Source organism: Diadema antillarum, unplaced genomic scaffold (assembly GCF_040938485.1).
Source record: "Diadema antillarum isolate AM-2024a unplaced genomic scaffold, OU_Dant_1.0 scf00000051, whole genome shotgun sequence".
In the NCBI taxonomy this organism is placed as follows: domain Eukaryota; kingdom Metazoa; phylum Echinodermata; class Echinoidea; order Diadematoida; family Diadematidae; genus Diadema; species Diadema antillarum.
The window spans coordinates 54,599-285,688 of NW_027270940.1; the positions used below are offsets into that span (position 1 = coordinate 54,599).

Below are 231,090 nucleotides of genomic sequence, written 5' to 3' on the forward strand. Positions count from 1 at the left end.
GCCTGAAGCCAGGATTTTTAAAGGAAGGGGGGATTGCGTTAATTAACAAAACGGTCCTTTGATACTGTCCCGGGAGGGGTAGCGACAATTAAAAGGTGGACACCATGCTCATACATGGACTTTCAAAATGGCCCCTAAACGAGTAATGATCATATGATTTTTTCGGGCCTTAAAAACAAGTATTCCTTAAATGTTTCCTGCACCCTAAAGAAGTACTTCATCATGATTGAACAATATACCATTTTCCCAAATTTCGGCCTTTTTGATACCCTTTGATTATATACGCTCGTACATCACACTTTCCATCTAATCCGTGAGAAAAAACGACCCCTATTACGCGTTTTCTTTAGCGAGTATGGTCACGGTGTCCACCTTGCAGTTGGAGTTTTCCATCCCATTGGATGCTGTTTGGAAGATGAAACATTCACTTTACTATACAGTATATCAGCCGTTGGTATGCGAGTTTGTCAAAAACGAAAATAAATAAGAACATTTTTAAAACAAAATGAATTGTAAATGTGAACCATTTATATTTTGCCTCCTTGTGGTAGGATATTTCCAGCATTTCCGAACTTTCAAATAATCATTTTAGATTTAATAATATTAAAGGTAGTAGATCCGATTCGCAAACATCTCCAATATCAGTCAATTTTAATGTCATATTAACCATCATGCTAAGAAGGTTTTCTTTGTGAAATTTGGAGGTCAGTGAAATTCAAAAATTAAACATCCGTTAGCCATTGGAAGAAGTTGAGTGCAAATTCAGACCTCAGGCTTAGTGCTCAGATGTTTTCCTATTTGATTTGATCTGTCTTACTGTGCACACTAAGATACATACTGGAATGGTTATTTCTTATTTATTAAATTATAGTAGCATATCATTCCTTTACAACATTATTTCAGTTGATTACCTGTGTATAATTATACAACACGTGTATATAAGCGCCCGATTGCAGACAGCAGGTGGCAAGGTGACCGTTGCAACTACTTACATTATTACCACCTCCGAAGGAAATGCACCAGTCCGACTACAGCCATCATCGAAAAATGAGATGGAATGTGGAATGTATTTGGTCGTTTTTGCTCCCAAACTTAACAGTTATGTTGTCAATAAGGCTGCTACGTATCTAGATAATGTCTCACATACAACTGTATCTGGATATTGCGTTGAAAATGATATTTGGCGAGAAACAAAAGCTTGAAATCTTAGGAATTCACACTGCTGACAACGGCAGACAGTGAAGGTCAACGGCTCAAATTTTCGTTGGTAGTCTCGTCACGTGATAGTTCTGTATGGATTGTACACGTTCCCTATGACAGCAATTGTGAATGGGTAGTCTAGCTTTACTGCAAATTTGCGTCAGGACTGCTCAACAAATGGACAAGATTATTATGTCACAAAAATGGGCAGAACCTCTACTTTCTGAAACCGTGCGCCCCAAGTTTGTGCGATCTTCCGTTCTCGAGATATCCCGTCTGGAAGAATTGCAAGACGGCAAAATATGCTCAAATTCGTCAAATTTGGACTGTTCGCCATAGACAATTCTACTCAGAAGGTACTTTTCTGATCTAATTTGCGTCACTGCTACAAATGTTATAATAAAGATATATACACTTAAATAATCCCTAAAGTGTCCACTTTCAGAATCCGGGCGCCCCAAGTTTGCTTCTTAAACAGTTTAAAAGTTATGGCAGATTTTGTGGAAAAATGCGTCGATTTTTGACCCGTTTTACGTGTTATGCGTTCGCACGGAAGCGCGGCTTCGCAGATGACCGAAAGTTTTCAATAATTTTATGTAATAGCTCGCACAAATTGATACATAACATTTGTGTTTGTGTGCATGGGGACGATCCGATGGTTCATACAACAAAAGGGTTTCGTACAATTATTTTTAACATTGTTAAACGTACTCTTCCACATTTACGTAGCATATAATGTGTCTTTATATTTATTTGGATTGTTATCTTGAGAATTGCTAAAAACCGTTATTATGAAAAAGTGGACCTTTCAGAATTTGGGGGGGGGGGGGGGGTGCGTACGCACCCGACGCACCCCCCCTGGCTACGGGCCTGAAACACTACTGCATCAAACTATTGAAATGAAATTTTCTGCACGTGATGGGCGAAAATGATGGCAGGTTATGAAAAGAGAATTGAGCCTGAATCCTACCTGTGTCCGCGAGACATACTACCAGCTGGATGCTGTCACTGATGAAACTGGATGCCGATATGGCGATTGCTGGTAAGGCAGCAACAAAAATCAGCAGCCCTCTGCGGCCAAAAGAAGTGAACCTTCTGTAGATGTAGATGACGAATGGATCTGGAGTGACGACTAGATACAAAATCGTGTAATTATGCAGTCATGATTGAAATATACACTTTTATCAATTACATGCAGAACTGGAAGGACCCTATCTGCGACAATCCTCAGAACTTTATAGGACACATGTTAAAAGATGAGAATACATGTATAAACTATGTAATGTCAAGGCAGAATAAAGCAGAGTCCCACAGGTGTAATCGAAAGAAACTGCTCGTCAGAGATAATTTACCTGTTTAGATAAGATATAAGCTGTAATATTTGAAAATCTAATACCTATATATGCAAAAACCAAACGGGTTTATGTGTGCGTGTGTGTGTGTGTGTGTGGGGGGGGGGGGTGGTTACAGTTCGTTGTTCCGAAGGTTCGTTACTCCGAAAATGGAATGAGGTTCATTATTCCGATAATTCGCTGATCCGAAAGTGAAATGAGGTTCGTTTTTTTGTGAAGGTTTGTTAATCCGAAATGGAAAAAAAAAATGTCCTAATTCCGAATATTACATTGTTAGATATACACAAACAATCGGAATAACGAATTTTATTCCAAATTACGAGCCTTCGGAATAACGCCACAAATGCTTGGATTAACGAACCACCTTTCATTCTCAGATTAACGAGTGTCTAGATATCTATGGAATGTATGTGTTTCGGAATAATAAACCTTCGGAATAACGAACCATATTCCATTCTCGGATTAACAAACCTAGTGGGAATAACAAACGTCTTCGGGAAGATATTCTCCCTTACACACTAACGAAGAAGATATTGTATTTTTATAATCATTATTACCAGATTTCCTTTTATTTCATGTGTAAATGATAGTATAAGAATGCATCCTCGATTTTTAGCTTTATTTTGTTTGCGGATTACACTACATATAACTTCTAATAATAATGAATTATAATCTTGTTCAGATAGTATTTGAAATTGCAGAAAATATCATCTTGGCTTAACTGTGACAATTATCGCTGAAAATTGGCAAAACAAACTTTAGGTATCTACAAAGTACGTAACCTAATGTTGATCAGTGAATTATCTATGATAATAGATGAAGACTGAGGGTTTGTCATTAAAGATAAGAGTGGATTAAATAAAAATGTTATGAATAACAACTGTAATGATCACATCGTTACTTAGCTGTTGCCTTTATAGTATACTCCAATGTCATATGGAAAGTTTTGGTATATCCAAATTGATTATGCAAACGAAGACTGTAAGAATTTATGCAAACTCCTGATTCATTTCAACGGTTTATGTTCTGAAATTGGATGATATCTATGTTTTGTCAAACATGTTTTGGAAGCATAGGAAAAAAATTGTTCCCACAGGTTTGTAATGATAATATTAACATCTATATTATTAATTGAATGGAATTATATTATTATATTGACTGGAATATATTTCGTAAAGATCTCATGGAACAAGACTGGAATGAAATTGAAACTTGTTATAATTTGGAGGATGCTGTTAAGAAATGGGAAGAAAAGGTATTACTGGTCACCAACAAGCACATGCCTATAAAGACAAAGCGTATGCGTAACAAATACTCTCCTTGGTTGAATGAATCGATTTTTGAATTGATGAGAGAAAGAGACAAGGTTAAGAAGAAAGCAATTACACAAAATAGTGAACAGTTGTGGAAGGAGTATCGACGGCTGAGAAATAAAGTTACTAATGTTATAAGGAAAATGAAAAAACAGTATTACATCAATAAATTGTCTGAATGTTCCGGAAGAAATGAATCCTGGAATGTTTTAAAATCTTTTCTGCCAAATAACGACACATCGTCTCATCATCTCTCTTGTGACGATGCATACAGTAAAGCCTCCGAATTTAATGAACACTTTGCCAGTGCTGCTATGAATTTGTTAAATGAACATCAGATGGAGAAAACGGACATCACCGAAGTAGATATCATTACAGGATCCGTATGTTATGATAATATGGACACATTTGCAGTTGTATCTGAAGCTCAGGTTATGAACGAAATCTACAAACTGAAAAATAAAAAATCGACTGGAATTGATGGTATATCGGTTGAGATTTTGAAAGTATGTGCTGATATATTGAATAAGTCTATAACGTATTTGATAAATAAATCAATTATTGAAGGAGTTGTCCCAGAGTCATGGAAAATAGCCAAGGTAATTCCGATATACAAAAAAGGAGATAAGTCGAACCCTGATAATTACAGGCCAATTTCCCTGCTGCCTTGTATCTCGAAATTACTGGAGCGCATAGTCTCGTTACAATTATCACACTATCTTAATGAGAACAATGTCTTAACACCGGTTCAGTCTGGATTCAGGGCAAATCATTCCACTGTAACTGCCCTTGTAAAGGTTACTGATGAATGGCTTTTGGCCATGGATGAAGGTGAATATACTGGGGCGATATTCGTCGACCTACGGAAAGCGTTCGACACTGTCGACCACAATGTAATGTTAGACAAGTTGTCGAGAATTGGTATAAATGGAGGTACACTTGAGTGGTTTAAGAGTTATCTGACGGGCAGGAGGATAGTAACTAAGGTCAACAACGCATTGTCTGATGAAATGTACTTAACTCATGGTGTGCCCCAGGGCTCTCTTCTTGGCACTCTACTGTTTTGTGTTTTCATTAATGACCTGCCTCGCATTTTTCAGTCATGTCGTGTTCATCTTTATGCGGATGATACAGTCATTTACTACTCAAACAAAGATATTAAAGTCTTGGAGTCCATTTTAAACAAAGAAATGCAAGTTTTTGATCAGTGGATGTCACAGAACAAACTCTTGGTGAATTATTCAAAGACCGTCAGTATGCTTTTTGGTACGAAATGTATGCTCTCAAGGTGTAATTCACTAGATGTAAAAATAAAAGACACCCAGATTCGAAATGTTGAAACGGTAAAATATCTTGGAATTCATATCGACGCTGAGTTGAAATGGAATATTCATTTAGATAAAATGTGCCAAAAAATCAGTAGATTGATTGGTTTTCTTGGAAGATTAAGACATGTTGTAAATGAATCAAATTTGAATTTGATATATAAATCTGTGATTCTTCCACATTTTGATTATGCAAACGTTATCTGGTATTCCGCTCCACAAGGTTCTCTGTCAGCCCTTCAAAAGCTACAGAATAGAGCGGGTCGTATGATTATGAGAGTAAATCCATATTCTTTTGTATCTACTCAACATATTCATGATGTTTTGGGCTGGAAATCTCTTGAATACCGATATAAAAAGAATATGAGTATCATGATTTATAAGATATTGCAGAACTTTCTCCCCAATTACATGTCTGATAATATTTCTAGAAGATTTCTTAATTATTCACTGCGTTCAAACCAGAATTTGAATCTTCCAAAGCCAAATTCGAATAACTGTAAAAGGACTTTCTTTTACAGGGGAGTATCAATGTACAATCAATTGCCCAATGAAATTCGTAACGCATCAACTTTAAGATCTTTTCAAATGTTATTATCTGATTATTTAGATAGAGTATTATGGTAAAAAAAAAGACTCAATGGAGTACCAAATGTAACAGCCATTTTTGTGTGTGGTGTTTTTTTAGGGGGGAGGGGGGTATATGAGTCTTGCCTTTTCTTTTGTAAGTTTGTTCTCCTCCTCTTTTTCTTTTCCTTGCTCTGCTCTTCTCTACCTATCTCTGATTATTGCTGACTCTCACTGTACCAGTTCGGTAAATGATTTTCATTATTTTTTTTCTTATGTTTTGTATATACAGTGTTTATCATCCTTGTATTGTACTGTAAATTAGGGACCCTGTGGAAGAACAGACATATTTTGATAATATGACTGAACAGGCAATCCCCCGTTTCTTCTGTAAGTATATGCAATGTATATGCAACTTGTAATGTGTGTATTTTTATATGAAGACGGAAATAAAAACAAACAAACAAACAACAATAATAATAATAATAATAATAGTAATAATAATAATAATAATAATAACAATGATAATAATAATAATAATAATAATAGTAATAATAGTGATAATAATTATAATAATGATAATAATAATAATAATAATAATAATAATAATGTCTTATTTACCCAGGGTATCCTCTTCAGGGTTGCCACTGTTCTACCAGAGGGCCCATCTAATATCATTACCCTAGTATTACCAGGTACCCATTCATACAGCTGGGTCGAGAGGGACATAGTAGGTAAAAACATCTTGTCCAAGGACGTAAGCACTGGGTGGGATTCGAACTCGGGTCCTCCGATCGAGAGTCGGGAGTCTTATCCACTATGCCACAGTCTTTCATACAACAAAATATTCTTTTATATCACACCCGTCCCCGATATGACATTCATATACATTAAAAAAGAACCATGTCGGCTCGCAGAGATACTATGGATTTGCTGTAATGCTCTCCCTAATATAATTTCAATTTCAATTCGTTATTTGTCCCCGCCGAACGAGTTCGAGCTAGGGACTATGAAACGGGCTCCGTACGTGTGTGTGTGTCCGTGTGTGTGTCCGTGTGTGCGTCCGTGTGTGATCAAAATGTTCAATTTGCTACTTCTCTGTCATTTATGGGCCAATTTTGATTCCGTTTGCTTTATATGATAGCACTACATGGGAGCTTTGAAACTTGTACACAGAATTTCAGTTGTGACCTTTGACCTTGACCTTTGATCTATATTGTACATTTTGCTACAAAATGCTACTCCTTCGCCATTTCTAACCCGATTTCGATTCCGTTTGCTTACAGCTTTATGTGAGGGCACTAGGTGAGGGCTTCAAAACTTTCACACCGAATTTTGACCTTTGACTTCTTTGACCTTTGACCTTGATTTTTGACCTGTATTGTACATTTTGCTACAAAATGCTACTCCTTCGCCATTTCTAACCCGATTTCGATTCCGTTTGCTTTATGTGATGGCACTAGGTGAGGGCTTCAAAACTTCTATACCGAGTTTTGACTTTTGACTTCTTTGACCTTTGACCTTGATTTTTTTACCTTTATTTTACATATTGCTACAAAATGCTACTCCTTCGCCATTTCTAACCCGATTTTGATTCCGTTTGCTTTATGTGATGGCACTAGGTGAGGGCTTCAAAACTTCCACACAGAATTTTGACCTCTAATATTTCACAGGGACCTGCCTGATCATGGGACCAAACACGGAGAATTGAGATTTACCTGGCATATACGTGAGCGCGTTCATCACTCCAAGAGCGACTCCTATGTCCGTCGGGGTCGCGCCGAAACTGTGTCTCATGCCGGGGAAATAAACCCCAATCAACTTGTACGTGCCAAGCAGATTGATACTGAGCACGAACAGAAGAATCGGTTGACATTCGCCATGATGGTAGCCAGCCACAGGAGTGCCAATTTATGCCTTTTTACAACGCAGTTCCAAAGTCTTTTGTGCCATCCTTGACGCTATAGGTTTTAGAGTTGCATTTGAGGACTTAACAAAAGCCTCAATTATCTTCGGTTGATCATCATTCCATACATATATTATTCAGGATTTCCCAGCTTCTTTCAATATTTTTTCTTATTACAATAGGTAACGCCAAACCTTCTATCTGCGCTTTGTTGTTTGGTGGCTGTCTGTTTTTCTCACTTTTATAAAGGTGAATTTTACTTTTGATTGTGTGTATTCACCCGTCACAGAAATCGCAGAACACATTTTGTTTATTTATTTGTTTATTTTTTAGTGATCCATTACCCATCACCCTCCTATCCACAGCCCGTGACATGGCAGCTTGTATTTCAAAGCCATTATCATGAACTAGCCCTGGAGCCATTATGGGGTCGAGAAAGGTGGTCAACCAGCATAACAAACGAAAACAGGTTCTGTGTACGTATGTGTGTGTGTGTGTGTGTGTGTGTGTGTGTGTGCAGGCCCGTAACTAGAGAGGAAGGGGGTTCAGGGGGTTCCACGGACCCCCCCCCCCTTTAGCCAGCAGGCCCCTAAAATAAAAGAAATAAAAATAAACTTTTTGCTCGTCAGCTGATTAAACCCGGAAGTGGTCCTCTTTTTCTGATTCTGACTTCAGAAGCATGTTTTCGGGTTCTTTGTCCGTCTGTATTTCCGTCCGTCAAGCATGTCCGCAATCAATTTCGTGGACAGCATAGCCGTTTGAGTAATTATATCCAAATTAAACTTGGAATATGATGCACATGCTAAGTGTCATTTGGATGTATAAATACACGGAATTGTGCTGTGGAGAAAATCACAGCAGTACTAGTAGTCCAGACATAATGTTTCGTGTTCAATCATACACCTATAGTATGCAATGCGAAAAAGAGCTGAAACAACATGAAAAGTCCAGTCATCACATGTTTCATCTTTCTTTACATTTTACTCCTCTTAAAATCATCTGAATTGAACGATTTCAACTAAACACAAGCGATTAGTACACAAATTATTACTTATACCTGCCGCAAGAAAGTACATTTACCGAACATATCCCGTTGTCATATCCCGTTGTCTTCTTTGCTGACGTTGTATTTTTCATTAATATTACCTTACTTAAATTATGGAATCTTAGCATGGGGTAGTGCCCATCAAACTTTATTTGATAGATTATTGTTATTACAAAAAAAGGCACTTCGTATTATTTGTGGCGTTTCTTCACGTTCCCATGCAGATCCAATTTTGTTTGATATAAGATTTTAAAAATCAAAGATTCGTTTTTCTTTCAGCTGGGTCAGTTTATGTTTAATTATAACACAAATGCACTTCCCAGCATTTTTGATTCAATGTTCCCACGAAATCAATCTTTTCATAATAATCCCACCAGGCGATCAAATGAGTTTCATCTACCCCTTCTGAGAACGTTATTGGCTCAAAATACATTTATATAATATATTATACACTGGCCCTATATCAGTGTATATTTTGGAATTCTTTAAGTTGTGATATAAAAAATTCTTTATCTTTGAATTCGTTTAAGCGTAAGTTAAAATATTTTTTGTTGAACTCATGTTAACATATATACGATTCATTACTTAGCTGGTCTTTACAGCCTAAGGGTTCATCGTCAACCATTGATTTCATCATTGTGTATTTTTTTACATTATCTTATTTGTATAAACTTTGCTCGGCTGATTGACGTGCAACACCTCAATTCCCTCTTACGATCCCGATGTTCAGCGTGTTGGCTTTTCCTTTCATTTCCTTTTTCTTTCTCTCCTTCCTTTCCATTATTCTTTTGTGTTTTATTACTGTCATGGTACACCCTACCGTAAAGTCATGTAATGTCGTTGTGTTTCTATACTGTCTTGTTCTCTCCTGTCTTTGTAAAAAAAAGTTTAATGTATTCACAAGAATCCTTTGAGTGGTTCACAATTTACAAGCATGCTTTTCAGTGAACCTCTCAGTTCTTTCTTTTTTTTTCCCTCCAAACATAACTTTGTATTCTGCCGGTATGCATGTATAATTTCCTATTTGTTAACCATTATCTACCATGTAAAGTCGAATACATGCTTATGTTATATCTTCTGATTCATTTCGTGTTATGTTTGACGAAAAAGAAAGAAGGAATGAAATAAATGAAATGAAATGAAATGAAACATGTATAAACATTCCATAATAAAGGTATTGCCAGGTTTACTCAGAACGCCTGGGGTTCCGAAGTCACAAAGTGAGATTAAAAATTAAACAAACTAACAAACACACACATACATCACACACAACAAACACAATTACTTATGAGCGTCATAGGATATCCAAAAATAGAAGTAAGAAGAAATAAAGTAATAGGGAGTAACAGAGAAGAATTATATAATGGAAGATATTAGAGAAAGAAAAGCTAGAAAGACTTAATAAAGAGAGCGGACTATACTCAACAATACTATTATAGGAGAGCAGCTAAATTAAAAGAATAATCCCGTCTTATTCTGTAAGCAGAACGAAGCAAGCGACAGAACAGTGCATGGTTTCTTATATTTAAAATGCAATTCTTTACGCCTTGATTCGATATCTCGCATACAGAAGGATGAGTGATATTTCTCAAAACTTGAAATACGAGTCTGGTTTGGTCAAATACTAGTATCATCGAACAACCCAGCTCATGGTGTAAACGTCCACGTGCTACTTTGTGCTATCTAAAGTAATACACAACACAATATCTTGTATCCACTGCTGCAAAATTGTGTAAATCGTCTTGTCGTTGGATATCGAGGCTTCGTACAAAAAAAAAAATGTTCTAAAAAACAACAACATCAAATAATTCAAAATTTGAAATAATATAACGTAATATCGCGATCATCCATTCACTTTGATATCTCATCCACATGCAGACCGGTAGTTGACGAATAATCCAGAAAATGGAGAAATTTCTTTATCCATCTTGTGATTTTGATGGTAGTCGCGAAGACATTCTGGCCGGAATACCTACACATCTCTGCATTTGGCCAGAATGAGAAGGGGGAACGTCAAAGTTTCCATCATCAGGAGAAACATGAAGGAGTAGTTGAAGCTGCCGAAGAGATTCGCAGCAAGACCTGGGAATGAGAGATCGCACATTATTCATATATTAACTTCCAGACAGGTCGTGAAACATAATAAATTAAAAGTCACGTGTCAATGTAAACAGACTCACATACATACACACAAGCACACACACACACACATGAATAATAATGTATATATATATATATATATATATATATATATGTGTGTATGTGTGTGTTTGTGTGTGTATGTAAAGCGTAATTTTGCCTTGGCTATATGTACGTGATGGATGATGCATTATTTTACAAAATAATGATGCACAGGATAGAGTGCGTTAGTGTAGGCGTATAGTGCACTCGAGGGTATTTACAATTGTGAAACATGCACGAGGCGAAGCCGAGTGCATGTTGCACTACATTGATACCCGAGAGTGAGCTACGCCTCCACTAACGCCACGAAATAATCCTGTTCATCATTTGTTTTATAAAATGGGTCGAAAATTCGAAAACTAACGGCATTTTCAGCGTGTTTCATGTACCTTTGTGGGTCAAGACGTCCGAAGATGTTCGTCCCAAACATTTACGCACGTCGCACTCGGAAATCCCGCACATACAGTATAAGTATAATGGGGGGTTGGGTTTCCGGACACTTAAGTTCCCGCATGAAAACTTACTTATTTTACATAGAATATGCACCTTTTACCTTAAAGACTTGATATAGACTCCTCATATAGGCCTACTAGACAACATACTCTGAAAACGGCGTGAGAATTAACTTGCTAAATCGTTGGATTTGCCCTTCAAAGTGACTCCATGTACGCGTCCGGTCCCACAACGCTTGGTCTACTACTGTACAAAGTGTAAGTATAGTAGAGTATACGTACGCCACACACGTTATGCACAAGGGAAGAAAGGCCGGCCGGCCGGCAGCCCAAACTAGAAGTTGTTTACAGGATTGACAGCGCGTATGCATACAATTCAAAGGAGCCGCCGCGCGCACAGACGATCGGCAATAGGATTTAACACGCAGTGCAATGGGACTAGATAAAGGAAGCACACGTGACTCATTTCAGCGCTTCCTATTCAGGGGCGGATCCAGGGAGGACCGCAACCGGCGCACGCCCCCCTTTTATTTTTTGTTGAAACAAAAGAAATAAAAAGAAAAAAATGGGGGAGGGTTGCGTGCGCCCCCCGCTTAATTTTGTAAACGCGCCCCCTCTTTACGAAATTCCTGGATCCGCCCCTGCTATTGGCTACATTCTTGTACCCATTTTATAATTCATTTTATCGTGACTGAAATTAGTGAGCGGACGTAGCGCTTATTCACTTACTGCCCGTACGGTCAATACAATGTACCAAACTTTCAATCTTTCAATTTGCCGAGTCAAGGCTTTGGAAATCAACATAACAAAAAGCAACCAAATTTGCAGCAAAGCTTGAAGAAGTTCCTTTTTTATACATCTTCCTTTATCTTGTTCATGTTTTGTTGCAAATTGGAATTTAGGTCTTAATACACTGAACGAGAATACAATTTTCAATTTCTTACATATATCCTAATTATAATCATCATTCACATCATAATGAGACTGCGCATGCGCGTTGCTTACCCGCCAAGATAGGTCCCAGCATACCAGATACGCCCATTGTAACGTCGTCCACGCATACTATGACGTCAAACCACTCATTTGTGACGCGTCTTTGAAATAAAACTATGGCGAGAAGCCCGCGACAACTCAGAGACATCGACGATATGGATGACGTCACCAGGATAACGAAAAAAGTGCGAGGTCCATAGGTTAAAATGTCGCACAACAGAGAAAGTATGTTCAGGAAAGTCAAAGCAATTACAACCTCCAACAATTTATTGGTCTTACTAATGAACAACCCCAAAGCGACTCTTGAAGCGAAGTTCGACACGGCCACGGAAATTGTGAGATATGCTACCATCTTGGGAGAGAAGTTGACCTCTACGGCCCGAGGAATGAGAAACGACGTCCAGCCCGCAAAAATCATGTAAAAAGGGATGTCGGCAACCAATAGGTAAGTGATGAACGGATCACGTGCAAACGGAGATTCCTTTACCATTCCCAGCAGTCTCTTAAATCTATTCTCCTGTATGGCACCTAGCCCCCTGGAGCTGTTATGAGCGGTTCTTGTGCTTTCATCAAGGGAGACAGGCTCTTCCGTTTCTTCGCTAGAGACGGCCGTTTGGGCAGGTTGAATGTTAATAGCCAAGGGAATCGCGTTCCCCATTAGAGCTCCTATCAGAAGCATACCACTCTTCCAGTCATACACCTGCTCGAGGAACTCGGCTACCACAGGAAAGATGACCATCCCCACGGCCGCTCCAGATCTTCCAAAGCAGTGCAGAAGTGGGAAACTGCTACCCGCCTGCCTGTTCAGTTCCACAGTCAGCACTAAGTTCAATATTCCGAAGCCGGTACCTGGGATCGAGAAGATGACGTGAATTTTATTACGACAAGCTATTACGACTGATAGAATTCACATATAGACGATGTCTCGAAAATTTATTCACAGATATTCACTTCCTTTTTTTCTACGAGGAGACGTGATATAGAAATGCTACATTTACACTATACTCCCGGCGGCTTCGGCAAGCACGCTTCGGGCAGCTGTGGACTAATACAAAGGGACGAGGGTCAGACAACCCGGGGGGGGGGGGGACCAAATTGAGAAACGTCACAGGTCATAATTGACGTGAATGCCGTGACAGATTTTATGCCACGTTTACACCATGTTCCGGGCGGCACCTGCTATCACGTTTAGGGACATCGTAGACAAAACGGGATGGACGCCCTGATACTTGGTGGGAGACGGGTTGTTCAAACGTGACAGGACTTTGATAATGCTGTGGACGCCAGGTCAGAGTTTTAATCAACTGTCACAGCAGACACTTTGCCGATGGATCACCTAAGAGGCCGAAAATGTGATGAACGCAACAGAACGTGACAGCACGTAAGAAAATCTAGTTGTTACGCGGCGGGAAACATGTAGTGTAGCCTAACCGGCGTTTGAAAGCTCCACCTCACTGTGGCGAGATTATCCTCGAGTGTTTATAATCATGTTCCGATGGATTGGATGTTGTGAAAAGCATTTATTCATATAATGGTGTAGGCCCAGGTGGATATGGGAGAGAGAGTCCTCTAATTTCTCTTACACGTAGATAATATTCGGTGACCATAATTATCCTCAAATATGTATCCATGATGTTGTCTCTTTCAAAGTCCCGAGTAATTGTAAAGTACAAAGGCATCAATTATTATGTATGCTATGTCCAGAAGGTTACAGCTCGTTATTTCGAAGGTTCGTTATTCCGAAGGTTTTTAATGCGAAGGTTCGTTATTCCGAAGGTTCGTTATTCCGAAGATTCGTTATTCCGAAGGTTCGTTAATCCGAAAATGAAATAAGATCCGTTATTCCGAAGGTTCTTTAATCCGAAAATGATATAAGGTTCGTTATTCCGAAGGTTCGTTGATCCGAAAATGAAGACCGCGCTTTCACCCACCTCCATGGATCAATGTGATCTAATCGCGTTGTGTCGTCATCACATACATCATCTACTGGTCCTTAGTTCTGATTACTCGGGCATAAGCCTATTTTCATCCACCATGGCTCACAGCTACTGTCCCGCGATAAAGTGTATACCATGCCAGTGAGTGTATAGCAGTGTATAGTTCATCGCCATTTAAGTAGACTTCAGTTACATGCTCAGTCAACCATACGCTTGGTACCCTGTGAGACTCCGTACAACCCAGCATAGGCTTCATGTAACGCGTCTCATTGGCTAAGCTGGATGAAGCTTTTCCCTCGCATCTCCTTACACTTACCACCTTAACTATAACAATTCAAACTGAACTGTTTGCTTGCATGGCTTCAGCTAAAGATCGACCTAATATTGTGCAATCAAGTTTTTCATATACGTCGTAACTTCATAAGTGGCGACTGAGACCTTGTTTTATCACAGACTTAAATCTGCTTTATTAAACGGTTATTTTTTTTTTGATTGTGTGATTTTTAAACTTTTACTTATATATTGTTATGTTAATAGATTTTGAGACATTGTGCTCTTGTATGTTTTATGTTAAATGTTTGATTTTTTTGTTGTAATGCCCAACATAAATGTTAAGTATCAATATCCGTGTGTTTGTTGTACTAAACCCGTTAAAAAAAATCAGAAAGGCCTCCGTTGCACAAGCTACAAACGCTGGCTTCATATCAATTGTGCTGGAATAACAGCTAGGGAATATGATGATATGTCCATATCTTTTGAGAATTAGAAATGTCCGAAATGTCTTCTTCATGAGCTTCCGTTTGCTGATTTACCTTCGTCACCTACAAACAGTGATATTCAGTTTTTTAATAAATCAAATGACATCAGTCAGTCTCATCTGAAATATGACCAATTAAAGTGTGAAGGGATTTAATTATGTCAGTTGAATATAAATAGTCTAATAAGACATTTAGATGAGTTGAGATCATTGATAATATGGAATGATATTCATATATTCGCACTAAATGAAACAAAACTTGATAACTCTATCACGAAATAGCAATTGAGAATTACAGTTTGTTCCGGAAAGACAGAAATCGTCACGGAGGGGGTGTGGCTATTTATATACATAATTCCATAAATGTTGAATCTATGCAACATCATTCGTTTGATGATTTAGAAAATGTGGTTGTCAAAATCCGCGTAAGAAATTGTAATCCGATTTTATTTTCGACATGGTATAGACCCCCACATGTTGTAATGGATGTATTGAAGATGTATGACAGATGTTTACAGTATTTTGATGGTTTGAAGATGGATGTAGTACTGATGGGTGATATCAACTGTGACATATTAACTGAAGTACCTTCTTCTCAAACTAAAGCATATACTGAAATAAATAATATTTATGCATTTGAACAGATATAAACATTGAACCAACGAGAATTACTAGTCAATCTGCTATACTCTTGTCGACCATATGCTGAGCAACTGTAAACACCGGGTCATTTCACATGGAGTTATCCACAGTGGACGCAGTGATCATTCGATTACTTATGTAGTTTTACGATCCAAACTAATTGCTCCTCCATGTGTGATTAAGTTTAGGAAATATAAGGGCTTTGACATTAATCAATTTAAAAGTGATCTTTTAAATCAACCATGGGAAAATATAGGAGATTATGAAAATATTGATGATGCAGTGGAAAAATGGTATAATCTTCATATGGAAATTATTAATAAACATATGCCCGTTAAAACAAGGAGAGTAAAATCCCGGCATAAACCGTGGTTGAAATCAGATATATATGCATTAATGAAAGAAAGGGATAGATTGAAGCGTAAAGCTTATATGAAAAAGGATGATGAACTTATGTTACAGTATAGGAAGCTCCGTAATAAGGTCACTTTTGAAATATGAAAAGCAAGGCGAAATTATCATGATAATTTTTCAAATGTATAAGTTGATCCTGCACAAACGTGGAAGATTTTGAAGTCTGTTATTTCTGATGGCAAAAATCATTCTGTTACAAATGAAATGAATAAGAATATGGAAACGGCTGATGAATTTAATTCATTTTATGCAAATGTGGAAACAGTTTTGGCTGATCAAATTCCACATGTCAACCATCCTTCCGATGGCATGGATGGAGAAACATCTCTCAATAGCATGTTTAACTTCTCATCAGTATCTATAGATGAAACAATTGAATTAATCAGAAATTTGAAAAATACCAAATCTACTGGTCTGGACAACATTTCAACCTTTGTTTTAAAATCAAGTGATATTGAAATTGCCCCTTCTCTTACATATCTGATACACAAATCATTGAATGATGGAAAATGTCCAAATCAGTGGAAATTAGCCAAAATTGTTCCTATCCATAAAAGTGGTGACAAATCTTCTCCAGGAAATTTTAGGCCAATCTCAATATTGTCTTGTGTATCGAAGATTTTAGAAAGAGTTGTTCAAAAACAATTGCTCTGCTATTTACGTGAGCATAGCATCTTCTGTCGAGAACAATCTGGCTTTCGGCCGAAGCACTCAACAACTTCTACCCTCATTAAAGTCACAGACGACTGGTTACAGGCCATGAATAATCACCAGTACGCTGGTGCGGTGTTTGTCGACCTTAAGAAGGCCTTTGATACTGTGAACCATTTGATACTTTTGAAAAAACTCCGAAGTGTCGGTATAAAAAACTCTTCCAATGACTGGTTTCGAAGTTACCTTACTGGCAGGAAATGCAAAACCCTTGTAAATTCAGTGTTGTCAAATGAGGCAGTAGTAAGCTGTGGTGTACCGCAAGGTTCACTGTTGGGACCACTTTTATTCATCATATCCCTGAAAAATAATATTGAATTATGTAATTTGAAGTTATATGCAGATGATACTGTTCTTTATTTTTCTGATTCATCTGTACACAATATTGAAAATGTTTTGAATAATGATTTACTGCATTTATCTCACTGGATGAATGCAAACAAACTCAGGGTAAATTGTGATAAAACTGTTTGTATGTTAATAGGAAGCCGACATAAGCTTTCTAAAGTAAGTGATTTGAATGTTATTTTATTTAACACTAGGATTCAGCAGGTAAATCATGTTAAATATCTGGGTGTTATTTGTGATGAACAGATAAAATGGGACATTCATATTGACAATATGGTGAAAAAAAATTGGGAAAATGATAAGCTATACTTGGGTAGATTGAGAAGAGTCCTAAATGAATCTATATTAAAGTTAATTTATAATGCTGTTATTTCACCGCGTTTTGACTATGGCGATGTTGTTTATGGCTCTGCTTGTAAACTGCATACTGATAGATTACAGAAAGTACAAAATATGGCTGGCCGGTTAATACTTCAGATAAAACGGGAATCTCATGTTTCGAACCTGGAGATTCACAATGCTATGAAATGGGACACTTTAGCAGAAAGAAGAAATAAACACCTAATGATATGTTTGTTAAGAACACTCCATGGTATGACCCCAGAATATCTGTCTGAATCTTTTGATTATCTCTCTCATCCTTATTCTTTGCGTTTCGGAAACAAACTTAAATTACCCAAACCTTATACTGAATTTCTTAAAAGATCATTTATATATCGACGACATTTATGTATAATAACCTACCACCAGCTGCTCGATCAGCCTTAAATTTAGATGTTTTTTACGGATATATACAAATTTATGAATCCCAGTTGCAATGTATTTGTTTGCTGTGATAGGAACACCGGGTTACTTTGTTTTGTTCTGTTATGTAATGTTTGACTATGTAATGTTATGTATGTTGTTATCTCAAGCCCTGTGTTGTTGTTTTTTTCTCTCAATCTCTTTCCGATTCTATCTCTATGTATCATTCTGCCTTTTTGCATATTGTAAAGCCTTAATTGTTTGATTACTACGTAACTGGACCCCATGGGAGACCAGTGGTGCCATGGCGGCACCGCTGAATATGAGCTTTCCAGCCATTTTAAACTGTATATATTTTGTATATGTTTTTAACGGAAATAAATACCTACCTATTCCGAAGGTTCGTTTATCCGAAAATGAAATAAGGTTCGTTATTCCGAAGGTTCGTTAATCCGAAAATGAAAGAAGGTTCGTTAGTCCGAAAATAAAGGTTCGTAAATCCGAAAATGAAATAAGGCTCTTAATATTCCCAAACTAGAGTAAAATTCTTGTTATGACAAAATAAAAAATGGTGTTGTAATTAATGTCTTTTGCGTTCGTTGATACGTGTGCGCATAATGTGTGAGTGTGTGTATTGAGGTCAAGTAAAATAGAACCTTTGACATTACTGTTTAACAGCCCATCGTATCCGCTCTCACCCCCATTATCGTTGCCTTATAGCCCCACGTTTATCGGTAGTGTAAAATTCATCATCATCTCCATAACAATTCAGGAGAGGCATGTTCACTTTGAAAGGGGGATGCCAGCATACTCATACTCTCTTTGGACACATAACACATACGAACACACACATATAAACAGGCACACACAAACACACGCAATTCCATATAAACTTCTATCGGCGACGTATGAGAAATGCCGTCGTAATTCATCATTTCATTATGTATACTAACGATGAAAGTCGATGTATTTTCTCCTCCGGAGGATGAGTTCGCCCCCTCCCACTCCTTCATTTCTTCGTCAGTGTCAGGGTAATAAATTCATTATTAGAAATAATTACCATATTCTGCGACTCTAACATGTCTCAAGCAGGAAAAAAAAAATCATACATGCTTGGACTTAAGAATAAAAGCTTTTAAATAATCAAATATATTCAACAAGCAGATTTTAAAATGTAACATCTCTTTTAATAAGCGTCATTGTGAAGAGTGGAATGTAATCGAACTTGTCCTACCGATCAGTCGCTAGGTTAGAAATTATTTTTGCATGAATGAGAAGTTGAATTCAGTTCTCCACTTTTTTGTGTGACATGGTAACACATGGAATTCGTGTCGTTATGCTAACTGACAAAATGTAAGCCAGTGCTTTGTATTATTTGTAGCTCTCGTGAAGTTAAGTAAATTGGGTTTTACACTCCATTATGATAGCCTTTGCCATGACACGAGTTTTATTACGTATTACCAAAAAAAAAAAAAAAAAAAAACCTGCAAAACCCTACGTATAACCAAAAGAAACTCCAAAACCCAATTTTGGACACATATTTAGGTGTACTGTTTGAATGTTCAAGTTACGGTATCCATTGTTTGAAGTGAAAAAAACCCCCTGAGTTGTCAGTTTGCATGCATTTCACTTTCTTTAAACATGCATTTTTTTTTTGAGGGGGGGGGGGGGGACCGCGGTCACCACCTTAAGATAAAGGAAAGGCATTCAAAATTAAAAGGATGGTATAGTATTGGCTGAGATGGGGCGTCAGGTTTCCAACTTTTTTGTGAAATAATGAGTGAAATAATAAAGAGCACGTACTGTTCTACGAGGAATTCAAAGTTTATTCGATGAAAAATAGTTTTGAAGTGGCTGAGATATTCAAAACAAAGGGATCCTAATAAATCGTTGGACCCACCTTTTGTTTGGCCCGATGTTTTACTATATGTTTTTGGATATCTCGGCCATTTAAACCATTTTTAATACAATACACTTTAAATTTATTTTAGAATTGTATCTTTTTAATTGCATGGGCGATTTATAATTATCTAGCAAAAAGTTAAAATTTGAATCTCCCATCTCAACCATTACTATACTATCCCATGAGAATACCTCGCCTGTATGAAATAAATCTCTTTATAAGACACTAATACCCCAGACGATCAATAGACATCCCCAAACACATACACACAGAGGCAAAATAAAAAAGGAGACTAACTGCAAGCACCTTACAAAAACAAAACACGCCCCGTCATTGAATATTGGTATAATTAATTATAAAAAAAAAACCAAACAAACATATACGTATAGATGTTGGCGGTTATATTGGTCGTTATCATACATAATAAATATGATACCGAGTGCTGAAAAATAACCATTATGAAGGTGAACGATGTGAGATCATAGATATTTACTCGGAGCGGCTGCGTGTTGAAGATCTTGACTACATTATGGGGAAGGTGGGACATAATAAAGCACTTAATTTCAAACTTGCAATATGACGTCGTTACTGTTATCATCATTAAAAACTGTGAGGGTGTCTGAAAATAGGCTATAGAAAAATCACACAATCCCCTACGCTCTAAATCCAATCGCTCAGGAAAATAATTGTTCAGACTGAATTAAAATCAAGATTCTTGATCTACGCCACTTCTTCACGCAATACGACGTGGTTTACCTGAAAATATACACGTGTATCATCCTCCCCAGAGACGATATCGAATTTTTGCGTAATATTCAAGCATTTTTTTTTTTTTTATTACGACGTATTTTGTCATTACAGTGAGTTTATCTCATTTTCGAAATTACGAACCTCATTTCATTTTCGGATTAACGAGCCTTATTTCGTTTTCGGATTAACGAACCTTCGGAATAACGGACCCTATTTTATCTTCGGATCAACGAACCTTCGGAATAACGAACCTTCGAAATAGCGAGCCTTATTTCATTTTCGGATTAACGAAACTTCGGAATAACGAACCCTAGGTCATTTTATTCGGAATAGCGAACCCTATTTTATTTTCGGATCAACGAACCTTCGGAATAACGAACCTTCGGAATAACGCCACAAATGTTCGGATTAACAAACCCTTTTTCATTTTCGGATTAACGAACCACTAGGTATAGGGAATTTTAGTGTTTCGGATCAACGAACCTTCGGAATAACAAACCTTCGGAATAACAAACCTTCGGAATAACGAACAGCACCCGTCCAGAAACGTGCATAAATGCTGCCCGATACCCTCTTTTTAGCAGAACGTGATCAGAACATCCCCATCTGGAAATGTCACCGCTGGGACTGAACGTACTGGCATCAGTGGTAGACCTCGGACGGAACCGTCACATGCCATTTGAGCCTCCTACACTTAACAACCGATTTCCTCTCGCTCTCCGACCCGTGATGGTCACCAGGTCTATAGACCGTGAGAAATATTACGCGCTTTTTAAACTTCTGCGGATTGCTTCACGGATCATCACGGATCGTAATCCGTGGTGAATTCTTGCGTGCGACATCACGATTTTCCTCTCAATTCCGGTGTGGGTACGATCCCATCTGGGTGTCTGCACGGACAAGTACAGCGTCTTCGCGACTTGACAAGACAGCAACGCAGACCACACCGGAACAAGAGGCAGGGAGGCTACTGAGCCCACTCGCAGTCCTTGCACAGATGTTTTACATCGTCAACATTGATATCCCGACATGTTGACAGTAGGCACTCATTTGATAACTTATCTTTCTCGGAGGGTATGCCTTCAGAGCTGATATTTGAACGGCAAGCACATCGGAAAATTTACAGCACATGCTTCTGCTTGTGGACACCATAAAGGTAAAATTCTTTGTCGCAATTCAAGCTCTATTGCTCATTTTGCAGCAACATCATCACACAGAAAACACGAAACAAATCAAAAATAAAACAACCGAAGAGTGGCGAAGAGAAGGAGAGTGTGGATCAACCCTTATTGGCTTCTCAGGTGACCATAATAGACAGTATGAGAAGTTGATAGTTGAACTGATAGGGGGGGGGGGGGGAAGATGTGAGAAATTTCAAGAACTATACATTGTATATGAATTAAGATGGACCCCGACACATCCCACGAAATTCTTGCTTCAAAATAGTACGTATATCTATGTTCGTCACACGGCAATTTACCCCAAAAATATTCGTTGATATTGGCAAAACGCACAGAATTTTAATTCCGGATGGAGCCATGAAACGTTACTACGGGCGTTACAATGTCTGCATGAAGTGTTTCGGAAAAAGTACATAGAGGCTGCTTGGAGGCTTGGAGTGGACGGTGCCGCGAAGGAATTAAGAGTATGGATCTTTAGCTCTGAACTCAGGGGTGAAAAATTAAGCAAGCTTGATATCTTTTTTTTTTTTTCTCGCGGACATGCCGGATGATCAGGGATAATGCCAGATGACTCCACGGAGTCAACACGGTCATGCCGGAAACAGTACGGATGATCCTGGAACGCCGATCCATGATGATCCGTGATGATGCCATCCATGCAAGTGTGAAAGGGGCTTAGCAAGAATCGAATCTTGAGGAAAAATAATGGAGAATATTCCACTGAACACTACGTCTGTTACATTTGATTAACACACAGAGAGAGCAAAGAATAACAGCGTGCTCATATTTATGATTGCTACAAGAATTAGTATTAGCCCTAATTACAGATATGCCTATAAGTCCTATACTTTGCGACCATAAAAAAAAAAAAAATGAGGTGCCTAATTATACTCAAAAGACTATGTTTGTGCTATGGATACCTCATAGGAAAGGAGGAAAGAGGGGTGAAAAATTGCAAGTACAAAGAGAGTGTGGGGAAAAATGGGAAAGAGGGAACAAAGATGGACAGAAAAAATGAAATAAGAAGGAAAGAGTTGAGACATTCCATGTCGTGAAGAAAAAAAAAATCGTATATCATTGCATACATCAATGGTCAAAGCCCAAAAAGACGATTAGCCATAGCACGACCATGTTGTGGTCGCCGGGAGCATGGTGTAAACGAAGCATAAGAATTGAAATCATTGAAGAGGAATCCCTCACTAGCCAATATTTATCTTTTTTCTCATTAAAAAAAAAAAAAAAAAAAAAATCTAATAAAATAAATGTCACGAAATTGTGCAGTTTCACTGATTTTCGCATAACACTTCTAAATAGTCAAAATATATGCGCAAATGCACGTGATGAACTAAGGCGACGCTGGAGAGACTCAGTGGCAGATACCCTGAATGCTCATGATATGTCCCTTCTCCAAGCTAACGTACTCACCTTGCAGCAAACAGACGCTTATGTCTCTCCGCGACGCCCCGGGTGCAAGCAGAAGGAAAAAGTAAAGTAAAGTAAAGTAAAGTAAGATGAACTAAAATGATGATAGATTATAAAAAGAAAATTGAGCCTGAATCCCACCTGTGACCGCGAGACACACTACCAGCTGGATGCTGCTATTGATGAAACTTGATGCGGATATGGCAATCGCTGGTAATGCGGCACCAAAAATCAGCAGCCCTCTACGGCCGGAAGAAGTGAACCTTCTGTAGAAGTAGATGATGAATGGATCTGGAGTGACGAGTAAAGATATAGGGTCATGATTAAAATATGACAATATTACATGACGTGCATCATATACAAAATATTGTCAATCACCTACAAAAGGACTAGTCCACATTCAAAAATAATAATAATAATAATAATAATAATGATAATGATAATAATAATGATAATAGTGGCTACTTGTATAGCGCACAGGTCCACTTTTCAGTGCTCATGGCGCTTCGAAAATGAAAAGATATCATATATTTACAGTCATGCATATACATATTCAAACATTTCAACAAAGAAGAAAATGGTAAACCAAAACAAGTATAAACCAAATAAAGAATACAACATATACAAATATACCAATTAAGAAATACAATATTGATCCAATATTAATGACATATACAGCAATTACAGTCCTCAGTATGAAAGGAACAGATAAGTTTTAAGTTTGGATTTGAATGACTCTGTAGATGACAGTTCCCTTAACTGAAGAGGTAACTGATTCCACAATTTTGGTCCCATAACGGAAAAAGCACGATCACCATACCCATGTTTTACTCTGGGTGTTTAGAGTAAGAATGTATCTGATGATGAATGTAGCCTTCGTGTCGGATTGTATTTTTGAACAGAATTACTTATGTATATGGGGGGGGGGGGATAAGAATGAACTGAATGATGTACATGTACTAATAACAGAATCTTAAAAAATAATGCTTTTTTTTTCTACAGGTAACCAATGTAAGGAACGGAGAACTGGTGACATGGTATCAAAGTTTTTAGTAAAAGTTAACAATCGGGCAGCAGAATTTTGCAACCATTGAAGTTTTGTGACATCTTTTTTTTTTTTTTGGAAGATTACACATTGAATTCGAAAAATCCAGCCGAGAAGAAATCAAAGCATGAATAAGTATCTCAGCTGCAGATTTAAACAAACTATTTCCTTATGAAACTTGAATTACGCAACTGATATCGAACACTCCGCAGAATATGAGTTACATGACTTCGAAATGACATTTCCTGATCAACTATGACACCTAAATTACGGGCTGTTTTCGACGGAGTAATGCAAGTGCTACCGCCCTTACGAAAAAGTCCTGTGGTACTCCTGTGGTAATTACCACAGGACGGTACCACAGGACAGTACCACAGGACGGTACCACAGGACAGTATAATAGGACGGTACCACAGGACAGTACCACAGGACAGTATCACAGGATTTGTCATGTGGTATTTTGGGACGTACCACAGGACAGTACCACAGGAATTCCTGTGGTATTTTGGGACGTACCACAGGGCAGTACCACAGGACAGTACCACAGGAATATTACCACAGAACAGTACCACAGGAATTGTCCTGTGGTATTTTGGGACGTACCACAGGGCAATACCACAGGGCAGTACCACAGGACAGTACCACAGGAACTGTCCTGTGGTATTTTTGGACAGTACCACAGGTCATTACCACACAGCATTACCACAGGGCAGTACCACACAAAATTACCATGGTACCACAGGAGAGTACCACACACGATAGATTGAAAAAAAAATCTGGGAGAATTTTAGCCACATATCAAGGAATATTCGTGATAGACCAGTGATGGATTTCAGGACAAACATGGCCCTACTTGATAAACTGTCCTACTCCTAACAAGTGCCATTTTAGTCCTATAATAGATCTTTTATAGTCATCCTATTCCTAGGTAGTCATCGGTTGTATCAGTACATAATGGCCGTCTATCCGTAATGCATTAAGGCATGGTTACTAATTAGATTATACTTTATTATCAAGATATGAAATTACACTTTCATAACAATATTTATGATGTTGGGAATAACATAACATAATTAGACAATCTTTAATAAGTTCAAAGTAAGTCCCATCATTAATACTTTGACTTTTTAAGTCTTTTATGTATTTTCTAAAATCTAGTCATGAGCTATGTAAAAATGTGTACCACAGGAGTACCTCAGGAGTACCACAGGAGTACCACAGAAGTACCACATGAAATGTCTCATGCTTTACTTCAGCACTTTCACTAAATACGTAATACTGTAGGAGAATAGGACAGGTTAAATAATGGAAAATCAATTGCTATAATTCACAGCATAACTCATCTATCAATTAATTGAGAAATGTGTGCTTTTTTGTTTATATTGTTGTTATTTCAGTTGGTTCTGCCCTACAATTTTTCTGTGTGGTACTCCTATGTGGTACTGCTGTGTGATATTCTCCTGATCGGATAGTCCTGTGGTATAAAATGTTAGAATATCCTGTGGCATTTTTCTGTGGTACTTTCTATTGTATATGTGTGATTTTGCCTCGTGGTATTGTTGTGTGGTTTTGCTATGTGATACAACTATGTGATACTATGCATTTAATTTGCTGTGTGGTATTGCTATGTGATACAGCTATGTAATACTATACTTCTGTGTGGAACAGTACAGAACAAGATTGACAAGGTTACTGCCCTTGGAAATTCAATATTGTATGGCAACGAAACAAAATTTCGGGATTTCTCGTCACTTGGGACAAGAAAAAATAAATCAACTAATGCTCTGCGTAAAGCAGAAGATGACTTCGACACAACGTTTGGTTTCGTTATCTAGTCACGCGATACAAAACATTCTTTGGTGGTGGCTGTCTCGCAAGACATGGTGGTGGCTGTCTCGCAAGACAAAGAATTATTTCCACTTTCATTAGCATGATAATTTCAAGCGATGCTAGCATCTCAGTATGGAGAGTAGTTAATTCTGAACAATGCAATTCCTTTGCTCAGAGAGTCTGGAGTGCCAAACAGAATTCCCCGCATAGCAATGTGTGTGAACCTCTTGCAATTCAGAACGGTCTTGAAGCCCTGTGTTGCTCGTGTACCAAAAAAAAAAAAAAAAAAAAAAAAAAAAAATGTGCTTATTCATAATTCGGTCAGACATTTCTACAGCTAGTAGCATACCTGACCCGAACGAATTCACAGCCAACATTGGAATTGGTGTCTAGCAATTGGATATCAGCTTCACATTCAACAGATGTAGATAATTCTGAAATTTTCTGCTTGTCTCGCAGAGACATGAACAACTAATTACTATTTTACATGTTTTTCACCACATAATCCACAAACTCCACATATAGATTAGCAGTGACCCTGACGTTGGCCTCAATTTGCATCTCGGTTCCCCTGACCACCAGTTCGCTCCTCATGTTTAATGGAAGCCAAGTTTTATTGCCCTGAATTTCCATGCCTTTTTCCTTACCCTAAAACGTTTTCAGTCCTCCACAAGCTTCAACTGAACAAGGTGACCTGAGCAATCCTCACTGCCCCAATGGTGGCGGCAGCCATGGGTCTCGTTATTGCTCGAAATGCGAATAGCCCCACCTCTATTACTCCACGAGAAAATTCTTACCCCACACCCTCACCCACCGACGAGCCTCCAGCTAGCCGCCTGCATGGGTGCTCTCTGCTAGCGATGATTAGTGACAGACACATCGCAGCACGCTGCAAAGCTCCTTTCATCATCACGGCGAGACAATACCAATAAACAAAACAAATGAGGGTGCTTGAAGACAGTAGCAATGTCTGTATTCTGAACAATCTTGTGATCCTTTTTAACCCATCTACAGAACACGTTGTCAACTTTCTAAGCCTATAGCATTATAGCTTTTCAACAAAGCCCACCCCACTATTAACTCATAGACCTGCTCGGTCTTCCATACTACCTGAAACCGAGAGCTACGACATAGGCCAACAGCCCCTATTTTATAGTCAGACTTATGAAGAGCGTATCTAACTTCGACCCTCGCAAGCCTAAATACAACAAGACTTGGGATGTTTCAATTGTTTTGAATCACTTTTTATCGTTTCAAGATACCTTTGAACTATAGATTCCTTCAGTGCCTTAATTGAGCCAAAAACAATTTTCCTTGCTTGCACTCGTTTCGGCAAAACGTACACAAATGCTGAGACATCTAGTTCTTATAACATTACCGGAAGATGAGGCCACGTTTGCACATTAGAGATATGAAAGGTACATCTCTAACCAGGTAATTAAAGTGCCTTCTTTTACCTCCAACCCTAAACTCTGTGTTCAGATCAACTCTTCACGAGTATATTAAAGGCACAGAACACCTCCAACGAGCAAGTTCAGAAAGCAAACTCATAATTTCTTTGAAACATCCCAACAAATCGGTGACGACAAGCATCTTGGAGCGGAGGCTGAAAGCCAGTCCCTCGCAGCTGCTTGTACAGCATATATCTATTATATACTGTCAATGGCTGTGCGTATACATCCCTGTACACTGTACTGACTGCTGCATACAATTAGGTATGAATGTATTGTTGCTATGGGAACATGTACCGAGTTTGTACTGTCTTCGAGATCAGTATGAAAGGGTACTACAGGACGTACCTCGTATTCACATACATAAGGATTTGGGAGCACAGTCATCCCGCTTTCATTCCAGACTCTGGTCTGGCAAGACATCCAAGGATGCCAATATAAAAGGGGTATCACATTCTCAGCTCATAGCTACAGAAGTGCATGGAGTATAAAGGTCTTTAATAACGAAATCTTGTCCACGACTGACTGGACGAACGCTGGTACAGTTTGAACCTTCGCCCTTCTAACAATTGATTCCACAAGATGTTCAACAATTCTCAGTTCTGCTGAGTTAGAAAGATACATGTAAATTGTGATAGTATGTGTATACCCTGATATCAGTATCTCAATTAAGAACAATGTCCTAATACGAGTCAGATAAGACACAAGACCATAAATCACGTTACGTTGTGCATTGGAAAATGGCGACACATTACTCGGCCACTCGTTTAGGAGATTCGGTCCACCAAACTGATGAATTTAAACTCTAATATCAACCCAAAATGGCAATGGAGTTGCCTCTAATTATTGCTGCAATATTACTATGCCGAGTATGAACTGGTTAATGTCTAATTCTTCCTTCAAATGTACTTGAATTAAGGAACATGATTATGATAATGTCTTGATTGGTAAATCGGTACAAGAGGTCCATTGTATTTGATTTGTCTGTGGGCTGTCAATGCTTAATCCTGCTCCAGTTAAAGCACGCAAGGTATCAAAATGATATCATACTCAAAACCTATGCCTTGCACCTTATACTAGTAGGTTCTCAAGCAAACTTTGCTCGAGTTCTCCTCCTGTTTGCGACAATGTGTGTCACCATCGATAGGCACTCTCTATGCATGAGGTGTCATGACTAAAGTTTCAACCTTGTGAAAGCTGTCCATCATCCTTCTTGTCCTCTTGCCCTCACTCACAAGAATGCCACTGGACTGACTTCTGTACGGAACTTTGAACATGCTAACCTCTGAAGACTTTATACGAGTATTACGTGATAGAATTCCTAAATTATACAAGTAATAAGAAGTATAATTAGAATTCTATTAGTAATAATGAAGTATAAGTCGAAGAGGTTCCCACCCAGCATCTCATTTAATCGATACTCTTCAGTTCTGAACCCTCCCTTTCCAACACTGTACAGAAGTCAAAACTGCTGGGCCCTACTGTATATACTGATGTTCTGCTTATCAATTGCTTGACATGAGATGTCCATACGTATAAGAATGCTCCGTACCTTTGGAACAGCAATGATTGTGCTTTATTTATTGCTTGTCTGTATGATGAGAAGGACCAGTGAGCTAATTGTCTGCATCGCACCCAATACTGCATGGTGTCGCTGGTCTGTCTACTTAAAGCCGTATTCTCTTTGAAAAGATGCTTACTGCTCACTGACACGGGTATTTATAGCCAACTGGGACTGCCTGGAATTTTTTAATTTCATTACGTAACTTCACTGCCTTAAACACCTGGGAAATGCTAACCTCTTCGACTTATACTTCATTATTACTAATAGAATTCTAATTATACTTCTTATTACTTGTATAATTTAGGAATTAACCTGGAGGAGATAGGGGCATGGGAGGACCACGGGTTATCGCTGATGAGCGGGAGGAGTCAGGGGGTGCTGAGGGATGGGGAATCCGGAGCACGCAGGGGAGTAGGACATCCATGATGCCTACATCAGCGAAGCCATGGGTAGGAGCTTGGGGATCATCAGATGAGTGTTCGGTGGGGATCATCTGGTAGAATGCACGCGAAACTCCATCATCGGGAGAGGGGGAGGGATCTCCTTAAGACCACAAACAGGACAGGCACGGGCCGTTGTGCCATGGTGAAGCCTTCCAGGTTGGGTGTGTGTCACGATCGGCGATGCCAACGTCATTCATAGGGGGCGGAGGCGAACAACATTGTTGTATAGGCAGGAAAAGCCCTCTGGGTGGAACTTGGGGACCACGCTGAAGACCATCATGAACTGGTGTTCACTGTCTGGCGGCGTGTAAGAGGGAGAGGCATCAGCAGGAGTGAGGTAGTTGCCAGGAGGAGAACCTGTAGAAGATGCTATTTCAGCCTGCACTGGCTGATGGGTGAATGTCGCTGTTGTCTCCTCCACACAGGCAGAACCATGGCTAGCCCGATGTTGATCGATGCCAAATACACGCATGTCCATGTGGGTTGACACCTTGGGTAGAGGGACATGGTCTGTGACAGGAAGAGCGTCCTCACCTGTCTGACTGGGAAGAAGTCTGCAGAAACCTTGAAGCAAGGTACCTACCACAAACTGGTACTGCTCATTGTGACTTTGAGGATCATTGTAGGTATTACACCAATTGTCAATGGGCGTGTATTGACCTTGGTTGTTAGACTGTGAGTGTATGTGTGAATTCACTCGTGGTTGGTGTGAAGTGTCTGTGAATGTAATGTCAATGTGAGGGTTTGTATTGCCCATGAAATTTTTTGTGCTGGACTCAGTGAAGAGAGTAACAGAGCTAGGCTCAGTGAAGGGAGGAACAGAGCTGGGCTCAGCGGAGGGAGGACCAGAGCTGGGCTCAGTGGAGGGAGGACTAGAGCTGGGCTCAGTGAAGGGAGGAACAGAGCTGGGCTCAGTGAAGGGAGGACCAGAGCTGGGCTCAATGAAGGGAGGAACAGAGCTGGGCTCAGTGAAGGGAGGAACGGAGCTGTGCTCAATGAAGGGAGGAATAGCAGGGCTCAGTGGAGGGAGTAGCAGAGCTTGGCTCAGTGGAAGGAATGGCCATATTGGGACTCTCAACATCACAGACTTCAATGCCAACCACGCCTGCAGGATCAAAAGTCCATGAATCACTGTCAGAATTTGTCCCATATTTCTGTTCACACTCAAACCAAACGCCTTTGTCCACCAGCAGTGATCTCATTCTGTCCATCATCATAATTCAGTAACACACACACTATTACTTCATCTTCAGTATTCCACATCTCACATTCAAACCCTGGATCTTGCACTTTTGCCTCTTTCACCATCAAGCCTACAACAACACCTTCAGGCTGCATGTTGTGTGAATCACACTCTGCTTCAGCATCCTCTGTACTTTCCATCTCACACTCAAACTCATTGTAATCATGTGCATGTACAGTATCTCCTTCGATCTCCATTACACTGACATGAACGGCTTGTGCGTGATGAGTGTTACGTGAATCATAGCCAGCGGAACGATCGCTGATGCTATAAGTGTACACAATCATCTCCAAACATAATCTGACCTTTCGAGGGACGAACAGCAATATCATTTTGCTCCATGAAATCTGCACCTGCGATCTACACCGTCAATCATCACATGATCATCCGCAACGAAACCGTTAAACATCAAGTCACACTCATAGTGGTACAATGTACACGAAACAATACCAACAATATCAACTTCTGGAAGGTCACCTGAGTGATGACCAAGAGGTGCATCAATGTAATCCTCATATCCAGACCCATCCACAAGGATTTCTAAACCAAGCATATCAGCTGCAGTTTCACTGATCAGACTACAGATAGAGCCACTTCGAACTTCAACCTGTATGACCTGATCATCCTTCCCTAGCCCCGGAGACCGCGCCGCTGCATGTTGGGGCTGGTCGCAGTTAATCCTCCCTTGCCCTGTAGCAGGGAAGTGTGGGGGTTCACGTTTTGTCGCGTCTGACAACGCGGATTGCTGGCCAAGGTCAACCTGCTGGCCCGCGGGACACCCTCGCTTGGGTGCCTCAGCGGCTGGGGCTGCGCGTCGCTGCATCGACGGGGAGCCGGTGGACCCGGCATCGCTTTCACTACATGGGACTACACACTATAAATCTCCCAAATACTATATACCCTGGTACGTCACCCGAATTATCACTGTACATTACAACAGAACGCCCACTCCTGCGTATATCAGGCGAGATTCTCCTTTCTCTTGGACTAGGGTAGAGGAAATTAATGGCGTTAAATTCGCATCCAGCTGCCACCACGCCAGTAAATAAAAGGAGAGAACCGTGGGCGATTCGGATGAGGTTTGGATCTGATAGTAGAGCAGATAAGCCGAAGAGTTGTGCAAAATTTGACTAAAGCATGAATCTTTCACCTTGTCGGGAGGTAAGTCTGAATTGACCTCTGATGACCTCTAGAGGTCAATGACCTAAAAAAATGTAGGAAAATTGATACTTTGAATTATTGGTTAATGATAAACACAGTAATAATGTACTAAAACTTAATTTTGTCACTGTGATATTGTCTTCATGTTCAACAGAGCCTTGACAGGTTTCTATCTTTGACCACTAATGGCCTCGAGAGGTCAATGACCTCAAAATGTTAGTAAATTGATATTTTGCGTCATTGGTTAATGATTAACACCGTAATGGTGTATTAAAACTAATTTATGTTACAATGGAATTGTCCTCATGTTCCACAGAGCCTTGACAGGTTTCTACCTTTGACCTTTGATGACCTCCAGAGGCCAATGACCTCAAAATGTCAGAAAATTGATATTTTAATGCATCACTCGTTACTGATACACGGTAATTATGCACTAAAAACTAATTTTTGTAAGTGGAATTGCCTCAATGTTCCACAGAGTCTTTGAAGCCAGGTTTCTACCTTTGACCTCTGATGACCTCAGATGACCTATGATGAGGTCAAAAACCTCAAAATATCAGAACATTGATATTTGGTGCAATTGGTTGATGATAAACACGATCAATATGTCATATTCATTTGTATTACAATTGAATTGTTTTCCTATTCCACAGAGCAAGAGAAATTACTCACGTATCTCTCCCTTTGACCTTTGAGGACTGTGACATTTTAAGGACATCAAAATATCAGAATATTGATATTTCATGTATTGTCAATGGTCAACGTATACCCGATGCAGGGGCGGATCCAGGAATTCTGTAAAGGGGGGGGGGGGGGCGCAACTAATATTTCTGGTGCCACTTCCGGGTTTCATTTCATTTTTTTCTTTTTTACTTCTTTTGTTTTTAACGATAAAGAAAGGGGGCGTGCGCCTCTTGCACCCCCTCTGGATCCGCCACTGCGATGTACAGTCGTGCATTATGCTATTAGCATTTATGCTATGATAGAAGAATCTTGTCATTTTATGGAACATTGGTCATTACGCTGTGTATTCTATCCAACTTTGACCTCTCGGGACAATGAGAGGTTACTGACCTTTTAGAATATCAGAATTTGTGTAGGCTTACCTACATTGATGTTTGGCTTCATTGGTTTGATCGTAAATGCAATATCATGTAAAAATCCTTGACGTTGGATCATCTTGAAAACTTCGACATACTGTGAGGCCCAAGACATGCATTCCACATGAAGCAATCCTGTGTTTTGCAACTAGCTATATGTAATGCCATCGGAGACCTACCCATCCAGGGAATAGAGTAGCATTTATGGCAAACCATGGAGAAAGCGGATTGTACAAAATATTTTGGAGTCTACTCCCATGGGGGGCTCAGCTGGAATCACATCGACACAGCAGTTTAAAAAGGCTATACTTCAACTAAGTACTCTTTCCAGACGAAGATATCATAAAAGTCAGGTGCTTTGCTACTCACACTGCTCAGGACTGTCCTGGAATATGCACGAATCATCTGGGATCCCTTCACCCAAGCAAACATCATGAAGTTTGGAATGATCCAGAGAAGATATGCACTCTTAAGAACAGCTGCAATGACCATCACATGCAAAACAAACAGTGTTACAGCCACACTTAAAAAAGAAGATCCCTGTAAGAAAGTACAGCACAGGCAAATTCAGCGATGATGTTCTGCATGAAGAACTCCACAATATCCACTCCGCAGGAAGTTGTGGCTCCATTGCTGCATTCCTCAAAAAGGGCCAATGACCAGAAATGACAGTCATCATTATTTTGCAAGAACACAAAGTAGGCCTTCTCCCAAAGACGAACAATCTGCTGTCAATGATGCAGAGCCAATTCCAGTCAGTTCCATGGTAGATCATAGTCGGCACTGCAAAGGTTCGGATGTCTCTGTTGGCAAAAGATATTCTAAAGCCACAAGTAAGTCCTTGGGGTGGTTTACATTGTCTGGGCGTAGAGGGTTGGGTTGGATCTATAAGGATATGATGCTTTGTTATAACAATTAGGTCTGAGATATCTGTTTTTATGTGTGTTTTGACCATTGGGCATGGATCTCCTACACATAAGAATGATAATGTGTTAGAGCCAGCCACCACAATGTTTTTCAATAGATTTTGATATTACAGTGTAGTTGAGACAAAAAAAACCTCTCATTGTCCTAGATGGAAATCAAAATTGAACAGTGTGCGGATTGCTCTGCGTACAATTTTGGACACATACACACATACACATACACACACACAAAATACATTTTTCCGGTATATTATTTCATAAACAGCTGGCCATTACAAACCAAAGAGACCAGACATCAATATTCTTACATTTCGATGCATATCTTTCAATATCCTCCTCCTCCAGTGGTCAGAGGATAATCGCTAATGTTCATTTGAAATGAGTACACGCCCTTTGAGTTGCTCACTTCTATTGCTATATAGAAATGCACACTATGTGCATCATGTCAGTCATTAAGTAATTTGTCAATTTCATTTTCAGTCTTGAATTATTTTTTCTACATGTACAAATAAAATCATGGCAAAGTGAACAACTTTCACATCAAAACATAAACGAGAATACTAAAAAAGAAATAGATGTAATAATGTGCAAAGCAAATACCATGTCTACATCATCTTAAGGTAAACAGGTGAAGGAAATCACATTTTTGATAAACAATATTTACTTGCCTGGGATAGCGACCACTGAACAATATTGTTTCTTACACTTCTCTCTCTTTTCAACAAGTGGAATAAAACACATGCACATACCGGGGCATCAGTTTGGAGGAGGGGTGGGGTGGTGACAGGGATTTTTTTTTTTTTTACGACGTGCGTAAATGTTTGGGACGAACATCTTCAGACATCTTGATCCACAAAGATACGTGAAAAATGCTGTTAGTTTTCGACCCATTTTATAAAACAAATGATGTACATGATTATATCCTGTGCATCATTTGTATACTAGCGCTTGAACCTTGATATTAACCAAGTCTCAGATCAAAGTTGTATATCTAACTGTTAGATCAAAACAGATTTTAAAGTCCCCTTATGCAGTGCAATAAAGAATTATGTATTTATTTACTAATTTACATAAATTCGAAGGAAATAGTCCCCTTTTCAGTCACCACGTTTCCAACTCAACGACAGAAACATGCAGCTATCGTGCGAGAGATTTTACCTGTAGACGTACATACGCACACGTATTAAGTATTCGCGCGCACACAAGCAGCGCGGGGCTACTGGAAAATGCTCGAAAATGCATTTTCTGAGTGCCTGCATGTTCAGAGTTTGGATTAAAAGTAAACATTTCTTCAAGAAAACTAGAAATAATATTGACGCATTCAATTAAAGAAGCATTTGTAGTTTTATAGAACATTAAATTACTTTTGGAAGATCATCTCATTAGCTTGGAAAAACAGACTTTGCAGAACGTTAATTAATCTGTGGATATTATTTCGAGAAAACAACACCCAAACATTTGAAAGCCCCATATATGGCTGTACAAAATGACTTTTTAAAATGCTTAGGAAACACATTTAAATTGCAATTTCATTAAAAGGGACAATTGAAACTCATGATCTTTCAAATATCAATTGATTGCAAGCAAAAAATAAAAATCGTGATTTTTGACATGCTTCTGAATTTTGTTCTAAAAATGACATTTTTCGGCAAAAAACGCGCTTGACATCCGGCCGTACGCTATTCCTTAGTATTTTTGCAAGATTTTCAGCATGAGAACGGAGCATTAACCAAAAATGCCGTCTAATCTTTATATCTAGAGCCTTTTTTGAGGTTTGGCTGGTCTACTATATTTGAAAAATTCAATATCCGAATTCAATGGAAAGAGGCATTTCAAATCGTCAGGGTGCACTCTATGAAAAATAGAGTCAACTTTGAACTTTTACCAGTGTTACATGGGAACATCTTTACTTGTATAACTTTGCACCTTTAAAGGTGAACTTTGCGTCTTTTGGTCTGATACTCTGAAACGGTGCCCAAGTTGAATGTTTTATTTCTTAGAGTGCGCGGAGGGATGGGTGTCAAACGCAAGATTTCACCAAAATGAGGGATATTTAATGAGGCTACGCTATTGAACCAATGATGAACACATTTAATTCTACCGTAGACAGTTCTGCAATCCTACACACAAACGTTTGAATGCTTTCTTATATTTCACAGGGGCCTGTCTGATCAGGGAAGCACGGAAAATTGAGATCTACCTGGCAAAAACAGAAGCGCGTTCATCACTCCAAGAGCTACTCCTATGTCCGTCGGGGTCGCCCCAAAACTGTGCCTCATGCCGGGGAAATAAACCCCAATCAACTTGTAAGTCCCAAGCAGATTGATACTGAACACAAACAGGAGAGTCGCACAGGCCACTCCGCCGATTCTCCAGCTGACATCCGCCATGTTGATAGTCACACGAGTGCTAATTTTCGCTTTTTACCACGCAATTCTAAAGGCGTTTGTGCTACCCATGCCGTTAGCTTTAAATGTTGCATTGGAGGACTGACCAAATGCCTCACTATTTGCGGTTGATCATCAGTCCACATGGATTCATTTTCCAGCTTCGTTATTTTGATTACAATGGGTAACGGCAGAGCTTCTATCCGCGCTTTGTTGTTTGGTGGCTGACTTTTTTCTCATTTTGATATAGGCTAGGTGAATTTCACTTTTGAGTGTGTGTATTTAACCGTCACAGAACACAATAACAGTTCGTGATCCATTATCCATCACGTTCCTATCCACAGCCCCGGGTATAAAGCAGCTTGTATTTCAAAGCCATTGCCACGAAATAGCCCTGAAGTTAATGAGGGTCGAAGAAGGCTGTGAAGCAACATAAGCAAAGGAAAACAAATTTTTGCACATACTGACATGAGTGTGTGCTTGTTTGTGTGTGTGTGTGTTTTGTTTATGCCCCTGTCACACTTTATTTGCCGGATAAGGCAAAGGTATGAGAATCGAATGTCGATTTTTGGCATCCGCTGTTCCTGAAAGGGTTGTACAGTTCTGGTTGAGGTGAGGATTTAGCTTTTAACGTTTTGCGAGATATTCAGAAACCACTCTGATGAGATGTCAAGGAGCATGCCATTCTAAGGGGTATCAAATGTTCATTTGATGAAAATCGGATTTGAAATGGCTGATATATCCAAAAACAAGGTGAAACAAAGAGATCCTAATAAAAGGTGTGGCCTGTCGCCTTTTATTATTATCACTTTGTGGATATCTCAGCCATTTGAAAAACAATTTTCTTCAAATAAACGTTGAATCCTTCTTAAAATTACATGCTCTTTCATATTTTATATGTTTCTCAATATCTCACTTAGGAATGTTCAAAACATGAATCCCCACCTCAACCAGTACTGTACAGTTCCTTTAAAATGTCTTTTTGTTCTTTCGATGGACGCTTATCTTCCGATGATTTCAGTCAGAGCGACCAAAAAACTTTGTGCATGCACAAAGTTGTTGTGTTTTTTTCCTCCCCAAAACGGTTAGCGCGCTCCGACCCTTGTCCGATAGTACCATGCATGTTTTCTCCTTTATCTGTACTATTCTTGTTGTTTTCCACACGTTTCCATCCGCTAGGCCTACTGTACAGTCCGTTGTTGCAATAGATGGAACGGCGGATGGAACGGCTATGTACAGCACATCAAACGCACACCCACGGAATAGCCACAGGACGACCTACCGGGCGAAACGCTTGTAGTTACGAATAACAAATGGACAGGACGGCCATAAACGATGAGTTACAGCATAAAGACAGGATATCTAGCGTACATCCGCAGTATTAACAGAACAGTAACCTGAGGTTTAACGAGTATGCAGCGGCCTTGCAACAACGGACTCCTGCAAGGACAAAGAAAAACGTCGTAGCACCTCGCACTTCTCATGTAATGCCCCTCTGTCGTGATGGACTGCCGCTGTCTGTAATAGCTCCAAGCTAATGCATCGATACAGGGCAGCCATACTGCAGGTAAATCTGATTCTGCGGAATGCCAACATGGCCCTCCCGAAGTATATTGCTGCCCGGAGGAGGCAGCTCAAGCCACGAAGGCAGGTTTAGTCCAAGAAGTACATTGCAGCTTACATTCTGTATTGGTCCTCAAATACGCGCATGTCTGTATGACCAATTATTGTCATAGACACAATTATATTTGATAAAGGCGAAACAAATTAGAACCCGTTTGCTAATTTCCCCCCAATTAATACAATGCAAAACAATGCAATCGGAGGTTTCACAGCACTTAACAACAAAATTCAGTCACAGACTAGCTTTAAAAAGGAAAGTCTTAAGATTCTTCTTGAAGACATCAAGGGATGGGGAAATATGGACGAACCGAGGAAGATCGTTCCACAATCGCGGCGCAGCCGTCACAAAAGCATTGCCATTAATCATATACAAATGTTGTGTTTCGAGTGAAAATCAAGGTGAGATGCACATCACAGAGAAAGAACAAGGCATCATGCTTCCAGGACCATCCTATAGGGAAGTAACCTTGTCTGGTGCACGTCACGAGACCGACACCCACGAGTCATACAGTCCACGAGTCACACAGCTCACAATTAAGTCATACAGCCCATGAGTTATACAGCTCACGAGTCATACAGCCAATAGTTTCACACAAAGCTAACAAGGCCCACGAGACCGACACATTAAGCCCCGTGTCGTATCTGTCGAACTCGTGGGCTGTTTTTACCTATTAGAGTGTCGAACTCATGGGCTTTATTTGCCTAGTATCGAACTCATGGGCTGTATGACTCGTGAGCTGTATGACTCATGGACCTGTTTTCAATGTCGAACTCGTGGGTGTCGGTCTAGTGAGATATGACCCCACCTTGTCACCCCACTGTGACAGAATAACAAGTCCTTTGGGAGACAAGATTAAATTTAAAAAAAAACAAACTCAGTTTACAATCGCGGCTGGTGTAAGAATGTAAGAGGAACTGCAGAGATCTGAACAAATTTAAGTAAGTATCATTATCACCTTTAATACACTATAAAGTTGTATCACAAGAAATGACAGCCCTGATCAGATTTGCTATCATAGGGAGATGACGCACATTGTTACAATCTGACTTGACATCGACTGAGATAAACTACTGGATATTCATACCCCATAGGTTAAAGGGAGAGAGCATCATTGCTCTGATGTCAGAAGTGGCGAACTTCGAGTTGAAATTGAAATATCAGAGGAACATTATGTCATCAAAATTAAAACCCATGATGACAAGGTTCGAAGAGCATTAGGAAATCTAAATGAGCCATCTTATACTGTGAAGCGATTGATTTGATTTAGGCCATATCACAGAAACTGAGAGAAAATAGAGACTGCTTCAAACGTTGAGTCCATGTCCAACTTGAAAAACTTGAAAAATGTATTGCTGGCATTGATATTCTGAAGGCAGTTAAAATGTTGTTTGACTTCAGGATATTCTAATACAATGGATGAGTTCAATGAATTAGAGTATATGCTTTTTCATGAGGATATCAATGTTAACCAAAAAAGTTGTTAATCATCATAAAATCATCTGAAAAAAAAATATCAGAATAAACTCAGATAAGTCTACATTTCTGATGTAAAAACCGGGCATGTGAGGAAGTGACTTTGTGTGATGTGATAAACTTTTAGATAAATCTTGTAAGTGATAATTTTGGTACCAAAATGAAGAAAGTGGTGTAAGGGTGTAGAAAAAGAACCCACCATATTGAGGGGAAAAACTCGGTCTTCAGTCCCTTTGGCATAATTGGTGGAGGCTGATATGTAGTCAGGTATTAGAGGCAAAGTAAGTGGCTGAGTGGTGGACGCTCCAAGATGATCCAAGTATTATTTTTAGCCCGATAGCCGTCACGTGTATGGTTCTTTGACGTTCAATGTAGTTTATACCTGTACGTGTCCTGCGTCACCCATTTGTTTTCGTGCTTTTTGTCCTGCGGGGTTGCGGTTCTTATTCGTTTTTCATGCCTTTGCGCACGTTCCACTCTCCTGTACACAATCACCCCGGGCACTTCGTTTGTTTCTTTTGACCGGCCCTAGACCGTGCATACCCCTCCAATAAAAGTGCTGAGGTATACATACTTCATGTGGTATTTCTGTGGTACTCCTGTGACACAAATTTTTACATAGCTCATGAATATTCATGAAAAGCAATCGAAATCTTACAAAATACATAAAAGACATCTAAATTCAGAGTATTTATGATGGGACTTACTTTGAACTTTATTAGAAATTGTCTAATAATGTTATGTTATACCCATTGTCATAAAATTTTTATGGAAAGTTAATTTCATATCTTAAAGGGACTGTACAGTACTGGTTGAGGAGAGGGTTCATGTTTTGAACATTCCTAAGTGAGATAATGAGAAACCTCTTATAAAATATGAAAGAGCATGTAATTTTAAGAAGGATTCAACGTTTATTTGATGAAAATTGGTTTTCAAATGGCTGAGATATCCAAAAAAGAGCAATTCTAATAAAGTGTTGTACCCACACTTTATTACGATTGCTTTGTTTTACTTTGTTTTTGGATGTTTCAGTCATTCCAAACCCGATTTTCATCAAATAAACTTTGAATTCCTCTTAAAATGGTATGCTCTGTACTATATCATAAGTGTTTTCTTGGTATCTCGCAAAAAGTTGAAAGCCCAATTCTCATCTCCACCAATACTGTACTATCCCTTTAATTATACAGTGTTATCTAGTCAGTAACCGTGCCTTAATGCATTACAAATATATGACCTATATATGCCTTGATCCACCCGATGACTACCTAGGAATATGATGTCCATAATGATAGACATGGAATGGTACTTTAGGTACATAGGACATGAGACTGTTGTTTGAGGTTTCGTATTGGGAGTAGGACAGGTTATATAGGTAGGGTCATGCATGTCCTGAAATCCATCATTCGCCTATCAGATAAATTTTGTGATATATGAATATTGATTGTACCAGATTTTTTACCGACTGGGGTTGATAACACAGTGTGAGAGACTGTGGTAGATAACACAGTATGGGATGCTTCTGTTTGACATGCTGTGTTTCCTACCACCATCACAGTGTGATATTAAGTGTGGGCAGTACTACCTAGAGGGGGATTATGTGAATGTGACACACTGTGACATTTTCAGATAATGTGATAATGACACCCGTAACCACAGTATCCACCGTGTGATTTTCCACAGTGTGATAATAACACAGCATTACCACACGTCCCGATTTCACAGATAACCATGTAAAGTGTGACATAACACACTGTAAATCACTGTGTGTTTTACTATGTGACAACACTATGGCTGTACAATAAGGGTGTACTCTCCTCTAAAAAGGAAACTTCACACTGTGTCCACAAGACTGACCTCGCCTCGCCCGTGTCTTGTATGGTGGGCCCATCGGCAAAGAGTGGCAGTGGATTATACATCCGCCACGAAGTGCATCCGGAGGCATTGGCCCGAATTAACGAAGGTGGTAAAAATGAAACCATGGTTTAAACCATGGACAAAAACCATGGAGCGCCGAGTGTCGCACGGAATATTTCATTACGAAATTCCATGGTCATTTCGACATTTCGACAAAATGACCGTTTCGTTAACGAAATAATCATTTCGTGGACAAAATGTTCATTTAGTTCCAAAATGTTGTCATTTTGTTACAAAATAATCAGTTCACTGACGAAATGATTGATTTCGTAACGAAATATTCCATGCTTCACTTGGTGCTCCATGGTTTTTGTCCATGGTTTAAACCATGGTTTCATTTACAGTACCACCTTCGTGAATTCGGGCCATTATGGCAGGACCCATTGGACCCAGTTTCCACGATGTTCAACCCACTTATCTCGAGGAGTGGTCCAATGGGTCCAACCAGGGAGGTCGAGGCGTCGTCGTGTATCTAAAACTCGCTGATAAAACGGCACTCTTTCGCGTGTAACCGTTGTTTGTTGTTGTTGTTGTTGTTGTTGTTGTTGTTGTCGTCGTCGTTGGTTTTTGTTGTTATTGTTCTTCTGGAAGTTTATGGCGATTTTATTTTTTAAGCAAGCATTTGAATATCATTAGCGACAGCTGTTTTTTTTTTAATTTGCAATATTGTAAAAACTTCCCTACTGTGATATCGATGTGTGTGTGTGAGTGTGTGTGTGTGTGTGCGTTTGTTTGCTTGTTTGTTTGTTTTTCATTTACACATGGAGGGTTGTTAAAGTGGGCAAATTATCATTATAATTATTTCGGTAAACCTGTAGTTCAGGACTTTCAAAATATTTTCCCGTTTTTCACTTTCTCCTGTCCCTTGGCCTCGTCTACCACACCACAGACCATCAATGTATTTGGGACTAAAAATATATCTTATCAATGGAGTATAGGCCCTTTGATTATGTCAAAGTAAATTTCCTGTCCAGCCATATACACCGGGAAATTGAGACTAGGGCACAATTGCGTTTGAACTACACACACACACACATACACACACACACACACACACACACAAACAAACAAACAAAACTGAAAATGTCATGTTATTTAATGGACAAGTTCACCTTCATTAACATGTGGATCGAGTGAATGCAGCAATGTTTTAGTAGAACACATTAGTGAGAGTTTGAGGAAAATCGGACAATCCAATGTCAAAGAAAAATTGGAAATTCTCTTTACAATTTCCTTGTATCGTTCTACGCATGTGACGTCACTCTGTAGTAGTCTTCTTATCCAGCAGTACAGTGACTGCATGCGCGGATACATGTAGGGCCCTACTTTGAAAATATTCCTAACTACGTATCAGATTGCCTGATTTTTGCCAAACTTTTACTCGATTGTTCTACTAATATTGCTACATTCGACAAATCCACTTGTTTATGAAGGTGAACTTACCCATTAATGTCCGAACTACATCACGTGACTACTGTGACATGAGGTGATGACATCATCATTGTTGTGATCTTCTTTAAAATCATCGTGTGTTTTTTTTTCAAGTGCATTCGTTGTTTATTTTGTTTTAACAGTCAAAGGTGTGTCTATGTGTGTGTTGGGGGGCTGTCCCCCCCCCCCCCCGCCCCTCCCTCAAAATTTAGGTTGCACTAATTCCATCGATATGTTTGCATGATTATGTATTACTAAATACGGTTATGGTCTGAAGTGAGACCATATAGGATTCCTTCAAAATCAATAAATGATTTTCATTTTATCAATCCGCTATTTTTATCATCAAATACCTCAACAATTTACTACCGTTAATGGTTCTTCCATTATACTTTCATCTCAAATAGCAAAGACCATTCTTATCCTACTCGTCATTGCAGTGACATTCATCTAAACAACCCGAAGCTACTTGTCGCTCATAGATCTATCCGACACCTCGGACCGGATACATGGAATTCTCTGCACGAACAAAAGGCATGCACTTCACTTTTTCTTTTAAAGCAAACGTGAAAAAGTACATTATATCAAATTATGGAAATTAGTTGATACCTGACCTTGTAACCAAAAAATAAATAAATTTATTTTTTGTTTTTTGATACCCCCCCCCCCTCTCCCGTCTCCTTACCTCAAACTAAACAATAACCATATTTAATTTTTCCTATCTCAAAAGGCACCTAGTATCGCGCGCCTGCTGGGCTCTTTCACTTGCACCAGCACTAACCTTACTCATCTCATTCTCTGTATGGTGTCTATACAAATACAATTTTTGTTGTCGCAATGTGATGCCAGAATGTTCTTTTTCTTTTCTTTTCGATTAGTATACATGATGTATGTTTTTGCCCATTTTCTTCTTTTTTCATCTCTTTCAAGGCTGTTGTATCCTCAAGCTATATGCTTATTTTAATTGACGACAGCCTTCTGCATCCACACTCCCAATACATGTGCCATAATTCAGTCAGATTACTTGATTTACTTTATCCCAAGTGGTTCCCAATTGACGTGTTCTCTTATTCTTTTCTTTCTGTACACGTATATCTCAGTTTTATATTCGGATGTACACACTGTATGTTCTATTGTCTTGAAAACAAAAAGAAATGACTGTATTTCATTTGTAACATTCGATGCAGAAAATTCCCAATAAATTCGTTTGAACTGAAAAGATTGAAAAAAAAAAGACAATGCTTTTTTGAACAGCTAAATTCTGTTATGTTAGCGGTAATCTCGGAAGTTCATGTAAAAAACTATGAGGTTTTACTTTTAGCCTACATCATTGGTAATGTGCAGACTTGGTATAAACTTTTATTGGGCCCCATTTCATACTAAGATGTCAGGATAGCAATTCTTTCTGGAATGTCGATGGCAAATTCCCATAGCAACAACCAATCAGGAAACTGGGTTCTTGACGTTACCTGTAATCATTGTCGTTCCAGCAAGTCAAGTTGCTGTCAAGCCAACTTTTTATGAAATGACCGCTGGTCGATGATATTGGAAAGCAACATAACTGTTATCAGGGTTCATACCTGTAAATATAATGGAATATCCCTGACCGCATGACAAAATCGTACCAAAATGACTAAAGTAAATGAAGAAAAATAAAATGATTGAAAATCAGAAACGCAGTTTGGCAAAAAAAGAAAAAGAAATGAAAAAGAGAATAGCTGCAGACATTGAGTATTAATTCCTGTACAAACTGCACTTTGATAGGAAGATGAAAGTTAGTTTTTTCTTCATGGGATTTGAGAGGACTATTATTTCATTGGGTGCATATTTTTTTAGTAAAAAGAACTGGGGTATGGCTTTGCGAACCCTTTTAGTTGAAGAACTCCCCTTAGAAATGTGATGGATGAAAGGGTATACCTCACTTTTTCAAAATACCGAAGATGAAACACCTCATTTTTCCAAGCTATTTTACACATTTTTTTTTTTTTTTTTTAATTTGAATGCTAACACACGTCTCTTTGGGGAACATTTACCCATGTGAGCCCTCCAGTAGTCAGTGCCGTTAAAATGGCACAAAAAAAGAAAAAGAAAAAGGAAAAAAAAAAAGATCCTAGTGTGGAGTGTACAAAGAGCTTTTCCCCCTAATGAGGAGAAAAATCTCTTCCAGGTTGTTGGGAGTATAGGATCTTTGATACTAGTTGTCAGTCGCGTGATCATAAAACCTATTAGAGCGCCACCATACGACTGTCTTGTGTCAGGCCGTCCCAACTCCAACTCTGTCATATCACTGAGCGTCGAACTCTATTTACAAGGATTTCGAGAAAATCAAGACAACGGATCAGAGAGTCTGGGGTATGTTCTTTCTGATCAGTACCGCTTTTGTGCTTCTTTGTAAAGGACAAATATCTGCAGAGTTCTCATAGCATACAGAGCAAACTCATTTTCATAGCATAAATGCCTCCCACACAGAGGGCCAGTCCCATTCATATGATTTCATGCTGTAACAGTACTAGTCAGTAGTCTGCTATAATTATACCAATTGGTAGTCTAACTGTTAGTTAGACATGAACGTCATGGACGGGACATGTACATGACATGATGAAGTTTTTGGACCACGCATAACACTGCACTACCCCTTGCTGCTACAAATTTCCCTCACGACCGTTTTATAACCTTTGCTATCATGAAATGTATACTATTGAGAGTGCTTTTAATGCTGCAATTATTTTTTGCAGCCCGGATTTTTTTTTTTTTTTTTTTTTTTTTTTGGGGGGGGGGGGGGGGGGGGGCACATTATTATGCAGTGTCGTTCTTCTTCCAGGTTTCAGCATCCTCAAAAGATTGCATGATTTATGGTAAGTTATAGTAGAACCTAAAAGTATAAATAGCTAATTGACACATTATTGGTGTTTACAGTGCAGTGTACAACTATTGTCGTGATTGTAGATGTCAAGATCTAGTTAAAGCAAGCCACCTGTAATTCGACCACAACGCCTTCCAAAATTTGACTGCCTGCCTCGCTATGTCATGTGTAGAAACCTAATTTAAATTTATATGCTTTTGGCTTGCGCACAGTCAAACCTTGGCACGGGAGGTCAAATCTTGGTGCGGGTGCTGGTACCAATACTATAGATGTTCTGTAGTTTTTGGATTTTCCTTTGAAAGAATTAGTATTTCACATGTTGGATATGATTCAACCTGAGATTTTCAACCAGAGAAATAATCCTTGATCTAGATCTCGGCCTAATTTTTGACTGTAGATCTACAATGAAAAATTCTGCAATGTTGTTTGGCCAGCCACAAGTACAGAATAGGATATTATTAGCCTATACACAGTGTGTGTTTTGATCAGTTGCTTTGTGTCTTGTGCCATGGGGCAAATTAATACCAAAATATTGACTACAAATCATGCAGATGTTTTGGTGAGTTGTGGATTTCTTGCATGCCAAAAATAGCTGGCAATCTGGAACACGGTGAATTGGAATAAAGAGAACATTTCCAATACATGAGAGTAAGATGCACTTAAGTGTTCATTACTTGATAAATAAGTATTTGGGTGTGCAATCGATAGAAGCTGTATAGATTTTCTAAAATTTCATCAGGGTTACATTCTTCTTTTCTTATGTCCCTTTCCCTTGTGTCGTCTTCATATTGTCCTTTTTCATTCTCTTCATGTTCTTCTTGATCTACTTACAGTGTACACTACTACTTCCTTCTTCACCTTTCCCTCCCCTATTCCATTTCCTTAAACTCCTCTCTAACTTCCTTCTTCTTATTCTTTCCTTCCTACTATTCCTCTGCTTTTTTACCCTCCACCTTCTACTCCCATTCTCGCCCTTCTCCTCTTCTTCTCCCCCTCCTCCTCCTCATCTTTCTTCTTGTGATCCTACATCCCTCTGACGAAGAGACGTTTTATTCTCCAGGGTTATTTTTTATTGAAAGTTGCATTGTGATCCTCAAACTGATACTTTCAAAACAGCAGACCGATCAGTGGCCTCTCAAGTGAATTAGAACAAATCGAATAAATTAACTTTTGAACACCTGTCTCTTTGATACAAAAGTGTTCAGATGGAAGGATCCTCATTCAAAGCGTAAGAAGGTCCCTCATTGTCCACCATGAGTATCAAGGCTTTTGAGCTGGTCCCTGCCGTGGAACGGCTGAAGCTACTTGGAGAACGTACAAGCAAAACATCTGTAAGTAATATCTAAGTATGCCTTGTGCCAGTCTAATGCTATTATTTCTTATGTCGTAGTTATATGTAGTCAGTATTCTGAGTTATTCATGAATCTGTTCCTTTCTTTCTTTTTTAATTGATGATTTATTTGGTGTCATTCAAAATGTTCTGGAAGTTAAAAGAGAATTTTCATTGACTATGTATGTGGGTCTGGTAAATGCGGCTATATTAGTGGAACACACAAATGAAGGTTGAGGTAAATCTGTGATCCGTTCAAAAATTGTTAATTTTTATACTACGAATGTTACAAGGCTACAACAGTTTGTGATAGAATAATAGTGGAACACATAACATTGTAGAATGAAGGATGATATTAAGAGAACTCCACATACCAGGTTGTTAAATTTTGTAGCATAACGGAAAGGATACTTGACTTACTCCCTTCAGAAGGTAGGAGGAATAATGTTGCCTTTAACATATGATAGTAATAATTCAAGGGAATGTGTGGTTTTCTCTGAAAAAAAAAAAAAGTTTGTCTTGTTCTCTTGATATTTTCCTTTGAATGCAAAGTTCCTCTTCTGTGATATCAAGGATTGTTGTCTTTTTATCCACTGGTAATGGCACAGAGATTAAATCAAAACCTTGAAATTTCTGAACTTTTGAATGAATTGTCCACTTTTCCTCAACATAACTGATTTGGTCTTCCCTGTCTACTGAATCGATATTAATATCTTCGGGGCAAAGTCCCTTTTAAGTACACATTTATATGATTAAGGTTCAAATGATGTTGTCACGATTTTGTGTTTTTCTTTTTTCTCTCTTTCATCCGTTGTCCCAGATCGAGTGCATTGAATGCTGTGGAAAGAACCTTTATATTGGTACAAGTGACTGGTGAGAAAGTCTAATCGTTCATTCACATTCATTAACCTGCACCGCACGTGAAGCCTCATTTACCCAATAGACAGTGTTATTGAGTGTAGTAATTATAGTGGGGAAAAGTGATGCTGATAGTGTAATGAAAGTATGGATAGTAATGATAACAGCAGTGTGTCATAATACCAAAAATCTGTAACGCTGGGGGTGGGGGACAGGTAGAGCAGTCTCTATTAAAGCAGATGACCTTTAGAGAAAGGTTCATTTACACCCCATCCATACTCGGCATTCAGAGCGCTCCGGGGGCGCTCCTGAACCCATCTGAGCTCTGTATGAACAGACAGTCCGGACCTGAAGCATTCTAAAGTTATGACCCTCTCAAGTTGAGGCTCAGGAGCACTCCTGAGGCGTCCTTAACTCTGTATAAACTGTCACCAATGTTTCAAGGGCTCTGAAAGTTGTATATAATGTGGGCTGTGCATACAGTTTACAGTTCAAGGTTCCAGTGCACCCAAAGATCACAGCAAGCAGTGATTCTCTATAAACAGAACAGAGGGGCTTCAGGAGCTCTCCTAGGCCCAGCTGTGTGTATAAATGTAGTACAACTTGTTCTAATGTTTGATAATGGTGGTCACTGAAACGGGTTTGACTGCAGTTTGTGACATCAATTTCAGGTTTGGTAATCTTGTAATCACGCTACAGGATTTATCATACTGCAAGATGTACTAATCATAATGAAAGTATTTATCGTGATAAGAAATGTGATAGTGTTCATATTGAAATCAAGTGTGATATGGGTGTTACATTGTTATTATCATTCTCAGCTTTGTGATTCACTACCTGATTGAGGAGCAAGCCCAGTCCAATGGCAAGATTACATTCTTCTCTGAGAAGCAGTCTCACAAATACCTTGCTCTTGTGAGTATTTATGTGAATACCTCTACCACGCTCCCCCCTCCCACATGCACACTTTTCTCTTCCTGACTATGAATTTTGTATATAAAAAGCGTATCATCGCTGGGGCGACAAGACCTCGTATCTACAAAATGTCAAATGTTCAGGAGAGCAAAAAAACTTGGCAGCCAAAGCACTATATCCAATGGGATAAACCTCTCCTTTGATGTGCCGTGGTGACCTCATTTTGGGGGTAAGACAGCTAGGATTTGGACAAGACATCACTTAATGATTATCTGACCATTAATCCAAAAAAGTCATTTTCACCAAAATTTCAGATACAAGGTCTTGTCACCCCAGCGATGGTATGTTCTATGTCAGTCTTGCACCCTGCAATTATCAATGAATGGGATATTTACTGGATGCATGGCCAGTCATCTCCTGAATCGAGAAAATCAATGTTAAGTATTTTTGAATATACAAAATATGAACAATAGTTATGATAGAAATGTTTCCATACCAAACCTTGTACAGAACATTACGGTTTATTGAGAAAAATACAGATATCTCCTTGTATCTTAGGCTTTATCGGGAAAATTTTATATGATGGGATGTTTTGTAGTACAACAGACCTACAGTGTGCACATATGCATTGAATGTCATATCTGAAAAAAAAAAATTTAAATCATCGTTACCAAAGGTATACAGGACCTTTAACCATAATCAATATTTCGTATTGAATGCGTGACCAGTAAATATCAACACACAGCTGTCGACCAGTGAGATTGTAGAGTTTTCTTGACCCGTTCTCTAATCGATTATGATTGGCTGTTCATTGTTGTTCTACTCTGTGACAGAAAAAGCCGATCCAGCAGCTGCAGGCAGCTTCAGCCCTAACGAGGATCCTAGTTCTCTGCGACAATGTCCTGACTCTCCTCCACATGTTCAACCTGGAGGTGAGTCCTGGGTGGAGCAGTCCATGCCCAGTTCGTCATTTGAACTCTTTCTTAAAGGTGCATAGTCCCGATGGGTAAGAGGGCGCTGTTGATGATACTGCCGATCACCGTTAGCATTATTACGAAGATTACCGAAGTTGAGCTGTCATCAAGAGTAAAGTGCGTAGGTGTTGCTAAGTAACATTGCCTTCATTGTCTTCTCTGCGCATCACGCAGTCTGTGGTGATGCTAGGAAGCGTGCTTATGTGCTTCTTTGTATGACGTCACAGAAGAAGTTTGCTAAAGCTGTCATCCCCCTCAGCCGAATCATGAGCCGACCTGTGATCGAACTACTGACTACAGTGGATCAGAATTCTTCGGACCAAGGGAAATGGGTCAAAGCGTAAGCGCTTAAGAGGAGTCGATAGCGTAGGTCTCTATAGGAAACTTGCGCCGTGCGCCCGCATACGCATTCGACTAAACCACCGGGACCATGTGCCTTTAAAAAACTCTCTTTGGATACTCTCTCATGAAAACCCAAGCAAAACATCCTTAGTAACATCTTGCAGAGTGATGTGCTCTTCAGCTCTTTGCATTAGGAGCAACATTGCAGGGATGACAGCTATTACTTTTTTTCTTTTGCAGTATTGTGTAACGTTTTACCCCCAAATTACTGCAGATTTTTTTTGGAAATTACTTTCTTCACCAAATTGTGTTGTTACACATGGCTATTGTAGGAAAGGCGAAAGTACCGTTTTTCCACAAAAAATACATATACAATATATTGCTCTATGATGTGTTATTATGGTGCATCAACCCGACAAAAGATTGCACAGATATTGTACTTTTGTGGAGTCAATAGGAATTTTTTAGATAAAAATAGTTGTGCTATGAACGGTGGTGTGTCTGTTATACACTGTAGCACACCCTAGTCCTCGCCCAACTGTACCCTTTGACATACATCATGTATTTTGCCTAATATGTGTTCTCCTCTTTCTTGTTTCACTTGCAGCCCATACTAAGTGGAGCAAAAATCAAAGGAGTGAGTACTTTTCTAGATCTCCCATCATGTACCCTAGTGTAACTTTCAGACTGATGTTGTTAGCATATCCAAAACATTGTTCACAGAACATACAATGACTGATTGAAAGCATTGATTTGTTATTTCTATTTTCTACAACCATCTGGAAATGACAAAAACATGCCTTGGTCTCATGACTAAAGCAAAAAAAAAGGGGGGGGGGGGTTATTGGACACATCCTGTTGGAAGATTTGTACACAAACAAATGGCTGCAATCATATCAGTCCAAATCCAACTCCAAATCTCAGCATATCCAAATTCAAATGCAGATGCAACTAAAAATACAATGCAAACCAAACTAAAGACAATTGTGATAGATAATTAGGGCCACATGGAGGTAATGCTACATGTTGCTTACTAACAGTACAATAGTAGAATTGGTAATATAATTTGAGTTCTTCAAATGCCATGACATGATGCAAAAGCTTTCTTATAAGAAGCAGGTATAGTTAGGGGTCGTTCACAATTATCAACATTTTCACAAGTGTACAAACCATACACTTTTCAAGACCCCTCCCCTTCCCCCATTAAAGTGTATGAAAAAAAATTGTGATTTTTTTTTTCCCGTATTATTTTCGCTGTGTTCAGTTCTTGCTTGGTCTGCCTTTTTTCAGTTTGTGTCCCTCCTCATCCTGGTGCTTCAGCAGTCAATATTAAGTGGGATATTTCTGGTCACACACTTGGCGGTCACTAGTTCTATTGTCCGCCATCTTTGACATTGTTTCCACACGCCTATTTTTGTTCTACTTCTTGCATTGTGGGTGCGCGGGCATACTAGCGCAAGCGAGCCAGACGAGAGGCCGTGATCAGACGGGATGGGCGCGAGAATATGGATCAACATTTTTCTAATTTGGAAAGTGTACGCCGGGTGTTGACCCCCTCCCCCCAGCGTACGGTTTGTACGCTTGCGAAAATGTTGATAATTGTGAACGGCCCCTTATGCTAATATCATTATTAACATTGTATTGTTATCTTTATCATCATCACATTGTCCGTATCTTGTAATGCATCATTTGCATGACTGTAAAACTTGCTAAATGTTCTTTTCAGTATTACCTTCGTCATTATACACTTTGTTTATCTATCAGGTGACATCTTTCTGCGTCAATGAGAACCCCAGAAGTGGCAGCCCTTTCAGTGTGGAGGTATGATCATGTGTCAAGTGTTTTCAGTCCCCTTGAAATAGTCCTCATAATTATGATTCACCACCTGTGTCTCATGCACATTGAATTCATCTCACATAGACACAAGTGTTGCCCCAGGGACAATTTTGCCAGTGGAACAATTCTCCCTTATCGCATATAGCCGATATCAAGCGATATCACCTCGTGATACCGATATCTGATCGATCGCTCTTGGGACGTACACTTCCGGATTTGCGGTTATACCCATGTCACGTCCTTCATCTATGGATATTTTCAATAATTTTGTTGTTTTGCATCATCGGCCCAACATTGGGCTGGTTCGCAGAAGAATTCCATTTATCAAATGTGAAGTTACAGATTAGAAAATAACTCTATTGTTCGACAGATTATAAGACAGAATTTGTTACATTCTCTGAATACTAGTACTTCGGCTTTCAATGTGCATAAAAGCGTACATTTACACATCGAACTTTCATAACTGGAAGTTTATATTTCAAGAATTAAATGTAAAAGAATTAAAGCGGCACACATGTTCAGATTCGGAGAGCTATGTGCGATAGGGAGAATTAATGATTTTAATAATATACTTTGTATGTTTTTTGAGAATCCTGTTCACAGTGTGACATTTTGGAAATAGAGCAATATTTCCGTGAGGACAATATCCCCTTAGACAACATATTACCCTCTCTAGGATGATATAGCTTGTAGGAATGTCAGTGCCCATGGTGCCCGGGCAATATGGCCTTCAGACAATTCCCCCTGGAAAATATTGCCCTTTGGAGCGTAACACCCATGAGAATATTGCCTTCAGGGCAATATCACAGTTCTTAGACCTTTTGATGAGTTTTCCACAGACACATTACTCCATGGACACTTATTCTCTCTTATATTGCAGTTTCTGCAGAGAGTGCGGTATTGACCAAGTGACCCCTAGACAACTTTCTCTGAGACAAGCTTACCTTCGGGACAGTATATGCTGAGATATATTGCTCCGTGGACTATTTTTGCCAGTGAAGAATGTCTTTCAGGCAGTGCCATCTAAACTGTAGGATTTGGGGTAGTTTTGTGTATACACATTGGCATTGTTATTTTTATTTTTTAAGCATTGGCATTCTTATGCAAAGAGAACAAGCTCCCAGCTTTGCGATAAAATCCTTAAGTCTACAGCAACCTCCAGGTGTGTAGTACACATTTACACATCATTTTGTCATGTCCAATACTGACCTCCCATTAATGTACAGTGTAGCACACTTTACAAATCTTTTTGTGGCATACAGATCCAGAGTGTCATCAGAGATTACTCTTAAGCTGTACTTTTTTTTTTCTCCTTCAGAAAAAAAAAAAATGAAGCAAAATTGTCTTGCATCATGAAAGTCTGCGGGCATCAATGTAATCACAAGCAGATGCTGATATATGCTTTAGTAGTGTATCTTCCTTAAAATCATAAGGCTTGGGTTCGAATCCCAGTTAAGTCTTACTGAGTGATCAATGTTGTGTGCTATCATGCCGTCGTCTCTTGAACAGGACATGAAATGGAGGTCCCATGTGTGAGAGAGTCACAACAGATGCATTTAATAAATAATCATGTTTTATTCAGTCATTGCAAAGGGCAGGGTGCATAAACTGGCAATGTGGTCTTCCTCAAAGACACACAGTGTCCATGACAAACCTGTGGCACTATAATAGTGCAGCTGAATACGGGCTATCTCACCATCTTGTCTTGTCCAGATCAAAATCTGAATCTTATCTATTCTGAAGCTGATGTACATTGTCATCACTCCACTCTTTACCTCTATCACTGATGCAGATCGCCGTGGCGACGAGGAGAAGGCTCGTCCAGGTGTACTCGGTGACAGAGGACAAGGTGGTCCTGGTGAAGGACGTGTCCCTCCCAGACACTCCCGTCAACCTGGTAAGTCTACCCACAATCGTCTCAAAGAAGCAAATTGATATTAAACCAATAGGCTCATTATGATATTTTATGAACACTAAAAATGCACAAGTCAGATTTGCACATTGTTTGTGACTGTGGAATTGTCCCCTGAAAATGCCAAACAAATAATACAGACTGTAGTAATGATTATGATATGCAGGAACAGAGAAGCACTGAAACATCAATGAGTAATACAAATAAAGCATTCATACTTTACTGTATGTGGGGTGGGGGGGGGGGCTTATTAACTCTTTATGCGCGTCGATGTTAACCCTTGCGTATGACATTATTCTGAGATTGCAAAGTGGGCATTCTTTGCGAAAACATTTAAGTTTGTTTGTTTGTTTTTTCAGCATCCATGTAACTTTTTGCAGATTTTTGTTAACCTGAAATTAAAGGGGGGCGCACCTGCCCCCCATTTTTTCTTTTAATTTCTTTTGTTTTAGCAAAAAAATTAAGAGGGGGCGTGTGCCCTCCTCTGGATCCGCCACTGCATTTTATCATTATTATTATCATTTGTATTTGTATTTTCTTCTTCCCAGGGTCTAGATTCGTATTGTATCTGCGTTGCCCTGCCCAACATGTACATCCTGGTGAACTACGATACGGGTCAGGTAACCGACTTGTTTCCCGTGGAGACGGAACACACCACGCCCATCATCAAGCGGGTTGGCAGGGTGAGGAAAAGAGTCAATTTTGGCCTTGAGTGGCTCGGTCCACCCAGTGCTACATGGGATAAGGCTCTGTTGGGAACCAAAGATGTTGTTAATATAGTGTGGATGTGGATTATTTAGCAATGTGATGTCTGTTATGATATTGTGTGTGTGCAACACATACTGTATGTGACCCGCTACAACAAAAGGATCCGAAAGTCAGACGAAGACAATCTTCTGAAAATGGCATGACATTATTCCCTTACTCTTCTGCTTTAATTTCATATATAGCACAACTCATAAAAGTACTTGGTTGCGGAGATATCAATTATTTTATTAGCGCATGTCAAGTGCTTGAGGAAATCAGAGTTTAGAGAAAAACGCCTTCAGAGTTTTCCTTCCGAAGCTGTCATGATCAAAGGGAGGTGAGACGGTTTTCAACGCTTGACAATAGAAAGTATGCTCCTAGCGACCTCCGCGATGTTCATTCAAGCTTAGCGCACGACCAATCAGTAATCAGGATGCCACGCACTGACCAATAAGATCGCTCCCTCATTGCTAGGGGCAGAGTCTAGCTGCAGCACTAAATCCAAATATTCGGACATGTTTCTGTTACGTTGAAAGTCGGAAAATTATGGCCCAGAAAAATGCTGATTTCTTGCCTTTCCTATGATTATTTAGCTTCGAAATTTCGGCAGATGATAGACAAAACATTACACTACAAAATTATGCCAAAAACAGAAATCCAATTGTTTTCACCAATTTTGATGATGTGACTTCAAACTCAGCTCAGCCGTCAGCAACTTTAGGATCCTTTTGTTTTAGCGGGTCACATATAGCTTCTACTAGCTAAGAAACTGCAGACGTTTTGTTCGCTTCATATTTGAGTGTACTGTGTATGTTTGTGTGTAGGAGATTTATGTGTGTTGGTGTGTGATATCCATTTTATATGTGTTTGAAGCAAATTTTCCTGTAAATATAATCAATATTTTTTTTTTTTTGATGGTTGATGTAAGTTTCTCTAAAAATGAAATCAATGATGTCTTCAGAAATTATCTTAAGAAATGTATCAAATCCTGATAGTCCTTCCCATTAGCCAAGCCATTGCCAGACAGTGTTAGGGTTAGTGTATAGCATTCCTGTAGAAAGTGAATGGTAAATTATAGATGATCCTTTACTGTAGTGATGCCCATGTAGGCCTTTACGGTAACTCAATTTAACAAAAGACGTACACGTAGATACCCATTGGAGTGGCCATATTCATGTCAAATGTTTGCCCTTTGAGGACGGACTGATTTTGCTAGAACATGTACATAATGTATTTCCCATAGACACCTGCCCATAGGGCAAGTAGTCTCAGAACTAGTCTTCAACAGGTTAAGTGTAGTACATTATGCAGAACTGCCAAATAGGATGCTTTGCTCTCCTCCCCCCCCCCCCCCAAAGAAAAGAATAATAATGAATAAGTAAATAGATATATAGAAATAAATCAAAATGAGGTGTGGTTTTTTTTTTTTTTTGTAAAATAAAACATAATTCGTTGCTTGGGTGACAAAATCAGATAATCAGTAATATGTGTAAGTAATGTCCTGTCCAAGTCCTAGCTGTCTTACCCCAAAAATGAAGCCACCACGGCATGTCATTTAAGGAAAGGCTATCCCATTGGATATAGTGCTTTGGCTGCCATGTTTTTTTGCTCTCCTGAACATTTGACATTTTGTAGATCTATACGAGATCTTGTTGCCCCAAGGACGATAGATCTTTCTGAGATTTTATACAACATGCTGAGTGTGTGCTCTATCCCCAGTTTCGAACCAAAATATGGGTTCACTTTCAAAATGTTTGACTGTGGGTCCAGTTTTCTTTGTTTGCGATCTTCACAGGTTTGCCACCGTACAAGGTACATGTACCAGTAATGCATACCATTTCAACTTATCTGTTACTTTCGTGATGTTGTGTCCATCTTTAGGAGGAATTCCTGCTGACTGGTCCTGGGGCTCTGGGCATGTTTGTTACCTCGGCCGGCATGTCACAGCGCCCCCCACTCAAATGGGCGGAGTCGGTGTCCGCCGTAAGTTACACCTTCCCGTATGTCGTGGCATTGGACGACGAGTTTCTCACCGTGCACAGGTAGGTCTCATGTAGCCATTCATTTGACTGTATGTTCTTCAATTCATTCATGTATTCATATATTCATTCATGTATGTGTCCATTTTCAATATTTACATACTATATGTGCTTGTGTTCATTTGTAATATTCATTTATTCGTATATTCAGGCATGAATTGATTTGTTTCCACTCTTCAGTGCTAAATTGTCCATGTATTTGTTCCATCAACTATGAAATGAAACACAAGATTAAAAAAAAAAAAATGAAGTGACTCTATTCTTACATACTAGTCAGATCTGATTAAATGAAAAATTCCATGGAATACGCACTGATTATAGTGCACTGTCCTGCAGCCCATAATGTGCTATGTACGTATGATGCACATTATATTATTAAACACGTACGTAAAGTGAATTGTAGATCTCCCTATCTCAGTGATGACAATGATGACGATGACGACGACGATGATGATAGCGATGAATAAGACAATGAGTACGATGACAATAAACATCAATATCATTATATTCAAATTCATGAAATTCTTCCGTCGAGATTTTTTTTCATTGTAAATGATAGGTTCAAGTCCTGCTCAAGTACATATGCCCATGATTTTTTTTTTGTCATGGCAACTACTAAATTTTTGTAGGTTATTTAAGTCGATGTTTCAGTCGATGTAGAGCAATTTGTCAATCAGTTGCAATCATTATATATGTAGTAGTTGTATCATCATTATGATTATTATTATCATCATTATTAGTAGCAGTACATTGCTGTACTACTAGTAGTAGAAGTAGTTGTGGAAGAAGTAGCTAGTAGTAGTAGTAGTTGGAGTAGTAGTAGTAATAGCAACGATATGTCACCCCTCCCACTGAGTAGAATAGTCTTATTACTTTTGCCTCACCCCATTGGACAGTGTGCTGGACCAGCAGCAGAAGCAGACCATTCCATTCCAGGGAGGGAAGCTCCTGGGCGACTTTGAGGGAAAGATGTTTGTGGCGTCCGCCAAAGAAGTTTACGCCCTGGTTCCACTTCCCGTTGAAAAACAAGTAAGAGTCTGTCCCCAGAGGCTATCAATTAACAGGAATTCTTGCTTTCACATATGAATGTAAAAACTAGTGGCGATGGCACAATTTCATTTTTCATAATTATATATTGACTTATACTTTGTGTGTACAGCATGCACGGTGGGCACTTTGTTTGGTCATAACTCTGAAAATGAAAAGCGTTTAGCACTATCTCAGTCTTGAAACTACCATTAGGCTATATCTGAAGATTTTCTGGAGATGTTAAAAGAAAAATATCAACTGTAAGCTCTGAAAATATATCTCTTTTATTGCCAAGTGACAATGTTTTCATATTGATAAAAAAGGGAAAAATTAGATGCCATTTCTTGATGCATTGTGCGGCTGAGTCAGGAAAGACGAAGAGTTAACTAAACCCTTTTACAATTAGGTTCAACTTGGTGAAATAATCTTGCTCATGTTCTCACTGTGACAGGTGCAAGCGTTGCTTGCTGACAAGCGAGTGGAGGAGGCTCTCAACCTTGCCAAGAATTACAGGAAAGCGGGACTCGGCAAAGAGAAATTCATGAAGGTAATATCTCTAGACTTGATAATATGTAATGTGCCATGTGGTCTCTTGAGTTAATCATTCTTTTTTTCTTTTTGTTTTTTTATTCTATATCTCTGTTAATTTGGATATGAATATTTTTCTATGTATTTATTTTTATTCAATTTTTTTTAATGTGTATGCATTTAGAGATATTCCATTCTTATCCAGTTCATTTACTGTATCCCATAGCAACTGAGTTGTCAGGGGGGACATTTTGGATTCAGTTGCGTTACACCACCAACACCTCACGTTTGACTGTGTGCTCTACTGGCCACGTTTCTGGTTAGACTCCATTCAAATCTGGTATGGAGGTGTATCATGGGAAATTTCTTGGCCGTCTATCGTTGTTGTTTTGTGTGATGGTGCCCTCTCTACTCAAAGTATTGATGGCTAGTGTGAGACTAGTGTGAGGCATAATTCGTGATGATTTATTTTTTGATTGCCTGTATATGTGTGATCTTGAGTGAAAAAAAAGAAGAAGAGAGATTTGACTTGCCAGTCATGTACCGATTGAAATCATGCTTTTTCAATGCGCAGTGGCAGATCCAGAGGGAGGGGGGGCGCACCGGGCGTGCGCACCCTCTTTATTTTTGTTGAAACAAAAGAAATAAAAACCAAAAAAATGGGGAGGGGCACGTGTGCCCTCCTTTGAATGTTGTAAAGGCGCCTCCCCTTTACAGAATTCCTGGATGCGCCCCTGAATGCGTGAATGAGCTTTCATGACATAATGTCTGTAACTCACTCTCCTCCTCGTCCCTCCCATACTAGATGTACAACAGGATCCAGCAGCAGGCGGGGTTCATCCAGCTCGCCCAGTTCAACTTCCGGGAGGCCGGTCAGCTCTTCCAGGAGGCCAAGCTGGACGTCAGGGAGGTGAGACGGACCTTTTGACCGCTGGGATGTGACCAGTGTCTCTGCTTCTTTGCCTCTTAATTTTTTGTTTTTCCAAATTTGATTGAATTCAATTCATTGATGTTGTAAAGAGTTTACTAGTAACCCATTCCTCCCGCAATTCTCTGAGCACCTTTAATATCCCCAAATATGATTCGTTTTGGAAGGCGACAGAGAACGCCATCTTCTGGCTGTATCAAGTTAAAAAAAATGCCTTCTTTCTCATAATCTTTTTCAAACTGTTTCACTCATAGATGTATTTGATTTGTCTGATATGTAAGAGACATGATGTACATGGAACAGATTTCTCCCCTAAACCCACCACATTATTGAGAAATGATATTAAGTCCTCTTATCAAAGCCGAGTGTAGATTTAAAGGCAAAATACACTGTTATTATAATAATAGCATCAAGGTACAAAGGAAAGGCAAGGCAACTTCATGATTTCAGTGATATGTACTGGTTGATGTCCTTTTGAAGATGACTTTGGTTTGACAAGTTTCTTCTCTCTGGTTTTTTTTTTCCTAGTCATAAAAGATCACCACTCAGGATACTAAAGAAACTGTGGGTAGGGCTGGTTTGTAAAGTAAACAGACCAAGCAAACAAATGCAAATTTTGTAACCCGCAGCAAGCATTTCACAGATGTCATGCATTTTACATGCTCTGTCATGCGCAGTGAATTGTTTGGGAAAAGAAATCTCCTTTTAATAGTTGTGTTTAACATTACCCACACCTTTCTCAAGCTGTTAGGCCTCCCCATCCTGTTTGTTTAAAGGGGAATGAAACCCAAAGATGTGTTATATGAATTGGGTGAATGCGGAAATGTTTAATAGTAGAATGTACGTCAATGAAGTTTGAGAAAAATTGTGCTAACCGTTATCCACTTTTAATGTGTGTGTGCTGCTACCACTGGAATGAATGAATGAATGAATGAATGAATGAATGAATGAATGAATGAATGAATGAATGAATGAATGAATGAATGAATGAATGAATGAATGAATGAACGAACGAACGAACGAACGAACGAACGAACGAACGAACGAACGAACGAACGAACGAACGAACGAACGAACGAACGAACGAACGAACGAACAGCCTAAGATATAAGAAGATATTCCTATTTTTCTCAATAAACTACAACTGTAGATGATTTAGTCGAGAAACATTTTTATTATACTTATTGTTCACATTTTGTACATTTAACAATACATAACATTGATTATACTGATTAAAATGTTTACATTGGTTGTTTCTATCCCTGACTCACATTGTAGAAGTATTTTGAAGCAGTAAAGCTGGGTTTTTGTTTCATCTGCAAATGGTGAATAATGCCTTAAAATGCTGTAATCCTCCTTGATCTGTGATCACCCTTGATTTCCTACCATCCTTGATCTCAGATTGCCCATGATCTTTTGAACGCAGTTCAGGCATTAAGGAACATTTTTTTAAAGAAAACTTTGTAGCTCATCAAAGCAAGAAACCATGAAACCATTGGACCGGCAAAGGCCATGCGACACTAAATAAAACATTGATGGGTTGACGATTAGTATTTGAGTACTGTTGAAAAGGCAATGATTTAGTCAATTCATTTACAAAGTAACATCCACGAAGTATCTGACAGTATTTGTGTGTTTGTATGTGGGTGTCTGTGTGAAAAGAAGAGGTCACATCACCTTTTGCCATCAATGTCGACAGTCTTTATATTCACCCACAATACAAGCTTTTTGTAGGGACGTGTACTTCCTACACTCAAACTTATGACAAAGATTGAATGGTACCCCCTCTCTCCACACAGACAGACAGACAGGCAGACAGACACAGACACAGACACACACATTCACATGTTTTGGTGCCACGTGTGGCATAAGTATAAAAAAATAATAGTCCCCTTTTGTGAAGTCTTCTTAGTTGTGGGCAATCTTGTTTGTGGGTACAAATTGATTTTAACCCCTTGAGGATGAGTGCCAAGTATACTCGCGCAAGTTCCTATGGGAAATGCGTGTTGTAGCAAAATCAAACCGTCCTCAACAGGTTAAAGATAAGTTATACACTATTCTCTCTGAGAACTATCTAATTGCCCTAAAATTATCTGACAAGGCATCAACAGCTTTAAGGAATACCAGACTTCCCACTATATCACCTTAAACCCAGAAGGTAACTGCAACATTTTTAGTTTTTGATCGTTTGCATTTTTTTTCCAAAGGCAGAATACGCGTAGGTTGAATAATTTGCACTAGATTCATTCTGTGGAGGATTGATGAAATGTTAAAGAAAACGTTTATCCCGCATCACCAACCCCAACTTTTGCTGCAGGATCACAAACAGTTCAACTCCGCAAGTAATGTCTAAGTTTTGCATAAGCACATTACAGTGTTTTAAGCCTTCAGTTATAACTGTTATTTGTGTTTTCTATGTCACTGTGGTGAGGATGTGACATTTAAAAGACCTTTGAACTTTGACCTAACCTCTGATGTTGTTTTTGTATTGACTCCCATCCACAGCTCATCTGTCTCTTCCCCAACCTCCTCCCCTCGTCCTCAAACTTCCACCGAGCCATCCCACCCCTCCACGACTTCGCCGACATCAGCCAGGTGGTGCGAGGGGATGCGGTGCGGCTGGGGGCGTGTAGGGCCTTCCTCAGGGATTTCCTGGCTGCCGTTAGGGGTACGGACCAGGCTGTCGGCATCAAAGGGGTGAGTGTTGAGGGCCACGCCCAGATTTGGGTGTGTCCACTTGATTGATGCCCCGTCGGAATCAAGAATAGATATTTCATACTTAAATCACTTTTACTAGCCGCAGTAAAGGCATTTTGCATCATAGTATTGTGTGACCCTGTGTGACTGCATTATGTACATACACTTCAGTGTGTTTGTACAGGTCTATGTGTCTGAATGTGTATATGTGTGTGTGTGTGTGTGTGTGTGTGTGTGTGCGTGTGTGCACGTATGGTACATGTGTGTATGTGTGTAGTTCTGTTTGTGTATCTATTTAATACAATCTGTTTTGTAAATGTGTTTGTGTGTGTATGTAACAACAGATACAACAGCATGATTGCTATCTCTGTCACGTAATGTGTGTGTGCTGCCACCTGTTGGTGAAACTGGGACAGTGGGTCTCAAGTGGCTTCTCTGTTTTATAGGTGATTGGATGACTGGATGCTGATGAAAAAGTGTGTCAAATTAATCCATTGAGGATGGGCTGATTTTTCTATAACACACGTTTCCCATAGACACCTGCCCTTGTATTCTCTGTACCAGTCTCCAATGGGTCAAGCTATATGCTTGGGCACATGAAAGACATCAGCGAAAGAAAATATTTGACATTTTTCCTGTCATTCGTTTACGACATTCACTCTAAGATATTCGCGATGGAATCCCATTTTCTTTGCTCAAATGTCCACTAACATATTTCCAAAAGGATTGATGTATGAACAAATCTGTGTGTTGCAACTGGTTGTCAAATTGCCCTACATCAAAGTAAATCAACACCCACATTCAGTGTTATGATAGAATCCATGATGAAAAAAATTGTGGGCGTACATATTTACAAATTAAAACATGGGTTGGACAACTCAATGCAAGAATCATTAAGTGTGTGTGCTTTGCCAATTTGAAACCTTATCAGGAAGTTGACACTGCTCTGCTGAAGCTGTATGCCGAGGCAGATCCGGACCAACTCATTGCGCTGATCTCCGGCGAGAATGCTTGTGACGCAGAGGACAGCTACGAGACGCTGTCGAAATTTGGCCGTCATCACGCCCTCGCCCTGCTGCATCGCTACCACGGCGATAATGAGCAGGCCATGGCAATATGGGCCAGGTGAGATGATACTTTTCTTTCTCTTTTTTTGTTGTTAATGATTTTCGTTGTGTTTTGTATTGTGTTGTCTGGGGATGTGGAGGTTCAGTGGTTGCCATGCCTGTCTTGTTACTATCATGTCCATGGGTCAAATCTAGGCTGCAATTCTAATGTCCCTGATCAGGTAGCAATCTTGTGTGCAATCTTGCCATCCCCTCTAGTAAGAGGCAAAAACACTCTGTCCTGTGGATAAGACAGAAAATTGCAGGTCCTATGTATGATGGAGCAAGAACTCTTGCATGTTAAAAAAAAAGGGCAATTGAACTTTTTTTTCTCATTACAAAGAGCAGGATGCTAACCAGGTGAAGTGATCCAGCCCCGTGCCCACACCAGAAAATGGGTAAATGATGCCAACCCCTCGTGGTTTGCCCCAGATGACCAGTAATAGTCAGCAAACTGTATCAACAGGGCACATTCTCTCATTCAAAGAAAAAGATAAGATAAAGATTGTTTTAGGTTTTAGATCCATTTACACTGCATGTGAAGCATGAATCAAAGAAAATTTGTTGTAGCAACCAAAAACTTTACCCTATATCACTGTTTTGGGGATAAAACCTTGTATCTCAAATATGTCCAATGTTCAGGAGAGTGAACAAGCAAGTCAAAGGGTCAAAGCGTAGTAACAAATGGGATAGGAAAAAGCTTGGTTACTAATTACGAAATGGGATAGCCTTTCCTTTGGCATGCTGTGGTGGCTTCATTTTGGGGGTAAGACAGGTAGGATTTAGACAGGACATCACTTACAACTGTAACTGATTGCTGTAAATGAGAAATGTTCGTGTGTATTTTAATTTTGACTTCTTGGCAAGAGCCAAGATTTGCAAAATTAAAATTCACACAAAAATTCTTGTCTACACTTAATGCAATGGAATGCTGGTGGCATTTCATGATGGTTTCGTGCCGCAAAACATGCTGTCGGCTCCAATTCGCAAAAAATTTAATGCCATGAAAATATCTTGCTTTACAGTATTTGACGATTAATCCAAAAAGGTGCTTTTCATCAACTTTAAGATACAAGTTTTTGCCAAGCCACTAATGATACGAATGGAACATAAGTTTTGGATAAGTGAACTCTGCAACATTAATGGTAAAAAGCAGTGATGGTTGTTTTACAGTGCATTATGTTGTTTGAGAAAATGACTTTGCCATTTCATAATGCTTGTTGCAACTATTATAAGTTGCAGTAGAATGCAGTTGCTATGGCAGCAGCCATGCAGCAACCAATCAGATGCGAGCATTTGAGTCATTACCAGGGTAACTGCAATTACAGCAGCATTCATGTGTAATCAATCATTGCAAAAATCCTTTATGAAATGGGCACCTGTAGTGCAGCGACCATCGGAGCTTACATCATTGAGTATGGGTAGAAGACTACTTTCCCGTGGTGAGAGTAAAAGCCTGTAATGGTAATAATAGAACATACTTCTCACTAAGAAATTACCGGAAATAACCGGTACGGTACGCAATTTAAACTATACCGATTTAAACTGTACTGATTGGAATATGAGTGTCTAATCATATCCATTTTGACTGTATTATGCAAATATTTGATTTTGCTTTTCAAATGATAACCACCATGACTTTTGTCAATCCTTACAGATTGGTGGATGGCGACATCGTAGACGACACCTTTTCTGGAAAGGACTTCGTCATTGACTTCCTATCAGGGTGAGCTAATTGACATTGTCTGCCTTTGACAAACACTGTATGCCAAGGTCAAAAAGTGTTAATTGTATCATATATTTAGTGCCCCATTATAACAAATTCCTTTTAGGGCTGGTAGTTTTCTTTTGTTATATCAAAATTCCATTACAGCCGAACAGTACAGTATGTACACATTACAGATGATAATTTTGGGACATGAATTTTACCTTTGTTGTATATCTGTGTATTGTGTTTTTTGGAAGTATTATGTCTCGGATTGAAATGGACATAATTCAAAAGTATTGCTTTTTTTTTCAGAACAAAAACAAAGGTTGAATAAAAAGAAGAAATGATTAGAAGGAAATGCCCTCACTGCTGCAGGAGTCATCTTTCTAAACATGATTAACTCTTAATGTGCCAGGCCCAAAACCCCTAACGTGCCAGAGGATTTTACCTAACGCCAGAATGTTTCGAAACTGGACTAACAAATGAAATTTAAAATCGCCATATCTCTGAAACTATTGACTTTCTTGAATTGAGTTCTACACAACATATATCAAGAAATGTTTGTTCTTTCGTGTCATGCAGTCAGTTTGCCACAATATCTATCTTCTATCTGAACCTGAAATATTGCAGAAATAATTGATACATCAAAAAAATTATTAGAAATTTTTGTGTAGTATGGAAAAAAAGAGTCAATCATGTTTTTTCTTCAATGGAATGCTCCCTTGACTCTGTGAGAAAGTTTTAGAGCAACTTCTCCTCTTTCAAGTGATAACAAAATTGTCTTCTAGAATTGTATGATTCCAGAGATACTAGCAGTTTATTTTGTCTTGGCAATTTCTCTTTCTGCCTCAGTAATTCATTCCCAAATCTGAGTCCTTTAGTCCCAGATCCTGTATTTGAAACTAAAGTAATTGTCCCGGGCCCTGGCATAATGTCTTTTGTCCACCTGAGAAGGAAGAACCTGCTAATCCTCCTTTTGACTAAGCAGACTGCGGGCGGGCGTACTCTATTGAAATCGGCAGGCCTTTGTCCACGCGCAGTTCCTATGCTAGCGTGGGGACGATTAGTTACATTCACCAAAACAAAAGGATGAAAGACTTGACCGATGAACGAAAGCTGACTCTCTTTGAGGGACAAAATCAAAGCAGCTTCCCGCAGGACAGTATCCAAGCAGAACAATGCGAGTGGAACCGCATAGACATTACACGCAGATTCAATAGCATACACACGCGTGGTTTACCTATGAGACTTTTTGATCCATACACATCTCGCAGAGGGTGCGCCCGCTGCGGATTTTCCCGACGCGAAAAAAATACATCCAGCTGAAAAATCGTGTATTTACTCAAAATTTTCCAATGTAAGCATGCTCATATTTTTAGTGGAAACGATGGCTGTGCTAATCAGCTACCAGTACATATCATTGGCAGTTGCTTGGTGTAACACATTACGGTACCACAAGAACTTAAATGATCAATGCTTTTCTTGCTCTTCTTAGTCGCCAATCGGCGACCATGGCACGTCAGGACTAAGGTCGCCGTTCGGCGACCATGGCATGTTAAGAGTTAACCCTTTGAGGACGGGCTGATTTTGTTACAATATGCATTTCCTATACACACCTGCCCGAGTATACTCGGAACTTGTCTTCAACGGGTTAAGGACTTGTCATTGTACAGAATACGGAAGATCAAAGAGGAACAAGAATGAGCAAAAAAAAATGTTTCAAATTGCATCTACCTCCCTTTGTCACATGAATCAGATGTGTAATTGAGTATATGAATATAAGAACGACCCAAGTCCAATTTTTGGCCAAATTCAGTTTGACATGGGAAATTGTAGCTTATGCATGGACTCATCTTGTGTATAAATGATAAATCCTAATTACCCCCGCAAGTGCCTGAAATAAATGAGTTAAATCTTATATGAATGTAAGAATGAAGGACTTGGGTCATTCTTACATTCATATTATAGCGCCCGCTCTCGTCCTTCTCTCATCTCTATAGCAGAATATCATGTATATGAATCAAAGAACGACCCAAGTCCATCACACAAAATGGCCTCTCCACAATTAATGTTAATGTTAATTGTCATAATAATATATGTTCTAATTTGTATATACAATGTTGCCATCCCATCACAGTTAAATAGAATATTATTGTACAAACAAAAAAGATATGAAGTTTTTTTTAGTTTACTCGATATGGTCTTCCATGGACTTGGGTCGTTCTTATATTCATGTACTCAGTTGTTCAGGGAATGAAACTTGTTAATACTGTCAATCATTATGTTGAAGTATTGTGATTTTTTTTTCTTTCTTTCCCCCTATGATTGACTTGCTACGTTGCCTAGGTTAATGGACCACGAACTGGTGTGGCGATACGTTGACTGGGCCATGAAGAAAGATCCTGAGCTGGCTGCCAAGGTATTGTGCATGTTAAAGTGTATCTGTACACAGAAATTTAGTTTCCTGACATTGTAGGTTATTGTTCTGGTAATATACAGCATGAAATATAAGAGTGCAACGTTACTCACATACAGAGATATAGCAATATATTAAGAGACACAGAGCAATCTCTAAAATGCCAAAAATTACATGCGCCTTGATCTAAGAATAGTCTTCTGGCCTTATCGACTGCATTCGATTGCGTAGTTCGATAATTTTCTGTATGATCAGTTTACTACGATACTCTCAAAACACGCAAACGCGCGCAAATGTCCACGTACGCAGCTAGGTTGGTGCTACCGCGCCGCGCCGGGCCACTGACCAGGCAGTCCCGGCAGCCTCTACTCATGCGGATGCATACAATAGCTTGATGAGGTGATACCGATAAGACAGTATTCAATATAGCCGTGTGCAGACGAAGGCGAACGAAGGAAACGTGCACACTACGATGGTCTACGCGTGGCTACTATTTTCAGATCAGGTTGCCATTGCAGCGCGCACTAGTGCGTGCTGATTTAATTTTAAAATTAATATTTCACAGTTTGGGACATTTTTTGTGATGGGATAGAATTTTCTCTAGAGTTCTTAGGACATGCTCTCACACCTCTCAAATCTAAATTTTTGGGGAGAGATTCCCTTTAAACTCATCCCTGCCTCATCTTGTTTGTGTATAGACAAGTTTCTGTGACGTCAAAATATGCATTACGTGAGGGGCAAAACAGAGTAAGCGCATAGCCTCTAGCTAGTTCTAGCGTGCAGTAGGCGTACAGCACACCAGCTTGCCTTGCTGGCCTGATAAGATTGTGCATGATGATAGGACATGGGATGTAATGCATTTGTCCAGTCCACTGATCTCTATAAAGGAGGTATCTTCTGTAATGATCAGTGGTCTAGCTAGCCTGGCTAGCGTGTACGGGTGTCGTCGACCCATATCCCAGAAAGCAATGTGCTGTGAAATGGACTGTCCCATTTGAAGTGAACGACAGCTCATGGATTGCGAAATGCGAGAATTCTAAAAATCCACACATTGTCACTGAATACAGTCCGACCCCTCATATCCAGACATGTCGGGACTGGCGCTCGTCGAGATTTCAGGGATTTGGCTGGATACGGGAGAATCAATGTATAAAAATCTCCCTTTTTCCCGTTAATTCTTAGATTGAAAATGAAAAATCACGGCAAGTAGATTGCACCCGGGTTATAAGAGATCCGGATAAAGGAAGGTCGGATACGAGAGGTAGAACTGTACTCGCATGTTGGAAAAGGCGATGATGTCATCACCTCACAGACCATCTTTGCTTTGCAGACAAAAATTTTCTTTCCTCTGATTGCCTCTCATCTCAAAATCATCTCTCTCCTCCGATACCTGCCAGATTTTCACCGACCGACCCGAAAACGAGCCGAGCACAGAGAGGATGAGGCCAGACATGATAATCGATTACCTCCATGCCTACCCCCAAGGCTGTCATCCGATACCTGGAGCATCTCGTCTTCATCAAGAAGATGGAGGTAAGGGGATGACTAATTATCTGTTGTCATGGAAACAGGTGTGCCGTAAACTAAGTCTATCAGGAAGTAAAGACGCGCTGCGTGGGGATACCATGAAGTGGAATGACTGTCCCAGCTCTGAGGTATTGAGAAACCCAATATCGAACTGTGGACAGCTTTGCTACTGATCTCTGTGTATAAAGTTTTTAATGAGCATATTGCTTGCCAGTGCTATTGGTAAAACTTTTCGGATGTACCCCGGTGGGCAGCAATTGAATTACATTGACCACCCATGAATCCCCTGTGCTAATGGGTCTTCAACATATCTGTGAGGGAAAGGGTTAAAAGTCTTATCTTTTCTCTCTTTTTTTCATCACCTTGCTTTCTACCTATCATAAACTTTCTGTGAATTTTTTTCTCTCTGTATGTCTGTTTATCTATGTTTGTCTGTCCATCTGTCTGTCTTTACCTATCTGCCTCTTGCTCTCTGTACATTTACCCTTTTGTCAGTCTATTTGTCTTTATTTCTTCCTTTCTTTTTTGTTTAGATGCATATATCGAAAAGACCATGTCATGCCTACAGAATACTGTCTTTTTTTTTTACAAATATGTATGATAAATAATTTATTTGTGGAAAAATGAGCAAAGAAGATGGGATTCCATCGGGATTCGAACCCGAGACCTCTAGATTGTTAGCCCGGTACTCTACCGACTGAGCGATAGAAAGCCATAGTTTAGAGTTCGTCCCCAGAAATCCTTGATTCTCAGTGCTCGGATGGTCAGAAGCTATAGCACTGTGTTCGTGTGTGACACACACGCACACACTTGAACCTGGCACTACATGTCAAATATGAAGGTGACTTCAAAGCATTTTCATAAACAGGTGTTGATCATATTCATTGATATTAAATGGGTTAGTCAAATACCGGTTAGTGATTGGCTAAACACAGTCACGTGATGGAGGTACATTCGTTATGTTCGCCCATGGGCGAACATTCTTGTTATGTTCTCCCATGGGAAAACATTTTCACGTAACAAATACCTGCGCGCACAGTGAATTTGGCTCTGCGCGAGCTAGCGCGATCGAATGCGTTGTGCGCGTGCTGGACCTTTACGCCAAGCATACCATGATATCAATGAGGTACGGTGCCGGTGTATGGTTTGATGCGCCACTGCACTTTCAGAGCGTGAAATCAATTGATAATGATGGTATTTGACTAACCCATATAATATAACAGATGATGACTTTTGTTGTCGGGAACATACCAAACGTTCGACCCTCAGGGTTTCAAATGCTATTTTTGGAGGCTATGAGTCCCTCGACTTCATCTCGGGACTTATAACCTCCCTCAGTAGTATTTCAAACCCTTCGCGTGAAACATTCGGTATGTTCCCTTCCCCGCCAGTCATCATCTATATAATGTTTACTACCTTCTTAAGTGTTTTGCTGTTAGCCTCGTACAGACTTACATCACTGAAAGAAGACTTGATTTGCATCTCTCTCAGTTTGTACCTCGATCTTTTCCCATCAATAGTGAGCTTTAGATCTGTGCAGTGATTGCTAAAATGATGCTATTAGGCTAAAATGGTGTCCTGCACATGTGTGAGGCAGCCGTGTCCATTGTTCAACCCTGGAGGCTGCGTCGTCTTAGTGTTAGCATTGCAGATCTAAAGCTCAGAATTGATTAAAGCTAAAACATAATTCTCAGAAAGGCTCATCGTTCAACTTCCATCATTTGGAATTTGCGTGAAATACATTTAAAGGGTCTGCCAAGATATTTGTCTAATCTGCCAGGGGAATGAGTTGTTTGGAAGTATTTTGAGATAAAAAATGCAATACAATTTTGATCACATTCATACGCCATTTTATTTCTGAAGCGCCTTCCCCGTTCAGTAGTGGGTTGGTAGAATTTTACCTGATGAGTGACCATGCCCCAACAAATGTATTTCCAAACAAGCATCCTGCGATTCACCGTAAGACAGAAGATCTGTGGATACTGTTTTGGCCCGATTTATGGATTATCGATAATAGATTATAATGAAAAAATGTATAGCAACCACGACTGCATATGCTCTGATATTTTAGTACTTCTGGCGAACCATTTTGGATGATATTTCACATTTTCATCATTACCCAACTGACATTGTGTTCTTGTCATAGCTGTATTTCACAGATTTCGTATGCTTAAGTGTACATTTCTGGGCAAAAATCAACAGTTTTGCAAGCGCACGAGAACTACATTTTCCCTTTAAATGATATCTCATCTTTACATTACATTACATTCCTTCTTACTCTCTATGAAATTAATGTTTGACTTGTGAAGTATGTAAAGGAAAGCAAAAATGTTTCTGGAGTTAACTGCGAGTCCTGCAAGCGTAACCTATAAACTTTGAAAGAAATTGATTTGCCATTAAGTCAACATTAACTTGTAACATCCCAGTCTCAAACTTTGTCATCTGAAAAAAACACCGAGTTATTTGCATCGTGAGCTTGATGATGATGAAAGGGGCATCCAGCCGTAACGCTCACATCCTGGTAGAACAGTAGGGGCACGTTTAACAGCCACACCTACGCCTCCCCGTCTTGTGCCGATCCACTGAAGCTCGGTAGAGCGGAAACCATGGAGCATTTTGTTGGGCCTCGTTAAAGATGTAGCCAAATGCTTTTCTGAGACGTATGAGTAGTAGAGCATGTGCGGGAGGTGTTGAGCCAAGATTTGCCCAAGTATGGGATCGGGGTGTAGGGGGGGGGGGGGAACTTTCCCCACCTGCGTCCTACTTGGCTATCTTTACGGGTAATTCCAACATGAGTTCCCTGCATGCACAGAAGTGTGCCCTTGTGACCTCTCCTGCCCTTAAGAATCTGTGACATAATTGTTTCTGGTTGTTGCTTTTATTTTCTTCAAACCATTTCTTAATACACAAACTGTAGGCATGTCTTACATTATCCTCCTGTGTGGATTAGATTCTGTCTACAATGTAACTTCTCTGTCCAATTTGATTTGGTGTACCAAGCAGAACTATGTGGCAATATGTGGCAATATCTAAATGTTCATGTTACCCCTGTTCAGACACAAGCCAGTTTTTACCAAAACTCGATAAAGAAACGGCGTATGGAGAATCATCGTATAGTCGACTGACCGTTCAGACACTAATCTCGACCGTTCCTGAAAACATCGTATGTAGATGTGCAGTTTCCCACTGCGCATGCTGCTATGGTCATGAATGACATCTATTGGGGTCACTTTTTGTGCAGGCTCCCACTAAGCCCCGCCCAGTTATACCGTTCTGTAGTCGCCGTACGTTCAGACGCACAATGACACGATGGAATGCTGATTCCTTATCAAGCTCTGGTTCGAAACGATGCTCTGACCGTCATTTCGTTAGTCAGCGTTCAGACGTATATAAATTCATTGTATAGCTATACCGTTCTGTTATAGCTATACCGTTTTAGTATAAATTTTTTGCGTCTGAACACCCAGTTACCTCTGCCAAGGAGGTTTTTGTTGATGTTTGTTTCTTAGTTACTTTGTCTGTCTGTTTGCGAAACAGCTCAAAACGGTATGAATGGATTTTGCTGAGATGTTTAGGGAACGTTGACAATGTCACGAGTAATAGATGGTTAAATTTTGGTTGCGATCTGGATTACTGCCTGGATGTAGGGCTGCAGGGTGGAAATCACAACGTGTTTGGGGAAATGAGATACATGGTGGAGGTCTGAGCTTCTCGGAGTGCCTGTCTAGTTCCACATGAATTCTTCTTGAGCATATCTTCTGGTACAAAGTATCAAGGGTCATATTTAAAAAAAAACGGATTTGTGCCCCCTTTGGGCCACCACAATTAGACAACGCAGATTGCAAATGGATTGTTGTGTTTCATTTCATTTCGGGTTAATACATTTCTCTTTTTGCCCCCCAGAATTTCATATCTAGAAGTGTTTAGTGGCCCAAGTGGACCGCCAGAGAAAAATATGGATGTCAAACCCTGATGTATGTTTGTTTGTTTGTATGTATATACGTATGTGTATGTACGTTTGTATGTATGTATGTGTGTATCAATACTGAATAGAAACAAGCACACTTGTAGCAAACTAATACTCCTCTCATATGAGCCTAATGTGGTAAAGAACAATGACAAAATACTGAATAGATATATTTCAATTCTGGAGATGAATTCCGTCACACCAAATGCAGTCAGGTACAACCAGCGTGGAATGTTTTGTTCGATTCACCCGACGGCGCAGACACCAAGAGGCTTTTGTTTTGCCGTAGAAGGAAGTGACACGATAAAATCTGTGCTTAAAAACAGGTGTGCAAAATTAGCAGCTGCGTTCAGCGGTTTATGCAAAATGCGACCTTCAACTTGAACATGTTGGATGTGTTTGTAGAGGTTGCACTATTATCATATCTACTCTTTTTCCTTTTCTTTTCTTTTTTCTTTTTTTGGCATGTAATGAGCCTGTGTGTTTGTTTTTCAAACAAGGTTAGTTCAGAGTGCGCTCCGTGTAGATTAATGAGTTGTTATTGTCAACTCTAAAATATTAGAAATCTTTTTAGTCGTTGTTTCTTTTTTTTGATAAAGCTAATTATGTAACATTTCTATTCAAAGAAAAGAGAAAATGCTCTATTGGCCTACAATTCTTTGGATGGGATCTGTTTCGTTCCCTGTAATCTTGTATACGACTGCCTTTTTCATTTCATTTCATATTTAGATTCACTTTTGAGGGCACTTATAGATTTCCTTACTGCAAAACCAGAAGCATTCGCATTCATTTTAATTTCACATATTTTGCAAGATCCAAGGTTTTACAAAATTAGAATGCACTCAAAAGTTCTTGTCTACATTGTATGCACTGAATGCTAGCTAGTAGCAATTCATGCCGCAAAAATGGTTGTCGGCTCCAATTCGCAAAAATTTCATGCCACAAAAAAGTCTTGCTCTACAGTATGTAGTGGTACTTCATGTGATGCATTTTAAAATAGCCTTCTTCTGCATTGATGGTGATAAAAAAAGAAGAAAAAAAAAACAGAGCCCAGAAACTGAAGGAAGTGTTTTTAGGGGAATTAATCATGGGGAGACTTTAAATTAAATTTTGTTCTTAAGTCAAAATCATGGGAAAAGGGAGGCATCATCTGTGCAATGTTCACAAAAATAATTATTTGTTTGATATTCAAATTAAATGAATATCTTTTTCTCCTTTTTTTTGGGGGGGGGGGGGTGGTGGGAGGAGGGGAGGGTGGATTCTTTTTTTTTTTTTTTCTAATTGTATAGAAACACCAATAACTGCAGTTTAAATCAAGCAAAATCAAGCAAAGTCTCATGCCCTTTGGATGTAATACCCCTTAATTCCAGTTCACCTCATGAACGTTGACGGTCAAACTGTGTTGTGCAAATACATAAATGCAGGCTTATTTTTGATATGGTATACAAGTTTGTGTGTGAGCGATCAACCATAGAACTATGCTGTACAACTCTGGGTACTTTGCTTTGTGGAGTTTGTAAGATCACCACAGGATGCAGTCATGTTTGGTTCATTTGGGAACAACACATCCAAGTGAGATAGAGAACTGATAGATAGATAGATAGATAGATAGATAGATAGATAGATAGATAGATAGATAGATTATAGATAGATAGATAGATAGATAGATACAATAAATAGATCAATAGATGGATAGATAGATTTATGGATAGATAGATAGATAGATATGTACATAAGAAAGGCAGACAGATAATAGATTGATGGATAGATACATTAATGAATAGGTAGATAAAAAGATATGTGACCCGCTACAACAAAAGGGTCCTAAAGTCGCGCACGGTCGAAGCCGTGAAAATTAAGTTTGAAGTCAGAGCATCAAAATTGGTCAAAACTTATGATTTTCTGATTTTGACATATTATTGTAGTCTGACGTATCTTCTATCATCTGTCGCAATTTTGAAGCAAAATGGTGAAAGGAAAGACCAAAAAATAGCGTTTTTCTGGGCCATGTTTTTTGGCGTGTCAACGAAGCAGAAACTGGTTCCAAAATTTGGATTGAGCGCCACAGATAGACTCCGCCCCTAACAACGACCAGAATGATCTCATTGGTCAGTTTGCTGCTTGTCGCTAACTGAAGCGTGAAGCTCACACACTGCCCAGTCGACTGGTGCGTGCAGGCGGGGTGCACTATGCCCAGCTGCTTCTCCTGGCATCCTGGTCACTGATTGGTCGGAGAGGAGACCGCCGACGCTGTGCTTGAATGAGCATTTCGGGAGTTGCTAGGGCTTGCCTTCTATTGTCCGGAGTTGAAAACTGACTTGCGTGTCCCTTGATCGCGATTGCGTCGCAAGGAAAACTTTTAGGGTGCTTTTCTCGAAACAGTGATTTCCCAGACGTCTCGACATGCTCTCTTTTAAACATCGATATCTCCGCAGCCGATTAGTTTTATAAGATGTGTTATATATCAATTCAAAGCAGAAAGATTAGGAAATTATGCCATGCAATTTTCAAATAATTGACCTCGCCCGACTTTAGGATCATTTTGTTGTAGCGGGTCACATATAGATTACTAGATAGGTAGATAGATAGACAGGTAGATGTAAAAGTAGCTGGCTAAATGTTAATAAACAGATTAATATATGGATAGAATGATATAGCTCCAGATATAGATAGAGAAAGATATAAAATTGTTGGGTGAATAGATTGATATAAGATTGATAGATACAAGACATAGAGGGCCAGAAAAAGATAAATAGATCGCTGTACAGATGATGGATAGATAGATAGATTGAAATAGAAGAATAGAGAGATTGATAGAGTTAAATGAAAGAATATAGCTCTTCTTAGACTTATGGATAGAGAGAAAAATACACAGATCCATAGATTTGAATGGACACTTCAGTCTTAACTACACGTAAATGTCACTGTATCTGACTTTACTTGCATGCAAAATTACTGTATCAGCTGTTATTTTTGCGAGGGTTTAATTTTCGCGAATTTCGCGAATCACAGTTGGATCGCGAATTTAACGACACGAGAAAATGTCTCAATGCACTTTAATAGTGCGTTAACGTTAGCGTCGGTGTTGATTCGCGAAAACAATATCTCACAGAAATATCTGTACGCGAAAATAACAGCGTATACAGTATTCAGTTCAACTTTAAATGCTGGCAAATGCAAAAACCCAGTGTTTTCATTTCGACTTTCACCAACCCACTGTGGATGACTCAAATGAAATGTTCCAATGCATGACTGTTCCTCAGTTGATGAGGGAATGTAAAATCAAATATTGTCACTTGCATGAATGATGAAACTGCTGTGAATGTCACAAGAAGCTGCGATGTGTGGAAGCAAAATGCGTGTGAAAGGTGTGGTGTTGTTGTTTTTTTCTACACAAGCTAATATAAAATGTTAATATGTTAATAACTTTTTCCATGGTCGGCAGTTCATTCCATATAAAAAGCTGTCTGCTCCTATTTGCGAAAGTTTCATACTGCAAATGTTTGTTTACTTTGTTTGTATTTGATTGTTTTTTGTTTTGGGGGTCTTTTTTTGGAGGGGGCGTGGAGGTTACAGTACATATAAAATGCATGTTAGTTTGAGGGATTCTGTTTAACGGAAAATAGCCATGTGAGCTTGCATTGCTAGTAGTGAAAGCGACGAACATGTGCTGTCCCATGGAGTCGTTACTACATATCTAGAGTTCAGGTTTCTCATGATAAAACAGATTGGCAAGTTTTGTCAATTTCTTTCTGGTTTTGCAGAGATCTGATGAATTTAAATGTAAACAATTTCACCAAATCTTTCTGCTGTGTGAGATGATGTAGTGAAATTCAAAGGCGGCAATTTAATGATTAGCAAGATGATGATTTACATATATGTGGCAAAAATCCACGCAGAATGTGATGCATTAAAATGTTCAATGGTGATTATCACATCATTGTTATCAGTTCTGATGTGTATGAAATAAGTTTTTATTGATTCTTTTTACTCCTGATTTCAAGATAACAAGGTGGGCTGTGCATCAAACCCCCCCCCCAAAAAAAAGAATTTTTATCATTTTTTTCTCATTTCATTCACCATTGATAGTCAAGAGTCTATTCAAGCATGACGATACCTAATCTGTCTGCACAGTGTTGAAAAGAGCTGATTTTGTGCCATTAACCCGTTGAAGACCAGTCTTGAATATACTCGGGCAGGTGCCTGGGAGAAATGTGTGTTATAGCAAAGCCAGGCTGTCCTCAATGGGTTAAAGAGTGTTGCCAACTTTGGCTGTCGGAGGAGGCATAATTGTGCCGTTGCAGCACCAAGTCTCGCCCGACTGATTTTTATCGTTTGTGCGTCGGCTCTCGGAGCAATCCGCAAGGTCACTGGCAACGCAAATCCTGCCCACAACATCATTGTCCCCCCTTTTCTGTTTTGTTTTGCTGTGCATTGTCTTTTCTTGTCTTTTTTTTTTCTTTTTTCATGGGGGAGGGGGGTGGGCTTGTTTATCTCTATCAATAGGAATTCTTTCCTCTTGCTGCTCATGGAATTTTCAATTTTCATACCTAGCTAAATGTGGGTAAAAAATGGAAAGAGAATAATAAAAAAAATACAATGAATGAATGACTTGTGACTCTTCTGTGCCAAAAGAGGCACAGGTCACAAACTGTGCTAATTTGAAGTTGGAGGGAACTACAATGTATTGTAATTACATATGCATCCATTGGTAGACGTAACAGCCAGGCGCAGTTTGTGCCCTTCTAAAAGTAAAAGGACAAAGCTAAAACAAAATCAAAGAACAAATTTTGTTACCTACCTGTCATGAGTTTAAGATTGGAAAATGCAATTGAAATTCTCCAAGAGGGCTTTTTGATTATTGCATAATTACATGCCTTTGATGGTTTGTGGTTTTGTTTTTGCCAATTTTATGACTCGACTGATATTTATGAACATCAAAACATGCAATGAAATCTTTGCACCACATGACGCAAATGCAACATATTATCTTGAAGGTACAGGTGCATGTAGGATATCATTACCTTTGTGCTTTTTGAAAGCTCAGGGGTTTAATACATAAACTTACCCAGTATTTCTCATACTGCAACTGCAGATCTCCCTAGCCGTTTTAACCATTAAAGCCAAAACATAGTTTTGGTGTGCCTGCAAAAGTTGTAAAATTTCACTCTCAAATGTGCACGTATGCCTAAGAAATGTGTGGAATAGCACTGTAACAACAAGATATTCGGTTGTTAATGACAAAAATGCGAAATAATAACCAAAAAGATTCGCCAGAGTCGCAGTCTCAGAACTTACCCGATCGGGGTCAGGCTAAACTTGGACTCAGGGACAACTCGGCCTCGCTTTGATGACAGGACAAGTTGTCCCTCTGGATTGTACTGCGTTGTACTATGGGAGCGGCCTGTAGCACTTCGCGTTCTGGCTAGTCACAGTTATGGTCCGAGTTGATACCAAAGACGCTTAACTGAAAAGATAGGAAAGTGCGCGCTAATCCTGTACAAAACAAATGGACAGCGCGCGGTCCTCAAGCATGAAATGGTGCCAGACGGGTTCTCAAACCCTTACCAAAACTATGTTTTCACTTTAACATAATTGTTATAGTACAAGTGTCCACTGGCAATCTTTCATTTTCAAATATACAATATGTATAATGCCAGGTGGGCACAGTGCTACATTAAAATATGGATGCCTAACTCTGTGGATACAATGATTCCATGACTGAGGACTTGTGGGTACATTTTGAATGTAGTCGCATATAACATAGTGACCATATAGTCCCTGTAGTGTAGAGGGCGCTGTTGATGATGCTGCCGATCACCGTTAGCATTGATACGAAGATTACCGAAGTTGAGCTGTCATCAAGAGTAAAGTGCGTAGGTGTTGCTATTAATGTTGCCTTCGTTGTCTTTTCTGCGCATCGCGCAGTCTGTAGTAATGCCAGGGTGCGTGCATATATGTGCTCGTTATTATGACATCACAAAAGAAGTTTGCTAAAGCTGTCATCCCCCTCAGCCGAATCATGAGCCGAACTGTGATCGGACCACTGACTACGGTGGATCGGACTTCTTCGGACTCGGGGGAAGTGGGCCAAAGCGGAAGTGCTAAAGAGGAGTCGATAGCGTAGGTCTCTATAGGAAGCTTGCGCCGTGCGCCCACGTACGCATTTGACTAAAACACCGGGACCATGCACCTTTAACAACAGTATCCATGATGCCCCAATTTAAGTATTACACCTGAGGACTGTCCTATGATGGATTCTGGTCGGTGAGTTAGATCAGTCGGTAGTGCGTCTGCCTCCAAATCCAACGGACCCAGGGTCGGTTCCTAAGTGTTACTGAGCAGTGTTGTGTGTAATCATACCGTCCCCTCCAGTAAGAGGCAAAACACTCTGTCCCTCGGATAGAACATAAAATGGAGGTCCTGTGTGTGAGAGTCACAACTCATGCATGTAAAAGATCCTGCTCTATTCATTCATCGCAAAGAGCAGGGTGCATAACCCGGTGGAGTGGTCCCGCCTCACACCCCAACTGAATGCCATGGAAGACCAGCTCGTATATGTACAACCGTAGCTGAATATGGGCTATCCAGCCATCTCCTCAGATGGAAAAACGAAACAAACAAACAGGACTATAAAGACACTTCTTGCGCTCCCAAATTCTCTGGCTAGATGACCAAAGTCCAGTGGTTAGTAGAGATGATGAAAGTCCATCATCCAGAGGATAGCAGAGATTTTGAAAGTCCATCATCCAGCTGGGAGTGGGGATGAGGTGTTGAGTGACTGGTAGTGACCAATAGGAGCCACTGCAGGGCTTTTCAATCATCACCTGCAATGCCCTCCCTATTGGACTATACCAGCAATCAACCAGGGAGAAAGCCAGGTGGTATCCGTTGCCGTCGGTAACAGTGGTGGAATCCTGAGATGCCCTCTATTAATCCATCTGTGTGTGTGTGTCTTTGTGTATGTGTCTGTTCTTGCTTATTGCCTGCAGTATCCCACCTAATGATGTGTACTTGCAATCAACAAGGGCAGAAGGCAGTTTCAGTTTGTTTTAGTTTCAGTTTGAGCTTGTTTCTGCATTTTTCCATGAAAATTGATTAATTCACATTAATTAACAGTGCATGTACAGTGTACATGTATTTGCACAAAAGAAAACTCTACATTCAAGTTCACAGTATAGTGATCAAGATGATATTTAGAATATCTGAACAAATTTACAATTTAATGAAAGAAGTCAAGGGTATTTTATTTCCAGTTTGAAGAAGAGAGAAAAAATACAGGAGTCTACCATCATAAGCCAGTCCAACAGTGCTTGACAGTAAGGGTAGTCTCTGCTGGTATCCGTTGCCGTCGGTAACAGTTGTGGCATCCTGAGATAAGCCCTCTTCCTCCATCAAAAGGGGTTACACTATAGTTGGTACAAATATTTCCAAAAAGTTTCAGGAAAATGCGGCCTTGCCAAGATACAAATTTCTATGATGTCAAATAAACAAAAACAAGCAAACGTCCACAGCCAAGCCACTGACCTGTCGTGGTACATTGTAAATAAATGCAGCTACCCTCTGAGGGTACATGTGGAGATGCAATCACTGAATCATACATCATTTATCTGCCATGACCTACTCCGTAGCCATGCTGCTTCAAAACAACTTGTTGTTTGCTGCTGAGTCGAGGGATATGAAGTTAACAGTGCATTCCAGTAGTATTTGTGTTCATATCTCACTTTTTAAATGGCATTTTATTTTTCCTGTGGCACCAACCACAGATATAGTCAATCTCTTTTACAAAACAATCATACAGTTATTTTTATAGACAGACTTGTGAAGAAGCTTAGTGGGATACAAAACCTCAACTATGTTAACTTCATTTAAAAAAAGATACATATGATATTGAAACTATATCTTTTGGGGTCATACATTTTGAACAGCCTTTCCATCATCAAATATTATGTAGTACAGAAGCCGATGGTGTAGAGTGGTATTTTTACCTGAAGTGTAATATTCAACTTAGCAGTATTTTGCTGCATAATATTCCAAACAGTCCTCGCTGAGATCTTAGAGTATCTCTACAGCAGCTGTTTCCATCAGTAATATCCTTCTATCTTCTGTCAATCTTATCTCTCTTCTATCCATCTCTCTCCATCCTCTAAAGCATTGTTTGAGTACAGTCAAACCTGTCTACAGTGGTCATCCAAGGGAGATGAGAAGAGTAGCCATTGTAGACAGGTGGCTGCTACAGACAGGGTCGTTAACCTGGCTTTTCTCTCGCGGGGAATTGTTTTTAATTGCCGTATACGACAGGTGGCCGCTACAGACAGGTGGTCACTAAGACAGGTTTGACTGTATATGAAAAAATGCTTTGAAACGTAGAGTGAGAGGAAGTTTATAAACACATCAGCTGGGTGAGTGTAAAGAGATTGGCTGTAGGGGTGTGTGAGTGCACCCGCTGGTGTAACGTGAGGTGTGGCCAAGAGAGCATCTGGCGTCGGCAGGTGTCTTTTTCATCATTAGTCAGCCATGACATCACAGCACCTGGAAGGTGTATGTGTGTGTGTGTCTGTGTCTGTGTGTGTGTGTGTGCGTGTCTGTCTGTCTGTCAGTTTGTCAGTCAGTGTGTGCAGGGCACACTTGTTTTCTGAGCTTGGGCACGTTGTCTGGAGGCAACCAAGCGAGGGCCTCCTACCCACATCCTCCCTGCATTTTTCTCCCTTATTCTTAATGCGCAAACATGCTGAAGTCAAATAGAAATAATACCCACCACATGCACACCTGCCCCCCCCCCCCCCCCCGCCCCCACCACCAATTTGCTCTTAGCAGTAGACTCGCTGACAAAACATCAAATAATTTTTTGCTGTTATTATTGTTTCAGCAATGGAACTTGTGTTCAGAGCACACCTGCAGAAGAAAAAAAGACTAGTTACTCCAGGCAGTTAGTCTTTACAGACATGTTTATCAATATGTTAAAGATTCTGATGGTAACAAATAGAGAGGAAGAAAGGGAGGTGGGGGATAATAGATGAGGGGGAAGAGGGGAAGGAGGATGATGAGGAGGAAGAAGAGGAGGAGAGCTCAGGAGAGTCTTGCATCATCCACCGGCCCAACCCGGACAGGGATTGCCATTTGGGCGTCGACGTCTCCTGGTCTGCCGGTCCAATTTTGGAAGAGTTTCCGCGCTGCGCCTCTCCCAGCTCCCTAACAGCCACCCCCTTTTACCCCACAGCCTTGGCATGAGCAAATATTGGTTTTCTCTGTCCTTCCACCCATGTGGATCAATGCCTGGTGGTAAGCGTTCTATCAGTCATGCTCCGTTGGTAAGGATTAAAAGAAGGCAAAAGATCAGAATTATCTTTCTCTCTCTTTTATTTTCCGTGAAGTAGGAGTTCCATGTGGTATACCGTAGTTTTCGCTTTGCAACATGAGAGATTTTGGAATGTTTTTCACATCCTTCTGTCACTCCGTCTCTTTCTTTTTTTCATCCTCTGCTATTTTTCATTCTTCTCTTTCCTATTACCACTTAGGAGGATGGTAGTTTTCACCCAAGCCTTGTGTGATACAATATATACATTTCTCTATTTTATCTACCCTCCCTTTTCTGTAAGATTTATTCTTTTACCCAGTCTATTTCTCTGTTTGTCTGCCTATCCGTCTGTATGTTTAGCTAAGATTTGCATGTGTCTTATATTCTCTGTTCTCTCCCTTCTCTTTGTATATCTATCTGTATATCTCTATCTTATCTATTTATCTATCTTATATCTATTTATCTAAGAGTATCTATCTATCTACCTACCTACCTATCTATCTATCTATCTATCTATCAATCTATATATCTATCTTTCTTTCTATCTATCTATCTATCTATTGATCATATCTGTCATATCAATCTATCTGTCATATCTATATGATTCAATCTAAATGTATCTATTATATCTATCTATCTATATCTGTATGTATGACTATACCATTCTGCTCTGTATCTCCTACAACATGTTTTTATCTATACAATGTAGGCTGTTTGTATGCCTCCCCTCCCATTTCTCTCTCCATCTGTATGTTGCAAATACCTCAGTCCCATCAATTCTCCCCCCTTCTACTGCTTTTCTTCCGCAAACCTTACACTCTGCCACCACACCTACACCATACCTCAACACTCTCAGTGTGAAGCAACCCCACCAACGACACCCGTATCGAGAACCAGTCGGGGCACAGCCTAAGAATAGGTCTCTGATAGGGTCTAGGCCGTTGAATTCACTAGCTATAAGCCATTCATCCTCTTGTTAGCTTCTCTATGCGTTTCTACCACAATGGGAGTAACACGGGGCGTGAATACTAAAGGTCAGATCCAAAAATGTTTTTCAGGAGAGATCAAAATACCTCCAACATATATATATTTTTTTTTCTCTCTCTCTCTCTGTATATATCTCTTCCTATCTCTCCCTCTATACCTCTATTGCATGCATTTCTTTCACAATGGGAATAACACGGACCATGCACGCGAAAGGTCAGGTCGAAAAATGTTTTTGAGAAGAGATCAAAGTACCTCACTCTACATTATATATTTCTCTTATATTTCTCTGCCGCTCTCCCCATATATCTCTGTATATCTCTCTCTCTTTCTTTCTTTCTTTCTCTCTCTCTCTTTTACTACCTATCTGAACCAGCAGTAAGGAGAATAGATCCCTGTAATAAACAGATTGAAAAAGTGCTGGGCGAGGGAATTAAAAAGGGAGGTGTTATATTTGGTTCCTGCCCATGGCCTATTTAGTTCAGAAACTAGGTGATTTTTGCCTGTTTTGTTTTTTTTATCTTCTTTTTTTTTGAGGGAGAGAGAGAGGGAAAAAAAGACTACTGTATCATATGAATGCATACCATTGAAACCATCATAAATTCCTAGGAATTATTTATTTCACCTTGTGCATTTCTTGTGGGCACAGTGGCAGATTTTTGACTCACTATACCTCTTATATTAACTGTGAGAAGTATCAAGGCAATTTTGTCTAACAGAAATCTTCTTCAAAAAACAAACAAACAAACAAACAAACAGACAGACACCCAAAACAAAATAGTAGCAATCTTCAAGGAATGGATGGTCAGGTTTGTTTGTTTGTTTGTTTGTTTGTTTTAACAAAATGAGAGAAGTGCACGAGGGAGACAAAACAGACAAGATGCGATATAATGCGTCAGAAATCAATAGGAAATGTGTAAGACTGTGATCTGGCTGTGACCACCATAGCTTACAAGTAGAGGAGGTGTTTGTCGTTACTCCTAAAATCCTATACTCATTTTGAGTTGCTAGTGCAGTCGTGAGGCATCAAGGGATATTGTCATCTGAATCTGATTAGTTTCATGAGGAACCATGTGTTTTAACCCTTTACATGCTTTGAGTGCTGATTGGTACATAAACCCCATAGCATTGTACACACTGTACAAAGTCCCTGGCACAGAGAGGGTTAAAAGTGTATGCACACCCTCTATTCATCAAGGGAGAAAGTCCTTGGAGATGAGATCCAATTTGAGGCACATACGATGGTGAGTATCTCTAGGCCTGAGACACCTATTGCTGGCAGAGAACAACTTGAAGTTTTAAAGGAAATCCAAACCCAAAGAGAAATGTGGATTTAGTGAGAGCAGAAACATGTGTAAAACACATCAGTGACAGTTTCCTAAAAATCGGACAATGGATGCAAAAGTTGTGAATTTTAAAAGTTTTGATGTTGGAACCACTGGATGAGGAGACTACTAATAATCTAATAGCAACCATGCCAAGCAACACACACATCACTCTAGTTTAGTGATTATGCATGGGAACCTAATTACCACAAGCTGCTTGGGAACCCTGAAATTTCATTATTATATTGGATATCTTGTTATATCAGGGATAAAAACCAAAGAATATCCAAGGAATGGGATCCCGCAAAATGGCCTCATTATATCAGGTATCTAACTTAATCTGACCTTGTTATAAATTAACAAGGGTCCATTTTACCAAATGTATAAAGACAGATCTTTACTGATGTGGAATTGCAAAGTGATTTGAATTAAGCGTGAGTTGTTCTTGAGATCTTTATCAGGAGCAAAATAAAACTGCATTATTGCAAACTTCACTCATTACCATTGAAAAGTGGAAAGGAGTAGTTTCTTAGTTTCCACTCAGACTCAAAATTGCCACAAGCAGAAGATTAGAACATGCAAAATAAAATGCCAAGAGAATGTTTAGGGGTGTGACATTGGCATGTCACCTTTACTGTCTTTTTCTCTGTCTTTTTTTTTTTTTTTTACTCTCCCCAGCAAATGTCATCAGACACAATTAATTCATTGAAAGCTAGTCCTGAGTATTCTTGGACAGGTCTATAGGAAAGATATGTTACAGCAAAAGCAGCTCGACCTAAATGGGTTAACATCTTTCTCAACTTACAGACGAGGGCTCGCCTTTCACATATTTGTGGTGCAGTGGGTTTAGTTGCCATCGGGCAACCGCACCGGACGAAACTATCCAAATACCACAGCGTGCCGTACCATTGTCCACACTATTTGACTTGCACACATTGTGTGTAATTGAGCCAGACGCGACGGCTCTGGCTACATTTAGGATATATATAGTATATTACTATATATCACAATTTCCTTTCCTCTGTTGTTGTTTTTTTCATTTCCCCTTACATGAATTAAATGGCGAGCATAGCATGCAGAAGCCAAGAGAAAAGAATAAAAATGCACAAAGCAGACTACTTTTCTTTCTCGGAAGATACAAAGGCTGACATTTCCGTTTTACAAGTAACATTCAATGGAGAAATTAGCAGTAGGATGAAAGTTGGAGCAATCAAACGACTGACATAGTTGTGATAACTTTGCATCAAAAAAACAAAACAAAAAAAACAATATCCGTACATGTCCCACACAGCCATATTTATGTTAGCGATCTTTGGTAAAGATGGTTCCTAGCTAGCAAGACAGAAAAATTCTTTGAGTATATATTTGATACGCGCGAACAGCAACATTTTGAGGAGAAACATAAATTTGTCAGATATAAAAGCAGAACTTAGTATGCGTGAACTGAGCAAAGGTATACTCTAAAATTCTAAGGAAGGCAAAATGAACAACTTTGAAATAATGACATAATGCAAGAAGACACTCACCAAAGTTCTGACAAACTTTTTAGCAGAGGCATCAAAACTTGTCACATTGCAAATTCTCCAAGTTTGCAACAACGAACAGAAGCCAAACAGGCGTCCACTCCCAGTGATTACCACCAATACTGAAACAAGCAGACAACCAAAAAACTTATCAAATCTTCTACCTTCTTTAGCTGCCTGGTATCACATTGGTATCGTGAAAAGCTGTGGAACAGGGAGGGTTCCTACCGCGGTGATCCGAGTCTCTCAGATACCCCGTGTTGTTGCCAAATGGTTGCTAATGGGGTACAGAGCTCATTTTATAAACCTCACAAGTCAAGATCAAACAGCGAGCAAGCATGGTGAAGAATAGAACCACTCATCCGTGAATTGGCCCAGGTTTCTTTCCACCCACACCCCACCCCACCACCCCCCCCCCCCCCCCTCCACTCCAGAATAAAAGTTATGATATAATTCTACGTGGAGAGATTATGTGGTATACACAGTACACTCAGTCCTGGCACGAGTGCATCCAATAATTGAAAAGAAGTGGAATTTGTCCCCATTTTCATACATGTTCCCTGTATATCAGTTCTACTCAGAACTGATTTATGGCAAAAGAAACATTTTTTTTTTTTACTGTATATGAGGTGTACCTCTCAACTCTTCACAGTTTTTTTTTTTGGTTTTTTTCAGAATTCTTTGCTGAGAATTATTTTGTTTTCTCTCTCCCTCACTCTTTTGATCTCTACCAACCACATTGTGTAAGTTCTGCTCAACATCGATTTTCGGAAATTTCGTCTCATCTTTGTTCTTTCTCCTATCCTTTTCAGAATTACCAGCATTTCTCTCTCTATCTCTCTCTCTCTCTGTTTCTCCCCACCTCCCTTACTATATCAGTTCCATTCTGAACTAACTGGCAGCAAAAGGGCACCTCCTTCTCCCCCCCCCCCCTTCTCTCTCTCAACTTGTCACCCTCGTATTCCAACAGTACCCTGAACCCTAAATTATGATACGCTGTATATTTCTGATTAACACATCCACTGAAGTGCTTTTCTTATATCTGGAAACTAACTTGTAGTGCGGTCAATCTTGGAAGGTTAAACTAGGTGGGGGTAGAATTATTGGTATGGATATTGCTTAGTCCGTACCAACGGTGGGGCTTAGGGGGGCCCTTAGCCCCACCGTTGGTACGGGACAATCCGTAGCCCACTTTCTGTTTACACTCATTTTTGCCAAAGTGGGCTAGCCCCACCGATAGTCCGGTACTATCTGGCCCTGCAAAATAGCAGGGTTAGTACCGCAATTGCAGTGCCAAGCAAGTGAGTGTAAACAGAACGAAAAAATAATCCTGGGCTAAGCGACGGAGATGAAGTCCGACCCTCACTGACCAATCAGAAACGAGGTAAGCAAGTGCTGCCGGTGCGTGCGTGTACGTGTACAGTACACAGCGTAATCATGAATATTCATGTGGTTTGGAAAGTACCGGACTAAGAAATATGAGTGTAAAAAGGTCAGTTTTCTCCTTAGCCCTGGACAAGAGGTAGTACGGGACTAATTGGCCAGTGTAAAAAGCTGAAAAAAAAATTGGTACGGGACTAATAGTCCTGGGTCAGAGAAAGTCCGGGGTTAAGAAACACAAGACAGTGTAAAAAGGGCTTTATAGGGTTTGTGTGTATTTTTTTTTTCTTTTCCACCTTTTATTGATTTTCATGATTTAAATACAACATCGAAAGTCAAAAACATGAATCACATATTAGTCAACAAACGATTGAAATACAAACAAAAACTCTACTATTCTTAAAACAAAGTACTTGTAATGGTGTGTAACAATAAAACATTCTTTACTTGGACTCTTTACCATTTAAAATGTTCATTAGGGGACCATTTTCGATAATGAATAACTTCTTTATGCTTCCCTTTTGCAATAATCAATTCTGTATGTTTGATGTTCCCAATAAAGGCAATAAGACCATCTAGGCTGACATTAGATATTTACGTATCTTTTATATAACAAATAGATGTTCAACAGCATTCTGTGTGGTCCTTTCCAGTCTTTTATGAAGCCCAGCATTACTCATCTCCGAGTGAAATCGGCAAACATTACATAAAATGCCTAGCACATTTTGTCAACAAACTCTTGTCTTAACTGGGCCACAAAACTACATTCATAAAAAACATGAATTGGGGTTACAATAGACGTCTGGCAGAAACTGCATAACTCTGTCTCAGCTATTTTCGTTTTATACAGTCTGTCATTACTGTACAGAATGTTGTGTAGCAGTTTGAACTGAAGAACTTGCATTTTAACTTCTATTGTACATTGAAATAGCAACAAGTGTACTGGGTTTGTGTGTATTACATAGTGCAAAATTGGGACTTTGGTATTGCTTTAATAGAGTTAGATTCTTCAATCACGTATTCATTAATATCGACAGGAATATGGAAGGTTGTAATCTGTGTCTCAGTCTCTGTTTGTTTGTTTTCCTGTTCTTTTGTAAAATATCAAATATAAAAGGTAAGCAGGTAATTTAGGCTGCTTGTATTATAACATCTACAACAATGGATTTGCACTTGGCCATATTTCATGCCTGGTTCATTATGACTACCTGTACCTCTTGATATTGGTGCCGCCAACGTTGATACCAGTGAATAATTGTGGTTTTGTGTACTTCCTAATCCGCGAATAATGAGAGACAGTCCCACACCTCATCCCTTTTCTGAATCTACCCCCTTCTAACCCTTCCCCCCCCCCCCATCCCAAACAGGAACGCCCAAGCTACCCCGCCCCTCAACAAACACCTTCACATGGCCCGCCATCCCTCCCGGAATACCAAAAGGACGCCACAACATAGCTGGTGTCTTTTGTATTCCATATGTCATGGTCGCTAGCTCCGCACAATGTGGTTCAGTTTTGCTAGGACAATTCTTCTCTTTCCTCCACACCCTAGCCCCCCCCCCCCCCCCCCCCCCAATCCACCTCTCCTTTTTAGAGAGCCAGTGGATGTGGTCCAAAAGCTTTGGGCCTTCCTACCTCTGTAAGGTGATCAGAGGGGTGCAGGTATAGGGTGTGGCATGAAAAAAAAAAAGAGGGGGGGACTGTGTTGCAGGGATCTTTGCAGTATGCTCTTTATGCCATTCAGTGTTGGTTCAAGTGTAAGTTCAGTGTTAGATCAGGGATCTTCATTAGTGCTCTCATTTCATTCAATGTATGTTCAAGTGTAAGTTCAGTGTTAGATCAGGGATCTTCGTTATGCTCTCATTCCATTCAGTGTATGTTCAAGTGTAAGTTCAGTGTTAGATCAGGGATCTTCATTAGTGCTCTCATTTCATTCAATGTATGTTCAAGTGTAAGTTCAGTGTTAGATCAGGGATCTTCGTTATGCTCTTATTCCATTCAGTGTATGTTCAAGTGTAAGTTCAGTGTTAGATCACAAATCTTCATTAGGTTCTCATTCCATTCAGTGTATGTTCAAGTGAAGAGTTTGTTTGCAAAAACCGATAAGTCCATATTAGCCAAATGGAGATATTTGCGATTAAAGGTCACAAAAAATAAAGAGAATAGTAAGAAAATGTTTGCTTCTTTTGACCATAACTTCAAAAATATAGCTTTCTACGTAATAACCAATATATCATTTAAAAGATATAATTTTGTACTTTATGACAGAGACCGTACTTCAAAATCTTCAAAAATGGACTTATCGGTTTTTGCAAACAAACTCTTCAAGTGTAAGTTCAGTGTTAGATCATGGATAGCATCTGCATTTTGCTCTCATTCCATTCAATGTATGTTCAAGTGTAAGTTCAGTGTTAATCATCGTTTCGTAAGTAGGGTTCAGAGTGCTCAGGAGATTGGTAGAAAGTGACAAGTGAGTCTGTCTTTCTATTAAAGCCCCTAAAAATTTAGAGACATCATTAGAAAATTTACTTTATTATATCCTTCCTCCAGAATCATACAAATGTACCATTAATACCATGCTGAACAAAGTAAACCAGAAAAAAAAAAAATGCGAGAACTAACTTATTTGATGAGCTCCAAGAGACACTGGTTGTTATTGTGAGTAGAACATTGTATGTTACAATGAGGGTGGTGAACACACCCCTTTTGAAAGTGTATTCCAGTTTGGTAAATAAAAAAAAATGTTACACATACACACCAAGAAAACAGAAAAACAAAGACGAAAACAAAAACACTGCAGTTAATCTTACCACTAAATTTATCAGTAATCTGTTGCTGTGGATATAAAATTGAAAACAAAAGCAGACCTGGTATTTGCTCCTGTACTCATACACCAGCAGAAAAAAAAAAAAAACATAAAAAAAGAAACACCACCACCATAAAAAAAACCAAAACAAAACAAAACAAAACAAACAAAATAGTGGGAGTTTGCACCACTAACGATCTTGAAATTTTAACCAAATAAGACCCTGGATGTGCCACACCTTGTGGTGGACATGGTTGAATTCCCCAAACTACAGAATCATACATGTATTAATAAAGGGAGAAAGGTTTGCGGTGACACCATGTGTATGCAGTCCTTATCCGGATCATTGCTTGGCAGAAGAAGAGCCTAGAAAGAGGAGAATTGAAGAGGGAAGTGACATATGGGGGTTGTAAGGAGGGCAAAAAGTGAAGAGTAGGGGACAGTAATGGGCTAGAAGTTGAAGTTGCACTAGTGGAGACCGTAGAAAAGGGAACAGAGAGTGGTAAGGAAGAATAGAGTGAGAATCAAAGACGCTTAACTAATAACACACCAAAGTGCGCACTAATCCTGTACAAAACAAATGGACAGCGCGCGGTCCTCAAGAGTATTATGCACATCACCTGAGATGCGCTGTCTTGACACTTGATAAACAACAGCAGCGGCTTCAGGGACAGCACGTCTCAGGTGATATGCGTCTTTGCCTGAGACGCGCTGTCTTTGAAGTTGCTGTTGTTTATCAAGCGTCTTTGATTGTGAGATCATGTTGTTGCCAAATTTTTACCTCCACGAAATAATCTTTATTACTTTAAAATCTCGTTCTTCAAAATAATCCCTTTAATCGATAAAAGCTACGATGATAATTTGTAAATCTTTTTAAAATAATAAAAAAACCACTACCTTTCGAAATGAATGATGTTTCTAGGTGTACTGAGTTTGTACTTAGCTCTCTTTTATATCGTCATGTAGGGTAGCCATTTTGTGTCCATTTTTATCGCGCGCCTTCGTATCTTGTTATCTACTATCTTTGATGAGAATCAAGTAAGATGTTTGGACATCGGTGGGAGGAGAAAGATGAAATGGAAGCAAGCAACACATACAGAAGCATAAATGCGCTTTGAGAAGCACAACCTCGTTGAAAACTCATGAAGGTGTCTTGCTTCCAGGGCAAGAAGGCAACTTCTCTCAAACTCACCTACGTGTCTTGTGTGAGAGGAGAAGGCACCTTGGTGAGTTTTAACAAAGGCGCCTCCATGCCCTCTAATCCTACAGAAGGCACCTTGGTGAGATGTAGAAAGTCTACCTTCTTGCCACATTTTGAAGCCTCTCTGCTTAACAGATGCAGAACACTACAGAAGTTACGTAACATCGCTGTGGAACAAATACTTCAGGAAAGTCATAAATTGCTCAATAGCATTCATTTTATCGAGCCTTTCAGGTGGAACATACTGTGTATTTCCCAGCTTCCCCAACTAGGGGGGCACTGTTTCATAAAAAGATGCATTTCAACATAGGTCACAAAATCAAGCATAAGTCAAGTGTCAGCCAGTCAGAACCACCTATTCAGAGTTTTCTCTTTGAGTATCTAACTAATATTTGATCGCACTTTATGCAACATGGCTCAGTTGTCGTATATCTCTATATAAATATCATTATATTTCACTGTAAAGGGCTTTTAATAGGAAATTTTGTAATGTGCAATCGAAATGTCTTTGATCACAAAGCTGATGTTTAGCCACCCTGTACAAGAGGACCTCTTCACTTGAATTCATGCACCGCTGCTAAACCGTTTTTGTGGGATTCACTCATGTGTGATCATATACAAAGAAAGCTCAGATTTATATGATATTTTTTCTCCCTCTCTCTCTCTCTCTCTCTCTCTCTCTCTCTCTGATCTTGAGGCTTGCATGGATTTTATTCTCTATCGGTTTGAATGGAATTCTGGAATCTGAACTCTGGCAGAAATCAAAGGACGTTTTAGAATAGAAACGGATAGATAGATAGGGAGAGGGAGAGGAAGAGAGAGAGAAGAAGAAGAAGAAACATGATAGATATTAATAGAATTTTAGCGTGAACATCATATGTGCCCGTGTGGATTATTCACTATTAACCCATTGAGGACGGACTGATTTTGCTGCAACATGCATTTCCCATAGACACCTGCCCGGGTATAGACCGATTCAAGCGACGGTTCATGGAAGTGCGCCCTCTTAAGGCGACGCCATAACTGGGGGCCAAACAGGCTGGGTCGGCAAGCGCCCTGCGTGCGTAGCAAGGGTGCCAGCGGCAGCCAGTGCTTTTACCACCCGGCGCCAGCCGGCCAGCTAGCTATCTTTGGCGCTGGCAGCGATCGACGCATCTGGCTTTGTGACAACAAGAGTCTACTTTTTTTGTTCGCTAGCTAATTTAAAAAAAAATAAATCAATTAAACAACTTATACCGACTATGAGCGAATTGGTAGATGACATACGGTTGTACCCAAAACTTGAATTTCAAGGTAAATATCGGTACGATCCGTGAATGTTTGTAGACTATTTCTTTGGCGATGACTTGGGTACTCGTGTGTAAGCCCCGTAGATTCACATTTGTGGAAGAGAATAAAAACCGCTGGGGAGAATTATTGCTAGGCGCAGGCAGACGTCTTGCTAATAAGCCTAGGCTGTTGACAAGTTAACTGATATAATTAAATACAAATAATGAATAAGAATCTTGAGCTAGATATGGCGCAATAAATTGCAAGCTATCAGTTAACTTAACCTAATTTTAGGGCAGGCTAGGCTTTACTCGGGCCAGCAGGGTACAATCTGTCTAACGTTAGATCTTGTCTAGAAATCTAGGCAAGAGTCCAGACTAGATCTAGACCTATTGACTTCTAGAACCCTACAAGACGGTTGTCGATAACTTCAGGCAAGCCTAACTAAGCAAACCAAACGGAATATAAATCTAGGCGTTTCTGATAGGCCGTATATGCCTAAACTTACGAAACGACTACGTCGCCTGATGTCTACAACCAAAACTTCTACTGTTTTAGGCCTAAAGTAACCTTGCATAACATCACGCTAACGCCTAATATCATAATCTACAAAAGTGATTTTTAAATAATGCTTTCTTAGTATGATTATGAAACGGATGTTTGCCACCATCCATGGTTTGATATTCATAAGTATCACTATCAAAAGTTAAATTCAGAGTTCCAGGCCAAAATTGAATAGGCCTATGGTTAATTCAGTGCTGAACATTGAAGAAGTGCAAACAATATAAGAATTTAACGCATCTTGAAACATTTATTTAGCTGTAGTGTAGGCTGTAAAATGTTTGTCATAATAATAAAGTCTAGCCAGGAAGTGTATTCTAACTTTGGCAAGTAGGACACCAAGGATTTGTAAAAAAAAATAAATCAGTGAATTATCAAATTCTTTGATCTTTGATCTAAAATTGTCTTCTAAGATGAACAACATATTTTATGAATATGCAGTGATAACCTAATTAAATAGAGAATCTAGTAGACATAGTTTAATTTCTAAATCTGTGCATTTTTATACCGTTGTATTTCACTTAATTGTCTTTAATTTTGCCTTAATTTATCATGCGTCAGCGGTGTCTGAATTTCACACACTGCCGTGCAGCTTCCATTTCCATTTTTTCTGTTATTTGTGCACCCAACAACTGCACAATGTGTTTTCCTGATCCTTCCTTTGAAGCTTTCAAAGTAGATCAATATGTCTGAATCACTCAATTTGTCCAAAAGAAGGGCATTAAAAGCCGCTGAATGACTTGGACAGTGAGTAAACAATCACAATATTAGCGCGGCGCCGGCGGTCGCCGGCCGCGGCGCAGCGGCCAGGCCCGGCTAACTATGCGCGATGGGTACGCTAGGCTGCTAGCTGCAAGTGCAACTCGCTGGGTAGCTAGCTCGCGGAAGCCCCCGTTGGCCCCCTGTTATGGCGACCGTTATAGCGCCGCTAGCGGCGGTAGGTGAATAGGTCATCGAAATTGAATCGGTCTATACTTGGGACTCATCTTCAACAGTTAAGGGGTCATTTTGATGAGTATTGTGTGCTTTGCATGTTATTGCATTTACTCTGTTGTTGGCAAAGAGTGTCAGAATGAATGATAAGTCAAATGACATTTCAAATGATTCAGGGACTACCACAACAAACCGATGGGCTCCAGAATTTTTCCTGTTTCTATGGTAGCTGTATCCACAAACTTTGTGATTTTTTTTTGTAGTGAATTATGATCATACACTGTACCATTTCGATCTTGGAGTTATTATATGCATTCATCATATCATATCATTTCTACCCATAATGGCTAGCTGTGTATGACTTAATCAGATTGAAAATCAAAGTATTGGATGCAAAAACCCAAGGTGTATGATTATGTTTTCCATGTGTGTTTGGCAGAATAACATCCTCAATCAGGGCATCGTCAGTGCATAGCAACAAGGCTGTTGCCGGGTTCTTGTTGCTAGGTGTGGCTATCGGTATATGGTAACAATAGCAGTTGACAATGTTTTGAAATACACTAGCGCAGAGTCCTCAGCAAGAGTGTTGTTTATTGGTGTGCAAAGTCTGTTGTAAGCTGAAGAATGCTTTAGTAGGTAGAAATTAGGTCTACATTGAGTGTGATTTCATCAAGATTTATTTTTTTTTCTTTAAATGTTTGTTGAGTGATGAACGTAGAAAATGAGTGTGGGAAATACTGATTTCCAGATCATTTTTGAGGATCTTCAGAGAGAGAGAGGGGGGGGGGGAGAGTAGATAGATAGATTTATAGATTTATAAAGAAATAGATAGATAGATAGATACATTGTAGATAGATAGATAGATAGATAGATAGATAGATAGATAGATAGATAGATAGATACATAGATAGATAGAGATAGATATATAGATGAATAGATAGATAGATAGATAGATAGATAGATAGATAGATAGATAGATTAATAAATTGTAGGTAGATTGATTGATTGATTGATAAAAGGAGAAAGAGAGATTTTGCATTCTGTAGTTGTTTTCATTGGCAAGTGTTTTGATTTGTTTGGGTTGAAGTTTTTTATGGGAGAGGGGCAGCTATTTGCAGGAAAAATTGGTTCATTTTAGCTACAATTGATAGCTTGTGTGGCCTGCATGCACAACCCATTCAATGAATTTGTAGTCACAATATGATACATTTGTCAGTACTTGAGTTAGATACACCACGTTATAATTGTCACCAAGAATCAGTATGTCCTCAGGGAATGTGACATAAAAGTTATAGGTGATTCATTTTAAAATACAAAGCATCAGGTGAAGGGGGCAGAAGTTTTGTATTATGTGTTAACAGGTTTACCAAAACACCAATTTCAGGTGAAATTTATGGATATTGTATAAAAAAAGAAGAAAAAATGCAAAGGTAGGACATTGACCCCAGAAAGTAATGAGTTGATTCTGTGAGCCAATACACTGTAAATTTGGTTGTTGTTGTTGTTGTTGTTGTTGTTGTTGTTGTTGTTGTTGTTGTTGTTGTTGTTGTTCATTTTCCATCTGTGAAGATGGCTGGATAGCCCATATTCAGCTGCACTAAATATGTTGTGCATATTTTCTATGTCCACATACAGTCATGTGGAGTGAGCCAGTGGTGACAAATAGGTATCGTTGAAGCGCATTTCCTTTCTCCACACAGTTTTGTCGTTTTGACTGGTGTGAACCAAGAGAGCATGTCCAGTCAATAAAAGTATGGACAAAGGAGGATGAACAAAGGAGGATGAATTTTTATGGTCTTTAACTTTATTATGACACTGCAGTACAGTGATTGCACTCCCAAGGGAATGTTTGCAGGTATTGTCAAAAATAGATTTGTGGAATACGTCTTCATGTCTTTCTTTAATATGCCATATTAGGTGGGTGACACGACATTTGCTCCTGCGACAATTGCTCCAGTCTTATTTTCTCCAATGACTCTAAGGCTAGGGTTGTAACTGATGAGGGTTTTTGGTTTGGTTTATTGTGAGGATTAGGATTAAGGTTAGGGTTATGTTTGTGGGTAGAATTTATGTTTGGGCTTTGACCCCTTGAGGATGAGTCCCCGAGTATACTCGGGCAGGTGTCTATGGGAAATGCATGTTGTAGCAAAATCAAACCGTCCTCAACGGGTTAATAGCGTGCAAATATTTCATGCAAGCAATTGTCGCAGCATGGAGCTACCATAGTTCCATGGTCGCAGGAGCAAATGTTATGGAACCATAGATACTGTGACATTGCTTTACACACAATCACAGGCCCATACACACACCAGCACATACTCTAACTCCCAGTGTCATATGCAGTAAAAACTTCAAAGCTGTTAATTGTTTGTATACCAGGGATAGCTGTTTTTTTTTGTAAGTTCCCTCAAAATATGGTGCCAAAGGAGATGCAAATATTGATCTCAAAAATTCTCTTCAGCAAAATTTGAATGTCTCGATCTGCAATCTAAGATTGGCCTTTGAGCTACTATTTGTACCTGAAAATCACAGCTCACTCACTGTGAACATGCACGTATTCAAGGTGTGGAAAACTGCTGCGTACAACATGATTGCTCATGCTGTACATATTAAATCCCAATAAAGTGTACAACTGTACATAGAGGGGGCAACCAAGTTCTGGGTTCGTGGGCAGAAAAGTGCAAGGCACCCCCGCCAAGTGCATTAGACTGTGACCATCCTACCACAGTCCTCTTACAATGGGGACTGTTCCATTATGCTGGGTAGGGGAGGAGGGAGGGACATTCAATGTACTAAATTGCATGTAGGGGCCAAACTGGGGGCAAAGTTATTCAGGTCAAGTTTGTTACACATCCCCCTCCCCCAACCTATCTATAATGATTTCTTTCTGAACCAAGTAAACCAAACCATACTCTAAATCAAGTAACCACTCTAAAACAACATAAGAAGAGAAAAATGGGGTCTTGGAAAAAAAAAAGAATATCTCAGCCGTAATCATTTCCCTATCAAATAGGCGGTATACCTGAGCTCTAAAGCAAAAAAAAAAAAAGTGAAGCAACATGATGTCACGCTGTCCATCTGATTCTAATGGGATGCTGCAGTGCCATAGTTATTGCAACTTATTGTCGAATTGCCCTTCATAGACGAAAGTGTATATGTGCCAATTATTTTGCATTTCAGTAGCCAACATGGTAAGAAAAATCATGGACCTGCCTTCTCTCTTTTTTTTTTCATGACTATTACTGAAACGCTGGATGAGTGGTGTGTATTTATGTTGATGAGGGGCACTCTGTCAATCAGTTGCCATAGAAACAACTTGATGCAAGAATTCTATAATTTGAATGACATATATGTGACCCGCTACAACAAAAGGATCCTAAAGTCGCTGACGGGTGAGCCGAGAAAATCAAGTTTGAAGTCAGATCACCAAAATCTGTCAAAACGTTCAGATTTCTGTTTTTACATAATTTTGTAGTCTAATGTATCTTCTATCATCTGCCGAAATTTCGAAGCGAAATGATCGAAGGAAAGGCCTGAAAATAGCATTTTTCTGGGCCATATTTGGCTCGCCTGTCAGCGACTTTAGGATCCTTTTGTTGTAGCGGGTCACATACATGTATATATTCGTCCACTTTTCCTGTCCAATAGGATTATTCCTAGCTATTCAGGAGAGAAGAATCTGGTTACAGTAATCAACCTTGTATTCCTACACCTGCTAATAATGATACTTGAGAAATGGTTGAAAATTCCCGTTTTTGCTACATTTTCACCCTGTATATTCCTGTTTTATCTAAAGTTGCCAGGCATTAAGTGCTATAAGTTTGTAATGTCTTCAAAGTTGTGGTTCTTTTAACCTAATTTAAAACCTTTCCAACCCTGTGATTAACCTGTATGAACTGCTAGGTATTATCAAGGAAAGCACTGACATTATGTCGCTATGCCAGGCAAGTCCCTATGGAAACCTGTTGGAACCCTCACTGCATATCTTTTACAAGACCATGCTAACATCAAAACATGTTTTACTACCATTCAAAACTTTATTTTCAAGGTCATTGCCTGTTCTCTGTTTTCATACTCTGGACTTTTATTGGAAGTTTCCAGGAAAAGTCATACAGTGCACCACCTTTATAACAAACATGGTTGTAATGAAATTCCTGTTAAAAGGAAGCAAAAATTCAGGCCCCAACATTATCAGATCTATATCTGTTAAAGTTTGTTTTGTTATAATGAAATTTTGATATCACAAAAGAAAACTGCTGGTCCCGAAGACCGAGGACCGAGTTGATGGGTGTCAACTGTATTCATTTTATGAAAAAGTCCAAAAGGTCTGCAGTGATCATCTATAAACTTTGATCCATTAGCGTGGGTAGGCCCTATACCATTGAATGGGAAGGTTGGCCTGGCTCGGATATATATTCAACAATCTCTACCATAGGAATTTGTGTACAGTAAACTCTACATGTATGTACCGGACACATACAGCCAAAGAATCTTGACTGGAGTCGACCGTTACCAATTAGTGTACACTTCAAATGTGTCACTGACTTGTGGCGGATGGGCGCTATTTGTGGTTTTCAAGTGTACCCTGGTGGGCAGTGAATGAAGATTGATTCAATCCCACTACCCATGTTTCACGGATTTGGATGAAATTTTCAGGAAAAGTCAATAATGGCACAAGAAACAGATGATTAAGTTTTTGTAGTGATATGAATCGCGATCTGGATCCAGGTAGTTGTTTCGATTTTTTTAAGGACTTATTATCATTGCTATGGTCTATCGTGAACACCACCACACTGTTGACCAGAAAGTATGGAGTAGAAAGCAATGGCTGGTTGGTAGTGAGGGTATGTTTTAGATGGTCTAGGGATCTAACAGTGCAGATGATATAAATGTAGGACTATGACATCTAAGCTGGAAATCACAAATGATATAAATGTAGGACTATGACATCTAGGGTGGAAATCACAATATGGGTGGAAATGAGCTGCTTGGAGGAAGTTGCGTTTTCTGAATACTTTTCTAGTTCTGATTGCTTTGCACACATTTATCAACAAAGGAAGGCTGTACTGAGTGTATTTGGCAAGTCGGTGATTCAAAACAATATATGGTTGAGATCAAATAAAATGCAGTTTGTGAAGGTCATTTCCAGAATGTTGTAAGGAAACAATTTAAAAAGATATCTATAATAGATACAGGTATTGTGTTTTATTTCTGGTGCATTTATTGAGGAAATTAGAGGGCTTTCTCAATCAATGGTTGTTTTTCAAAATACATTGAAAAGCGACGGAGGAGAAAGAAAATAGTAGGTTAGGGACTAAGAGATCGTGAGTTGATTTTGCCAGGTCTGTGGGCATGGTCTGCCGGCCATGCGAGAACAAACTTCCCCTCCCCACAAAAGAATGCACCGGTCCGTGGACGGTGCCATTCTCCTGTGCCAAGGATGGGAGTGGGTGGAACAATCCATTCTCGCTCAAGGTGATTTCTGCCGCACTCGTCAATGGCTTCGATCGGGGTTGGTCCAAACACCCCCACCTCTGTGGAATGTGGAAGTGGCGAAGGTTTGAGGTGAAACGCAAGTCATAATTTCTTTTCCTCCATATTAGCAAAGTAAACAATCATGAAACACATAATGCAGAATAACACTCCACACTTTGTTAATCACATGTCAAAACTATTTACACAGCATAATGACATCTACTAATGAACAAAAAGTGTAGGAGGACAAGAAAATATGAATTCTTAATTGCACTCAGTACATGAGAAGTAGCAATTAATTATCAGGGGGCAGCAACTAGCTGTATGGTCCTTGCCACTGAGGGCGATGTAGCAATTTTTTTTGGTTGTTCATCTTCGGGTTTTGTTGGTCTTACATTGCATGTAAAATTCTGAGGGGTCACTCGAGAAATCCTGTCTTGTGATTGGCTGGTGCACCAAAGGTCAATTGAGGTCATTTCTTCTGCTGTGACAATGATACAGGGCAATTAAAGGGGCAGCTATGCAGGGGGATGATGTATAGCCAAGGTTGGCCCGATTATATTTGGGAATCCGTGTGATGCGCAGAAAATGCTTACGCAACAGGTTCTTGCTGCCGGCTCTATCTGAATAAGAATGCCATGGTTAAGTTCTTTCTACCTCATAGTCATTTCTCCTCCTAGTCTATACACACAGTTTTCATGTACCGTAATTTGCCCCGGTGCATGTTTTTGCTGATGTGCAATAAACGCTTGGAGGCTTGCACTTGTCATGGTTTTCAAATGTACCGTACTGTGATAGGCAGCAAAATGAAATAAGATCAATTAAATCAAAGAACTATAGTATTATTCTGCCAATCTCTTGGTAATGCTCTGTGTTCACAACATGGAGAGAATTGGGCAATATTACGCCATAAATTTCTTGTGGGAACAGGGAGTTACATGACCTGTAATCTGTGAGGTTCATTTTATTATCTTATAGGGCCATGGTTAGCGGCACACATCAGCATAGTCATGGATTAGATGATAATCACAGGGGCGGATCCAGGAATTCCGTAAAGAGGGGGCTTGTTTACAAAATTAAATGGGGGGCGCACGCACCCCTCCCCCCATTTTTTTCTTTTTTTTTCTTTTGTTTCAACAAAAAATAAAGGGGGGGGGGGGCGTGCGCCGGTTGCGGTCCTCCCTGGATCCGCCCCTGAATCAAATACTAGTATTAAGCCATTGATAAACCTAATTGCATGGAAGTTGATCATTTGTTATGTTTGCCCTCATGTGGACATTTTTGGCTAATGTTCCCCCATGTGAGAAAATTTGCTTACGCACTTACGGAAAGCTTAATGTCCGAGCATATCATATTTGATATTTTATTGCGAATGATAATTGTTGTTTGGCTGGTAACATGAAACATAAATGGGAACAGTGCAGAGCTCATGCTGATTGTTCCTCAGGGCAAGTGGGAAATAATTATTGTAAATTGTTGTTCCCTGGTCTACATTACAGTTTGTTGATGTGTGATCCTCTGTGAAAAGGCAGTCATGAAAATGGTACTTCAGTCGTATGTGGGGAAATTCTGTGAAGCTGTTAGACCGTGACGGTGCTTTGTCTACTGATTGCGACACACACTGGAGTACCCTCTTCACCAATTGGCAGATGTCATTGAAACTAATTGTCACTGAATAGAGATTACCTGATCCCCTAATCCCTCTTATTCCCCAATCCCCCTAATCCACCTAATCCCTTGCTACTATATATGTCACCATGGCTGGTTTCTTCCAACCTGTCCTGGTTATGTGGGGACCGTTGTAAAAATGGAAATAGAACATTTGATGCAATCAGTACATGATCCAATTAGGGTGTGGCCCAGAAATCTGTTAGTGTCCCAATTCATGTACTATTCAGTGTGCAACCATCCATCATCATCAGCTGAACTGTAGAGGGAGACATTTGTTATTTTACCAGGCTGCCTTTGACTTTGGCTGTGAAACTCAAAAAGGCTGTTATACTGTTAACTATGTACATGAGTATTGTGTTGCAATACTAGATAGTGTGCATACACCCCACTAGTTTAATATTGTTTGGATTTGTTGCAGTCCTACATATAAACAGTCCCTAAAAAAATTCTGGTCTGTTAAATGATGATAATACAATGCATCTAGTGATGTCAATTTTATGAATAGGCCCTACTGTAGATGGTGACTTTGAAAACATTTTTTACAAAACAACCCACTGCAGAAAGGGATATGTATACATGTATCAGTTGATTACTAACACAGAATTCCTTCCCCTTTTCCAATTTTTGTCTTCATTTTGTTTTCCTCACAGAAAGAGAAGTACCACACCCATCTGGCGGTCCTCTACCTGGACCAGGTCCTGAAGATGAGGACCAGCACCGAGGCAGTGCCCCGGGCCCAGCTGGACCTGGGCCGGTCCAAGCTGCGTCACCTCCTACAGGAGTCCTCTCTGTACAGGGTTCAACTCATCCTGGGCAAAGTGAAGGAGACGGACATGTATGCTGAGTGCGCCATCCTTTACGGCAAGGTATGACTACCGTATTTATGGGTAAACTCGGCCACTAGCTCCCTCATTACAAGTGGCCAAGTTTATCTGCTGTGCCAAGTTTACCCATAACTACAGTATCATAAATGCAAAAGTTTTCCTGCTCAGCTGGATAAGATGAATTTTGTGTGATTTTTTTTTTTCCCCACAGTGCCAGTAATTGACTTTTGAGTGTGTGTGTGTGAATTGGTGTTGAATTGTACAGCAATTGCCCAGCCTAACAGGCAAGTATGTTATTGGAGCCACTCAGGGCAAATGAATACATGATTGTGCGAAAATAAAAGTAGTTTACAGTATGTCGTACAATATCTGTCCATTGGCATGTTGTTTTGCCAGGCATGACTTTCGACCCATCTACATTACCTTTTGGCAAGAATGCAACATTGATCTGCATACCAGCGCTGGGACTTTTTCTCCTAATACTGTGGCAAAATTTGCTGGAGTCATAATATCTTATACAAACAGACAAAAGGAAGTGTCAGTATCAAGTGTTCAAACTGGTACCCTTCAATATTCACATTGAACTCCAAGGTGATTGCATTTGTAAGGTGTAATTGCATCAAATTGCTCAAAATTAACATACAAATTGTAATTTTCCTTTGACCCTTGACCCATAACACAGTTGGAGGAACATGACAAGGCTCTGCGGATCCTAGTACACAAGCTCCAGGACTACGGAGCCGCCGAGAACTACTGTGTGGTCAACTCCAAGGACCAGGACCTGGCCTACCGCAGGAGACTGTTCCAGCTCCTGCTCAGTGTCTATCTGGACCCAATGGAGGGGTGAGTTCCAGGACTACTTTGTTCTTATGGTCCAGGGCAGGGAAAGGTCACCCCATAGTCCAAACAGATAAAGACAGGTCATTGCCATGCTAAACACTGTCTGTTCTTTGTATACTGTATACGCCATATATTTCGTGAGTCTAAATTTTCGCGAATCAGGAATTCCCGACGATTTCACAAGTGGTGAAATTTGCGACCGTGTACATCACATTCACGTCGGTATTAGAGTCAATATTTTTGCGTGACTTTAATTTTGCGAATAGCACCCGACTCGCGAAATTTGCGAAAATAAAAACCTCGCGAAATATTCAGCGTATACAGTATTTTTATTTCTCTGAGCTGTCAACATAACAAAACAAAACAAAACAAAACAAAACATTCATAACAAAAAAGTAGGAAGACAGATAAAAATGAAAATAAATTCTGAAACCAAGGACAACATAAATACTGTATTTTTATGGGATGCGCTTATCTGTTCATACAACAAGCAAGAGCACAATGCCAAACTGCACAGAGTATGCACCAGACTGCTGCTTTGTGACAATTATTGAGAAAATTTCAGTCACTGCGTATAAAAATGTTGTGGCAAAGTGTCAAAAATGCATGAAAACAAACATGTTACAAACATGTTACAAATTCTTATCGTCTGGAAATATCTGCCCGATGCCATGGTTGGTTTGTGCCACTTTGTGTCAAAACGTATTCATTATGCTCCTGCTTTAATTCTGGTACTCTGCTGATTATTTCTGCCTCCGAACAGAAAGAAGGACTCCCTCTTGGGGCCGGCAATGAACCTTCTCAACAGCCCCGAAGCCGACTTTGATACTGTCAGGGTGAGTAACATAGCGCCCTCTATGGCAGCAATATTCTTACACTGGTTGTTTCTTCATATTTTTTTTTCCGTCACTGTGGATAGGTGAGGGTGAGTAAATAGCGCCCTCACTAGCAGCAATATTCTCGTACTGGTTGTTTCTTCTTTTTGTCACTGTGGCTAGCTTAGAGCTGCCAAGTCTTTCCTTGATTCTGTAGGAGGCCTCCTGAAAATGTTGATATCTCGTCATGCGTGGATCAGAGAATATAAAAGTCTCCGTGATTTCATAATTATTTTTTGCCCACTGAATTGCATATCAATATGCGTCCCAACTTAATCTGTGACTCTTTCTGATTTAAACCCGTTGAGGACGGTTTGGTTTTGCTACAACACGCATTTCCCATAGACATCTGCCCAAGTATACTCGGGACTCGTCCTCAAAGGGTTAATGGGGTTCCTGTGGTAGCTACTACCATGGCTAAAATATGCATGTGTTTATGTTGTTCATTTTTAAATCATATTACATAATCTTCCTAATGCTAGTACCAGTGTTCATTAAATGCACTCCATTAACCCGTTTTATGTTGAAAACCGTAAGTGAGTTCTCTCAAAATCTGTGGAAATTGGTTAGTACAGGTGATTCCCATTATAACAAAAAAGTCCTCAGGACCAGCAGTTTTTTTTTTCATTAGCTGGGTTCACACGTACAAAATAGCGGGATGACGATTGCGCTCCATATCTCGAGATTTTTTGCAACCGTTCACACGCTCCAAATTAGCGGGATAGCGATCGCGCTCGGAATCTCGAGTTTTTTGCAACCGTTCACACGTACAGAATTATCCCGCTAATTGCCGATTGAGATAACAGCAAAGCCTGCGAACTGGGTCACGCAGCGCCCTTCTCTATCAATGCCTGCGCGCCCTTCTCTTTGCCCATTGTTTTTTGCGCGTCAGTGGTGTGGTTCGCGCGCTGTAGTTGTGCGCCAAAGAGGTTAAGGACCTCTTCGCAGCGGCGTCACTGTTGTGATGTGCGCATTGTATGATGGGATATAAAAACTCGAGATTCTAAACCCGACCATTCACACGTACCGGCGCGGGCCGAATTATCCCGCTAATTGAGGAATTAGCGCAAGATTTCTTGGAATTAGCATCGCGATGCTGATCGCGCTAATTTTCGGGGTTTTTCTGTCTACACGTGCAAAAAACTTGAGATACCGATCGCGATGCAAATCTCGAGATTTGCATCCCGCTAATTGGTGTACGTGTGAACCCCCCTATTATATCAAAATTTCCCTATAGTTGAACAAATAAAGTACGTAAAGATATATTATACTTAATAATAATTTGCAAACCTGAGTTTTCACTACATGGTATCAACATTTCATTATAGGTGTGCTTGGTATTTATCAGGAGTGCACTGTATCGTGAAATATACAGTGCAACCCATTATAACGAGGCTGTACATACCGGGATGCATGATAAAATGACTTGGGTAATTTTGCAGGTCTTATTCCTCCTATATTGTTTTGTGTTTGTAACCAATATAAAGAGATACTGGATATAAATGCAGAAATTGTAGTTTTTCCATGCAGATCACTATGAGGTTTCACTGTATTATACACTACATTATGCCATTCCAGGTTTTACAGCTGCTTCCCGAAAACTGGTCCGTCGGTGTCATCTCCCGCTTCTTGGCCAACGCCGTGCGGGCGAGCACCCATGGCAGTCGCATGTCCCGCGTCCAGCACACGCTCTCCCGCAGCGAGAACCTTCAGCTCCGCGGTGAGGTGGGCGCCCACGGACGCTGCCTTATCCCAATGACGGAGGACCGGCTGTGCCAGGTCTGTCAGCGGCCGTTCAGCGAGCCGACCTTCGTGCGGTACCCGAACGGCGTCGTCACGCACGCGCAGTGCGCCCGCAACAAGGCCGTATGTCCCGTGACAGGGAGAGTGTTCAACACAAGGAAGGACTCGGGATAGCACAGGGTTTATTAAAGAAGAATGTACAGGAATCTTTTAAAAGAGTTAGAAGTAGAAACCTTATGAGCCTTCTTCACTGTAAGCCAACTCAAATTCCACCAAAGTCTACTTAAGAGTGGCATTGACCACCCGGATCATATCATGTATCAGGGAAAAAGTGGCGGTTTGTTTTGATTTTGCCTAATCATGGAAGTCAAAGGTATCTTAGCCTTGAGTATCAAACAGAAAGGACTTTTGTCTCTTACCATCAAACATTTTGAGCAATTCCTTAGTGATTGTGATGTGTATCGAATGTCAATATTTTAATTTCTTCTTCATGGGTTATCATGATTTCTATTGTAATCATTAGGAGTTTTTCTCTTGTAAACTTTTTTCATTTTGCTTTTAACTCTGAAACAGTGAAAGAAAACAGAATAGCTTCAAAGCTTTAACATCTCAATTTCCAATCATGACTGCCATTTGACAGATAGAATAATTAAACACTTGCTAGTTAGATGTGTTTTAATATGCCATTTTAACTCATTGAGGACGAGTCCCGAGTATACTCGGCAGGTGTCTATGGGAAATGCGTGTTGTAGCAAAATCAGTCCATCCTCAACGGGTTAATGGTAAATACAATGGGAATTTTTGTTGGCTTGCATTAGATGACCTCTTTGGTAAACTTGTATAAAAAGATAGATCTATTCTATGGCAGAGTGACCACAGTTTATAAGATTTATACTCATTTATCAATATTTGGTTGAAATTCTCACTTCTTTTTAAATACTGCATCAGCATTTATTAAAAGTCCATATATAAAGCTACTGTAAAATGAGGAATGTTTGCATGCATTTAAACTTTGCGAATTTCGCGAGAGCCAAAATTCGCGAAATTAAAATGCACACAAAAGTTCTTACCTACACTATATGCATTGAATGCCAGTGGCAATTCGCGAAAATTTCATGCTGCGAATATATTTTACAGTATTCAAGTTGGTGACATGACATTTGCTCCTGCAACAATTACTCTGATCTATTTTCTCCAAGGACTTTGGATTAGGGTTAGGGTTAGGGTTGTGATAGGGTTTTAAGATTTCAACTGTAGCTTGATGTGAAGATCAGGTTTAGGGTTAGGGTTGGGGTTATGTTTGTGGATAGAATTTAAGTTTTGCTTTAATAGCATGCAGATATTTCATGGGATCAATTGTCACAGGAGCAAATGTCCTGGAACCAACCAAGTCAAGCCTTACCTACCTTTGGGCATATGGAGTTATTGGACCGATAAATCTGCCTCTTGTTTGGTGGTCTCTTGTTAACTGTAATACAGTTGGTCCTGCGCTGCCCCAGTTGGCAGATATCTTCCATTCACTGTGCTGTGCAGACTGTGCGATCTATGGTTTATCATGTTATCGAGGGAACAGCTCCTGATTACAATGTTTGTTTGTTTTGTCAATACCAGCCTACACGAACTCTTCGATCCTCAACTTCTGGTCTCGTACATAATTATTATTCCGTTTTCCTGGAAATCTTGGGGGGAACGAGCTTTCGCTCACGCTGGACCAACACTGTGGAATTCACTTCCTCGTGAGCTGAAAGACTCAAGCTTCATAACATCTTTTAGGAGTGATTTAAAATCCTATTTGTTTAGTAGTGCATTTTGAAGACAGACTTTCATGTCTTCTTTTTCATCTTCTTCTATTACGGTTTATGTACTTGTATTTTCAGTCTTTTTGCTTTGATGTAAAGCGCCTTGAGCATTTAATCAGAGTGGAGAATGGCGCTATAGAAATTGTATGTATGTATTATTATTATTATTATGCACACATGTGAGTTCGGCGGGTTGAATTGCTGGACTGCTGCATGTAGGCGAGCAGCATTCAGAGGTGGTTTTACTTTACTTTTACTTTACTTTAATTTTCCGGAACGATGCTGTAGGTCAGAGTCTATTCATCGATCAGGATTGTATGCTCAGCTGCTCTTGATTCTTCCTTTGGTTTTACCAAATAAAGCACGCAAAATGGTGTTTTAGAGGGATAAATCATAAAAATTGGTGAGCTTGTTCCATTTCTTGAGTATATAAAGGTATTCATGCTAAAATTTTGTGATCTGTTATGATGGAAAAGGGAAAATCTTCCCCATTTTCTACTTGCCATCATACAGCAAGAAAGTCCGCACAGCAGAGTGAATGGAAGAAATCTGTCTGTTGTGAGGGGTCGACCTTATTACAGACTGTAGAGTTAACAAGAAACCACCGGGACGAGAGATAGATTTATTGGTCTAATGAAGTTGTATGCTTGAAGGACAAGTTCACCTTCATGTACATGTGGATTGAGTGAATGCAACAATATTAGTAGAACACATCAGTGAAAGTTTGAGGAAAATCCGACAATCCGTTCAAAAGTTATGAATTTTTTAAGTATCTGCGCAATTATTGCTGGATGAGGAGACTACTACAGTGTGTGATGTCACATGCGTACAACGATATAATGAAAATAAAAAGAGAATTTCACAAAATTTTTCTTTTTGAATAGAGTGCACATTTCTTGGACTTGTTACTGATGTATGTTAAGGATAATATTATTCCCCTTGCCTTCTGAAAGAGAGAAGTCGAGTGTTCTTTTGTTATGCGAGAAAAGTGAAAATAAGGTGAATTTTCTTTATACTTTCTATATACCGTTGTACTCATGTGACATCACAAGCTATAGTTGTCTTCTCATCCAGCCATGACTGAGCAGAAACTTTAAAAATTCATAACTTTTGAACGGATTGTCGGATTTTCCTCAAACTCTCACTGATGTGTTCTACTAATATCGCTGCATACACTCAACCCACATGTACATGAAGGTGAACTTGTCCTTGAAAGTATGAATTGATGCTATTTTTGCCCTTTCTTCAAAGTAGTATTCTAAGATGTAATATATAAACTAATCTGTAAATCTCCGTTTTATTTTGTAGCATTTTTTTTTCCCAAAGAAACTAAGTTTTGGTGGGGGAAAGCAAACAGGTTTTTCATTGCATTTTTGTTTGCTGATTAATAGAAAAAAGTAGCCAAAAAATTGTGGAGACACATAAGTTTTGTTCAAGGAATTTCATGAAGTAATACATTTGAAAATGTATTGAGTGTACATGTTTCAGAGGTACATTTGTAATGTGGAATGTTATTGTGTCAAACAACTCACTTTTTTGTGTATTCTTGTTTTGGAATCTGTATTGTAAATTTTATAATTCATAAAAATACAGTGGACTCTTGTAATAGAGAATTCTTAGACAACAAGCTCTCATTACAGCAAGCTAATTTTTTCTTGCCATAGAAGTTTGACAATATCTCTGTTTATATATTTACTTCTTCTTTTTTTGCAAACCCTGATTAACTCGTTGAGGACGAGTCCAGAGTATCCTTGGGCAGATGTCTATGGGAAATGCATGTTGTAGCAAAATCAGTCCGTTTTCAATGGGTTAAGCAAGATTTTGATACAGCAAAGCGTCTTCTTTGGTCCCACAGAGTTTGCTGTAATAAGAGTCCACTGTACAAATCATGTTGTCTCATGTGATACACTGTAAGAATAATGACGGAATAAAGATAATTGTACAGATATGTGCATTTTATGAAACAATTTCAAGCAAGGTGCCCTCTTTGTCTCTTATGCATTTTTGTTTTTGTGTTTGTTTGTTTGTGTTGTGTTTTTTTTCATTTATTAAAGTATTGTATCTAATGATTGTAACTCACTTTGTTCGTATTGTCTTCGTAATGTAAATGTACTGCTTCTGTGCAACCGCAGTATAAAGAGTGCCTTTGGATTAGGAATCTTCTTTCCCATCATATTAAGTTTGTCGTAATCAGTAGCCCATGTATTAGAGCTATACAAAACAGTAATAATCAAATAACAACAATCATTGAAAAAACACAACAACTAGGATTTATACTTTGTATCCTATGACAATATTTTTTTCACTTCTTCTTTTTTTTTACTGGAAGTTTGTTTGTTTATTTCTAAACTGGAGAGCATCAATTCTCTTGTTTCGCTTCCTACAAACTTTATTCCTGTGTCAAAATTGTTGGTGATCTTGAAGTTACCATTGCTTAGAATACAAATACAGTCAAACCTGTCTTAATAGCAACTACCTGTCTATAGCGGCCACCTGCGGTATATGACCATTATAAACAATTAACCCCGAGAGAAAAAGCATGTTAAAGAACCTGTCCATAACAGCCACTTTTTTCGTCTCCCTTGGGTGGCCGCTATAGATGGGTTGACTGTATCTAAACTATTAACTGTGCTAAAAATATGATAGTTCTGTCACTTAGTAAAGCCTTCACGCTGTGTTTACACACAAACATTTTCTGCCATGAAAGAACATAACAATATGTTCTGCCCCCAGCAAACATAACAAGTGACAAAAACCAATGCAATATTTATGTTTCCTGCATACACTCTGCACATTTCTCACCATAAACTGCATTGCACCACACAGGACAAACGGGACACACAAAAAATAATGCATCAGAAAAAAAAACAAAGCGAGAAGTCTCGATTTTTCAATTTCTTTATTGATATGAGCAATGAGGAAGCGATAAGAAAAAGAAAAAAAATATACATATAATATTTTTGCATGTCACCTTTTGAAATCAAATTTTCAAACTTCAAATACAAACAAAAAGAGAGTAAAATGTGGTTGTTTTTTTTCAAATTCTGACACATATAAATTTGATGCACTCATTCTGATAGTACTTATTTCATAAATTACACATTAAAATAAAAAAGGACTCATTGATCAAGGTAGATTTTTATTGTGATCTATTCAGAACAGAGCAGAGAAAAAGAATTGGATAACAGCCATCCACTCGAGATTCAAGTTCAAACAAGATTTGGTCTGCATTCGCGCAAGAAATGTATCGCTAAACGCATCTCACATACATTACATATAATACGTATATACAGTATAATATCTTTTTATGGTATTCCATGATTATTTCCAATATCTAAGACGATGCATTCGGATATCAATATACTCCATTTGCCAATGGTGCAGATGTTCGCTGTAAGAAATAAGTCACTGTGTCATTTGAATAATATGCACTTGATAATCAGAGTCCAAGAGTACTACTCGCAAGTCTATGAACAATACTTGTACAACTAAATGTTCCCCTAAAAAGAAACAGAGAGAGAGAGAGAGGTAATTGAATCAGTTAACTCCGATTGTCTGCTGATCTCTGATTGGCTCCAAGTGTGTGAGACCAAAAAAAATAAATAAATAAAATAACGAAAAAATGTACACTGTGAAGCATGACATTTTTGTGGCACAAAATTTTAGTGAAAAAAATTGCCACTGGCATTCAATGCATAATGTGTAGACAAGAACTTTTGTGTGCAGTTTAATTTCGCGAATCCTGGTTCTCGCAAAATTAAAATGAACGCAAAACATTTCTGGTTTCACAGTACACCCTTTTGCTGCTCCCTATTCGGCCTTTGCCTCAACCTGTCTATGGCTACAAAATTTGCTTCGCCCACTCTCTCTCTCTCTTTCTTTCTCTCTCTGTCAACCTCTCTCCCTACATCAAAGTATGTCTATTTCTATCTCCCTCACTATCTCTATCCCTCTCTTACTCTTTATTCCCTCCCTCTCTCTCTCTCAAGTACAGATTATACCTCGATTTCAAGTACTGGTTAGTCTCCCTATGAGGGGGTATGTCACTTTCACGCTAACGCCTTAAAGGTTGGGTATGGGGGGAGGGGGATCATAAACTAATAAGCACAACAGATTTTCAAGTACTGGTTAGTCTCCCTACGAGGGGGTACGTCACTTTCACGCTAACGCCTTAAAGGCTGGGTATGGGGGGGGGGGGGTCACAGACTAAGAAGCACAACAGATTTTCAAGTACTGTTAAATGATGCATTCCTTCAATGGCCACTCCTCTCCTTCTTCACTCAACTGCAGTTTTCATGTATGGAGTACTGAAGTAGCTCTGAACATACAATGTACTCATCAGACACCTTATTCCCTTTACAACGACTAGCCCACGGATTCATATAATTTCTGACATAAACTATTCACGACATTTATGCAAGTTTTTTCAGACGTGATTTCTTCAATCGAGACCTAGGAAGCAGTCCGAGTGAAATTCTTGCAGAACTCGGTTCCCACGGAATAGCGCGGGTAGCTGAAATTACAGTTTGTAATACTCTGAAGCTATTAAAACCACTCGAACCGGCATTGCCAACAACCCAGGAATAATGCCCCCCTATCCGGGGGTTTCGATTTCCTTCTCAGAACAGAACCTGTGCACAAAATCCTCTTGTCCATAAAAGCCATTTTCCTGTTTCTGTACAGGCAGTGTAGTGAGTGGGGTTTGAAATGGATTATGAATATTCGAGTACAGTTGTACCTTTCTCCACACTCAATTTGAGGTTTACACACACCGTAGAATCACATACTCAAATTTACACAGAAATTGAGCTTCATGCACAAATCGCATACCAGTCTGTTATGTCTCTGCGCAAATTAAAAAATCTACAAACTCCAGCATCGTTGCGCACTGCATAGTTAGCAACAGTGCAGACAGCATTTGGTGGAACATCTCATGGAATGGATAGGTGAAACAGTCTTTGTCATGGTTTGGTCGATAATGAAAAATGGTATTTGATGTACCATGGGTATATAACACAACAAACCTTTGTGGCATTACTATAGAATACATGCATATTGTCGCGGGGGCGACAAGACCTCGTATCTACAAAATGTCAAATGTTCAGGTGAGCCAAAAAACATGGCGGCCAAAGCACTATAGCAAATGGGATAGCCTTTCCTTTGATGTGCTGTGGTGGCTTCATTTTTGGAGTAAGACAGTTGGGATTTGGACAGGACATCACTTGACCCATTATTTGACCATTAATCAAAAAAAGTCATTTTCACCAAAATTGCAGATACAAGGTTTTGTCACCCCAGCGATGATATGTGGTTACATACAACTGAACATCGTATTACGTTCTCCGGACAATATTTCAAATGCCCCACCAAAAAAAAAAATAAAAGTAAAACGCATCAATAGACAGGCAAAATGTAGAAATTGCCACATACAGCAACTTCCATTGTTACCGTGGCTGCAGATCTCACAATAGTGAAGCAAGGCTTCAATAGGCACTTTTTGATTTAATAACGGCCTTCGGAATCAGTCGCAAGTCTTCGTAACAAACAGACCTAAATGATGACATCATAAAGAGCATCAGAAAAGATTTTTTTTTTTTAAGTCTTAAACAATGCTCGGCAAATAAATTGTCATATTCCCGTATTAATTACATTCTTCTTCTTTTTTTCCAATACTTCCGTGATTAAATAATCAAGAGGGCACTACGAAACGGGAAACCTATCATCTTGGCTTCCATTTAAAGTTTGGCCAGGACTCCAATACAACTCTGCTCTCTACTGCTTGTAGCTCCCCTCAATCATTTCATAAACTTTTCATAATGAAGAAGCCTTAAAAAAGGATGACAATCACTTGGTAAATATCACTGTCATAAGGTGCTGCTTTGCTGTTAATTGCAGAAAATTTAAGCAAACATGAATGGCCTTGTATACATATCATATCTATCATGTCCTTCAACACGGAAATGCACTAGCACTTGAAAAACTACACATGGTTCCACATCAAGCTAGATAAAATGCGCTACAGCTGTAATACACTTGTTAAAGAAACAAAATGACAATAAAAATCTTGCTTAGAATGGGAGAAAACAATGATATGGCATACTTGCACAAGTTGCTGCAACGCATTGCCAAGTGACAAAGCCACGACTGCAAATTTTACTTTGAAACTCCTAATGCCGCATTCAAGTGCAAACAAGTTTGTTCACCAGTAAACTTTTTATTTCACCCTCTGTGCATGTGGTACTGACATTCCACAGATTCCCTAATGAGTGAGGTCAAAGGTCAGAGGAAAGCATTTTGTCTGTTTTGGTCTGAAGCAAACAAAGAGATTTTTTCTCCTCCCCACCACTAGAGGGCGGACTCTACAATGGAGTCAGTGATTTCATGGGGGCCGCCATTGTACCACTTAGTAATGGTGGACTTTGCGTACTAAGTATTCATTTCTACAGCACGTATTACGCGAACTTCTGAACTTTTACGCGAGTATGCACTTGATTTTGGCTGCTCCTCGGTTGCTCATTTGCTAGCGTGCTAGCACGAGGTGTGAGCCTACCGCCTCGTCATCCAATGCTCCCCTTGCGCTCACAAAACAATGGTACAAGGCGTATGAAGACCCCGCACTCTAACAGTCACTGGGGAAAATCTCTTTGGAAGCAAACCATAGCCCCTTTCTCTTTCCCCTTTCTCCAAGAATAGAAAACAAACTCCAGAAACACAAATGCCGCATACAATGAAGTTTAGTGGGGTTTTTTTTTTTTTTCAAATTTGACTTGACAAGAAAGAGCTTAGCTTGCCAATTCAAGAGACATTTGGACTGTGCAGGTAACAATGACATTCTCCAGTCCGTTTGATTCACTGCAGTCCCATATATTGTAAACTGTGTGAGCAACAGAGCCACTTTCACCACTAGCAACCTCATCAATAACACATGATTTACTGCAGGTGGCAACACTGTTCACATATTAGAAATAATCCTGAATTGATGTCGAAGGAAGCGAAGCACTGGATGCCACATCCATTGGAAGTCAACGACAGTATTCATACCAAAATTATCGGTAATAGTGCTGCTTCATAGTGCAATAATATCCATATGAGAACCCACAAGCTGTACACAGAAGCACAGGTATTCAGAATCATTCACTATTAAATAGTTCGAGTTTTGCACAATTTGTCTCCTTAGGAACACACTTTCAGGAAGAGAGCTTGTATCCATAGAAACAACATCACCTATCAAGGCGTTTTTTCAGACAGTCACCACGTGAAGCGGTCGTGAACACACGCCCACCAGAAGGCGCTGATCACGAAAGGGCCCGATACGGCACAGAACTATTAAGACACGGGTTAAAAATCAAGGCGGCGTAACGTTTACAGACAACGTACGTTTCACACACATACGGACATCCCCAACATGTACACCAAGGCAAGAGAACATGGATTATTTCTCTTTATAAACAATTTATGAAAAACAATCAATACATTCACAACAATGACACCACTATTTAAAAAAGGGAAATTTAGTAAAGGCAATCACATGCATGAATTTTGATGAATGCAAAAGACATATTATGCTTGCACATTTATATATGGGCAGAGATCATCCCACAAAGTGATACATGCTGTAGTTGATTATAGGGGAATAAAGGATAGTTTGCAAAATTTTCAGCATCTTCTGACAAAACTCTCTCTTAATAAAAGCATGTTCAGGAATGACCACGACTGTTCATGCACATCTACAACGTAGCCCAACACAGCCTCGCTGCATTGTGCATGCTTGCTGATTTAAAGTATTCTATTGCCACGCGAATGTGTCTCGCACATAACCGAATATTCACAAATTGATGGAGGAAAACAGATTCTCATCGGGGCTATGAGGCAACGATTGTGACAATTGTAAGCATGATCGATATTGCATTTGCATTACACTCAGTTGCCGACAAGGCGTGGCAATTTTGGCCAGTTGAAAGTCCTGTGGTAATCTTGAAGGTCTGCTCGCTGTACGTATCAAAATATGCACAAAATCACAGTCATCGTCATCGTCAACAATAAATCATTTCGCCATATACTTTAAAGGGGCAGTTCAGACTAATTTCACATTGTGCTCGAGATTACAGTTAAAATCAGAGAAGAAGAAATCAGAGAGAAAGGGAAGATGTGGGACAAAGATCACTCAAATTAAAAACAATACCAGGATAAGGTGTTGGAGTATGATGCAACAGTTTCCGTCTAATACCATATGGATAGTGCAGCTAAGCTTTTTCGACACCTCTAGGTCCAAAACACAAAAACAAATAAATTGATGAAACAAACAAATACAAGGATGGAGAGAAGGAGTTACACAGAGTTACAGATATTGAGTCCACATTCGATATCAACTAACACATGCTGCATGAAAGAAAAAAAAATACAAAGCACTTTTTAAAGCTTTTTTTTTTCATTCTACTTTTGATTGTCAATATAAAGTTCTAACCATGCATCTTTTTTTTTTTTAATTTGTGGGAATGTCGGAATAGACTTCTCCACTTCATAAAATTATCACCTTGTTTAAAAACATAAAAATAAAATGGAAATAAAAATACCACTTTTGAGGAAATACCTACAGTACAGATGATGAGTGATTCTCATTTATCTGTATACAAGCAATCTAGATTTAGAGTTTATTGCGAAAACAGTCACTAGAGACTTTAATTCCCCATCATCCTAGATCAAAGGAGAACTTCAGAGAACAACAACAACAGCAGAGAGGTCAAGGGTCAAATAGAATTGTGGAGTTAAGGACACCATAGCCAAGTAATCGATGTACAGACATGCAGTGATTTTAACATAAAAACATACACGTACGTACGTGTTTCAATCTGCACTTTAGTACTCTCTATGTATACGGTACTGTCAGTTTGATGAATTCAAGTGACGCGATTGCCAGCACTGATTTGAATGACAAAACTTGATATCATTTGTCAAAGTGTACGCACAAACGGTTCGATTGGAATGTTTTCTAGAGTAGACAAATTTACTAGAGTCAAATATATTAATTTTCGTCACCCAGAGGGGAGGCGCCTGCTTATCTCCTTCCTCAGAACGGCAATGTAGAGATGAATGAATTCTACGAGAGTCATTGTCATTCGTAACGTTTCGGAGTCACTAGATATCGAAATATCTGCCAGTAATATGCACCATCAAACTCTTTCTTATTTTTCTTTCATTTTTTTCAAAATGCGCATTTTTGTCATCACAAACTCTTTACATATGAAGAAAAAAAAAAACATAGCAGCACATCCATTTAACACACGTGTATTTTTTAACACACGTGTATGATCGCAACCAATCATGATTCGCTTCAGTACGCACAAGCACAAAATCATGTACTGAAGTAATTTCAGCAAAAAAAAAAAAAGAATAGAAATATCAATTTAGTAATCATCCTCAGTACTAAACAAGAAAATGCTTCCAGAGATATATTCGTAGAAAAATACAAGTTATACTTTAGAATCGTACTATTCTTTTAACATAAATGTAACACTTTTAGATACATATTCTATGATCAATTTACATGTACATTATCCTAATTACAGAATAAAGATAGTACTTTCTCTAATATTTATCACATTCTTCTTCTTCTTCTTCTTTTTTGTCAACATAATACAAACTACAGATATCTAGCATTTTTTCTATTGCTCGTGTTTCAGTACAAAGCTATTCAAAATCAAAACCTGACTCTACTCTAGCTTCTATTCAAGACAAATGGCTACACCACAAACTTTGAGCAATGGATGCAGGTTTGAATTCAGACACACGTCCACTATACGGATACCAAGCCCTTTTTCAGTTTTTCATCACCTGGGTTCTTGAAAAACTGTAAGCCTGTACAAAAACCTTCCAGTATTTTAATGGCTTTTACTGCAATTTGTCTTTCTGATCATCTACCCACATTTATTCATCATGTCAATTTTTTTTTAAATTTCAGTACAGGAATTTCTGAGAAAACAATTAAAATAAAATGAATGTAAAGAAACAAAGAAACTCCTATGATTACTGTAGTGTTCATTTCTCGAGTCTGAGACAATATTTCCCACTGGCACTGTAATCCCTTCAAATTGGCAACTATGAGTAATGGTTTACATGTTTTGGTCCTCAATTAAAAGGGCTTTGCTGGTATGCAGGGAACATCTTTAGTACTAACTTTGACACAAAATTGTAACACATTTTTAGTCATATATATATATATATATATATATATATGTGTAGCCATCTTGCATGAGTTTGCTGGACGAAAAGTAAATCAAGTACTTCAGACTGGATATTCGGAGACCTTCTAATTCTTGCTAATTTGTTTGGTTGCTGAGAAGTCATATTAGAATTGAAAACAGGCAAACAAATGCCAATGTTTCCAATGCTGTAAAGTTAAAAAAAAAAAATGCAGCGTGACAACCAAAATAACATGACCCACTTCCCCCAAAAAAGATTCTTCAAATACTGACCGATAATGCAACGAAAATGGCTTTTCACAAATCCATAACGATCGTCTGAGAATTGAGAACACCCAAAAGAAATTATGGAGATGACGAATATACACAAATACCTTCCACCTTCAAAACATAAACAGCTCTAATTTGCAAAATATAGAAGCATATACAAATTTTTCTTTCCATCTTTCTATGAATGAATCTATTACAAGATGATGCAATAATGTGAAAGGCAGGTGGCATGCTAAATGCATATGATATCTATTTCCATACTACGTTGTATAATCTTCTTCTTACTTTTAATAATATCTATTCTGTACATGTATCAGTGACTTGCAACATCTCTTGGAAATCGTCGCTGGTCCGTGGTTTCTTGCTTTGCCTCCCTGGAATCATTGTTTGACCTGAATCACAGTACATTCTCCTCTCCGAAGGCCTTGAGTAGCGTCTGCCTCCATACCTCTGTTCGCTGTCGTCATGCAACTCTGACCCACTTTCATAGATGACCTTCCATCAATAATATACATATCCATATATATGTATACATATATATTTGTTTTTTATGTCTATTCTTTTTTAAGATGAAAATTTTTCAGGAGACAATGGAAGCATAGTAGTCAGATTCTGTGGAGTGGAAAACAGAAGAAAAAGAAAACATGTCAAAGAAAGAACAAATAGTACTTTTGACTTCACTGCATTTTCAGGTGCTGTAAAAGTGGATATTTTCACACGAGGACCTCATCGTAATTTTTCACGCCCTGCCGAATGAGATGAATTCCGCATGTTAATTCCGCAGAAGCAAAACATTAAGATATTAATTACAAGAGAATATTCAGTTCCTGCATTTTCATGCTAGTTTCTTGTCTCGCAAAATGCGTGAAAATTTCAACTTTTACAGGACTTAATACTGGTCTGCCAACTTCTGTAGAGTAACAAACATTCTGATGCACACCAGATAAAGATTATTTTCATTCTAAAATTTGCTGGGATGCAATTGCTGTGATATGTGTATCAAAAGGAGTGTTTCCAACACATGTAGCACATGCAGAAATATAAGTAGCACACTCATGCAAGGTTCGATCATCGCGGGGCAATCCGTCCATTAGTTATGAATTTTGTGTGTGTGTGTGTGTGTGTTTGTTTGTTTTTTTGTTTGTTTGTTTTTTTTATCATATGCCACTCTCTCTACATGTGAAATCAGCAACAATTGTGGTGCCATAGTGGCAAAGAGATACGTGATAGAAAGAATATTAACAGGAATTTCACAAATATCTTTATCTTTTCTGTTAAGTGCACAGTCCCTAAAACTCCTACTGAGCTATATTAAGGCATATCAATATACTATTTTCCAAGCCTTCTAGAAGAACTCAGTTGATTAAAAATTAAAAGCAAGAATCATTTTGTGACTTGAAGCAGAAGCAAGGTTTGAACCCTTGCCCTAAACTTTATGTGCAACAGGATAGAACCACAGAGCCACAGTGCTTTGTTTTGACCATTTCAAGGCCACATTTTTATTGTCATGGCACTGTACATCATCCATGTCTTCTATAGAGTGTTGAAAGCATAAGTCTGATTAAAAAACAAGGATCACTTTAAGGCTCAGGGCAGAAATAAGGTTTGAACCCTTGTCCTAACATTTATGTGATAATAGCATAGAAACACAGGGCCACAGTGATATTCTTGACTTTCCTGAGCCTCACTTCTATCGCCACATGGCAGATAAATCAACCCTGGCTTTTATAGCCTGCTGATAGTATAAAGCTGACTTAAAAAAAAAGAATCACATTGAGGCTCAGGGCAGAAACAAGGTTTGAATCCTTGTCCTAACAGTTATGTTATGTGACAAAAACATAGAACCACAGGGCCACAGTGACTATAAGTCTCGTATTTACTGAGTCTCACTTTTATCGTCATACGGTAGATACATTGTAAATCATCCATGCCTTTTATAGATTGCTGAAAGTATAAGGATGACTCAAAAACAAGAATCACTTTGAGGCTCAGGGCACAAGCAAGGTTTGAACCCTTGTCCTAACATTTATGTGATATGTACGATAGAACCACTGGGCCACAGTGATAAGTCTTGACCTTACTATGCCTCACTTTTATCATCACATGGTAGATACGTCATCCGTGCCTTTTATAGATTGTTGAAGGCGGCGTATTTGTCTTCCCAGTTCTTGGCCGAAGCCTGCTTCTTCTTCTTCCTACCACCGGCCAACTGACGTGCTTTCGACATGTCCATCAGGTTGAGGCCAGTCTGGTCCGGAGCCGCGGCAGGCCTGGGGGGCGGGGTGGACTCCGTCTGTTGACCGGAACAAGAAAACAGAAGAGGAGGAGGAGAGGATAGAAAGACTTCTGAATAATTATGTTTTCATTCTGCTCTTTCAGTTGCCAGACTGTACTGCAATCAGTAAACCCGTTAAAGGGTGCGTTCGAACGCTCTGAAGCGAACCAAAGCGAACTGAACTAAAGCGTACCGTACCAAACTGTGCCAGTTTTGGAGGGTTCGAGCGCTCTGTGGAGAAAGCGTACCTCACAATTTATTTTTAGAAAAGGTCACGCTTGTTTATAGCAAGAATGTCATCCACCTGGTGCTTGAACTACTTACACCTGTCCCGAACAAAGAGAATGGTGTCTTTGCATTGTGACGTATGCGCATGATAAGCGCATTCTTTACAGTGAACTTTTGGTACGCTTTTGGAGCACATCAGGAAGTGGTCCACTTTTGGCTCAATACAGTACAATACGGTACACTTTAGGAGCGTTCGAACGCTCCTCTGGCGCGGGTACAGTACGGTACAGTTCGCTTTAGGAGAGCGCTCGAACGCACCCAAAGACTTGTCCACAGTAGTCTCGGGCAGGACTGGTGTCTATGGAAAATGTTTGTTTTTCTAACAGCAAAATCAGCTCATCCGTAGTTGTGGTTCTCTTTAAGTGTATCATCTTGCAAGTACAAGACCTGAGAGCCAGTTCCAAGACAGAATTGGCTATTAACCCATTCCGTACAGGAACACAGTGGCTTGCATATTACGTCTATGGGCATTTCAGAATTCATGAAGGAACGGGTTGCGGGTGGTGATAGGCAGAGCATGGTAACATTTTGACTCAGTATGTACACTAACTTGGTTTTCATTATTAAATAACGAACTTCATATTGTTAGTAACATATAAAGCAACAGCTTTTTCCTATTCAGGGTCTTTTTGTCAGACCTCAACCCAGATATTAAATCAACAAGACCTCTCAGGAATGAAAAACACAGTGTAGTGCTGAACATACACAGAGTGTAATATTTCTTGGTGGGTCCTATTTCATTTGTTCCCCAATCAACAAAAGCATCTGATGAATTTGGGCATGGCTGAAGCAACGTCACCATTCAAACTAAAGAAGATAACATGCAAAATCTGGGGGGGGGGGGGGGGGGAAGAGGAAAAATGTCAACTCAAACCTCACAACCTTTCTAACTTAAAAGTATGGATCATTTGGCTGAAAGCACAAGAAAGAAAGAGCAGTTCCAGTGGGAACATGTAGTTAATTACCAAGAAAAATAAGAAGCTCCACTTCCAATTGAAGCAAGAGCCGAGTGGTACAACTTCAGATTAATCCCTGTGAATTCAGAATGCTTTGGAGGTCTACCGACTGTTACCTTGGCGGCTGAAACCGGTGCAACCACAGGCTCAGGTTTTGGGGTTGGGGCAGGGGCTGGTGCCGGTGCGGGGGTTGGTTCTGGCGTGGGTTCTCTTGGGGGCTCCGGTTCTGGCTCGGGAGTCGGTTCGGGGGTTGGTTCTCTCACGGGTTCTGGCTCGGGCGTGGGAGCCCTGGCAGGTTCGGGTTCGGGTTCCGGCGACGGTGTCGATTCCCTGGCAACCTCCGGTTCGTCATGAGGTGGCGATGACTCCACGATGGGCTCTGAGGCCGCTTCTAGGGTTGGCTCGGGCTCGGGCTCAGGGACCGATGCATCTTCGTCTTCGTCTCTGTCTACAGCGGGTGCCTGACACAACAACAAAATAATTGTGAATAATCTTGGTAACCATTTGCTGCCATTTCAGCAGCAACAGCAATCTATGCATAATTCACAAAAGCTGCCAATTTTCAACACCATTTCGCTCGATTCGCTGCAGCCATTGATACTCTTTTTTTAATCTAAATTTTTAGGATGTATTTGTTTTTTTGGATCTCTCTACTTAAGATTCTGTTTGGCAGATCATGAAGAGCAAGAGATTTGTTTCACCATTTTCCTGATTACTTTGTTTAATCCTTCCTATCTCTGAATCATGTCTTTTGGTGTTTTTCCATCAAACAGCCCTCTTGACAGCTTGATATTTTCACTCGTTATCTCCAAATTACTTTTCCTGTAATGGACACAATGACAACTTGAATAATACATTAGATGTCACTGTGGCCATTCTTCTTCATGCCATGACAATGCATTTACCAATGCTTGACCGACTGAGTCCTAGAGTAATACTGATGCCAAGAATATTACCTTGTCATTATCAACTTTGCAACCCTGTAAATGAAGATACTCACATTGAGCTTGCTGGTGTACAAATAAAGCCAAACACATACACATGCTAGAACAGCAAAAAACTTTGCAACTCTGCATTTTACTGCAAATCTTGCATTGCAGAAAGATTTAATACAACCCCTGCTTGAATTCAATAAACATGCATAAAAAGATTACTTGATCACTTTACAGATGCGAATCTCTTCTTTTATGAGATGCAACATGGTAAAGACACTTTTGCTTTAAAAGTAAGAACACTGCCTGGAGATTTTATGCTGCTTTTGTGATGCAGGGACAGATGTGATTATTTAAATGGAACGTGATGAAATGCTTTTAATAAATGATAGTTAACACAAGCACTCACTACGACTGGAACACTCTCTACGACGGCAGACTCCTCTGGCTCTACTGCCACCTCCTCTTCCACCTCTCTCCTTTCCTCCTCTCCCGTCTCCGCCTCGGCAGTCGCCGTGGCGATAGCATTCGCCACCTCATCCTCCTGCTCCTCCTCCTTCTCCTCGGTGGGTTCCTCCTCCCGTCTCTCGATCTGTGCGTACTCCGGTTCGCCCTCGGGTTCCTCCTCTGCCTCCCTCTCGGGCGACGACTCCTCCGGCTGTGCCTCCACGCTGACGACCGCGACCTCGCCGTTCACGCGCGGCTCCGGTCCCGGCTCCGTCTCCTCTTGGTGGTCGCCGTTCATCTGCACAATGTCCTCCCCGGCCATGCTGGCCTTTATCGTGATGCCGTTCTTGCGGCAGTACATGTCGAGGTCCTTGTCGACGACCAGCAGACTCGTCTTGCCGCGGCCGGCTTTGATGCGTGCAACCACCTGCGAGTGGGTTTCCCGTTCGATGTTGACGCCATCGACCTCGATGACGCGGTCGCCGGACTGAAGACCGCTCAGGTCTGCAGGGGATCCTGTATCAGCAGCAGAAAAAAACAACAACACAGAAAGATACCAGGGTTAATCATGGTGGTACTTTATAGCATTCTTAAATTTTGAGATGTGCAAGAATTAAGTATGGCAGAAAAACTAGGGACCCAGTGGAAAATAGTGCAAAATAATGCAAACAATGTCAGTGATCAGTTTTATATAATTCAATAGCACTCTTACAATCCATATCTACAAATACCTGAGAGTAATATTGATAAACATTTTTTTTTAAAGACTTTATAATCTTGCAGATTACATACATGTACTGACAGTTCGTTCGCAGGTTCACTTGTTACAACAGTGTACAATGAAATCAACTTTTGCGGTATTAACACAACATAAAACCCTTGACTAACTGTACGAGCTGAAAATTTTTGCACTGTGCAGATGATTTTAATAGCCAATTGATTAAGTTCATTACTACCTGCTGGACATATAATATTCAGAATGGGTTGGTCATTTCATGGTTGAGAGGGTCTAGCAATCACTACATGTTCTTTCAATTTCACAAAATGGATAAAAACGAGTAACAGGCAACAATATAATCCCGTTTTCTTTGCTCATTTTTCATTTACTGATATATAATCATGAATAATTACATTTTTTTTCTTGTTAGTTCCCTTATGTTTGCATTCATTATACTAGTACTGAATGTTTCTACATGGTTATTCCCTGTACATAAACAAGTGGTGTGTTCTGCATTCAAGTGCTGTACTAGTGTGTTGCTACATGCCCCAGATATTGCTATGTCATGGCCCACGTAGTGTACTAGACCTACTATGTACAGGAGTTAATACTACTACATGTAGTTGTACACGATCCAGCATTGGCACAGCTTGATCTGTTTGTTTGTTTTATTACCTCCGCCAAGGCAGGAGGTTATGCTTTCATCAACGTTGGTTTGTTTGTTTGTCTGGTTGCAAAATAGCTCAAAAAAATTGTACACGCATTTGAACAAAACTTGCAGGAAAAGTCGATAATGACACAACGAACAGATGATAACTTTTGGTAGTGATCCGCAAATTTTTATGGATTTTTAAAGTATTTTCACTTTTTTGGAAAGATTTTTTGCTTTTTTTTTTCAGACAGGGTCAATGAACTTGGGAGTTCAAGCTGCACAAATTTTGAGGTTTGCATATGCGTTCTAAAGCGCATGCTCTGCTTGGATGAGGTGCCAGGTAGCTGGAAAACTAATGACGTAACAAAAGGCTTCTATATTGGGAATCTGGGCGATTTTCAGTGTTCATGTATGGGTGGAAGTGAGCTGCTTGGTGGAGGTCTGTGCTCTCAGAGTGCGTTTCTACTATTGCACGCTGTCGTTATAGGGCAATCTTATATTTGTGGTTCAAAGGCAATTTGCTATAAAATTCATGAAAATAAAACCATCTACATCGTGTAATTTTCACCACATAAAGAGTATTCTCACATGTATCCAAGATTGACTGACAGGTGTATCAAATGGTATTATTACTACAAACAAAAAGAAAAAGAAAAAAGAAATGACGCAGCCATGCAGATTACACACAATTTATTTCGCTATACTATTTGTTTTATAGGATGAATGTAATCAACCCATTGTGTAAATCTGGGTGCGACAGCTTTAACACTGGACATCAAGGCACGCTGATAACAAATTCCAGCGTAATCGTCCCATTCACATAAAACACACCCTTGTGTACTGTAGATACCTGCTATTGTGTCTATTTACACACTGTGCTCTGTAAAACCCTTTAACCGCATGACACTGACAAGGACACTTTTAATAGGGTTTAGAGTAGTGAAGGCCAGTTAATAATGATAATACAATGTAATGATAAAAATTACTAGGTCTTTTTTATCCAGGGTAGCCCCTCTTCAGTGTTGCCACTGCCCCACCACAGGGCCCTGCCATTATTATTTCCTGAGCATGGCCAGGTGCCCATTTTAATATACACCTGGGTCGAGAGGGACATGGTGGGTAAAAATCATCTTGTCCAAGGACACAAGCACTGAATCGAACGCGGGTCCTCCGATTGGGAGTCGCGAGTCTTATCCACTTTCACACGGCACCCCCATGGTTGAGTTTACACTTTAATATCATAACCTAATTAATATCATACTATGTACACAAGTTGCCATCTAGAATATCAGTGTGAATTGGGACTTGACATGACATCATGACAATTTTGCCTGTCATTGATATTGTGATCCCGAACAGAAGCAGAGCTACCAAGTCTCACGCATTCTGCGTGAGACTCGAGCATTTACAGGCCATCTCACGATCTCACGCATGGCACCCATTTTTCTCACGCATCGGGCGAAGTCTGCAACTTGGGCCTATAATAATGAGCATAGCTCAAAAGATTGAAGTGATAGTTGCAAATGAAGGTATATTTCCCTTTTGTCTTTCAAAATAAGTAAATAACAGTCACTTAAGTATGCACCTGATCGCACCATTAAGAGCTAAAAATTGAAAAAGCTCCCTACCGTGGGAGGCTACAGGGGGGGGGGGGGGGGGCGGGAACCCCTCCCACACCCTCGTTTGCGCACACATTCCCATGCCGAGATGCTAAGTCATGAAAATCTCACTCATAAATTTTTTTGGAACTTGGCATCCCTGCAGAAATGACATAATGAGAAATATGGCACTAGATTTGTACATGACAAAAAATTAATGATTTTCTACTCTGAAGAAAAATCACAGCTTGTCTGTGTTTAATACAGGCAACAACACTTTGCAAGTTGACGATTTCATGAACATCAGTCAACTTGCAAAATTTGGGAAAGCAAGAACACAGTGAAAAAAATACAGCACATGACCTGCAGGCTCAAAAGGCTGAAAGACTCAACTATCATACATTTTTCGGACAATATTACTCAGTTGTCCCACTTTAATTTTCATGAACCGTGGGCAGGAAAGGTAAACATATCTATGGCAAACCTGGCCGTAAACACAATCTTGGCACTTGTTGTAAAATCAGTTCCGCCATTTAGGTACAGCAGTCAGGCATGGAAGAAATTAGGCGTTGATGTGACGTACACAATAGGTCAATTCCACACACCACTGAGACATGCCTTCATAAAAACTCTTCAGCTATACAACGTACTGATTTATGATATCAAACCACATTTTTAGAATTGAACTCCCGACAGGATATTATCAAAATCATAAAATACAAGTGCATCAAACCTCTGATATTTTGGAATAACACAATCATGTCAACTTTGCACATTAATAAAAATTAAATAAAAAAAAAAAAAATTGAAATAGACTGGCATTTTATGGTGAAACAGCCTGGCTTTAAAGACTAGCTGAAGGGGTGGCTGCACTCGAGACTTTCTGATTCGCGGTCTGATATTTGATATGATATATTCCAGTGGTTTCTGCTTTTCATCAAAATAGAATATGTGTGTGTGAATACACATCCTGATTTATTTGTTGTTGTTTTTTTCTGTTTAACAACTTATTGTCAATGTACATAGCACTGTCCCACAATTTGCTAAGATTAAGAAAAATAATAACCCAGTATAAGAAAAATATTAGAAAGAGAGGAAAGAATTTCTTTTTAGATAAAGCAGAAATACAACTTGATCTTCATCAGGGTTTTAAACAAAAACAAAAAATAAACATTTTTGGTGAAAGTTGCCAGGCAACTTTTACCAAAAACCAACCCCTGCCATCACACATTGCCAGAAAATATCATTGACAGAGATATACATTCAACAGTGAGAAACCTACAAAAACAACACAACGGATATCTGCTCCCCAACGTGTGTCAAAATGCTGACTGTGAAAGAGCTCTCACTAATTTCCCTTCTTTTTCGTTTGTGAGGGGAGGGGTTGTCATCAAAATATGTGCCATATTCACAATACACTGTTTTAGTAGTCGATTTTTGTATGAAACTTTGGAGGCACATGTGTATTTCACATTCTTCCTAGATTACACAGTTATGGATGCTGTTTTGTTTTGTTTTGTTTTGTTTTGTTTTATTTGTTTTGGTTCAAAAAGGAAATGTAATATATACCTCATGACATTCAATCACTTCCTTCCTGCCTGGAATCAAAGCTGAACTCATCAAGTTACATGAACATCGTACTACATGATTTGTATGAACTATGTACAGTACAAGACTGCACATGCCACACTTTCAAAAGTTTGCATGAAAAAAAATTTATTCATTGATTTGCATAAACCTATCCTATGTTTGTTGTTGTTGTTGTCGTTGTTAGCTGGTAGTTGAGTACCCAATATATTTTTTTAAAAGTTCTGTTGTGTTCTAAAGAAAAGAACAGAGAGAAAATGGGCCCCTATAAAACAAATAATTCCCCCCCCCCAAAAAAAAAAACAATTACTCAGAGGAAAAGAGCTAAAGTTGTTGTTATGGCATTGCCATGTGTCAGATGTAATTTAAACTCAAGTGTATACCCAAAGGAATACACACCAACACCAGCTCCCACAAACAAACACACATACACACACATACACAGATACACACACACACACACACACACACACACATCTCAAACCTTGACCTTTACATCAATTGAGCCTAAAAATCACACACCGTGGTACATACATACTGTATGTGATGTGCGATGCCAAATTAGATCCAAGCCCCAGAGTGTCTCCACAATTCATTACCTCCAACCCCAAGCCCCATTCCCTACCGGTGGTATTCCCACTCCAGATGGGGGTCCTTGCACTCTCTCAAGTCGCAAAATGTCAGACTGCCACATATTTCCTTTTTGCGGGTTCAAAGCTGTCAACATAGCATATAATATGAAGCCATCATTCAGAAATCACTGCAGCTGGTAAAGACTCATCATATTATTAAAGCAAGACATAACAAACTTATCAATTAATGCTTACAGATATTGTAATTTTAGTAGAAGATCCCTACTGAAATTAATGATAATACTGTACACGCATGTACGTCCAAAAAAAACGATACATTCAAAAAAAGTGAATCAATCCAAATACAATTTCAAGGTGTGAAACTAAACTTTCTACACACATCTTACAGAAAACCCCTCCCACTGTGCTTCAATGGTCAAAGAGAAATGAGGATCTTTGTAGAGCATGTCAGGAATCCCTTCCCTCCAAGCAGATCCAAGAGCAGCCAAGTGCTAAACTAGGAAGAAACAGATCCATGACATCATGACATGCTTTACAATGATCTACATTTCGTTGTGACCACTTCACCAAATTGATTGGGGTTTTCTGCAAAATATGTAGGACTGGTCAAGATGTTATATGTTTAGACCCGGAAATAGCATTCAGTCAGATAGTTTAATCATACTGAAAATTATCAATGCAGAAATCCAATGGTAATTTTTGGGGGACATACTGTATTATGGTCTTCTATATCCACGGTAGCCCCTTCAGTGTTGCCACTGCTCTACCAGAGGCCCTGCCATTATCATTACCCTAGCGTTGCCAGGTACCCGTTTACACACCTGGGACATGAGGGACATGGTGGGTAAAAACATCTTGTCCGAGGATGTAGGCACTTGATGGGATTTGAACTCAGGACCTTCGATTCAAAGTCAAGAGTCTAATCCACTATGCCACGTGCTCCATATGCATACTATATAAACCAGCAATGTTTTGAGCAAGTGCAGACAAAAACTAACACACAGAAGTGTAGTTTGCGATCAAGCAAGTGAATATTTGCGTATTATCATTTTATAGAGATACCTAAATATCAAATCATGTACAATGCAGTGTTATGCATCATGTAGTCTGAACTAAAGACAGCGACTGCTTCTTGACTTCTCTTCTCCACCCTCTCCTTGCTGTCATTCCTTGTCACTCTCCTCTGGTGAGTGAGAATATTGCAGAGCGGTCTGAATACGAGGCTAACCCACCAGTCACTTTGATAGGCCAGTTGAATGGTAACCCCCCCCCCCCACCCCCCCCCCCCCCCCATCATCATCACCATCATCATATAAAAATAGAATGAGCTTATTAAAGTACTGTGAATTGTACTTCATTGCCTTTCTTTGCAGTACAGACAAGCTAGTTGGCCTGGAAGTCATTTCACTTCATAGATTTATGAGGTCTGAGCAACTCCTATTTTTTTTTTCTTTTTGAAGTCTGATATCATTCACTAGTCATTCACTTACATGTCAGTTCTGTGACATTTGCTCCTGAAACAATTCCTCCCATAAAATGTTTGCACAAAGAACCAAATATAATTTTTATAGACATACACAACCCTAACATTTTGTGCTTTATAAATTGATATTATTATTATTATTATCATTTAAATCATTATCATTATTATTATTATTATTGTTAGTAGTAGTAGTAGTAGCAGTAGTTGTATAGTAATAGTAATAGTAATAGTAACAATAGTGATAGTGATAATAACAATAATAATAATGATAATAATAATAATCATAACAATAATAATAATTTAAATAATAACAATAATAATAATTTAAATAATAACAACAATAATAATAATAATAATAATAATAATAATAATAATAATAATAATAATACCATCTTTTTTTGCATTGGTGACCTTGGAACATGAGGCTTTTCTGCAATAATTATAGACAATGTACATACTGTATCGTTCCTTGATCCCAAAATCCAGTCATTTGCCTCACCACCCATAGTACTTCAGAGTCAGGCCCTATACTTGCATACTTTGCAGGTACAAGACCCCAGGTACGAGACCTCACACACGTCGTGAACGACTTCAGTCAGGCATCACGTCAAGTCTCGCAGTGTTGCCTCTACATTTAGAATACCTTTAAACATTGTACATACACATTGTACTGTAGTCTCTTTACAAGACAATGCTATTTGCACATGATGTTTGAAAGCAAAGAGTATAGATAGCTCGCTTTCACTGTCAACAACAGAGCTCGGATATTTGTACAGTAACAAAGACCCTGGTATAAATGGGGGATAGTCAATAAACTTAAATTGTAAAAATGGTGAAATATTCAAAGAGCAAAGCAAAGTGAACTTCAGACGATTGCAATCTGCAATATCATAAAACATATAGTGCTGCAATACATACTTTTCTTTATCAACGTCTTTCACGATCTCACATATTACATCGATGGAAGATAATGTTTGATGATTGTTTGTGCTTTTACAATATACTTGTAATTTCACATACTTGCTTTTTGCAAATGAAATATCTCAGTGCATCACCGGTCAATCAAGAAGATTAAACTATAAACACACACTTTAATACATAATATTTGTCAGTGCTGCTCCTTGATAAAAATGTATCTTATTTTATCATATTTATGATTGTGGGTGGAGTACGGCAAGGTATTTGACGGCAGATTTTCAAATTTCTCACGGCAAGATCTTTCCAGCCAGTGACAGGCCAGACCAGCACAAACTGAAATGTTTCCTACAAATTTTGCAAACATACCGTTGAACACGGATGAAATGAAACAGGTGAATGCAATTGTTCTTTCGTTGATTTTTTTTTTTGAGGGGTGGGGACCACAAATTTGAATACTCATTTAAACCGGCTTATCAATTCATGTCCAAATTCCAATGTTTGATAGAGTGCATTATAATCTATTGGTTGTTTACATAATGAAATGTTTAAAATGGGAGGGTTCACCGTCATACCCGTTACAAGTGTTTCCAATCAGTCATCTGCAGTAACAATCACTCAATCGTGGGCGGACAAATACGGTTCACATTTTAAAGGGACAGACAACTCCTTACTGTCCTCTAGTTTTACCGAGAGACTAAGCAATTCAAATGCACGTTGATTCAGATACACGTAGATTCATAGTACCCTGCAATGTCTTTTATTTAATAATCATATTCATGGTGTGAACATTGAAACATACAAGTTATGTTCAGTCTATAACAAGAAAAGGTGCATTACAAAATCTTTTGGTAATCATATTTAATATGTATTAAGATTTTGTAATCACTTAAAAGCTATATTTGATTTAAAACATGATGCCACAGGATCTTGGTTTGGACATGTACACAACCTTAAAGGGATTGTACAGTTTCGGTTGAGACCTAACTTCAGATTTCTAACATCTTTTGGTGAGATAATGACAAACTTTTTAATGAAATATGAAAAAGCATGTAATTTTAAGAGGAATTCAGCGTTTATTTGATGAAAATTGGTTTTGAAATGGTTGAGATATCCAAAAAAGAGCGACCCTAATAAAAGGTGGGACCCAGCTTTTATTACGATCGCTTTGATTTTACTTTGTTTTGGGGTGCCTCAGCAACACGAAAACCGATTTTCATCAAATAAACTTTGAATTCCTCCTAGGTATCCTCTGTACTATTTCATTTCATAAGTGATTTCCTGGTATCTCGAAAAAAGTTAAAAGCCAAATTCACATCTCCACCAATACCAACTACTGTAAAACAAGAAATTTTCGAGTGCATTTTAATTTCGCGAATTTCGCAAGCGCCAAAATTCGCGAAATTAAAATGCACGCGAAAGTTTTTGTCTACACTATATGCATTGAACGCCAGTGGCAATTCGCGAAAATTTCATGCCGCAAAAAAGGCTGCCAGCTCCAATTCGCGAAAATTTCATGCTGCGAATATATCATGTTTTACAGTATCCCTTTAAGGCTAAATGGATGCCCCCCCCCCCCCCACCACCATTTTGTCTTTTCAAAGAGAGGGATGACGTTACATTGAATATTTCTCTACTGTACAAGCACAAATGGCATGAGGAAAAAAAAAACAAAACAGGGAGGTTTATAAATAGCGTGAGTGCTTCGGGCTTCAAATGGTTTATATAGTTTATGGGAGGTCCTCTGGCCTTCATGGACAGTATAAAATAGAATATACCCTTGGCGCAGTAAACACACTTTATACAGATTTGCTCTCTTCCAATCTGCAGCAAACCTACCCTCCATTTTTAATACGCTTCTGGTGCTGTGCTTTTAAAACTAATAGCTGGGGAAATGGGAAGAATACAAATGCAATGACATAACGGACTCACACTTTTATTGTGGATACATTGAGTCCCCAAGTACTCTTGGTTTTGCTTGGCAGTGATACAACATCTTTTTCTCTCTACTTTCTTTCTGTGCTCTGTTCGGCGGTGACACATCCAATCTCACTTTCGCCACGCACTGATTGGCTCACCTTTTCTTCTCGGGACAATCACTGAAGGAGATTCATATAACATTTATCTCCCTGTTCTCACTATTTAATAGCACATGATGGCCTTGTTATGGTGCTGTTACACATCACTACCACCAAGTTCCTATTTTTTTCTGATGAACAGCCACCTTTTTGCTTGCTTGTTTGCTTTCTTTTTTGCAGCACTTAAAGGGGATGGCTTGTAACTAATCAGTGGGAATCAGTGGGAATGCTGGAGGAAGATTGTTCCAATCCTTGTGAGATTCATTTAGGAGTGGGCCCCTAAATGATAAATCTATTGTTGTGTGAAAATTATTTGCTTCAGAGTGGTCTCATATTCAAGCAATGTGCAGTTTAATGTTTCCAGGTTAGCATGCCTGTACAGTGACGGGACCTTAAACTGCACATTTAAATTGAATATGAAACCGTTCTGAAGCAAATAATTTTCAATTTTAAATGATTCCTACAAGGATTGGAACAATCATTCCCAGCATTCCCACTGATCAGTTACTAGCCATCCCCTAAGTTGGCACGTGTGTGTGTGTGTGTGTGTGTGGGGGGGGGGGGGGGGGGGGGGGGGACTGGGGAGGGGAAGGGGAAGAAACTGACTGTCTATGAAACTATTCAGCTCCATGGTTTTATACAATGCATACAAAAGGAGGTACAGCACTGACCAATGACATCTACACATTGTTGCAACTGAATGCTCCTTTCTCTATACAAACAACCATTTTTCTTTTATCCTTGGTTAGTAGGAAAGGGATGCACCAACTGATTGTCCACAAAACTGTGCAGCCAATCATGGTCATGATAAGCATGGTCACTTTAAGGGGTAGCTATCGTAAACACGAATTTATGTCTCAGACATACATGTATGACTGGGGTTTAGGCCTATTGGCTGTTGTTGCTGGAGGCTTGGTAAAACTCCTTACAAGTACAGAAATTCATGATGCACAAGCTACTTGTATACATTATAAAAATGATTACAATGTATGTTCCCCCCATTTGAGACAGTTTCCAATGTTTGTTTACATGTCTCTCTTTACACATTGGAATAGCAAAACTTTTCAACTACATTAACTATCATCAACCAGAAGATTACCATATTAACATTTAACCATATCTACCAGTATACAAGAAAATTGTAACCTATTTTAAAGGCAGATTGTTGATCAATTTGTATTTAACAGATTTGAATCCAACTTGCCCAAATTAACAAACTTGGGCAAGTAACAATTTTATTTGGCTTGCCTGTCAGTGGATTTTAGTTGCATGGCATATTAAGGGATAATACAGGGTTAGTAGCTGAATCATAATAACATGCACTATGAGATGGCTATCTAAAAAAATGATTCCATTTCCAACATTCACCATAGATTCACATACAGCTGTACATCCACGTACCCATTAGGCCCTACATAGCAGTTGTTGCATAATGCTTGTGTGATATGTTCTACCTCTCATGTTTACTTATTTTTCCCTAACATTCCCTGATGTTTAGAAGATTAATTTAGAACTGACATTCTTTGTTTCTGTATCCACTTCAGACTCAAGATGGACCAAAAAAAAACAACAACCTCGCAAACAAAAAAAGGCGATTAATAATTCCTTCACATAAGCTGCACATTGTACTATACAAATATATGCAAGATACTATTTTGTACATTGTACCTGCTGGTAGAGCCATCGAGAGGGTGTATTAGTCTTGGTTTCAGCGATATTGCCTTGTTGTACGCCCCATGAAGGGGACCAATTTGGTGGATTTATGGCTCTGCATGGTGCCATGCAGTTCTTGGCAAAATTTACTTGGGAGCATTCTGGGCACTGCAGTAAACAAACTACGCTAACCCAATTGATTATTATCAAATCAAATCCATTGTACACTGAGGGACCACATTTGCCACTATTGGGGTACAAACGGATCCCACTGTACTTTTTACACAATGGCAGCAACTTGAGATCATAGGCTAAAAGAGGACCATAACCATTGTTCAGTTGACCAAACACATTATGAACCGTAATGTTCATACAAATTACAATTGTAACTTTCTTCTGTTTTTTTTTTCCCTTGGTCTTTTTTTTTTTTTCCCCTTGGTCTTTTTTTTTTTTTTTTTTTGTATTTCCCCTTTTGAAAATCAGAGTGCTTACTCATCCCAGATCCACACAGATATGCATAGGTGGGACTACATACAATAACTTTTGTATGTACTACAATACAGAGTCTTCACTAACATCTTAAGCTCCTTTCTTACACGGCATACACGTGTATCATAAAATTAATCATGCTATTTCTTCCCTTTTATATCTTCAATGTAAAAAGCCTCAAATCACATTTACATCGCAATCATTCCCGACAAGACCTAAAAATACAAAAAGGTCTGGAATGCAGGCTATCTGTTTAGATAAGGTCAAAACTTCTGGCAGATAAGTCACACACTGTCTGACTGCTGAAGATAAATATTTGATCACAACCAGAGATCGCTCATATTAAGACATTAAATAGGGTAGTTATATTTCCATACCATCTGAGGTGGTTTCAAAAAGAATGTTACCACAAGTCTGTAAACTTTGCTACTGTAAAAGTGAAACACACCTGACTTGTAATGTTCCCACAGTCTGTATTTTTTTCTGATAAGATTTTTAAAGTCAGGTCATCTACATTGTATGTAGCAGGTGGAATACTGTGACAAAATAAATACTAGGCATTTCTTTCCATTATTATCAGGCAACTACGTACATTCAGATGCCACTCAAACAGAGACTCCAAATCTCCCGCTTTCGACGGGAGATCTCCCGCCGAAAGCCCATTTTTTCCAGAATCTCCCGTTCTCCCGCTTGAGATTTCATTTCTCCCACTTGAAATGATTTCTTACTTTATATTTTCATTGTATGTTGAAAAATAAGCCTTAGATAGCGCGAGAGAGCATCTAGAACCCTAGACCGCAAAGAACTTCGCGCTTGTGATGTGCGCTTCGTGCACATCCAGTTGGAGTCTCCCGTTTGCTAGGGGTTTCAGGCGAGAGAATCTCCAGATCAGAAGGTGCTTGGGGTTGGAATCTCTGCTCAAAACATTGCAAGAAAGATCAAGGTACATTTTTTGAATTCCGAACTAGGTTGGCCGGGACATTTTTGCAACGAAAACGATCTCAACAAAAACTTTGAAATAGAATTTGCTTATTGTGACATTCTGCCGGCAGCCATGGTACATGTACCTGGGTACAGAAATGTGTAGCTAGCCAGCCAGGCTATGATTTACATCATTTAAAGGACAAGTTCACCTTCATAAACATAAGGATTGAGAGAATGTAGCAATATTAGAAGAACACATCAGTGAAAGTTTGAGGAAAATCAGACAATCCGTTCAAAAGTTATGAATTTTTGAAGTTTTTGTGCAGTAACCGCTAGATGAGAAGACTACTGCAGTGTATTAAAAACTTAGATGTCACATGCATACAACAATATAAGGAAAATATAAAGAGAATTTCACAAAATTCCTTCTTTTGAAAAAAGTACACATTCCCCTGACTCGTTACCGACAAATGTTATGGGTAATATTATTCCCCCGCCTTTAGAAAGAGGCAAGTCAAGTGCTCTTTTATTATGCGAAAAAAGTGAAAATATGTTACATTTTCTTTTACATTTTCTTTATACTGTTGTACGCATATGACTCACAAGCTGTAGTAGTCTCCTCATCCAGTGGTTCCAACACAAAAATTTTAAAAATTCATAACTTTTGCATCGATTGTCCAATTTTCCTCAAACTTTCACTGATGTGTTCTACTAATATTGCTGCATTCTCTCAATCCTTATGTTTATGAAGGTGAACTTGTCCTTTAATCAAAGGAGAATGCTGAGGAGCCATCCATGCATGTAAACAAAAATTGTCATATTTTCTTCAATGTTACAAGAATAAATGTGTAAATAAATTTGCCAAGTTTGTCTTATAATGAGAATGGAAAAGCTTAAAGCTCATGTGCTTTTGTAAAAGTCAAGATGAAGTTGCAATTTTTGCCAGTGAGAAGGACCTGCCTAGTATCCCATCAAAAACCAAGATTCTTTGGTGATACGGAACAGCTTGTATCCATGTGCCTTTGCACTTCGCACACAATGTTGTACTTGTTGTGTCGACTAGTGATTACTTTGCCAGGACCTTGTGAATCTTCAGATCTAGTCTGGCATTCGGGAGAGAAAGAAAACTCTTTCTATTTATGGAAACTTTGCGTTCATCGTGTCACACCGATTTTTGCATCTGAGAAACCACTTCAAAATTGGAAGGGTGAAATAATCACGGCACAATTGTACCCCTGAATCATCCTGAATTTAAATGAACTACCGTAAAACGGGGTGAATAGGGACAAATTTAAAGTTCTTTTGCTTGTATTTTTTTTCATGCAGCCCAGAGACTCAATCTTATTTGGGGATTTTATGTCCACCTAAAATACCTTTAATTTGGTATTGTGAAAGAAAATAAATATTTGGGGGAAAAGTATGTTTTTTGATAAAATGATGCTGTCCCTATTGACCCCAAATTTGGGGTCAACAGGGACAACACTAATTTTGATTTAAAAAAAAGCTGTTTGGAGGCACTTTTTTTAAATCCATCCAATGAATTGGATTAAGGGAACAACTACAGAGTTGTAATATACAAACATTTAAGAGCAATCTATTCCATTGTTAAATCAATCTTTAACAAAAATTTCAACAGCCCAACAAAATGAGCTGATATAAAAAAATACGACCCATCAGGTCAAAGGTTAAGATTGAAAAGCAAGTCGAAACTTTACTAATCCATTGAATTGCACTCAAATATTAACCCACTTCTTCTTCAAGTGGCAAATCATGATGTACAATCTTATTCATACACTCTAAATTCAGTGTAACTTGACTCTTATGATGTCGGGGACATATTGGGAGTTCTTACAGCAATTATAAGCTGGCACCTATTGTATGGGTCTGACCCAAACAGATGTGTTATTGGCATTAAAACATGCAGAAGACAGAGAAAAGGGTCATGAAATACAAGTGGAAAAGTCCTAGCCTGTCTTATACCCCTTTCCCGCTGCCCGTCTCGGTGAAAGTTTGAGTGCCGTCGTTTCACACTGCTCTCGGAGAAACTTTCCCCTAGACGGGTTTTCTGCTCGCAACGTGGGTGATCTTATGTACTTGAGTTTGTTTTGCATCTGCGATTTGGGTTTTTTCGATCCCATGTTCGGCAAGTTTTCGGAGGAGGGACTCGTACGCGGCTAGCGTCAGCCGACGTCCCGCTCAGTTCTTCGTTCACTGCTGCCTCGATCGCTACGTAATTGAAGTCATTCCAGCCATTTGCAAAATTCCTTCAAATTTCAACAGCACAAAACGTCAACGGATTTCTCCTGTACACTGTAAACCCAGCACTTGACGAGAAAAGCACAAAATACGAAAAAATCAAGCAAGAGGCGCACTGTATCAGACTTTACTGGAAGAGTTAAGAGCTAGACACTAGAGGAAGACGAAGAAGGAGGAAGCATCAAATCGATCAAGTACATAAACACTGTAAACCTATATCAGCTTTGTATACAGTACACGGCGTGCTAATTACTAGTAAACAATACTATGCCCAGCACGATGCAAAACAATGCCGTCGCACTGTGAACGCCACATTGCACACGAAACGACATATAGTACTATACTATGTAATGTCGTGTGTATGTTTACAAACACGAATTACTAGTACCCTGTACGTGTGGATTTGGGAGGTCGAGTGCGCGCTAGCTAGCTGAAAACGTGTGCATGACCAGAAACAAAACATGACCTTTGACATAATCTGCATATTTTCCCCGGTGTTTCACCGAGACAACCTTTCACACTGGGCGCTCTCGGTGAACCACCGGGTGATCTCTCGTTGAACTATCGGTGTTCACCCAGGACGCTTCTCGGGTAAAAATTGCCCAAAATTTCATCGGTGTTTCACCTAGGCTTCCCCTAGGTTTCAACCGAGTGACCTTTCACACTGCGGGGTTCCCCGGGTGCCCCCAGGTGCCCCCGGGGAAGATTTTCTTCAGCGGGAAAGGGGTATTAGGCAGTGAAAAAAATTCCCTAGAGGGTGGGTGGGGCAGGGGTTCCCAGACCCTTCCTCCCCAAGTTAGGGTTAAGACAGCAAAGTTCACTCTCATCTATGTATACAAAAGTGAAGCCACATATCCAAAGATCTTATTGCTCTCTTGTCAAGAGATTTAGAATGAAAATTCACACTTTTGGAAATAGCCTGACATAACAAACATTTCAGAGTAATTTATGACATTATAATAGTTAATCATACAGAAAATTTAAAGGACCAATCAAACGACACCATGGTGTCCCTATTCACCCCAGTCTAACTGATTTTTTGCTCAAGGGAAGAAAAAATGTGCTGTCACAAATTCCTGTTGAAATAATTATTTCAAATTTAAAGGTGTGTTGTAGGACCTAATGGGCTAGATTCATGAACCTTTTTAGCGAATTTCATTAATCAATGGCCACAGGAGCAGAAAAGTTTTGACCGCCCTGATTTTTTTGTGATTTTTTGAAAACTTTTTATTTGGACCTCCAGTACCCTTTAAAAAAATTTTCACATCAGGAGGACCACTTTCTGGACACTGTTGGATGGTCCTTCTATCCTGTGATAAAAATAAGAAAGAAAGTTCAAGCAAATTTGAAACATGAACATTCAAAAAACTTTTCTCGGTTTTGTCCCTATTCACCTCGCCGTCCCTTTTCACCCCGTTTTACGGTATATATGTGTATCATACCCATCTCAGAAACACCTACACGACTGTGGGAGGTTCCCTCATTCCAATCTCATTTCTGCTAAATCTTAAAGAAAGAAATAAACTCTGCACAATTTGTCATATGAAATGCCATTAGAAAATACGCTTCTAAGACATTTTTTTTTTTGACAGTGTAAAACTTTAATACTTCTATACCTTGACTTTTATTATTTTGAGAGAAGTAATATTTCTATCCTTTTTGACATAAGAATGATTGATTTAGCCCCAAACCTTAAAAGTATTTCATTGTATGAATGAGAAAACATTTAGTATATCAAGGTCAACTTCTTGAGGAAGAAGTGAATTCATCTATACATGTTTTCCTATAACATCCTGCTACAGAGATCTACAGTAGTCGATCCCCAATATATTGATAGATGGGGTGCACGGGTGGGTTAGGGTTTCAAAGTACTGAGAGAAAAAAAAAAGCTACAATATTCTATTGTTTGGAGATTGGGGGCGTGGGATAAACAATACTTTCATACCATACATACAAATTGTACAGACTTGGAAAAAGAGTACAATCAAAATACATGGATATGTTATCCTAGAACTTTTATGCTAGCTACTAGTGGCAGCCTACACTGTCGTCGCCCTTTAGTACTGGCTGACTGGCCAACTATTGTCCAAGTGCACCCAGTTTGTTGACAAAACAATAAGTCCCTTTTATTTACTGTAGACATACAGAAGTGTACCAAACACTGCAGAATCCGAGAACCCCTCGTTACAACAGGATTTCCAGTCCAGAGATTCTTACCGAACAGTACAACAAGGCATCAATTGTAAATTTTGTAGAGCACAACTCTTACTCTCCCTACCCCAACATCCACTACCTGCCCCCCCCCCCCCCCCCCCCTGTCCAAGCTACATGAGACAGCATAACGTAGTCTTTTTTCAGAGACCCGCATGTTGATATTAGCATCACAGACACAGGTCTATCCTGTACTTTGTGTGAGTAAGGAAATCCAAAGCTTTGCACTGCAACCATTACAGGGCCTTTTGAGCTCAGCCAATGTAGGTACACTTGTATTATTCATGAGCTGGCAAGAAAACTCAACCTACAGTAAGCACCACTCCAGCTAAATAATTCAGTTGGTCATAATATTCTCATGACAAGTATACAATAAAGTGATCAAAATTTTATGAGTAAATCTACCTGCACTGTAAGATATTGGTACTACTGGTACAATGTACTGCAGCAGATATTACAATAATAGAACAATGTGAATATGATTTATGATCATAATCATGCACACCAATATGAATATTCAATGCATTTTCAACAGGGCTCTAAAGTAGGACTCAATGAAATATTAGTTTTGTGGGGATAGGACTTGCATACTGTATTTTAAGCTTGGCTGGGATAATATGGGCATGGGTTTTAGTCCAAAACTGGAATTCTATTCAATATTTCACAAAACAATAGGCATTCAATAAACATTTGTAGGATTTGCAAAGTAAACCACATGAGAACATACAAAATACAGTTTACAAGTAGCTGCATTGTAGAATGAGACTACCTGTAACCCAGCAAAGACAGAATAGCTGTGCAGTGTTTGGTTACACGTATTATGCAGATCGAGGTTAGAATTATTCTGTCATAATGTATGCAAGAGTGGACGAGACATTGCACCTGTGTGAGGATAAGAGGCGTCGTTTTCAGGGCCACCTCCATTTTTAAAATCACCTCCACTCATGCTAAGGCAAAAAAATACCCTGCCCAGACACACAATATAAAGCCTTTACACAAGCCTATATCATCCCTTCTTCTTACCAGACCCAAACCCACTTTACACTGGCTTCACGGAGTTCTGCGTAATTTCATTTCACACGGATTTGAACTCAGGAGTGGTGGCTTCATACAGTGCAGCGCCAATAAAATTCAGGCTGCGTTCACATCCAAATATTCCTCATATCATACTGTACATACACTTTGTACACTTTGTCCATTTTGTGATTTGGAACTGAAAAGAGTGTGTATGACAATTTTGCCAGTGGTGGAATTCTTGACTTGAGAACCATGTTGTAATAATGAGAAGGAAGTATTATCACTTTTCAAGAGATAAGTTAGAAATTTCATACTTTAGCTTGAATAACATGTAACATGTATTAGATGATCGGAACTTCCTCTTGATTTTGTATGAGGTTAAACTCGCTATCGTGAAATAGAGTTCGGAAGAAAGAACCATGGATGCACATCGCATTCATGGTGGGATCAGACCAGTCAATATTTTTGAGTGTCTTAAAATTTGCGATATTTAGCACCTGATTTGCAAAATTTGAACCTTATTAAAGTTAGAACCTTTAATTATGAAATATTCAGCGCATATATTTGAATGCATTTACAGCGTAAGTGTCACAGGAGACAATAATTTCTCCAGTAAACTGATTTGGCAAATATCAGTCGGCTCGCAAAATTTGTGAAAATGAAATATTGTGCCATACAACTATATCCCAATCTTATTAGATGCCATTAATTATATACAAAAGAACCTGCACATAAAATGTAGTTCCCATAAAATATACATAATGTTTTATGTGTCAAAGTCCATGGCCCTGTATCATAAAAGTATTGTGATGAATCATTCAAGTTTGTTCAATGTGTGGGATATTGTAGTGTTAATACTACTGATTGCTTTCTCAAATCGGTAGCAATGCCCTATTGCGCTGGTAGTCCACATACCAGTAGGTAAAAAGGCAATGTTCTATGCTACGCTTTACATGAAATCCAGGTTTAATATAGTGTGCATAGCATACATGGACCCCAGTTTCGTGCACAGCAAGCATTCATGCGAAACTTGGATGTGAGATCTAATGAGGAGTTTAATAGATACTGTAGTTGTTGGCGGTGGTGATAAGAATCTGTGTTTACACAGTGGATAGAAAACACACACAATCGTGTGCAATATAAAATATGTCAGACTCTGGTTATAAAATTTACTGAAAAACTTAATTAAAGGGATGGTATAGTTTTGGTAGAGAAGGGGTTTCAGGTATTTTTACTTTTTTGTGAGATAATCAGAAACTTCTCATGAAATAGGAAAGAACATGTACAATTCTAAGAGGAATTCGAAGTTTATTTGATGACGATTGGTTTTGAAACAGCAGAGATATCCAAAATCAAAGTAAAACATAGTGGTCCCACAAATGAAATTAAAGGTGGGTCCCACCTTTTATTAGGCCTTTTTTTTTTTGGATATCTCAGTCATTTCAAAATTGATTTTCATCAAATAAATTTTGAATTCTTCATAGAATTGTATGCTCTTTCATATTCCATTTCATAAGTAATTTCTCATCATTTCAACAAAAACAGAAGAAAAAATGAAAACCTGAATCTCCATCCCAGCCAAAACTATGCAATCCTTTAAGCTTTAACCCTGAGCTTATAAAGGAGTTCACGGTTGTGATTTGTGCATGTGCAGAACAAAGGTCAAATGAGAATGTCTGTGTAATTGCCACTGACTTTAAAACATAAAGAAGTCTCGAGCAACTATGAGAATCTGAATTATGTCAGTACAATGTATGTGTTTCAGACTAAATTAGAACGTAAAGGTGAGGTGTAAGTCATTCATCAACACTGTGTAGCAAAATCTCTCCCTGCACTTTCTCAACGTTCATTTAATACAAGATGACATGCTTCAAGAAGGAATTCTTGATCACAACACATGTCCATGTTATTTCAAAGTCTGTGGTGTAGGGGTCAAATGAGACATGGACTAACCCTGAGCTTTAATTACTGACCGTGTTCACAGCTCTACATAATGATAATCTGTCAAACTTTGATGAATCCAATCACTCTGTTCAACTGGTTTTACTGTATTGCTTTAACATCAACTTGAGCATGGGACGGAATCAAAGTTTAACCCATCGAAGACTAGTGCCGTAGTATACTGAGCAGTTGTCTAGATGGGAAACATAACAAATCTGCTTGATTTTCAATGGGTTAAAGGTGGCTCAGTGTGAAGCAACTCTCACTTTCTTCAGGCGGAGTGGAAACTTCATGCATAGGGGGGAAAATACATGCATCATGAGGAGAAAGGAAAGTCATTGAAGACTTACTTTCAATCACTACTGCCTCTTTAGAACACACTTGCAGTTTCAGTTCTCCATATATACACATGTATGTGACACATACAGTGTATGTACCAGGTACCAAGGTTTCTGCAATGTGTAGATGTTACTCATGACTGCCAACTGATCGCAGTGGGGCTGGTGACACCACCTTATACTCAGTATGTTGGAACACTAATTGTGGCATTCAGAAATTGGCTACACCAAGTGCAATCAACCCTATACCTGGTGTAATAAATCTTACACCCAGTGTATACCCATATTAAAATCAATTCAACACCCAGTGTTGTCAATCCCAGACCCAGCATAAGCAAGACTACACCCAGTGTCATTAACCCTTGCTACACTCAGCATCAATGCTACACCCTTTATCAATCCCACACCCAGCATAATCAATGCTACACTTACGGTGTAGTGTTATCACTCTTACACCCAGTGTAATCAACCTTAGCTACACTACTTAATCAATCCTACACCAAGTGTCATTAACCCTAGGTACACCCTCTTTTGGTATACAATAGTTGTATCAGTTTGCAGAGCTCAAAGGCAAACTTCCAGGCACCATAATGCTGTCTGTGCTTTGAAAATGAAAACTCTGAGAAGAATGTTCCCGATGTGAACACAGCCCCCCCCCCCCCCCCCTTTATTTCCATCTCGTCGGATCATCACCATGATGGGTCTGAGCCGCTCAACTCTGGCAATGTGAGCATGATAATGATCTCCCACACGTGTGGACATTGCCTAGTCGGAAAAAAAAAAGAAAAAAGAAAAGACTCCTACCAGTGGTATTTCTGGTATTAAGGTGGGAAGCCAGCTGAATATCCACATAACATCTTATAAGGTGGGAAACCAGCTGAAAATCCACATAACATCTTTTAAAAGTATTTCAATACTCCGCTAAAATTCGTAGATCTATGCAACTGTGGGTAATCCATCTTAAAGTTACGATAGTAACACTATTCTTTTAATCTATTAAAGGTCATAAAAAACTTTTGCAAATTCAATTATGAAATTTGGCACCGTTGAAGAATAATGTCTCTCAACATTGTATTTTTATGAAATCTTATGGTTTACCATACCCCTCAGATTTTTTTTTTAATGAAACAAAAAGACTAAACCCTTATCACTCCAAAATCAGCCCCCTTTTGTACAAAGAATAATGGTTGGAATTTTTCTCTCTTTTTTTTTTTTTTTTTTTTTTTTTTGGGGGGGGGGGGGGGGGGGTTCAGAATAAATCACTAGAAATCCAGAGTATTGTTCATCATTAAAAAAAAAATTTCCAGTTAATTATTAATTTGAGGAAAAAATCTGAATTGCCTACCTCTACAGATACACAATGTTTATCAGCTTATGAAAGGAACCTAATTTTCAGGGATGCTAAAAGGACACACAAACTTTGAAGGTTTTCTTCACTATAATGATGCACATGAAACCAAAACCATGCGTCAAAATTCTATAGCTGGTACCGGTATCTATTGTGAAAAGTTTTAAATGTGATACACGGCCAATGAACAAGTAACAAGCATTGTAACAGAAGTGAAAGAGACATTACAAACTTATCGATTATCGCAATCATTTTGATACATTGTAATGATTCTGTTTTGATGTGCATACTCAATGCTTCTTATCCCCTTTGGTCAGTACACTATTTCTGTTTCAGTTGCAAACTTTCCAAAGGCCTTTTATCTGACTCTCAATTTGGAAACACCATCTTGAACTTGGTTACTGTCCCTGTTTCTACACTATTGCTCAACCTTGCAGTTGTTGGCATTTCTTTTTCCTTTACATAATATATAAATTGTCAAATTTGCGTGGACCTAATAATGGTCTGAATTCATGAAGGTGGTTTGTACTTAAAAGACCATGCCAGTACAAATTATTAAGAGACCATGGTCTAAAATGTAGGCATACTGTACCTTTGACATGTAGTGATGATGCACATATCAATACGGGTTTGTTACTGGACATCTGTTAGCATCCACAATCTCTTTAATCATAAATTTACACAGAAGAAATCTGCTCAAAACCATGGTGTAAATTTGTGCCACGTTCATGAATTACAATGTAGGACCAATGAATTTGAGCAGTTCCACCAATTAGAAATCTTTCTGTATTCTCTGATACAACATGCAGTGAAATTCTGAGATGTCAATCAAGCAATGATGACAAGGTGATTACATGTTCCTACAATCTAGGAAAAATAGGTTCAACTTTGCACCTTCACTAATGTCACACTGGATCAGGAGCACCTTTATGGGTGTATATCCCCTTTCCACCTTTCAGACCAGTTTGCACATTTCTGGTCTGAAAGGCGCACAGTTACATCCATAAAAGGTTCTCCCAGTGCGACAGAAGGTGCTAAGTTGAATTTTCTTTATAGAGCACAGAGCAAAATTTCAACAGGACCTCATGGGATGAAACTGGAGAGCTATAATGGTATGAAGGTGATAACACTATTAAAAACAATTTTGATAATATCAATCTGTGGAAAATGTTTTCTTCCTCTGATTGTTGACCAGTAATGCACATCACTGTGTACATGTACGTTCTGTATGTTTTGCTTTATAGATATATTTGAACAAATAATAAGAGATTATAATACTTTGCTTGACACAGTGACTGACAAGCTTTATGAATAGCTGGCTTCCCTTATAATAATAATAATAATAATAATAATACATACAATTTCTATAGCGCCGTTCTCCACTTTGATTAAATGCTCAAGGCGCTTTTGACACATTTATGTACATTGTATATGTGCTTTGTGGCTTGCACCATTAAATCTTGAAAACCAAGGCTTTGGTTGCGACCTCCAGTGGTCAGAGAAGAAAAAAAATTCAATCTCCTCATCCTCTTGTGAGCAAGAGATGCGCTCCTGTCGGCCTTCGGCTGGCATCAATAATTCATCCCCAAGAGGAAAAGAAGGGCGGAGGAGCAGGGAAGGGGGTTGAAAAGCACTTCTTCATGGCTTATGCACCTGTCCTACATTAATATTGATTATTGCTTTTATACCCCCTCGTCAGAGATGTGAGGTCCAACAAGATATGGGAAGAATGGACGGTGTATATAGATATCTTGATAAATTCTTGTGTGTTTTTTCTCAAGACTATTATCTGGTATGTATGTCTGCTAAATATTTCTATCTTGCCATGTACAGTATATGTAGATTGCTGCTTGGCTATGCTTACAGATTATACTGTATGAGTTGATAGATGTTTCAATCAGGACATCTAATTCAGAAAAAAAAAAATCCTGATTATGCCAAACTGGACAAATGCAATCACAAAAAAGTGATAACATTCGATTGAGGGTATGCAGAGAACACAAGGAATTAATTCTACCAACACAATAGCAGGTGTGTGGGACTACAGGCAATGCTGACTTATGTCATGTCAGGTTTTCCCTCCAGTATAAAAAAAAAAATGCATCAACAAATACTGAGTTACAGTAGGTCAATAGGAAAACTATTATTTGATTGCACTCTGTATAAATGTCAAATCATTTCTATTATCCAAATCATACCCCGACTGCATGCGAAAGTCATGAAAAAAAAAAAAGCTGAATTTTGCAATGAAATTTTTGGAACGGTGTCCTCCCGAACTGCCTGAGTAAACACACCCTCAAGGCACATGTATTGATCTAAACACGTGAATGCATGTGTACACATGGCATATTTGAAATTTGGGGGGAGAGAGGGAGGTTTTGTGTACTCATGGAACATCCCTTCAAACAAGCTATGTATGACAAGGAGAAGTGCCCCATTGCAAACATACCAGACAGCTCTTTTACAGGACATGTGTCATTGGCCTGTTTGCTGAAATGTGCCTGAAATATTCTCATACATATTGATTCTGGAATATCAGACACCTGTATTTACACTTGTAACAGGTCATTGTAAAACAAGGAAAAGTAGAAATTACGCGGTGCGTAATATATGTCCCCGCCGGAAGTAGCATTTTGTAACAAAATGTGCAATATAGGTAAAAAATCAAGGTCAAAGGTCAAAGAAGTCAAAGGTCAAAATTCTGTGTAGAAGTTTTGAAGCCCTCACCTAGTGCCATCACATAAAGCAAATGGAATCGAAATTGGGTTAGAAATGGCGAAGGAGTAGCATTTCGTAGCCAATGTACAATATACGTCAAAAATCAAGGTCAAAGGTCAAAGAAGACAAAGGTCAAAATTCTGTGTAGAAGTTTTGAAGCCCTCACCTAGTGCTATCACACAAAGCAAACGGAATCGAAATCGGGTTAGAAATGGCGAAGGAGTAGCATTTTGTAGCAAAATGCACAATATAGGTCAAAAATCAAGGTCAAAGGTCAAAGAAGTCAAAGGTCAAACTTCTGTGTAGAAGTTTTGAAGCCCTCCACTAGTGCCATCATATAAAGCAAACGGAATCGAAATCGGGTTAGAAATGGCGAAGGAGTAGCATTTTGTAGCAAAATGTACAATATAGGTCAAAAATCAAGGTCAAAGGTCAAAGAAGTCAAAGGTCAAAATTCTGTGTAGAAGTTTTGAAGCCCTCACCTAGTGCCATCACATAAAGCAAACGGAATCGAAATCGGGTTAGAAATGGCGAAGGAGTAGCATTTTGTAGCAAAATGTACAATTAGGTCAAAGGTCAAGGTCAAAGGTCACGACTGAAATTCTGTGTAGAAGTTTCAAAGCTCCCATGTAGTTCTATCATATAAAGCAAACAGAATCAAAATTGGCTCATAAATGACAGAGAAGTAGCAAATTGAAGATTTTGATCACACACGGACACACACACGGACGCACGCACGGACACACGGACGGACGGACGGACACACGGACACACACACGTACGGAGCCCGTTTCATAGTCCCCTGCTCGAACTCGTTCGGCGGGGACAAAAAGACAACATACAGGTATTTCTCCCACTGTATCTCCTTATAAGCAGGCTTCTGCTCATAGTGTAGGTAAAAAGGGGATGTTTTTATCCATTGTTTCAAAAGAGTGTAGCTTTTTCAAAGACTTCCTATTAAACAATACTTTCTTGTCCATTTCTAAGTGCAATGTTTACCACATATTTTAATGGAATTGAATGGAATTAAACGATCATTTCTTTTTTTAATTCATCATTCATTCTCAACTCATGGCAAGGATTGTCCTTGCAGCCACAGCTACAGTGTACATTATGGCTGATTTTCAAAGGGGACTTTTTTCTAAATTACTGTAAAAGTGGATATTTTCGCTTGACTAATTTTTCGCGCTTGGCCAGGAAAGAAGAGTTTCACATGTTTTTAATTCCACAAAATCAAGACATTAACTACTGGAACATATGGCATGCAAAAATATTTGCGTGCTTTTATCTTCGCGCTAGCTTCTGTTTGCGCAAAATACACGAAAATTTCATCACCACGAAAATTTCCACTTTTACAGTATTTCTATTATCAAAGAAGCCTATATGCTCAATCATATTACAGCTACTGTACTTGGTCATAGTGTGAGATGTCATATTGATTTGTGCAAGCAGGCAAATTTATGCACATCTAGGTGAGCTACACCATGTACTGTGGCATGTACAATGTACAATGTAGATCCCGTTAAAGAAAGCTACACCTGTACACTGCACTTCATAATATATTCAAGGATTAGCTAGAGTTGCTATCTCCATATAGGCCTCCAGTTCTGTACAGTTGGCAGGTGAATTCTATTTTAAATCACAATGACAAACATCCATACTACGAGTATACCTGCATTTCTCATCCAACCTAATACACAGGCCTATGCATTGTATTTGTAATTGCTTTGTAGACCTTATTTTTGAGGTACAATTTGGAGAACACCAACAACAAAGCCAAATCCTCTATTGCTTTTTCTTTCTAATTATGTATATAAACAGGCCAAGGAATTTAATCACCTCTAAATATCATCATGCAGTAGTACATATTTCAAAATGTTGGCCAGCACAAAAGATTTATAAAATACAAGTCAAAAATCAAGAAGTAAAAGGGGATAAGTTAAATTAGAAAAACAGTGTGCATGTCGGTAGGAATGCACCACTCAAAAGAAAAGTGAAATTGGCAATGGCTTGATAGTCATTCTCATGAGGACGTGGAGGGTAGCACTTTTTAGACTGAGATTTTTGCAGAACAGGCAGCGACTCATACTAGAGCTATAAAAACCAGACAAGAAATATGATAGCATACAGTTGTAGCATGAATATGTCCATATCATGTTTATGATTATAAAACTACACTTTGTATCTCTTTAATATCAACATGGTACAATGTATCATTTAACCAGATACGGGTCTGTTATTTCATCATTATCAAAACTTTCAGCCTGCTTCGGTACCTGGTGTCTCACAACACCACATAAAAAAAGAAGCTATTTCGAGACCTAATCATTCCTCATCATACAGTAGAGTACAAAGTTGATTAGTTTTATGACTTCATTGTACTTAATCCTCTCTGTGCCAGGGACTTTGGACAGTGAACATTTAAAAGCTTTTTTTTTACCATTTGCAGATGAAACAAAAACCCAGCTTTATTGCTTCAGAATAGTTCTGAAATGTGAGTTAGCAAATAGAAACAACCAGTGTAAAAAGTTAACAAGTACATGTATAATCAATGTTAAGTATTGTTTAAATATAATGCAAAATGTGAACAATAGATACAATGCATTTTAATAGAATTGTTTCTGGACTGGAATGTCTACAGTTATGGTTTAGTGAGAAAAATATCTACTTTATCTATATTTTAGGCTTTATTGCAAACCATGGTAGGATGTTTTGTGATACAACTGACCCACACATATGCATCAAAGTTGATAACTTGAACATTGTTTAAATCACTGCTCCCAAAGGTACATGTAAACAGTACCTCTAACACTACAGATTTTCTATGCCATTAGGCATGCACAGCACACAAGGGGTTAATGCCACATTAAAGACCTTCTGCTTCTCAGATGATCACGTGTTGTCATATAATGTTTCCTGTCATGTTTAAGTCCTTTCGATACGGTCTATCGAAAACTGGAGAAACAAACATGGTACAGTGTAGTCCTCATTCTAAAGTGCTACTGACAAATTCAAACATAAGCATCCACAACTAAAATACATACTGAAATGTACATTTATTTGTACATTGTCAGCATGCTGGAACCAAGAAAGAAATGAGTATTTTTCTTTTATTTATTATTTTTTTTTTTTGTAAATTACATACTTTCAGAATGTATTTGTGATCCCAAATATTTTGAATATTTTGCTGGCTTGGCCCATTCATATTCATATCATACGCATAAAGTCTGTATTCACCACTTGGTGAAATAAACTTTACAGGGCATCCTCTTCCCACTATTGGTAGGCTTTTCTCTGGATGGATATTAATTTACAGTATTCAGTACTATCAAACATCATGATGATAAAGTGCTCACTGTACTACATGGAAACGTTGCCCTTTTCCACGAATAAGTGTTGATTTTTTTTATTATCACCAAATCACATTCTACAAAGACAGCATGCCATACTAAATCCATTTCTGCATCCCTATACATTATGGGCATACATAGCTGTACATTACAAATTTATAAGAAGTATACGTTCAATTTGTCAGAATGGCCGCTTTTCAGTCCTCACCACCAATTTTTGCAATAAGTCCACCAGAAATGCAAGAGCTGCATGTGAGGAGTGCAGATAAATCACATGTACTTGATTTGAGTGACTCTACGATGCATTCACACCTTGACGTCCAGTATTTCATTTTTCAAGCAATATGCCAACCCCATTGGCTTACGATTCATACGGATTTTGCAAGCTAAAACAACGAAGAACGGGACAGCGAAATTCTGAGGGATGAAATACTAAAGGGATGAATAATTCAGCACATACGTAATGATAATGATATTGGCTAGCCATTTCCCGGGGGACACCACAATTGTATTTGCCCTTGTTTGAGACCATACAGACTGTATTGTACTTATACACTATATCCTCGGCTCAAGTATATGTTATACATGTAGTCCTGGCTTATAGACGATGCTGTCCAGCATCTGCACCAAGGCCAGCAGGTAATAATAAATTTTGTCAATCACTCAAAATGCCTACAAATACAGTAGTGGACCTATATCAAAGTCCAAGTATAGTACATGTATATTTTGGGGGTTTGGCAGCAAACTGCATCTTTTCATTTACAGAGTGTCACTAGATATATATAACAAAAAATTAGGGAAAAATAGGACTATTCTCTTTCATTTAAAGGGACTGTACAGTACTGGTTGAGGTGGGAATTCATGTTTTGAACATTCCTAAAGTGAGATAATGAGAAATCTCTTTATGAAATATGAAAGAGCATGTAATTTTAAGGATTCAGCATCTATTGGCTGGAAATTGGTTTTCAAATGGCTGAGATATCCATAAAAGGTGGTGATAATAATAAAAGGTGCTGTTTCATACAACACTACCAAGTTTACTGTAAGCTGGGCCCTGTTGTAGAGAAAGATACAATCAAACATATGAAGTCCGAAAATAAAACCTGTGAAGTCAGGTATTAGCCAATCAGAATTGAGTACTTGCAGTTTGCACGTTCTCAATTCTGATTGGCTGATCAGTCGCAGACGTAGCGATTGACTTTTGGCTTGTGTTTGATCTTAACATTTATGCAACAGAGGCCTGGGGCTTTAAAGGTTATTTATAAACAGTATGATGGTCATATACTGGGTATGTTCTTAATGTTATTTCCAGGTTGGTCTCTTCTTCAACGTCAGTACTGTTCCCCCACAGGATCCTACTGCTATCGTCATTACCCAAGCATTACCAGCCAAGCATTTATACACCTGCGTCAGGAGGGGCACGGTGGGTGATATCATTTTCGCCCACGGTTGTACAGGGTTTCGACGCACCAGACGAAAATCAAAATCAAATGAGAACCTTCAGCTAGATAGTGCAGTCTTATCCGCGCCCCTCACCTTTCCCTATCAGACTGGGGAGTTCTCATACAAACGTCTGTATGGAATACAACATATGAAGCTCTTAGGTGCCGGAGTTATATTTATGTGCTCTCACATACTATTCATATGTGAGATTGGAAATACATTGTATTAAAAGTACAATGTACGTTTATAGGCAGGGCTTATTCACCGGGCATGCTAGGGTTAGGGCAACCTCCGGAATGAATTTCAATGCAATAGTAAGTATGAAAAAACAAATCTCAAAGCTCGCAAAAAGTTCACACTGAGTACGGGGAGTGACTCATGTACAGTATGTATTCAGTGTGTCTCAAAGAACTTTATGATCTCCCATTTAATGAAATGTTTTTCTTTTCTATACAGTACTCTCAGTGTTGATAACACAATCACACAGTATAATACACTGTCAATATCTTTTACTTGTTGTAGTTGCTCTCGCAGCATGTACAGTACAACAGTACATCAGTCTTGTATGGGTGGTAGAAGGCTTTAAGTATGGTAATAACAGTGAACCACATTATATTCCTAAAATCAAACTTATCATCAGAATCATCCAGTGTGCATCATAAAGTATGATTTCAAACTATCACCACCAATGAGAAGGAAAAAAAAAATCCCAATGTATATCAAAGGGTATGAACTTTGAAAGCATAAGGGGAAGAAGGCGGTAAGTATCATTTTTTCTATGATGGAGATTCAAGCTGTAAATGGAAGCTGAAAATGAAAGTTAATCACAAGACTCAAGATGCTCTGAAACTAGCACATGATTAATAACTCTTTTCATAGAGCACAAGACAAAACTCTTTCACAACCACTGAAACCAATATCTTAGGAAATTATTTGTCAGAGAATATTAAAGACGTCACTGGGGAATGCGAAAGTAGTGCGATCTGTTGCAGTGCTTATTAAGGTATCCTGGAAACAATCTACTGTTTATCAGCAATATGTGCAGGGCAAGAATGGTTAAGGCTGTTTTCACACACTATCGAGAGTTCGGAATTTGAATCAGAATCGTTATGACGCATTATGAGAACCATGATTGAAAGTCCTGACACATTTTGCCCATGTGTACCCTTGTACGCAGACTGGAATTGCGGAGGGTGATTTGAATCATAATTCCGAAATTGTGATTCAAATGACGGTCTGGAGGTGTTTTCCAATCACGTTTCTCCACAATCACAAAACGAAACAGTCGTGTGTACGGATTCACCTCCAAAATTGTATTTTGGGGGTGGAGCTTACGGTGACCTTTCATCCACTTCCGCAGAAAAAGTACGCTCCTAAAACGCTCGCACTGCAGTCGCTACTTTGACACTGTTCAAGAGTGATTGATGGGAAATTGGACACAAGCCACACCTCCTCTCCTTACTCTGAAATTCAAAACCACAGAATCTGTGAAGCCTTCCTCGGTCATGTGTACGCACAATGATTCTAATCGTAATTGTAATCGTCATTGTAATTCAGCATTGCAATTATGTCTTTTGATCTATTTGAAAACGGCCCAAGATATAATACGGGTGTTTTTTAAAGGTAACGTACATTGAATACTACACATATACAGTGGCAACGGCTTAAAGGTACTGTTTACGGATTCACCTCCAATGATATAAAAAAAGCAATGATATAAAAAAATTATCGAGTTATCATATGATGCATATGTGTAGGTCAGTTGTATCACAAAACATCCTACCATCATATTTATGATTTCACAACAAAAAGTAAAATATAAGGAGATATTCACTATTTTTCCTAAATAAACCATAACTGCAGAGGGTTTGTCTTAGAAACAATTCCATTTTAACTATTGCTCACATTTTGTATATTTAACAATACTTCACATTGATTACATTCATACATTGATCATTTCTATCCCTAACTCACACTTTAGAACTATTTTGAAACACTTAAGCTGGGTTTTTGTTTTATCTGCAAATGGTAAATAATACCTGTCTATTCAATAGCAGCAATGTCTGACTCTACTCTTGAAAAGATGTTGATTCTTATTTCACTTCAATACCAGATTTCAAGTACCAAGTCTTATCTGCTGCTAGTCCTCCCCCAATAAAATTCTTTGATTGATATCCTCCCTCCGAACGAGAGATTGTTATGTACGACTTGGTACTCCACCTCAATAGGTGTAATTAATGATGGTTTATCTAGACAACAATGGACTGGACTTTGTGACCCAGCAGTATGTATCTCGTGTACAATTGGACAGCCAAAGTCCACATAGCTACATGTAGTTTTTCTTTCTACCAGGATGTTGTAAAAGGGATGGTAGTCATATTGTATCAGAGAGGGCCTAAAATACGTACTACATGAAGCTTCTTTGTACCCAAAATGGGCTTTTGCCTGAAAGCTAGCATTACTGTGCCAGGAAGATGTGTTTTTAATACACACTTTTATCACAGTTTTATGCAAAATGGCTTCATGCAAGGTGTGCTTAGCAATATCAGTCACAAGTGGATCATTTAAACATTTAAAAACAAATCTTACAGGATTTGGAATCAAGATGGTGTGCACTTCCCAGACCTTCCAACCTTTTCTGACTGAAAAAAAGGGGATAATTTGGCTCAAAAGTGGGAGAGAAATAGTAGTTCCCATGCAAGTGTGCAGTCAATTTATCAAGAAAAATGGGAAACTACCCTTGAAACAAGAGCTGGGACTGGTCAAAATTCAGCAGAATCTTTCCTCCAAATTCAGAATAGTTGGGAGGTCTGACTTTGTACAGTTTTGCTCTAATTACTTGAGCAGGGCTTTACTGCCTTTTGATAGCAGTTGTTGGAATTCTACGTGCATGAACAAAAATTTGGCTTTTCTTTTCTGCACAGACAATCCTTTGGATCAAAGACTTCCTCTTCTACTTTACTGTACCGGGCATGCCCCTATGACAATTTGAAGCTTATTGAAAGGTGGATTTAAACCCATTTTCATTTTGTTTGGTTGGCGATCCTGGCGGTCCTCTTCCTCCTCAAGAATTTTTGAAATACACTGTAGACACTTTAACTATGAGAAAACTGATAACAACAGGGGCTGCAAACATTTGCTCTAGTATCAAAATCAAGAAGGTTCCAAAGAGCAGTCGTGGAGATACTTTTATATATAGTGTGTTTCCTCAGTGAGCATGAAATAATTCCCAAGTCAGGTAGGCTTTTCTTGTGTGTGAAATAGATTTCAAAGCTTTAACGACCCGCTAGCGTTCCTGCTGAAAGTTTCCACGTTTAGTTCAGTGCTTTCAAATGATGGTCATCCTGACTCACTGCCCAATAATAAATTATGGAATTTCATTTTCCTATTACATGTATGCCCCTCTCTGTCTTTTTCTATGACAGTCAAAAGACAGTTAGCAAGTTATACAAAACAAAGAAATAATTGCATACTGTTGAATCATGCAAGACAGAAACTTCCTGCTACATGTACTGTATATTACCTATTACATACTGAAGGTAACAGCATTGTGTCCTTCTCATACATGTACAATTGTAGATCATCAATTAACAGGAAAAAAAATCACATTTTCCTTAGCAACAATCATCTGTACCCTTTATAGAGTTAAAGTATCATAAATCATAACATTAATCATAAATGATTCACTTGACTTGACTTTCGATTTAATCCTGCTTTGTTAGTTTTCTATTGTGGGTGTCCAAGGTTCTACCAGTACAATTACCAGTACTGAGCAATGTATTATATAAAAATAGTAAGTCTATTTTCTTGCAAATTGGGACTCTCCAAAAATTTGGCAAGTGTTTAAATTCATGATTATGAGGTGTGGTACTATGAATAGAGGAATTATGTACATTGTTCATATTGCATTCATACTGTAACAAGATCAGAGTCAATATTTTTCATGTGTTGTTAAATTCGCAAATACAATGTACCACCTAATTTGTGAAATTTGCTGAAAATAAAAAGCCCACAAAACATATGGTGTATACAGTAACCCGATTATTTTCATGTCTGACTTTGATAAAACTTCCACCATTTTCTTGCTTTAATTTTTCTTTATTTCTATAATCAAAGCTAACAACAGCATAAATCAGACTGCACTGCACTATATAAACGTGTACACCTCTTTCTCATTTCAATGACCTGTTTTATGATCACTTCATTCATGCACAAGCGTCACTTTTCATGACGGTCCATTTGTGTAGGTGACCTACATGTTGATCAGTAGTGAAAAGGATGGTACTGATGCCACTCAAGAAAGTTCAACCATCATTGTTTACTTAACAGTGATGACACTTAATCAACATGAACAATGCCCTCTATTCTGATTGATGGCTCTTAATAGACAGAGACAGGGTAATCAAATTAAACTTTTGACGACACTCAGCTTCAATCTACCGTTCAACTTCCTACTGTGTAGCTTTAAAATAAAATGCAATCAAATGTATAAAAATGACAAAGTGATGATCCTCCCCATCACCATTAAAAAGGAGGATGCTTTTCAATTCAATTCAAATCAAATCAAATCAAATCAAATTTCATCTGCAATACCACAAATTCAATAACTACAACAAATCAATACAAAACAACATACAATGTACATTTGAAAGCAGAAAGAGAAAATGTGCAAGTGCATATTGACCTACTGTATGACCTATTTGTTCAAAATCATCCTATTATATTGAAATTGGAAAAGAGAGGCCCACATAAAGAACAAGCTTGTTTTTAGAATCAAAAGTGTGACAATACGGTACGTGAGACTTAACGCTACAGTTCACAGAGCAATGGTCTGCACAGTGTAAAGTATGTTACACTTTGTACATGTATGCCTTGGGTATACAAGTGTAACTACACTACATTGTACATTACTATTGAATAGCAACATGTGCAAAACTTTGCATGTTTTCTTTATCAAAATGCATGGAAGAAAAAGAATTTACCTAATTAGTCAAAGCTACACCCTTTACACATTTGTACAGCTTTGTAGATCACGTTCACACTGACTAGTCTATACATGATGGGCAATTGTTCATACCATACTGGACACACTATGTCAACAGAATCTTATGCAAGTGTAATGACTTCAGATTTTGGTGACAATCATAATTCTGAATTTTGATACTGTAAAACGAGGAATGTAATACGATGGACATTTTCAATTTCATGAATTTTGCAAGAGCAAAGATTCGCAATTTAAGTAGGTAAAAGTTTTTGCCTACACTACATAATGCATTGAATGCAAGTGGCAATTCGCAAAAAATTCATGCCGCGAAAAAGGTTGTCGGCTTTTATTATTGTTTGCGAAAAATTCCATGCCGCCATACAAGTACAGTGTTTTACAGTATTGTGGTCTATACACAGTATCAAAGTGTACCAGGCTTTTCTTGCTCACAGAGCAAACATTGACTAAAACTTTCTCATAAAATGCATGAGTGAGGCTGAGTGAAGCAGAGCGAAAACTAGAGTACACATGTACTTCACTTTCAATGCATGCAAATACCAATTGAGGCACAGACTTCACATTCATACAGACTGTAAGATGCATATTTTGTATTTCATTCCTGTCCCGATTTAAAATATTCCCACCAGATGCCGATTGCACCAAAAACAGAGTACTTGAAAGCGCTTTTGATACACAGAATGTGTATTTTGTTCATTCTGAAATGGTAATTCTACAGAGCGATGGAAAACTAATATAAATCAATACAAAATAATCATATTTATGAAGTACAATCCAAATAGTCACAGCATTTTTTTTTAAGAGGAGAGTACATGTAGCTAACGTTGCCACAATGAAGAGTATGTACATATGTACATTGCTGCTTTTTAATAATACAATGTATTTTTAAAAAAATTCAATGTTTGAAAAACGATGAAAGAGCTGTTCAGTATCTAAATACCATTATCACCTCATTTTTGCATCACATGATTACGACTAAATTAGATTGTTTTGTAACAAAGTGAGAAGTTGCCAAATTCCTCAACTACCACATCTTATCTTTGTTTGACTAAAAACCCTCTTTTTATGCATGTAGTCAATTCAAACTAGGAGTGGTGTTTCCCCTTTAATCATTCCTGAAATGGGCGGCAAAGGAACTGATGGGTCAAAGTTCGATGATAAAGTGTCATCGTGTCTCGATAGCTGATGAATTGGCGAGATAACCACCGCAAATTGCAGTACCCTGGTGATTGCTGAAATCAGCGCCATGTCTGCGAAAATTTTCATCATGGCGGCAAAATTCATCTCTTCTAAGCACAACCAAGAAAGAATCACAGATTGAGAAAAAAAAAGTCAAACATCCTACAGATATGATATTTTTGAACCATACAAAATAGTTCAGTTGGTTTTACAGCAGGACATGATACAAAAGTTTGTAAATTTGCAGTGTAGCAATGAATGAATTTCAGGCAATGATTATAGCAAATGAAAAACACAAATTATGGACATTGTCACATTGAAACAGACAAGTCAACAAAACATGATCTACACACTGTAGCAGAGATTTCAGGTTACTACAATGTATTTGTCAATACACAATGACAGCATATCAATATTTGAAACTCCAAACAGTCATATCTTTTAAAGAGATTGCCCTATCTTCCCCAAACTTCACTGATGTGTAATAACATTTCAGTAAGTACAACATGTACTTGTATTCACTGCATCCACATAGAGATTGGGGTTTATCTGCCCTTTATCTATAATGAAATGCAATTCTGTCCTTCATGTACATTGTACATAATATAGCATACTATTGTAGAAAGTTGTACAGTGTACATGTACTTTCGAGGCTGTTTGACTGGGCACATTTACTTTGTAGAACTAATTGGGGAACTTTTCTTTTGACCGATGGGTGCTAAAACTTTGAAGTCTTATGGAGGCACTTTTCATTCTTGTTGTTTTTTTAGTCTTTCAGAGAAAGAATTCCCCAGTGGAGTAATGTCACGCATGAGCGATTATGACACAAGAAGGGTGAATGGGGCAGACTCTTTTTTGAAGGGGTAGCTTGACAATGGATAACAGCAAGCACCCCCGCTTCAACTCAAGAAGACGCTCAAAAATACAGCCACACGCTGATCTCCATTGTGGGATCGTCTTGCGTGGGCTTCCGCTCAAATACCTGTGTGCCCAGATCATCTCGGCTGCCCCAAACACTATCTACAACAAGTGTGGCTCACACCCATTCTTTGCTATGAAAGGAAATACCCTCCTTCATTGGTTCTGTGCTCATGACTGAAGCTACCATACAGGCACCATCGAAAAGAAGTGCAAGCATTGTCTTGAAAAGCTTTCTCTCCACACAATACACACTTGTACGTACAGATCTTGATGGCATTATTTAAACAAATGGTTCTTTTATGGTGTCAAGTCCATGTAAAAGTTATTCTATGTACACTTGAACTGCTTTTTATAGATTTTTTAAAGGACAAGTTCACCTTCATAAACATAAGGATTGAGAGAATGTAGCAATATTAGTAAAACACATCATTGAAAGTTTGAGGAAAATCAGACAATCCGTTCAAAAGTTATGAATTTTTGAAGTTTTTGTGCAGTAACCGCTGGATGAGAAGACTACTGCAGTGTATGAATAACTTAGATGTCACATGCGTACAACAATTATAAGGAAAATATAAAGAGAATTTCACAAAATGCCATCTTTTGAAAAAAGTACATATTCCCCTGACTCGTTACCGACAAATGTTATGGGCAATATTATTCCCGCTGCCTTTAGAAAGAGGCAAGTCAAGAGCTCTTTTATTATGCGAAAAAAGTGAAAATATGTTGAATTTTCTTTTACATTTTCTTTATACTGTTGTACGCATATGACTCACAAGCTGTAGTAGTCTCCTCATCCAGCGGTTCCAACACAAAAATTTTAAAAATTCATAACTTTTGCATCGATTGTCCAATTTTCCTCAAACTTTCACTGATGTGTTCTACTAATATTGTTGCATTCTCTCAATCCTTATGTTTATGAAGGTGAACTTGTCCTTTAAGCACATGCACCTGCTTCCTTTCTAATCAATGTACATACCCGTATGCAAATAACTAATGTTCGGTGTATGGCTATATAGTTATAAATACCCATACACCCCATCTTTATACGCACCACATCACACGCTGTACGTACATGTACATTGTGCATGTTCCATGTGCTTTACAATATTGCCAAGACAAACTCAACTAATACAAAACATAAAACTAGTTCGTAAATTCACTTTGAGCATGAGTAGAAAAAGGCCATTTCTACCAGTAGCCATGTGGTTTGCAATGTTACTGAGATTTATTAAGCATTTGTGCTGTAATGATCATTAATGTTTACATTCCTTACAAATGGCACTTGCCAGCACATCCATCTATTCAACACCTGGTAAATTTGACAATATCAATAAAAATGTTTCTTTAATTCAATACAAAACAATGAAATGAATGCTTCCCCAAGTGTTTATTAAAGTTGACAGCCTGGCATTCTTGTCACCTGATCTGGGAAAGTTCATCTTTTATTTGAACATGAATCCCACAAACTCTAAATACAAAATGTACACCATGCAAGGTTATTGCATTGTGTCACTTTGAAAAATGAATGATAGAATGAATGAATGAAGCCCCTAACCAACTGAGAAAAAAGAAAGGTCATTTGTACCCATTTGAGTACAACTGTACATTCAAGAGCTACAATACAGTGTACTACTAGTATGTAATTACAAACTGGTTTATTGAATGTACGATGTATAGTTGACATTTTACTCCATAGTTATGTACATACGTGTACTGTAGGTCAGGAAAGATTCACGCCTGTTTTCTGGTTGCCATGAGCAACCATTTTCACTGAGGTCTGAATGAAATTTGAATGCATTTTATAGTGAACTGGTCTACTGTAAGGAAAACAGAGATCTTTTTTTTTTCTCCTACACTTACACTGTACAGAGGACAAAAATACAAGCAATAGACTTGTTGTAATGCTATAAAACTTTTTTTTTCTTTTTTTTTATATGAATTCAGGATCACAAAGAGATCTTGGCAGTCAGAAAAAGTTTGAATTTTGTCTCAGACTCCTAATGTTCGGTGCTGGTGCAGCTAAGGGTGTAGCATACAGTACAATGTACAATGTAGTACTAACACAACATACATAATGTACATGTTTACAATTTGTACACATCTCCTCTGTTGTGTTTTATCAAGCCACATAAACTGCAACACTTGTTTTAAAAAACTGCATTTTTTGTTTTTTCAAAGCTTCATTTCAGCACAATAGAGGCAGAGTTGAGAGGAACATACAGCTCAGTTTACAAAATAGGAAACAGCAAATGGCTTTTGATAAAAATACATCCTGGGCTAATGTTATACAGCACAGTTGTAGAATTTCAATTTGATTCTACTCATTGTATGCTTTCCTTCCTTGTAAATATGATACAGATTCTCTGTGAATTCTTGGGTAAGTTCGTTGTAAACTTGCTGCAAAAACTGTACATGCTTAACTCTAATGGAATAGTGTAGTCTGTAAATAGCAAACAGGATAGAACAATACAGCTCAGTTTGGGTTTAAATTTTATAAATAGAATAAGACAACTGAGCCTGGGGCTAAGGCAAGCATTCTGGGAAACAGAACGAAGTTCAGCCCTTCCTCACAATCTCTTGACAAGGATAAATGTTCTATTTACTTCTGCAGGGCTCTCATATCACTTTGGTTACAATCAATTGAGCACAGTTTTGTAGGACAAGAATGAATACCAGGCTCTTTTTACACTGCTTGCATTGAATTACAATCCACATACAATGTACACGTACATCCTTTAAAATACAGAAGGACACTTTTAGCCATTGTGGTCACTGAATTTGAAAAAATAAAAAATGAAATAAATAAATAAATAGATAAATTATAAATAATGCACTCCTATAACTAAAAAAAAAAGGAATGAAGTGTTTAACTTTGCCCAGTGAGTGTTTACTGTACTCTTTAATGATGCTCAAATGAGGGGGGAAAAAACACCTCCACAGCATATTTGAAAGGGAAATCCAGTCCAAATGCATTGTACATGTATACACCTAGTCCATGGCCCACTAGAAAAAAAAAAAGAAAAGAAAGGAAAACCTGTAAACGATGTGCCATACAGAGAATAGATAAATCCAATCAAATCAAATGGAACATTGTAACATTCAAATTATTTCTCCCTCTCCCATACAGTTGTACTCCTTTAAACTCTGAAGACTCTTGTAAAATACTTGTTTTGCATTCGCCTCCAACCTGCTGTGATCTAAAGTTACAGCTTTTTCTCTATTATACACCAATAAGCACCCAAAAAAAAATCCATGTCCACTCAATTTGGGTTGCGGGCATTGTACACAAACAATGCGAGGACTTTCCCAGGCGAGACTCACAGACGTGTAAGTCAGATGATTGCTACTATTGTTGGACTGGTAGGCGGCGACCTTGCAAGCTGGGTATTGTAAGAGGCACGTAACAAGGACCTCATTGAGGGCTTAGTCACCAACAAACTTCAATGGCATCTGTAGGCGTGTGGCAGTAACGCATTCTCTCTCAAACACACTTTCCATTAGAATCACTTTCCTCACTTTTTTCATTCTCAGAGGAATACACTGTAGGAGAATGAGGCAGAAATTAAAATTCATTTTTTACAATGTTTTGCCATTCTGTAAAGGTTAAATCTTTAATTTGAATTTTCTACGACCAGATTTTACTATTATAAGTCATGTAAAGGACAGAGTGACATCATAAGTAGGCCTATAGATGTACTTCAAAAAAGTTATTTATCAAATAAAGGTATCATTTGCAATTCGCAAAGTCTGCATACACTGTATGTGACATTGTGTATATTCTACTGAATGAACAAAAAGTATGTACCAGTGTGTATGACAGGTACAACACTGCAAGTGTGGGTTCTTAGGGTAATGCAGTGTAGTGCAGTAAATGATTTAAAATGAATTTTAGGTCCAGGCAAGACAACTGTGTTTGGAAGACTTATAGTACGGAAGCTTAACTTGTTTAAAATCTATAAAATTGCGAGTTGCTGGGTTAAATCACTATAATCTTAATATCAAACTACAGTTGTACCAGTTCTGTAACCCGTATGAGAATCCTTTGCAATCCTTAGCAGCATGAGCCAAATATGTGAATTGCCATTGACATTCAATGCATTTATAGACAAGAACTGTCATGAGCATCTTAATATTATGACTGTTGGCTCTCGGGAAATTCGCAAAATTAAAAAGCACGCAAACATTTCTGGTTTTACAGTAACAGTAGACAGTGGATTGTAAACTCAAGCGACTTCATCTTGCGACCCATCAGTCAATAGCCTTCTCACAATAGCATTATAAACTACAACTTGCAAATTTGTAATGCCTATAACTAAGATTAGATTAAACTCCCTTTGTAGTAGGCCTGAAATATCTCTGCCTCCCACGCCAGCCATCATCTTTTATTTATCAAAACCAGACTGCTCCAACAAGAAACAAGTCATACAGCTCTCAGAGCAACACTGCTCTTATGTACATTGTACATGATACCTAGCTACAATATTGTGTTACCATATATTGGAAGTACAGTTTGTACATCATAAAAGGTTTTGATTACTGGGGTTTGTACACTTGTACCACATGCAGTATTATGCAAAGAAGATTTCTCAAGTGCTTTTATGTACTGAAACATTACAACAATGCTGATGCATCATGTTGAGTGTGGAGGTGGGGGTGATGCAAAACTCTTGGATGAAGAGAGAAACTGATTATGATGAGCCATGTAGTCATTAAATGCTTTATAAAACAGCAAAGACAGTACTACACAGTTTTGTTCTATTATTGTGCACTTCCATTGCCAATTCTTGCTTGCACTCTCTCTATTTTTGCTCTATCTTTTTAAAGGGAACTTTAAACTAACGTCATGATACCAGTAGGCGTGTGATTGTATCACTGTAGTCTAACAGTACCAATCGGAAATGGAAGCTGGTTTTACTACTTTTGCTGTGTGATCCTATTGTCCAAGAGCTTGGCACTACACTCTAAAAAGGGTTGCTCAATGTGTGACCTGTGTTTCCTCCTGTACAACACTTCGAACGTGTTTAAACATAAAACAAATAGTGCATGGTCTTTACTCGTGCAATGGAACAAGCTTACGCACTCGGTGGATGAGGCACACTATTCAACTCAGCTTCAAATCTTGTACTACACTCATCGCAGTCGTGACCATTCACTGTTTGTGGTCTGACACACAGATTCTTGAATTTTACATGTAGCACAGAAATGGCAACCACTTTCTGTGAAAGACGAATGAGTACCTGCACAGTCACCGTGTATCCGTGTACTGTTGTACGTACAAGAATCCGATCGGTTGAATACAAAAATGAGCGACAAAAGTATGCCTACTATACTAAGCGCGCTCATAATTGTTGAGTGCATGCGGCAAATATTTGTTTATTGTGACATCAGAGCCATGTGACGGAACAAAAACTTCTAGACAATCGGGAGTCTAAAACAAGAGTCAATGGAAATGGGTGACGTCAGCCATGCGCTATCCGTTTTTGCTCAAATAAAATAGCAAGACTGACAGCCACAGCGCGCAATTGAACTTTGAACTACGTAACATGATGGGCAATCGACCAATCAAGTATGTACGTTCTAAGTAGATGGGGGGGGGGGGGGGGGCGGGCTAATACTAGAAATCTACAGTATTTTGCATTTTCCCCAATCAATACCGAACTGGAATCAGTTTAATAACAGTCCAACACTTAGCAGCATTATTTCTAGACAGAAAAATCCGTCTGTTCGGAGGAGCTTTTTATTTTCTTGACTTATCTCTCATCCACAGAACATATCCCCAATGACCAGATTTACAGACCAATCTTTCACTTCGTTCAACATTATTTCACACACTTTTCAGGCGTAAGTCTCCAGTTTAGAGTAGACTTTAAATTTCAACAGTTTCTTCAAGAATGCGAGTAATATTAATAACTACTACTGTACTGAGTACGTTTTGCCTAGTGAGTTATTATAATTTGTGTGTACACTATCCTACAGTATCCACAGTCCTGCTGCACACATTCACAGCACATGTAAACAGCTCACAGCGCAGCAAGTGGTGGCGCACAGCCACGGGGGTCTGGTCGCGCTGTCGGGCTATGTCCGACAGTGCTGAAGATTTCTCATTTTAAGGGGGGGGGGGGGGTGGTGGCTACCCCCGGACCCCTGGGGACCACATGAAACACACAAGCAACTTTGGGACCCCATCCCCTAATAGGATGGTTTCCAGTATAAGTTTGATTGAAGTCTGACCACTGCATGGTTAAGAAGAAGAAAAATGTAACAGTTAGTTAGTGCTACTAACTGACTACTAACTAGCTGCTGCTGCATGCAGCCATGTGTATGACTGTATGAGGATTGATTGAATTGAATGGTAGTGTACAGAGCTAGTACAGTTACCAGTTACAGTTCGTCGTTTAAGTTCCGCTGCTAAAGTAAATTTTCCTCCGACTCTTTTCTGTCATCGTCGATGATCGCATTATGAATTAAAAATCGAGCTTCTCACCTTTGTCAACTGCCCTGATATATTGTCCGTGGTGACCTTTTTCTCCGTGAAGATTAAACCCGAAGCCGTCGGGGCCGGCTTGCAGTTGGCAAAGCCTTGGTTTGCTTGAAGGTGCTGGGTCCATTTTCTTGCTGGATTTTCCCTTCGACTTACTGGAGTTCATACTCAATTTCAGACGAATCCACGACTGACACTGCTCAAACACCCGACAGATATATTCCGTGGGTATTCTTCTCCGCTCAGATGATTGTGATTTCCAATTTTACACGTAAATAATGAGGATAAAACTGTCCGATTTCGAGCCTTGCCGTCCGGCTTTGCACGACGATCCGCTCACACAGTGCCCAGTCCCATGTGTTAGTTTTAGACGAAGGCTTCCGAATTCCACATAAACAGTGCAGCGCGTTACATGAAGCGAGTCGTGAAGCCAAGTGCCGCTATGTAATATTGAGCAGCCGCGCACACACACACTGTTCCTTGAATGTACAATTTGTGTGTGTGTGTGTGTAGTAACAATACATGTACACTGCATGCGCGGCGGCGTATTGCGGGCGGATCACGTGACTACGGGAGCAAAAGCCAAACAAACAATATCAATGGGCGTAAACTTCGTGCATACCACGGGACGCGTTATACTAGTAACTGGTCGACTACTGAGTAGTACAGTCAACCTCGCATAAGTCGACATAATCGGGACTGAGAAAAACACGTCGACTTACGCGAAAGTCGACTTACGCGTAAGTCGACATTTTGTCGACTTATAAATGAAAACTAATTTCCCCTATACAGAGTAAGATAACGATGCGGATCGCTACCCAAATCTTACTCCTTTTGCTGCCAAAACATACCTACTGACATTAGCAACAATTATGTTTCAGTTCATGCATAAATCTCGCGCGGATTAGTAACGACAATGCACAATTCCCAAATCTCTTGAGAGATTTTGAGAGAGCGGTATCGGAAACCTGGGCCCGTTTCTAGACACTGGACGTTTTAAATTTGATTTGAAATATCAAAAGCATATTCCCCAAATTGCATGCAACTTTGCGATATAAATTCAAGTGCGTTGCTGCGAAGACATGCGTGTGAATTCGGATGATCCTGTCGAGATAAGTTTTCAGTGCCGACCGAGTTGAAATAGGATGTGTGATTTTCCTTCCCTAAGTCGCCATATTTGTTTTGCTTAAATTTCTATTGCCATACTCTGAATATGAATTGTTCTCGCGCTCCGATTCGCAACAATACCACCGCTCTGTACGGCGCGGGCCAGTCTGAAATAAAAAGAAGAAGAAAAGTTTGTTTATCCGAAAACGACATCTTTCGAATAACTAACCTTCGTAAAAAAAATCTCTTTCCATCGTCGGACTAATTGAACTTTGGACTGAGATTAAAACCTTCGGCATATACATGTAATAGCGAACTGTAATAATAATTTCCTACTATTTTTTTCATTGACATTTCGTGAAACAGCATGCGTTTTGGTAGTTTGAAACGTGTAAATGTTGCGATGTCTTTCCCCTGCTAGTGCAGACTAAGTTCGGTCACGGCGAAAGTTCCTTTACGAAATAAAATATAATGCAAGTCTTTTCAACAATAACACACTTCCGTATAGATTTTTATGCGTTTAAACGCAGTTTCTAGTTTCGTACAAAAACCGGAAGTCATTTCTGCAACGCTCTTGCGTTTTAAATGCAGAGTAAACTGTTGCTTGTGATTTGATGGACTTGCATTTGATTTTAGAATTGCGTTTAAACGCATTTGAGTTTAAGCTTTTTACAGTTTTCTAGTTTCGGATGATTATCAAACGCAAGTCTTTTCAGCGCTCCGTGTGATTTGATGGACTTGCATTTGATTTTCGGGGTTGCGTTTAATTTTTAATTTTGCGTACGAAATGAAAAATAACGCAAGTTTTTTCAATAATAACGCACTTCCGTAGATGTTTAGAGATGCCTTTAAACGCAGTTTCTAGTTTCTTACGAAAACAGAAAGCCTTCTCTGCAACGCTCTTGCGTTTGAATACAGCGTTGCGTGTTAATCTGATGGACTTCATTTGATTTTTAGAGTTGCGTTTAAACGCAAAAAGGGAGTTTAAAAAAAAGTTCCCTACAATTTTGTAGTTTCGTATGGTTATCAAACGCAAGTCTTTTTAGCGTTCCGTGTGATATGATGGACTTGCAATTGCATTTGATTTTCAGAGTTGCGTTCAATTTTTCATTATTCGTACGAAATAAAAAGTAATGCAAGACTTTTCAAAAATAACGCACCTCCGTAGATGTTAAGAGATGCTTTTAAACGCAGTTTCTAGTTTCTTACGAAAACCGCAAGTCTTCTCGTCTGCAACGCTCTTGCATTTGAATACAGCGTTGCGCGTGATTTGATGGACTTCATTTGATTTTTAGAGATGCGTTTAAACGCAATTGAGTGTCAGGTTCGTACAACTCTTTTCTAGTTTCATATGATTATCAAACGCAAACCTTTTCAGCAACGCACTTACGTTTATGTGCAAAGTTGCTCGTGATTTGATTCACCTGCATTTGATTTTTAGTTGCAATAATTACATGTAGTTGCATTTAAATTAATTTTCTGAAAACGGGCCCAGGTTTCTAATACCGCTTCGGAATGATTAACGTTAGAATATTCGGATAAACGGAAACACCTGTTCTTTTTCATGTTCTGATAATGATTCTCTACTAGGACCTATAGGTGTACAAAATTTGTGCGTTTTGAGAATAACGACAAGGAGAAAAGGGGGAAAGTGAACTGCTTTGGGTACTACATGAAATTCTCCAATGTAAATGAGTGTATGCCCTTTCAATTCCGGCGTACAATGGACGGATGGCGCGAACGCTATAACCGCGCCGTACACTAGCGAATTACCGAGTAGAAATGCTGCGAATCGGAGCGGGAAAACAATTCTTTTTCAGAGAATGGCGATAAGATTTTGAGCGAAAAAAAAATATGTCGACTTAGACGAGGGAATTAACATGTATTTCAGCTCAATTGGCACTCAAAAATCAGGTCGACTTATGCGAGTTGTCGACTTATAAATGTCGACTAAGACGAAGAAATTTTCAAGGAATAACAAAGGCAAAAATCGGGACCTTTTTTATCGTGTCGACTTAAGCGAGTTGTCGACTTATGCGATGTCGACTTAAGCGAGGTTAACTGTAGTTGGGGCGAACAGTCGAATATTGCCCCTTCAAGAAGGCAACGATGGTTTCAGCGAATATTGTTCGCTAAGCAGTAGGAACGCGCCACACTGCTCTTGACCTGTGTGAACGCGTGGTCGGTTGGCGTTTTTTGGCAACGCCCTTTACCAAGTTTGGCATATTACTAACTTGTCGATTTTCGAGGCCTATTCATGATTATTACCATCACTCAGTGCAGTGCGTGGTATTTATGTCAGTGAGTCATTGGCCTTCCCAGCGTGTGAGGGAACTTGTAATCTTAGTTAAATAATCAGTGCGAATAGTACTACGATATCAGTTTTATTTGCAAAATGATAAAGATTGATGTAAAACATTAATGTTACATTGAATGTATTAGATTTCCTGATGAACAGAAAAAAAATCTTTTGAAAACAGACGAATAATTGATACCAAATAGGCCTATTCCAGCCTGAATTAAAGGTGACATTCCGCGCATTACGACTTCAAGTCGTGATCTTAGACACTGAATCATGATCAATGGTAATCAAACGAGAATGAGAGGTTTAAAGGTGGTAGATTGCATTGAATACATCTGTTCCTTAGAGTTTATATCTCACTTTATTCAGTCATGACCAATGTGTTTCAAACACGATAAGAAGGCCCTTTAATTAAAGTCTGATGACAGCTTGGTAGATATTGTGGACCAAGCCTTTGTAGGTTATGTTTTGAAATGGAAACACATGAATGAATGAATGAATGAATGATTGATTGATTGAATGAATATATATAGCTTTGTAAAGGTTATTATTAGTCGATGTCCGATGTATTGTCACGTTTCTCAGTATAAAGGCAATACTTTTCTGTAATAATGGTTTTAAGGGGAATGGATATTACAAGCTCTGCTTTTTATCTTCCGCTACATTTCAACATTATGTAGTAATTATTATGCATCTTGACTTCACAACTGTGTGTTTTATATAATTCTTAGATAGGCCCTATTTAGTATGTACATTGTTTTTTTTTCATGATGTGTTTTGTACACTGTACTCTAAGTTGTTGGAAATGGAAATCGGTAATCAAGATGAAATTAAATAGGAAGAATATCAAGGTAAATTGTGCTATGAAGATTATCATCTTCATCACCATACCTCGATTATTATTTTTCAATTGTTTAAGCTCCTCCTAAAGACACATTTAATGAAGTCAATGTAAGTTGAGATTAGTATGAACTTATATGTTTCATATGTTACGCTTTTGTGTGTGTGTGTGTGTGTGTGTGTGTGTGTGTAATTAAGCTAATGCTAATTCTAGCATTTGATTATTGCTACTAGAATGCTAAAGTATATTGAGTAACGTAAATTATTGTATAGAGATTGTAGTTATGTTGAATAATGTAAGATTATATATATATATATAATATTGGTTTAGTTTCATATGAAACAGTATGTTATGTAAGGCGCTTAGAAACTCTATATTCTTAAGCGTGGTACAAATGTATTGTTACAAAATTTTAATGTATTATTATCAATTACAGACCTTCTGCAATATAACTACCGGTACACTGTTACTAATCATTATGACCTTGACTGCTGCATGTGAAGCGTAACATGATCCTGATAACAGGGTTTGTATAAACACACACATACACACACACACACACACACACACACAGCACACACACAAACACATACACACAAACAAACACACGCACGCACACACACACACACACACACACACACACACGTAGTGTACAGACACTGAAGTTGATCTCACAAAGATCCACAGACGAGTGGGAGGATAGCGGCGAGCGCCCCCACAGCCGAGACATAAAGAACACATTGAGCAAATAAAAATTCGTTGAGCACTGTAGGGGCAGAAGTTTAATACGATGTAATCGCCGAGGGAAATGAGGAATGATTAGAATTTGAATTATAAATTGAAGCACCATGTAATGCAGTACTCGACTTGAAATAAGACTAGATCTCTTGCAATATTAAATAAAATGATTGACTATATCGAGGTATTATTTCATTTGGTATGTGTGTGATGACGTTCTATCGTTCGATATACAAGGTATATTCGGTCGCTTGGGCGACAGAGTAAGCTGTAAACGATAAAATCAACCCATTTAGTTAGAGATGCACAACGATGTATAACGTAATAATGATGACCTCGAAACGATTTTGGAACAGGATTATACGCTGAATACTGATATTGTGTGTGAGGGGTTGTCTTTTTTTTTTTCTTCTTTTAATGTAGTATTTTCCAACAACATAATCACTCATGAAAAGATGCGAAATACTATATGGGAGGGGGAACCGACAATCATTAGTCCATTTCATCCAACAAATCAAACACAAATGTGCAAAAATAATGATATCAATGTCCGTTAAGCATAATTTTCATACTTGATTGCACTTTAAACATATCAATTTATTATTGTAATGTATGATCCCTGAAGCCGGGTTTCGATTCTTACATTAGTTTACGTGGGAAATTATATCCGTTATATTTGCCTGATATCCGTTATTTCTGTATGAAAATCTCATTCATCATCTCAGTCATCAATTTATTTGAATGATTTTTTGCTCCATCCAGTTCCAACTATTATTGATGTTTGCGCTTTAAAAACGCCCTCTATTATTGGAAATGAGTATAAGAGTGACCCCAGACAACTGGTTTAGCCCTGTAAGTATAATTGCTAAATTCTCTCATTATAGGTTGTGATGATTGAACTCGTGGTATTATTTCTTTCTTTCTTCATCTTTCTTCTTCAGTACTTGTGCACCAGACTCTGGCAGAGTCATCAGCATCGATAGAACGAAAGGGGGCATTTTGTGGTAATTGATTTATAATTTTCCCTCATACTCAGTAATATCCGAAGGGACGATGTCCGGGTTCCCATTGAAGACCATGGAGTTTATCAAACTCAAAATATAAGCATATACGATGTGCCTTCATGATGAGGGTTTCTAGCGAAAACCAGGGACTTTGAACCTCCCCTATACATAGAAAGTTATTTTATTCGTGTAAAATGGATTCTTTGTACTGAAATGCGATTATGTAATTAGAAACACAACGGCAAATCCAACAGCGCACGTCTAAGGCATCATTACAACAACAACAAAAAATGTAGGCCTATTTCATAGATGCCTCATTGTATGCACGTAGTATGTCATCTAATGTATATTACTATCGTATAAACGGTTCATATCATTTACACGATTACCTTGCATTTCTCCCAAGTCGGTATAAATACATCCCTCCAACTCCCTAATCACTATACGTACACAAATCTATTTGTGGGCACGGAGTCCATGAATCCTGATGGATTAAGAGCTAACGCCGCCCAAATCTCATGATAGCAACAGCGATACTCACACTCGACAAGAAATGGTGTGTAATAACCCCTGGGTTTAAACGCGCTCTCCCCATCAGGCGTGGAAGACTACCCCCAGCGAGATACGTTGCTAGGGCAACGAGATCCGGTTGACGGAGAAGGCAAGCGATCGATCACGTCAGAGCGTGGAGTGATGTCAATTTTTGGACATGTTTCTCGCAGATGCTACCGCACGTACTGTAGTTGTCTAATCACCAGACGCATTTCTTTTGTGTGCGTTTTTTTTTTACTCTCCTCCTCTCTTCTCTTGCCTTTAAAGTTTCAAGTTATTATCTTCCTTATAAAGACACTGAACTGCCTTAATTCCGTTTAAACAACAATCTCTAGAGTTGATCACAGAATATGTTCAAAATGAATTCCGCTCTATACCTGGCATAGATAATAGACTAACCCAAAAGCTGCACACTGACATAATTATGTGATTGTTTATAAAGGACTGGTGTATGATGGTGGGTTAAATATTCGAGACGAAAGTGAATGTGGTAAGCTCTTGGGATACATTGAAAAAAAAAGCGAAACAAAACATTACAATGCATTCGTCGATCATTGTGAGGTTAGAGGATTGTCCGATTTCCTTCAACCTTCAACTGGTCTTTCTATATTGACTGAATCTACCGTGGACAATTATGTCTGGACAAGTATCTCTTTTAATCAGGATGACTTCATCAAAACGGCCAGAAGAGATCTAACGAATGGCCTTACTATTATTCTGCTTGTTGGATTGGTTGTTTTAGGCAAGTGGTCACTTTAGACCACAGGGCCCTGTTTTGTGAAGAGTTAAAACATTATTGATTATAATATAGTTGATTTCAACTGTAATTCTATGGCAGCCTGCTATGTGTGGTAAGGAAATTTAAAATCGATTTCATCTTTTGATAAAACGGGACCCAGGTTGGACAGTATATTTTTGTACGATAAATTCTGCTTCGCGCGACCTAGCAGATGCAATTTGTGTAAAGGGGAGGGGGGGGGGGATGATGATGTACTGATAGCATCGACTCCATTTTTTTTTCTGCTAAAAATTTCTATGAACAAACAGATCATTATTGTCTGATTTTTTCAACTGTGGTGAAATTAATTATGGAGCACAATAGATTAACTCCGTGTTGCGATAAAATATGTCCATTATCTTTTGATTTATATTCCATTTGTATAGATTATTATTATGCTGTCTTGAATATTGTTTGTATGTCCGTATTATATTTTGTAACTTTTGTATACTACAGTTGTGTGCCTAACGTAGGGCTCCCTTGTAAAGCAGGCATTTGTGGCTCTGAATGGCACAACTCTGCTTTTAAAGAAGACATGAATAGATAAATAGATAGATAGCTATATAGATAAATAAATAAATAAATAAACGAATAAATACATACATACATATACTTACACACATGCATGCATACATACATACATAGGCGTACCCAGGATTTTTTAGAGGGGGGTGTTCAGTGGCGTACCGTGGGTCAAGACATTGGGGGGGGGGCGCACCTCATTAAAGCAACATCAGAATTGCATAACTGTACAATTAAATGCGAGCGAGCGGAGCGAGCGAGCTTGAAAATTTTGACATTTTACAGTCCCCAAACTGCCGTTGGCAGCTATATCTTTTTCGCTTTAGAAATTAAGGGGAGGGGGCGCACCGGGCGCAACTGCTGGTAATTACTGACAGCAACATCAGGAGAATTGCATAACGATTAAATGCGAGCGAGCGAAGCGAGCGAGCTTGAAAATTTTGACATTTTACAGTCCCCAAACTGCCGTTTGTAGCTATATTTTTTCGCCTTAGAAATTAAGGGGAGGGGGCGCACCGGGCGCAACTGCTGGCAATTACTGACAGCAACATCAGGAGAATTGCATAACGATTAAATGCGAGCGAGCTTGAAAATTTTGACATTTTACAGTCCCCAAACTGCCGTTTGTAGCTATATTTTGTCGCTTTAGAAATTAAGGGGAGGGGGCGCACCGGGCGCAACTGCTGGCAATTACTGACAGCAACATCAGGTGAATTGCATAACGATTAAATGCGAGCGAGCGAAGCGAGCGAGCTTGAAAATTTTGACATTTTACAGTCCCCAAACTGCCGTTTGTAGCTATATTTTGTCGCTTTAGAAATTAAGGGGAGGGGGCGCACCGGCCCACCTGCTGGCAATTATACTGACAGCAACATCAGGAGAATGGCACAACGATTAAATGCGAGCGAGCGAAGCGAGCGAGCTTGAAAATTTTGACATTTTACAGTCCCCAAACTGCCGTTTGTAGCTATATTTTGTCGCTTTAGAAATTAAGGGGAGGGGGCGCACTGGGCGCAACTGCTGGCAATTACTGACAGCAACATCAGGAGAATTGCATAACGATTAAATGCGAGCGAGCTTGAAAATTTTGACATTTTACAGTCCCCAAACTGCCGTTTGTAGCTATATTTTTTCGCTTTGGAAATTCGGGGGAGGGGGGGGGGGGGCGCACCGGGCGCAACTGCTGGCAATTACTGGCAGTAACATCAGATGAATGGCATATAACGGTTAAATGCGAGCGAGCGAAGCGAGCGAGCTTGAAAATTTTGACATTTTACCGTCCAAAAACTGTCGTTTGTAGCTGTATTTTTTTCGCTTTGGAAATTAAGGGGAGGGGGCGCACCGGGCGCAACTGCTGCATGGCAATTACTGACAGCAACATCAGGTGAATTGCATAACGATTAAATGCGAGCGAGCGAAGCGAGCGAGCTTGAAAATTTTGACATTTTACAGTCCCCAAACTGCCGTTTGTAGCTATATTTTTTCGCTTTGGAAATTCGGGGGGGGGGGGGGCGCACCGGGCGCAACTGCTGGCAATTACTGACAGCAACATCAGGAGAATTACATAACGGTTAAATGCGAGCGAGCGAAGCGAGCGAGCTCGAAAATTTTGACATTTTACCGTCCAAAAACTGTCGTTTGTAGCTATATTTTTTCGCTTTGGAAATTAAGGGGAGGGGGCGCACCGGACGCAACTGCTGGCAATTACTGACAGCAACATCAGGTGAATTGCATAACGATTACAATGCGAGCGAGCGAAGCGAGCGAGCTTGAAAATTTTGACATTTTACAGTCCCCAAACTGCCGTTTGTAGCTATATTTTTTCGCTTTGGAAATTCGGGGGGGGGGGCGCACCGGGCGCAACTGCTGGCAATTACTGGCAGTAACATCAGGAGAATGGCATATAACGGTTAAATGCGAGCGAGCGAAGCGAGCGAGCTTGAAAATTTTGACATTTTACCGTCCAAAAACTGTCGTTTGTAGCTACATGTATATTTTCTTCGCATTGGAGGGAGGGGGCGCCCGGTGCGCCCCCTGGATCCGCCACTGGTAGTCAAGGGTGTCGGTTTATGTTCATGATTGGGGGAGGTAATATGACCAGCGAGGGGGCGTCGAAGTGACCAAGCGGGAGAAGGATGTCCAAAATCTGCACTTTATATAGAGCATCCCCTAATTTGTTTGTGTTTGTGAGTGTGTGTGTTTCATAGATGGAAAAGTTAGGAAATAGCCAAGGTCAAGTCTTATTATTGGCAATGCAAGGCATTTTAATATAGACTAGTATGTAAAGCAACACTGCAAAATCAATGATAAAGCTTTGATAGCAAATGTGTACAACCTATCAAACATTGCGCAACATTGCAGCGACTCTTTTTGCCATTCCGATATTCTGAATACACTGCGCACATCCTGCTTGTATTCAAAATGTCAACCAGGAATCACGCTGAATCATAATCTTTTGTCGTCTCCGAGCTTTTTGAACAATGTTATACCTCTTTAATTGTATGGTTAAAAGAAATCTTAGAAAAATATCTTTTTTTTTTTCTTGATCATCCTTTCATGTTGATTTCAAAAGCAGTTTACTAACCCTTGACTTACCATTTTCGTAGGTTTTTTTCTTTCTTTTTTTCTTTTTTTTTCTTTTTTTTTAAATCAGCGGATGGGGGGGGGAGGGGGGGGGGGGGGGGGCACGTGCCCCCCCCATGTCCCCGTTACGCCACTGTTCCTAGACCTAGATATCTAATGAATTTTAGGCGCAATAAAGTCATCCAACCACAATTTGTAGACTCACACTCAGTTATCTTTCAGTTTTAACTTTCAGTCATTGAAAAAATTCATATCTTCTATTACTAAAGATTACCAAGTCCATGTGCTATTACGGTACTAATTACATTGAGTAGCAAGTAACTTGCTACTCCCAGAGCTTCCAGAGCTTGCTGCTTCCAGTAGGCTACTATACTGACTGTACTTGGTAGTCAGTGGCGTATCTAGGGAAAACGGCGCCCGTGGCAAGCGCGAAAATTGCGCCCCTAATTTCTGAAAAAGTGTTCAACCCCAACCCCATCCCGGTAGGGACTTAAAAAAAGTCCTCATGATAAATGCTTTTTGAAGCACTTAAGAGGGGTCTTTTGAGGGTGATTTAAATGTATAGGCAACCCTAAATTTTGATATATTTTGGCGAGCGAGCGCAGCAAGCGAGCCGAAAATTTTTATATTTCAGCTTTATACATAACATGGAAGTCTTGTCATTTTTGGTTATTAAATCTTCGAATTACAATTCTAATCATAGTGACGGCCTTATAGATAACGATTTGTACCAACAGTGTCCAACCCCATCCCGGTAGGGACTTTAAAAAAGTCCACATGATGTGCTTTTTCAAGCACTTATATAGAAGGGGTCTTTTGAGGGTGTTTTAAATGTAATAGATATTGAAGAATTTTGGCGAGCGAGTGCAGCGAGCGAGCCGAAAATTTTTGTAGTTCAGCTCACAAAACATGGAATTCTTGTCATTTTTGGTCATTAAATCTTCGAATGACAATTCTAATCAAGATATAGTGACGGTCTTATAGATAACGATGTATACCAACAGTGTTCAACCCCAATCCCATCCCGGTTCATAGGGACTTAAAAAAAGTCCACTTGATATGCTTTTTCGAGCACTTAAAAGGGGTTTTTTTTGAGGGTGATATAAAATCTGATAAATTTTGATAAATTTTGGCGAGCGAGCGGAGCGAGCGAGCTGACAATTTTTGTATTTCACCTTACAAAACATGGAATTCTTGTCATTTTTTGGTTATTAAATCTTACAATTCTAATCAAGATATAGTGACGGGTTCATAGATAACCTTTATGCCAACAAACTAAGGACTTGGAAAAATACTCTGAATTACTACGAGTGAGTGAGCCGAAATTTTTATATTTCCACGTCATCATTACGTTTTGTTCTTCTTATTTTATTTTATTTTTTTGGATAAATTTTGGCGAGTGGGCGCAGCGAGCGAGCCTAAAATTTTTATATTTCAGCGTTACAAAACATGGAATTCATGGAATTCATGTTTGTTTTTATCTTGTTTGATTTGGTTTTCTGCCCCCCCTCCCCCCCCCCCCCCCCCTCCATTCTCCTTCCCCCCGTCCGGGCGAGATATTTTTTTTCTTCTTCTTCTTTTTTTCTCTTTTTTTTTTTTGACGTGCCCCCTTGCCCCCCCCCCCCCCCCCCCCCCCCCCCCCCTAGATACGCCACTGTTGGTAGTTGATACTACTGACTTAGCATGCAATGTGCCTATAATAGGCTGCAGCGCAGCATGCATTGTACACACATGATATTATGCATCATACACAATTTACGGTACCGCGTACGGTATAATACCGGTAAACGGTGAACATTATGCGCAATGTATCTTCGCGATTCGGTCAGAAAGCAAAGCAGGGATCGGGAATGTCTACTGTTTGCGCGTCAGCTTCGCGCGCGGTGTAGTAACGTAGTATTATAAAATGGGTTCAAGAATGTAGCCAATTGGAAGCGCTGAAATGAGTCACGTGGCGTGCATTATTTTCTTCAGGTAAGCACTAAGAAGAGTCTCTTCCACCTCCCTGGCCTGACGTACGTCACAATGTTTTACACTAGCAGTGCGCACTCAATCAGTTGTTACAAGTGCGTCACGCGCTACTATACGCGCTGTCAATCCTGTAAACAACTTCTAGTTCGGGCCGCGGGCTGCCACAACAGCCGGCGGCCTTTCTTGTGCATAACAGTACGTGGCGTACGTATACTCTTATACGTACGTACAGTACTTAGTGTGCGGGATTTCCGAGTGCGACGTGCGTAAATGCTTGGGACGAACATCTTCGGACATCTTGACTTTTGAGCGAGTGCTACATGTAGCTGACTGGTATTGACCCACAAAGGTACGTGAATAATGCTGTTAGTTTTCGACCCATTTTATAAAACTAATGATGCACAGGATTATTTCGTGGCGTTAGTGAAGGTGCGGCTCACTCTCGAGTATTGACAACGGTTGCAAACATGCACTCGGCTGCGCCTCGTGCATGTCGCACCATTGTCAATACTCTCGAGCGCGCCGCACCTTCACTAACACACTCTATCCTGTGCATCATTAGTATATTAACACGTACTGTACACGAGCTCTTTAGTGCGTATGATATTATTTAACTCCATAATGTATCCTCATCCACACAAACATTAAAACAAGGAAGAGAGAGAGAGAGAGAGAGAGAGAGAGAGAGAGAAAATGAACGCAAAAGAAAGGAAAGGCCGAATTCAAAACGGAAATAAAAGCGGTAAAGACAGCTTTTATTTCATTTGTCAACATGTAAGCATTGCTGAAGAGGGGTGTTGAATAGCTCAAACACCTCCCTTTTGCCCAAGGGGGGTGTTTGAACACCTTAAACACCCCCCTTTTGGCAAAGGGGGGTGTTTGAACACCCAAAACACCCCCCTCGGTACGCCCTTGCATACATAAATAAATAAATGAATGAATGAATAAATAAATAAATAAATAAATAAAGATAAAAAAAAATAAATAAATGAATAAATAGAAATAGAACTTTATTCTGTATGAATTTCACCGGCAACTACACAGAGTGAGATATCATTATGATAGTGATGAGCTGGAAATCAACGAATCACCTTCTTATCGTGGTGCCAGATTGCAGAGATCCGGTACGATTGATTGTGAATTTTGAGGATTCTGTTGGGTTTTGTTGTTGTTGTTGTTGTTGTTGTTGTTGTTGTTTGCTTGTTTGTTTCTTGCTTGTTCTGTGTGCCAATCTCTTTCAAAAAGTTTCTTCACCTAAACTGATGTGTACTTTTCAATTTCAATAGCCGTTGGCCCCTCACAAAATTGATTATACTTTTTTTTTAAACCCATGTATCCATCACTAAGTCTTTATCATAAGGCATAACATACAAATTTATAACAATTATTGATATTACCAAGGTCAGAATATAAATGCTGAAAACGAAACTTCACCACAAAGAGAAAGTCGTTTTGAATCAACCAAAATACAGTATTAAACGCAACAGATACCGACAATTATAGTCTCGAGTTTAAAAAATGGAGTTTCAGTGAACAAACGTTTTGGTCTGGTAGATGCTTATGAACAACGCATGATGGCGCCCTAACATAATCCTAAGATTTCCAAATGGAGCTGCGTCTTTCGCAAGAACCAAGCCCAATAAAAGAACCGGGAGTTGGAAAGGAAAGAAATACACGCATTATTTATACAGCAGCTGTGATTGATGTACGAATATAAAACTTGAGCAACCGTTTTGAATCAGCTGTGATTGATGTACGAATATGTAAAACTTGAGCAATCGTTTTGAATCAACCAAAATACAGTATAAACGCAACAGATATACCGACAATTATAGTCTCGAGTTAAACAAATGGAGTTTCAGTGAACAAACGTTTTGGTCTGGTAGATGCTTTCGAACAACGCATGATGGCGCCCTAACATAATCCTAAAAGTGAAAATGAACATTTTCACTCAAAATTCACACCAATCTCACTCTAAATTCGCTCTTTTTTGTATTCACTCTTTTAAGAGTGAATATTTTCACTCGATTTTTTTTAGAGAGTACATAAAATACAATATCATGATAAGTTGCTGTACACAGAAGTGGTGAATTAAAAACGAGTCTATTATACAGAAAGATATTAATAACTTTAACTGCTGAGTCACCCTAGTGAGTTGTACTAACACCCACACGTTCAGATTTAATTGTCGATTTACTCTAATGGGTTACATACACTCACACGCTCAGAGTTTGTGCTTACCTCGACATGACCTGGCAACCAGCAAAACTTGACTCATAGTAACTCTCGCATAGCAACAACCAACAAAAAATACCAACTGAATTCCGAATATTGAAAACTGAGTTGTTATATGTATGTCCATTATAGAATAAGAAGTGTGATTTTTTTTTTTTTTGGTTTTATTTCATGTCAATTCCGTTTACTTAAGAAAAAAAAAACCTTTTAAAACCTCGCTGTTTTCAGTGAGTCTTATATCAATTTACAGCACAAAACAGTACAAAATACAACAGGAAATAAACAACATAATATGAAGGCAAAAATCATGTGCTATATAAAGGAATGTGACAGTATCAATAGCATCCATAAACTGGTTTGAGATTCGATCGGCATGTTTGTTTGTTTGTTTCAGTCCGACTTGAGGCTGACGAAGACACGACGTTTGCCGGGTTTCTTCTGGTAGCCCGCCCTCAAGAGACGACGGGAACGGCCAGCGACGACAGCATCGGGACTTTCACGGAAATTCCCGCGGGAACAGCCGCTCTTGACTGTTTTGAGGGAGACGATGTAAGTGGATAAAGCAAGAAACATTCTCAGCATGAAAGTTTCGCTAATTGCCACTGGCATCCAATGCATTACTACTAGTGTAGATCCTATAGACAGGAACTTTTTAGCGTGCATTTAATTTCGCTATCTGTGCTCTCGCAAAATGCACTCTCTAAAAAAAATCGAGTGAAAATTTTCACTCTAAAAAGAGTGAATACAAAAAAGAGTGAATTTCGAGTGAAATTGGAGTGAATTTTGAGTGAAAATGCTCATTTTCACTCATTTTGGAGTGACGTCAGGGATCACTCGAAGATTTTGGAGTGATCCCTGACGTCACTCCAAAATGAGTGAAAATGAGCATTTTCACTCAAAATTCACTCCAATTTCACTCGAAATTCACTCTTTTTTGTATTCACTTTTTTTAGAGTGAAAATTTCCACTCGATTTTTTTAGAGAGCACGTGGACATTTCTGGTTTTACAGTGTGGTAGCTTTTTTACAGTCATGATCTTATTTGATGCAAGTCAGTAGCAAGTGGGCCTATCACTGAATTCATCATTTTTGTCTATACCCCTTTTATAAAGAAGAATGATATCATAAATTTTGATACTTACGTCTACAGGACTCATTTGCCATAGTATTCTGGTATAGTGGAACATGCAAAATTCAGTGCTTGTCTCCTATTAACAACAGCAACAACATAATCATAAAAAGCAACATGCAGCATCAACTTATCAAACAATACCAACAAAAATCGTACACGGGTCATATAGAACGAAGTATACACTCCTGCACACATCCTATTTATGCCCCAGTATTTATCTGCATGTGGGCGATCTATATGTATAGTGTACCAGTGGGCTTATATATCTACTAAATCCCGCGCATTCACATCCGGGGAATTCGATTACTATTGCAGTAGTCCATCTCCCTTGATTCCATGTCCATGTACTTTAGTTTCATCCCAAACCCTGCATAAAGACCCCTCTCTGTTTATACACTGCAAAAAGTCCGGTGTTAAATAGTGAACACCGAGCTGGTGTTAAATTTTCGGTGCTCATTTATGGTGTTAAATTAACACCCCCGGGTGTCATTTTCAAATTTTAAACTGTTTTTGAAGAGTTTCTTAGTAACTGCACTTCTTGTTGATTTTTAATTTAAACAAGACGATCAAGAATTTTACATTAAAATACTAGATTTTTGAAAAAAATGTGAAAATAAATTTACACCAAAGTAACACCAGCTGGTGTGGTCTCTTATTGAAGCTGGACGGGTGTTAAACCATTGATATTAACACCAACAAATATCAAATCAACACCATGTGGTGTCATTTTTGAATTAACACCAGTACAGTGTCAAAATAACACCAGGTACAGTGTCAAATTAACACCACGAAGTGTCAGGTGAACACTTTTCAACACCATCACAGTGCATTTTTAACACCTGTGGGTGTGGTCCTTTATTGAAGTTTGATCGGTGTTAGATTTAACACCCGTGGTGTTAAATCTAACACCGATGTTTTTACAGTGTACAATACAATTTGATTGCAAAATCCGTGTGTAACTGGAAGTGTATTTCTGAATATCATATATTATATTAGATATTATGTATAAATGGAGCCGCCACCACCAAGGAGTAACACATTAACCCGTTGAGGACGGTTTGATTTTGCTACAACACACATTTCCCATAGACGCTTGCCCGAGTATACTCGGGACTCGTCCTTAACGGGTTAATATAGAGACATATTATAGTTATCAGTAGCACAAAAATTACTCTGCTGTGATAATTACCATAATGTATATAGGCCTATACTTTGTCATCATTGTTGCAATTGTCTTATTACATTTTCCCCAAAGGCTACTAGTATCATTTTTTCTTCTTGTTAACCATTATATTACTAGTGTTTTCATTATTGTTACTATATTTCATTACCATTTTTTCATCATTATTCTTGTTGTTATTGTTATCATTCTTTTTTTATATTAAATAAGAACGCATGGGGACACAACAGCAACGCACCGAAGACGGCTGTTGAATCAGTGTGGGTCCCTCCCTCTGGAACTGGCAATGGCAACGTTCTCTTCAGGTTTACATGATACCGAGTAACGAGCTTTAGATCTGTGACGCGAACGCTAGGACGACGCCTCCTCCCGGCATGGACAATGAAAACAGCTGTTTCACTCATACGCTTACCATTAAAATTGCCTGCTAACGTCGTGTTTAGCGTTCGCGTCGGAGATCTAAAGCTATTGATGATATTTCGACCCTTCTTAATACAAATTAATCAATGTGTCACATCTACATCGTAACGATATTTTCAGTACGGTAGTCTTTCGTTCCGTTGCTTAATTGACTCTGTGCTCATTTTGTCTGCATGGAGCAGTTTTCCCTTTTTGTTTTCGAATCACTTCACTACTGGCATCAGACATGTTTATGATATCATATTATTACGTTAACTTGGTTTGCTGCTCCTGTTGCTGCAAAATAAATGTATCATTTTATGGCCATATATACATCGCTGTTTCAGGGCCACAGTGGTCATGGGACCAGCGAACACTTACTGGATGAATGTGGACTCTGACGTCACAGCATACTCTTCAGCAGGTAAGAAAGTGTGCCCGAAGCAGTTACATCAGTAATACTTACAGTGTACTCCCGTTATAACAAATCCGGTTATAACAAAATTCCGGTTCCAACGAAATAAAAATTCAGGCCGCAACATTATCCACTCTATGTTTTTTTGTTTTTTTTTTTGTTCGGTTATAACGAAATTTCTATACAACGAAAGGAAAACTGCCCGTTCCAGGACTTCGTTATAACGGGAGTCCACTGTATCATGAATATAGAGCCGCGTAAGAGCTGAGATAAGAATTAAAGATTACAAGAAGGTGCAAGAATGTCGTATACCATATTTCATGATTTATTTTTTTTTTTTTGGCCAAATTAATTGGCAAATGTCATGCGTATAGTTTGTATTACTTCTTGTTTATGGAAATAGATTGAACTGAATCGAATTGAAACTGAATTGAATTGATTTTAATGTCACCATGTTACTTAACATTTTTTATATGCTCTGCACCTTTCTATCCAATGAGATTTTTTTTTTGTGCAAATTCCCCTGTCTGTTGTGATACTGACTTATTTCAATGATGGAAGGAACTGAAGTGAACTGAAATTAAATTGAATAATGTTGTCGTACTGGAGTTCTAGAGAATACAAGAGGGAAAACAGCATACCTCTGTTATACTTCCACACTGCAATGACAAAATAATTCCACAATCTTTTTACTCTTTTTATCTTTTTTCAGTATCAGTAACTGGCAAACTTTATATCGTTCTATATAATTATAGACCTCGTCATGAATTATCATGTTTAAGATCTCCAGAAAATCTGACAAGAAATTTGCGTCATTTAAAGGATCGCCATCATGATTATTGACATCATTTATCATATCTTTTATCACAACTCTTATCATTGATGACGTCATCGTCACCAACTTCACCGCCTTCCTCACCATGGCAACGGCATCGTATGCCCTTTGACCTTTCAGTCATCTTGCCTTTACTCTCCAATCCATTTGATTTATTGTGTCTCTTCTACAGGGGTCTTCCGAGTCAGCATTCTGACCATCTGTGGCGGGCTTCTTGTCGGCGTTCTCACCGGCTTCCGGATGCGTTTTTTTTTTTTTAAGACGGCACAGATTGGGGCATGGCGCGTGTTAAACCTATGGGAAAAACGTTGGGTTAGGGTTTTTGGTCATGGTTATGGTTATGGTTAGGGTTAGGGTTGGGGTTAGGGTTAGGGTTAGGGTTAGGGTTAGGGTTAGGGTTAGGGTTTGATGGTTAGGGTTAGGATTAGGGTTAGGTTTAGGGATAGGGTCCCCGATAGATTTTTAGTTTCCCCAATCTGTGCCGTCTAAAAAAAACACGCCTTCCGGATGTAGTCTGCTCACAAAAGTCGCGTTGTTTGGGCGGGAAATGCACCTAATAGTGTACGTCTCTACATTTTACACGTTAACCTTTTGAAAAGTGTCTCAAAATTTTACGCGTTCGTTATAGGTTTCAAAAGAATAATATAGAATTAGGGTCCTCTTTGAAGAAGCAGTTTATACCAAAGCTAAAACATGAATGGGAACGCTGGAACAGTACTGTTATCAAAATTGTAGGATTATAAGAAAGAAAAACCATTGGCTGTGAGCATATCCTTAATTGGTCTTTCGCAAAGTTAGCTGGATTGTGATGAGTGAAACCTATGCAGACACACACTCACAAAATATGTACGCATGTGTGTGTATATGTGTGTATGTTTGTGTATTTTATGCAATCAAACAAGTGTTATGAGTTTGATCGTGTTTATAAAGGGAAATTCTGTGTTGCCATCAGACTCACATCTAAGTCATTTTGTATATTAAGATTGATTTAACATATGCCAGTATAGGTTTTTAATTAAGTATTTTTTTTAATGAATCTGCGTAAAACAAAAGCGCCATTCACATGAGCACCGAAAGGTGGACCTGAGTGCTATACAAGCAGCCACTATTATTGTTATTGAAATAATTGCTTCTTTGCATTCGTTTCATTGTGAAACGTATACGGTTATAATATCGAACAAAATTCGAATAAAGAATATCTTTAAAGATACGTGTGTGCATGTGTGTGGTGTAGATACTCTTTTGTATATAGCATTGCTGAATATATTTAGGACTTTGGAAAAAGTTCTCAAACTTCCATGTCATTTTAGGACTGGTGCATATACCGTGTGTCCCCCCTCCCCCCCCCCCCCAAAAAAAAATGGAACTGTTACTTTTGCAATGATAATCTCAAAAATAGTGAATCAATTCAAATACGATATCAGTGTATGAAAATATAACTCATTGCCCACATCTTACAAAAAATCCCATTCGATTTGCTTTAGGGGTCAAAGAGAAATGAAGAATTTCGTAGAGGATATCAGAAATCTCTTCCCTCCAAGTTGTGTCTATTGTGTTCACATATTAATTTGCATTTCCAAGAGCATCCAAGTGCTAAACTAGGAAGAATCAGACTCATGACATGCTTTACAATAATCCACATTTCTCTGTGACCGCTTAAGCAAATTGAATGGGGTTTTCTGCAAAATAGAGCTTAGATGTTATATTTTAAGACCCTGAAGTCGCATTTAGACAGTTTAATCATATTGGATGTTATCAGTGCGAAAAATGGATTGTAATTTTTGGGGGGACATATACTGTACAGCTGACATATAGGTTTCACATGGTTATTCACCAATACTATCCAATGAAATGAGATAATGGTCATCAATGACATCGTCGTATAAATGGGTGCACTAAACACGAGTCATACAGACCACGAGTCATACAGACCACGAGTCATACAGACCACGAGTCATACAGACCACCAGTCATACAGACCACGAGTCATACAGACCACGAGTCATACAGACCACAGTCATACAGACCACCAGTCATACAGACCACCAGTCATACAGACCACCAGTCATACAGACCACCAGTCATACAGACCACCAGTCATACAGACCACCAGTCATACAGACCACCAGTCATACAGACCACCAGTCATACAGACCACCAGTCATACAGACCACCAGTCATACAGACCACCAGTCATACAGACCTCGAGTCATACAGACCACGAGTCATATACAGTCCGACACTTAAAGGGATGGTACAGTATTGGTGGAGATGAGAATTGGGCTTCCAACTTTTTGCGAGATATCAAGAAAACACTTATGAAATAGTACCGAGCATACCATTTTAAGAGGAATTCAAAGTTTATTTGATGAAAATCAGGTTTGGAATGACTGAAACATCCAAAAACAAAGTAAAACAAAGCGATCGTAATAAAATGTGAGTCCCACACTTTAGAATCGCTCTGTTTTGGATATCTCAGCCATTTCAAAACCAATTTTCATCAAAAAAACATTAAATTCCTCATGGAATTACATGCCCTTTCATAAGTTTCTCATTTTCTCACCAAAAAAAATGTTAGAAACCTGAAATTAGGTCTCAACCAAAAGTATACGATCCCTATAACCTACGCAAAGGCGGGCCCACCCCGTGACCTACTGTTACATCACGGGGCTCAATATAAAGTATATGTAGTGCTGGATAGTCCCATTTTCCCTCAAACTTTCACTGATTATCATCCAGTGATATTTCTTAACTCATCTAATCCATAATTGTTGGGGTTTCATTCTCCTTGCAGTTTATCTATGAAATATATTGTATTACGAAAGTCACACCAACCGCTTTGAATTAATTTCAACTTGTACACCATCATAACCTAGACGATATCCTGAAAACGTTAACACTTGCCCGAGGGCATTTCAACAACAACAACAACAACAACAACAACAACAACAACAACAACAACAACAACAACAACAACAACAAAATCAAGAAATGCATAATTTGATTCAAAACTTTGAATAGCAAGCAGACCGAAGCTGATATTCCTGTTCATACTCCACTATGCGAACGGAAATTGAAATTGAAGAGTTTCATACCACAATGACTACCCCTCAGGAAGATGAGCAACAGAATTTTATACTAGTACAATAATTCATTTGCTTTCCTGACCCAAAACATGCTTGCCGTCTCCAGAATCAGATAGGCAGAAACATTAAGGATCCGGTTTTGTTTGTCAACATTTCACAAGTTTCACGAATTAAAGCAGTAATTTGCGCATACTTAATCCCGTTTTTTAACCAAAGAATAAAACAATAAGATTCATACTTTTATCCATTAGTTGCCATTGGCGTTGTTCATAAACTTCATCATAGCTAGATATCACTACATTCAAATGATTTGATGCAGAGGTCCCTCCAGATAATTATTTTTGATATAAACAATATAAGATTGGTGTGGGTTTGGGTATTGAGATATCTGAGACGCTGACATCGTCAGATTTGTAATGATTCTACAGAACATTAGAAAATCTGTAATTGTTCTATGGGTACAATGAAGTGAATCTGTGAAACTCCTCGGAATTCTTCTACATTCTTTAAAATGTATCAGTTTACTTAGTAGGCCCTACTGCTCAGTTTGACATAACTTGAACGTAGGATGGCGTTTCACTGTTTATGAAGAAAAGGATGAACGAGTCGCCGCATGGCGGCGCTGTTTTCAAACATCATTTCTTTTTTCGTCAGATAAGTTCATTGACCCGCTCCTGAAATACATGGCGTACACTTTCTGCGGTGGGAATTGACAACAAAACAGAATTTCTGATGAAACCTGCCAAGATGGCGGGGATTACTCCTAAAAGAAAGGAAATCTACAAGTATGAGGCCCCCTGGACGTTATACAGCATGAATTGGGGCGTTAGACCTGACAAACGATTCAGGTTGGCCGTTGGAAGTTTCGTCGAGGAATACAACAATAAGGCAAGTGTTTTGTCTCGTAGTCACAGTGTGTACAGTCTGTACGTGCCGCGTACACATTGCACTATGACAGCTAACACAATCCGTTGTGAATTGTGTTCATGTCGCCGCTGTGTGTATGAAATGTCGCCAGGAAAATACCACTGGCGAGCTGAGCAGAGCTAAGCAAAGTTTCCACTGCGATGGATCGCAAAATCACAAGAAGAACCTTACTTATGTAACTTAGTGTGAAAGCTTTGATCTCATGTTTTTGAATTCATTCATTTCGTGTTTGTTCGTTTGTCTGTAGTCTACGTTCGTTTGGGTGATGTGTGTTTAGTGTTGAACGAATGTGATGCCGAGTATAATTAATGAAAAGGAATTTTTGAATTTGACCATTGAACATGGTCTAATTAGGATTGGTGCAGGACCAGGGACACTTTGAATGATAATTGATAGATCTATTTCAACCAACCGATATTTCTTATTCGATAGGTGGCCTCTGAGCTGACTCTGCTGCCAAAAGTGGGGGTTTGCGCCAACGAGAGTAAAACCCCCAGTTTTCGGCCGCCCTTTCAGGCCAGAATCTGGACACTTATCTAATATCACTTAATGTTACATTGTATCACAAGCCAGCAAATTCTACATCACATCGTTTCACATACTGGCACACTCGTTCACCACAGGAAAGTGCCTGAGTTACCTTGAGTCACCTCCAAAAATCCATCTAAAAAAATCCCAAAAGACCAAATTTTACCGTCAAAAAATACAGAATCGGTGCAACTTTTCCAGAGCGCGCGCGAATTAGGTCCTGTGTATAGACTCATGGTCGCTGAAAAAGTGCAAAAAATTTAAAAATTACGCCGTTCTGTTGCCAGATTTTTCATTTATTGCAAGCTCAGAGTGTGGTGGTATCCTCAAAAACGCAAAAGAAAAACAAAATCTCTGTACGTGCCGAATGTTGCATGATCGCGATGCAGTGAATAAATGTACAGGGGCTGAATGCAAGTGCCGAGTCACCAAAATTGGAACACGAACGGGTGCCGCAACGTCCCTGATGCAACCTTGCGCTAGCAAGGTATGGCGTGCGTTCATTTTTAAGCGGCCTTGTATGCGTATTGACATTGAATGCGCACAGCGCGTGTCGGAATTTTGGAGAGGCTGTCTGAATTTTGGGGAATTGACTTTGTGATAATATTTGGGTATTCTGTGAAATTTTATGATGTATTTAACAAAATCAATATTAGGAAAAAGTAGGTTGATATTTAAATAGATATAATTTTGTAGAGTATTATTTGAGTTGAACAAATATTTTTTAAAAAGCTTAAGTGTCCGAAAATTGAGGGTTTTACTCTAGATCTAGAATTCTAGATCTAGACCCCTGTGTGGCCGTATTTTGGTTAAGAGATTTCATAGTGTCTTTCTCTGTTCTCTTTTGCAGGTCCAGATCGTGGCACTCAATGAAGAAACGTCAGAATTTGAAGCCAAGTCCACGTTCGACCACCCATACCCAACCACCAAAATCATGTGGATTCCCGACAATGTGAGTGACTTGGCACCTAAAGTCTACAACACCTTTTCCACCTCCCCTGAACTTCACTGTTGCTCCCGCTGTAGGAAGTTCCATGTGCAATATTATAGAGTGTACAGGCTGGTACCACAGTGAGATTTTGCCAGTGATATTTAATGCCATTATATACATGTACAGCGTATGCAAAGATGTGTTTCAATCAGCCAGTGGCGTATACATTTGAACATGCCAATTGTAATTTTACTGAATGTGCATAAACTACAACCTCTTTTTTATGAGTTTGCTTGTGGGACGCACATAATTGGCCCAAGTGATTAATGCCTGCAGAGATGTTGCTTGCATGTTTGTAGGCGCAAAATAGTTTTCTGTGCATTGCTACATGAAACATTGATAGAGAATTTAATTGAATTGATATAATAGAAAAGGATGTTACGGTTGTAGCTTTCTCTTCCAAAGCAGTTACAAAGTGAGAATTTAAAGAAGAAAAAAGGAAGGAAAGAAGTGAAATATGTGGCAGCTTGTAACAAGCTGTTTGTCAATTGTGGCAATTATTTGTTTAAATCTAGCATGTTTCTGGCTCGGGCGATGTGGCTAAAATTTGTTGGTCATTGATAGATTATGAGCTCTCTGTGATATAAATCTAGAATACAGGTAGTAAGATGGTCTTTCCTCTTGTGAGTTGTGTGACCATTGTTTGAAGTTCACATGGCACTTGTGTACAGATTTTACTCCGCTCTGCAAATAAAAAACAAAACAAAAACAGTAACAGAAACAAACAAACAAAAAGCTCTGGATTTCCTGTTGTTGTTGGTTTTTTTTCAACTCCTGCGTTGGATTCCAAGCATCCTCACTAGATGTGAAATGAAGAACATATTTTGTTACGTGTGTAGATGAAGAACATTGGGTTCAAAAGACAGAAACAAAGTGTACATATTATAGTCTTTGTCATCTAAAGTTCTATGAGTTAGTGGCATGGTAATGTGTGTGTGTGGGGGGGGGGGGGCAGCTCTTTGCTAAACTTTTTGCCTCTAGATGAAAGAATTTATGAACAAAGTAAAGTGTCAGTATAATTTTTTTATTTAATCATTTTAGTGTAAAATTGGATGCCAGGCATCCTCACTAGATCTGAAATGACGAGCTTAAATGTTGATAGATTAAAAGAGCACTGGGTTTTAGAGAGGAAGAAGCAAATTATGCAGAGTTTCCAGGAATGGAGGTATTAGATCTTTGCTAAACACTTTTCCTTCCCCCTGTTCTCCCCTGCTGAACACCCATTCCTACAGAAGGGCGTGTTCCCAGACCTGTTAGCAACCAGCGGGGACTACCTGCGGGTGTGGCGGGTGGGCGAGACCGACACCCGGCTGGAATGCTTGCTGAACAACGTAAGTCCCCCGTTAAGTTTTGATGTAGCGGTAAATTGTACAGGTAGATGTGATCGTGCTTTGCGTCAAATGAGAGATAGGTTGGATCGTCTGGACTTGTGTGGAATGTTTTTCAGATTATGTCATAAAAGTCTGATTTTCGTGGGATGCGGATGTGGCGGATGGACAAGACCTGTTTTGAGGTACACAGTGGACTCCCGTTAAAACAAAATCCTCAGGACCAGCAGTTTTCTTTTATTATATTGAAATTTCGTTAAGAACAAACAAATAAACAATAAAAAACATAGAGCAGATAATGCTGCGGCCTGAATTTCTATATTGTTGTAACCGGAATTTCGTTATTTAAACGTGTTCGTTAGAACGGGAGTGCACTGTACAGTGTACCAGTGAATTAAATGTGATCAAAATTTGCATCAAAAGAGAGATGGGGTTGTAGATTGCATTGTCTGGTCTCGTGTGCAATGTTTCTCAGATGATGTGATAAAGTCTGATTTTCATGGTACAGCTGTATATTTACTGCTAATGAATAGATACAAGTTTGTCAGTAAATTATCTAATTTGTACTCAACATACCCACAGTATATTGTATGTGATTCCTGCTATTAGCTTGAAAGCTTACTGCATTGACAGAATGCAGCTTCCTAAGAAGTTTTGATCAATTAATTAAATAAATTGTGAATGTTGTGAGATATTAAGCAAATGAATTAAATTTTTTTTCAAATTGCATTTTTAGTGCAATCAATTGCTCAAGCCACACCTCACATGACATGGCTATACATGGCACCATTGATTTATAGTATAATATTACATGATGTGAAATTATGTAAATCGTCTGGAATGCCCCTTTAACTTAGTATCGGCTCGGCTGTCCGCCCCCTCCCTCCACAGAACAAGAACTCAGATTTCTGTGCCCCACTGACGTCGTTCGACTGGAACGAGGTCGACCCCAACCTTCTGGGGACATCCAGCATCGACACGACGTGCACGATCTGGGGTTTGGAGACTGGTCAGATCGTGGGAAGGGTCAACATGGTGACGGGACATGTGAAGACGCAACTGATAGCCCACGACAAAGAGGTGACGATGACTACGAAAATGATAATCCATGGCATCAAAAATTATCTTAGATGACATAGGTGCTGTCACACATAGTGTCATTTTTCCTTTTTTAAAAAGAATTTTGTTGAAACAATAAACTCATTATAGTCGTGTTTGTTATTCACCAAAACTGCACTGTACCGTCCTTGATATTAAAGATTTGTGCTATTATATAACAAGCAAAAAAAGAATACACATGCTTTTATTAACATGGTAGTTTACCGTCACTCCAATTGCATGGAAATTTTCACACAAAAATTTCAACTATTTCAGCACTTGTCCAATGCAGAGCTGGCAAGTCGTCTGATTTTGCAGGGGCTTCCTGAAAACTTAGATATTTCTTCATGTTTGGTAATAGAAGAAGTTCATACAGTAGCAACGATAGTTATGATGATGATAAGGCTGAATGCTGATAGTTGCAGTACTGTTTTATACTTGAGTACCATTATCATCATCTTTCACACATTTGTCTGCGGTTCCGTAGGTATATGACATTGCATTCAGTCGAGCTGGCGGCGGCCGCGACATGTTTGCGTCAGTTGGTGCTGACGGCTCGGTGCGGATGTTCGACCTGCGGCACTTGGAGCACTCGACAATCATCTACGAGGACCCCCAGCACCATCCCCTCCTGCGGCTGGCGTGGAACAAGCAGGACCCCAACTACCTAGCCACCATGGCTATGGATTCCTTTGAGGTGAATACAGTTTACAAGCAGTGTTCGAGTTCAAAGGGAATAATTGTGTAGATTGAGTAAATGCAGAAATGTTAGTAGACTACACCAGTGAAGTTTGATGAAATCCATTCAAAAGTTACCAGGTATGCATTTATAAAATTCTTGTGGCATAAGTCCAGTCATCTCAAAGTAGATGTAGCATTTACACTTGTTTGAACATTGTTCTCTTGATGATGTGATTATCAAAATCTCTTATGCTTCTGATATTAACACAAGTTATTATTCTGGATGTGAGGGTACCGTGCACACCAGTGGCCAGAAGCAACAACCACTTTGTGTGTGTCCGTTCATTCAAAAGTCATGCACTTTTTTAAGTGCTGAGAGCATAGCTCCAGTTGTCTGAATATACATGCAGTGCTTGAAAATTGTTCTTTTGATGATAACTGATTATCAAAATCCTTATGCTGCTGTTTATACAGGTTATTATTCTGGATGTGAGGGTACCGTGCACACCTGTGGCCAGACTCAACAACCACCGTGCGTGTGTGAACGGCATCGCGTGGGCCCCGCACTCTTCATGCCACATCTGTACTGCAGGTATGTGTGAACTGGGGGTTTGTTCACACTCACAATTGATTATATCACAAGCATATTGCTGTATTACACCAAGTAAAACTATGCTATATGCCTTAATCTCCTGTGCTCTATGCTTCTGTACTCTACCCTACTCTGCTTCACATTTCTTCACTGCTATTTTGCACTATACTTGTGCAATTATAATGTAATACATGCCGTAACTAGTCATAGAGATGATGGTGATGATTGTCCACAGCATTTGTATATCGCCATATATCTGTTATAGAAACATTCAAAGGGCGCAGACTCCTCCAAGAGAGTTTATTGAATGCCTGGTGTAAAATGTGAGTCTTGAGTGAGGCGTTGAAGTGATTCAGATTGTCAATTTCACGGAGAAAAGATGGAGATAATTTAGGTACATGTACTTTCTTAAAAGGAGAACTCCGGATGATTTTCAGACTTTTACATTTGAACATCTATTAATTGGTTATATTGGGTACAGAGTTATAGTAAATAGGACAAGGAATAAGAATAATTTCAAAATTCATAACAAATCACAGGGAACAAGGATTGTAACAGCAGCTTCATATAAGAATGCAGGATGGGCGATCATGCGCCATGTTCGCACACCCAACTCGATTGACGGCTTACCAACTTTTCATTAAAAACGTATAACCATGCACACATTGATTGATGAATTGCAATATGCCACAGTACATTGAAAGTGTCATAGCCATAGCTTTGTCGTAAAATTTACATCGCAGCAAAGCTTGCAATTTTCTCTACACCTTTCCCGTGCTGCATTTCTAGCATAAATGCTTCTTTAAAAATTTACGTTGCTCTTTAATAAAACTAGGCTGTTTTCCAAACAAGCTCTGTGTCACTGGCTCAGAATCTATTTTTATCTATTGTGTCTTTTCTGTGATGTATCTCTACAGCGGATGACCACCAAGCGTTGATCTGGGACATCCAGCAAATGCCGCGGGCAATCGAGGACCCCATCCTGGCCTACACGGCAGAGGGGGAGATCAACCAGATCCAGTGGGCGTCGACGCAGCCGGACTGGATCGCCATCTGCTACAACAACTGTCTGGAGATCCTGCGGGTATAGGGGTGGTGATGTCGGGCGGGTGGGCAATGGGAGGGGCTGTGGGAGGGGCTGTGGGAGGGGCTGTGGCTGTGGGTGGGGCTGCAGCAGTGCTGTAGGAGTAAGGGAGCACTGAGGGGGCGTGGGGATGGAGATGGGTGGGGGGTTGGCAGGGAAAGGGCATGGTAGGGAAGAGAGGGGCACAGCGAGAAACAGGTGCAGAAATGGATAGGATTGTGGAATAACGTGTGAGGGCTTGGCAGGACATGTCAGAATGGAGAGATTAGGAATTGGTAGCGAGTACACCGCGCTGAGAAGGATATCGGCCCAATAGAACTGTGTTGCTATGGCTTGGAAGTACATCCATTCCCCACATGAGCAGAAATGCTCGAATGAGGACGAAAATGTGCATCCACCATGAGAATATAGAGTCGCCTGTGACAATTTGGCATGGAAAATGAATCGGGAAGAGGAAGGGTGTGGCGACAGATTGAAATGAGTCGGAAATCGCATCTCTGCTACATTTTTCTGTTGGCTTAGAGTAGGAATGCATTTTCTTTCCTATTCATTGAGCTGCACTGGAGACAAGCTAGCACCCACATTGACCAGTTGTACAAATCACTGAGTACCAAGTGTACTTTGCACATCATAGTAGTGAAGATTTGCAACAGTAATTCCTTCTGAAATGTTCTAGATGGGGCATTTCCTTTGGGGTAGCACATTACAATGCAAAGGGTATTGATGGCCAAAGGAAACAGCCAAACATTACCGCTGAAACATGTTTTTCCTTCAGATATTGGTGTATGGGTTCACCTACTGTCTTCTTGTTTGAAAATTTATTACAACATCTGTTGAAGGAATCACACAAAAATTATGCGATGATACTAAGAATGATATTCCATTGGAAACAGTTATTCAGTTCTTAAAGTACTGAATTCAAGGGATGGTATAGTTTTGGTTGAGATGGGGCTTCAGGTTTCAAACTTTTTTATATGTGAGATAATGAAAAACATCTTATGAAAAATGAAAGAGCATGCAATAGGGATTCAAACTTTTATTTGATGAGAATCGGTTTTGAAATGGCTGAGATATCCAACACAAACGGATTCTAATGGAACCCACCTTTTATCAGGATCGCTTGCTTTACTGTGTTTTTGGAATATCTCAGAACCAATTTTCATCAAATAAACTATCAATTCCTGTTGGAATTGTATGCTCTGTAACACTTCATAAGTGGTTTCATAGTATCTGGCAAAAAGTTAAAGGCTCAAACCTCATCTCAACCAATACTATCCCATCCCTTTAGTTTAACAAGAATTGTAATACCTCGAGATTAAAACAGAAATTTGAGCCGATGTTATAGATTCAAGGAAGAAAAATCGACACACCAAATCCAGCAAGATGATTCAGCTAATCAGATTTTTTTTTGTATCTCACTTTTTTCACCTCCTTCATGCGTGGCATTTTGTATTAACTTTTAACATATTTTGTGTATTCATTCAGCAAGCATCCAAAGGGGCCAAATTGTGTAGGTTTGTCAGTGCTGAGCTCAGCATTCATACAATCTTGAGTCCAACCTAGAATGTGTAAAATCTTCCTAAACTCTGTACAGTGCTAATGCCCTTCTGGTTCGCATATTAAGCTAAATTTGCCAAATGGGATTGCCTTTATAAAAGAGCAACTTTAAGTGGTGGTTTTTTTTTTTTTTGATGAAATTTTGTATGAAGCTCACTTGTTAACACCAAGATATGTTCAAAATGTTTATTTTTATTCTGCTGGAATATTACTTGTAGTGAAAACAATTTTAAGATGAAATAGACATTTGATTCTTTTATTCCCTTATCATGTCAATTCGTATTATCCAAGTACTTTTGGCATCACAGATGAGGTTATATGCACCTTTGCCTAAAATTCAAGCGCTCGTTTCCAATGACTGTCTTTTGATGTTGAGACCAGTTAACCCTCAAGGTCATGATCTCAACAACAACAACAAAAGACAGCCCAGTGTGTATGAAGAAAAAGTCAACATGTTTAACCCATTGAGGACGGACTGATTTTGCTATAGCACTCATTTCACATAGACTCCTGCCCGAGTTTACTTGGGACTAGTCCTCAATGGGTTTAGAGTGCACAAGAAATATTGTACAGCGAACTGAAATGCTCCTTAAAAAACAATATCTGCTTGATTTGTGGCTCTCAAAGACATGATATTTGTACTGCTATGGAACTAATTGTATTGATATAGCAAGGAGCAGACGTGAAAAGTAAAACTTTATTGAGAGACTAAGTGAATCTTTCTATGCTAAATATGAGGTTCGAAAAATCCCCTGCAGAAGGAGTACGTTTGTTAGTATGTAAGATTTACCCTGTGCAATTTTTATAATTTTTTTTTAGAGGAATATCGGCAGTTTTGGGGCACGTTAAAGTAGAATAGAAGCTAGAGATTATGGAGCAGAATTGTGTCACAAGTGTAGCCGAAATACCAATACTGTGTGTTATGTCATCAATTGCAAACCATATCCTTATCTGGGAGACTGGATGGTATTAAGTGCATTAGATCATTCAGTCTGCGGTGTTTACTTCTCTTGTCCGCCCCAGAAGTTTTATTCAAAGATCAAGTACAGATGCCACTGTATAGTTAAAACTCGGACAAAACAGAAATATCTGCTTTTGTGGGACTATATATCAATATTTGTGACTCATAACAAATCTTACCGCTGAAATGAAATGACACATCATTTATACAAGACTTATTTATCGTCAAATGTATGTAGAAATGTGTGGACTTTTTATATAACATTGACTTACTGAAGGAAGAAATGTACTTCCAGGGGTATTTACCTACCTCGTTTTAGTCACAGAAGATACATGTTTGAAGGAATAATCATCAGAAGTTCAAGACACAGTGTATGTCTGCTGAACACGAGTTATTTTAGTGTGTGCAAGTTTACAGTGTGAGGTGTAGTCCCATGTGCCGAACTTGTGTAGTATCATAATTATGTATTAGGAAATTTTGGCCTCATTTTTATCAGGATGAAGACTGTTCCTTGGAATCCTTTTTGATTTGAATGTGGGGGCTGTATTTAGCTGACAGATCAGACACCTTTGCGTTCCGAGGGTGATAACCTTAGAACGCATTAGAATGCTTTATGAGATAATCTGTGTATGGGAAATACTAGCAATATAAGGTTTGATTGGCGTTTTGTGTACAAATTTTTAATGATCATTGTAATTTGTTTTAAGCCTCTTTCAAGTCACTGTGTTGTTAGAATTTTTGTTGCACAGATTTCTTTCATAGCACGTCAGACAAGCCCAATAGATATATTATCTAATTCTGTCACAGTAATTATAACCTGTACATTCACAAAAATTACCTATGACAGTGATGGTAGGTACTGTAGTTAATGGACATACTGGGAAGGTGAACTTGACTGTGCAGAGGATTGTTTCCTCCTGTAACCTTTGTACATACATCCCCCCAAAAAAACAGAGATTTACTTCTCAACCCTGTTTGGGCATTTCTTGTTTACGTGTCTGCCTCTGTTATGTACAAAGAGCAGGGTTATGTACAGAATACGAGGCAAATCGGTCAAAGTAGCATTATCTTGCTTGCCACCATTACCATGAACGTGAACTGTTTTGCGGTGTGGCAGATTTTTGTACACTTTGTGCTATGTGCTCTCATCGCAAGAATTCAGATAGTTTACTTTTTGCAATTTGTACATGCTAATAGATATATTTACAGCAGCACATTGACAGTAGGAAAAATGCAGGGCTGCCAACTCTCACGCATTGAGCGTGAGACTCGCGCATTTTGGTCCTTTCTCACTCTAAAACTTTATTTCATTTGCATGCATTTCTATTGATCTCACGCATTTTGACTCCTAAATTATAGCATTGGCCTATGGGAGTCTCACTCTCAACTAGTTTCCAGTGTTGACAGCCCTGAAAATGAAAATGCGCAAAGTTCACCTTGCTTGACCAAGTACAAAAATTTTATTGCAGGAAAATGTCCACCTTTACCGTGGTCCATTCATCATTTCAGGGATGGGCTCAGAGAATGCAGAGTATCATTTCAGGCAGTTACTAATCGACGGTTTGTCCTTAAGGACAAGGGAGTAGCTTGCCAAAAATGGCTGAAGAGACTAAACACCGGTAAAAGTTCTTTCTTGATGGCAGAAATAATGCTTTACCAGTCTGTTCGGTGAGAGCAACTCCTGATATAAAGGAACATTTACGACTACAGTGTATCTATTTCTGTATTTTTCATTTTTTTTGTACACCTACACCAGTGTCGCTGTAACTACCACTACCACCTACCACCGCTCATTTTAATGTTTGATTACTCTACAGATATGTGTCAATACCTTACATGAGCAGCCACCAGCACTACTGGTAAATGCTGTGTGGTGCTGGTAAAGATTTGCGTCTTTGTACATGGAATTTTTTTCAAAAAATTATTTGACTGACTTGTATGTGTGAATATCTTTTTATTTTCAACATCAAAATGACAGCTCAAAACTTGAGGGATTATTGGGTAATGATGATACAGAGGAGAAGTTTGATTTATCTTGTATGATCGATGTTGAAAATTTGATTGCCATTTGACATGATCTCATTCAGTTCTCTAGTTTGGGAAGACCCGGTAATACCAGCAGCATACCATTTTCTAGCCTGTAGTACAGAGGACCCTTAGAGGTCTATGTAGTGTGGGGATACCAATGAGTGGGAAGGCAGACCTGGCTCAGAGTTATTTAAGAACCCCTGTAACAAATTGTGTATAGTTTTATCACTGATCTCTATTGTAAGTACACACACAGCCAAAGAATCTCAACTGAAGTCGACCGTTACCTACGAGCATATGCTGACGGGCGCTCTTTGTGGCTTTTTGAATGTATCTCGGTGGGCAGCGAATGAGGACCAATGTAAATCAGGAACACCCTTCCCTCCCCCATGCAAACAGTGTCTTTAAATGGGAAAAAAAACTAGGTTCAATAAATGTATTCTTGAGTGGTGCTTACATATCCTATACTCAACATTTTCCCCTTGTCACCCACATGTAGGAATGAGTGCAGGGCCCTGCTGCATAAAAGTCGAGATCAGCAGGAGTCGCAAATCAAGCGTAAAATCTCTGAATACTCAATTCTGATTGGCTGTTATGTGACTTAGGTTTGATTTTCTTACTTATACAGCATATTTGATTGCATCTATATAATAATTCAACAGGGCCCAGGTGGACCCCATTGTAACAAGCTACCTGTAGTCAGGACTACAATAATTTTGTTATTATAACAAAACCTTATTAAAACAAAGGAAATGGGAGAGATGAGAGTCTCACAGAAAAATTCTCTCACTCTAACAAAACTTATCTCTATTTATCAAAGGTTCACCTGTACCGGGTAATGCTGGGGTAATGATTAATGGAAGGGTCCTACGGGAAGAAATTGGTGCTTACACAGAATAGGCCTACTCTGGGAAATTTATCACAGCATTACGATCATCATAAATGATTTTTATGTTCACATTTTTGTCATACATGTACTTTCCCCTGTACATGTATTTTGCTTGTTCAGGTGTGGACTCATTGGGGACGAATCAAAATTGGAAGTTCAGTATGATCAGTATTTTGTGTGAAATTGAAAAGATTCAATGTTGTCGACAGTATACGTGTATGTATGAGACGTCGCTCTTTTGCTCCCTGTGCTGTATGCCGCATGTTGCTTGTCACACGAACCAATCATCATGGAAAACATCTGTTTGATCATTTTAGAATTGTACATGCCTGTAAAAGAGAAAATGTAATATGAATTGTCCGATAGAGAAGTCAGCTTGTGTAGTAGTGTTTCATGTGTTCAGATCATTCGGATGTGAAAAAAAAAAAGAGAAAGCAGTATTTTTCACATTGTATGAACTTGTAAATAAATTTGAACTTTCTAAAAGGTTTAAAACCCAGTGTTGTTTCTGCCTCACTGTGTATGTGTACACATTGTCAGCAGTCAACCAAAACCATATGAGCCTGAGAAGATTTAAGTCCAACCTGAGCTGCGACTGGGGTTAATATTATAATGATGATGATGAAAGCAAGAGATTAGTAATATAGTAGTCTCAAGTAATCACTCAATAACCCTTTCTAATTATAAAAAGGTTTATCATCATCAATCTTTGGCTTTAATGATAGCTCAGACACTGGTTTCAGTCATGCTAAACACGACAGTACAAAAGAGCCTTCATTATATACATGTACAACAATTTGTACCTCAATAGAGAGGGAGACTGAAAGAAAGAACTCAAAATTGAAGACAAAATTAATGTAAAATTACAGGGTGCTACACAACTTTATTTTACCCCTTGCCCAGTCAGGCAAGCAGATTTTAAAATTTGCTGCAAAACACTTGCCCGAACATTAATTTTACTTGCTCGAAAAGAAAGTCCAAAATTTGAGGAAACAACATACAAAATCACATTACTGAAGGGCTTAATAGAACACAATCATTGGAATAAACAGCACACATTGATTCTTCACATAAGTGTTGGAAAGTTGCTGATTTCAATAGAATATAGAGTGCGTTGCATCACTAAACATTCATTACTCTGGGCTGCAGCATGGTTGACTTTGTGGGTTTGTTGAGGGAATAAGTGAAAATAGGGTGGCTTCAAAACTTTCTGCTTGCCCAGTTCGGGCAAGCATTTGTTCTCATTGTTCAAAAACACTTGCCCCGGGCAATCAGGCAAGTGCTTATGTAGCACCCTGCATTATCAAGGTGTGCAGATCACAACAGACTTTATTAAAAAACAAAAACAAAATGATGGTAATAAACTAAGAGTAAAATAGTGGACAATTCAGAAAACTTAGATTCAAATAGGACTACAGCTGTATTGGTTATCACTTTATTATCTAAAGTGGCAATACAGTGTACAGGGAAACCCATTTAAAAAGAGGTTACTAGGACCACCGATTTTACCTTGTCATGACCAGTACTGTAAAAGTGGAAATTTTTGCGGTGTTGAAATTTTTGCGCATTTCGCGCAACCAGAAACTAGCGCGGAAAATATAAGCACACGAATATTTTTGCCTGTCATATATTCCAGTAGTTGAGGTCTTGATTCCGCAGAATTAAAAACACATGAAACTCTTACAAGGCTGAGCGCGAAAAATTAGTCGCGCGAAAATATCCACTTTTACAGTATGTACCAGAAAAGGACCGGCTAAATACACATGTTAAATAATGAAATACTGAGACAGCTGAATTCATCTTGTTTAAAGCGATACCTCATTGTAAGCAAGCTTGTTATAACAGGGGTTTTCCTGATTATACGTAGATGTTCCAAATATTGTGCAAAAGTTTTCAAAGTGCAATTAAACATCATTTTTATATTGGCTTGAGGAAATAGAATAAAATCATGTCAGCAGAATCAGACCTAGGATACAACAGTATGTCCCATGTTTTCTCAAATTTGTGATCTCAGTTGAAAACACAAATTCAAATTGGCAGCCTAGAGATCACCACAATGGTCTCTCACTGAACCGTACATAAATGATCACTAAATTTCCTTTTATGAGGTGATAACATCATCAAAACTAGAGGTAATTTATGTCTGTTTCTCAAATTTGCGATCTTGGTCACACACACGTACTCAAATTGGCAGCCATGGTGATGACGTCATCACCTTACATGTCTCTCCCTGAATTGTAAAATCATCACTAAATTTCCTGATACGAGGTGATGACATCATCAAATCAGAGATGAAATATGTCTTGTTTTCTCAATTTGTGATCTCTGTCAAAAAAACATGCTCAAATTGGCAACCGAGTGATGATGTCATCACTAAACAAAACATAATGATCAAATTTTCCAACTAACACGTATGAAGTGATGACATCATCAAAACAAGACAAACAAAATATCCGTTTTCTCAAATTTGCGATCATAGTCGCAACCACATACTGTAAAATGAGGAATCTTCATGAGCATTTTAATTTCGTGAGCCGAGTTTCAAATGCACGCTTAAGATCTTGTCTACACTATAAGCATTGAATATTAGAGGCAACTTGCGAAAATTTCATGCTGCGAATAAGGCCGTTGGCTCAAATTTGCGAAAATTTCATGCTGCAAAATATCGTGTTTTACAGTACTCAAATTGGCAGCCTAGCAGGTGATGTCATCACGTCAAACGTCTCTCACTCAACTGTACATAAATCATCTCCACAATTCGTTTAATTAATGAGGCAATGACTTCATCCCCATTTCACATTTGTGTGTACAGCATTTGGTGAAAACATGTGACACTTAAAAAATTCCATAACTTTTGTTTCCAAATCTGATGAAATGTCTACTGCTCATTTTTTGTCTCAGTTTAGCCTATTTATCAAAAGCCAGACATGAACATGATGTGAAGTGCACTGTCAAACAGTGTAGTTAAAACATGTTACAGTCCTCACTTGCTATGTGTACAAACCACACAAAATATGCCATAAATCAGATCAGTTTGCAGAAATAGACTTGTGTGTACAACTCAAAGTCCCAACTTTGATGAAGTGTTTGAACATCATCAAATCTTTGAGGACTTCACCTTTAGAGTACTTTTTTTTCCCAAACAGATGCAAATGAAGTGGCATCTCAAGTAAAGTAGAAAGATATTCACTGTACAGTTCTTCATAAAACTGAAGTTAAAAATGGTGCCACCTGAGAATATTCAAGATGTTCATTAAAGAGGAAATGCAGTCCAAATATAAGTTAGTCTAATAGGAAAGAGTAAAATATTACAAGTTCAATGGTTAAAATTTGATCAAAATCGCATGAAAAATAAGAAAGTTATGACATTTTGAAGTTTCGCTAATTTTTTTACGAAACAGTCCCTAAATGGTCAATATGAATATATGCAAATGGCAAAGTGAGCATGTCATTCCCTCACAACTTGCCATATACAGTAGTTTGTACATGAAATTGTGAAATTTCCAGTTTTTCATTCAAATGCAATTATGCCAGAGGCTCAAATCCTGATATATCTAACTGATCACTATTCTGAAGTTATTCAACCAGGAATAACATCATGTTTCAGACTTCATTGACAGAAACATTGAATTTTCGACTTTTTTTTTTTTGTACACGATCAATGGAAAATTGTGAGGTTATGACATGGTCAGCTCACTCATTTGCATATTCATATCTACTGTACAAGAACTGTTTTGCAGAAATTAGCAAAACTTCACAATTTCAGTCAAATTTTTACCGTTGAACTAGTAAAATTTTACTTTAATTTATCTGAGTAACTTATTTTTGGACTGGATTTCCTCTTTAAATCTGCCGTCCACATGGCTTCCTACAATTTTATTGGCTTGATTATTTTTTGGTCATATCCTACTACTGTCCCATTATTTTCCTTGTCTGATCTCCTGCAATGCTGTGCTGGGGATTCTTGTTATAATGAAGCCCTCAGGAACAGCAGTTTTCATTCGATATATTAAAATTTCAATATAGTCGAACATAAAGTATGTAAAAAGATACATAGATAATATTTTGAGGGCCTGAATTTTTACTTTGTTATAACGGGAGTGCACTGTACCATCAAAATAACTTTTCCTCGATGTAACCTTTTCAGAAAAAAAAAAATCACAATTTGGAGTGAGTAAAAAGGTTCGCAAAGGAATGTCTGTCAAATGGTAACACTCCCATCATCAGCTATCTACTCCTGTCTCTTTCATGGTGTCCTCTTCTCCTTTCCTTTTCACGATAGTACTCATCCTCACTGTCGTCATGGTAACCGTCTCTCTTCTCGCGCTTGTCTCCATGCTTTCTGTTATGAGATTCGCGAGAATAATCGTCATCGCCTCTTGATCTCCTCGAGTCAACATTTAGACCATCTCTGCTATCTCTGTCACCTCTCCTCTGCTTCGTCCTCCATCCATCATCACTATCGCTGTTCCTTCTTTCTCTCCTCTCCTCACTGTCTGTCCTTCTGTCGTTATTTCTGCTCTTCTTGCTGTGCCGCCGTTGTCTATGGTGTATGTCAGCGTCGCTGCCACTGTCACTGTCCTTCCCCCTTCTGTCTATCCTGCGTCCCTCCCTCTCTCCTCCTCTTCTTTCATCACTACGCTTCCTCTTTCCATCACTCCTTCTATTCTCACTTTCAGCATAGATATATTTTTTCTTGTCTCCCTGCTTAGGGCTAATCTCTTCTCTATCCGATCGTCTACTATGCTCCTTTCTTGATTCCTCCAATCTCCCATGCCGGTCACGGTCTCTGCTATCCTCCCTTCTGTCTATCCGTCCGTCCTCGCTTTCCCTTCTACCCTTCTCTTCGTCCACACTGTTCCTACCCCTGTGGGGATCTCGGCTGCTTCCGCGCCGACTTTCTTTATCACCCCTGTGTTTGCTCTTTGACTGTGGACTTTTGCGCCTTCGCTCCACTGAACTGTCACTCCCACTGCTACTGTAATCATCACTGTCCGATGAAGAAGACACTTTCTTTTTCTTTTTTTGTTTCTTCTTCTTCTTTTTCCGCTCCTTCTCTCTCCTGTCTTCCTCTGAGCTATCAGAATCATTGCTGGAGTGTACATGCCTCTTTTTCTGCAGGTTATCAGCAAAGAGAAGAGAAAAGCAAAGTGGCATTAGTTCAAAACAACAAACACTTGTCCCTCCTCCCTCCCCACCAATAATGACAAACATCTTTGTGTGTTTTTTACACATGTGAATAATGAAAGAGAGATTCATATTAACAGTCATTTGTCAGACTGATTACGTTTGAAGGTAAGTGTGAACAGGGCAGTATGCTAAATAGAGAATAAGTTGACAGACCTGTAGGATAGCAATCTACAAGGTCCTTGCACACAAATGTGTATTTGTTAATCAAGATAATAATTTGACACAGATGAAATGCAATTCATATGCATACTACAACTTTACTGTACTTAATTGAACAGCTTGGTTTCAGAACTAATTTGACAAAACCGTACCCAATCAAAGGTCTTTTATAATTCCTCCTTTAAGACTGATAGAAGAATGAAAGAGCTTCAACATCATGATCAGCTTGTAGTTCTATGGTAGCATCAGAAGACTGACATAAAAAGCCTTGAAAAGCAACCCGAACACTGTCTCACAATCAATGCTACAGACCACAAAACACCACACAAGAGATTTAAACATAAATGAGAGAAAGAAATTATTCAGCGGGGTGAAGGTTCAGGTGTGAGTTTCTTCAATTTTGCCTCCCTTAATATTCCTTGTCCGCCTTGGACTACATAACATAACAATGTCAGAATTTCGGAGCTTAAGCATTTGTTCCATGTTCATCGTGTCACTGCCGGCAACCAGGGACAGCCCGGTGGTAGTGTCGCTGCAAGGAAAGCAGCAGATGACATGTTCGAGTCCCACTGGTTCCTTTTTTCCGACATGTCTGTTAATTTACAGATCAGCAGTTGTGATCTTAACAAATTTGATTGGTAGAGGGAGACAAATTGAAGAAACTCACACCTGAGATTTAAACATAGTCCTACAATAATGGTTGGTAGTTATAGAAATTACTTAACAGAGATGCCCCTCCAGGACCCATGCTCAAAATATGGAAGAATGTCATACAATACAAAGATCAAAGTCTTTGAAAAAACACTATAAAAACAACCAGAAGAGTAAGGAAAAAGTGATGCACTGTAACAATGAGACATTTTTACCTTCTTCTTTTTCTTCTTCTTGTTCTTGTCTTTCTGTCTTTTCTCAGTTGCCATGGTTACGGCGAGAGGTGGAGCGCTCATGTCAAAGTCCGGGATGAGGTCGTAGGTCTTGTCTCCTGGCTGGTAAAAACAGTCCTGGCTCAGATGACCTACATTAGTGAAAAAAAAAAATCTGTCACATACTCCTGATTTTGCAAACCACTTAAAAAGTTCAAGCATCCCTTTCACATTCCAGGGAGAATCTCATTATAATGAGGACCAAAGAACCATGACATAAACCTCGATACTGTATACGTCATATATTTTGCATGGTTTTTATTTCCATCAAGAGTCTGGTGCTATTCACAACTGTAATTAAGACATTAAGATATCAAATCTCAAGTTAACTTTAACATATAGAGAGGGAGGCCCTGACTGCAGCAATTCATCTAATTTTTAATACGTGGTTGCTACTAATATCGCCATTGCACAAAAACATGTGAAATTTCACAATTCTCCCCCTTTCTCATTTTAGATGTAAGCTTTTGGAGAAACATCTACACTATACCATTCTGATTGCCCACTTTTACTCCATTCACTAAAACTAGCTTGAACAATGTGTGGAATTACAGCAATTCTAAAATGATCTCAGGACGCATATAAAAAATAACATTTTTACTATGATTTTTGATACCCAATTTGACAGTTTAATACACCACCAGATAATTGACAGCAATCCTTTGCTATAACACTGCCAATGAACAATGCTCCATAAATCTGCAGAAATATAAAGTTATGTCTTCTTGTTTGTGATATAACAACAATTGGTAAGAAAAGGATGAAGAAACATCTTAAGAAATGATGATGACGATGAAGAAGAAGTTAAGAAGGAGAAGAGGAGGAAGAAAAAGAAAAAGAAGAAGTGGAAGAAGAAGAAGGAGATGAGGAAGAAGGAGGAGGAGAAGAAGAAAGAGAGGAAGAAGAAAAAAGGAGAAATAGAAGTGGAAGGAAAAGAAGAAGTAGAAGAAAAAGAAAATGAAGAAGAACAAGAAGTAGTATAAGCAGAGGAGAACAAAGAGAACTAGACAAGCATTCAGAGAGCACAGACCTCCGCAAAACCAGCAACTCTCACGACAAAACATGCATGAAATTTTCCAATATAGAAGCCCCTTTTAATGTCATCACCAGAGCGTGCGGTTAAGTGCACGTATGTAAACTTCCAGTACACATAGCTAAAACTCCCAAGTGCATTGACCTTATACGCTAACAGATAAAAAATCCTTCAAAAATCCATAAAACTTCCCAGATCACTACCAAAATTTAATCGTCTGTCACTTGTGTCATTATTGACTTTTTTTGGAAGTTTCATTCAAATCCATTCACAACTTTTTTTGAATTATTTTGCAAACAGACAAACCAACGCCGATGATCACTTAACCCCCTCCTTCCTTGGCGGAGGTAAGAAGATGAAGAAGAAGGAGAAGCTGTTGGAAAACTGTTGACAGGTAAATAAATTGACATGTTTGCACATGGTAAAAAAAAGAAAAAAATGAAGAAATGGGATAGGGGAAGAGAATACATGTAGTATCTGACAACAAAGACAGGTGGGACAGACCTTTAGTGCCACACTTCCTACATGTAGTGTTGAGGACTGCTCCCAGCTCTATCTTGGGCTTGGGGACGTAGCTGCCTTTCTTTCTCTTCATGTCCTCTTGCCTGTTGGGGGTTAAATAGAGTGAATGCATTTAATATTACACAAACAACAGCTGCCTCACGAATGCATAATAAATCCAGAGCAAGGACAACACATGGATCTGGTTTGATGCACTGTGGCTTTGCATTACAAAAGCTACAAAAGGCTACTTGGTGAGAATGTTGACATGAGGTCAAAGTCTTAATGAAGACATTCTCAGCTTTAAAACAATAACTCATCAAAACTGGATGTCAATGCCCCACTGAACTAGATGGCAGAAAATCAACAGGTAGGACTTTCACAGAGTCTAATAAATTCAATGCTTTTTCATACAGAGCTCAACTAGGATCAGATGAACATCGTGTAATTCTCATGAGTAAGAGATGACTGGTGAGCTTCATTCATCAGAAAAAGGTATGGTATCAGCAACTAACTTGAAAGGAGTTGAGGGATACAGTTTTAATGTCATTTAATTTCAGCCTTCACCTGTTTCAATAATCTCAATTCTCTAACACACAACTGATACAAAGCAAAAAATTAAAACCACACAAACAAACAAAAGTCAAAAGCTATAGCAAATAATGAAGAACATTAAGGTGATTGGTATTGTGGACCTACCTGGTCTGGACCATGTTTGGGTCCAAGTCCTTCCCAGAGTCCTGATTGACGACCTTCATGGAGAGAGATATCTTCTTCTCAACATCCTCCTGAATTATAAAAATATGGAAAACACATAATCAGTGTATGAAATTATACATCAGTAGCAGACAGTCATATCTCAATCTGCAGCCTGAAATCATACACTTTGGATAATGCAAAGCTCGAAGCACAGTTGCAATGCCTTTATGCATTTCAACATATGAAATGCCACATTAGTTCACTCTCTTCTTTTCTAGCAAAATTTTTTATTCTTTTCACAAAGCACAAAATTCCATGTGACATCTCTTTATAATGGTCAATACTTAAGTATTCTACAGAAACAATACCAAACTGTGGATGTATATATGCCACTTAGTTTGATGGACGATCTTAATAATAAAACCGATTCCAACATCTGTATTAATTCAGTCTTTGTCAGCTCATCATTTTTGTAGAATTCTGTGGCAAATATTCATAAAGGTAGGTAAATTACATTCAGTCCAAGGACTATGTGGATTTGTCTGCGAAAACGTGCGCGGCAGGTTGTGTTCCCTACTTCTCATTCTTTTCAGTCCCTTGGACTAAATTCAAACCATGGATTGAATGTAAACTTCTGTTGTGAAATTGGGCCTGTGAGTTCGAGGGTGTGATGTGCAATATTCTTATATTGTAATATGTTGCAGTGCTATCACTTGTGTACCTCACAGGAGTCAATTGACATTTGTGGTATTGCAACTCAAAACTGCCTCCCACTAAAAAAAAAAAAAAAAGTGCAATAGCCAATCTCAGAGTTGGAAAACCACCAACTTCTGTTTTTACTAAGGATAATACATCATGTACCTTTTTCTTAGTCCATACCTGTGTATCGTGGTTGCTACATCAACCACAGGCTTAATTAACTGTCTTCCAGTTCCAAATTTGAGGAATATCATGCTTTCATAATATGTCATGTCCATGGCATATTTAGAGAGCGTGCTCTATGCTTGGAATCATGATTTTGCAGTGGAACCTCCTTACAGAATGAGGTTGGAATACGGCATAATGCCTGATATAACAAGGTGTGGTAGTTTGCAGGTCTAATTCCTTTTAAATGCTTTTATTTTATCTCTGATTTACTAAGATACCCAATATAATTAGGAAATTTCAGTTTTTCTAAGCAGCCCGCTATAATGAAGACAGATATAGCGACATGCCTGATATAAAAAGGTAATATTGAAGGTAGCATTCATTTTATATTCTTTGGGTTTTTTTCCCCTGATAGCAAATGATATATGAAACAATGAGGAAATTTCAGCAGTTGCAATCATGAAGTACCAGATATAACAAGGAAATTTCAATGATCAAAAGCAGCTTGTTATAACAAGGTTCCCCTGTAGTTACCCCAAGAGAGATGACTTTACACCAGACTCTGTCTCCCACTGATAGGACCTCCGACACGTCCTCCACTCTCTTGGTGCGAGAGATTTGGCTTTTGTGGACCAGGCCTACACAGAGAGATGACAGACAGATTGATGATAATACTCCAACATGTGCATACTGCAATGCTTAAACACAAACATAAACACAGGCATTGACACAACCACACACACAAATACTGGCATATAGACATCAGCACAAACACAGGAATAGACACAAATGCAAACACAAACACAGGAATAGACACAAATGCAAACACAAACACAGGAATAGACACAAATGCAAACACAAACACAGGAATAGACACAAATGCAAACACAAACACAGGCATACATGTACAAATAAACACAGATATAAACACAAACACAGGTCAACTCAAACACACACAAACTACACATTAATGAATGAAAGAACGATTCTGATGAAGGGAGCTTAATACAGTTGGCTTCATTTTGTAAACTTTGCAAGTTGAACATCAGAAGATGGTAAGTGAGCATCAACATTGCATATATCACACACTGGTAGTAAATGGTATCTTTCATTCAACTTTAAAGGACAAGTTCACCTTCATAGACATGTGGGTTGAGTGAATGCAGCAATATTAGTAGAAGACATCAGTGGGAGTTTGAGGAAAATTGGACAATCCGTTCCAAAGCTATGAATTTTTGAAGTTTCTGCTCAGTCAAGGCTGGATGAAAAGACTACTATAGCTTGTGATGTCACATGTGTACAACCATATAAAGAAAGAATAAAGAAAATTTCAACATATTTCCATTTTTCTCGCATAGCAAAAGAAACTCGACTTCTCTCTTTCAGAAGGCTGGGGGAATAATGATACCCTTAACATACGTCAGTAACAAGTCGAAGAAATGTGCACTTTATTCAAAAAGTAAAATTTTGTGGAATTCTCTTTTTATTTTCCTTATATCGTTGTACGCATGTGACATCATACACTGTCGTAGCCTTGTCATCAAGCAGTGACTGCGCAAATACTTTAAAAATTCATAACTTTTGAACAGATTGTCCGATTTTCCTTAAACTTTCACTGATGTGTTCTATTAATATTGCTGCATTCTCTCAATCCTTATGTATATGAAAGTGGACTTGTCCTTTAATGCCTGAACAGCCCGTTTCCCCCATTTTCTTTGCTAAATACCGCAGGAGAACACTGTCCAACCTTATAGTAGAGGCTACTATGTAATCCCGTGAGATTTTCGTGCCAAAGTTGTTTTTTTTTTTTCGCTAACTTTGTCAATTTGGGGGTGCTGAATCCAAAAAACTTTGGTTCCATTTTTTCTGACCACGTCTTCAGCCGCCATTTTGAATTTCAAAATGGCCGCCCTTGCAGACTGTATTTTGACCCATATTTCATAGAGTGAGCATTGTAGAAGCTTAAAATTTGGTGCAAAATGCATGGGTGTGATGTCAGACACTCTGATAAATCTCTGTCTGATATTGTGGATTGTTTTTATACAATTTATAGGCTGCCATTTTGAATTTCAAAATGGCTGCCATAGCAAGCTGTATTTTTACCCATATCTCATAAAGTGAGCATTGTAGAAACCTCAAACTTGGTGCAAAATGCATCGTTATAATGTCAAGCACTCTGATATATGGGCATTTCCACGGTAACTCACGTTACATTTTGAACTCAAAATTAGGTCGTTGAGATCAATATCCTTAAAACCTAATTAGTGATATGAGTTACTATATGTGAATGAGTATCATGCACCTCCATCCTACCTCACAGCAACATTACATCCACAGACTCTTATGAGAACTATGAGAAAAAACACTACAAATGTCGGTAACTCACGTTACATAATTTGGACATGCAAAAATTTGGCATGTCTTATATTCAAAAGTTTCCTCAAACAAGAAACAGAGAGACTTTAAAGTCTATTGTGTCAAAGTCATGGACTAACAACATACATCACCGAGTATGGTAAAAATTCAAATTGTCTTACATTCTCCAGGTATCGTCATGTGAAGCGGTAACTCACGTTACGGTAACTCATGTTACAGTTTGTCCACATGATCACAAGACAATTTTTTGTCTTAATAATCCAAAGAAAACTTACCAAGACAACTTTTTTTCTCAAACAAACTCCATGAATAAAGAATCTAAATTGATTTAAACATTGATCTGACAGTAATTAATCCCATTTAATCCATGAGATTACCAAAAGGCAGGAAACTTTACATTTAGAATACCAACTTGAAGATAAATTTCATTTTTGATTGAGTCATTTTCCAATCTTTCATTTGTACTGAGACAAAAATTGTATTCAACAAAATGATATGAAACAGAGTCTATTTCATTAAATTACACTCTTTTCCAGTTAACAAATGCATCGGAAATTGAGGATTTAATTGAGAATTTGATTTGCTTTTTTTTTATTTTACTAGATTTAAATGGATTTCAGGCTATCTTAGATAAAACAAGTCGTCCACAAACTATTCCATTTAATACACTGAGTCACGAGACTAGAGACCTGTACATGTAGTCTGTGGAGAGTTTAAAGGTTCTGAAATGAATATTTCAATAAATCTTTTAACTTTTAAACAATGCAATTTATATTCCAATTATTTGATAATTGTTTGAATTACTCAATAATCAATTGTTTGTATGTTTGATTTGTTTTCAAATTCTTATACTAAACTGGTACAGAAATTAGACTTGAATTACAGTAACTGCAGATAAATTTTATTTATCTGCTACCAGTAAATAATGATCAGTTTAATAAAGCATGTTCATAACTGTTTAAGCCTTAAAAAACAATGGCTTTGGTCTATGAAATGTCAAGTAGCCATTATTTAAATTGTACATACATGTAAAAAGTATACCAGTATTTTCTGGAGTAATCAAGCAGACTGAAGCAGTAAGTCCAAATGAAAAACATGAATAGTAAATATTTTGTGATCAGGAGGCTAACTATTAATATCGCAAAATGTTGATACTCTGTAGTTTGCTTTAAGGCACATGACTGTCCAGCTCTTAAAGAAAATGTCTGATAATGAGGTTCACATTCAACAAGTTTTTGGTAATAGATCAGCATGTAATGTAAATTATAGTAAACATGGAAAAGTTTCATTGTAGGATTTTGCAACAATATAGCTAAAACCTCAGAGTAGAATAGTATAAAACACATAAGGGCAATTCCACGGTAACTGACGTTACACGTAAGGATTTTCATGAAATTGTTTATGTTGTAGTTTTGTGAATGAAAGCACCTGGGGCTTGTAATTAGCATTGATGAATGAGTTCATGAGAATGAAGAAATGGGTGGAAAGTTTTTCTCTCAAACTGCATTTCTTATCACATAGCAAGTGAAAATGTGTCGGTAACTGACGTTACGGAAAAAGGACATGGGAAATTATGGAGTAGATTTAAATGGAAATATCTCATGTCCCTGACTTCTAAACTTTATGTGCTTTATATGGCAATATACCTAGGTTCTTGGGAACAGGTGTGCAAAATAATGTGCACTTTAGATATTTCCTTTTAGCACCATGCCAATTTCAATGAAGGCATGACGGTAACTGACGTTACGTAACTGACGTTACGCTTACATTTGCCATAGGGTTTACACATGGAAAATCATGATTAGGAATAGTTTTGTGATATTTTATAATTCTGACCTTTCAGAGTGATTTGTTTGATATGGAATCATAGCTTGGTTCACCAATTACAAATACCCAAATGAAATGAAACATTAGTCCATTTTCTTTGTGTTTAATGAAAACTTAAAGGGAAACATGTCAGTAACTGACGTTACGTAACTGACGTTACACATACTTTTGCTATGGGGTTTACAAAGAACTAACTTATTTAACAGGTTATTATACTGCTGCAGTATACCAGTAACAATCCGAGGCATTTACTTAGCAACAAATTAAAACAAAATCTAAAGGCACAAATGGGGTGGGGCCCTTAGGGGGCAAGCTCCCCCCCCCCCCCCCCCCATGCCATAGCACAGTTGAGCAAAAATAATGTAAATGCACCAGAGGATATTTCTTGACATTTGTCTTAAGATTGAAATTTTATTCAACAGTTATGATTACACAGAGCCATTTAGATTCAGCAGTTCCAAGTATCTAATATTGACATAACTAAGGGGTTTTTGGGTTTTTTTTTTAATGAACAGGAAAGTTTCTATCTAGAGTACCCCACCCATAATGCCCTGCAGTACTACACAAAACACAGATATTTTTGTGTGTGAAAAAAAACCAAACATATCTTTCAGGTCATGGGGAAAAACACATACAAATAAAAGTATTTAAGTGAAATCCACTGTGATATATTCTTTCTTCTTTTCTTTATTTTACTCCTTCTCCCTCAAGGCATTGTTAGGGCCACAAATAACAAAATGATCTCCATTATCAATAATGATTTATATGATTAGTGTTACACTTTTAATATTTTTTCTGTAAAGAAGAAGCATGCTTTTTTGGTCAAAGGGGCATTTGTTTATTCCTTGCTTGAAGGAATGTAATTGTTTTTCTTTTCCTTTTCACTGGTATATCAAGGCTTGCAAATACATCCCAGATACCAAGAAATAGGACTTTGCAATGAAAGAATTTGAAGATCAATATAAACGAATCTTCCTGTTCATAATTATCATGTATTACACAAATGTCCCTGCATGAATGAAATAAAGTAATCAACAAATATGAACAGTTTTTTTATTTTACTCTAGAATCACCTCTCACTTTGAGCAACATTATTGTTAAACGTCAGTGTTAGTTTCAAACAGTAATGACAGTACATGCCTTATGTCAGGCCTGCTTATGTACCATTTCAAGATGTGCCATATTAACTAAACCAAACATATAAGGGCAATTCCACGGTAACTAGGACACAGGTGCCAAAAATTCAAAATGATATTTGTTTCAAACACCATACATTTTCAGACAGTACTTGAGTTGAAGTTTTAAGAATCATTATGTTTTTCAACAAAAGCGGCCATTTTGATTTTCAAAATGGCTGCCAAAATATGCCGATAACTCAATGGTGAAAAGAGTGTATTGTCGCATAACTTACTCTCTGTATATCCACTTTATTAGTACTCTAAACAACAATCTTTCATATGTATGCAGTTACCAGAGAAGTCTTTCACCACACGATAGAAAAAAAAAGCTGGTAGCTTTAAAGAATTTGATAAAAACTGTTAATTACTTTGATAATGATGGATGTAACGTCAGTTACCAAAAACAAGGAATTTTTAAGTTTATTCATCAAAGGAAGTGAGCTGTATGATGTAACTTGGGATTTCTAATGTATGCCCATATGCCTTTATTTCAATACCAGAAATAAGGATACTTGGCATACTGGAGAGTCAAAATGAACACTACAAAATGTGTAACGTCAGTTACCGAAACGTCATACACGAGTATGTAACGTCAGTTACCATGACAGTAATTATAACTGAGGCAAATTTTTTGACTTTTGGCCATTTCAATACATCTGGGAAGTCAACTTACAACAAAGAGCAGCAATCCCTTTCATAGGAAGTGATGTCATTACCATGGTATGTCCATGGATACCAGGTATTTTTTTTAATATTTTTTTTTTCATTTCTAAATTCATTTACCATGATTATCTTTTTTTTTTTTGGGGGGGGGGGGGCTTGAGCTTTCGATTTTTGATTCAGCACAAGTTTAAGGTTAAATCATCTGGAAGTTTAGTTTGCCAAATGCAGTATATGCACTCAAATTAGTACATTCCCAGTCCTACGGGATGATAAAGCTACCAAAGTTTGTAGGCCTAATCAGTGACATGATTGCATGTTAACCACATTTTCTATAAAAAAAAAAAAAAAAAAAAAAACTTCTGCACAGCTGTATACCAACAGTTTAACAATCTTCACCAATGTTTGCTTTCGCTGGCATTTTTCTTTCTTTTTTTTCAAGAAGCTTAGTCAAGTTTCTACCTCAAGGCAAATGCACAAACAGATATTTCTTCTCTTGCACTTTAAATGTGTGGTGTAGTTAACATGGCTCATCTTGTATTATATGGTACGTAAGGCACGTACTCATTATTGTTTGAAACTTAACACTGATGTTGCTCAAAGTGAGAGAGGATTCTATAGGTTTTTTTTTTTTTAATTGTTCATACAGTGTGTATTTGTTGATTACTTTATTCTATTCATGCAGGGACATTTTGTAATACAACACATGATAATTATGAACAGAAAGAGTTTTTTTATATTGATTTTAGTATTCTTTCATTGCAAAGTCCGATTTCTTGGTATCTCGAATGTATTTGCAAGCCGTGATATATCAGTGAAAAGGAAAAGAAAAACAGTTAAATTTCTTCAAGCTAGGAATAAAACAATAATGCTCTTTTGACCAAAAAAACATTTATTTTTCTTCTTCACAGAGAAATATTAAAAGTGTGACACTTTTCATTTAAATCAATTGATGATGGAGATCATCAGGAGTAAAATAAAGAAAAGAAGGAGAAATATATCACAATAGATTTCATACATATTTATGCATATTTATGAGTTGATACATGTTTTTTTCCCCATGACCTGGAAGATATTTTGATATTTTTTTGAAGCACAAAAATATCCATGTTTTGTGTAGTACTACAAGGTATTATGGGTGGAGCACTCTATGTAGATAAAAACTTTCCTGTTCATTAAAAAACAAACAAACAAACAAACAAAAAAGCCCTTAGTCATGTCAATATATTTATACTTGGAACTGCTTAATCTATTAATGGCTCTGTGTAATCATAAATGTTGAATAAAAATTAAATCTTCAGACAAATGTCAAGAAATATCCTCTTGTGCATTTACAATATTTTTGCCCAACTGTGCTATGGCATGGGGGGGGGGGGGGGGGGGGGTTCCCCCCAAGGGCCCACCCAATATCATTTGTGTCTTTAGATTTTGTTTTAATTTGTTGCTGTAGTTGCCTGGGATTGTCACTGGTACATTGCAGCAGTATAATAACATGTTAAATAAATTAGTTCTCTGTAAACCCCACGGCAAAGTATGTGTAACGTCAGTTACGTAACGTCAGTTACTGACATGTTTACCTTTAAGTTTTCATAGAACACAAAGAAAATGGACTACTGTTTCATTTCATTGTGTATTTATGACTGATGAACCAAGGTATGACTCCATATCAACCAAATCATTCTGAATGGTCAGAATTATGAAATATCACATAGCTATTCCCAATCATGATTTTGCATGTGTAAACCCTATGGCAAATGTAAGCGTAACGTCAGTTACGTAACGTCAGTTACCGTCATGCCTTCACTGAAATTGGCATGGTGGTAAAAGGAGACAACTAAAGTGCACATTATTTTGCACACCTGTTCCTAAGAACCTAGGTGTATTGCCATATTAAACACATAAAGGCTAAAAGTCAGGGACATGAGATATTTCCATTTACATCTACACCATAATTTCCCATGTCCTTTTTCCGTAACGTCAGTTACCGACACATTTTCACTTGCTATGTGATAAGAAATGCAGTTTGAGAGAAAAACTTTCCACCAATTTCTTCCTTCTCATGAACTCATTCATCAATGCTAATTGCAAGCCCAAGGTGCTTTCATTCACAAAACTACAAGGTAAATAATTTCATGAAAATCCTTACGTGTAACGTCAGTTACCGTGGAATTGCCCATAAGTGCAAGCGAAGAAATATATCTCTTCCTGCATTTGCATTGAGGTAGAAACTTCACTAAGCTTCCAGAAAAAAAAAGAAAAATGCTAGCAAAAGTAGTCATTAGTAAAGATTATGAAACTGTTGGTATACAGCTGTACACAAGCTTTTTAATAGAAAAAGGTGGTTACCATGCAACCACATAATTGATTACCCGTAGGCCTACAAATTTGGTAGCTTTATCGTCCCGTAGGACTGTGAATGTACTGTATAGTAATTTGAGTGCATTATATATTGCATGTGGTAAACCTAAACTTCCAGATGATTTAACCTTAAACTTGTGCTGAACCGAAAATCAAAAGCTCAAGCCCCCTCCACCAAAAAAAATATAAATAGATAAATAAGATAAAATGAACCACAAAAAATGTATCCATGGACATACAATGTACCATGGTGATGACATCATTCCCTATCAAAGGGATTGCTGCTCTTTGTTGATAACCTTTGACTTCCCAGGTGTATTGAATGGCCTAAAGTCAAAAAATTTGCCTAAGTTATAATTACTGTCATGGTAACTGACGTTACATACTGGTATATGACGTTTCGGTAACTGACGTTACACATTTTGATGTGTTCATTTGACTCTCCAGTATGCCAAGTATCCTTATTTTCTGGTATTGAAAGGAAGGCATACGGGCATACATTAGAAATCCTAAGTTACATCATACAGCTCACTTTCTTTGATGAATAAAGTTAAAAATTCCTTGTTTTTGGTAACTGACGTTACATCCATCATTGTCAAACTAATTAAAAGTTTTTATGAAATTCTTTAACGCAACCAGCTTTTTCTTTCTATCATGTGGTAAAAGACATGTCTGGTAACTGCATACATATAAAAGATTGTTGTTTAGAGTACTAGTAAAGTGGATATACAGAGGGTAAATTATGTGACAATACACTCTTTCTCACCATTGAGTTATAGGCATATTTTGGCAGCCATTTTGAAAGTCAAAATGGCCGCTTTTATTGAAAAAAATACTGATTCTTAAAACTTCAACTCAAGTATTGTCTGAAAATGTATGGTGTTTGAAACAAATATCATTTTGAATTTTCGGCATCTGTGTCCTACATACCGTGGAATTGCCCATAAGCGTGTCAAATTCACAATGTTCAGTTCTCAAAAATCTCAGAAAAAACAGCAGGAAGCGAGCTCCAATCTTAAAATTCTGTTCACATGTAAATGTTTCAGCCTCATAAACAATAGCTTTGGTCTATACAGGTAGGTATAAACTATGAAATGTCAAATAAAAATCACTTGAATTACAGAAACAAGAACTTTTCAAGAGTAATCATGCAGTGATTATCCAAATCAGGAGGCTATTAATAGTTATCACAAAATTTTGATAATTTGCTGGAACAAGGTCCATGCAGCTTAAGAGGAAATGTCTTTTAACAACTTTCGTAACAGATCAGTATACATGCACTGTAAAATATTAAATAGTAAATTTGGAACCTGTTGAAGCACATGTGATGAACATGTGTAATTAATACTTTGTACATGTAGACCAGTTGGTTTGGTGATAGAGAGAGAGACCAAGAGAATAACAATCTACTGGAAATAGAATCTTAATACAAGAGTTCAATAATCATGTACTCATTGGTTACTTACAATCACAACCTTCATATCATTTGTTGGTATTAAAGAAAAATCATGTCGGTAACTCACGTTACATTGTGGTAACTCACGTTACATGGTAACTCACGTTACAATTTTAAGACCTCTGTTATGAGAATTTGAAGCAAAGACTATAAGTCCCATCATATTTCTTGGATGTGTGCTGCATAGTTATTTGATAATCCAAAATACCATGTCTCAGTTGGGCATATTAAAATTGCTAGGTTAAAAAGTTCATGTTTCGGTAACTCACGTTACAGCAGCTTCTCGAGCTATGTAAGAGCTCGCTGGTGTCCGAAGTACATATTTTATATCGAGGTCTCCACTTTATTTACAGCTAGATTAATATATTTTTGATTTGTAAAACCAAACAAAGTTTGATTTGAGCCTCAAATATAAAAAATAATCACAAAGAGCAACAAAAATGCATTTTTAGGGATTTTTAGGTCAAAAAATGCTTTCTGGTTTCAAAAGGTATAAAAATGCACAAAAGGGAACTTTTCTTAAGGGTAAAGTTGGTTTCACACACTTCAAACTATGGCTAACAAAGTAAGATTATTAGTTGTCCTGAAATATGCGGGTTAAATTTTGGTGGTCATGTCGCACAACTCACGGAAATGCCCATATAATTTTCTGATATTGTGGATTGCTTTGTAGAGTTTGTAGGCCGCCATCTTGAAATTCAAAATGGCCGCCATAGCGTTTTTACCCATATCTGTTTGCAATTATTGTAGAAGCATCAAAGTTTTAAGAATGCACATGCTTGTGGTGTTCAATGGTCCAGCACAGCTGTTTCCTAATTGTGGATCATTAGATAGACCACCATGTTGAAATTCAAAATGGCCGCCATAGAAAACATAATTATAATACTGTGGTAAGCGCCTTAGATGAATGTGCCAAAATTGTCCTAGTTAGATTGAATTTATTTCCAGTTCATGCAGAATGACAGCCATCTCTCTATTCAAAATGGCCGCCATAAATTCAAAATGTAAGGATGAGGTTCTAATTACGTCATCAACAGATGCTGAGGGGCAAGAACTGCGTAAGGGGGGAGGGGGCATACCACTGTCCGATAGTGTGGGCAAGCGTGTAAGCGTTACATCCCATACAGCCAGGCGGGTATGCGGTTTGCAAACTGCGCGCTAAAACAGTTCTGCCTCTCAGGCAACACGTTATTTTGTGTTGTGGAACCTCGTTAATGATTATATTTAATCCCAATCAATGAATATCTGTATAAAAGCAAGCATTCATGCAATTGAAGGTGATCTTAAAAAAACTTGATGCTGCCTCAAGAGAATGAAGACAAACGAGGAAAAGTCTCGCAATGGCAAGAAATGCTATGGTCACCCTACCAGGCATCCCATTCACAAGCTTGTTTGTTGGTCATAAACTGAAACACTTAAGGTTTGATAGAAATAATTATTTTTGGAATAACACAGAATGAAGAAGGAATAAGTAGGCTTTTCCTGATTGCCCTTGAGTGCGTCATCTTCAATTATCAAGACTTCCAAGATGCTTATTGCTGTACAGCCAATTATTCTAAAACTACAAAGGAGTAATGATAGCTCAGTTCTGTGGCGCTTGCATCCATCAGAATTTCTCCACAACTTAGAAGATCATCACACGAGGGTAATGTAAGAAATTGACACTGCCTTGAAGCTGATAAATGTGGTGTTTGGCAGTCAGGTATCAGAAACATTCAAGGGAGATACTCTAGAAAGAGATGAAAAGGGCAGTTTTAATGTTTTGTACTAAGAAATTGTATCTGCGAGAATTAGAATATATTAATCTCTGGAATATTGTGAGAAAGGCCAGACATTGAGCTCGTGCGAAAAAAAAAATACACCACGTAAGATTTGATCCAAAGTCATTAAGCTTATAAGGAATTGCAAATTCTTCATAACATTTCTACTCGTTCTACAGCCTGATACATGTAGACCTGTCATTATCCGGTCATTGCTGAACGATACAATTATTGAAAGGTATAAGTTCTAAGTAATTCCACAATCACTCTTTATCTCATTGTTTTATGGCCTTCTCCTCATTCTCCCTATTAAAGGTTCATTTTTCCTACCCATGAATGCCTTAGAAACTCACAAAACTGAGCCAAATAATAAGCCTGAAAGTTGAAATACTGAGCAGTCAATTCCATCTGACACAGAGACCATGGAAAGAAAAAAAAAAGAGTTCATCAAAGATGCCATGGGAGTTACTGTCACCCGTCACTCACAAGAGATAGCCTCATTCCATTGTATGTATTAGAGCAACGAGAAAATCAGAGATATTGATGATTATTACGTAGACTCTAACATTTCAATTATCCTGATGGATCTTTTAGGTTTGCTTCACTTACTGCATTGCATGTTGTCTGCTCCATCACTGGAAAAGGAAATGATAAAGGTACAATTGACAATTTTGAGAGATTATGCTCTGCAGTTTGTTGCGAAAAAATAGGAACAGGTAAAGGTCTGCGTTTTAATGCCTTTCATGGTGCTGGCTGAAGTTGAAAATTTGAGGATGTCTCCAAGAGCAGATGGACCAAGAAGTATCTAAACTTTGAATTATGCGGAATGTGCTATGACACAGTCCGTGCCTTCCAGAAGTTTGGCATGGATGACTTCAACCAGGACAATTTCCGGCTTTACCCTCATAGAGACTTGACGATATAACCAGAGAACGAACCTCGTAAACTCTCACAACCTAATTTGTGCCTCTAATACATATGAATATGATATATTAGATTGCAGATATTTCGAAAGGGTATGCATAAATTGTTCAATTATTATAAAATGCTTCGAACTTCCTACATCAACGGTAGCCACAGAATTCATTATCATGCTCAAAAGCAAGAAATGCAAGAGTCATTATTTCTAGAAGAATTTAGAACTAGTTCTCCCCTGTGTACAGCTTTAGAGTGCTGTTTCTAAACATGTGCAGGGAATGAGCCTAGAAAACATAAGATCTAAGTGACTATCCCATGAATTGTTAGAGTATATAGGGCTAATATTGTAAGTTCTTACAACCAAATTGTCTAAATGGGGCATTATTTAGTCAGTCAGACACAGTTATTGAGAAGTTTTTTTTTGAGAGTCATTTGTTTTTAACATCAAAATCACATGATTTCCCATTCACAAATTTTACCCAAATGCTATGCTTTTAAAGGAATGTTCACATGGCAGCATTTTTGCATTTCAACACAACAGTGTACCTACAGGACAGGAAACACTTGAAGTGATTGACTTATACATGAGTGTTTCACCATGCTTGGGTTTGCAGTTTAAAGATCTTACAGCACCAAATAGGGTCGAAATACACCTTGAATTTCAAGAGTGGCGACCAATACAAATAATCCATTATTACAATACAGAATGTATAGGCCCTATGTGTGTGTGTGTTTAAAGAATGTACACTGCAAGCCACCATAAACATTGATATGTCTAAAAGTTGCTTGTAACCAGAGATATTAGCTGAAAAGCAGCCATTTTGAATTCTAAGAAGGCAGCCTTGAAAGTTAGGCCTATCTGCAATTTTAGGGAGGGGAAAAGTACATTTGAATGTTCAACATTATGAGCCCGGTTTATGCCCAAAATGTGAACTGTCTGTATTGCGTACAACATGAGATATGGGTCAAAATATACATTCTGGTATGGTGGCCATTTTGAATTTCAAGATGGCCACCTTTAATATCAAAATGAACCATCGTTCACTCAGAAAAAGATGTTTCAGAATGTCTGACAACATACGCATACTCTCTGTCCCAAATTAGAACCTTACACAATGCATACGATATGAGATACCAACGGTCCAATTACATTTGTTATGGTAGCCATTTTGAATTTCAAGATGGCCGCTAAGGAAAATGATCCATCATTAAATAAATAAATGTACATAAAATAGCATGACTGACATCATAAGCATGCTTTTTGCCCCAAATTTATACTCTACATAGTGCTTACAACCTGAGATATGGGTAAAAATATGTTTAGCTATGGCAGCCATTTTGAATTTCAGATGGCTGCCTAAAAAATGTATCAAAGCTATCTACAATATTAGAAAATGGTGTATCAGAATGTCTGACATCACAAACATACTTTTTGCATCAAATCTGAACCTTCTATGATGCTCACATTATGCAAATTGGGTCAAAATACAGTTTGCTATGGCGGCCATTTTGAAATTCAAAATGGCGACTGAAGACGTGGTCGGAAAAAATGGAACCAAAGTTTTTTGGATTCAGCACCCCCAAATTGACCAAGTTAGCTAAAAAAATCAATTTTGGCACGAAAATCTCACGGGACCAAATATTTCGACATAGTAGACTGTACTATTAGGAAGCCTGTGAAATTGACAAAATTGCAAATCACAATCTGACCCAATGTATTCACTACATCTTATGAATTCTATCTTTCTTTCTTTCTTTCTTTTTTGCAAATGCCTTCATTTGTTCATCAAGATACCAGTGTACCAATGGAATAACATTGTATTTAGATGTCTGTACATTTTATCAACAGTAAAATCAAGAGCTTGGTGTTTCAAAGATTGATTTTTTTAAAGTCTTCTTCTTCTTCCGCTGTTCCCATGCTATAAAGGATTACTGCAAAACAAAACAAAAGTAAAATTCTCATAGACAATAGACCATAATTATAAATCTATAATGACATCACTTTGCTCATAAGCATAAAACTCTAATGGAATCACCAGTCATAGAATACATGTGCTTTCGTTATCTAAAGAATGCCTATAATTTAGTGTACATCAAATCTCACAGTACCCTGGAGTGGACGATGAAACAATAATTGATTTTACTGACATACCATTTTTCCTGAAGCCCTCCAGTTTTACAAAAGCACCATATGCCTGGATGGATGCTACCTGCAAGAGATAATAGTAATACTCATAAAACTTAGGATATGAATACCACATTATACAGTATGGAACCTTGATATAATGAGGTCTAATATGGGGCTATCCTGGGTTTAGGGGACTAAACTATTTTAGGTTTCTAACTTCAGCACAGCCCCTAACCTAACACTAACCCTAACATTAAACTCATTAACCCTAACACTAAAGCCACCATTTGATACCGGTACATAATCTTTGGCGATTGCCTTTTTTTTTTTTTATAATTTTAGCAGGGGTAAATTACATATGGCTGTGCTGAAGTTAGAAGCTTAAAATAATTTAGCTCCCTAAAACCCAGGATTGCCTGGATCAGATATGGAAATATCTACTTATACATGGTGTTACGAGCTGATTTTGCATCAATTCCCTTCACATTCTTTGGCTTGCCGGTAATCATTAGTGACAAATCATCAAAGATTTTCACAAAAAACGGAGAGGTTTACTGAATACCAAGTGCAAAGCCAAGTCCTGAAGAGCTACAGGATTGTAGTCTGTACAGCTACTAGGAAGAGACGGGAAAATTGACAAGAAGAGTGTTCTAGGATCAGGAGTAAAAGGCTTCCTATGTCATGAATTGTGTAATGCGAATGTGGAATGACCAAAAAGGACTGGGTATTCTTTGTTGATAGGAAGTGAGGCTGGTCCTCAAAGAGGCCAGGGAGGGGACAATCATCAAGTGGAAGGCCCCGATTACTCATAAGATCAAGAACTATTGGATGATTCTTTTAACTTCAGGAGGAAAAAAAAAATGATAATCGGTCCTCACACCGGTATAAAACATGTTTAGTAGTGCAAACAAACAAATGCTTAAAAAGTATTTCTTGAAACACCCTAACATACATGATAATGAAATGGATTGACGTTTTAAATGCTACTACTGAAGAGACATTCACATTCATGAAATTTCGTTGATGTAGTATTAGGGCAATTGTCAATCAGATACATTAGTGAAGATGGCGAAATTCTGTATTAACTATACACAGCCCAGTCGCTGTAAGTAGTGCGACAGGGCTGTGTACCAACGGACCGACAAACACGAAGAGAGTTCAGCGATCGCATGGCGATCGCTTTGAATTTCGATACTTTAGTTCATTTTTTTTGTGTGTAAATATGATCATTAAAGATGACTTAGATATACTTGGTAGGCTTAAAATTTATATGGTATTCTATTGGACAACACGAAGAGTTTGTTTGCAAAAACCAATAAGACTATTTTTGAAGATTTTGAAGTACGGTCTTTGTCATAAAGTAGAAAATAATACCTTTTAAATGATATATTGGTCACTATTGACAATAGATATATAAAGGTAAATTTTTGAAGTTATGGTCAAAAGAAGCAAAAATGTTCTTATTATTCTCTTTATTTTTCTTGACCTTTAATCGCAAATATCTCCATTTGGCAAATATGGACTTATCGGTTTTTGCGAACAAACTCTTCACATTTTGTGTTTCTAGGCTGTTAGTTGTGGGGGGGGGGGGTAGCCCAAGCAGACGCTGTAAGTACGCTGTGTGAATACGAACAGTCGCTACGTACCTGCGTACAGCGACTGGGCTGTGTATAGTTGGGGGGGGGGGGGGGGGGGGCGGGGCGGGGGGGGGGTGCAACTGTTCTTACGAGTTCGTGTTTTCACCACCACTGACCACTGCTCGCAGGCAGTGCCATGCCTGTAACTATTCTGTACCAGGTACATTTTATGTGGCAAGCTGTATGTTATCATATTTTGTATGCTGCTTTTGAACTTGCATACCCCAAATGGGGTGGATGAGTCAATAAACTTCAACTTTCAACGAGGGGATAATTACATGGATCTCGGTCCAACACATCGCGTCGAGATCAACCACACCGATTTCAGTATGTGGTACCACAGTCCACACCGTCCATAGCTAAGACACTCTCACAGCACAGACAGGTAGTAGACACCATATTAATTATACTTGCATCACAACCATACTTGTTGGGGAAAAAACACGACGAAGTTACTTACTTCCCCACGATGTACGCTGTACAATTCTGGAAATTCGTCCATTTTGACGGATACAGTAACTTGCTACTCGATTGCTGCCGATTGCCTTCTGCTGCCGATTGGCTTATTTCCGTCAAGAGAGGGCGCTGCGTATCTGCCTTCTGCACTATGCTTGGCTCTGGCCTTTTTTCACGGTAAGCACTATTTGGGCACCCGTCCCGCTTCATCATGAATATTCATCAGACAGTAAGATACTAGTAGGCCTACTGTGCCCAGAACGCTGGATAGTGCCATAGAATGTATTAAAACGTATCGCCGGAAAATGTAAAAATCTCGAAAAATTGCATCAACGGGGAATGTAAAAACACTGCCGGGAAATGTAAAAATCATTTACTGTATTTCCATGGTATTACGGATACATGTAGATGAGGAATATTCATGATGAAGCGGGATGGGTGCCCCAACAGTGCTTACCTTTTTTTTTTACCCATGTTTCTAGAGTTTGCATAAAAATTAATATGCTTTGTGCTATACATTTATATACAGAGCTGTAGTTTATATCGGGGCCGGCGGAACGTTTTCAAAAGTGTGGGGGCCATCTTCCGGGTTTCATGAGCTACTAGTAACAAGCAAAAAACAAACAAACAAACAAAAACAAAAACAAAGAAAAGGTCTTCAGTTGAAAAACATAACCTTACCGCACTCACACTTCGAGACGTCTATCTCTTCATATTTAGTGCCACTTATGTCCTTCCGGTTTAAAAAAGTGTGGGGGCCCACAGTGATGACACCTTATAAGATATATTCCTTTGTATGGTGCACAAAAAGTGTGGGGGCCCGAGCCCCCATGGCCCCCCTGTTCCGCCGGCCATATATATATATGAAGGGTTTGTTTGCAAAAACCGATAAGTCCATTTTTGAAGATTTTGAAGTACTATCTCTGTCATAAAGTACAAAATAATACCTTTTAAATGATATATTGGTCACTTCATATAAAGGTATATTTTTAAAGTTATGGTCAAAAGAAGAAAACATTTTCTTATTATTCTCTTTATTTTTCTTGACCCTTAATCGCAAATATCTCCATTTGGCAAATATGGACTTATCGGTTTTTGCAAACAAATTCTTCATATGTTTCAGCATCTAGCATTATGCTAGGCACAATCTATCTGCTTTTAGCACAATTCTATCACAAGGCCAAATTATTGTTACAGCAAGGAAATCACTACCAGCAGGGCCTATACAGTTTGTCTATTGTGATATGCTTTTGTTTATTAGTTTGCCAGATGATTTGTTGATGAAGTCGACGATAAAAAGTTGGCTATGGAGACCCAATTGGCTAGTTGACAAGCAAACAAAAAATAAACATAATAATTGTGGTGCCTAATCACAAAACAAACAAACAAAAGTACCAGTACCCGGTACCGGTACTCAGATTTTTTTTCCCCTTTTTTTCTCCTGCAAATTGTGGTGCCCAATAAAACCCAACAGAAACAAGGGGAACCGTATTTCTTAACCGAGCTTGGCAGTCCCATTTAACCCCTGAAGTATTGTACCCTACCAAAAAAGAAAATCCTGAAACTTATTAACCCCATCCCTCCTACGTTTCACCAGCAATTACAGCACACACGGTCATTTACATTGTACACACACATTCACACACGCATTCACATAGCCTGCTACACGTTCACACAAACTTTCACACATTTAATCACATACATGTACATGTACATATTTTCAGGCCTCGAATTACTCGGGAGGCAAAAGGCAATTTGCCGCAATGCCCTATCTACTTGCCGCAATGCCAAAATTACCATGCTTACTGCAACTTTTCCTTGCCGCCCTTAAAAAATTTTGAGAGAGAGTGCCCCTAAAACCAAAAATTGCCTGTCCCTAAAACTGGCGAAATTCGAGGCCTGTATTTTTATGTACCGCCTTATTGGTACATAATTATGTACATGGCCTACATGTACGGCCTACACAGGTCAAATATTGGTAGGCTACTAGTACGGTACACTTGGTCTCTAGAAAACACTGTACACACATGCATGTCAGAAGCAAGCAAATACAATCTGTGTGTTGATTTTTTTTTTCTTTCATGTGACTAGTCTCCATTTCAGAATGAAGAAAGATTTATTTGAAATGAATCTATTCTCTCCAACCATCAATCAAAAATCTGAACTTGAAACAGCATGCAAAAGATACTGAAATACTTGGTACATCACATTGGCAGATGACGGATGGTACTAACAATAGTCAGCCAAACCTGGCTGAAATGGCTAGAACGAGTTAAAGAGCTATGATTATAGGGAAATTAGAGTTCTAAGCAATATATGAAGAGTTTGTTCGCAAAAACCGATAAGTCCATTTTTGAAGATTTTGAAGTACGGTCTCAGTCATAAAGTACAAAATAATACCTTTTAAATGATATATTGGTCACTACATATAAAGGTACATTTTTGAAGTTATGGTCAAAAGAAGCAATAATTTTCTTATAATTCTCTTTATTTTTCTTGACCTTTAATCGCAAATATCTCCATTTGGCATATATGGACTTATTGGTTTTTGCGAACAAACTCTTCATATGTACAGTACCGGTATGTAGAACAATGGGAGGGGAGTGAGAGAGGTAATTGTACAATGTATTCTTGTTCACACATAAACCTGGCTTTTGATCATTACAAACCAAACATGGGCAGTGGTGTTTACACATGGTAAAACATTTTTCTCACTATTGGTTAACATGTTTCTTTGCATATAATCACACAATCTATATTCAGTCTCAGAGTGGGTGGGAAACGCAAGTCCCTCACTTGTACAAAGCATGACAACTGCTTTTGTCCTTGTATACGGGACCTTGTCGTAACAATTACGGTCCTAAAACCACGAGAACCACATACTTTTTATACCAGGGTGTTTTTTGCTTTTTGTTTTTTACCATTTCAGGTTAAATATATATAGAGAGAGCTGAGATCTGCAAAATCACATTAAGAGAGAGTTTAGTTGGTATTATGAGATTCCGCCATATTCCTGTATGTAAGTCTTGAAAATTGTGCCCCCCTATTTTCATTTTGTTTTGATGTCATTCTGTCCATAGCAATAGAAAGTTTGAATGCCCGACATTGCACACAGTTGCAGTTTAATTTCAGCTAGCTTCAACAACAACAACAACAAAAACAACAACAACAACAACAACAACAACAACAACAACAACAACAACAAACCAAAAACAGAGGACACCCCGACAAGTAAATGTGAGAGTCCAGGTTGAGAAAAGACTGGTTTAGGGTGGGGCTGTGGTTGTCATTCCCCATGCTAACACAACTTTTACAAGCAAGTATACTGATTACTCCTCATCTTTCTTAACCTTAGCACCACCCTGTACACCCCACCAGCTAGGTGTTACACTTTCTGGAGACATGGCACTGATGATGTACAAACTAGTGATGTCTGCAACACACATGTGATGTTACTAGTCAACACATCATCTACCCTGAACAAACTGGATTTCAACATAGTAACATCTACTAAAGAGTTGTGATTTTGGCTGTACACAAGTCACCATCAGCGTTCATGCGACAACGGCTGAGCAGATAGAGAACTTGAACACGGACATACTCGGAAGGCTTAAGGCGAGCACTGAAGGAAGGCTCATAAAGATGGCCAAAATGCTGCACCTGAAAGAAGCAGATCTTGTATAATCAAGACTAACTTGAAAGATAGGTGAACCACAAGAGAAGAACTGCCTTACTTTAAACAAACAGATGTATAATCAAGACTAACTTGAAAGATAGGTGAACCACAAGAGAAGAACTGCCTTACTTTTTCCAGTCTGATTCAAAAGTTAGATGATGGCCCAAGAAAGGGATGTCCTGAAGAAGAAGTCAAGGAACAAGTACAATGGGATATTGTCCTTGGATCAAGGCTATGTGGTTACATCAATGGAAGAGCAGGGCTAGATCTTTCGACTGTGCAGAGGATACCCCAGGCTAACCATCAGGAGAAGGATGCCACCATGCCATGCTTTTTCACAAGCTATTAATGACAGGACAAGGCAGGGAAGAGACTGAGAGATTCATCCTCAGGACAACAGATTTGAGGGAAGAGATCCTGTTTGCCCATAAAGACCAGGAGTGACATAAGAGGAGCACAAGGTGCAGATGATGTTTCCCTGTGACATCATGACGGGATTGCACAGCGACATGTTCTGTCGGCCAAACATGGAAGATGATGTCACTCAGTCGCCTGAACCTCACAATTCTAAGAGAGATCCTCCAAGCTCACTTCTGGGAGGCTGACACCGCTACCTTATACAAAGATCTGTCAGCAGCTGCTCAGGAGCCACATGAGTCAGCCCACGACTTCTTGGTATTAGAATGCTGGATCTTTGACAAAGGATCCTTTATGCGGGACTTGTCTGTGTAGACTGTGTTGACTGTGCAGCAATAAAACAAGTTTAATCATCAGTATTCATTGAAGAGAAAAAAAACGCACTAAATGTTACATCCACAAACTGGTTGGCAACTCAGATTTCTAAAGGCAAGTTCTTATTTGTATTCTGCCTGTCCCATTGAAATATTTCAGTTGAAGTGGGCCCTGTTTTATGAAGAGTTATAATTGCTTACATCGTTGATTTCTATCCTAAGTCTATAGCAGCCTGTGAGGTAAGGGCATTTATAATCAATTATATCTTTTGATAAACCGGGGCCCTAGGCAAGTAGGCCAAATGGGTTTACAAAACCCAGCATGGTAGTTAGGAAGGTTAGAAAAGTGTGAGCAAAACAAACCATTCCCTTCAATTCCCGAACTGCTTAGATCACAATCATAAACCACTCTCACTGTCTTTACAATATGATTGTACAACACGCAGTTGTAACAAAATGGCTTAGCGTGAACAAATCTCGCCATGAATTTCATATTCTAGAAATGCTCCAATTCAATGCAAATCTATTTCAGTTTTTCGACCAACATAACATAAACTTCACTTTCTTTTGTAACAGAGAATACCTAAATGTCATGGTCGTCAACCAGACTCTCTACTCTATATTAGAATCTTTGTGTATGACGAAGGTACAGAATGTGAGAGGGTATGGACAAATCCCGTCAATCTCTCTCACTATCAAAATGCCTACAATATGATCTGAACCCTTTTTCTTCAAAAATATGAAGGTTTGGGACCAGCAAAATCAACTTGTTTTAAGAGGGTTTTGTTATATCCAACTGCTTTATATAATGGTTTCACTGTAAATGACATACATACAATTTGCTGCCTTGACTTAATAGTAACAACCAAGACGCTGATCTGTATATTATGCTGTTAATTCTGCGAGGGTATAATTCTCATGAATTTTGTGAATCACTGTTGGACCGCAAACTTTAACCACATGCAAAAATATCTCAGACTGAAAGTCGAG

At 38.7% G+C, this 231,090-nt stretch overlaps 3 protein-coding genes and 1 long non-coding RNA gene across 4 annotated transcripts; 3 read left to right on the forward strand and 1 right to left on the reverse strand.

The window, feature by feature from the left end:
- The first annotated feature begins 44,990 nt into the window (after positions 1–44,990).
- Positions 44,991–105,450, forward strand: LOC139715583 (transforming growth factor-beta receptor-associated protein 1-like). Its single transcript, XM_071627145.1, is given in 23 exon segments — positions 44,991–45,087; positions 46,797–46,929; positions 47,749–47,801; positions 48,608–48,701; positions 49,535–49,633; positions 50,625–50,654; positions 51,782–51,838; positions 53,646–53,750; positions 54,314–54,448; positions 56,394–56,554; positions 57,448–57,580; positions 58,032–58,127; positions 58,914–59,018; positions 61,542–61,733; positions 62,665–62,858; positions 64,497–64,565; positions 66,894–66,966; positions 68,361–68,441; positions 68,443–68,496; positions 101,532–101,747; positions 102,388–102,548; positions 103,309–103,381; positions 104,999–105,450. Coding segments are annotated over 22 exon segments (2,598 nt in total). The 5' UTR covers positions 44,991–45,087; positions 46,797–46,851; the 3' UTR covers positions 105,338–105,450.
- An 11,737-nt stretch (positions 105,451–117,187) lies between these two features.
- On the reverse strand, positions 117,188–165,700 carry LOC139715596 (uncharacterized). The gene is made up of 5 exons (XM_071627157.1): positions 165,228–165,700; positions 122,292–122,845; positions 121,067–121,411; positions 119,523–119,724; positions 117,188–118,043 (listed from the first exon to the last, which is right to left on the reverse strand). Exons 1-4 carry the CDS (start codon positions 165,388–165,390, stop codon positions 119,560–119,562), a joined length of 1,227 nt encoding a protein of 408 aa, XP_071483258.1. The 5' UTR covers positions 165,391–165,700; the 3' UTR covers positions 117,188–118,043; positions 119,523–119,559.
- A 14,575-nt stretch (positions 165,701–180,275) lies between these two features.
- LOC139715584 (uncharacterized) lies at positions 180,276–182,992 on the forward strand. Its single transcript, XR_011709839.1, has 3 exons — positions 180,276–180,406; positions 182,379–182,473; positions 182,915–182,992. It is a non-coding gene; the product is annotated as an uncharacterized lncRNA (long non-coding RNA).
- A 4,591-nt stretch (positions 182,993–187,583) lies between these two features.
- Positions 187,584–194,138, forward strand: LOC139715585 (DDB1- and CUL4-associated factor 7). Its single transcript, XM_071627147.1, has 7 exons — positions 187,584–187,791; positions 189,209–189,310; positions 190,582–190,680; positions 191,569–191,757; positions 192,263–192,472; positions 192,931–193,048; positions 193,966–194,138. Exons 1-7 carry the CDS (start codon positions 187,636–187,638, stop codon positions 194,136–194,138), a joined length of 1,047 nt encoding a protein of 348 aa, XP_071483248.1. The 5' UTR covers positions 187,584–187,635.
- The last annotated feature ends 36,952 nt before the right edge of the window (positions 194,139–231,090 follow it).

Bases quoted from the DNA above. Each gene is read 5' to 3' on its own strand.
- LOC139715596 (XM_071627157.1), bottom strand. From the start codon at position 165,390: ATGAACTCCAGTAAGTCGAAGGGAAAATCCAGCAAGAAAATGGACCCA. The intron at 122,846-165,227 runs GTGAGAAGCTCG...CTGCTGATACAG, and splicing joins TATCAGGGCAGTTGACAAAG to GATCCCCTGCAGACCTGAGC. The intron at 121,412-122,291 runs GTGAGTGCTTGT...TTGTTGTGTCAG, and splicing joins TAGAGAGTGTTCCAGTCGTA to GCACCCGCTGTAGACAGAGA.
- LOC139715585 (XM_071627147.1), top strand. From the start codon at position 187,636: ATGAAACCTGCCAAGATGGCGGGGATTACTCCTAAAAGAAAGGAAATC. The intron at 187,792-189,208 runs GCAAGTGTTTTG...TCTCTTTTGCAG, and splicing joins TCGAGGAATACAACAATAAG to GTCCAGATCGTGGCACTCAA. The intron at 192,473-192,930 runs GTGAATACAGTT...CTGTTTATACAG, and splicing joins TGGCTATGGATTCCTTTGAG to GTTATTATTCTGGATGTGAG.